The sequence below is a fragment of the Chiloscyllium plagiosum genome, unplaced genomic scaffold (assembly GCF_037043375.1).
Source record: "Chiloscyllium plagiosum isolate Xiang-an unplaced genomic scaffold, Cpla_swu_hap1 HiC_scaffold_37, whole genome shotgun sequence".
Lineage (NCBI taxonomy): Eukaryota > Metazoa > Chordata > Chondrichthyes > Orectolobiformes > Hemiscylliidae > Chiloscyllium > Chiloscyllium plagiosum.
The window spans coordinates 50,291,627-50,579,984 of NW_028270175.1; the positions used below are offsets into that span (position 1 = coordinate 50,291,627).

Here is a 288,358-nt window from a genome sequence, read left to right on the forward strand (position 1 = left end):
TACTCTGCAGTGTGATGTACGCCGGGCCGTGCTGGTTACTGTGCAGTGTGATGTACGCTGGGCCGTGCTGGTTACTGGGCAGTGTGATGTACGCCGGGCCGTGCTGGTTACTGGGCAGTGTGATGTACGCCGGGCCGTGCAGGTTACTGTGCAGTGTGATGTACGCCGGGCCGTGATGGTAACTGTGCAGTGTGATGAACGCCGGGCCGTGATGGTTACTGTGCAGTGTGATGTACGCCAGGCCGTGCTGGTTACTGTGCAGTGTGATATACGCTGGGCCGACATGGTTACTGTGCAGTGTGATGTACGCCAGCCGTGATGGTTACTGTGCAGTGTAATGTACGCCAGGACGTGCTATTTACTCTGCAGTGTGATGTCCGCGGCGCCGTGCTGGTTACTCTGCAGTGTGATGTACGCCAGGCCGTGCTGGTTACTGTGCAGTGGGATATACGCAGGGCCACGGTGGTTACACTGCAGTGCGATGTTCTCCGGGCCGTGCTGGTTACTCTGTAGTGGGATGTACGTCGGGCCGTGCTGGTTACAGTGCAGTGTGATGTACCCTGGGCCGTGCTGGTTACTCTGCAGTGTGATGTACACCGGGCCGTGCTGGTTACTGTGCAGTGTGATGTACGCCAGCCGTGATGGTTACTGTGCAGTGTAATGTACGCCAGGACGTGCTATTTACTCTGCAGTGTGATGTCCGCGGCGCCGTGCTGGTTACTCTGCAGTGTGATGTACGCCAGGCCGTGCTGGTTACTGTGCAGTGGGATGTACGCCGGGCCGTGATGGTTACTGTGCAGTGTGATGTATGCCAGGCCGTGATCGTTGCTGTGCAGTGTGATGTACGCCGGGCCGCGTTGGTTACTGTGCCGTGTGATGTAAGCCGGGCCTTGCTGGTTACTCTGCAGTGTGATGTACGCCTGGCCGTGCTCGTTACTGTGCAGTGTGAAGAACGCCTGGCCATGATGTTTACTGTGCAATGTGATGTACACCGGGCCGTTCTGGTTACACTGCAGTGTGATGTACGCCGGGCCGTGCTGGTTACTCTGCAGTGTGATGTACGCCGTGTCTGCTGGTTACTCTGCAGTGTGATGTACGCCAGGCCGTGATGGTTACTGTGCAGTGTGATGTATGCCGGTCCGTGCTGATTACTCTGCAGTCTGATGTACGCCAGGCCGTGCTGGTTACTGTGCAGTGTGAAGTACGCCGGGCCGTGCTGGTTACTGTGCAGTGTGATGTACGCCGGGCCGTGCTGGTTACTCTGCAGTGTGATGTATGCCAGGCCATGCTAGCTACTGTGCAGTGTGATGTACGGCGGGCCGTGCTGGTTACTGTGCAGTGTGATGTACTCCGGGCCGTGATGGTTAATGTGCAGTGTGATGTACGCCGGGCCATGCTGGTTACTGCGCAGTGTGCTGTACGCCGGGCTGTGCTGGTTACTGTGCAGTGTGATGTACGCCGGGCCGTGATGGTTACTCTGCAGTGTGATGTACGCCGGGCCGTGCTGGTTACTCTGCAGTGTGATGTACGCCGGGCTGTGCTGGTTACTGTGCAGTGTGATGTACGCCGGGCTCTGCTGGTTACTCTGCAGTGTGATGTACGCCGGGCCGTGCTGGTTACTGTGCAGTGTGATGTACGCCGGGCCGTGCTGGTTACTGGGCAGTGTGATGTACGCCGGGCCGTGCTGGTTACTGTGCAGTGTGATGTATGCCGGGCCGTGATGGTTACTGTGCAGTGTGATGAACGCCGGGCCGTGATGGTTACTGTGCAGTGTGATGTACGCCAGGCCGTGCTGGTTACTGTGCAGTGTGATATACGCTGGGCCGACATGGTTACTGTGCAGTGTGATGTACGCCAGCCGTGATGGTTACTGTGCAGTGTAATGTACGCCAGGACGTGCTATTCACTCTGCAGTGTGATGTCCGCGGCACCGTGCTGGTTACTCTGCAGTGTGATGTACGCCAGGCCGTACTGGTTACTGTGCAGTGGGATGTACGCCGGGCCATGATGGTTACTGTGCAATGTGATGTATGCCAGGCCGTGATGGTTACTGTGCAGTGTGATGTACGCCGGGCCGCGTTGGTTACTGTGCCGTGTGATGTAAGCCGGGCCTTGCTGGTTACACTGCAGTGTGATGTACGCCTGGCCGTGCTGGTTACTGTGCAGTGTGATGAACGCCTGGCCGTGCTGTTTACTGTGCAATGTGATGTACACCGGGCCGTTCTGGTTACACTGCAGTGCGATGTACGCCGGGCCGTGCTGGTTACTGTGCAGTGTGATGTATGCCGGGCCGTGATGGTTACTCTGCAGTGTGATGTACGTCAAACCGTGATGGTTACTGTGTAGTATGTTGAACGCCGGGCCATGCTGGTTACTTTGCAATGTGATGTACGCCAGGCTGTGCTGGTTACTCTGCAGTGTGATGTACGCCGGTCCGTGCTGATTACTCTGCAGTGTGATGTACGCCAGGCCGTGCTGGTTACTGTGCAGTGTGATGTACGCCGGGCCGTGCTGGTTACTCTGCAGTGTGATATACTCCGGGCCGTTATGGTTACTGTGCAGTGTGATGTACGCCGGTCCGTGCTGGGTACTGCACAGTGTGCTGTACGCCGGGCCGTGCTGGTTACTGTGCAGTGTGATCTACGCCGGGCCATGCTGGTTACTCTGCAGTGTGATGTACGCCGGGCTGTGCTGGTTACTCTGCAGTGTGATGTACGCCGGGCTGTGCTGGTTTCTCTGCAGTGTGATGTACGCCGGGCTCTGCTGGTTACTGTGCAGTGTGCTGTACGCCGGGCCGTGCTGGTTACTGTGCAGTGTGATCTACGCCGGGCCGTGCTGGTTACTCTGCAGTGTGATGTACGCCGGGCTGTGCTGGTTACTCTGCAGTGTGATGTACGCCGGGCTGTGCTGGTTTCTCTGCAGTGTGATGTACGCCGGGCCGTGCTGGTTACTGTGCAGTGTGATGTACGCCGGACCGTGCTGGTTACTGTGCAGTGTGATGTACGCTGGGTCGTGCTGGTTACTGTGCAGTGTGATGTATGCTGGGCCGTGCTGGTTACTGTGCAGTGTGATGTACGCCAGGCCGTGCTGGTTACTCTGCAGTGTGATGTACGCCTGGCCGTGCTGGTTACTGTGCAGTGTGATGAACGCCTGGCCGTGCTGTTTACTGTGCAATGTGATGTACACCGGGCCGTTCTGGTTACACTGCAGTGCGATATACGCCGGGCCGTGCTGGTTACTGTGCATTGTGATGTATGCCGGGCCGTGATGGTTACTCTGCAGTGTGATGTACGTCAAACCGTGATGGTTACTGTGTAGTATGTTGAACGCCGGGCCTTGCTGGTTACTTTGCAATGTGATGTACGCCAGGCTGTGCTGGTTACTCTGCAGTGTGATGTACGCCGGTCCGTGCTGATTACTCTGCAGTGTGATGTACGCCAGGCCGTGCTGGTTACTGTGCAGTGTGATGTACGCCGGGCCGTGCTGGTTACTCTGCAATGTGATGTACTCCGGGCCGTTATGGTTACTGTGCAGTGTGATGTACGCCGGTCCGTGCTGGGTACTGCACAGTGTGCTGTACGCCGGGCCGTGCTGGTTACTGTGCAGTGTGATCTACGCCGGGCCGTGCTGGTTACTCTGCAGTGTGATGTACGCCGGGCTGTGCTGGTTACTCTGCAGTGTGATGTACGCCGGGCTGTGCTGGTTTCTCTGCAGTGTGATGTACGCCGGGCTCTGCTGGTTACTGTGCAGTGTGCTGTACGCCGGGCCGTGCTGGTTACTGTGCAGTGTGATCTACGCCGGGCCGTGCTGGTTACTCTGCAGTGTGATGTACGCCGGGCCGTGCTGGTTACTGTGCAGTGTGATGTACGCCAGGCCGTGATGCTAACTCTGCAGTGTGATGTTTGCCGGGCAGTGATGGTTACTGTGCAGTGTGATGTACGCCGGGCCGTGCTGGCTACTGTGCAGTGTGATGTACGCCAGACCGTGCTGGTTACTGTGCAGTGTGATGAACGCTGGGTCGTGCTGGTTACTGTGCAGTGTGATGTATGCTGGGCCGTGCTGGTTACTGTGCAGTGTGATGTACGCCAGGCCGTGCTGGTTACTCTGCAGTGTGATGTACACCGGGCCATGCTGGTTACTGTGCAGTGTGATGTACGCCGGGCAGGGATGGTTACTCTGCTGTGTGATGAAAGTCGGGCCGTGCTGGTTACTGTGTAGTGTGATGTACGACAGGCCGTGATGGTTCCTGTGCCGTGTGATGTACGCCAGGCCACGCTGGTTACACTGCAGTGCGATGTTCTCCGGGCCGTGCTGGTTACTGTGCAGTGTGATGTACCCTGGGCCGTGCTGGTTACTCTGCAGTGTGATGTACGCCAGGCCGTGCTGGTTACTGTGCAGTGTGAAATACGCCGGGCCGTGCTGGTTACTGTGCAGTGTGATGTACGCCGGGCCGTGCTGGTTACTCTGCAGTGTGATGTATGCCAGGCCATGCTAGCTACTGTGCAGTGTGATGTACGGCGGGCCGTGCTGGTTACTGTGCAGTGTGATGTACTCCGGGCCGTGATGGTTAATGTGCAGTGTGATGTACGCCGGGCCATGCTGGTTACTGCGCAGTGTGCTGTACGCCGGGCTGTGCTGGTTACTGTGCAGTGTGATGTACGCCGGGCCGTGATGGTTACTCTGCAGTGTGATGTACGCCGGGCCGTGCTGGTTACTCTGCAGTGTGATGTACGCCGGGCTGTGCTGGTTACTGTGCAGTGTGATGTACGCCGGGCTCTGCTGGTTACTCTGCAGTGTGATGTACGCCGGGCCGTGCTGGTTACTGTGCAGTGTGATGTACGCCGGGCCGTGCTGGTTACTGGGCAGTGTGATGTACGCCGGGCCGTGCTGGTTACTGTGCAGTGTGATGTATGCCGGGCCGTGATGGTTACTGTGCAGTGTGATGAACGCCGGGCCGTGATGGTTACTGTGCAGTGTGATGTACGCCAGGCCGTGCTGGTTACTGTGCAGTGTGATATACGCTGGGCCGACATGGTTACTGTGCAGTGTGATGTACGCCAGCCGTGATGGTTACTGTGCAGTGTAATGTACGCCAGGACGTGCTATTCACTCTGCAGTGTGATGTCCGCGGCACCGTGCTGGTTACTCTGCAGTGTGATGTACGCCAGGCCGTACTGGTTACTGTGCAGTGGGATGTACGCCGGGCCATGATGGTTACTGTGCAATGTGATGTATGCCAGGCCGTGATGGTTACTGTGCAGTGTGATGTACGCCGGGCCGCGTTGGTTACTGTGCCGTGTGATGTAAGCCGGGCCTTGCTGGTTACACTGCAGTGTGATGTACGCCTGGCCGTGCTGGTTACTGTGCAGTGTGATGAACGCCTGGCCGTGCTGTTTACTGTGCAATGTGATGTACACCGGGCCGTTCTGGTTACACTGCAGTGCGATGTACGCCGGGCCGTGCTGGTTACTGTGCAGTGTGATGTATGCCGGGCCGTGATGGTTACTCTGCAGTGTGATGTACGTCAAACCGTGATGGTTACTGTGTAGTATGTTGAACGCCGGGCCATGCTGGTTACTTTGCAATGTGATGTACGCCAGGCTGTGCTGGTTACTCTGCAGTGTGATGTACGCCGGTCCGTGCTGATTACTCTGCAGTGTGATGTACGCCAGGCCGTGCTGGTTACTGTGCAGTGTGATGTACGCCGGGCCGTGCTGGTTACTCTGCAGTGTGATATACTCCGGGCCGTTATGGTTACTGTGCAGTGTGATGTACGCCGGTCCGTGCTGGGTACTGCACAGTGTGCTGTACGCCGGGCCGTGCTGGTTACTGTGCAGTGTGATCTACGCCGGGCCATGCTGGTTACTCTGCAGTGTGATGTACGCCGGGCTGTGCTGGTTACTCTGCAGTGTGATGTACGCCGGGCTGTGCTGGTTTCTCTGCAGTGTGATGTACGCCGGGCTCTGCTGGTTACTGTGCAGTGTGCTGTACGCCGGGCCGTGCTGGTTACTGTGCAGTGTGATCTACGCCGGGCCGTGCTGGTTACTCTGCAGTGTGATGTACGCCGGGCTGTGCTGGTTACTCTGCAGTGTGATGTACGCCGGGCTGTGCTGGTTTCTCTGCAGTGTGATGTACGCCGGGCCGTGCTGGTTACTGTGCAGTGTGATGTACGCCGGACCGTGCTGGTTACTGTGCAGTGTGATGTACGCTGGGTCGTGCTGGTTACTGTGCAGTGTGATGTATGCTGGGCCGTGCTGGTTACTGTGCAGTGTGATGTACGCCAGGCTGTGCTGGTTACTCTGCAGTGTGATGTACGCCTGGCCGTGCTGGTTACTGTGCAGTGTGATGAACGCCTGGCCGTGCTGTTTACTGTGCAATGTGATGTACACCGGGCCGTTCTGGTTACACTGCAGTGCGATATACGCCGGGCCGTGCTGGTTACTGTGCAGTGTGATGTACGCCGTGTCTGCTGGTTACTCTGCAGTGTGATGTACGCCAGGCCGTGATGGTTACTCTGCATTGTGATGTATGCCGGGCCGTGATGGTTACTCTGCAGTGTGATGTACGTCAAACCGTGATGGTTACTGTGTAGTATGTTGAACGCCGGGCCTTGCTGGTTACTTTGCAATGTGATGTACGCCAGGCTGTGCTGGTTACTCTGCAGTGTGATGTACGCCGGTCCGTGCTGATTACTCTGCAGTGTGATGTACGCCAGGCCGTGCTGGTTACTGTGCAGTGTGATGTACGCCGGGCCGTGCTGGTTACTCTGCAATGTGATGTACTCCGGGCCGTTATGGTTACTGTGCAGTGTGATGTACGCCGGTCCGTGCTGGGTACTGCACAGTGTGCTGTACGCCGGGCCGTGCTGGTTACTGTGCAGTGTGATCTACGCCGGGCCGTGCTGGTTACTCTGCAGTGTGATGTACGCCGGGCTGTGCTGGTTTCTCTGCAGTGTGATGTACGCCGGGCTCTGCTGGTTACTGTGCAGTGTGCTGTACGCCGGGCCGTGCTGGTTACTGTGCAGTGTGATCTACGCCGGGCCGTGCTGGTTACTCTGCAGTGTGATGTACGCCGGGCCGTGCTGGTTACTGTGCAGTGTGATGTACGCCAGGCCGTGATGCTAACTCTGCAGTGTGATGTTTGCCGGGCAGTGATGGTTACTGTGCAGTGTGATGTACGCCGGGCCGTGCTGGCTACTGTGCAGTGTGATGTACGCCAGACCGTGCTGGTTACTGTGCAGTGTGATGAACGCTGGGTCGTGCTGGTTACTGTGCAGTGTGATGTATGCTGGGCCGTGCTGGTTACTGTGCAGTGTGATGTACGCCAGGCCGTGCTGGTTACTCTGCAGTGTGATGTACACCGGGCCATGCTGGTTACTGTGCAGTGTGATGTACGCCGGGCAGGGATGGTTACTCTGCTGTGTGATGAAAGTCGGGCCGTGCTGGTTACTGTGTAGTGTGATGTACGACAGGCCGTGATGGTTCCTGTGCCGTGTGATGTACGCCAGGCCACGCTGGTTACACTGCAGTGCGATGTTCTCCGGGCCGTGCTGGTTACTGTGCAGTGTGATGTACCCTGGGCCGTGCTGGTTACTCTGCAGTGTGATGTACACCGGGCCGTGCTGGTTACTGTGCAGTGTGATGTACGCCAGGACGTGCTATTTACTCTGCAGTCTGATGTCCGCCAGACCGTGATGGTTACTCTGCAGTGTGATGTATGCCTGGCCGTGCTGGTTACTGTGCAGTGTGATGTACGCCGGGCCGTGCTGTTACTGTGCAGTGGGATGTACGTCGGGCCGTGATGGTTACTGTGCAGTGTGATGTATGCCAGGCCGTGATGGTTACTGTGCAGTGTGATGTACGCCGGGCTGCGTTGGTTACTGTGCCGTGTGATGTAAGCCGGGCCTTGCTGGTACTCTGCAGTGTGATGTACGCCAGGCCATGCTAGCTACTATGCAGTGTGATGTACGGCGGGCCGTGCTGGTTACTGTGCAGTGTGATGTACTCTGGGCCGTGATGGTTACTGTGCAGTGTGATGTACGCCGGGCCATGCTGGTTACTGCGCAGTGTGCTGTACGCCCGGCCGTGCTAGTTACTGTGCAGTGTGATGTACGCCGGGCCGTGATGGTTACTCTGCAGTGTGATGTACGCCGGGCTGTGCTGGTTACTCTGCAGTGTGATGTACGCCGGGCTGTGTTGGTTTATCTGCAGTGTGATGTACGCCAGGCCATGCTAGCTACTGTGCAGTGTGATGTACGGCGGGCCGTGCTGGTTACTGTGCAGTGTGATGTACTCCGGGCCATGCTGGTTACTGCGCAGTGTGCTGTACGCCGTGCCGTGCTGGTTACTGTGCAGTGTGATGTACGCCGGGCCGTGCTGGTTACTCTGCAGTGTGATGTACGCCGGGCTGTGCTGCTTACTCTGCAGTGTGATGTACGCCGGGCTCTGTTGGTTACTCTGCAGTGTGATGTACGCCGGGACGTGCTGGTTACTGTGCAGTGTGATATACGCCGGGCCATGCTGGTTACTGTGCAGTGTGATGTACACCGGGCCGTGCTGGTTACTGTGCAGTGTGATGAATGCCGGGCCGTGATGGTTACTGTGCAGTGTGATGTACGCCAGGCCGTGCTGGTTACTGTGCAGTGTGATGTACGCCGGGCCGTGATGGTTACTGTGCAGTGTAATGTACGCCAGGATGTGCTATTTACTCTGCAGTGTGATGTCCGCCGGGCCGTGCTGGTTACTGTGCAGTGTGATGTACGCCGGGCCGTGCTGTTACTGTGCAGTGTGATGTACCCTGGGCCGTGATGGTTACTCTGCAGTATGATGTATGCCAGGCCGTGCTGGTTACTATGCAGTGTGATGTATGCCGGGCCATGATGGTTACTGTGCAGTGTGATGTATGCCAGGCCGTGATGGTTCCTGTGCAGTGTGATGTACGCCGGGCCGCGTTGGAAACTAAGCCGTGTGATGTAAGCCGGGCCTTGCTGGTTACTCTGCAGTGTGATGTACGCCTGGCCGTGCTGGTTACTGTGCAATCTGATGTACGCCGGGCCGTTCTGGTTACACTGCAGTGTGATGTACGCCGGGCCGTGCTGGTTACTGTGCAGTGTGATGTACGCCGTGTCTGCTGGTTACTCTGCAGTGTGATGTACGTCAGGCCGTGATGGTTACTGTGCAGTATGTTAAACGCCGGGCCATGCTGGTTACTTTGCAATGTGATGAACGCCGGTCCGTGCTGATTACTCTGCAGTGTGATGTACGCCAGGCCGTGCTGGTTACTGTGCAGTGTGAAGTACGCCGGGCCGTGCTGGTTACTGTGCAGTGTGATGTACGCCAGGCCATGCTAGCTACTGTGCAGTGTGATGTACGGCGGGCCGTGATGGTTACTGTGCAGTGTGATGTACGCCGGGCCGTGCTGGTTACTCTGCAGTGTGATGTACGCCGGGCTGTGCTGCTTACTCTGCAGTGTGATGTACGCCGGGCTGTGCTGCTTACTCTGCAGTGTGATGTACGCTGGGACGTGCTGGTTACTGTGCAGTGTGATGTACGCTGGGCCATGCTGGTTACTGTGCAGTGTGATGTACATCGGGCCGTGCTGGTTACTGTGCAGTGTGATGTACACCAGGCCGTGATGGTTACTGTGCAGTGTGATGAACGCCGGGCCGTGATGGTTACTGTGCAGTGTGATGTAAGCCAGGCCGTGCTGGTTACTATGCAGTGTGATGTACGCCGGGCCGTGATGGTTACTGTGCAGTGTAATGTACGCCAGGATGTGCTATTTACTCTGCAGTGTGATGTCCGCCGGGCCGTGCTGGTTACTGTGCAGTGTGATGTACGCCGGGCCGTGCTGTTACTGTGCAGTGTGATGTATGCCGGGCTGTGATGGTTACTCTGCAGTGTGATGTACGCCGGGCCGTGATGGTTACTAAGCAGTGTGATGTACGCCGGGCGGTGCTGGTTTCTCTGCAGTGTGATGTATGCCAGACGGTGCTGGTTACTGTGCAGTGTGATGTACGATAGGCCGTTATGGTTACTTTGCAGTGTGATGTTCGCTGGGCCGTGATGGTTACTGTGCAGTGTGATGTACGCCGGGCCGTGATGGATACTGTGCAGTGTGATGTATGCCGGGCCGTGATGGTTACTGTGCAGTGTGATGTACGCCGGGCTGTGATGGTTACTGTGCAGTGTGATGTACGCCGGGCCCAGCTGGTTCCTGTGCAGTGTGATGTACGCCAGGCCGTGCTTGTTACTGTGCAGTGTGATGTACGCCGGGCCCTGCTGGTTACTGTGCAGTGTGATGTACGCCGGGCCGTGCTGGTTACTGTGCAGTGTGATGTACACCGGGCCGTGCTGGTTACTCTGCAGTGTGATGAGCGCCAGGCCGTTATGGTTACTCTGCAGTGTGATGAGCGCCAGGCCGTGATGGTTACTCTGCAGTGTGATGTATACCCGGCCGTGATGGTTACTCTGCAGTGTGATGTACACCGGGCCGTGCTGGTTACTCTGCAGTGTGATGAGCGCCAGGCCGTTATGGTTACTCTGCAGTGTGATGAGCGCCAGGCCGTGATGGTTACTCTGCAGTGTGATGCACACCCGGCCGTGATGCTTACTCAGCAGTGTGATGTACGCCGGGCTGTGATGGTTACTGTGCAGTGTGATGTATGCCGGTCCGTGCTGTTTACTGTGCAGTGTGATGTACGCCGTGCCATGCTGGTTACTGTGCAGTGTGATGTACGCCGGTCCGTGATGGTTACTGTGCAGTGTGATGTATGCTGGGTTGTGATGGTTACTGTGCAGTGTGATGTACACCGGGCCGTGCTGTTTACTGTGCAGTGTGGTGTACGCCGGGCCGAGCTGGTTACTGTGCAGTGTGATGTACGCCGGGCCGTGATGGTTACTGTGCAGTGTGATATACGCCGGGCCGTGCTGGTTACTGTGCAGTGTGATGTACGCCCGGCCGTGCTGGTTACTGTGCAGTGTGGTGTACGCCGGGCCGTGAAGGTTAAAATGCAGTGTGATGTACGCCGGTCCGTGATGGTTACTGTGCAGTGTGATGTACGCCGGGCCGTGCTGGTTACTGTGCAGTATGATGTACGCTGGGCTGTGATGGTTACTCTGCATTGTGATGTACGCCGGGCCGTGCTGGTTACTCTGCAGTGTGATGTACGCCGGGCCGTGCTGGTTACTCTGCAGTGTTATGTACGCCGGGCCGTGTTGGTTACTGTGCAGTGTGATGTACGCCGGGCCGTGATGTTTACTTTGCAGTGTGATGTGCGTCGGTCCGTGATGGTTACTGTGCTGTGTGATGTACGCCGGTCCGTGATGGTTACTGTGCAGTGTGATGTACGCCGGGCCGTGATGGTTACTCTGCAGTGTGATGTACGCCAGGCCGTGATGGTTACTCTGCAGTGTGATGTACGCCGGGCCGTGCTGGTTACTCTGCAGTGTGATGTACGCCGGGCCATGATGGTTACTGTGCAGTGTGATGTACGCCGGGCCGTGATGGTTACTCTGCAGTGTGATGTACGCTGGGCCGTGCTGGTTACTCTGCAGTGTGATATACGCTGGGCCGTGCTGGTTACTCTGCAGTGTGATGAGCGCCAGGCCTTGATGGTTACTCTGCAGTGTGATGTACGCCCGGCCGTGATGTTTACTCAGCAGTGTGATGTACGCTGGGCTGTGATGGTTACTGTGCAGTGTGATGTACGCCGGGCCGTGCTGTTTACTGTGCAGTGTGATGTACGCCGGGCCGTGCTGGTTACTCTGCAGTGTGATGTACGCCGGTCCGTGATGGTTACTTTGCAGTGTGATGTACGCCGGGCTGCGATGGTTACTGTGCAGTGTGATGTACGCCGGGCATTGCTGGTTACTCTGCAGTGTGATGTACGCCGGGCCGTGATGGTTACTCTGCAGTGTGATACATGCTGGGCCGTGCTGGTTACTCTGCAGTGTGATGAGCGCCAGGCCTTGATGGTTACTCTGCAGTGTGATGTACGCCCGGCCGTGATGTTTACTCAGCAGTGTGATGTACGCCGGGCTGTGATGGTTACTGTGCAGTGTGATGTACGCCGGGCCCTGCTGGCGTACATCACACTGCAGAGTAACCAGCACGGCCCGGCGTACATCACTCTGCAGGGTAACCATCATGGCCTGGCGTACATCACACTACAGAGTAACCAGCACGGCCCGGCGTACATCACACTGCAGAGTAACCAGCACGGTCTGGCGTACATCACACTGCAGAGTAACCAGCACCGCCCGGCGTACATCTCACTGCTTAGTAACCATCACGGCTCGGCGTACATCACGCTGCAGAGTAACCATCACGTCCCGGCGTTCATCACACTGCAGAGTAACCATCACGGCCCGGCGTACATCACACTGCACAGTAACCAGCATGGCCCGGTGTACATCACACTGCACAGTAACCAGCACGGCCTGGCATACATCACACTGCACAGTAACCAGCACGGCCTGGCGTACATCACACTGCACAGTAACCAGCACGGCCCAGCGTACATCACACTGCACAGTAAACATCACAGCCCGGCGTATATCGCACTGCAGAGTAACCATCATGGCCCGGCGTACTCACACTGCAGAGTAACCCGCACGGAATACATCACACTGCACTGGACAGGCCGTGCTGTTTACTGTGCAGTGTGATGTACGCCGGGCCGTGCTGGTTACTCTGCAGTGTGATGTATGCCGGTCTGTGATGGTTACTGTGCAGTGTGATGTACACCGGGCCGTGCTGTTTACTGTGCAGTGTGATGTACGCCCATCCGGGATGGTTACTGTGCAGTGTGATGTACGCCGGGCCGTGATGGTTACTCTGCAGTGTGATGTACGCCGGGCCGTGCTGGTTACTGTGCAGTGTGATGTACGCCGGGCCGTGCTGGTTACTGTGCAGTGTGATGTACCCGGGCTGTGATGGTTACTCTGCAGTGTGATGTACGCCGGGCCGTGATGGTTAGTGTGCAGTGTGATGTACGCCGGTCCGTGATGTTTACTCTGCAGTGTGATGAGTTCCAGGCCGTGATGGTTACTCTGCAGTGTGATGTACGCCGGGCCGTGATGGTTACTCTGCAGTGTGATACATGCTGGGCCGTGCTGGTTACTCTGCAGTGTGATGTACGCCGGGCCGTGATGGTTACTCTGCAGTGTGATACATGCTGGGCCGTGCTGGTTACTCTGCAGTGTGATGAGCGCCCGGCCGTGATGTTTACTCTGCAGTGTGATGAGTTCCAGGCCGTGATGGTTACTCTGCAGTGTGATGTACGCCGGGCTGTGATGGTTACTGTGCAGTGTGATGTTCGCCGGGCTGTGATGGTTACTGTGCAGTGTGATGTACGCCGGGCCGTGTTGGTTACTGTGCAGTGTGATGTACGCCGGGTCGTGCTGGTTACTGTGCAATGTGATGTACTCCGGGCCGTGCTTGTTACTGTGCCGTGTGATGTACGCCGGGCCGTGCTGTTTACTCTGCAGTGTGATGTACGCCAGGCCATGCTGGTTACTGTGCAGTGTGATGTACGCTGGGCCATGCTGCTTAATCTGCAGTGTGATGTATGCCGGGCCGTGATGGTTACTGTGCAGTGTGATGTACGCCAGGCCGTGATGGTTACTGTGCAGTGTGATGTACGCCAGGCCGTGATGGTTACTCTGCAGTGTGATGTACGCCAGGCCGTGATGGTTATTCTGCAGTGTGATGTACGCCGGGCCGTGCTGGTTACTCTGCAGTGTGATGTACGCCGGGCCGTGCTGGTTACTCTGCAGTGTGATGTACGCCGGGCCGTGCTGGTTACTCTGCAGTGTGATGTACGCCGGGCCGTGATGTTTACTTTGCAGTGTGATGTGCGTCGGTCCGTGATGGTTACTGTGCTGTGTGATGTACGCCGGTCCGTGCTGGTTACTGTGCAGTGTGATGAACGCCGGGCCGTGATGGTTACTCTGCAGTGTGATGTACGCCAGGCCGTGATGGTTATTCTGCAGTGTGATGTACGCCGGGCCGTGCTGGTTACTCTGCAGTGTGATGTACGCCGGGCCGTGCTGGTTACTCTGCAGTGTGATGTACTCCGGGCCGTGATGGTTACTGTGCAGTGTGATGTACGCTGGGCCGTGCTGGTTACTCTGCATTGTGACGTACTCCGGGCCGTGATGTTTACTCTGCAGTGTGATGTACGCCGGGCCGTGCTCGTTACTCTGCAGTGTGATGTATTCTGGGCCGTGATGGTTACTGTGCAGTGTGCTGTACGCCGGGCCGTGATGGTTACTCTGCAGTGTGATGTACGCCAGGCCGTGCTGGTTACTCTGCAGTGAGATATACGCTGGGCTGTGCTGGTTACTGTGCAGTGTGATGTACGCCTGGCCGTGATGGTTACTCTGCAGTGTGATGTACGCCGGGCCGTGCTGGTTACTCTGCAGAGTGATATACGCCGGGCCGTGCTGGTTACTGTGCAGTGTGATGTACGCCGGGCCGTGCTGGTTACTGTGCAGTGTGATGTACGCCGGGCCGTGCTGGTTACTCTGCAGTGTGATGTACGCCGGGCCGTGCTGGTTACTCTGCAGTGTTATGTACGCCGGGCCGTGCTGGTCACTCTGCAGTGTGATGTACGCCGGGCTCTGCTGGTTATTGTGCAGTGTTATGTACGCCGGGCCGTGTTGGTTACTCTGCAGTGTGATGTACGACACGCCGTGATGGTTACTGTGCAGAGTGATGTACTCCGGGCCGTGCTGGTTACTCTGCAGTGTGATGTACTCCGGGCCGTTATGGTTACTGTGCAGTGTGATGTACGCCGGGCCGTGATGGTTACTCTGCAGTGTGATGTATGCCGGGCCATGCTGGTTACTCTGCAGTGTTATGTACGCCGGTCCGTGCTGGTTACTCTGCAGTGTGATGTACGCCGGGCCATGCTGGTTACTCTGCAGTGTTATGTACGCCGGGCCGTGCTGGTTACTCTGCAGTGCGATGTACGACAGGCCGTGATGGTTACTCTGCAGTGTGATGTACTCCGGGCCGTGATGGTTACTGTGCAGTGTGATGTACGCCGGGCCGTGCTGGTTACTCTGCAGTGTGATGTACGCCGGGCCGTGCTGGTTACTCTGCAGTGTGATGTACCCGAGCTGTGATGGTTACTGTGCAGTGTGATGTACGCCGGGCCGTGCTGTTTACTGTGGAGTGTGATGTACGCCGGTCCGTGCTGGTTACTCTGCAGTGTGATGTACGCCGGGCCGTGTTGGTTACTCTGTAGTGTGATGGCCGCCAGGCCATGATGGTTACTCTGCAGTGTGATGTACGCCGGGCCGTGCTGGTTACTCTGTAGTGTGATGGCCGCCAGGCCGTGATGGTTACTCTGCAGTGTGATGTACGCCGGGCCGTGCTGGTTACTCTGCAGTGTGATGTACGCCGGGCCGTGATGGTTACTGTGCAGTGTGATGTACGCCAGGCCGTGCTGGTTACTCTGCAGTGTGATGTACTCCGGGCCGTGATGGTTACTCTGCAGTGTGATGTACGCCGGGCCGTGCTGGTTACTCAGCAGTGTGATGTATTCTGGGCCGTGATGGTTACTGTGCTGTGTGCTGTACGCCGGGCCGTGATGGTTACTCTGCAGTGTGATGTACGCCGGGCCGTGCTGGTTACTCTGCAGTGTGATATACGCTGGGCTGTGCTGGTTACTGTGCAGTGTGATGTACGCCGGGCCGTGATGGTTACTCTGCAGTGTGATGTACGCTGGGCCGTGCTGGTTACTCTGCAGAATGATATACGCTGGGCTGTGCTGGTTACTGTGCAGTGTGATGTACGCCGGGCCGTGCTGTTTACTGTGCAGTGTGATGTACGCCGGGCCGTGATGGTTACTCTGCAGTGTGATGTACGCCGGGCCGTGCTGGTTACTCTGCAGTGTTATGTACGCCGGGCCGTGCTGGTTACTCTGCAGTGTGATGTACGCCGGGCCGTGCTGGTTACTCTGCAGTGTTATGTACGCCGGGCCGTGCTGGTTACTCTGCAGTGTGATGTATGACAGGCCGTGATGGTTACTCTGCAGTGTGATGTACTCCGGGCCGTGATGGTTACTGTGCAGTGTGATGTACGCCGGGCCGTGCTGGTTACTCTGCAGTGTGATGTACGCCGGGCCGTGCTGGTAACTCTGCAGTGTGATGTACTCCGGGCCGTGATGGTTACTCTGCAGTGTGATGTACGCCGGGCCGTGCTGGTTACTCTGCAGTGTGATGTATGCCGGGCCGTGCTGGTTACTCTGCAGTGTGATGTACGACAGGCCGTGATGGTTATTCTGCAGTGTGATGTACTCCGGGCCGTGATGGTTACTGTGCAGTGTGATGTACGCCGGGCCGTGCTGGTTACTCTGCAGTGTGATGTACGCCGGGCCGTGCTGGTTACTCTGCAGTGTGATGTACGACAGGCCGTGATGGTAACTCTGCAGTGTGATGTACTCCGGGCCGTGATGGTTACTGTGCAGTGTGATATACGCCGGGCCGTGCTGGTTACTCTGCAGTGTGATGTACGCCGGGCCGTGCTGGTTACTGTGTAGTGGGAGGTATGTCGGGCCATGGCGTCTACTGTGCAGTGGGTCGCATGTCAGGCCGTGATGCTTATTGTTCAGTGGGAGGTACGTCAGGACGTGACGGCTACTGCACAGTGGGAGATATGGCGCGCCCTATTGGATACTGTACAGTGGGCGGTTTGTTGTGCCGCGATGATTACGATACAATGGGAGGTATGTCAGGCCGTTATGTTTACTGTACAGTGGGAGGTATGTCGGCCCGTAATGGTTACTGTGCAGTGGGAGGTATGTCGGCCCGTAATGGTTACTGTACAGTGGGAGGTATGTCGGGCCGTGATGTTTTCAGTATTGTGGGAGGTACGTCGGGCCGTGACGGTTACTGTACAGTGCGAGGTATTTCTGGCCGTGATGGTTCCTGTACAGTGGGAGGTATGTCGGGCCGTGATGTTTTCAGTATTGTGGGAGGTACGTCAGGCCGTGACGGTTACTGTACAGTGGGAGGTATGTATGGCCACAATGTTTATTGTACAGTGGGAGTTATATTGGGCCATGATGGTTACTGTCCATGGGGGAGTATGTCAGACCGTGATGGTTACTGTCGAGTGTGAGGTATGTCAGTCCCTGATGGTTACGGTACAGTGGAAGATACGGCGGGCCGTGATGTTTATAATACAGTGGGAGTTCCGTCAGGCAGTGATGGTTATTATACAGTGGGAGGTAAGTCGGGCCGTTACGATTACTAACAGTGGGAGATATGTTGGGCCATGATCCTTGCTGTACAGTAAGAGGTATATCCTACCATGATTGTTACTGTACATTGGGAGGTTTGCCGGGCCGGGATGGTTACAGTAGTGGGAGAAATTTCGGCCCATGACGGTTACTGTACAGTGGGATGTATGTCGGACCGTGACGGTTACTGTACAGTGGGATGTATGTAGGGCCATGATGTTTACTGTACAGTGAAAGGTATGTCGGGCCGTGATGGTTACTGTACGGTGGGAGGTATGTCGGGCCGTGATGGTTACTATACAGTGGGAAGTATGTCAGGCCATGATGTTTACTGTACAGTGAAAGGTATGTCGGGCCGTAATGGTTCCTGTACAGTGGGAGGTACGTCCCAAACTGGGAAACTGAATTGTGAGGGCGACATCAGACTATTCCTGGATTCCCTGACTGCTTCTATTCAATTGACCTGTCCTCCATTCCCTTCCTTCTTCCAGGCTGTCATGTCTGCAGGATGATCTGCTCTGTGTGTGTGCTATCTCCCTAACTCTCAGCATCATAGATGTCCCATAGAATCTCTTGTCACTCTCTGAGCTCCAAGACCCAGTGTTCATCTGGAACACCAGCAGAGGTTATGGCTTCCCAATGTAACAGAACACATTTTCCATCTGTCAAACATGTGTTGCCATGTCCTAAACTGCAACTGGCCTCATCTTACTTAACTTTTTGCTGAGTATAACGTTAACATCAGGGAAATAGCATGAGGGTTAAGTCTATTATCGAACTGTGGCTTACTGAGATTACCTTATCATATTGGTTCAGATTTTCACTTATTGCTCTTATTTCTGAGGTCAATCCTTCTTTCAAAAGTTGAAAAAATAAATTTGCTGACTTACAGCAATTTACAGACAGTCGCGAATAACGGTGTGATATCAGCCAATGAATTTACAGCTTTTTCTGTGATGGCTCTTGCACTTCTTTCAAACTCAATGCAGACAGATCCCAGCAGCAGAAAGTTATCTCTGTGACACCCAGGTAGGTTTAAACCTCCAGCTCCCACTACACTCTGTTCCCTCACAGGTTCACCGTCTATATGACTCCCAGGTACATGGAAAATTCCAGCTCACAGTCCACTCCCCCACAGGGTCACCGTCTCTGTGACTCCCCGCTATGAGTCAGCCTCAATCTTCATTGCTGATTTATATCCTCCCACTTTGCTGCCTCTGTAGCATCGGCTCCAAGTTTCTCCCTCACATGGTCACTCCCTCTATGACTCGGTGCTGATTTTGAGCTTTCTGTTCTGCTGTTATCCCAACTCCAAGTCCCAGTTGGCCTCGATCCTCGCTGCTGATTTATGTTCTCTCGCTCTGTGCTGCTTGGTCTCCGGTTCTCTCCCTTTGTGACTCCAAGGTGATGGTAGGCCACAATCCTCTGCTGAGATTTATAACATCCCATTCCACACTGTTCCCTCATGGGATCACCGCTGTGCCTGGACGACAGTGGAAAAGAGGAGGACTAGAGGGAGCAGAGGGTGTTACAGTGATTGAACGATCTGTAGGGAATGGAACAGATTATCTGGAGAGGTCGGCAGATCTTCCGTGCCTAAAGCAGGTTATTGGAAGACACAGCGAGAGTTATAGGTACTTAATAAAGCAAAGGAAATAGAGAGATGGTGGTTTGTTGTTGATGGAGCTTTGTGAGCTGCTGACAGAGATAGAAAGACTTCAAGAAATGCAGATTATCAGCCTGGAAGTGTTCTAGGTTACTGGAGACTGTTGAATGCTACAGAGTTAGAAGAATTGCAATAACTCTGGGGGGGGGGGAGGGGGGGGGGTTGGAATATAGATCTTTGGAGTACGGAAGGTGTTCAAGGATCTGCAGGACATGAGGAGGTATACAGAATGGGAGCATTCCAAAATGGTTGGTTTGTAGGTGCTAGACAAGGTGAGACTGATAAGCAGGGTGAAAAGTGTGAATTTAACACATAAATCTCTATGAATAATAGTGGCTGTAAGGAAGGGAATCTGTGTGGTCATTGGTTACAGTGATAAGGAAGGATACAGACTCTGAGATGTTACAAATTGAAAAAAAGGAAGAGTTTAAGGGTGATCAGAAGTTTAAATATGAATGAAAACAATTTGAATGATCAACGGCACAGACAGGAATGGAGGAGGTGAAATATTGTGAGCAATTGTAATAGTTGTAGGTAGAGGAGTATGTCACGTATAAATGCAAAGCTGCATTGTCTGTGTGTAGTTACAGACATGAGGAATGTTATAGCGCCTGCTGGAGGGTACACAGATAACAACGGTTGCTAGGGCTAGTGCAATCTCTCAAGAAGGCAGCTCACTACCATCTTCTCAGGGACAACGCAAAATCAACAATAAATGCTGGCTTAGCCAACAATGCTCATGTCCATGAATGAATGAATGTATGAAGAAGTTGTTAAGAAAATCAACAAGCAGCACTGAGGTCACTTCGGAAGGCTCTTTCAAAAGCACTTCGAAAACCTGGAACCACTATATCCTGGAAGGACAGGAGTTCCAGGTACGCGGGAACACCAGCATTTCCAAGGCGCCCTCCAAGCCACACGCTATCCTCCCAACACTTAGTCTGTCCCTACACCCAAAGGATTACAGTGGGTCAGGAAGGCAGCTCATCACCACCTTCCCCAGGTAGTACCAGATGGGAAAGAAATGATGGCCGAGTGACTGATGGCCATATCCCATCATTGAATTAAAAAGGGAAATTCACTGACTGTTCACGTCCCCTTTGCTTCCTCCATACAAGCAACTTTGCCTGTTAATTTTGTGTCACCAACAAATGTGGAAGATTAGATTTTTTCCGTCCATCAAATGCATCAAATCCATTTGAGATTAGTTGGAGGTCTAGCACTAATCCATTTATTCCCATTTAGTTTTCTGTCTGTTAAAGAATTCCCAATCCATGCCTATACATTCCCACTGAAGAGGTGGATAAGCAATATTGCACATGTGTGATTGGAGGGAAAGTGTTGAAAGGTTTCTGAAGCTCATAATAAACCATTCCTCCCTTTTATCTAATCTTCTCTTTACAGCCAGACAGAAAAAGAAATCCAGCAGCGTTTGTGAAATGACATTTCGCTTTCGTAACAACATGCTTGGCACCGTCAGAAGACAGATGGTGGGTATAAAGGAGTCAGCTAGTGAGCAGTGGAGCTCCACAGGGGACAGTGTTCGGACCACACTGTACATGCTATACATTAACAGTCTGGATAAAAGATGTGAGGGGGTATGGGAAACAGTTTTCCCAGAAAGATCCCACGGATGAAATGCTTATCATGTGAGGAGCAGTTGAAGATTCTGGGTCTGCACTCGAAGAAATTTAGGGGACGGTGGCAGAATCTGATTCAAACTTACAGAATACTGAGGGACCTGGATAGAGTGGACGTGGGGAAGATGGTTCCATGATTAGGAGGGACTCAGGACCAAAGATACAGCATCAGAGTGAAGGAATGAACTTTTAGAATGGAGATGTGGAACAATTTATTCACCCAGAGGGTGACGAATCTGTGGAACTCACTGCCTACAGGGGACTGTGGAGGCTAAGTAATTCAGTGTATTTAAATCAGAGATAGATAGGTTCTTCTCAGGACTGTGATGCTAGAAAAGCACAGCAGGTCAGGCAGCATCCGTGGAGAAGGAGAATCCACGTGTTGGACAAAAGCCCTCCATCAGGAATGGGCTGATGAAGAGCTTTTGCCAGAAACGTCGTTTTCCTGCTCCTCAGATGCTGTCTGACCTGCAGTGTTTTTCCAGCACCACACTCTTGACACTAATCTCCAGCATCTGCGGTCCTTACTTTCGCCTGATAGATAAGTTTTGATGAGCAAGGGCATCAAGGCTTACAAGGGCTAGGTGAGAGAACGGGATTGAGAAACAATTCAGCCATAATTGAATAGTGGAGTAGGCTCGAAGGTCCAAGTGGCCTACTCCTATATCCGATCATAGAATCACAGAAACCCAATAGTGTGGACAATTTCCCATGGCTACCTTAACGAACCTGCACATCCTTCGACTGTAGGAGAAAACAGGAACACCTAGATGAAACCCACACGGACCCAGTGACAATGTAAGATCACCACACTTTCAATCGCCCAAGGCTGGAATCGAAGCCGGTTCCCTGGTGCTGTGAGACAGCAGTGCTAACCACTGAGCCACCATGCGGCCTCCGTGCCATCGGGATGGTCTTACGGGCTGTGCTTATTCAACTGGTTTCGAATTGTGCAGTTATCATTTCTGACACATCGTTTACCATATATTCCCACACTTTCCTGATTATTACCATCATCTCTTGGTTTCAGATTGGGACTGGAGATTCCACAGAAATGGATGGTATTTGGAACTGTAGGAGATCCAGAGGTAGGTATGATTGTAGGGGTAGGCATTACACTGATCGGGATGTTCGTTGGAGCTGCAGAAGTGTACTGAGGTAGGGAGGTTCGAAGGGGCTATATCAGTTCAGAGCCTTGGGGAATTGTAGGGATTGGAGGAGCCAGAGATACTGAGGGTTATAGGGCAGCAGAAGTTCAGAGAGTTAGTAAGGGCTGTGAAGCCAGGTTTGCAGTATTCCCATCAGTTACACAGAGATGTGGAGAGCGGTTCAGGAAGAAGTTACAGAAATCGAGAGGGTTGTAGATGTTGGAAGATATTACAAAGGCAGTGAGTTGTAGTATTTGAGGAGGTTACAGGAACAGGTTGCTTTGAGGGATTGGAGGCTGCTACAGGTATTAAACATGCTGCAGGGGATCAAGAACCTTAAATCGATCAGGGGGATTGGAAGGTCTGCAGAATAAATGAGAATTACAGGGACGGAAGAATATCAGAGATGGGGAGTAACATATGAGCTAAAGACTCATATCATAAGATGAGCTGTAGGCAATGGAGTCAACGAAGATACAGGGAGATCTGAAGAGACTACAGGTGATCAAAAAGGCAGTGAGGCTTTTCAGTTTTCGATCGGTGTATTTTACACAGACAGGGAGTATTTTATGTAATGGTGCTATTTACAGAGACTAAGAGAGTTGTATAGAATTGGGGAACGAACAGAGGCATGGAAGGCGGTAGTGAGTGAAGAAATTTGGTGATACCGGATGCTGAGGTCCTGGAGGTTATATTGATAGGAAGGCTGGAGAGTCTGTCAAAGCTTACACGCACAAGCACTACAATAAGGTCTGGAGACAGATAGGGAGCATTGTACACACTGGAGGAGATTCCTGCGGCGGGGAGGGCTGTAGGGGAGTGTGATGTTTACACAGAGAGAGGGGTAAGAACTGGACAGGGTGATGGAGATAGGTCGATGGATGGAGAGACTGCAGGAGCTTACATTGACAGGGTTGGTGATAAGGACAGGAGGGTGTTAAATAGATAGTGGGTCTTGTAGGAACTGAATCATGAGAGTCACCAGGGTAGTGGGTTCTACAGATCAGGAGGGTTGGAGAGACGTCAGAGGATGATAGAGATAGAGCGGATTATAGGGTCTCCACATTTTGAGGGAGTTTCAGGACTGGAGGAGGTGACACAGATAAGGAGTGATGTTGGTTTTGCAGGAGTGTACAGAAACAGTAATACAGAAAGTGGAGAAAGCAGAAAAAGAAACAAAGAACAAAGAAATTACAGCATAGGAACAGGTCGTTCAGCCCTCCAAGACTGCACTGAACCAGATCCTATATCTAAGCCTGCCGCCTATTTTCTAACGATCTATAGCCCTTTGCCCTCTGCCCATTAATGTATCTGTCCAGAGACAACTTCAATGATGCAACTGTTCCCACATCGACCATCTCTGCTGGCAATGCATTCCAGGCCCCCACCATCCTCTGCTTAAAGAACTTTCCAAGTATATGTGCTGTAAACGTTTCCCCTCCCACTTTGAACTCGTGACCCCTAGTAATTAAGTCCTCGACTCGGAAAATGTTTCTTGCTATCCACCCTGTCTATACCACTCATGATTGTGTAGACCTCAATCAGGTCCCCCCTCAACATCCTCCTTTCCAATGAAAATAAGACTAATCTACTCAACCTCTCTTCACAGCTAGCACGCTCCATAACAGGCAACATCCAGGTGAACCTCCTCTGCACCTTTTCCAAAGCGTCTACATCATTTTGGTAATGTGGTGACCGGAAGTGTAGGCAGCATTCCAAATGTGGCTGAAGCAAAGTCTATTGCAACTGCGACTTGACCTGCCAACCCTTGTACTCAATACCCTTTCTTGAACACTCTCGTGACCAGCATTGCCACTTTGAGGAAGCAATGGACCTGCACTCCTAGCTCTGTCTGTACTTTATGTTTCTCCAGGACTTTTCCATTTACTGTAATGTCCCCTCTGTAATTGCATCTTCCAAATTACATTACCTCACATTTATCCGACTGAACTAGATCTATCATTTCTCTGCCCGACTCTCCAATCTATCTATATTCTGCTGCTTCCTCCGACAGTCGCCCTCACTACCTGTTAACTCACCCACCTTTGTAGCATCGACAAACTTGCTGATGAGAAAACCTACACATTCCTCCAAATCACTAACATATCTCAGAAAGTTACAGAAACAGGGAGATATTTAGGCACAGTAATACGGTATACAGAAGGAGAGTTGCAGAATCAGACAAAGAGACAGCTTTTGAGGTGCTGGAGGGAGAGGAAGAGAAAATAGAGATGTGGAGTGTTGCTGTGGCTGGAGAAGTACACCGAATATAGGGAGAAATTCATGACCTGGAACAAGTTATTGACACAATGGCCTCCATAATCTGTGAGGACTGGAGTAGGCCTGATGGATGGGCAGTGTTACAAATGCTGGAGCAGTCACAGACTCGTCCTGGCAGATAGGGAGTGCTATAACAGCTGGAGCAGTTACAGAGTAGGCCTGAGAGATAGTGAGTGATATCGTGGCTGGAATAGACACAGAGTATGCCTGACAGATGGGCACTGATATACCGATTGGAGCAGTTACAGAGTATGCCTGATAGATGTGGAGTGATATCACTGCAGGAGCAGTTATAGATTAGGCTTGACAAATTGGGAGTGATATAGTAGCTGGAGCAGGTAAAGACTATGTCTGACAGATGGCGATTAATGTAGCGGCTAGAGCAGTTACAGAGGAGGCCTGACAGATGGGGAGTGATATAACTATTCGAGCAGATACAGTGTAGGCCTGACAGATGGGGAGTGATTTCGCTGCTGGAGCATTTACCGAGTAGGCCTGACAGTTGGGGATTGATATTACGTCTGGAGCAGTTACAGAGTAAGCCTGACAGATAGGGAGTGATATAAAAGTTGGGGCAGTGAGAGTGAATGCCTGACAGATGTGAAGTGATATACCTTCTGCAGCAGTTACAGACCAGGCCCGACAGATGAGGAGTCATATAGCTGCTGGAGCAGTTACAGACAAGGCCTGAGAGGTAGGGAGTGATACAGCTGATGGAGCCGTTAAAAAGTAGGCCTAAGAGATGGGGAGTGATACAACGGCTGGGGCAGGTACAGAGAAAGCCTGACAGATGAGGAATGATATCGCTGCTGAAGTATTTACAGAGTAGGCCCAACAGGATGGGGAGTGATTTAGCTTTTGGAGCAGTAACAGAGTAGGCCCGACAGATGGGGAGTGATACAGGGTCTGGAGCAGTTACAGACTAGGCCTGACAGATGGGGAGTGATGTAGCTGTTGGAGCAGTTACAGAGTAGTCCTGACAGATGGCGAGTGATGTAGTGTCTGGAGCAGTTACCGAGTAGGCTTGACAGATGGGGAGTGATATAGCGGCAGGAACAGTTACAGACAAGGCGAGACAGATAGGGAGTGATACAGCTGCTGGAGCCGTTAAAGAGTAGGCCTGCCAGATGTGGTGTAATATAATGGCTGGGGAAAATACAGAGAAAGTCTGACAGATGGGGAATGATATCGCTGCTGAAGTATTTACAATGTAAGCTTAACAAATGGGGAGTGCTTAGCTTTTGGAGCAGTTACAGAGTAGGCCTGACAGATGTGGAGTGACATAGCCGTTGGAGCAGTTATAGAGTAGGCCTCACAGATGGGAGTGATACAGTGTCTGGAGCAGTTATAGAGTAGGCATGATAGATGGGGAGTGATATAGCAATTCGAGCAGATTCAGTGTAGGCCTGACAGATGTGGAGTCTTATAGCGGCTGGAGCAGTTACAGAGTATGTCTGACAGATGGGAAATGACATAGCTGCTGGATCAATTACATAGTAGGCCTGACAAATGTGGTGTGATATCACTGATGGGGTATTTACAGAACAGCCCTCATAGATGGGGAGTCATATGGGTTTTGGAGCAGTTACAGATTAGGCCTGACAGATGGGGAGTGATACAGCTATTGGAGAAGATACAGAGTAGGCCTGACAGATGGGGATTAATATAACTCCTGGTGCAGATACAGAGTAGACCTGACAGATGGGGAGTGATTTCGCTGCTGGAGCAGTTACAGAGTAGGCCTGACATTTGGGGATTGCTGGACTGGCTGGAGCAGTAACAGAATATGCCTGACAGATGGGGAGTGGAAAACATATTGGAGCAGTTACAGACTCGGCCTTACAGATTGGAGCAGTTACAGCTACGCCTGACAGATGTGGAGTCATATCACTGCTGGAGCAGTTCGATAGTTGGCCTGACAAATGGGGAGTGATACAGCTGCTGGAACAGTTACAGAGTATGCCTGACAGATGGTGTGAAAAAGGTATTGGAGAAGTTACAGTGTCGGCTTTTCAGATGGGGTGTGATATAGCTCTTGGAGCAGTTACAGAGTAGGCCTGACAGATGGTGAGTGATATAGTGGCTGTAGCAGATACAGAGTAGGCCTGACAGATGGTGAGTGAGATAGTGGCTGTAGCAGATACAGAGTAGGCCTGACAGATGGGGAGTGATATAGCTGTTGCAGCAGTTGCTGAGTAGGCCTGACATATGGTGAGTGATATAGCAGCTGTAGCAGTTACACAGTAGGACTGCAAGATGGGGAGTCATACAGCTGCTGTAGCAGTTACACAGTAGGACTGAAAGATGGGGAGTCATACAGCTGATGGAGCAGTTGCAGTGTAGTCATGGCAGATGGTGTGTGATATCGCTGCTGGAGCAGTTACAGAGTAGGCCAGACAGATCGGGAGTCATATCGCTGTTGGAGCAATTACAGAGTAGGTCTTTCAGATTGGTAGTGATATAGTGGCTGGAACAGGTACAGTGTCGGCCTTTCAGATGGTGAGTGATATAGCTATTGGAGCAATTAGAGAGTAGGCCTGACAGATGGGAATAATGCAACTGCTAGAGAAGTTAAAGAGTTATCATAACTGATGGGGAGTGATATAGCTGCTGGGGTAGTTACAGAGTAGGCCTGAAAGATGGGTGGTGATATTGCGGCTACAGCAGTTATAGATTATGCCTGACAGATGCGGAGTGATATCGTTGCTCGAGTGTTTACAGAGAAGGCCTGACAGATGGGGAGTGATATCGTTGCTGGAGTGTTTACAGAGAAGGAGAAAGTGAGGTCTGCAGATGCTGGAGATCAGAGCTGAAAATGTGTTGCTGAACTCGGATTTCACCAGTTTCCTCATTTCCCCTCCCCCCACCTTGTCTCAGTCAAATCCATCGAATTCAGCACCGCCTTCCTAACCTGCAATCTTCTTCCTGACCTCTCCACCCCCACCCCAGTTTGACCTATCACCCTCACCTTGACCTCTTTCCACCTATCACATTTCCGACGCCCCTCCCCCAAGTCCCTCCTCCCTACCTTTTATCTTAGCCTGCTGGACAAACTTTCCTCATTCCTGAAGAAGGGCTTATGCCCGAAACGTCGATTCTCCTGTTCCCTGGATGCTGCCAGACCTGCTGCGCTTTTCCAGCAACACATTTTCAGCTGTTTACAGAGAAGACCTGACAGATGGGGAGTGATATCGCTGCTGGAGCGATTATGCCTGACAGATGTGGAGTGATACAACTGTTGGAGCAGTTACAGAGTAGGCCTGACAGATGGGGAGTGTTATAGCAGCTGGAGAAGTTACAGAGTAGGCCTGACAGATGGCGAGTGATATAGTTGCTGGAGCAGTTACAGATTAGGCCTGACAGCTGGGGAGTTACATAGCGGCTGCAGCAGTTACAGAGTAGTCCTGACAGATAGGGAGCGTTATTGCGGCTGGAGCAGTTACCGAGTAGGCCTGACAGATGGGGAGTGATATAGCAGCAGGAACAGTTACAGACAAGGCGAGACAGATAGGTAGTGATACAACTGCTGGAGCCGTTAAAGAGTAGGCCTGCCAGATGTGGTGTAATACAATGGCTGGGGAAAATACAGAGAAAGTCTGACAGATGGGGAATGATATCGCTGCTGAAGTATTTACAGTGTAAGCTTAACAAATGGGGAGTGCTTAGCTTTTGGAGCAGTTACAGAGTAGGCCTGACAGATGTGGAGTGACATAGGTGCAGGAGCAGTGACACAGTAGGCCTGACAGATAATGATTGATATAGTGGCTGGAGCAGTTACAGAGTAGGCCTGACAGCTGAGGAGTGACAAAGCGGCTGCATCAGTTACTGAGTAGTCCTAACAGATGCAGAGTGATATCGCTGCTGGAGGATCTCCAGAGTAGGCCTGGCAGATAGTGAGCGTTATTGCGGCTGCAGCAGTTACAGAGTAGGCCTGACAGATGGGGAGTCATATCGCTGCTGAAGTATTTACACAGTACGCCTTAGAAATGGGGAGTGGTATCGCTGCTGAAGTATTTGCACAGTAGGCATGACAAATGGAGATTGATATAGCGGCTAGAGCAAAAACAGAGACGGCCTGAGTGATGGGGAATATTATATCTATTGGACCAGATACAGAGTAGGCTTGACAGATTGGGAGGGATACAGCTGCTTGAGAAGTTAAAGAGTTGGCCTAACAGATGTGGATTGATATAGATACTGGAGCTACTACAGAGTATGCCTTATAGATAGGAAGTGAAAAAGGAATTGGAGCAGTTACAGGGTAAGCCTTTCAGATGTGGAGTGATATGGCTCATGGAGCAGTTACAGAATAGGCCTAACAGATGGGGAGTGACACAGATGCTAGGGCAGTTACAGAGTAGACCTGACAGATGGGCAGTGATATTGTGGCTGGAGAAGTTACAGATTATGCCTGACCGACAGGGAGTGATATGGTTGCTGGAGTATTTAAAGAGTAGGCCTGACAGATCGTGAGTGATACATTGTCTGTAGCAGTTATAGAATAGGCTGACAGGTGGGGAGTGATATAGCTGTTGGAGAGATTTGACAGTTGGCCTGACAGATGGGGAGTGATGTAGCGGCTGGAGCAGTTTCAGAGTAGGCCTGACAGAGGGCGAGTGATGTAGCTATTGAAGCAGATACAGAGGAGGCCTGACAGATGAGGAGTGATGTAATGGCTGGAGCAGGTAAAGAGTATGCTGGACAGATGTGGCATGGTATCGCTGTTGAAGCATTTGCAGAGTAGACCAGACAGATTGGAAATCATATCGCTCTTGGAGCAGTTACAGTGTAGGCCTGACAGATGGAGAGTGATACAGCTGCTGTAGTAGTTACTGATTAGGACTGATAGATGGGAAGTAATATGGCCGCTGGAGAAGTTAAAGAGTTGGCTTTACAGATGGGGCGTGATATGACTCATGGAGCAGTTACAGAATAGGCCTGACAGGTGGGGAGTGATACAGCTGTTAGGGCAGTTACAGAGTAGACCTGACAGATTGGGAGTGATATTGCGGCTGGAGCAGTTATAGTTATGCCTGACCGCTGGGGAGTGAAATCGTTTCTGGAGTATTTACAGAGTAGGCCTGACTGATGGAAAGTGGTGCAGTGTCTGGAGCAGTTACAGCGTAGGCCTGGCAGAGGGTGAGTAATATAGCTATTGAAGCGATACAGAGTAGGCCTGACAGATGGAGTGTGACATAGCGGCTGGAGGAGTTACAGAGTAGGCCTGACAGATGAGGAGTGACATAATGGCTGGAGCAGGTAAAGAGAATGCCAGACAGATGTGGCGCAATATTGCTGTTGAAGCATTTACAGAGCAGGCCAGACAAATTGGGAATGATATCACTCTTAGAGCAGTTACAGAGTAGGCCTGAAAGATTGGGAATGATATAGCAGCTGGAACAGTTACAGTGTAGGCCTGACAGATGGCACATGATATAGCTGTTTTAGCAGTTGCAGAGTAGGCCTGACAGGGAGTCATATAGCCCTTGGTGCCGTTACATAGTAGGTCTGACCTTTGTGAAGTAATATAGATTCTGGAGCAGATCCAGTGTAGTTTGACAGATGGAGAGTGACATAGCTGCTGTAGCAGTTACTGATTAGGACTGATAGATGGGAAGTGATATAAAGTCTGGAGCAGTTACAGAGCAAGACTGACAGATAGGGAGAGATACAGCTGCTGATTGTATTTTCAGAGTAGGCCTGACAGATGGGGAGTGCGTTACCTGTTGGAGCAGTTAGAGAATAGGCCTGACAGTTGTGGAATAATATAGCGACTGGAGCAGTTACAGAGTAGGCCTGGCAAATGGGGAGTGATATAGCTGCTGGAGCAGTTACAGAGTACACTTGACAAATGTGGATGGTATCGCTGCTGATGTTTTTACAGAGTAGGCCTGACAGATGGGGAGTGATACAGCTGTTGGAGAAGTTAAAGAGTTGGTCTGACAGATGGGGAGTGATATAGATGCTGGAGCAGATACAGTGTGGGCCTGACAGATGGGGAGTGATATAGCTGCTGGTGCAGTTACAGAATAGGCCTGATGGATGGGTTGTGATATAGCTTTTGTAGCAGTTACTGAGTAAGACTGATAGATGGGAAGTAATATAATGTCTGGAGCAGTTACAGAATAAGCCTGACAGATAGGGAGATATACAGCTGCTGATGTATTTACAGACTAGGCCTGACAGATGGGGATTGTGTTAGCTGTTGGAGCAGTTACAGAGTAGGCCTGACAGATGGGGAGTGATACAACTGCTGGAGAAGTTAAAGGGTTGGCCTTACAGATGGGGAGTGATTTAGCTGCTTTAGCAGTTACAGAGTAAGCCTGACAGATAGTGAGTCATATAGATCTTGGTGCAGTTACAGAGTAGGCCTGACATTTCTGGAGTGAAACAGATGCTGGAGCAGATACAGTGGAGGCCTGACAGATGGAGAGTGATATGGCTTCTGGTGCAGTTACAGAGTAAGCCTGATGGATGGGGTGTGATATAGCTGCTGGAGCAGTTACAGAGTAGGCCTGATAGATGGGAAGTGATATAACGTCTGGAGCATTTACAGAGTAAGCCAGACAGATGTGGAGTGATGTGGCTGCTGGAGCAGTTGCAGATTAAGTTTGACAGATGGGGAGATATACAGCTGCTGATGTATTTACAGAGTAGGCCTGAAAGATGGGGTGTGCGTTAGCTATTGGAGCAGTTACAGAGTAGGCCTGACAGATGGGAAGTGATATAGTTGCTGGAGCAGTTACAGAGTAGGCCTGACAGTTTTGGAGTAATATAGCGACTGGAGCAGTTACAGAGTAGGCCTGACAGATGGGGAGTGATATAGCTGCTGGAGCAGTTACAGAGTATGCTTGACAAATGTGGATGGTATCACTGCTGATGTATTTACAGAGTAGGCCTGACCGATGGGGAGTGATACAGCTGCTGGAGAAGTTAAAGAGTTGGCCTGACAGATGGGGTGTGATATAGTTGCTGGGGTAGTTACAGAGTAGGCTGACAGATGGGGAGTGATATAATGGCTGGAGAAGTTACAGAGTAAGCCTGACAGATGGCAAGTGATATTGTTGTTTTAGCAGTTACAGAGTAGGCCTGACAGATGAGGAGTGACATAATGGCTGGAGCAGTTACAGAGTACGCTTGACAGATGGGGAGTGTTCGAGCTGCTAGAGTATTTTCAGAGTAGGTCTGATGAATTGGGAGTGATATAGCTGTTGGAGCATTTAAAGAGTGGGCCTGACAGATGTGGAGTGATGTGGCTGCTGGAGCAGTTGCAGATTAAGTTTGACAGATGGGGAGATATACAGCTGCTGATGTATTTACAGAGTAGGCCTGAAAGATGGGGTGTGCGTTAGCTATTCGAGCAGTTACAGAGTAGACCTTTCAGATGGGGAGAGATACAGATACTGGCGCAGTTACAGAGTCAGCCTGGCAGATGGGGAGTGAAAAAGCTAATGTAGCAGTTACAGAGTAGACCTGACAGATGTTGAATGATATAAATGATGGTGCAGTTGTAGTGTAGTGCTGACAGATGGGGAGGGACACAGCTGCTGGAGAAGTTAAAGAGTTTGGCCTGACAGATGAGGAGTGATATAGTGCAGGAGCTGTTACAGAGTAGACCTGACAGATGGGGAGAGATTTTGCACTTTGTGTAGTTACAGGGTAAGCCTTTCAGACGGGGAGTGATATAGCTCTTGGAGCAGTTACAGAGTAGGCCTGACAGATGGGAGTGATACAGCTGCTGGGGCAGTTACACAGTAGGCCTGAAAGATGGGGAGTGATAAAGCTGCTGGTGCAGTGACAGAGTAGACCTGACAGATGGGAGTTATGTAGCAGTTGGAGCAGTTGGGGAGTCGGCCTGACAGATGGGGAATGATATAGCTGCTGGAGCCTGAGTAGGCCTGAGGGATGTGGGTTGTTATCGCTGCTGGAGCAGTTGAAGAATAGGCCTGACAGATGTGAAGTGGTATCGCTGCTGAAGTATTTACACAGTAGGCCTGACAGATGGGGAGTGATATCGCTGCTGGATCAGTTACAGAGTATTCCAGACAGATGGGGAGTGATATATCTATTGGAGCAGATACAGAGTAGGCCTGACAGATGGGGACGGACACAGCTGCTGGAGAATTAAAGAGTTGGCCTTACAGATGAGGAGTGATATAGCTGTTGGAGCTGTTGCAGATTTTGCCTGTTAGATGGGGAGTGATAAAGTGATTGGAGCATTTACAAAGTAGGCCTGACAGATGGGGAATGTTTCAGCTGTTGGAGAAGTTACAGAGTAGGACTCACAGATGGGGAGTGATAAAGCTGCTGGTGCGGTGACAGAGTAGGCCTTTCAGATGGGGTGTGAAATCGTGGCTGGTGCAGTTACAGAGTAGGTTTGACATATGTGGTGTGATATAGCTGTTGGAGCAGTTACTGCGTCGGCTTGCTAAATGGGGAGTGATTGAGCTGCTCGAGTATTTACAGAGTAGGCCTGACGGATTGGGAGTGATATAGCGGCTTGAGCAGTAACTCAGTATGCCTGACGGATGTGGGATGATATCGCTGCTGGAGTGTTTACTGCATCGGCCTGACAGATGGGGATTGATATTGAAACAGTCACAGAGTAGGCATGAGAGATGGGGAGTGATATAGCTGCTGGAGAGTTACGGATTAGGCCTGACAGATGGGGGGTGATATAGCAATTGGAGTAGTTACAGAATAGGCCTGACAGTTGGGGAGTGATATCGCTCTTGGAGCATTTACAGAGTAGGTCTGACAGATTGGGAATGATATAGCTGCTGACGAAGTTACACACTAGACCTGAGAGATGGGGAGTGACATAGCGACTGCAGCATTTACAGAGTATGCCTGACAAATCTGGAGTGATATAGCTGCTGTGCTGGAGCAGTTACAGAGTAGTTCTGACAGATGGGGAGTGATATCGTGGCTGTAGCAGTAACACAATATGCCTGACAGATGTGGGGTGGTATCGCTGCTGGAGTGTTTACTGCATAGGCCTGACAGATGGGGAGCGATATAGCTCTTAGCGCAGTTACAGAGTAGGCGTGACAGATCGGGAATGATATCGCTGCTGGATCAGATACAGAGTATTCCAGACAGATAGGGAGTGATATATTTATTGGAGCAGATACAGAGTAGGCCTGACGGATGGGGAGGGACACAGCTGCTGGAGAAGTTGAAGGGTTGGCCTTACAGATGAGGATTGATAGGGCTGCTGGAGATGTTGCAGTTTATGCCTGATAGATGGGGAGTGAAAAAGCGATTGGAGCAGTTACAAAGTAGGCCTGGCAGATGGGGAATGTTTCAGCTGTTGGAGAAGTTAAAGAGTAGGACTGACAGATGGGGAGAGATTTAGCACTTTGTGCAGTTACAGGGTAGGCCTTTCAGATGGAGAGTGACATAGCTCTTGGAGCAGTTACAGAGTAGGCCTGACAGATGTGAGTGATATAGCTGCTGGAAGTTAAAGAGTTGGCCTAAAAGATGGGGAGTGATATAGCTACTGGGGGAGTTCCAGAGTAGGCCTGAAAGATGGAGAGTGATAAAACTGCTGGTGCAGTGACAGTGTAGGCCTGACAGATGGGGAGTTATGTAGCAGTTGGAGCAGTTGGACAGTAGGCCTGACAGATGGGGAGTGATATAGCTGCTGGAGACTGAGTATGCCTGAGAGATGGGGATTGTTATCGCTGCTGGAGCAGTTGAAGAGTAGGTCTGACAGATGTGAAGTGATATCGCTGCTGCAGTATTTACACAGTAGTCCTGAGAGATGGGGAGTGATATCTTTGCAGGAGCAGTTACAGGGTAGGCCTGACAGGCTTGGAGTGATATCGCTGCTGAAATATTTACACAGTAGGCCTGACAGATGGGGAGTGATATCGCTGCTGGATCAGTTACAGAGTATTCCAGACAGATGGGGAGTGATATATCTATTGGAGCAGATACAGAGTAGGCCTGACAGATGAGGAGGGACAGAGCTGCTGGAGAAGTTAAAGAGTTGGCCTTACAGATGAGGAGTAATATAGCTGTTGGAGCTTTTGCAGATTTTGCCTGATAGATGGGGAGTGAAAAAGCGATTGGAGCAGTTACAAAGTAGGACTGACAGATGGGAAGTAATAAACTGCTGGTACAGTTATAGAGTAGGCCTTTCAGGTGGGGAGTGATATAATTACTGGAGCAGTTACGGAGTCTGCCTGGAAGATGGGGAGTGAAAAGGCTATTGCAGCAGTCCAGAGTAGACCTGACAGATGGGGAGTGACAGAGCTGCTGAGGCAGATACAGAGTAGGCCTGAAAGATGGGAAGTGATAAAGCTGCTGTTGCAGTGACAGAGTAGGCGTGACAGATGGGAGTTACATAGCAGTGGGAGTAGTTGAAGAGTAGGCCTGACAGATGGGGAATGATATAGCTGCTGGAGCCTGAGTATGCCTGAGAGATGGGGATTGTTATCTCTGCTGGAGCAGTTGAAGAGTAGGCCTGACAGATGTGAAGTGATATCGCTGCTGCAGTATTTACACAGTAGGCCTGAGAGATGGGGAGTGATATCTTTGCAGGAGCAGTTACAGGGTAGGCCTGACAGGCGTGGAGTGATATCGCTGCTGAAGTATTTACACAGTAGGCCTGACAGATGGGGAGTGATATCGCTGCTGGATCAGTTACAGAGTATTCCAGACAGATGGGGAGTGATATATCTATTGGAGCAGATACAGAGTAGGCCTGACAGATGGGGAGGGACACAGCTGCTGGAGAATTAAACAGTTGGCCTTACAGATGAGGATTGATAGGGCTGCTGGAGCTGTTGCAGATTTTGCCTGATAGATGGGGAGTGAAAAAGCGATTGGAGCAGTTACAAAATAGGCCTGACAGATGGGGAATGTTTCCGCTGTTGGAGAAGTTACAGAGTAGGATAGACAGATGGGGAGTGATAAAGCTGCTGGTACAGTTATAGAGTAGGCATTTCAGGTGGGGAGTGATATAATTACTGGAGCAGTTACGGAGTCTGCCTGGCAGATGGGGAGTGAAAAGGCTATTGCAGCAGTTACAGAGTAGACCTGACAGATGTCGAGTGATATAGATGCTGGTGCAGTTGCAGTGTAGTGCTGACAGATGGGGAGGGACACAGCTGCTGAAGAAGTTAAAGATTTGGCCTGACAGATGAGGAGTGATATAGCTGCTGGAGCTGTTACAGAGTAGGGCAGACAGATGGGGAGAGATTTTGCACTTTGTGCAGTTACAGGGTAAGCGTTTCAGACGGGGAGTGACATAGCTCTTGGAGCAGTTACAGAGTAGGCCTGACAGATGGGAGTGATACAGCTGCTGGGGCAGTTACAGAGTAGGCCTGACAGATGTGGAGCGATCTCATTGCTGGAGTGTTTACAGAGTAGGCTTGAAAGATGGGGAATGATATTATGGCTGGAGTAGTTACAGAGGAGGCCTGACAGATGCGGAGTGATATCATGGCTTCAGCATTTACAGAGTAGGCGTGACAGATGCGGAGTGACAGAGCTGCTGGGGTAGATACAGAGTAGGCCTGAAAGATGGGAAGTGATAAAGCTGCTGGTGCAGTGACAGAGTAGGCGTGACAGATGGGACTTACATAGCAGTGGGAGCAGTTGAAGAATAGGCCTGACAGATGGGGAATGATATAACTGCTGGAGCCTGAGTAGGCCTGAGGGGTGGGGATTATTATCGCTGCTGGAGCAGTTGAAGAGTAGGCCTGACAGATGTGAAGTGATATCGCTGCTGAAGTATTTACACAGTAGGCCTGACCGATGGGGAGTGATATCGCTGCTGGATCAGTTACAGAGTATTCCAGACAGATGGGGAGTGATATATCTATTGGAGCAGATACAGAGTAGGCCTGACAGATGGGGAGGGACACAGCTGCTGGAGAAGTTAAAGAGTTGGCCTTACAGATGAGGAGTGATATAGCTGCTGGAGCTGTTGCAGATTATGCCTGATAGATGGGGAGTGAAAAAGCGATTGGAGCAGTTACAAAGTAGGCCTGATAGATGGGGAATGTTTCAGCTGCTGGAAAAGTTACAGAGTAGGACTGACAGATGGGGAGAGATTTAGCATTTTGTGCAGTTACAGGGTAGGCGTTTCAGATGGAGAGTGACATAGCTCTTGGAGCAGTTACAGAGTAGGCCTGACAGATGTGAGTGATAAAGCTGATGGAGAAGTTAACAAGTTGGCCTGAATGTTGGGGAGTGATATAGCTACTGGGACAGTTACAGACTAGGCGTGAAAAATTGGGAGTGATATTGCGGCAGAAGCAGTTACAGATTGTGCCTTACAGATGGGGAGCGATATCGTTGCTGGAACATTTGCAGATTAGGCCTGACAGATGGGGAGTGATACAGTTGCTGGGGCAGTTCCAGAGTTGGCCTGAAAGATGGGGAATGATAAAGCTGCTGGTGCAGTGACAGAGTAGGCATGACAGATGGGGATTGAAATAGTTGCTGGAGCCTGAGTAGGCCTTAGAGATGGGGATTGTTATCTCTGCTGGAGCAGTTGAAGAGTAGGCCTGACAGATGTGAAGTGATATCCTTGCTGCAGTATTTACACAGTAGGCCTGAGAGATGGGAAGTTATATCTTTGCAGGAGCAGTTACAGGGTAGGCCTGACAGGCGTGGAGTGATATCGCTGCTGAAGTATTTACACAGTTGGCCTGACAGATGGGGAGTGATATCGCTGCTGGATCAGTTACAGAGTATTCCAGACAGATGGGGAGTGATATATCTATTGGAGCAGATACAGAGTAGGCCTGACAGATGGGAAGGGACACAGCTGCTGGAGAATTAAACAGTTGGCCTTCCAGATGAGGAATAATATAGCTGCTGGAGCTTTTGCAGATTATGCCTGATAGATGGGGAGTGAAAAAGTGATTGGAGCAGTTACAAAGTAGGCCTGACAGATGGGGAATGTTTCAGCTGTTGGAGAAGTTACAGAGTAGGCCTGAAAGATGGGGAGTGATAAAGCTGCTGGTGCAGTGACAGAGTAGGCCTGACAGATGGGGAGTTATGTAGCAGTGACATTTAGACAGATGCATGAACAGGCAGAGTATAGAGGGATATGGACCATGTGAAGGCAGATGAGATTAGTTCAGAACAGCAACATGGTCAGCACAGCCATGATGGGCCGAAGGGCCTATTACTCTGCTGTACTGTTCTAGTTTCTAACTTCACGGCATCTACCCTGTGAAAATGCCTCAGAATCCTAGATGTTTCAATGAAGTTCTCTCCCATTCTTCAAAACCCCAATGGATTCAAGGGCAATCTACTCCACCTCTTATTGGAAAATCCCGCCATCTCCAGGATCAGCCGAGTGAACCTTCCCTGGCCTGCCTCCAACACAAGAATTTCTTTCCTTCGGGCCCACATACTGTTCATTATAATCTAGGTTGGCCTGACTTGTACCTTGCATCGTTTTAGCAAGACCTCCCTCTGTTTAGACTCCATTCCCTTTGTAATAAATGGCAGCATTTGATTTGCCTTCTCTATTATCTGCTAACCCTTTACGCTACCTTTTTCAGATTGATCCACAAGGATTCCCAAAACCCTTTGTGCAGTCAGTCTGAAACCAAACGGTGTTAGCCTGACAGTGAGTCGGGAACATGCTGGAGAGTATTGTAAAGGATACAGCAATAAACAATAAATGGACTCTCAGAAACATTGGGCAACACGTGATTTTACAAAAGGGGAATATTTTTAACGCTGTTGGATTGGTGTGACCATGAATGGCAGAATAGATAAGGGTGGGGGAGGCAAGTAGCGGTAGGGGGATATTTTAACTTTCAGAAGCATTTTGACAAGATTCAACAAGGTCTAAATTATAACGACGGAGAGAATAGGGCCCCTGAAAGGTCAATGAGGCTGTCTGTGTGGAATCACTGTTGATGGGGAAGATCCGAAACAAATATTTTGCTTTAGGATTTATGATGGAGAAAGACATGGAAGCTCGGGAATTTGAGAAAATACATAGTGATGTCTTGAACAGAGTTCACTTTGGAGAATAGGAGGCGCTGGATGTCTTAAAATGCAAAACAAAGTTCATAAAACCATGGGATATGATCAGATGTATCCCAGCACCTTGTGAGAAGCGAGGGAGGAAATTACAAGGCTCCTCGCAGAGATATTCGTATCATCGACAGCCACTACAGACCAGTGAGACTGATGGCGGAGGTGGGTAAGTTGATGCAGGAAATTCTGAGAGAAAGGACAATGGAGGTAGACAAGTGACAGATCAAAGCAGAGCAGTACACGATGTCCACATGAACTTTAGCAAGGCATTTGACAAGGTTCTGCATGGCAGACTGGTTAGTAAGTTTAGATCACACATAACCAGGGAGCGCTCACCAACTGGATACAAAACAGGATTGACGGTAGGAGACGGAGCGTGATCATAGACGGCTACTGATCAAACTGCAGGCCTGTGACCAACGGGGTGCCATGGGTCACTGTTGTGCATCATTTATATAAATGGTTTGGATGAGAATAGAGGAATCATGGTTAGCAAGTTTGCGATTGACACTGAAATTGATGGAATAGTGGGCAGTGAATAGGGTTATCTAAGAGTACAATGGGATCAACAGTACTGCTGGGCCAATGATGTTAGGAATAGCAGGTGGAGAAATGCACGATGTTGCATTCTGGTAAAGCAGACCAGGGCTGGACTTGTACAGTTAATGTTCTGGCCCTGAGCAGTGTTGTCAATCAGTGACCCAGGGATGCAGGTAGACAGTTCTTTGAAAGTAGCGTCACAGTTAGACAGGCTGTTGATGCAGGCGTTTGAGGAGGTTACCTTCATTAGGTCACAGCATTGAGAGCAGGAGTTGGGATGTCATGTTGTATTCGTACAGGACATTAGTGATACCACCGTATAAACATTGTTGATTATCTGGAAAAGCGCAACGAGTTCACATGTATCCTTTAGGGAGGGGCATCTGACATGCATACCTGGTCTGGCTCACATGTGACTCCAGACTCACAGCAACATGGCTGACTCTGAGCTGCCTCTGGGCAGTTAGCAGTGGGGCAACATACGCTGGTCCAACCGGTGACATCCTCAGGTCATGAATGAATCAATGAAAATTCATGACCCTCCCTATCTCAGCAAACAGCTGTAGCAATTCGTACTGGTTTTGTAACACTGTTCAGGCCCTGGGCACTCTCTGCAACACTCTCACCATCTCCAGCACCTTTAATTCTCCCTGTTACTATCACCTGATTAAACGCTGACAATGTGTCCTCTTCCTACTGTACTCCTGCTCAGAGACTCCTTAGCGATCTCTTTAACAAATGCGTCCACATTTCTAAACATTGGGTACTTCAGAATTGATCTTTTTTCCATCTCTTCATCAAATCTGGTAACTCCTGGGAATTACTTGGTCAAGATCTTCTAAAGTAGGGGAGGAGCATTGGGTAGATGTCGAGTACCTTGAAACTTGCTGTGGTGAAAATGGGAACGCAGGAGTAAACAGCATAAGGAGCGTGCTGTCACACCAACACCCCACCCACCCCCTTCCCACGGCCACCTTCTGCCAAAGTGTAACAGAGTCTGTGGAAGGTCACATCGCTCTGTACAGCCACCTACAGACTCCCCATGAGAGTGGGAGAGAGTCAGCCTCAGCTGTGACCCATCACCAATGAGATAGTGAGATAGGAAGATTGAATTCCCTCACAATTATCCCAGTGCTTTTATTACAAATTCCAATTATTCACTGTTAATGCATTGTCTAACAATGTAATGCTGTAAAAGGGCCTTAACACTGTCATTCCAGTTTTGAGTTCTGACCCTTATTACTCAGAGTTTGGTTTCCTAGTGCTTGATAATCTGAGGCCACATATTTTCCTGGTAATCCCAATTTTTATCCCTAACTGTGAGAGTCCCCCATCCTGCTTCCCATTCTGTCTGGTTTCCACAATGTTGTGTAGCTGTGAATATTGATGACCCATCTTTGTGTTCAACCTGTGACCATGTCTCCGTGATGGCGAGTAGATAGAAATCACAAATTAAGAAACAGTAATTTTTACCACAATTTCCTGTCACAAACCTAATTTCAGTTAAACTCAGTCCCTTCCTGTTTCTTCCTGTTTGTCTTTAGCTACATCTCCATGGTTTTCCAATATTTCAAACTTTCTCTTTGGATTTGGGAATTTCCTTTAACCTAAGCCCAGTCCCTCCTCATCTGTGTCATTTTAAAGCAATTGGATTGACCAGGACACTGGCCCCACCACAGTTCCAGTGGAGCCCATCCCAATATAATGGCTGACTCCTCCCTGAGGATCCTGATACCTTCCTGCACTCTGGTGGTATCACCCAGTATCTCTCCATGTAATATCCGTTGATGTGTAGGTCAATTTTCTGCCTCTGTCAGTGTTTCTCCCTCTTACAGCTGGTCTGAGATCCTGAATCAACAGAATTCTCCAAACCAGAGAGCCGCAGCAGCACAGGCCAGGGATGGAGACTGGGATTTTCCAGATCTCTGCTGAACTCTGTGCCACTCTGCACGAGTTATCCTCATTGCATCAATCTAATTTCCCATTCTGTCTATTTCTCTGTCTCATGCAGTTAATCAGGATATTCCTAACTCCTGTCTCATCCATCACCTCATTGAAGACGCTTGGTCAGTCAGAGAGAGATGGAGAGAGAGATCTGGAGCCTTCAGTAAATCCTGCAGCCGGTAAGATCACTCACAGTAAACAGCACAGGGAGGAGTTAGTGGCCTTCTGTATTCAGACCCGGAAGACAGGACATAGATACAGAGCTGGGCAAGGAACGGCCAATATTCTAGGCTTCATTCCCACCATCTTGTGAGGATCCTGCCTTCACCTCTGCTGTACTGGTCCTCCCTGAGACAGTACAAGGGATCGCAGACATCAATCCTGGCCCATGCTGTATTAGTTATCTCTGTAATATCCTCCAGTCCCAATAATCCTTCCTCTGTTTGGAATCTCCTCTCGTCCACACAATGCTCTCTGTCACTATCAGGTTCTCCAATCCCTAACACCCTAATCCCTAAACTTCTCCAGTAGATACTAAATTCCTTCTTCCCTGTAAACCCTGACAGTCCTGTCTATCCCTGTAAGCTCCTCCCACCAATACCACCCTCCATGTCAATGTCTTTAATCTCTCCATCGGTCCCTAACTATGTAATCTTCTCCAGCTCCTACAACCCTTCCTTAGCTGTGGAAAAAAATGTAATCTCTTTATCGTTTTCCAATTCTTCGATGTTAATCTTTTAAAATTTCACACTTGTTCCCAACTACAAACCCCTCCCGACCACAGGACCCTCTTTCAGTTTGTGCAACCCTCCCTATCTGTGTAACTGTCTCCAACCCAGTAACCTGGCATTCTCCATTGCTTTCTTATCTCTGTAGCCTCCAGAATATTGAAGCCTTCTTATATCTGTAAACGTCTTCAGTCACGACAACCTTCCATATCTCTGTTAGTATACACAATACTCTTCTCCCTGAAACACCCCATGTCAGTGCCTCTCAATCTGCCTGCCTCTCCCTACATCCATCCCTACCCCATCTCCAGAATCTAACCCAGCTCCCTCTATCATTGTAAATTCCTCCAATTCCCAAACATCTTTGGCCCACTGACATTCTTGTCCAGATATAAATCTGTTTAATTCTAACATCCTTGAGCCCCTGTAAGCTTCCCTATCTCTGTAACCTCTCCCCATCCGTTCAAACACCCCACTACTGAGGAATGACTCGCTGCATTCGCCATAAGGCAGATGGAATGATAGTGAACAGATATGATGGAACTGTTCATTCCGGAGATGTAGCTGCTGAATGACCATCGTTGGGAAGGGAATATTGAAGGGTTGTTGCGTTAGAGTCATAGAGTCAATGAGATGTACAGCATGTATACAGACCCTTTGGTCCAAACCCAACCATGCTGACCAGATATCCCAACCCAATCTAGTCCCAAGAGGCAGACGGGGCAAAAAGCCAACATGTTGTGAAGAAAGGATGAGGTTAATGCATTAATGAGACAATCATATGGATCTGAAGATCAAAATTTGGAGTCTATTTGGGTGGAGCTGAGAATCAGCAAGCAGCAGCAACCATTGGCAGGACTTATTTTATAGGCACCAGACAGTGATTGTAATGTCAATATGGTTACAGACAGGGCACTGAAAGTACTGGCAGCAAGGGCAGTACAGTAACTGTGATGACGTCAAAGTCCAGAAGAAAGTTAGGATACTGAGGGACATTGATATACAGAAGGATCTTGGTGCAAGTCAGTAACTTCCTGAAAATGGCAATAGGAAGCACCCAGAGACAACCCTCACAGACACGGGGAGAATGTATAAACTCCACACAGTCAGTCGCCTGAGGCGGGCATTGAACTTGGGTCTGGCATTATGAGGCAACAGTGCTAACCACTGTGCCATTGTTCGTGAGTGACACGGCCTTCATCGGTCACAACGTTGTGTATAATGGTTTGCAACTGATGCTGTGATTCTATAAAACTTCTGCTTGGCCACATTTGCAGTACTGTGTGCAGTTCTCATCTCCACACAGTAGGGATGATGCGGAGGCTTTGGAGAGCGTGCAAAATGGGTTTATCAGCACGTTGCCTGTGTTAGGGTTTTTAAGGGTGTGTTAGGTGTAAGAGGAAACTAAACGAAGTTGGATTGTTTTGCGAGAGTATCAGAGGCTGACAGGCGACCAGGTACAGGGATATAACTTTCGAACAGGGACAGATAATGTGGATAGTCGGAATCTCTTTTCCAATGTGTAAGCTTCAAGTACTAGAGCGCATAGGTTTAAGTTGAGAAAGAGAAAGCTTAAACGAGATGTGTGAGGCAAGGTGTTTTTTTTACATAGAGAGTGGAGGTTACCGAGGGATGTTGTTGAAGCAGAAATGTGAGTAAAGTTTTGAAGTGGCATTTAGACAGAAACGTGTCAGGTAGAGAATAGAGGGATATGGACCATGTACAGGCAGATGGTATGAGTTGAGAATAACGTTAGCCTGACAGTAAATCAGAAGTATACTGAAATTGTTAGAAAGTGTGTGTCAATATACAATAACTGGGCACATGGAAATACATTTTATAAAAGAGAATTTGTTTTTGAGCCTATTGGATTTAATTTGTTGGTGTGAACATAAATGGCAGAATTGTAAGGGTGCAGGAGGGGTGTAGTGGTACAGGGATATGGTGTATTTGAATTATCAGAAGCCTATTATGCAGGTTTCAATAAGCTAAACAGTATCTTTGTAGAGAATAGGTCCTCTTAAATATTAATAAGGTCGCCTATGTGTGGAACCAGAGGAGGTGGGTGAGATATTAGACAAATAGTCTTGTCAGTATTTACTGTGGCGAAAGACATGGAAGCTTGGGAACTTGGGGAAATAAATAGTGATGTCTTGGAAAGAATCCTCAACAGAGAAGAGAAAGTGCTGGAATCATAAAACAAATAAAGGTAGATCAATCCTCGGTAGCTTATTAGGTCAATCCTAGAATATTGTGGGAAGCTAGGGAAGAGATTGCAGTATCCCTTACAGAGGTATGTATATTATCAACAGACACAGTGAGGCACTGGAAGACTGGAGGGTGGCTAATGCTATTCCATCACTTAAGGGTTGCAGGAAAAGCCAGGAAATTACATCCACGTGAGCCCAGTGATGGGGAAGTTGTTGGAGGAGATTCTGAAAGAAAGGAGCTACGTGTATTTGGAAAGACAAGGGCTGATTCAAGACGGTCAGCATGGCTTTGTGAGTGGAAAACCGTGTTTCACAAACCGGATTGACTCTTCGAGGAGGTGGCCAAGAGAGAGATGAAGGCAGAGCAGTGAACATTGTCCACGTGAACTTTAGCGAAGCATTTAACAAGGTTCAAAGGGACGTAAAACATCTAGCCAGGAGGAAGAAGGAAGCTAACTAAAGGTTGAGGATGCAAGAATCAGACAGGTTTCTAGAGGCACTCTTTGAGTGCGAGCAGCAGCTAAGGTAAGACAGTTTGTTTTAAAATTACTTACCGGTAGCGGGCAACGGTGTTTTTTTTTCTCTTCACAGAAAGAGCGGGAGCAGCAGGGGGAAGTGACGAAGACCAGAGGGGCAGCCGGGTAGGTTTTTTTCCCTTTAAAAGCGCGCAGGGGTAAGTAACGGGGCTCAGGCCTCTGGCACGGAGCTTGTCGCCGTTACTCAGAAGGGAAGGGTGGAGAAGAGCAGAGCAATAGTAATTGGGGACTCGATAGTTCGGGGCACAGATAGGCGGTTTTGTGGGAACGAGAGACACTCACGTTTGGTATGTTGCCTCCCAGGTGCAAGGGTACGTGATGTCTCTGATTGTGTTTTCCGGGTCCTTAAGGGGGAGGGGGAGCAGCCCGAAGTCGTGGTCCACATTGGCACCAATGGCATAGGTAGGAGGAGCGCTGAGGATGTTAGGCCGGCTTTCAGGGAGCTAGGTTGGAAGCTCAAAGTTAAAACGAACAGAGCTGTTGTCTCTGGTTTGTTACTCGTGCCATGTGATAGAGAGTCGAGGAATAGGGAGAGAGAACAGTTAAATGCGTGGCTACAGGGATGGTGCAGGAGGGAGGGATTCCGGTATTTGGATAACTGGGGTTCTTTCTGGGAAGGTGGTACCTCTATAAACAGGATGGTCTGCACCTGAACCTGAGGGGCACCAGCATCCTTGGTGGGAGGTTTGCTAGTGCTCTTGGGGGTGGTTTAAACTAACTCTGCAGGGGCATGGGAACCCAGACTGTAGCTTTAGGGTGCAGGGCCTGGAGTGTAGGGAGGTTAGGAACATGGCATCAATTTCAAAGGAGGGTGCCTGTAAACAGGAAAGTGGCTTGAAGTGTGTATACCTCAATGCAAGAAGTATACGAAATAAGGTAGGTGAACTTGCAGCGTGGGTTGGTACCTGGGACTTCGATGTTGTGGCTATTACGGAGACATGGGTAGAACAGGGACAGGATTGGCTGTTGCAGGTTCCAGGGTTTAAATGTTTTAGTTGGGTCAGAGGTGGGGGTAAAAGAGGGGGAGGTGTGGCATTGCTTGTCAAAGATAGTATTACAGTGGTGGAAAGGACGATGGATGAAGACTCGCCATCTGAGTTAGTTTGGGCTGAGGTTAGGAATAGGAAAGGTGAGCTCACCCTGTGAGGAGATTTTTACAGGCCTCCTAATAGTCCTAGAAACGTAGAAGAAAGGATTGCGAGGATGATTCAAGAGAAGAGTGAAAGTAATAGGGTGGTTGTTATGGGGGACTTTAACTTTCCTGATATTGATTGGGAAAGCTATAGCTCAAGTTCGTTAGATGGGTCAGTGTTTGTCCAATGTGTGCAGGATGGTTTCCTGACACAATATGTAGATAGGCCAACAAGAGGTGAGGCCATACTGGATTTGGTTGTGGGTAATGAACCAGGCCAGGTGTTAGAATTAGAGGTAGGTGAGCACTTTGGGGACAGTGACCACAATTCGGTGACTTTTACTCTAGTGATGGAGAGGGATAAGTGTGCACTACAGGGCAACAGTTATAGCTGGGGGCAGGGAAATTATGATGCGGTGAGGCATGACTTAGGATGTGTGGCTTGGAAAAGTAAGCTTCAAGGCAAGGGCGTAATTGATATGTGGAGCTTGTTCAAGGAGCAACTATTGAGTGTCCTTGATAAGTATGTACCCTTCAGGCAGGGAGGAAAGGGTCGTGTGAGGGAGCCGTGGTTTAATAAGGAATTGGAATCCCTTGTTAAAGGGAAGAGGGCGGCCTATGTAAAGATGAGGTGTGAAGGTTCAATTGGGGCGATTGAGAGTTATAAGGTAGCCAGGAAGGACCTGAAGAGAGAGCTAAGAGCAGCAAGGAGGGGACATGAGAGGTCCTTAGTTGGTAGGATTAGGGTAAACCCTAAGGCTTTCTATAGGTATGTCAGGAATAAAAGAATGACTAGGGTAGGAATAGGTCCAGTCAAGGATAGTAGTGGGAAGTTGCGTGTGGAGGCTGAAGAGATTGGGGAGGCACTGAATGAATACTTTTCGTCAGTATTCAATCAGGAACAGGACATTGTTGTCAATGTGAGTACTGAGTCACAATTAAGTAGAATGGATGGCTTTGAGGTATGTAGAGAAGAGGTGTTGGAAATTCTGGAAAGGGTGAAAATAGATAAGTCCCCTGGGCCTGATGGCATTTATCCTAGGATTCTCTGGGAAGCAAGGGAGGAGATTGCAGAGCCATTGGCCTTGATTTTTATGTCCTCGTTGTCTACAGGAGTAGTGCCAGAAGATTGGAGGCTAGGAAATGTGGTTCCCTTGTTCAAGAAGGGGAGTAGGGATAACCCTAGTAACTATAGGCCGGTGAGTCTCACTTCTGTTGTGGGCAAAATCTTAGAGAGAATTGTATGGGATAGGATTTATGAACATCTGGATAGGAATAATGTGATCAAGGATAGTCAGCATGGTTTTGTGAAGGGCAGGTGATGCCTCACAAACCTTATTGAATTCTTTGAGAAGGTGACTAAGGAGGTGGACGAGGGGAAAGCGGTAGATGGATTTTAGTAAGGCGTTTGATAATGTTCCCCATGGTAGACTACTGCAAAAAATACGGAGGTATGGCATTGAGGGTGAGTTGGAGGTTTGGATTAGGAGTTGGCTGGCTGGAAGAAGACAGAGGGTAGTAGTTGATGGCAAAGGTTCATCTTGGAGTGCTGTCACTAGCGGTGTTCCGCAAGGATCTGTTTTGGGACCATTGCAGGTTATAAATGACCTGGAGGAGGGGTTAGAAGGTTGGGTGAGCAAGTTTGTGGATGATACGAAAGTCGAAGGAGTTGTAGACAGTGAGGAAGGATATGGCAGGTTACAGCGGGATATAGATAAGCTGCAGAACTGGGCAGAAAGGTGGCAAATGGAGTTCAATGTAGCTAAGTGTGAGGTGATTCACTTTGGTAAGAGTAATAAAAAGATGGGGTACTGGGCTAATGGTCGGATACTTGGTAGTGTGGATGAGCAGAGGGATCTTGGTGTCCATGTACACAGATCTTTGAAAGTTGCCACCCAGGTAAATAGTGCGGTGAAGAAGGCATATGGCGTACTGGCTTTTATTGGTAGAGGAATTGAGTTCCGGAGTACTGAGGTCATGTTGCAGTTGTATAAGACTCTGGTGCGGCCGCATCTGGAGTATTGTGTGCAGTTTTGGTCGCCATATTATAGGAAGGATGTGGAGGCACTGGAACGGGTGCAGAGGAGGTTTACCAGGATGTTGCCTGGTATGGTAGAAAGATCGTATGAGGAAAGGCTGAGGCACTTGGGGTTGTTTTCATTGGAGAAAAGAAGGTTTGGGGTGACTTGATAGAGGTGTACAAGATGATTAGGGGTTTAGATAGGGTCGACAGTGAGAATCTTTTTCCACGTATGGAGTCAGCTATTACAAGGGGGCATAGCTTTAGATTAAGCGGGGGTAGGTATAGGACAGATGTTAGGGGTAGGTTCTTTACTCAGCGAGTCGTGAGTTCATGGAATGCACTGCCAGTAGCAGTGGTGGACTCTCCCTCATTATGGGCATTTAAGCAGGCATTGGATAGGCATATGGAGGATAGTGGGCTAGTGTAGGTTGGGTGGGCTTGGATCGGCGCAACATCGAGGGCCGAAGGGCCTGTACTGCGCTGTATTCTTCTATGTTCTATGTTCCATGTTCTAAATGGCTTTTTATGGCACAGGAAAGAAATGGCGATGTCTAAGTGAGAGAAAGGGATTATTGCGATCATCCCTGAGAGTGTTTTTGGGGCAGTATTTGGGGTACTGTGGATAGACTCTCTCTGAAGTTTCACTCAACTAATCCCTGAGATGATGGCACCATGAGCAGTGAGTGAAGCTCAGTGAGAGAATAAGAGGTGATTGCATTGAACTTTAAGTGGGATGGACAATCACTCATGATGTTCTAAACAGGCACTGATACAGAGATGAATTCCATGTCATTTTTGTCACTCGGGTTACATGATTCTCGATAGTTTAAGAGCGTCTACGAACGTTCCACCCAACTGCACGCACTCCCTATTTTGATTGAGACAGAGAGAGAGAGAAAGAGAGAGGTTCAGGGTTTTGAATAAACTCTCCAAATATTAATACAGTTCAACTGGTGTGTGATCCTGCAATGAACGTCATGTTATCCATAATCCCGACAGGAGCCACAAGACCTTCATTATGAAAGAGTTAACTCTTTTGTGGGCGGCACGGTGGCACAGTGGTTAGCACTGCTGCCTCACAGCGCCAGAGACCTGGGTTCAATTCCCGCCTCAGGCGATTGACTGTGTGGAGTTTGCACGTTTCCTCCGGGTGCTCCGGTTTCCTCCCACAGTCACAAAGATTGCAGGGCCAGGTGAATTGGCCATACTAAATTGCCCGTAGTGTTAAGTAAGGGGTAAATGTAGGGGTATGGGTGGGTTTCGCTTCGGCGGGTCGGTGTGGACTTGTTGGCCCGAAGGACCTGTTTCCACACTAATGTAATCTAATCTTCCTTGCAACATCTGACCTCAATGGAGAACATGGGTGTGTCTTCTCGGAGATGGAAGATGCCTCCTTGAGACTTGACACAAACATTTGGCTTCCCTCCTCACTGCCAGCAAATAGTGGAGCCAAGATAAATACCATAGAGCCCTCTATCAGTGCAGTCTCAGTTTCATTGGTTTGTCATGTTGGACTATCAATGACAACCACCTGTTCCTGTATAAGTGTCTCGTGGGACTGTTTAGCTTCCTCCTGGTCTCATGGAACAGGTTTAAGGGTCTGATTGGGCTCTGCCTGCTCCTGTTTAACAGCTCGATGAACTGACAGACCCCTTCTCTTCCTGTGGAACAGGCAGGAGGATTGAATGGGCTGTCCCTTTTCTTGTTCAGTAGTTTGCTGAATGGCTTCCACATATCCGTGTGTAACCAACTTGCGATGGTGAGTGAGCTCCTCTTTGAACTGTAGAAATGCGCAGTGTCTGGCCGTACTGTTACATGAATGTTGCTGGCGCTTTAACAGCTCAAAACGGAATGTTGCCTGCGTCTTGCTGCACATGGACACAGAATGGTTGATGAGGGACAAAATGCTCTGAGCATTGTGTGATCTTCAGTCATCATCCCCACTTCAGATCTTATGATGGGGAAAAACATGGATGGAGCAGCTGAAGATGTTTGTGCTGAGGAGGTTAACCTGAGGATCTCCTGCAGAGATGTCCCGTAACTGAGAGGACTGTTGGCCACTGACCACAAGCATCTTTCTTAGTGCTCTGAAAGGTTCAGACAAGTGGGAGGTTACACCTGATTCCCATTCAGCTCAAGTAAGTAGGCGGTCCCGATGCCATCCTCAGTCAAATACAGCCTTGATATCAAAGCCATTCACTCTTTTCTGAGCCCCTGTGTTCACCTCTTGTTCATATCAATAGACGACGGTGTATGTGTGGGGAGTGTTTTCCTCTCACAGAAGGTAATCACTGTCAGACATTATCTGGGCTAGAGAGTTATTGGAGCTACATCACTGTAAGTATTTAAGGAGGATGTAGATGGATTTTTGACCTGTCAGAGAGCTAAGGGGTGTGACGAATTGGCATTAAAGAGGAGTTAAAGTCAACTGTAGATCAGCCAAGATTGTATACAATGATTTGATCATCCGAATTACCGATCCTGATCCTTCTGTCTTCATATTCTGTCATTACAAAGTTAATGGTTGTAATTTTCCTGAACGTTCTGTTATTGAATGTTGCAATTAGAGAGAGTAAAGTATTTTGAGAGTCATCTCTGGGTGAGGTATGGGGGCTGTATTCACTGGGAATCTGGGTCTATAATATGACCAACAACTGAAGCATTAGTTGCAGAGAGGAGACACTCTGTAAAGAGACCAGAGGCATCTTTCGAACCCAGCCTCTATTTCCCAATAACATTTTCCAACCCACACTAAACCGTGCGTGATTATCTGGAGGGAATGAATGATATCCTGTGTTACTGTAGACCAGGTATTTGGATGAAGTGGCCTCGATCTGCTCCTTGCAGGAACGTGAGGGGTTGAATGGAACATCGGAACGTACGGCTGAGCAGCAGGAGTGGGCCATTTTGTCACCGTTCTAACACGCACAAAGATTGTGGTCTCAGCAGCACTTTTCTGTCTGTATACCATTTTCCTAAATTCACTTGTCTGTCAAATGTCACCAATTACAACTTTGAATAAATGTAAACATCCAGGCACCACAAACGTCTGGGGAAAGGAATTATACTTGAACAGCCCTTTGAGAATTTCTCATTTGTGTTCCATGCAAAGTTGGAGGGTCACTGTTTCCTTTTCTAGTCCCAATCCTCCACTGGTTACACCAATCTTAAATGCAACCAGTTTAGTGATGTGGCCAATGATATAGGTCTCAGAGTAGGTCATTTTCGAGAGAAATGAGAGACAGAGAAATTTGAACTCATAACAAATGTTAAAATGATGGAGTGCCCCAAATGTTATTCTGCCTTTGAAGTTATTCTGCTCACACAATGTACTTGTCGTGGGATTTCTTTCTAGAACAGTTGGATTTCGCTGAATTCCCTTTGTTTCAGGCAGTGGAGAGATTCCAATGAATCCTCACCAGGAATCCTTCACAGGTGGTAAAGATAACTCAGGGATTTTCTGGTCTCACACTTTGCTATCGGGCGGAATAAAGTAAGAGAGAGGGATCAATTGGCTGCTGTATCTCAGCCAGGGAACATTTTTCTCCCTCTCTGTGTTGGAATATACAATAATGTCAACTGAACATCAAACTGGGCCATGTGTGTTCTCCTGGAACATCCTCTGGAAAACTTGATTATAGATTATATGCAAGTGCGTCATTCCTTTCAATCGCAAAAAAAGTCCCCACTTTTTAATTTAAAGACATTTGTCTGTGGACGTTGTAAATATCGGTAGGTGTCGTCATAGTATGTGTGTTAATTTTAATACATCTTTTTCTTAAAATGTATTCAAGAGATAATACGCATCCAGTTGATGCACTTTTCAGAAAGTCATCGAGGGTTCAATACTATTTCTTAGCTAAGATCGAAACTGATAATCCCCCATAACAAAAGGCCGGCATTCCAGGAATGAATAAAGGGAAACCTCTTTGAAAATCTTCGAAAAGAATTATCTCCTTTCATTTTATTTTATGAGATCAAAACTGCACACAATGCATCAGGTGTGGTCTCAGCAACGCCCTGTACAGATGCAGTTAAACATTTCTGCGTTTGAACCTGATACCTTTTGCCAAAAACAGCACATTCCATTTACCTCCCAAATAACTTGCTGCATCTGCAGACTGGCTTCATATGATTCATGCACCAAAAACATGGAAACCGCCTGTATCACAGAGTTCTGCAATTTCTCTCCATTTAAATTGATTACCATTGTTTCATCATTAATTCCAAAATAATCAACTTACTTTGTGTTATTTCTGCTGAAGGTTTGCTCACTAACCTTCCCTGTCTACATCGCATTGTCGACTCATTACCTCCATTTGACGACAACATTGAATGGCCATCTTGATGTACAAGCTAACTAAGCTCCAAAACATCCCCCCCCCCTTCCTCCAGATCTTTGATACAGATTATTGATCATTGATGACCCCACAGAGACCTCTGAGGCATTCCATCAATTACAGCTTTGCAACCTGAAAATAAACATTTGTGTCTATTCTCTATTTCCTGTTAGCGACACATACCCTGTTCTTGTGTAGCCATTCAGGCAGTTTGAAAGGCCTCCTCCTGGGCTGTGTAATGTACTAAATGAACCTAATTATTTCATTCTATATTCCTGTGTAATTCCTTAGAGGGGTGGAATCGTCTCCTCTTGTCTCATTGTAACGATCCTATCTGACTGAATGGGGTGGTCCCCAACCCTGTAACAGCGTCGAGGGCTGGAATGAGGGAACAACACATGGGGTAGGGACAGCAGTATATCTCTGTAACAACCTCGAAGTGTCGATTGAGGGAACAACATATGGCGTAGGGACAGAAGTTGTCCATTCGGCTGCACCATTCAGAATGTTCATGGCTGATCCGAGTGTGTCTGACCATCCATTTCCTGTCTGTTTCCTACAAACACTGAATCTTCAGTGCAGCAAAGATCAGTTGAGCTGAGCCTTGCAAATCTTCAATAACCGAGTCTTTACTGATCCCTGAGGATGAGGACACCACTGGTAGCACAACACTAAAGTGAAAGAGACGTCCTTATTTCGTTGTGGGACTGTTATTTTAATACTGTCTTAACTGAACAACAAATCACCACCTCTTTTCAGACATAAGGACAGAATAATTAGGAATAAAGATTAACAAAACCTGTCCCACATTCCCACTGACCCTTTCCAATCAAATATGTATCATACCCAGCCTCTGCTGATGGCTCAGGAAGAGATTGCCTGATAGCATAATACCGCAGGGACATGAAGGAAATAAGCAGATTGAGTCGGAAATTCCATTCAATAATTTCTTATATGTAGCTCGACCTCATTCTTCTGCCTTCTCCCTAGAATCCTTGATCCCCTTACAAATGAAACACACATTGATTTGTGTCTTAATGTGCTTCTGTGTGTCTGTATGTACGTGTGTGTGTGTCCATGTGCTTGTTATCTACTTGTTTGCGTGTCTCCATCTGTATGTCTGTGTTTCAGTCTGTGCTTCTATCTGTATTTGTGTCTATTTGTATGTGACTGTATATGTCTCTGTGTGTTTCTCCGTGTGTCTATGCCTATCTCCTTGGAAGTTTTGTGTGTGTTCGTATATTGGGGTGTTTAGCAAGACCTCTGTGTATTTCTGTGTCTGTGTCTCTGTGCAGTGAGGAATCCGTGTTTGTTTTTGGAAGTGAATAGACTGTTGTTGGAACTGCCAGTGGATTTAAAGGGAGAATTGTCTTTCACTGAACATTGCACCCTAAACGGTCGGTGGAACATGGATGTTTCAGAACCTTCTCACGACGCACCCCAGTCCTCTCCGGCTCTTTCAGAGTACTGCCCACATAGCAGGGGGAGAGGGTGAGGAAACCGATATTGGACACTCTATCACCGGGCTTGGCACTTTCTGTCCTATTCGAGGCTGTTTCTCCTGGAATGGGAGAAAGGGATGGAGGGAGAGTGGGAATGGGAATGGGTGACCCTGCTGGTTAAGCTGGTGTAGGTGGGGGGAGTTGTGAGTTGACTGGAATGAGTCAGTCAACAGTTTTATTAGTGGATGGGGTATTGCGTAAGTGACAGAGAAATTGAGGAAGAAAGTTACTGAATTCAATAGTGAGAGTTGTAGTGCCTGAGCCTTATTTGGAGATAGAGCGTGAAACGTGTTTGGGGGATAGGTGCTATAACAGATATACAGTGAACGTGAGGGAGCAGAGAGTATATGGTAACTCTTATCCTGACAGAGTGAGGAGGATACTGTTGCTTGTCCTGTATTGCGGGACATTTCTTCAGATCATCCCAGCGTCCAGGTGAGCCTCTCAGAATGTCTTGTCCAGGTCTACCACTAATAACGACACAGAACTATACCTCAGCTTCCACAGAATCAGTTTATGTAGAGCTTACAGATAGTAAGGAGAAACAAATATTGGTGTGTTATATATCAAAACTAAAACGCTAGCAGAGAATCTGAGCATCATATGCTGGAAATTAGATAGGCAAATATTGCGGATACCGTAGTCTTATTGGATGGTCTCAAGTTGCATCTAAACTGCATTAACTAAGTGACTGCTCAAGTTGTCAAAAATAAATTCTATAAGTGGATATGAGGTAGGGTTGAAGAGTATGTTGTGAAGCAAACTAGAGAGCAGGTTATTTCGGATTTGATGTTGTGTGGTCAGAAGGACGAATTATTAACCTTAGTCTGAAGCAGTTTTTAAGGAATAATGATAAGGTGCATTTTAAACGGTGTCTGCATACAATATAGAATGCCTGAACATTCTGGTCACACATCATGGAACACTGGAGGCTAGAGTGTCAAGATAGCTTCAGTGAATTTGGAAAGTACAATATAACATTCCGTGGGAGACAGGCAAGTTAGTCATAGAGGCTGATAGCACGGACACAGGCCCTTCAGCTCAAACTGGTCCATTACGACCAAAATGTCCATCCATGCCTACCCCATTTCCTTGCCATTGTCCCATATCATTCTAATCCTTTCCTATCCATGTATTTGTTAAATGCCTTTCAAATGTTGTTAATGTATTGGCCTCAACCACTTCCCCTGGCATCTCATTCCATGTGCGTTACAGCCCCTGTGTTAAAAAGTTGTTCGTCAGGTTCTCTTTTACTCTTTCCTCTCTGACCTTACACTGATGCACTCTAGTCTGTGATTGCCGAATCCTGGGAAAAAAGACTGGCTGCATTACTCTATCCATGCCTGTCATGATCTTATAGATTTCAATATGATCCTCCCTCAGTCTCATACACACAAAAGTAAGAAGTCCTAGCTTGTCCAACCTCTTTCTATGTCTCAGATCATTGAGACCTTGGCAACATCCTTGTGCATATCTTCTGCACTCTTTCCAGTTTAATAACATCCATCCTATAGCAAAGTGAACAAAACTGAACATTATGCTACCAGAATGGCCTAACCAGCATCCTGTATAACTGCAACTCCCTAATTTCGATACACAGTGATATACACTGATGAAGGCCAGTGTGGCAAAAGCTTTCTTCACTGTCCTGTCTACACCTGAATCATCTTCCAGAGAACCATGCACCTGAATTCCAATGTCCCTCTGTTCCACTACACTCCTTAGGACCCAACCATTCACCAGGAAACTCCAACCTTGATTTGACTTTCTAAAATGCAAGAACTTACATTGATCAATATTAAAATCCATTTACCATTTCTCAGCCCACTTCTCCAGCTGATCAAAATGCTGTTGTAATTTCTGAAATTTCTGAATCACTTCCCCACTCTCCATGATGCTGCCTACTCTCATCTAGATCATAGATATATGTAATATGTAGTGGTTCCAGCACCAACCCCTAAGGCATTCCACTATTCACAGGCCTCCAGTCTGAGCAGCATTTTTTCAGTCTTACCCTCTGCTTCCTACCATCAAGGCAATTTTGTACCTAATTTGCCAGCTCCCTCTCATTTCCATGCGACCTAACCTTCCAGAGCAGCGTACAATGTGGAACCTTAGTGAAGTTTTACTGGAACCCATCTCGACTACGCATAGCACCCTGACCTCCTCAACGTTGCTGGTCACTTCATCAAAGAAATCCAATAAAATTGTGAGTCATGATCTCCTTTGCACAAACTCCCGTGCTGACTTTGATGAAGGGTTTTCGCCCGAAACATCGATTTTCCTGCTCCTCAGATGCTGTATGACCTGCTCTGATTTTCCAGAATCATTCTAATCTTACTCCGAATCACACCCTGTCTTTCCAAATGCAGGTATACCCAATCTCTCTGAATCTTCTCAGGTAACCTACCCACTAGATTTTAGGTTTACTGGTCTTTAGTTCCCAGGTTTATCTCTGTAGACTTTCTTGAATATGGGCTCAGCAGGTTGGACAGTGATGATGGAAAAGAGCCAAGCAGTGCTCCCGCAATTTCTCCTCTATCCTCCTATCCTCCTGCAGAGATCCTGAATATATGTGGTCAGGACCAGGAGGTTTTAGAAATATTGCAAAGTCTGAAAAATACGTCTATTTATTTCAGGTACAAACACCAAAGAGCGAGAAAGTGACTCAATGATGGTTAACATAACAAATTAGAAAATATCATAGGAAGTGACTTCAGAAAAATTCCAGATATTGTGGATACCTGAGAATTCACAGCAATTAACGATCCAGAAAAGGAAGGTCATGAAGCTGATAAGGAAATCAAAAAGCGAACATGCATGCTAGCAAACAGGAACGCAATGACTATATATACACAATCTATATTTCAAAGGAAACAAAATAAAAGCAAGGTCAAATGTGGAAATTTGTAATCGGGAGAGGAGAGGTCATTGTGGAGAACAGGGAAATGGCCAAGAAAATAACCAATTACTTTGCATCTGTCTTCATGGAGGAAGATCCAGAAAATCCCCCAGTAATACCAAGTGATCATATCGGACTTCTGCAGCTAAATACATAAAGTCAATTCATATCAGTAACAAGGTGCTGGATTGAGCATTGCTTAGTCTGACGAAGCAGATGTACTTCCTATCAAAGTGTCAGAAATAAATCCCAATAGTAGTATTGATTGCATTGTCGATGACTTTATTTTATTTTCTTGTACATTCTGCCGAGACCGAAACCTATTGTGGATAAACGTGGTCCAAGCACGATCGATGAATAGAAGGGATCCAAACAGCTACAAAGGAAAAAAGAAAGTGTGGAGAACGACAGACCAATTAACTTGAATCTATAGGGAAACTGTTAGAATCTATTACACAGGATGACATTTTTGATATTTAAAAATTAACAGCAGCAATGGAGAGAACCAGCATGCATTTCTGATAGAGAAATCATATTTGATAAACTTCGGAATTGTTTGAAGTTGTTTCTTACAGCATAGATAATGGGGAACCAGTAGAAGTGGTATGTAATGGATTTTCGGAAGGGTTTCCATAAGAACTCAGTGAGTTCGTAAATGCAATGAATGTGAAGGGTATTCGGAGGAAAATATGTAAGTGGAAAGTTAAAGTTTGGTTCGCCTTCATTTAAGAGAGTCAGAACATTGATGGAAAGACATGTTGAAGCAGTTTCACAGTGTGTTGGTGGGACTGTACCTGGAGTATTGTGTGCGGTTTTGGTGACCGAATCTCAGAAAGAAAATACAGACCACAGAGGAAGTGCAATGAACATTCTCCAGATTAATCTCTCAGATGGTGAGATTGCCTGATGAGGAAACTCAGCCTGTGTTCTCACGAGATTCAAAAATGAGAGGTGCGTCACAGTGAAATTTAGAAAATTAACAAAACATCTGACAAGTTGGAAATTAACAGAACGCTTCCCTCGCTGTCTATTCTATGTTCAAGGTAAATAATGGCAGGATCTGGGACAGGCCAGTTAATTCTGCAAGAAGGAGGAAATTCATCTCTTGGAGGGGACTAATTAACGCAGTGGTATGGAAACCTACTGGCAGGCAAGATTAGGGAGAATCTCCAGATATTCTACAAGTGTCTCCAGCGGAACAGAATAACCAGGGAGGTCTCATTAGTGACTTGTCAAGTTGCATCCAAATCAACTTTAGTGGTAGGAGACAGAGGGTGGTGGTAGAAGGCTGTTTGTGTGACTGGAGGCTAGTGTCCAATGGTGTATTACAGGGATCAGTGCTGTGTCTCTTATTATTTCTGATTCGGAGGTGTTGGCGTTGGACTGGGGTGGACAACGTTAAAAAATGCATAACACCAGGTTGTAGTCCAAAAGGTTTATTCGGCGGCATTAGCTTTCGAACCACTTCATCAGAGTGCACAACCACCTGATGAAGAAGCAGCGCTTCGAAAGCTCGTGCCTCTGAATAAACCTGTTGGACTATAAGCTGATGTTTTGTGATTTTAAGCCTTATCATAAATGATGCAGCTGTGAATATGGACGAGGGGTTGGGGTGTCATAAGTAAGTGTGTGTTTGATACAAAGTTTAGCCGGGTGGTTGGCAGTGAGGAGGAAGGCCTTATGTTTCATGAAGATAGAGAGGAAATGGTCAGATGGGTGGATCAATGGCAGATGGAATGTAACCCTGATAAGTATGAGGTGATGAACTTTGCAAGGAGGAACCAGATAGGGGAGGATTCAATGAATGACAGCACCCTAGGAAGCTCAGAGGGTGCTTCTCCACACATCCCTGAATGTGACTGCACAGGTTATTGCACAATTTGGGAAAGCATAGGGGAGCGTAAAAACAGCCTTTATACATCGAAGCATAGATTATAAGAGCTATCCGGAACTTTGGTTTTGCCAAGATGGAATACTGTGTGTAGTTCTGGGAGCCACATTACAGGAAGGATGTGATTGTACTGGAGGGGGTGCAGAGCAGATTCACCAGGATGTTCCCTGGGATGGAGTATTACAGCAATGGAGAGAGGCTGGATAAGCTCGGGTTGTCTACTTTGGAGCAGAGAAGGCTGAGGGGGCCGTGAATCAGAAGGATAAGATTACAAGGGACATGGACAATGTGGATAGATAGCAGCTGTTCCTTTTAGTCAAAGGGCTACACTTTTAAAGTGAAGGGTTTGAGGTTTAGTGAGGATTTGAGAACTGTTTTTCACCCAGAGTTTGTTGGGGTCGGGAATGCACGTCTTGAGAGGGGGGTTGTCATGGTAACCTCAAAACCATTAGAAAATACATGGTTGTGCACTTGAAATGCCATAAGATTCACAGTTACGGGCCTTGTGTCAGAAAGTGGGCCTAATGTAGACTGTGCTGTATTTCTGATGGTACAGAGACTGTAATTCTGTTATTGAATGGATGTGAGAGGTCAATCATTGAGTAGCTTAAGATTTCTGAAGAGTATCTTATCAAAGTATATAAGAGACAACTTGAAATATCTTCTGAAAATATGTCAATGGCAAAATTACGAGAAAACTTTGCAGCTTTCTTACAGTCTGATACCAGATAATTGAGGACAGTGAAATAGCAGAACTATGGAGCAAATACTTCAGTTATGCCTTCACAGAAGAAAACAAAACAAAAAAGAACACTCCTAGAAATACCAGGGAACTTCAGTCTAGAGAGAAAAAGGGAATAGCAACTAAATTAGCAACTAAACAGTTTTAGAGAAAAATATTGGACTGAAATTAATGGGCATAGACAAAGACAACAGAGATTTATGAAATGGGAATCATATTTGAGAAAGTGGCTTTTAGCAAAATTATGGAGAAGTTATCAATGCAATACGATTGGAATCTCAGAAAGATTTTTGATAAAGCCCCAAACCTTTTGTGCAAATTCGAATCCTGTCCGGACTGGGGCTAATATATGGTCATGGTTTTAGAAGTGGAGAGCTGGCAAGAAACAGTGAATAAGATTAAAACCATGTCATTTTTTTTAATGTAAGGCTTAGAGGATAGATCAAGGATCGAGATTTGGCATTCAGCTATTCCCAATACACAACATATCTTTGTTTGAGGGGCTCAACAGCATTCTTCCAAAGTCTGCAGACAGTATTAAACAATGTTAGCTTGTGAGTGGATGAAGAGGATACAAAAAAGGCTCCAAGGTGATTGAGAGAAGTGGAGAGAGTGGACAAATACGTGGTAGATGGAGAGCAATGGGAGAGATGAGAGGTTGTGCACTTTGATGGGAACAATAGAATGGCAGCCTATCATTTGAAAAGGGAGTGGTTGAAAATTGCTCTCTAAATGAACTTAAGCTGCATTTTTGGTTTATTTTTGTGCACCCATCCGAGTCCATGTAGGGCAGTGAGTTCTGAAGCCAGAAGTCAATACTGGCAATGGCATTGGCACACTGACCAGTGTACATCGGCCCAGCAAATGGGGACCTGTAATATTGAAAATAATCTGTCCTCCCTGTACACTAGTCACTGAAAGCAATATTGCAGGAGCAGAAAGCAGGTAGGAAGATAAATGGTGTATTCACCTTCATTTCAGGGGAATTTGAATACAAATGGTCATTTGCTGCAACTGTGCAGGGCCTTAGTGGGACCCCATCTCGGACATTTGCAGTATTATGTGCAGTTTTGGTCTCCTTGCCTAGCAAAGGACAAACCTAACATTGAGGGAGAGCAGTGAAGGATGACCAGACTGATCTCTGGGACGATAGGCTTGTTTTGGGAGTAGAGTCTGGGGTAACTGGGCCTGTATTTCATGGGGATTAGGAAAATGAGTGGAGATATCATTGAAATATCTCAAACTCTGACAGTGTGAGACAGATTGGAATCAGGGATGATTGTTTGCTTTGTAGAAAACAGTCAAATCGTATTTAATACACAAGCGTTATCAAAGAACCGCGTGTATATTGAATACAGGAGCAAACTTAATGTGCTGAAAGCACTACATCATTTCTCGTTTTATATTTCACAACGTTTAAACATATTATGGGATATGAACATTGTATGGGGAAAACTGCTTTGAGGAAATGTTCGGACATGAACTAGCATGGGGAAAGCTCAATGTATTGAATGACGTCCTCCTTTCCCGATGTTTGTGTGCAGTCTGTGGGAAAGCTCTGTAAATGTTGTCACAAGCTCTCAGATGTTAGGAAGGAGGCCTCTGCAGGGTCGGCAGGACTGTGTTTCCCATTCTCTTTTCTGATAACGAGGCTCGTGCCAAGTGTTCTGTCCGGTTTTATTCTTTAAGACCTCAGAGCAGTTTGATACAATTGAGTGTCCTACTTGGCCGATTCAGAGACCATGTCTGTGCGTCTGGAGTCACTTTTAGGCCAAATCAGGAAAGCACGGGAGATTCACTTCCTGAAAGTATATTGGTGAAGGAGATCGATGTTTACAATCAACATTGGACACATGATCACAACTAAATACACCAGAGTTTAGGTCTCGATATTTTATTAATTATATTTAACTTCCACCAGCTGCCAGAGCATTATCCTGGTCTGGATTCGTAATACAATGATAGTTCCACAACAGCACCATCCCCACATGGGGAAAAATCGGATACCACACTGACCTGATTATTTCGGTGCTACTTGACAGCTCTGTCAAATAGAACTCCCACCAATTTGACTATCGTGATGGGACTGAGGGGGTGGTAATTGGTCAGATTGTAATTATTCTCCTCTTCGGGGACTGGACGAAGCTGAGTAATTTTCCACATTGCCAGGGAGATGTCAGAGTGACACGGCTTGCTGTACAGCACAAGCGTTCAGTCCTATTACAGGAATGGTGTCAGGGCCCACTGCCTTTGTCGTATCTACTGTGTTCAGGTGTTTCTTCATGTCACGTGCAGCAAATCGAATTGATGGAAGACTAGCATCTGTGAGTCTGTGGGCATCATGATGAATGTGAGTTGGATCAACCACTCAATACTTCTGGCTGAGTGTAGTACAGACACCACACCCTGGACTCAGCATGTCTGTCAGCATCGACGACAACGGTCTTTTCACAACAGAGAGCGGCGCGAGCTGGGCGGAAGTAAAGTTGGAGCGCAGAGCTGGTCGGGAAGGGAAGTGATTGATATTTGAGGGATGTGTTCTGGACCCCAGGCCCTACAAAGTAGGGCCTCCCTCCCATCCTCCTCCTCTAACTTAACTTTAAAGTCCACAGGTAAGCTACTTAGTGTTCTTGTTTTGGAGACTAAGTGTAGAGTAATGGCAGCGCAGGCAGTGGAATGCTCCTCCTGCAGGATGTTTGAGGTAGGGATGACCACCAATACTTCTGCCGACTTTATCTGCAGGAAATGCAGTCAGATCCTGCTCCTCACAGAACGTGTTAGGGCACTGGAGCTGGAGTTGGATGAACTGAGGATTATTCGAGAGGATGAGAGGGTGATAGATAGAGGCTACAGGGACATAGCTACGCCAGAGAACAGAGGTAGCTGGGTAACAGTTAGAGTTGGGAAGGGGAGGAAGCAGGCAGTGCAGGGATCCCCGTGGACGTTCCACTCAACAATAAGTATACCGCTTTGGATACTGTTGGGGGGAAGGCCTAGCAGGTGTAAGCTGCAGTGACCCGGTCTCTGGCACGAGTTCCGGCTCTGAGGCTCAGAAGGGAAAGGGAAAAGGAGAAGAGCGCTAGTTATAAGAGACTCTATAGTTAGAGGGACGGACAGGCGGTTCGGCGGAGATGGGCGAGACTCTCGGTTGGTTTGTTGCCTCCCGGATGCCAGGATCCGAGACGTCTCGGACCGTGTCTTCAGAATTCTTAAAGGGGAGGGTGTGTAGCCAGAAGTCGTGGTGCATGTTGGCACCAACGACATAGGTAGGAAGAGGGGTGGGAAGGTCATTCAGAAGCTCAGAGAGTTAGTCTGGAAGCTAAAAGCTAGGACAGACAGAGTCGTCATCTCTGGGTTGTTGCCGGTGCCATGTGACAGTGAGGCAAGGAATAGGGAGAGAGTGCAGTTGTACACGTGACTGCAAGGATGGTGTAGGAGGGAGGGCTTCAGGTATTTGGACAATTGGACAGCATTCGAGGGAAGGTGCGACCTGTACAAGCAGGACGGGTTGCACCTGAACCAGAAGGGCACCAATATCCTGGGAGGGAGGTTTGCTAGCACTCTTCGGGGAGGTTTAAACTAATTTGGCAGGGGGATGGGATCCGGACTTGTAGTCAAGCAAGTAGGTTAGCTGTTTGTCAGGATGTTCAAGAATGTAGGGAGGTTGTGGAGAAGGTAGCACTGACAGGGAATACTTGCGGACACAGAGATGGGTTCAAGTGCGTATACTTTAACGCAAGGAGTATCAGAAATAAGGTGGGTGAACTTAAGGCGTGGATCGGTACCTGGGACTAAGATGTTGTGGCCATCATGGAAACGTGGATTGAAGAGGGACAAGAATGGTTGTTAGAGGTTCCTGGTTACAGACGTTTCAGTAAGATTAGGGATGGTGGTAAAAAAGGAGAGGGGTGGCGTTGCTAATTAGAAATGGTATAACGGCTGCAGAAAGGCAGTTCGAGGGGATTTGCCTTCGGAGGTAGTATGGACTGAAGTCAGAAATAGGAAAGGAGCAGTCACCTTGTTGGATGTTTACTATAGGGCCCCCAATAGCAGCAGAGATGTGGAGAAACAGATTGGGAAACAGATTTTGGAAAGGTGCAGAAGCCACAGGGTAGTAGTCATGGGCGATTTCAACTTCCCAAATATTGATTGGAAGCACTTTAGATCAAGTAGATTGGATGGGACGGTGTTTTAGCAGTGTGTCCAGGAAGCCTTTCTAACTCAGTATGTAGATTGTCCGGCCAGAGAGGAGGCCATATTGGATTTGGTACTTGGTAACGAACCGGGACAAGTGAGGGGTTTGTTAGTGGGTGAACATTTTGGTGATGGTGACCACAATTCTGTGACTTTCACCTTGGTTATGGAGAGAGATAGGTGCGTGCAACAGGGTAGGTTTTACAATTGGGGGAAGGGTAAATACGATGCTGTAAGACAGGATCTGAGGAACATAAGTTGGGAGCATAGGCTGTCAGGGAATGATGTCGTGGAAATGTGGGACTTTTTCAAGGAACAGATACGATGTGTCCTTGATACGTATGTACCTGTCAGGCAGGAAAGAGATAGTCGTGTGAGGGAACTTTGGTTGACGAGGGAGGTTGAATCTCTTGTAAAGAGGAAGAAGGAGGCTTACATAAGGTTGAGGAAACAAGGTTCAGACAGAGCATTGGAGGGAGCTGAAGAAAGGGATCAGGAGAACTAAGAGAGGGCATGAAAAATCTTTGTCGGATAGGATCAAGGATAACCCCAAGGCGTTTTATGCGTATGTGAGAAACATGAGAATGACGAGAACGAGGGTAGGTCCGATCAAGGACAGTAGTGGGAGACTGTGTATTGAGTCAGAAGAGATAGGAGAAGTCTTGAATGAGTACTTTTCTTCAGTATTTACAAACGAGAGGGACCGTATTGTTGAAGAGGAGAGTATGAAACGGACTGGTAAGCTAGAAGAGATACTTGTTAGGAAGGAAGATGTGTTGGACATTTTGAACAACTTGAGGATAGACAAGTCCCCCGGGCCTGACGGGATATATCCTAGGATTATTTGGGAAGCAAGAGAGGAAATTGCAGAACCGTTGGCAATGATCTTTTCATCTTCACTGTCAACGGGGGTGGTACCAGGGGACTGGAGAGTGGTGAATGTTGTGCCCCTGTTCAAAAAAGGGAACAGGGATAACCCTGGGAATTACAGGCCAGTTAGTCTTACTTCGGTGGTAGGCAAAGTAATGGAAAGGGTACTGAGGGATAGGATTTATGAGTATCTGGAAAGACACTGCTTGATTAGGGACAGCCAGCACGGATTTGTGAAGGGTAGGTCTTGCCTTACAAGTCTTATTGAATTCTTTGAGGAGGTGACCAAGCATGTGGATGAGGGTAGAGCAGTGGATGTAGTATACATGGATTTTAGTAAGGCATTTGATAAGGTTCCCCATGATAGGCTTATGCGGAAAGTCAGGAGGCATGGGATAGAGGGAAATTTGGCCAGTTGGATAGAAAACTAGCTAACCGTTTGAAGTCAGAGAGTGGTGGTGGATGGTAAATATTCAGCCTGGAACCCAGTTACAAGTGGAGTTCCGCAGGGATCAGTTCTGGGTCCTCTGCTGTTTGTAATCTTTATTAATGACTTGGAAGAGGGAGTCGAAGGGTGGGTCAGTAAATTTGCAGATGATACGAAGATTTGTGGAGTTGTGGATAGTGAGGAGGACTGTTATCGGCTGCAAAGGGACTTAGATATGATGCAGAGCTGGGCTGAGGAGTGGCAGATGGAGTTCAATCCTGTCAAGCGTGAGGTGGTCCATTTTGGAAGGACAAATAAGAATGTGGAATACAGGGTGGAATGTGGAATAAAGGTAGGGTTCTTAGTAAGGTGGATGAGCAGAGGGATCTTGGGGTCTATGTTCATAGATTTTTGAAAGTTGCCACTCAGGTGGATCGAGCTTGTAAGAAGGCCTATGGTGTATTAGCGTTCATTAGCAGAGAGATTGAATTTAAGAGTCGTGAAGTGATGTTGCAGCTGTACAGGACTTTGGTTAGGCCACATTTGGAGTCTGTGTGCAGTTCTGGTCGCCTCACTTTGGGAAAGATATGGAAGCTTTGGAGAGGGTGCAGAGAAGATTTACCAGGATGTTGCCTGGAATGGAGAATAGGTCGTACGAGGATAGGTTGAGAGTGCTTGGCCTTTTCTCATTGTAACGGCGAAGGATGAGGGGTGACTTGTTAGAGGTTTATAAGATGATCAGAGGAATAGATAGAGTAGACAGTCAGAAACTTTTTCCCCGGGTACAACAGAGTGTTACAAGGGGACATAAATTTAAGGTGAAGGGTGGAAGGTATAGGGGAGATGTCAGGGATAGGTTCTTTACCCAGAGGGTGGGGGGGGGGGGCACTGCCTGTGGGTGTGGCAGAGTCCGAATCATTGGCAACCTTTAAGCGGCAATTGGATTGGTACATGGATGGATGCTTAAGTTAGGACAAATGTTTGGCACAACATCGTGGGCTGAAGGGCCTGTTCTGTGCTGTATTGTTCTATGTTCTATGTTCATCTGCAGAGACAGGGAAACAGCGTTATCATTTGAAGCCCAGTTGACACTTCTTCAGAGCTGAAAAGGATTGGAAACTTGGATCTTTAATTCCTTGTCAGAGATGAGGGATGGGTGACAGGGAAAAGAGGGTGTGGCAAAGATAAACGGGCTTTTAGCACTGGTGAACGAGTGGATTATGTAAAATGGGTTTAAATTAAGGTGTGCATGGGAAAAAGGAGTTCTCTCTATTGAGTGCAAGATAAAGAAGACACAACCACACAAGGTCATAGCGAAACCAGGAGGGAGAATGTTGACTATGTGGCATTTTATAGATCTGGCCATAGATGTGTTTTCACAGTCGAGATCATTGCCCCCTTTAGACAAAGGAATCCAGGTGTTTGACTTCTTATTGGCACGAGTAAGCATTTCATGCTGCCTTAGTATTGTAATATGGAGAAAAAAACAAATCACCATATGTAGTTTGGGCTGAGTATCGTTAAACTGTCATGTTTAATATTGTTTCAAATTTGCAGTGTTTATCTTTAAGTGCTTGTTTTTGAAGTTAGCATTATATGGAGTGTAGGAGGTTGGGCGGTGACATTGTAAAAGTTTCTAAAATCATGAGAGATATGGATAGGGTGAATAGCCAAGATGTTTCCAACGACATGGGGGAGTTCAGCCATAGTAGGCATAGTTTAAGGTGAAAGAGGGAAGATTTAAAAGGAACAGAGGGTGGTGTGGGTATGGAATGAGCTGACAGAGGAAGAGTGGTAGATGCATGTACAGCTACAACACTTAAAACTCATTTGGACAAACATATGAAGAGGAAACATTTCGAGGCATACAGGCCAAATGAAAGCAGATGGGACTAGCTTAATTTGGAGATCCTGGCCAGCAGGGACATTTTGTACTGCTTCATGCAGGGTCAGTGTGGGTTTGTGAAAGGGAATTATATTTGCCCTGTAAAATCATGCAAGGTATTTGTGGAGATGCCTGAGAATGTAACAAGTGGATTTGATAAAGGGGATCTGGTAGGTATGAGTCTTTCCAGAGATTTTCCACAAGGTATTACAAAATAAAAGTTCTTACACAAGACAGAATCGTCGGCATTGTATGAGAGGTACACTATGGAGTGGAGTGGGTAGTTAATGAGATGAGTTTGGTAAGATAGCACCAGGAAACGAGCTCGGCCTCGTGCAGACAACCCCTCTGTCACACTCAATGAAAATGTCACTGAGACAGTTCTTTGTTAGGTTCAGCCCAGTGAGGCGAAGACTCTGCTGTCCTCACTCCCAGTTACAAAGCTGCAGAACAAATGCTCATCCAAAACTCTCCATCGCCTGAACTCACAGCAATATCCCTTTCACTCATCATTCTTCATAATACTGACTCGTATTGCATGATACTATCGAAATGTCTTCATTTCAGCATTCTGAAACCTGTGAACATATCCTTCAATGACATTTTTTCTCAGTCTTCCCTACTCTGCCTCCACTCCAAAACACACTCATTTAGGCCCAGCTGGTCCATGCCAACCAAAATGTCCATCCACACCCACCCCATTTCCCTGCCCTTGCTCTGTATCCCTCTAATCCTTTCCTAACTGTGCATTTGTCCAAATTCCTTTTCAATGTTGTTATTGTACCCACCTCAATCACTTCCACTGACAGCTCAGTCCATATGCATACCACACTCTGTGTAAAATTTTTGCCCCTCAGGTTCCTTTTTATATACTTTTTTCCTTTCCAATCATTAATGGATGTCGTCTAGTCCTCGATTCCCCAACCTTAGGAAAAGATTTGAAGTATTCACCCCATGCACGCCTCTCATGATTTTATAAGATTTACACTTCTATAAGAACCCTCTCAGTTTCCTACGCTGTAAAGAAATAAGTTCTAACCTGTCCAACAACTGCCTATAACTTCGAGCCGTTAGTCCAGGAAACATCTTTGTAAATTTCTTCTACACTCTTTCTCGTTCAATAATATCCTTTCTAGAGCAAGGTGAACAAAACTGAACATAATACTCCAACTGCAGCCTTACCAACATCATGTACAACTGCAACATAATGTCTCAATGTCTATGCTCAATGCCCTGATCTAGGCCAGTATGCCAACAGCCTACTTCACTGTCCTGTGTATCTGTGACTCAAATGTCAGATAACCGTGCACCTGATCTCCAACGTCCTTTTGTTCCACTACACTCCTTAAGACCCTCTCATTCATCATTAAACTCCTACCTGGATTTGACTTTCCAAAAAGCAAGACGTCACACTTATCTATATTAAACGCGATTTGCTATTTCTCAGCCCACTTCTCCAGCTGAGCAAGGTACTGCTGAAACTTCTGATAATGTTCCTCATTGTAAATGATGTCTCCTAATTTAATGTCATCTGAAAACTTACTAACCTTGCGTTGTGCACTCTGGTCTAACTCATTGAGATAGATAACAAACAGCAATGGGCCCAGGACCTAATACTGAGGCACTCCACTAGTCACAGGCCTCCAGTCCGACAAGCATACCTCCACCACAGCCATTTGTTTCATAACGTCAAGCCAATTGTGTCGCCAATTTGTCGGTTTACAATGGAGTCCATGCGATCTACCTTCCAGAGCGGCCTACCATGTGGAACCATATCAAAGGCCTTACTGAAATCCATATAGACTATGTCCACCACCCTGCCCTTGTCAACCTTCCTGGTCCCTTCCTCAAAAACTCTAACAAAATTTGTAAGGCATGATTTGCTATACACAAAGCTATGCTGACTGCTCCAAGTCAAACTCTGTCTTTCCAAATGCATGCATATCTTATATCTCAGAACCTTCTCAAGCGGTTTACCGAAACCAGATGTGAAGTCTACTTCCCAGACATTTATTTGCAGCCCTTCTTGAATAAGGGCACATTTATTACCGCCCAGTCTTCCAGGACCTTGGCCCATGAACTGTCTTCTCTTGCCTCTTGCAGTGCTCTTGGGTATGTATGGTCAGGACCAAGAGATTTATCTGACATTATGCATTCTAATATGTCCATCAGCACCTCTGCTGTGATATTGACTGTACCAAGGTATCACAACTAACCTCCCAAAGGTCACAGGTCTTCATGTCTTTCTTCATGGCAAACACAGAAGGGGAATTGAGGACCTCACCCATCTCTTGAGGTTTTACACAGGCATGCCTATTTTGGATTGTAAGACGTCCTATTCTCTCTCTGGTTGTTCTTTTTCTTTCCTATACTGAATTTGGATTCACATTAATCTGCTCAGCCAAGGCTATCTCATACCCGCTTTTCGCCCTGCTGATTTCCTTCTTCACTAAACTCCTGTATTCCCTGTGTACATCCAGGGATTCCCTTGGTCCCTGTTGCCTGTACCTGAGCCACGCCTCCATTTTTTTCTGGTCAGAGCCTCAATATTCTTGTCATCCAGGGTTCTCTCTTCCAGCCTCACTTTCCCTTCATCCTCACAGGAACATGTAGACCTTGAACTCGAGCTATCTCACTTTTGAAGCCTTCCAAATTCCCCGGGATCATTTTACCTCGAAACAAACTACTCCCATCAACCCCTGCAATCCTCTGTCTAATTCCAACAAAATACGCCTTGCCCCAATTTAGTACTTGAAACTGTGGACTAATTTTGTCCCGACCATAACTATTTTAAAATTAATACAGCTCTAGTCACTTCCCGAGTAGTACCCTCTACATGCTGCTTGTGGAAGCTTTCCTGAACAAACTTAACAAAGTACATTCCAGCTAAGTTTGTAACCCTCTGGAAGTCTCAGTCTATGTTAGGAAAATTGAAATCACCTATTATAACAACCCTATTACTTCTGCACGCCTCGCCAGTCTTCCTGAATATTTGTTCCTCTAAATCCCATTGATTATTTGGAGGCTTATAGTGCAACCACTATAACATCACCATCCCCCTCTTACTTCTTAGCACCGTTCACAAAACTTCATTCGATATTATCTCAGTTATTTCAACTTAAAATACTAGTGGTATGCGCCTGAATCCGAACTATTGGTATTTAAATTGTTTCCATTTACATCTCTTCCTCGCAGTGATTTTCACATTCGCAGCATCCCTTGTCAAGGTACAGTGGAGATATGGAGCTGGAAATGGATGGGAACTGCACATCCTGTCACTTCCAGCATTTGTTATATGTTTCCCCACACTGGGCAGTGATCTAACACAGTGGTACCGAACAATGCAACAGTCTGGGTTTATACATGAATGAACCAGTGCGGTCTGCACAGCTCCCCACGCTGGACATTTAGCCCAGGATTATAGATCAAGCATTGGTGTGGGCTGCACAGAGTTCCATTCTGGATATTGCTGCTTGTATTCAGCTATACGCTCGCCGGATCTACACAGTGCTCCATCCTGAAAGTATAATGGATAGGGTGGTTTTGTGAGTTGGATTGAGAATGTGAGAGAACTAAAACATCTGGCAATACCTTATTTTGTGTTTTCATTCTTGTAATTGGACCCTTCAAATGCTGACTCATCCCTAGACCCGACCCTCTGGATGAGTCATGGTGAGTGTTGTTGCATCATCTGAGTCTGCAACATGACCAACAAAAGGAGCAGAGGCTGCAGAGAGGGGAGTATCCGTATAATGGAATGAGGGAATCACAATCAGATCAGCCGTGGTCTTTGTGAATGGTGGGGCAGGATTGAATGGACCACTAATGCAACTAATTCAAATATTTCTGTTTGTTCCACGCAAAGTCCCCTTCTCTCCCAGTGTCCCATATTTATGGGGAGTGAGGCACTTCCTGCTGTCCTTGCATAACAGGATGCTGGGCCTCAATAACCTCCAGATTTCCCTGTGCCCCAGTTTTGACCTCTGAGTGCCCCAGTCTCAAGCAGTTGAATGACTGCGTCCTGTTCCTGTGTCCCAATTTTGGGAAGCTGAGTGACTGCCTCCTGATCCAAGGTTTGCGAAAGTAGATGTCCTCCTCCTGCTACTGACTAACAGGCTCCAATAGCTCTGTGCTCACCTGCTGCTCCTGTGGAATGGGGTTGAGGGCCTCTTCACATTCCTGAAAGCCTCTCTTGACTAAAAACCTTTCTCCTGTTTCTGTGAAACACCATTAAAGTCTGAATGATGTATTTTTGTATTTTATTCTCAGTAATTGATTAATTCAGAAGCTGAATAGCCTCCTCCTGTTCCTGCGTTATACACTCAAGAGGCAATAGAGTCTCAGACATGTACAGCACTAAAAAATACCTTTTGGTCTGATCGCCCATACCGACGAAATATCCTAAATAAATCTCGTCCCCTCTTGCCAGCACTTGGCCCATCTCCCTCTAACTACTTCCCATGCATGTATCCATCCAAATGCCTTTTACATGGTGTAATTGTACCTGCCTCCACCACCTCTTTTGGTTGTTCAATCCATACACACAGCAGTCTCTGTGTGAAAATGTTGTCCCTCATGTCCCTTTTAAAATCTTTCCCCCTCTCACCTTAAACCTAAGTCTTCTAATTTTGGACTCGCCTATCCTGGGGAAAAGACGTTGACTGTTTACCTTATCTATGCCCCTCATCATTTTATATACCTCTTTAAGGTCATCCCTCAGCCTCAACACTTGAAAACAGTCCCAGCCTACTCAAACTCTCCCTGTAACTCTAAACCTCCAACACCTGCAAAAATCTTTTAAATCTCTTCTGCACCTTTTCAAGTTTGACAACATCTTTCCGACAGCAGGGAGACCAGAATTAAAGGCAGTATTACAAAAGTGGCCAAATCAATGTCCTGTACAGATGCAACATGTGAGAAAATGTTTAGACTCAAAGCACGGACCAAAAAGGGAAGATCACCAAGTGCCTTCTTCACTACACTATCTACCTGTGATAGCACTTTCAAGGAATGGAGAACCTGCACCACCAGGTGACACAGTAGCTCAGTGACTAGCATTGCTGCTTCAGAGCGCAGCGATCTGGGTTTAATTCCATCCCTGAATGACTGCCTGTGCGGAGTTTGTACATTCTCCCCATGTCTGTGTGAGTTTCCTCCGGATGTTATGTTTCCCTCCGACAGTATAAAGATATACAGGTAAGGGTAGATTGACCATGCTAAATTGTGTATAGTACCCAGGGATGTGTAGGCGAGGTGGATTAGTCATGGGAAATACAGGCTCAGAGGGATAGGATAGGGGTTTGTCAAGTGGGATACTGTTTAGAGGTTCGGTGTGGCCTCAATGGGCCGAATAGCCTGTTTCCTCACTGTAGGGAATCTAAAATTTCTATGGCGTTTTCCTTGATTGGCAGCTTTCGACAAGACCCTCCCTATATGTCTTGCCTTGATTTGTCTTGCCAAACTGCAACACCTCACATTTAACTAAAATAAACTCCATCTGCCACTCCTCAGCTCACCTAAGCAAAGTCCCATTATAGTCTGAGAGATCATGCTTCACTGTCGACTACACCTACCAATTTGGTATTATCTACAAAAGTACTGACCATACTTCATATACTCAAATGCAAATGATTTGTATAAGTGACAAAATGCAGTGGACTCACTATTGAACTTTGCGGCACGTCACTGGTTACAGGTCTCCAAGTTTAATGAACAAATGTCACTGTCGCGCCCTGTCTCCAATATTCAAGAAAATTTTGGATCTAAATGGCGAGCTCTCCCTGGATTCCAGGCAGTCTTACCTTGCTAACCAATCTATTATGTTTTCTTAAATAATGACACTATGTTATCAGCCCTCCAGTCTTTTGACACCTCACTATGGAAATCAATGTTACAAATATGTCAGCAAAATGCTGAGCAAGCTTTTTCCTAGCTTCCCACAAACATCTGGGTTACAACTGCTCAGGTCCCAGGGATTTGTTCACCTTTATGTGTTTTAAAATGCCCAACGCCTCCTTGTAATACAGACACTTTCAAGGTATCACTATATATTTCTTGATTCTCTCTGGTAACCTCCTCCACATTAAATACTGAGGAGAAATACTTGTTTAGTATCCCTCCAATCTCCTGTGGTTCCAAACATAGGTAGTCTTACTGATCTTTAAGGGGCCCTATTCTCTACCTAGTTAATCTTTTGCCATTAAAGGATTTGTAGAATTTCTTTAATGCCTCGTTAACCCTATTTCTAAAGCCATCTCTTGTCCACATTTTTCTGGCCGATTTCCCCGTTGACGAGATACTTGTTGTCCTTTTCACGTCTCTGGATTTACTTGATCTCAGCTCTGTCTACCTGACATATGCCTCCTTCCTTACCTTGATCAGAGCATCAATATATCTAGCCATCCAGCACTCCCTGCATAGACCAGCCTAGCCCCTCTCACTAATGGGAACACGTTGGCTCTGGACTCTCTGAAACCAAGTTTTGATGGCCTTGCATTTTCCAACCATCCCTTTACCTGTCAATAGGGTATTCAAATCAGCCTTTCACAGGGCTCGCCTAATACTTTCAAAATTGGCCATGTTCAAAGTTAGGACTTTAATGTTTACATCAGGTCTTTCCTATTCCAAAACTAATTTAAAACTAATATTTCTGCGTAACAGACTTGAAAGTTAGATAAACACTTCCTGCCCCTCTGTAACAGGCTCAAGAGGCTGAATGGGCTCCTCGTGGCTCACTGTAATAGACTGGAAAGGTGAAGGACCTCAACCTATCCTTGTGTAACAGACCCGAGACATTAAATGAGACAGCAACCCGTGGATTACGAGCAGCCGTTAAACTGTATCTGATGGAGGTCCATCCCTTCTCAGTTACAGACACACAAACAACACCAAGTACTCCAGGTGCCCTCTCAATAACACCTCATACAGCTGCAGCTACACATCTCTTCGTTTTGAATGATTCTGTTGGCAAAATGTGCCAATATTCTCGATTTCCACCTTTTCAAGTAGCAACAGGCTAATATGGGCTGAATGGTATTCTCTTATCCCTCTGTAAGAGGCCCATAGGGACAGAATTGCTTCGGCCAGTTGCTGAGCACCAATCTCAATGCTCTGTTGCAAGGTTATGAAAGGATTTGATAACAGGGAACTTAAAACCAGGAGTAGCCTCACACTGGTAAATAGGTATTATAATTTGGGTTAAGGTATCTAGAAACTTGTCCACCTGACTGTTTTTATGGTACCAATCTGATATTTTATAATTGCCTCCTTTCATAAACAGAGCGGAACATATATAGACCCCTGCAGTGTCCTGTTAATGCTCTCATGTACAAGTTAAAAAAACAAGATTTAAAAGATTTAAAGATTTATGGTCCATCCCTCAGCAACCCTCATCCATTCCATCCAAACCCAGTAAATGTTCCCTTTTATCGTGATATGAAAAGTGATGTGTGGAACTGGTTAACTGAGCATGTTTGTTTAGTCATGATTTGATGATGCCGGTGTTGGACTGGGGTATACAAAGTTAAAAGTCACACAACACCAGGTTATAGTCCAATAGGTTTTAATTGGAAGCACATTAGCTTTCGAAGCGCCGCTCCTTCATCAGGTGATAGTGGAAGACTCACTTCTAAGGTACAGAATACATAGCAAAAATTTACACTGTGATGTAACGGAAATGAGACATTGAAAAATACCTTGATTTGAGAGTCTTTCATCTCATTGAATACCATGATAGTTTCATTTCTTTCATGTGTAAATCACAAAACCTTTTTATTTTAAAGTTGCATTCTCAGGTTAGCTGTTACAATGAGTGTTAGCTGGACAATATGTTGAAGGTGTTCGCCCCCGTGCTCTCTGTCTATACCATGATGTTTAGATTGATTCTAATCTGAAACGTGAGATAACAGAGTTTTACATGAATTCATGCAGTTTTTGAGCAAAGTACAATGTAACTCTGCAAGTACAAATTCAACTCACAAAATATATGTGTGCATGTGGGTTTTTGTCTGCTTGTGTGTGGGTTTGTCTTGGTTGGGGGTTGTGAGTGTAAGAGGGAGTGTATTTGTGTGTATAGTGATGTAGAGTGTCTTAAGTCTGTGAGGGGGTGCATGTGTGAGTGTGGGAGTGTGTGCGTGACTTGGGTGGGGGGAGTTAAGTGTCAGTGAGAGAGAGTGTATATGTGTGTGCATGAATGTAGAGTGGTCTAAGTCTCTGATCGGATGCCTGTGTGAGTGTGCGTGTCTGTAAGTGTGTGTGTGAGTTTCTGTGTGCGTGTGTCCGTATGTATGTGCGTGTATAGGAGTGCCTGCGTGTGTGTGTGTACAGTGCAATGGTGGTCACCTGTAATGTGACATGAACCTAAGGCCCCGGTGGAGGCCCTCCCTATGGGTCCCGAAATTAGTTCTCAGCCTCTGCTCGGCCACTTGTCGCTGCTGCCTGTCCCAAAGTCCATCTTGAAGAATGGTCACCCGAAGGTCCGTGGTTGAATGACCGGGACCACTGAAGTGTTCCCCAACTGGGAGGGAACCCTCCTGTCTGTTGATTGTTGTGCGGAGCCCATTGATCCATTGTCGTAGCCTTTGCTCAGTTTCCCAGTGTTTGTTCAGTGACTGTGATTAATGCCAATCTCCATGGATTCTAATAATTCCAGTGGAGGGTTTCCATCTTTAAATGATAAATAGGCGCCATTCAATGTGTTATCCCAAAGTGTGAGCCGGACCATCACAGACAGCACTGACAGAGATCAGCAGATTTAGAGAGGGAGCGGAGAGATCAGAATCTGAGAACATTAGACTGGAATGTTCCAAAAATGTATCCGAATCTGGGAACATTAGACTGGCATGTTCCAACATCCATTTATGTTTGGTATGTTTCTGCATTTTATTGGTGGTCATTATCATTGCGGATCTATTACCCTCTTCTCATTATTCAATATTTTTATTATCCTTTCCTGGCTATCGTTGGTGTTCCTGGTAAGTGTCGCTGTCCAATTCTTTTTTCTATAAACCAATTATGACTGTATTACTGTTCTTTTATATAGTCTACACTTCTTGTCACTATTATTTTCCTGTTGAAACTCTCGATCCATATATTCACTCTACAGACCACTACTAACTTTATCAAGGAATGTGTTCAATTACTGTCTCACTCTCTGCTCTGGCAGTGTTACTCATGGGTCTCTATGTTTCAGCGGAGAACTACAATTTATTGTATCATTGCCTTTGTTATTTAACTGTTAGCCGCATGGAGGTCACTCTCTACTGTTCTGGTTACAAGCTCCACTTCCTTCCACTGTTTCCATCTCATCCCTGGCCAATATCTGCGGCTGAAGCAGACAAGTCACAACTATGGGGGATCCCTTTGACCATGAGCTGATTCCTGACACCATGCCCTGACCATTTCTAACTTGAACTACTCGCCACTCCAAAATATATCTCATTGGCTTAGTCCATCTGCTGTTTGAACCTTGAGCTATGAAATACAGTCTTAATGAAGCCAATAATCTGCTGCTGACACTCCCGGCTTCAAACTGCCGAAGCAAATCTGATTTGACCTCAGACCAAACTCCCATCCATCTGTCATTCATGTGCACGCCGATGTATATTGCTGTTTTTTTCTGGCAATAGCTTTATTTTGACATTCTCAAACACTTTACCGTATCTGTCCATGAAACTTCTCTCGTTCTCTCTCTGTCGATTAACAAAAAGCCTGCCAGTTGTTCTTATTTAAAATAGTTTCTTGCATGTGCGTTTCTTCTCAAACAATGAGTTTCGCATTCAACCACGCCAATCCCGCACACACACACTCTCTCTCAGTCTCTGATGAATACACACACAGCAAATCTTCTCATTGACGACATTGTAGGAATTTGATGCGAGTATAGTTAGCATTTGATAGTAAAGTTTGCAATACTCTCTATGCTCGTCAGATAGTGCAATTAACTGAGCAACACACTAGCATGGTCGGCACAGCTCTCCATGCTGGGCTGTCATCTTGTCCCAGTTTATGTTGTTTGTGGTGTTCTGTCAAGCAGATTCAGAATTTGATGTAACAAACCATTTCAGCTGATCTGACAATACCTTTATTCAATGTTCTGATACTTTTAAGTTTACTCTCGAAGATTCTCACTTCTCCAGTTAGTCCCACTGCCCTGTCTTTTTCCCCATATTTCCACAACATCTTTTCAGTTAATTAACTGTCTCTTTCTGTCTTTAATGTGAATCTCTGTCCCTCTGTTTCTTTCCCTGGCCTTTGTTTATGCCTCCCTAGTGTATCGAGTGCTGGCATTGTGAAGCTAAGAAACAGTGAAATGGTGTGTGTCAGGCTGTGTTTCACTTCCTGGTATGTCCCATGTGATGGTCCATGGACAGGGGTGTTTCAGAAGTTATGAGACACATCCTTGTAACTTCGTCTGTACCTGTATTTGTCCCTCTCAAGTAAAGGGCCAGGGATCTAAAGTGTGTGACAATGCTGTCACTTAAAAAAAAAACATTATTTTCTCCTTTCTTTAAATAAGAGATCTTAAAGGCCAAACTGCCGACTGAAAACGGCTCAAGTAAATGACTTACGACACTTTTAGGGTTTATAATAAATAGCAGTAGCAACGGCCTAGTAACTTATCCCCAGCTGCTACTGTCTCTGAAACCTGACTTGAAGATGTTTCCTCCTGAATTGGAGAACTGTATGCAAGAATATATGTCTGAATGTTCCATTTTTCCAAAGGATGTGTTTACGGGATGTTGGTATATTGGAAGAGTTCATTTGTAGAAGGTACGGTATTCATTATTCGGTTATGGTTTCCAATCGTTAAATTCTTCTAACTTCCTCTTCATTTTGTATGGATTTTCATTAGAGTCTTTAAGTATGTTGTGTTTTGCTTAATGGTGAGTGGTTTGACTCATTGCATCACATCTGGAACTCCCACTTCACATCTACCTTTAAAATAAGGAAAGGTTGGCATCCAAGCTACCTTCTTAAAATAGTTTGAGGCAGTCTGGTTGGTCTATTGCAAACTGGGGTCTCTTGTCTGGTTCTAAATCGATAATACCAAACTGGTTTAGAATTACAATCCCTACAGTGTGTAAACAAGCCATGCAACCCAACAAGTCCACACTGACCCTCCGAGAAGTAACCTACCCAGACCCATTCCGCCCGTCTATTATTACACATTTACCCCGACTAAGGCACCTAACCCACACATCCCTGAAAACTATGCACAACTAACCATGACCAATTCACCTGACATGCACATCTTTGGGTTGTGGGAGGAAACCAGAGCATCCAGAATAGGCTCATGCAGACACTGGAGAGTATGCACTGAGAGAGTATTGGGTTCAAAGGTCGCGTATGGTAGTTGTTTGGTTCTTTGGTTCCGGTTGTTGAATTCGGATGGTTTAAACAGTGTTTTGTGTATAAAGATTATTTCAGTCATTAAGAGTTCTCGGGGTGTGGAAGAAGTGAAGTTGGGGGTTTTACAAAAGGTAATGAAGGCAAAGCTGTAGGAATTGGCAGACAAACTGGAGTTGGGGTTGTGTTTGTCTGTGAGAAAATGAGAGATAATTACAGCCAGAGCTTGGCAATTACATTTGGTGGAACCGCCTTCAGAGTCTTTGGAAATGGCTAGAATTCAATTTCAAATGAGGCGCCTTGAACATGAGAAGGAATTGAAACTGTTTGAATTATGATGAAAAGTAGAAATGAAAGAAAAGGAAATGAAGAAGAAAGAAAGAAAAAGAGAGAAGAAAAGCACAGAGTTTCAACTTCAAAGGTTAGTAATTAGAGAGGAAAGTTGACATATAGGGTCGAGATGAAGGTAGGCTGGATAAGGACAATAGTGAGGATGAGCAACCCCATAGTAGCCAAAGGCCTGATGGAGATCTCTTTTAATAAACCCAGGCATTATCTAAATTTGATGAGAAGAATGGGGGAGCCTTTTTAATTCCATTTGAGAAAGTGGCTAAACAAATGCAGTGCCCAGTGACCATGTGGGTTTAGTTGATTCAAACAAAGCTGATAGGTATTTGCATCCCTATTGGAGGCGGTGTCTGAGGAGGAGGAGGTGAAGAAAGCCATCTGAAGTGCATATGAGCTTGTGCCAGAAGCCGACAGACATTGTTTCAGGAATCTAAAATAGTGTCCCTGGTTCAACGCACATTGAGTTTGAAAGAATCGAACAAAGTAATTTTGTAAAGTGGGAAGGGCATTAAAAACAGAGCAAACCAATGGCACTCTTAGAGAGATTCTTAATTTGGAGAAGTACAACAATTCACTTCCTGCAGTCCTGAGAATTCGTGTGGAAGAGCAGAGAGTTAAAACGGCAAGATTAGAAGCTGAAATGGCTGATGATAATGATTTGCTTCAGAAATCAAAGTCTGGTTTCTGTGAGGGATTGAGAAGAATGTGCGAGATCTTCTTAAAACATATCCCTGTGAGAGTAAGGTTTGCTGGCATAGGCCAGGAGTAGCAGGTAAAGAGGTTAGAGCATTAAGAGGCACAGAAGTATGTAATTCTTTTATGCTGAGACATGAGGAGCTATGTCATTCAGAGGGACTATTGGAGAGATGAGAAGTGCTCCGTTACGTAATGTGTGGTTGGAGCGTCCAGTGGAAACATCAACAGATTTATTCCACAATGGGGAAGGAGGCCTTGAGCTTGGTGTTGGTGTTACAACATTTCAGCATTTAAATTGTGAATAACATACCTGAGACAAATCTTTATTACTGATCGTGACCCCTTAAAGTTTTTGAAGAAATTTAGGGAGAAGAATGCCAGTCTCTTTCGATTGAGCATATTATTGCTGCCATTCAATTTGAAATTATACCGTTGATAGGGCGAGAAACCTAAGGTTTGACACGTTGTGGAGACTTGGATGAAGAAAGGCAAAGGCATTCTGTGGCAGGAGTGAAATGACTGAAATCGAATCTAGTTGTGAACATTTGTATGCTCAGAGTCAATGTAATATATATACATTTCAGTATACTAATAGAGGAAGGTTAGGAGGTCTAAAATGAATCCATCTTTGTATATTGATGGATCATTTTATGAAAAGTAAGTTGTGAGTTTACTATCACTGTAAAGAGGTTATGTTCTCTTAGGTTGTTTTTGAAGAGAGGTTCTAAAGGCAGAGGTGCAGAACTGCAGTCTGAACACAGTTTGAGTAAAGAACTGAGGAGGCCTTTAGGTTTCATTAAACGGTGGTAATAATCGAAGGGCAGTGGCCGGCTCTCCCAGACCAGGTTTTTCTCGTTTTGTTTTTAGCTGCAGCATTCAGAAGCTGCTGGAGATCCTCGAATGGTTGGAAGTATCAATACGTGATCCCCAGCTGCTTTTCTCTCTTAGATCTCTGTTGATGTTGATTTCTCCTGGATCAGAAAATTGCATGTAAGAATCTATATTTGAATATATCATTGTGCAAAGCAGTGTATACCAAGAAGGTACGGTATCTATTGCTTGTGTAAGTGTTCCAACATGTAAGCTATCCCAAAATATTCTTTTCTTCGACTGGATTTTAAATAAAAGATTTGAATATATTATATTTTGCTTAATGTTGAGAGTTTGACCAGTCACAACATATCTGGAACGCACACTTCACATCTATGTTTAAAATAAGAATAGGTTTGGGACTAAGCGGCTTTCTTAAAATATTTTGCGGGGATCTGGCCTGGTCCACAACACTTGTAGCTCAGGGGTTTCTGACTGACTCCTATTATTGAAAGGTTAGTGGAGGGGCTGTGGGTGGTTTGCTGGCGGTTGTGCTGTGAGCTGCCTCAGACATTCAGGGAGACCTGAGGATTTGGTGACCCAACTTTCGATGGAGCATGGGGACTGCAGTTACAGCATCTGGGTCTGTAACATGAACTCAAAATGGAGCAGAGGCTGTACAGAGGGGAAGCTCTGAAACTACGGAGTGACCCTGTGTGGGGAAAGGGATCTGCTGGACCCACCCCGGGTTTTCCAGGAACAGCTTCCCAAGCTCCATTTAACCCAGGAGCACAGTGTGAGGGGACACTGACTGAACAAGGAGCTGGTCACAGAGCGGTGTCACCTCCTTGAACACGACCTGCAGCTTCACACCAGGGGGAGGATTCGTGCTGCCAGTGGCCGTTATGGTCACAGTTTCATTCAGCTTCTATGATCCAGAACGTTCCAGGCAGGACCGGGTGACATATCCATCATTTCACAGTATCTCAACATCAATGTCACCATTCGGTGATGGAGGGTGTATGTGGTGGATGAGGTAAATACATTGTTTCTCCCACAGCAGGGAGCTGCCGGGTGTATTCAGTATAGTGGGATTCCCGATGGTGTACATGGCATCTGCAGAGTACCCATGTCAATGGGCAGAGGTAGAGGAATTGAAGGAGCTCTCTCTCTCTATTAATGTTGCAGCGTGGCCATGCACACTACATCATGTTGGTGAATATCCACTGTCCTGGCAGCAGTCACGGCCTCTTCATTCAGAAGCAGTCAGCCATTCCCATCGTCATCGGGTCTCCACGTAAAAAGAAATGAACATATTTTGGATAAAGGCCGTCCCCTTGATGCACGTTTCAAAACGTCAGGCCCACCACAAATCAACCACATCAACGTATTCCATGTGTACGGAGAGCAATGGGGTCACTTGTAGTGTCTGGGAGCAGACGATCAAGGATGGAGCAAAACCTCCCATGTCTGAACGGGTCTGAGTGAACCCCCCAGTACACAGTGTCATTAAGTCCTGTAATCCCTCTCCATTTCAGTCACATACTGCCTTCCATTATTATTGTATATGAAATGGCAAGTTATATCATGTTAAATTCCACCTGCCAAACTATTATCTATTGCCTTTAACCTCTCTGAATCTATCTGTAGACCCTCCACCCTCTCTTGATAATTTAATCTCTTGCTTACCACAGCGACATCACCCAACTCAGCATCTGTATATCTGTTCCATCCTCCTGATCATTAGTATAGATTGTAAATAGTTGAGAACCGAGCGATTGTCACTGTGTGACCCTACTGGTTATGTTCTCTCTAACTGATTGAGACTGATTTATCCTGAGTGCCTGTTTCCGGTATGATACCCAGGCCTCCCCCATTCCTGTGCAACACAGTCGAAGGGTTCAATAAGAACAAGGAGCATCTGTGAGGAATCCAAACCCTCGAACCTGCTCCGCCATTGAATACAATCATGGCTGATGTCATCGCAGCCTCTGTTCCACTTTCCTGCCATCTCTCCATCCTAAAACCCTTGTCTGTTGTTGTAGATTGCGCCACAGGGAAGAAACTCAACTCCATATCTACACTTGCAATTACTTTTAGCATTTTACAGCCCTCAATGAGATCTCCTTTTATTCTTATAAACTCGAGAGTATAGACATGAACTGCTGATTTTCTCTTCATAAGACAAACACTTCAAATATGGATTAAATCTAATGAAGCTCTTCTGAATTGCCTCCAATGGAAATACTTCATTCTGCAGGACACTCAAACTGTACTCCAGTTGCAGCCTCATTAATGCCTTGCATTAATTACACCAACACTCCCTACCTTTCTACTCTATCCTTTTACAAATAAACTCAGAAATTATGCTTGCATTTCTCATTACCTGTAATACCCGCAAGCAGGTTTTCTGTGATATGCAAGCAGACGCCCAGATCCCCCTGCACCTAAGCACTTTGAACTTTCTCTCCATTGAGATAATAATTTGTCTTTCTATTATACTGGCCAACTTGAATAGCCACATATTTATTCACTTTAACTTTCCTTTCCAAATGTTGGCCCATTCGCCCAACCTATCCATATTGTTTAAAAATCTCTTGCATTATCACTCCGATGTAATTTCCCACCAATGTTAGTGTCATCTGAAAATGTGGTGTCGTACTTTCTATCCCGTCAACTGAGTACAGTAATACTATCGATCGCAAATGAGAACTGAAATCAATGGCACCCACATATTGCATTTGCCAAAATAAAATGACACATTTATTCCATCTGACTCCATTTTGTTGGTTAACCAATCCTCAATACAAGCTAATAAATTACTCCCAAACCGATGATGTCTGATCTTACCACTTACTCTTTGGAGAAGCGACATATCCAACGCCTTCAGGAAGACCAGATACATTCCATCTCCAGGAATCCTACTATCCACCTTGCTTGTCACATCTTTAAGTAACTCAAGCAAACACTTCAAACTTGATTTGTCCTTTGTAAACCCATGTTGACTGATGGATTGTGGTTTATCTTTGCAAATGTCCTCAACAATGGATTATAATAATTGTTTTAAATTACAATAGTTTATCGTTACATTTTTCTCCCAAATGTATACAGTTATTATAATTTCTTCCCTTTCAAAAACGTTTACGTTTTCTTTGAATCCTGTTTAATCGGCAAAAAGGTTTTAAGAGATCTGCTCCAATTGCTGTTTGAGGCATGTGTGGCTGACTGGAGTCATCATTCTGCTGGTGTACAAAATCGATGGGGTGACGTCTTTCTGGTGTTCCCATGTTGTCGTCTCCAAGGCCAGAATGACCTTCTATCAATGATGATTTAGGGGGTTGGGGGATTATGCAATCCTTCTGTTGCTGTGTAACATTTTGAGGGGCTGATGGGTCTTCTCATACTTCTCCATAACAGGTGGTCTCCGCATGTATCCTGGAGATGGGACTGATGGAGTATTTGGTCTTCTCTTGTTCCCAAATTAACCCAATTGTCTGAATTACCTCTTCCTTTCTCATGAAAGAAGTGTCAGATAGTTTTTATCCTTAACCAATTCCCTTGCAATCGGCTCGGTGGGTCTGAATGGTCTCCTATTATCCCAGTTTAACAAGCTCCAATCACTCTGTGACATCTTCCAGTTCCTATGTTATAGACTTGAGGAGGCTAAATGGACTGATTCTGTTGCTGTGCGACAGGATACTGGTGCAGCATGGCCTACTCTGGATCCAGTGTTATAGGCTCGAGGGGCTGATTGGCCTCCTTCTGTAAATGTATATCAGGCTCCAGAGGCTGAATAGTCTCGTCCTGATTTGGTGTAACAGGGTCAAATGCCTGAATATCCTCCTGTTGTTCCTGTGTAACAGGCTGGAGAACGGAATGGTTCCTCCACTATCTGCGTAATTCGCTTCACTTGTTGACTCCTTCTGTCATCTATGTTGAAATAGGACAATCTTTAATTTTTGTAAACTCCAATGGCTACTGGGTCAACCTGACCATCCTTTCGTTATAAGCTAGCACTTCATTGCAGGAATCATCTCTGAGCGGCTTCCAACATTACAACATCCTTTCTTCATTGAAGAGACTAAATCAGTACACACTATTCCAGATGTGATCTCTCTAAAACCCTGTACAGCAGCAGCAACACTTTACCAGCCTGCTGTAAGGTTCCCACCCAGGTTGGAGCTGTCTCAGCTCTCTGGGGGAACACAGAGCATTGTTGGAAGATCATTGTCCTTCTCCATTCCACAGCATCACGGGAGATCTGGAAAAAATATTGTTTGAGAAGATCATAAATTATGTGGCGAGATGACCTCTACCATTAATCTCCCCAGAGCCCACATCGCTCAGATTCCACAGATTCTAGTAAGGTGGAGTGCAAAAACAGCAAGGAGGAGCAAACATTGATGGGAGTTATATGTCAAAGTGAAAGCTGTAATACAAATGTTGGGCATGTTATAAAACAGGAAATGAGATATACTCATTTGTGGGTACTGCAGTAATAATGTACTGTTTAAATTATATCTAAACTGTGTTAACCCAATTGAATGCTGATGCTGGGGAAAATGGATTTCGTGACCACGTGTGAGATGGTTTGCATTAACATTATGTCGAGCACTGAGCTCGAGATCAGGTTATTTAGGAATTCGTGTTGATCAGAAGAGCTAATTGAATTTTTGCTGGAAAGGACCTTTTGGGACCAGTGACCACAATGTATTGGTTTTCTTTTATGCTGTTTGAGTACACGACAATTTTTGTTTTATTTGAAGTAACCGTTATAAATCTGAATCATGCAAGCCCTGAAGGTGTGAGGAGAAAGTGGGGACTACAGATGCTACATATCAGAGTCTAAGAGTGTGGTGCTGGAAAAGCACAGTCAGACAGCATACTAAGAGCAGATAAATCGATGTTTTGAGCATAAGCCGTTCATCAAGAATGAAGCTTATGGGCCAAGGGAGCTGAGAGATAAATGAGAAGGGGGTGCGGCAGGGGGGAGGTAACTGGAATTGCGATAGGTAGATAAAGATGATAGGTGATGAAAGGAGACAGAACGGCTCATCTACTACATCCATTAACCCCGATGTGGTCTTCTCTACATTGGCGAGGCAGGAGGTCAACTTGTGGATCATTTCAGAGAACATACCTGGGACAGTCACATTGAACAACTCCATTGCCTTGCGGCTGAGCACTTTAACTCCCCTTCCCACTCTACCAAGGACATAAGGGTCCTGGACCTGCTCCATTGCCAAACCCGAGCCACCAGAAGCCTGGAGAAAGAAAGCCTCATCTTCTGCCTTGGGACCCTCCAACCACAGGGGATCATAGTGGATTTCCCCATTTCCCCTAATTCCACATTATCCTACTCCAACCTTCCAAGTCAGCACCGCCCTTTTGAATGTTCACCTTCCTATCAATCTGGTCCACCCTCCTCTCCGACTATCACTTTCAACCCCATCTTCATCTATCTATTAGATGAAAGGAGGCAGCTTAGAAAAATGTCAAGTTTTGCAGAAAGCAAGTGGATTCAGAGAAATGAGGACCCAGCAAAGGATGATCAAGAAACTGAGCAGAAAATCAAAAAGCGACAAAAAACGTGCAAACGAAAGAAAAACATAAAGACTGCTAAAAAGCGTCTATCAATGTATGAAATAAAAACAAGGTCAAATGTGGAACAGTTGGAGCACGTTCAGGATAATTTATTGCAGACAAAAGAGAAATCACAGGGAAATGAAACAGTTTCTTTGTGTCTATCTTCATGGAAGAATGTCCATAAATTCTTCCAGAAATACTAAGTGACCATGGGACTTGTGTAAGTAAAGTCTAAGATCATTCTTATCAGTGTTGAGGTCATCTTTGAAAAAAAGCTGGATTGAGTATTTATAAATCTGACAGACTCGATGTACTTCATACAAGAATTTCAGAGGAAGCAGCAATAGACATGCTGATTGCATCGCGGATTTTCACTTCATTTTCCGACACATTCCGGAAAGGCATTTAGCTAATCTGGATAAGGCAAAGGTTATAAATATTATCCAACAATTTAAGAAAGGTTGAAGATGGAGAGTGGTGAACTACAGACCAGTTATCTTGTCATGCACCGTCAGCTATCTGTTGGACTCGATAACAAAGCACAGGCTACTAGGTATATAGAAGGTAATAACATAACTGGGAAGTATGGTAATGTATCGATGAAAGAAAAACCAGAAGTGGCAAACATTTTTTGGAATGGGTTGAAGATGGTTCTTGTGGACATAGGCAATGAAGAACCAATGTATAACGTATAGTTGGATATTCATGAGCTTTTTTAAAAGAACTCACACTGTAAGCTCATAAGAAAAGTTAAAGCGAGAGGTATTGGAAAGAACATAAGCAAATGGGAAAGTAAAAATTCATGTGAATGTAATTGGAATATAGAGGATATCGTGCACCAGTTGCATCGAGCGTTGGTGAGACTAAACTTGGAGTATTGTGTATCGTTCGGAGTCCCAATCGAAGAAAGAATATACTGACTACAGAGGAACTGCAAAAGGCATTCTCTAAATGAACCCCTAAGTTGGCAAGGTTGTCTGACGGGGTAACTCAGCCTTTAATCTCGAGTTTCGAAACATGAGAGGTGATTGTAGTGAATCTTAGAAACATAGAAAGGACGAAATAACAGAGGGATATGAAGAAGTACAAGTAGGCGAGATAAGGGAGAATCCCATGATATTCTACACGGATAAGTAGAAGAGAATAATCAGCAAACAGTGTCTGTTAGAAACCAAAGGGGCAATCTGTGTGTCAAGCTGGAGAACGTTAATGGATTGTAACATGAGACCTTCACATCTATTTTACTTGGGAGAAGGAGGATGCAGGTACAGAATGCAAGAAGATGGGCTGGACAACTCTTGAACAGATAGATGTACAATACGAGCAGGGTTTTGAGGCTTTGTTCTGTATAAATTTGGACCAATATCAATGTCTGAATGAGTTGAATCACAGGTGGCTGTTGGGGTCAAGTGAGGAAAGACTCTGACTGAATATTTTAATTAGAATCTGACCACAGGAGAGGTGCCAGAGAACTGGAGAACTGCTAATACGATTCCACTTCACAGTAAGGGTGGGAGAGATAGACCAGGTAACTATAGACGAACGAGTATTAGATCACTGTTAAGGAAACTACTGGAGAAAATAGGGAAAGAGAAAATCGAATTCCAATCAAAGTCGCAAGGTTTGTTCAGGGATAATTATCGTGACTTTATCAGAAGGAAGTCACATCCAATGGATTTGATTGAATTAGTTGGAGGAGGTAGATTGTTTAGTTTTGTGGGACGGCATTTGACAAATTTCCAGCTGGAAAACTGAGAAATAATGTAAAATCTCACAATATGAAGGATAACTTGACAAGTTACAAGGAAAATTGTCTTATTGGCAGGAGGCAGAGGGTGGTGGGACAAGGCAGTTTGTGTGACTGGAGACCAATGTCCCCCGGTGTACCACAGGGATCAGTGTTATGTCCCTTATTGTTTGTTTTATTCATAAAAAAACAATGTGAATGTGGAGGGGGTTCGGTGGAGAGTGGGGGAGGTGTGATAAGTAAGTGTATGTTTGACATAAAGATTGGCTGGGTGGTTAGCAGTGAGGAGGAATGCCTTAAGTTACAGGAAGGTGCAGATGGAATGGTCAGATGGGCAAATCAATGGCAGATGGAATTATCCCTGATAAATATGAGGTGATGCACTTTGGGAGAAGGAACCAGGCAGGGGAGGACTCAATGAATGGCAACACACTGGGAAGCTCAGATTGTGCTTCTCTAAACGTCCCTGAATGTGACTGAACAGGTTAATGGACTAGTTAAGAATTGGACCTTAGGTGTAGTGTTTCCTAATCAGGGTGGAGATTATAAGAGCAACACAGAGCTTTGGTTCGGCCAAAATAGAGTACTGTATGTAGCTCCGGGAGCCACATTCCAGGAAGGATGTGATTGCACTGGAGAGGGTGCAGAGGTGATTCACCAGGATGTTCCATGGGATGGAGCATATCAGCTATGGAGAGAGGATGGATAAGCTCGGGTTGTTTACTTTGGAGCAGAGAAAGCTAAGGAGTCAGTGATTTAGAAGGATAAGATTATAAGCGACACAGACAGGGTGGATAGGCAGCAGCTGTTCCTTTCAGTCAGAGGGTCAAGAACAAAGGAGCACACTTTTAAAGTGAAGGGTTTGAGGTTCAGAGAGGATTTAAACATTTTTTCACCTCGAGGATGTGGGGTTCTGGGATTACTTCCTGAAAAGGGAATGATCACGGGTAACCTCACAATCGTTAAAAAGTACTTGGACGAGCACTTGGAAGTGGCATAACATTCCAGGCTATGGGCCTGGTGTAGGAAAGTGGGACTAGTATAGATCGTGCTGTATTTCTGTTGGCACAGAGTCTATGCTCCTGTGAATGTATGGTGTGGAAGGTCAATTATTGAGAAGTTTAAGGCTGTAATTGATGTGTTTCTGAAGAGTTATATTCATAAGGGTTAGAAGAGTGAACTGCAATAGCTTGTTAAATTATGTCAATGTGAGAAATATGAGAAAACAAGTGCAGTTTCTTTACAGTTTGAAACCAGAGAATGGAGAATGGGGAACAGGGAAATGGCAGAACTATGAAGCCACTACTTCCGTTCTGTCTTCACAGAAATCTCAAACAATACAAGGAAAACCAAGGCTGGTGTGGGAAAATGGTAGAGTACGTGCAACATAGAGCATAGTAAGTAAATGGTTTAGGCGAAATTATTGGCGCTGAAAGTAATAGACAACACTAACATAGATTTATGAAATGGGAATTATGTTTGAGACAAAATGAAAGAGAAGCAATGGATGCTAAACATTTTAATTAGATTACATTACAGTGTGGAAACAGACCCTTCGGCCCAACAAGTCGTCACCGACCCGCCGAAGCACAACCCACCCATACCCCTTACCTAACACTACGGACAATTTAGCATGGCCAATTCACCTGACCTGCACATCTTTTGTGCTGTGGGAGGAAACCGGAGCACCCGGAGGAAACCCACGCTGACACAGGGAGAACGTGCAAACTCCACACAGTCAGTCGCCTGAGGGGGGAATTGAACCCAGGACTCTGGCGTTGTGAGGCAGCTGTGCTAGCCACTGTGCCACCATGCCGCCCACGGTTTGACTTTTAGAAAAATTTTGGTAAAGCTCCAAGCCCAGTTTGCAAAATCAAATCTAAGTGGATTGGGGCTAATTTATGGGCATGTTTCTGGAATGGGACAGCTGGCAGGAAACAGTGAATAGAAATAAACAGACTCATCAAGCAACAGCCTGACATTGTCTGTAAAGTATGATTCTGTAAGGTATAAGTCCTTCCACATCTAGTCGAGAATCGTTGGGGACAACTAAACAATTCACTGGATGAAGAGATTCCACAAATAATCCCTTCCTCCATGATGGGAGAGCCCAGCACTTTAGTGTATAAGATAAGGCTGATTCATTCGCAACAATCTTCAGTCAGAAGTACTGAGTGAATTATCTATTTCAGACTATGTCCCAGACTCCCCATCACCTTCCCCGGATATCTCCTGTCTCATCAAATGGACGGATACAGCAGAAGTGGAGGCACATTGGGATACAGTTGAAAGGGAATTGCTCGTGGAGTCCTCAACAGTGATTCCGTATCCCATGAAGTCTAATAGCATTAGTTTACACATGGGAAAGGAAACGTCCTGCTAATTACCATGTACCAGCCTCTTTCAACTGATGAATCAGTACTCCTCCATGCTGACCAACACTTGGGGAAGCACTGAGGGTAGCACGGACGCAAGATGTACTGTGGGTGGGTGATTTCAATGTCCACCTCCAAGAGCATCTCAGCTACAGCATTACTGATCGAGCTGGCCGGGTGCTAAAGAATATAACTGCTAGACTGGCAAGTGGTGAAGGAACCAACAAGAGGAAAATACATACTGACCACAGACTTACTAATCTGCCAGTTGCAGAAGTAGCTGTCCATGACAGTATCGGTAAGAGTGGCCACCGCATAGTCATTGTGGAGACAAAGTCACACCTTCACATTGAGAATAGACTCCACCATTGTGGGTGGTACTATCACGGTGCTTAATAGGACAGACTTCGAACAGATCTAGCAGCTCAAGTCTGGGTGTCCATAAGGTGCTGTGGTTCATCTATAGGAGCAGAATTGTACACCACACAACCTCATGGCCTGGTATATCCACCTCACAACAATTACCATCAATCCAGAGGATGAACATTGGTTCAATGGAGTGTGCAGGAGGGCAGGAGCAGCACCAGGCATACATGACAATGAGGTGTCAGCCTGGTGAAGCCACCAAACAGGACAACTTGTGCACCAAACAGCATAAGCAATAAGTAATAGACAGAGCTAAGTGATCCCACAAGCAAAGGATCAGATCTAAGCTCTGCAGTCCTTCCACACCTAGTCTAGAAACGTTAGAGACAATTAAACAACTCACTGGAGGAATAGATTCCACAAATAACCCCTTCCTCCATGATGGAAGAGCCCAGCACTTCAGTGTATAAGATAAGGCTGGTCCCTTCATCCACAATGCTCCACCATCAACGCTCAGCAGCAGCAGCAGTGTTTTACTATCTACATGCTGCAATGAAATGATTCACCAAAGATCCTCAGAGACCACCTTCCCAACTCACGACCACGTCTATCTAGAAGGACAAGGGCTGCAGATGTATGGAAATACCATCATCTTCAGGTTCCCCTCCAAGCCATTCACCATCCTGACTTGGAAATATATCACCGCTCCTTCACAGTCACTGGGTCAGAATCCTGGAATTCCCTCCCTAATGGCATTGGAGGTCAACAGCAGCAGGTAGACTGCAGCGTTCAACAAGGCAGCTCACCACCACCTTCTCAAGGGCAACTAGGGACAGGCAATAAATGCTGGCCCAGCCAGTGGCACCCAGATTCACGAAATAAATAAATAGAAATTAACAGAGGAAGGTTGCTGAGGTGTCACAGGTATCAGTGCTTGGGGCCCAGCTGTCTAGAATGCCCTTTAAACATTTGGTTGCTGGAATCAGATACAATATATCCCAGCCTGCTGACAGCACTAAAGGATGTGGGATTGTGAGTGGGTGAGGAGGATGGAAAAAAGCACAAGTGGAGTGAATGCGTAAATACGTGGCAGATGGAGAACAATGTGGATAGAGGTGACGGTGTGCCCTTTGGTGGAAACGATAAATTAGCAGCCTATCATTTGAAAGAGATTGGTTGAAACATGTTGATTTACAAAGGGACGTATGTTCCTTTTTGTTGTTTCTTTCTGCATAAACATCTGAGGTCTCTGCAGCGCAGTGAGTTCTGTAACCGGAAGTCAATACTAGGAATGACATTGCCACGCTGACCAGTGTACATAGAACCAGCAAGTGGGGAGCTATAACATTGAAAAGGATCTGGATCTCCTTGTACAACAGTCACTGAAAGCAATATTGCAGGAAAGAAAGCAGTTAAGAAGATAAATGGTGTGCTGACCTTCATTTCAGGTGGATTTGAGTCCAGGAGAAAGGGTGTCTTACTATAGCTGTACAGGGACTTGGTGAGACATCATCTCAAACATTGTGCAGTATTGTGGGCAGTTTTGATCTCCGTACCTAATAAAGGACAAACCTGACATTGAGTGAGAGCAATGAAGGATGACCAGACTGATCTCTGGTATGACAGGCTTGTTGTGGGAGCAGAGTTTGGGGTGACTGGGCCAGTATTCCATGGGGTTTAGGAAAATGAATGGAGATCTCAGTGAAATATACAAAACTCTGACAGGGTGAGACAGATTGAAAGCAGGAATGATAATTCCCCTGGCTGGGACGTCGAAAACAAGGAGCCACAGTATTAGGTACAGACAGGCCATTCTTCATTGAGATGAGAAGAAATGCCTGTACTCACTGACTGGGGAATATGGGGAATTCTCTCGCACCTGGAAACCAAGACACTGATTATAAATAAGGATTGAGAGACAGTAAAGGGATGGTGGGAGAGCAGGCGTACGGTGTGGAAATGAAGGGCCAACCATCATTACATTGAGTTGGGTAGCAAACTCAATGGACCAATCATACTACTTCACCGCCTATTTTATAGCTTCCCAAGGTTACTCCCATTAACGGATATGTATATCGTGTGGGGTAAGTACATTGAGGAGATTTTTTCCATGAACTAGAATGGGGGAGGCTCAAAGTGTTTTATGACCTCCTCCTTTCCCGCTGTTGCAGAGAGGGGAAGCTCTGTGAAGAGAGATGAGAGGGCTCTTTCCTGGATTTTCCAATTACATTTCCCAAATCACTTCAAAGCGTGTGTGACAGTCTTGAGAGGCTGAATGGTCTCCTCTGTTTCTGTGACCAGATTATAGGAGTAAGTGGCCTCCAACTGTCCCTGTCTAGCATGTATGAGGGGCTGAATGGAGCACAGAAACATGGGACTGAGGAGCAGGAGTGGGTCATTAGATACTTTGACCCTTCTCCACCAGGAACTACGATTGTGGCTGATCAGGTTGTGGACTCAGCCCTACTTTCCTGTCTGTATCCCAATATCCGTGACTCACTTCCCTGTCAAATATTTAGTAATGCAGCTTTCAATCAATGTGAACATAAAGGCACGATAAACTTCCAGTGAAGAGAATTCCCACTTGAAAGGTCATTTTAGAATTTTTTGTAATCCTTCTTACAGAACCAGAGAGTCATGCAGAACGGAAACAGACCCGTTAGTCTAATCTGTTCACTCCGATCAGATATCAAATCTGATCTCGTCCCATTTGCCAGCATTTGGCCAATATCCCTCCTCTTTCAGATACTTTTTAAATGTGCGATTGTAACCGCCTACAGCACTCCCTCTGACAGCACTTTCTGTACACACACCACTCTCTGTGTGAAACATTTATTTTCAGGTCCCTTCTAAATTAATTCCCCCTCACCTTCAACCTATGCCTCTGAATCTGGTCTCCCCTACACTGAAGAGCAGAACGTGGCTGTTCAGAATATCCATTCCCCTGATGATTTTATAAACATCTGTAATGTCACCCCTCAACCTCTGGCACTCCAGGGAGAAACACCTCAACCTCTCCCTAAACATCTGTGTAAATCTTTTCTGCAGACAACCGTGTTGCATGCAGTTTTCTTAAAATGGCCTTCCCAACACGGTGTACAGATGCAACATGCCACCACAAACTCTATACTCAATGCTCTGACTGATTAAAGCAAATGTGCTAAATATGTTCAGCACCACTCTGTCTACCTGCGATTCCACTTTTAAGGAACAATGTACCTGCAGCCCTAGGTCCCTTTGTTCCATAACACTCCCCAGGACTTTGCCATTAAGTGTATAATTTCTTCCTAAAATGCAAAACCTTACATTTATCTAAATAAACTTCATCTGTCACTCCTTGCCCCTTTGTCCCATCTAATTGTGGTCTCGTTGTACTCTGAGGTAATCTACTACATCACATTTCTGATGTCATCTGTAAACTTACTAACTATGGCCCCGATATCCACATCTAAGTTCTTTACATAAATGATGAAATGCAGTGAACTGAGCACTGATTCTTGCAGCACACTGCTGGTCACAAGCCTCCAGTCTGAAAAATATCCCTCTTCCTTCAAGCCAATTGTGACTAGCTTCTTCTGTGTCCCATGTGACCGAATGTTTAATCTGCCTACCAACTGGAATGTTATGAACACCTTGCTGAGGTCCATGTGGCAATGTCTACCAAATTGCCTTCATTAATCTTCTTTTTTACCTCTTCATAAATCTCAACCAAATTAACGTGCCATGATTTCCCATGCAGAAAGCCACGTTGTCTACCCCGATCAGCTCTTGCTTTCCCAAATGTATGTAAATGCTATCCCTCAGACTCCCCTCCAAAAACTTACCCATCACTGACATCAGGCTCACCGGTCTATAGTTCCCCGACTTTTTGGGTCACTGTTTCCTTTTCTTGTCCCACTCCTCCACTGCTCACAACAAATGTTAAATGTAACCAGGATGGTGATGTGGCCGAAGATAAAGGTCTTAGACTGGGTCAGGGTCAGTTTTAGGAACAAGTCAGGCTAGTTTCTTTAATCTGCTCAAATAGCACCTTTCTGATCCAGAGCAATGTTACTCAAACTATGATGGAAAGATGAATGGCAAACTGTTTGGGTATTGCAAATACATAATCAATATTTCCCTGTTTAAAATGTTGAGACACACACACACACAATTTCTGCAATTTGAAGTTGAAAGAACTTTGTCCAAATATTAGTGTAACTTATGACAAAAGGAAAAATTGAGAGATTGTCCAAAATGTGATTCGGCTTCTGAAGATATTCTATTCACACAAGCTGCTAGCAATGGGAATTCATCCTGAAACAGTTGGATTTGGCTGCATTCCCTTTGCATTAAGCAGTGAGACGATGCCAATGAATTCTGGTCAGTAATCACCCATAGGGTAACACAGTGGCTCAGTGGTTAGCACTGCTACCTCACAGCCCGAGGAACAGGAGTTCTATTCCAGCCTCGGGCGACTATCTGCGTGGGGTTTGTACATTCTCCCTTTGACCGCGTGAGCTTCTAATAGGTGCTCCAGTTCCCTCCCACATCTCAAACTGTGTACCTTAGGTGGATTGGTCATGCTAAGTTGTCTGTTGTATTCAGGGATTTCTAGGTTAGGTGCATTAGTGAGAAGTAAATCTCAGGGAATGGGCCTGGCAAGGTTAATGTTTGGAAGATTGGTATGGATTTGTTGGGCTAAAGGGCCTGTTTCCACACTGCATGAATTCTTTAAAAATGAGAATGGTAATGATGACCGTATAGGTGTTTTTATTTTAGCTCACACACATTGCTGTGATGAGGAATAATGAGGGAGAGAGCGAGTGTAATAGGCCATTCCTTCTCAGGGAGATTACATTGTCTCCCTCTCTGAGTTGAATCACACAATAATGTCATCCTCTCCCAAACTGGATCATGTGAGGTCCCCTTGTATAATGTCCAAACCATGTCTCCATCACAGTCCCTGTTCCATGTCGATGCATCATTGTTGCCTTCTCGCACAGAGCCATACCCTTAGCAGAAAATGGTCTTGGTCAATTTGAAAATATGTTTATATGCCCCTGCGTCATTAAAAAAATAAAATATTTAATGTATTTAGAATACCTGTGTTAAAATTAATACATTTTTTAAAGAAATACAGAAATTGCTGGTAAAGCTCGGCAGGTCTGTCAGTACCCAGATGCCTTTTACCTGCTGCAGTTGTACCAGCCTCCACCACTTCCTCTGGCAGCTCATTCCATACGCACATCACCCTCTGCGTGAAAAAGGTTCCTCTTAGGCCTCTTCAAAACTTTTCCTCTCTCACTTTCATCCAATGCCCTCTAGTTTTGAACGCCCCAACCTGGGGGAAAACCCTAACTACTCACCCTATCCATGACCATTCTGATTTTACACACCTCTACTGCTGCAAGATGTGACTCCAATCAACACGAATAGTTGTGCTTTCAGTCATTCCGGGCCTAAATTCTGAAATTCAATTCTGACACTTCTTTCTCCATCAGGTCACAATTCTACAACCAGTTTAATCCGTTTGTTCAGATGTATCATGAGACACTTCTGTGGGATTAACACCGAGACCTTAGTGCTCGGAGGTAGGGACACTAGCATCATTGGGCAATACCCATAAAGCTGTAACATTATTCTCCTGTGTATTTGCTCATCAGCCTGTTCTGACATGCTGGGACATACCTCTGCAACAGGCAGGACTTGGATCCAGTCCTACTAGTCCAGAGCTAGGAACACTACCACACATGTCCAGGAATTAAAATCAAATCCAGAGTACTGGTTCAGAGCCAGGGACACTACCCACTACACTCCCATACCCAGACTTGGGTCATATTTTAAGTGCCAGCTTTCAGCTCAGTGTGCATTTATTATAATCAGGTTACCATTACGGAACTATACAAAACACTTTGTATTGTTAAACAAATGCAAGATATTTGTCTCAACTGTGAGTGCATGTGCTGTGCTATCGAAATTAACTATGAACGTCTTCAATCGCTATTATCTGTAATCTACAATATTAAGGAAAGAAATCCTGCAGTCACAGTCTGCCCAATGAAGGGTCTCAAATAGATTTTTATTACTGAACACCACAGACAACGAAAAAGCATAATTTCTGGTCCCAAAACACCGATCACTATTACCCACCTCTAACGTGCAACTGTCCTCTTCCTAAAACAATGAAACGACACTAGGCCGCTGATTACTGTCCAGCCTCTCCTCCCCATTGACAGTGTCTGCAATCTGTCCCTCCTCCCCCAAACCACACAAGGCAACCCAAGCTCAGGGTCTTTGTGAAAATCAAGGCCGGAGTGTGTAGGCTTCCTGGAGACAGAGGGGCATTTTAAAATTGAAGGGGGAGGGTGAGGTGACAGTAAAATCACTCACTGGGCTGAGGGGTAGCTGATGGAGTTTAGTTTGGATTAATGCGAGGTTTTGGGTTTGGTAAATCAAACAACAGCAGGACCTATACAATTAAAAGTAGAACCTTTGGCAGTGCTGTAGTACAGAAACCTAGGTCGTCAGGTTTAATTCTTTAAAATTTGCATCTCATACAGATAGTGTGGTTAAGAAGGTGTTTAACACACTTGTCTTCATAGGTCAGACCTTTGACTATCGGAATTGGGATGTCATGTTGTGGTTGTACAAGATATTGGTGAGACCTCTTCTGGAATACTGTGTCCAGTCTGGTCACCCTGCCCGCTCATTCCATGGGCACACCACCCTCTGGGTGAAAAAGCTGCCCCTTAGGTCACTTTTAAATGTTTCCCCTCTTACCTTAAGCCTATGCCCTCTAGTTTTGGACTCCCTGTACCCTTAGAAAATACCTTGACTATTCACTTTGATATTACTGACGTTGATATTATTAAGCCGGAGAGGATTGAGAAGAGATTAACCTGGATGTTGCTGGGAATGGAGGGAGTGAGCTACAAGGAGAGGCTGGATAGGCTGGGACGTTTTTCACTGAAGAATATGAGATTAAGCAGTAACTTTACAGAGGTTTATAAAATAATGAGGGCTACAGAGAAACTGAAGGGCTGATGTCTTTTCTCTAGAGTTGAGGATTCAAAACTGAGGGATTTTTAAGGTGCGAGGAAAAAAGATTTACGAAAGTCATGAGAGGTAATTATTTTAGACAGAATCTGGCTTGTGTGTGGAATGAACTTCCAGAGGAAGTGGTGAAAGCAGGGACAGTTACAATGTTTAAAGGACATTTAGATCAGTACATGGATAAGACATCAGTTTGGATGGTGCTGTGAGCAGCTGCCCTCTCCCTCCCCATCTCTGAATGAATCCCTATTGGTTTTCACCCTCTGCCAATGTCTGTGCAGTGGCGTGGGGAGGCCAGCAGAGGGTGGCATTGCATCACTTTAAGCACCACAGAGACTGCCAGACCTGCCCCTCACAGAGACACACAGATACACACACACACACTGGGATGGTGAGACCACGGTGTGAAGCTCATCTGGTAACTTAAATGAAACATAAAGAAATGATCAATTCGCTTCGTAAACTGTTAAAGTATGAGGCACAGATCTGCCAAATTCCACTGTTTAAATAAAACCATCAATTTATTTTTTTCACTCTGAAAGTGAACATTTTACATTAACTATTCACAACTCTGGGACCCTCTTTCTCTTAACTGCTTATTACCCGACTCCAGCTCTATACTAATACACTGTTTCTAGGTCTGCCATCCTCTCATATCACAGGTGGTAAATGATATGTGGAGCTTGTTCAAGGAGCAACTATTGAGTGTCCTTGATAATTATGTACCTGTCAGGCAGGGAGGAAAGGGTCGTGCGAGGGAGCCGTGGTTTAATAAGAAATTGGAATCCCTTGTTAAATGGAAGAGGGCGGCCTATCTCAAGATGAGACGTGAAGGTTCAATTGGGGCGATTGAGAGTTATAGGGTAGCCAGGAAGGACCTGAAGAGAGAGCTAAGAGCAGCAAGGAGGGGACATGAAAGGTCCTTAGTCGGTAGGATTAGGGAAAACCCTAAGGCTTTCTATAGGTATGTTAGGAATAAAAGAATGACTAGGGTAGGAATAGGTCCAGTCAAGGATAGTAGTGGGAAGTTGCGTGTGGAGGCGGAAGAGATTGGGGAGACACTGAATGAATACTTTTCTTCAGTATTTACTCAGGAACAGGGCATTGTCGTCGATGTGAATACTGAGTCACAAATAAGTAGAATGGATGGCTTTGAGGTATGTAGAGAAGAGGTGTTGGAAATCCTGGAAAAGGTGAAAATAGATAAGTCCCCTGGGCCTGATGGCATTTATCCTAGGATTCTCTGGGAAGCAAGGGAGGAGATTGCAGAGCCATTGGCCTTGATTTTTATGTCCTCTTTGTCTACAGGAGTAGTGCCAGAAGACTGGAGGACAGCAAATGTGGTTCCCTTGTTCAAAAAGGGGAGTAGGGATAACCCTAGTAACTATAGGCCGGTGAGTCTCACTTCTGTTGTGGGCAAAGTCTTAGAGAGAATTGTAAGGGATAGGATTTATGCACATCTGGATAGGAATAATGTGATCAAGGATAGTCAGCATGGTTTTGTGAAGGGCAGGTCGTGCCTCACAAACCTTATTGAATTCTTTGAAAAGGTGACGAAGGAGGTTGATGAGGGGAAAGCGGTAGATGTGGTATATATGGATTTTAGTAAGGCGTTTGATAAGGTTCCCCATGGTAGGCTACTGCAGAAAATACGGAGATATGGCATTGAGGGTGAGTTGGAGGTTTGGATTAGGAATTGGCTGGATGGAAGAAGACAGAGGGTAGTAGTTGATGGCAAAGTTTCTTCATGGAGTGCCGTCACTAGCGGTGTTCCGCAAGGATCTGTTTTGGGACCATTGCTGTTTGTCATTTTTATAAATGACCTGGAAGAGGGGTTAGAAGGTTGGGTGAGCAAGTTTGCGGATGATACGAAAGTCGGAGGAGTTGTTGACAGTGAGGAAGGATGTGGCAGGTTACAGCAGGATATAGAGAAGCTGCAGAGCTGGGCAGAAAGGTGGAAAATGGAATTCAATGTAGCTAAATGTGAGGTGATTCACTTTGGGAAGAATAACAAAAAGATGGGGTACTGGGCTAATGGTCGGATACTTGGTAGTGTGGATGAGCAGAGGGATCTTGGTGTCCATGTACACAGATCTCTGAAAGTTGCCACCCAGGTAAATAGTGCGGTGAGGAAGGCATATGGCGTACTGGCTTTTATTGGTAGAGGAATTGAGTTCCAGAGTCCTGAGGTCATGATGCAGTTGTATAAAACTCTGGTGCGGCCGCATCTGGAATATTGTGTGCAGTTTTGGTCGCCATACTATAGGAAGGATGTGGAGGCACTGGAACGGGTGCAGAGGAGGTTTACCAGGATGTTGCCTGGTATGGAAGGAAGATCGTATGAGGATAGACTGAGACACTTGGGGCTGTTTTCATTAGAGCAAAGAAGGTTTAGGGGTGACTTGATTGAGGTGTACAAGATGATTAGGGGGTTAGATAGGGTTGACAGTGTGAACCTTTTCCCGCGTATGGAGTCGGGTATTACAAGGGGGCATAGCTTTAAATTAAGGGGGGGTAGATATAGGACTGAAGTTAGGGGTAGGTTCTTCACTCAGCGAGTCGTAAGTTCATGGAATGCCCTGCCAGCAGCAGTGGTGGACTCTCCCTCTTTATGGGCATTTAAGCGGGCATTGGATAGGTATATGGAGGATAGTGGGTTAGTATAGGTTAGGTGGGCTTGGATCGGCGCAACATCGAGGGCCAAAGGGCCTGTACTGCGCTGTATTCTTCTATGTTCTATGTTCTAGGTGCTTGGAAGCTCTCAGTTCAGAACAGCATTCACCCTCTCTTAAAGGTACAGTACACGCTTTCAACTTCATCACATTATACCCTGATGAATATCGATAAGTGGGTCCTATCCGGATTTATGTTGCTCTGTGGTTTGTCAATATTTCATTTACTCCGTCTGGTGTGTGTCAGGATTTCTGTTGCTCCATTGACAGCATGTCATTATTCGACTCTGTCCATAGCAATATATCAGTATTTCACTTGCTCACACTCGTGTATGTGGGGCAGGATTTCAGTTGTTACATGGGGACTGTGACGCTATAACAATCTCAATGTTTGTAGATGGCACCGAACCTGGAAGAATTGTAAAGTCTATGGAGGACAGTGTGGCACTCTAACAGGACAGTGATACGTTGGTGTAGTGTTCAGGTTTATGGCAGATGGGGATCAATGCAGAGCAGTGTGAGGTGATACACTTTGTTCGGAAAGACAATGAAAGACAGTTTAAAACAGGCTGTGCCATTATAAAGGGGGTGCAGGAACAGAGAGTCCTGGGTGTATATGAGCACAGATTGTTGAAGATGTCAGGACAAGTGGGGAGAGCAGTAACTGTCACAGATTAGTTTCAGTATCTGAGCTGTTTACAGGGAGAGGTGTAGGAGGGAGTCTTGGTGCGCCCTTCCTGGGAGGTGGTGGTGACGATGTGATGTGAGCCCACCCTCCTGCCCACCGAGACCGTGGGGATCCATTTGTACCAGCTCGACACAAAAGGGAGATGGAAACAGGGCCACGGCTTCTAAGTTGTGCCGGGGGGAAACGGAGCTGCCAGTGGGTTTAAAGTGAGAATTGCCCTTCACTGAACATTGCTCCTTACTCGGTCGGTGGGACGTGGATGTTTCAGAATCTCCACACGAGGTGTCCTGATCCTCTCCGGCTCGTACCAGGGTCCTCCCCACATGGCAGGGGGAGGGGGGGGGAGGGAAAGGATATGGGCACTCCACCGCCCGGCTTGGCCATTTCAGTCCTATTCCAGGCTGTTTCTCCTGGAATGGGAGAAAGGGAGGGAGAGACGGAGGGTGGGAGTGGGTGGCCCTGCTGTTAGTGTTAGTGTAGGTGGGGACGGGGTCATGGTGAGGTGTCCGGAGGGAGTCAGTCCAGAGTGTTGTATCTATGCAGTGTTATTAATGTGTGTGGGGGGGGGGGTAAAGTGGAGGGAGGGAGGGAGAGAGACAGAGAGACAGACAGACAGAGACAGAGACAGAGACAGAGACAGAGAGAGAGAAGGTGCTGCATGCGGCAGTGAGAGTGGTGGAGCATGAGCCTTGTTCGGGGGTCGGTGCTATAACAGATATACAGTGAGTGTGAGGGAGCAGAGAGAATACAGTGATCCTTATCCTGAAAGAGCAGGGAAGGTTATTGAAGCTTGTCCTGTATTGCTGGACATTTCTTCAGACCGCAGATTCTGCACTGAGCTGGGTTGTGAGCTCAGACCATGCTCGGTGGGTCTGGTGGTATGGCCCTCTCTGGGAAGAGAATGCCCCCTCTGTACTAGATCATTCACCAGGCCCTCCATGCCCCTGTCGACAAACCGTGGTTTTAATTACCCATTATCTGCCATGCTCGGGGTAAACTGTACGTGGCAGCTCCTAACAGAGAAAGCTCAACTGTGTGCCCCTTGGCCTTTTAAAGATGGCACCAATGTCATGAATCATGGAATATCCAGGGGTATCCGGGCAATGGTGAGTACCTCCAGCCATGATGGGTGGGAGAATCGGACTGGTATTGAAGGAGAGGGGCACAATGGGGTAGGGTGGGTAGTTAATGAGGTGAGTTCGATAAGATTGCACCAGGAAACTAGCTCGGCCTCGTGTAGATGATCCCTCTATCACAGTCAATGGAAATGGTACTGAGACAAATTATTCTTAGATTTAGCCCAATGAGTCAAACACTCTGCTGACCCTCGCCCAGATACAAAGCTGCAGAACAAATTCTCATTCAAAACTCTGCATCATCTGAACTCTCACCAATATCATGCTCACCTACCATTCCTGGAAACACTTACGTTACTGGATGCTGTTAAAATGTTTTCATTTCTGCATTCTGAAACCTGGGAACACATCCTTCCATAACACTGTCTCTCAGTCTCCCCCTCTCTGTCTATTTCCTATACCCCTCCCATTTGTAATTGTTTAAACTGATTCCCCCTCCATCTCTGTATCTCTTTGGCAGTGATGTTCACACTCACAGCAACCCCTTGTCAGGGCACAATGGAGATATAGAGCTGTAAATGGATGTGAGCTGCACATCCTGTCCCTTCCAGCCCGGGCTGCAAGGTTCCCCACACTGGGCAGTGATCTAACACAGTGTTACTGAGCAATGCACTGGGGTGGGGTACACAGTCCTACATGCTGGGAGGGTAACTGCTCCTGGGTTACAGATCAATGCACTGGGGTGGGGTACACAGTCCTACATGCTGGGAGGGTAACTGCTCCAGGTTTACAGATCAATGCACTGGGGTGGGGTACACAGTCCTGCATGCTGGGAGGGTAACTGCTCCTGGTTTTCAGATTAATTCACGGGAGATCACTGCACAGGTCGCTCTGCTGGTCAGAGTATCTGGTTGAGGTTTACAGATAATGCCCTGTTGTGGTCTGCATAACTCCCGGTTATCTAGTCCGTGGTTAGAGATCAATGCTCTGCTGCAGTCTGCATAGCTCCCCGTGCTGGACAAATATCTAATCCGGGTTTATAGATCAATGCACTGCTGTGGTCTGCACTTCTCACCACGCTGGACAGATATGTGGTCTGGGTTTATCGATCAATGCCCTAATCTGATCTGTGCAGTGTTCCACTCTGGACAGATTGCTGGATTGTATTGACCAGTGCATTGGATGAATCTGGACAGATTGCTGGACTGCACTGAGCAGCACACTGACCTGGTCTGCACAGTGTTCCACGGTGAACAGATATCTCCTCTGGGTTGATGGTGTCTGGGCTGGTTCTGTGCGGTGGATTGAGAATGTGGTATATCTAACCCTTTCAGCTGATCTGGCAATGCCTTTAGTTCCCATTCCTGTGATTGGACCCCCCGTCTCTCACCCCATTAATGTTACAGTGTGCCCATGCACAGTACATCATGTTGGTGGGGTGGGTAGGGGGGAAAGGTGATGGACAGGTCAAGGAGTTCCCCGGAACGTTCTGTCCCCGACATTCTATAACTGACATTCCCCGGAACGTTCTGTCCCCGACATTCTATAACTGACATTCCCCAGAACGTTCTGTCCCCGACATTCTATAACTGACATTCCCCGGAACGTTCTGTCCCCGACATTCTATAACTGACATTCCCCGAACGTTCTGTCCCTGACATTGTTTGTGAATGGCCGGACGTCAGTGAATTGAACAAACGATAAGATCCCGAGGGAAGAGATCCCGTTCCAGGGAGAAGGAGACACTGTTCCGAAGGCCCCTCAGGCTGTTAAAGGGGTGAATACGTTTTCCTTGCGTTTACATTTCTCCACGACACAGGATCGACCACAATTTAGACCAAAATACAGGAATTCACAAACTCCGTTTGTCTTCAGGAAACTGGGAGAGAATCCTTCAGGACATCAACGTTTCCACCCTCCGTATTAGGAACTGGGAAGGAGTGACCTGTGATTGCTCTCAATTGATCGAGTGTGTGGGAATGTTCTAGAAACCATCTGTCCTTATGGATGTGTCTCTGTGTGTTTGGGGAGGGAGGGTTTCTGGTGGTTTATGTCACATTTTTGTCAGTAATTCAGACCTTCCCATTTGTTATTCCAGCTCCAATTATTTTAATAAATCCCTGAATACAGAGACACATTTGAAAATCTCACTGGGTCCCTGATCAAACGGGTCCCTTTGCCTCCAGGCTGATGGATAATGGGTTTGTTTTCCTTCCTCACAGTTAACATAGTGACCATCTACGTCCTGCTTTATAAAAGATTGTGGATTGTCTCCATGTGTCAGACGTTACCTGGGGGCCATGGCAGCGGCGGATCTCCTGGTCATTATCCTCGACCTGATCCTGAGACATTCCCATTGTTTTCCGGGAACAGTTTTTTTTCCTGATGGACTCAGTCCCCGTGTGTAATATCCACGCCGTCCTGCTTTATGCAGCTACTGACTGCTCTGTCTGGTTCACCGTCACTTTCACCTTTGATCGGTTTGTGGCCATTTGTTGCCAGAAGCTGAAAAGTAAATATTGCAGTGAGAAGACGGCGGCTGTGGTTCTGGGAGCAGTGACTGTGCTGAGCTGTTTAAAGAACATTTCCTGGCATTTTATGCTCACGGCTCGGTATTGGCTGGTGAACACCCCCTGGTTTTGTGATGTAACAGACACTGTTCAATTCTCCAGTGTCTGGGTCACAATCGAGTTCCTCCACCACATTCTAACCCCGTGTGTCCCATTTCTCCTGGTTCTGCTGCTCAATGTTCTCACCGTCAGACACATTTTAGTGACCAGCAGAGCTCGCAGGAGACTCCGCGCTCACACCAATGGGGACGCTCAGTCTGACACTGAAATGAGAAACCGAACAAAATCCATCATTTTACTGTTTGTGATCTCGGCCAATTTCATCCTGTTATGGTCAACGTTAATGCTGTATTCTATATGGTACCGGATGCTGTGGATTGTGGATACCCCTCTGTATCTCCATGACTTTGTGCAGGAATTGGGCTTCATGCTGCAGCTCCTCAGTTGCTGCACAAACACCGTGATTTATGCCATGACCCAGACTAAGTTCAGGCAGCAGCTGAAGAATGTGCTGAAATATCCCTTCACCCAAATCCATCCATCCATCAAATTCCCTCATTAATCAATCCATCCGGGATTTTCTCTTTTCAGTTCAGTGTTTCAGCGATGGAGCAGCCTGTCGCTATGGTAACAGACTGAGGGTAGCGCTGGTTTGTCCATCCTTATCCCACAGGGGGGTTACAGGGAAACATTTCAATGTTTCTCACAACTCAGGGGCCAGTGAGAAAAGGCACCATCCCACTGACTGTATCCATCACTTCCACTTATAAACAATAAAAATGTTGACTAAAGCGTGCCGAGCAGCAGAGTGACCGATGTTGTTGTGTGTATTTGTGTTGGAGAAGCTGAGCTGGAGAGAGACAGACTCAGCCCCAAGTCCTGGTCCTCAGGGAAGGGGAGGGCACCGGGCCCTGAGCTCAGGAGCTGGGATTAACTTCCTCTGTCCTTACTTTCACCTCTGGGTCTCCCACTGCAACTTGGCTCTCAGCAGAATTCACCTTGCTCCCTTTGTCACTGTCTCCCTCCGTATATCCCTCCCAATGCTATTTCTCTCTCCTTTTCCCATTTACACACTCAATTCCACTGTCGTTGCCTTCCCCAATCTCATTCACTCTCTCTCCATCTTGCGATCATAACCTCCCAATGCTACCATCTTCCTCGAATCCTTCGGTGTTGGGGGAACAGAAGAGGGTTGTCGATCCTCAGGCCGATGTTAGGGAACAGAGATTGGGACGCCATATCAGGCCATTGCCAGGGCAACATTATGGAGCTTGGGCCAAATGCCATTGCTCCGGGACAGAGTGGGTGTGAGAACACGAGCCGTTACTAGGGGGTAACAGGTGGAGTGGCACCGTAGGCTGCGGCTGAGACTGGTACAACAGGATATCACAAACAGAACACATTGTGTGGGACATACTGTCTGTTACTCAGGGAATAGAATGGGGATGGGGTCAAAGGCCATTTAGAGGGGATCAACTGGGTCGGTGTTCACAGGAAGGAGCTCAGTTTAAGGTGTGAGAGGCATGTGATGGTGGGAGACTGCGTGGGCATGTGAGTGTGATGGTGTGGGAGTGTGTGAGGGAGTGAACGTGATGGTGGGGGAATGTGTGGGGGAGTGAGTGTGATGCTGAGCGACTGTGCAGGTGAGTGAACGTGACGGTAGGGGAGTGTGTGGGAGAATGGGGGATTATGTGGGGGTGAGCGTGAAGGCGAGGGTGGTGTGGTGCAGTGTGTGGGGGTGAGCGTGATGGTGGGGATTGTGTGGGGCAGTGTGTGTGAGTATTCTGGTGTGTGTGGGGCTGAGGATGACGGTGAGGGTGGTGTGGGGCAGTGTGTGTGAGAGTGGTGGAGTGTGTGGGGTGAGCGTGATGGTGGAAGTCGTGTGGGGCATTGTGTGATGTAGTGAGTATGAGGGGGTCAGGGTGTTGGTGATAGAGCGAGTGTGAGGGGGTCAGGGTGATTTTGATGGAATGAGTGTGAGGGGGTCAGGGCGGTGGGGATGGAGTGAGTGTGGTGAGATGAGTGTGATGGTGATGGAGTGAGGGTGAGGGGGACAGGGTGAGGATGATGGAGTGAGAGTGAGGGGGTCAGGGTGAGGATGATGGAGTGAGAGTGAGGGGATGAGTGTGACGGTGAAGGAGTGAGAGTGAGGGGATCAGCGTTAGGGTGATGGAGTGAGTGTGACGGGGTCAAGGGGTGGTGATGGAGTGAGTGTGAGGGTGTCAGGGTGAGGGAGATGGAGTGAGATTGAGGGGACGAGTGTGACGGTAAAGGAGTGAGTGTGAGGGGGTCAGTGTGACAGTGATGAAGTGAATGCGAGGAGGTCAGGGTGACGGTGATGGAGTGAGTGTGAGGGGGTCAGGGTGATGGTGATGGAGTGATTGTGAGTGTGTCAGGTTGATAGTGATAGAGTGAGTGTGAGGGGGTCAGGGTGAAGGTGGTGGAGTGAGTGTGAGGGGGTCAGGGTGACTGTGATGGAGTGAGTGTGAGGGAGTCGGGGGACGGTGATGGAATGAGTGTGAGGTAGTCAGTGTGACGGTGATGGAGTGAGTGTGTGGGGGTCAGGGTGACGGTGAAGGAGTGAGTGTGTGGTGGTCAGTGTGACAGTGGTGGAATGAATGTGTGGATGTCAGTGTGACGGGGATGGAGTGAGTGTGAGGGCGTCAGGGTGATGGTTATGGAGTGAGTGTGAAGGGTCATGGTGACGGAGAAGTTGTGAGTGTGAGGGGGTCAGGGTGATGCTGATGGAGTGAGTGTGAGGTGGTCAAGATGACGGTGAGTGAGTGAGGCTGAAAGAGTGTCAGCGTGACGGTGATGGCGTGAGTGTTTGGGGGTCAGTGTGAAGTTGATGGAGTGAGTATGTGGGAGTCAGGGTGACAGTCATGGAGTGAGTGTTGGGTTGTCAGGGTGACGGTGATGGAGTAAGTGTGAGGGGGTCAGGGTGATGGTCATGGAGTGACTGTGAGGCAGTCAGGGTGATAGTGATGGTGATGGAGTGATTGTGATTGTGTCAGGTTGACAGTGATAGAGTGAGTGTGAGGGGGTCAGTTTGACGGTGATGGAGTGAGTCTGAGAGAGTCAGTGTGACCGTTATGGGAGTGAGAGTGAGGGGGTCAGTGTGACGGTGATGCAGTGAGTGTGAGGGGTTCAGTTTGACGGTGAAGGAGTGAGTGTGAGGGGGTCAGGGTGACGGTGATGGAGTGAATGTGAGGGGGTCAGTGTGACGGTGATGGAGTGAGTGTGAGGGGGTCAAAGTGACGGTGAAGGAGTGAGTGTGAGTGGGTCAGGGTGACGGTGATCGGTGAAGGTGAGGGGGTCAGTGTGACAGTGATGGAGTGAGTGCGAGGGGGTCAAAGTGACGGTGAAGGCGTGAGTGTGAGTGGGTCAGGGTTACGATGATGGAGTGAGTGTGAGGGAGTCAGGGTGACGGTGAAGTTGCGAGTGGGAGGGGCTCAGTTTGATGGTAATGGGGTGAGTGTGTGAGAGTCAGAGTGACGGTGATGCTTTTAGTGTGAGGGGGCTTGTTTGACGGTAATGGAGTGAGTGTGAGGGGGTCAGGGTGACGGTAATGGAGTGAGTGTGAGGGGGTCAGGGTGACGGTGATAGAGTGAGTGTGACGGTGTCAAAGTGATGGAGAAGGAGTGAGTGTGAGCGGGTCAGTGTGATGGTGATGGAGAGAGTGTGAGGGGGACAGTGAGACGGGGATGGAGTGAGTGTGAGGGAGTCAGGGGTGACGGTGATGGAGTGAGTGTGAGGGGGTCAGGATGACAGTGAATTGGTGAGTGTGACGGGGATAGGGTGACCGTGAAGGAGTGAGTCAAGATGTCGGAGAAGGAGTGAGTGTGAGCGGGTCAGGGCGATGGTGATGGAGTGAGTGTGAGGGGGTCAAGATGACGGTGAGTTAGTGAGTGTGACAGTGTCAGGATGATGGTGATGGTGTGAGTGTTTGGGGGTCAGGGTGACGGTGATGGAGTGAGTATGTGGGAGTCAGGGTGACAGTGATGGAGTGAGTGTGAGGAGATCAGGTTGACAGTGATGGAAAGATTGTGAGGGGGTCAGGAGGGTGGTGATGGGGTCAAAGTGATGGAGAAGGAGTGAGTGTGAGCGGGTCAGTTTGATGGTGATGGAGTGAGTGTGAGGGGGTCAGTGTGACAGTGATGGAGTGAGTGTGAGGAGGACAATGTGACGGTAATTCAGTGAGTGTGAAGGGCCAGTTTGACGGTGATGGAGTGAGTGTGAGGGTGTCAGGTTGACGGTGATGGAGTGAGTGTGAGGGGGTCAGGGTGACGGTGATGGAGTGAATGTGAGGGGGTCAGTGTGACGGTGAAGGAGTGAGTGTGAGGGGGACAGTGTGACTGTGATTCAGTGAGTGTGAGGGGGTCAGATTGACGGTGATGGCGTGAGTGTGAGGGGGTTAAAGTGACGGTGTAAGAGTAGTGTGAGCAGGTCAGGGTGATGATGATGGAGTGAGTGTGAAGGGGTCAGTGAGACGGTGATGGAGTGAATGTGAGGGGTTCAGTGGGACAGTGATGGGGTGAGTGTGAGGGGGACAATGTGACGGTGAAGGAGTGTGTGTGAGGGGATCAGGGTGACGGTGATGGAGTGAGTGTGAGGGGGTCAGGGTGATGGTGATGGAGTGAGTGTGAGGGAGTCGGGGGACGGTGATGGAATGAGTGTGAGGTAGTCAGTGTGACGGTGATGGAGTGAGTGTGAGGGGGTCAGGGTAACGGTGAGAGAGTGAGTGTGAGGGGGTCAAATTGACGGTGATGGAGTGAGTGTGGGGGGGATCAGGGTGACGGTGATGTAGTGAGTGTGAAGGGGTCATGGTGAGGGTGATGGAGTGAGTGTGAGGGGATCAGGGTGACGGTGATGTAGTGAGTGTGAAGGGGCCAGTGTGACGGTGAAGGAGTGAGTGTGAGGTGGTCAGTGTGACGGTGATGGAGTGAGTCTGAGAGGGTCAGAGTGACGGTGAAGGAGTGAGTGTGAGGGGGTCAGGGTGACGGTGAAGGAGTGAGTGTGTGGGGGTCAGTGTGACAGTGATGGAATGAGTGTGTGGATGTCAGTGTGACGGGGATGGAGTGAGTGTGAGGGCGTCAGGGTGATGGTTATGGAGTGAGTGTGAAGGGTCATGGTGACGGAGAAGTTGTGAGTGTGAAGGGGTCAGGGTGATGCTGATGGAGTGAGTGTGAGGTGGTCAAGATGACGGTGAGTGAGTGAGGGTGAAAGAGTGTCAGCGTGATGGTGATGGCGTGAGTGTTTGGGGGTCAATGTGAAGTTGATGGAGTGAGTATGTGGGAGTCAGGGTGACAGTCATGGAGTGAGTGTTGGGTTGTCAGGGTGACGGTGATGGAGTAAGTGTGAGGGGGTCAGGGTGATGGTCATGGAGTGACTGTGAGGCAGTCAGGGTGATAGTGATGGTGATGGAGTGATTGTGATTGTGTCAGGTTGACAGTGATGGAGTGAGTGTGAGGAGATCAGGTTGACAGTGATGGAAAGATTGTGAGGGGGTCAGGAGGGTGGTGATGGGGTCAAAGTGATGGAGGAGGAGTGAGTGTGAGCGGGTCAGTGTGATGGTGATGGAGTGAGAGCGAGGGGATCAGGGTGATGATGATGGAGTGAGTCTGAGAGGGTCAGGGTGACAGTGATAGAGTGAATGGGAGGGGGGTCAGAGTGGCGGTGATAGAGTGAGTGTGAGGGGGTCAGTTTGATGGTGATGGAGTGAGTGTGAGGGAGTTAAAGTGACGGTGATAGAGTGAGTGTGAGGGGGTCAGTGTGACGGTGATGGAGTGAGTGTGAGGGGGACAATGTGACGGTGATTCAGTGAGTGTGAAGGGCCAGTTTGACGGTGATGGAGTGAGTGTGAAGGGCCAGTTTGACGGTGATGGAGAGAGTGTGAGGGGGTCAGGGTGACGGTGATGGAGTGAATGTGAGGGGGTCAGTGTGACGGTGAAGGAGTGAGTGTGAGGGGGACAGTGTGACTGTGATTCAGTGAGTGTGAGGGGGTCAGGGTGACGGTGATGGAGTGAATGTGAGTGGGTCAAAGAGACGGTGAAGGAGTGAGTGTCAGGGGGTCAGAGTGATGGTGATAGAGTGAGTTTGAGGGGGTCAGATTGACGGTGATGGCGTGAGTGTGAGGGGGTTAAAGTGACGGTGTAAGAGTAGTGTGAGCAGGTCAGGGTGATGATGATGGAGTGAGTGTGAAGGGGTCAGTGAGACGGTGATGGAGTGAATGTGAGGGGTTCAGTGTGACGGTGATGGGGTGAGTGTGAGGGGGACAATGTGACGGTGAAGGAGTGTGTGTGAGGGGATCAGGGTGACGGTGATGGAGTGAGTGTGAGGGGGTCAGGGTGACGGTGATGGAGTGAATGTGAGGGGGTCAGTGTGACGGTGAAGGAGTGAGTGTGAGGGGGACAGTGTGACGGTGATTCAGTGAGTGTTGGGGGTCAGGGTGACGGTGATGGAGTGAATGTGAGTGGGTCAGGGTGACGGTGAAGGAGTGAGTATGTGGGAGTCACGGTGAATGTGATGGAGTGAGTGTGAGGAGGTCAAGGTGACAGTGATGGAAAGATTGTGAGGGAGTCAGGAGGGTGGTGATGGAGTGAATGTTGAAGTTGTCAAGGTGTCGGTGATGAAGTGAGTGTGAGGGGGTCAGTTTGACGATGATGGAGTGAGTGTGAGCGGGTCAGTGTGACGGTGATGGAGTGAGAGTGAGGGGGTCAGAGTGATGGTGATGGAGTGAGTGTGAGGGGGTTAGTTTGACGGTGATGGAGTAAATGTGAGGGGGACAGTGTGATGGTGAAGGATTGAGTGTGAGGGGATCAGTGTGACGTTGATGGAGTGAGTGTGAGGGGGTCAGGGTGACGTTGATGGAGTGAGTGTGAGGGGGTCAGGGTGACGGTGATGGAGTGAGCGTGAGGGTGTCAGGGTGACGGTCATGGAGTGAGTGTGAGGGGGTCAGGGTGATGGTGATGGTGTGAGTGTGAGGGTATCAGTGTGACGATGAAGAAGTGAGCGTGAGGGGTTCACAGTGACGGTGATGGAGCGAGTGTGAGGGTGTCAAGGTGACATTGATGGAGTGAGTGGAAGGGGATCAGTGTTAGAGTGATGGAGTGAGTGTGAGGGGATCAGTGTGATGGAGATGGTGTGAGTGTGTGGGGGTCAGGGTGGCGGTGATGCAGTGAGTGTGAGGCTGTCAAGGTGACATTGATGGAGTGAGTGTGAGGGGGTCAGGGTGACGGTGATGGAGTGAGTGTGCGACGGTCAGTTGGACGGTGATGGAGTGAGTGTGAGAGGGTCAGGGTGATGGTGATGGAGTGAGTGTGAGGGGATTACTGTGACGGTGATGGAGCGAGTGTGTGGTTGTCAGGGTGACAGTGATGGGGTGAGTGTGAGGGGATCAGTGTGAAGTTGATGGAGAGTGTGAGGGGGTCAGGATGACGGTGATGGAGTGAGTGTGAGGGGGTCATGGTGACAGTGATAGAGTGGGTGTGAGAGAGTCAGTGTGATGGTGATGGAGTGATTGTCAGGGTGTCAGTGATGGAGTGAATGAGTGGCGGTAAGTGTGAAAGTGATGGAGTGAGTGTGAAGGGGTCTTGCTGACGGTGATGGAATGATTGTGAGAGGTTAAGGGTGACGGTGATGGAGTGAGTGTGAGGGGTTCAGTGTGACAGTGAAGGGGTGAGTGTGAGGGGATTAGTGTGATGGTGATAGATGAGTGTGAGTGGGTCAGTGTGATTCTGTTGGAGTGAGTGTGAGAGGGTCACTGTGACAGTGATGGAGTGAGTGTGAGGGGGTCAGTGTGACTGTGATGGAGTGAGTGTGAGGTGTTCATGGTGACGGTGATGGAGCGAGTGTGAGGGGGTCAGGATGGCAGTGATGGAGTGAGAGTTCGGGTGTCAGTGTGACGGTGATGGAGTGAGTGTGAGGGGGTCATGGTGACCGTAATGGAGTGAGTGTGAGGCGGTCAGTGTGACGGTGATGGAGTGAGTGTGATGGGGTCAGGTTGACGGTGATGGAGTGAGTGTGAGGGAGTCAGGGTGACGGTGATGGAGTGAGTGTGAGGGGGACAGTGTGACATTGATTCAGTAAGTGTGAGGGGGTCAGGATGACGGTGATGGAGTGAATGTGAGTGGGTCAGGGTGACGGTGAAGGAGTGAGTATGTGGGAGTCACGGTGAATGTGATGGAGTGAGTGTGAGGAGGTCAAGGTGACAGTGATGGAAAGATTGTGAGGGAGTCAGGAGGGTGGTGATGGAGTGAATGTTGAAGTTGTCAAGGTGTCGGTGATGAAGTGAGTGTGAGGGGGTCAGTTTGACGATGATGGAGTGAGTGTGAGCGGGTCAGTGTGACGGTGATGGAGTGAGAGTGAGGGGGTCAGAGTGATGGTGATGGAGTGAGTGTGAGGGGGTTAGTTTGACGGTGATGGAGTAAATGTGAGGGGGACAGTGTGATGGTGAAGGATTGAGTGTGAGGGGATCAGTGTGACGTTGATGGAGTGAGTGTGAGGGGGTCAGGGTGACGTTGATGGAGTGAGTGTGAGGGGGTCAGGGTGACGGTGATGGAGTGAGCGTGAGGGTGTCAGGGTGACGGTCATGGAGTGAGTGTGAGGGGGTCAGGGTGATGGTGATGGTGTGAGTGTGAGGGTATCAGTGTGACGATGAAGAAGTGAGCGTGAGGGGTTCACAGTGACGGTGATGGAGCGAGTGTGAGGGTGTCAAGGTGACATTGATGGAGTGAGTGGAAGGGGATCAGTGTTAGAGTGATGGAGTGAGTGTGAGGGGATCAGTGTGATGGAGATGGTGTGAGTGTGTGGGGGTCAGGGTGGCGGTGATGCAGTGAGTGTGAGGCTGTCAAGGTGACATTGATGGAGTGAGTGTGAGGGGGTCAGGGTGACGGTGATGGAGTGAGTGTGCGACGGTCAGTTGGACGGTGATGGAGTGAGTGTGAGAGGGTCAGGGTGATGGTGATGGAGTGAGTGTGAGGGGATTACTGTGACGGTGATGGAGCGAGTGTGTGGTTGTCAGGGTGACAGTGATGGGGTGAGTGTGAGGGGATCAGTGTGAAGTTGATGGAGAGTGTGAGGGGGTCAGGATGACGGTGATGGAGTGAGTGTGAGGGGGTCATGGTGACAGTGATAGAGTGGGTGTGAGAGAGTCAGTGTGATGGTGATGGAGTGATTGTCAGGGTGTCAGGGTGACGGTGATGGAGTGAATGAGTGGCGGTAAGTGTGAAAGTGATGGAGTGAGTGTGAAGGGGTCTTGCTGACGGTGATGGAATGATTGTGAGAGGTTAAGGGTGACGGTGATGGAGTGAGTGTGAGGGGTTCAGTGTGACAGTGAAGGGGTGAGTGTGAGGGGATTAGTGTGATGGTGATAGATGAGTGTGAGTGGGTCAGTGTGATTCTGTTGGAGTGAGTGTGAGAGGGTCACTGTGACAGTGATGGAGTGAGTGTGAGGGGGTCAGTGTGACTGTGATGGAGTGAGTGTGAGGCGGTCAGTGTGACGGTGATGGAGTGAGTGTGATGGGGTCAGGTTGACGGTGATGGAGTGAGTGTGAGGGAGTCAGGGTGACGGTGATGGAGTGAGTGTGAGGGGGACAGTGTGACATTGATTCAGTAAGTGTGAGGGGGTCAGGATGACGGTGATGGAGTGAATGTGAGTGGGTCAGGATGACGGTGATGGAGTGAGTGTGAGGGGGTCAGATTGACGGTGTTGGAGTGAGTGTCAGGGGGTCAGGGTGACGGTGAGGTTGCGAGTGGGAGGGGGTCAGGTTGACGGTAATGAAGTGAGTGTGAGGGGGTCAAAGTGAAGGAGAAGATGTGAGTGTGAGGGGGTCAGTGTGACGGTGATGGAATGAGTGTGAGGGGGTCAGTGTGACGGTGATGGAATGAGTGTGAGGGGGTCAGTGTGACGGTGATGGAGTGAGTGTGAGGGGGTCACGGTGAATGTGATGGAGTGAGTGTGAGGAGGTCAAGGTGACAGTGATGGAAAGTTTGTGAGGGGGCCAGGAATGTGGTGATGGAGTGAGTGTGAGGGGGTCAGTTTGATGGTGATGGAGTGAGTCTGAGTGTATCAGTGTGACGGTGATGGAGCGAGTGTGAGGGGATTAGTGTGATGGTGATGCAGTGAGTGTGAGCGGGTCAGGCTGACGGTGATGGAGTGAGTGTGAAGGGGACAGTGTGACAGTGAAGGAGTGAGTGTGAGGGGATCAGTGTGACGGTGATGGAGTCAGTGTGAGGGGGTCAAATTGATGGTGAAGGAGTGAGTGTGAGCGGGTCAGGGTGACAATGATGGCTTGAGTGTGAGGGGGTCAGTGTGACGGTGATGGAGTGAGAGGGTCAGAGTAATGGTGATTGAGTGAGTGTGAGGGGGTCAGTTTGACGGTGATGGAGTGAGTGTGAGGGGGTCAAAGTAACGGTGAAGGAGCGAGTGTGAGCGGGTCAGTGTGACGGTGATGGAGTGAGTATGAGGGGTTCAGGGTGACGGTGATGGAGTGAGTGTAAGGTGGTCAGGGTGACGGTGAATTTGCGAGTGGGAGGGGATCAGGGTGACGGTGATGGAGTGAGTGTGAGGGGGTCAAAGTGACGGAGAAGAAGTGAGCGTGGGGGGTCAGGGTGACGGCGAAGGAGTGAGTGTGTGTGAGGATCAGGGTGACAGTGATGGAGTGAGTGTGATGGAGTCAGAGTGATGGTGATGGAGTGTGTGTGTGTGGGTCAGTTTGACGGTGATGGAATGAGTGTGAGGGGGTCAGGGTGACGGTGTGGAAGTAGTGTGAGGTGGTCAGGGTGACGATGATGGAGTGAGTGTGAGGAGGTGAAGGTGACAGTGATTGAAAGGTTGTGAGGGGGTCAGGAGGGTGGTGATGGAGCGAGTTTTGGGGTTGTCAATGTGACGTTGATGGAATGAGTGTGAGGGGGTCAGTGTGATGGTGATGGTGATGGAGTGATTGTGAGTGTGTCATGTTGACAGTGATAGAGTGAGTGTGAGGGGGTCAAGATGACGGTGATGGAGTGAGTGCGAGAGGATCAGGATGACGGTGATGCAGTGAGTGTGAGGGGGTCAGTGTGATGGAGATGGAGTGAGTGTGAGATGGTCAGGGTGACGGTGATGCAGTGAGTGTGAGTGGTTCAGTATGACGGTGAAGGAATGAGTTTGAGATTGTCAGTGTGATGGTGATGGAGTGAGTATGAGGGGGTTAGGGTAACGGTGATGGAGTGAGTGTGAGGGGTTCAGGGTGACGGTGATGGAGTGAGTGTAAGGTGGTCAGGGTGACGGTGAATTTGCGAGTGGGAGGGGGTCAGGGTGACAGTGATAGAGTGAGTGTGTGTGAGGATCAGGGTGACAGTGATGGAGTGAGTGTGATGGGGTCAGAGTGATGGTGATGGAGTGAGTCTGAGGGGGTCAGGGTGATGGTGATGGAATGAGTATGAGATTGTCAGTGTGATGGTGATGGAGTGATTGTCAGGGTGTCAGGGTGACGGTGATGGAGTGAGTGTGTGGCGGTAAGCGTGAAAGTGATGGAGTGAGTGTGAAGGGGTCTTGCTGACGGTGATGGAATGATTGTGAGAAGTTAAGGGTGACGGTGATGGAGTGAGTGTGAGGGGATCAGTGTGACAGTGAAGGAGTGAGTGTGAGGTTGACCGTTTGACGGTGATGGAGTGAATGTGAGGGGATCAGTGTGACGGTGATGGAGTGAGTGTGAGGGGGACAATGTGACGGTGATTCAGTGAGTGTGAAGGGCCAGTTTGACGGTGATGGAGTGAGTGTGAGGGTGTCAGGTTGACGGTGATGGAGTGAGTGTGAGGGGGTCAGGGTGATGGTATTGGAGTGTGTGAGAGGGGATCAGGGTGACGGTGATGGAGTGAGTGTGAGGGGGTCAGGGTGACGGTGATGGAGTGAATGTGAGAGGGTCACTGTGACAGTGATGGAGTGAGTGTGAGGTGTTCATCGTGGCAGTGATGGAGCGAGTGTGAGGGGGTCAGGGTGACAGTGATGGAGTGAGAGTTCGGGTGTCAGTGTGACGGTGATGGAGTGAGTATGAGGGCGTCATGGTGACCTTGATGGAGTGAGTGTGAGGCGGTCAGTGTGACGGTGATGGCGTGAGTGTGAGGGGGTCATGCTGACGGTGATGGAATGATTGTGAGAGGTTAAGGGTGACGGTGATTGAGTGAGTGTGAGGTTGACCGTTTGACGGTCGTGGAGTGAGTGTGAGGGGATTAGTGTGATTGTGATGGATAAGTGTGAGGGGGTCAGTGTGACAGTGATGGAGTGACAGTGAGGGGGTCAGAGTAATGGTAATGGAGTGAGTGTGAGGGGGTCAGTTTGACGGTGATGGAGTGAATGTGAGGGGGACAGTGTGACAGTGAAGGAGTGAGTGTGAGGGGATCAGTGTGACAGTGATGGAGTGAGTGTGAGGGGTTCAGGGTGACGGTGATGGAGTGAGTGTAAGGTGGTCAGGGTGACGGTGAATTTGCGAGTGGGAGGGGGTCAAAGTGACGGAGAAGAAGTGAGCGTGGGGGGTCAGGGTGACGGCGATGGAGTGAGTGTGTGTGAGGATCAGGGTGACAGTGATGGAGTGAGTGTGATGGGGTCAGAGTGATGGTGATGGAGTGAGTGTGAGGGGGTCAGGGTGATGGTGATGGAATGAGTATGAGATTGTCAGTGTGATGGTGATGGAGTGAGTGTGAGGGGGTCAGTGTGACGGTGATGGAGTGATTGTCAGGGTGTCAGGGTGACGGTGATGGAGTGAGTGTGTGGCGGTAAGCGTGAAAGTGATGGAGTGAGTGTGAAGGGGTCTTGCTGACGGTGATGGAATGATTGTGAGGGGGACAATGTGATGGTGATTCAGTGAGTGTGAAGGGCCAGTTTGACAGTGAAGGAGTGAGTGTGAGGTTGACCGTTTGACGGTCGTGGAGTGAGTGTGAGGGGATTAGTGTGATGGTGATGGATGAATGTGAGGGGGTCAGTGTGATTCTGTTGGAGTGAGTGTGAGAGGGTCACTGTGACAGTGATGGAGTGAGTGTGAGGTGTTCATCGTGGCAGTGATGGAGCGAGTGTGAGGGGGTCAGGGTGACAGTGATGGAGTGAGTGTGAGGCGGTCAGTGTGATGGTGATGGCGTGAGTGTGAGGGGGTCAGGGTGACGGTGAAGGAGGGAGTGTGAGCGGGTCAGGGTGACGATGATGGCTTGAGTGTGAGGGGGTCAGTGTGACGGTGATGGAGTGAATGTGAAGGGGACAGTGTGACAGTGAAGGAGTGAGTGTGAGGGGATCAGTGTGACGGTGATGGAGTGTGTGTAAGGTGGTCAGGGTGACGGTGAATTTGCGAGTGGGAGGGGGTCAGGGTGATGGTGATGGAGTGAGTGTAAGGGGGTCAAAGTGACGGAAAAGAAGTGAGCGTGAGGGGGTCAGGGTGACGGCGATGGAGTGAGTGTGTGTGAGGATCAGGGTGACAGTGATGGAGTGAGTGTGATGGGGTCAGCTTGATGGTGATGGAGTGTGTGTGAGTGGGTCAGTTTGACGGTGATGGAATGAGTGTGAGGGGGTCAGGGTGACGGTGTGGAAGTAGTGTGAGGTGGTCAGGGTGACGGTGATGGAGTGAGTGTGAGGGGGTCAAGGTGACAGTGATGGAAAGATTGTGAGGGGATCAGGAGGGTGGTGATGGAGCGAGTTTTGGGGTTGTCAATGTGACATTGATGGAATGAGTGTGAGGGGGTCAGAGTGATGGTGATGGTGATGGAGTGATTGTGAGTGTGTCAGGTTGACAGTGATAGAGTGAGTGTGAGGGGGTCAAGATGACGGTGATGGAGTGAGTGCGAGAGGGTCAGGATGACGGTGATGCAGTGAGTGTGAGGGGGTCAGTGTGATGGAGATGGAGTGAGTGTGAGATGGTCAGGGTGACGGTGATGGAGTGAGTGTGAGTGGTTCAGTATGACGGTGATGGAATGAGTATGAGATTGTCAGTGTGATGGTGATGGAGTGAGTGTGAGGGGGTCAGTGTGACGGTGATGGAGTGAGAGTGATGGGGTCAGGGTGACGGTGATGGAGCAAGTGGGAGGGGATCACGATGATGGTGATGGAGTGAGTTTGAGGGGGGCAGGGTGACAGTGATGGAGTGAGTATGCAGCCAGAGAGTGGTGGGCCTATGGAACTCATTGCCGCAGAGTGCAGTGGAGGCCGGGACGCTAAATGTCTTCAAGGCATAGATTGATAAATTCTTGATGTCACATGGAATTAAGGGCTACGGGGAGAATGCGGTTAAGTGGAGTTGAAATGCCCATCGGCCATGAGTGAATGGCGGAGTGGACTTGATGCGCCTAATGGCCTTACTTCCGCTCCGATGTCTTATGGTCAGGGTGTTGGTGATGGAGTGTAAGGGGGTCAGTGTGATGGTGATGGAGTGAGTCTGAGGGGGTCAGGGTGATGGTGATGGAATGAGTATGAGATTGTCAGTGTGATGGTGATGGAGTGAGTCTGAGGGGGTCAGGATGATGGTGATGGAGTGAGTGTGAGGGGGTCAGTGTGAAGGTGATGGAGTGAGTCTGAGGGGGTCAGGGTGATGGTGATGGAGTGTGTGAGGGGGTCAGTCTGATAGTGATGAAGTGAGTGTGAGAGAGTCAGTGTGACGGTGATGGAGTGATTGTCAGGGTGTCAGGGTTACGGTGATGGAGTGAGTGTGTGGCGGTAAGCGTGAAAGTGATGGAGTGAGTGTGAAGGGGTCTTGCTGACGGTGATGGAATGATTGTGAGAGTTTACGGATGACGGTGATGGAGGGAGTGAGAGGGGATCAGTGTGAAGTTGATGGAGAGTGTGAGGGTGTCAGGATGACGGTGATGGAGTGAGTGAGAGGGGGTCATGGTGACAGTGATAGAGTGGGTGTGAGGGGGTCAGTGTGATGGTGATGAAGTGAGTGTGAGCTAGTCAATGTGACGGTGATGGAGTGATTGTGAGGGGGTCTTGCTGACGGTGATGGAATGATTGTGAGAGGTTAAGGGTGACGGTGATGGAGTGAGTTTGAGGGGTTCAGTGTGACAGTGAAGGAGTGAGTGTGAGGTTGACCGTTTGACGGTCGTGGAGTGAGTGTGAGGGGATTAGTGTGATGGTAATGGAGTGAGTGTGAGGGGGTCAGTGTGACGGTGATGGAGTGACAGTGAGGGGGACAGTGTGACAGTGATGGAGTGAGTGTGAGGGGATCAGTGTGACAGTGATGGAGTGAGTGTGAGGGGTTCAGGGTGACGGTGATGGAGTGAGTGTGAGGGGTTCAGGGTGACGGTGATGGAGTGAGTGTAAGGTGGTCAGGGTGACGGTGAATTTGCGAGTGGGAGGGGGTCAGGGTGACGGTGATGGAGTGAGTGTGAGGGGGTCAAAGTGACGGAGAAGAAGTGAGCGTGAGGGGGTCAGGGTGACGGTGATGGAGTGAGTATGTGTGAGGATCAGGGTGACAGTGATGGGGTCAGGGTGATGGTGATGGAGTGAGTGTGAGGGGGTCAGGGTGATGTTGATGGAATGAGTATGAGATTGTCAGTGTGATGGTGATGGAGTGAGTGTGAGGGGGTCAGTGTGACGATGATGGAGTGATTGTCAGGGTGTCAGGGTGACGGTGATGGAGTGAGTGTGTGGCGGTAAGCGTGAAAGTGATGGAGTGAGTGTGAAGGGGTCTTGCTGACGTGATGGAATGATTGTGAGAAGTTAAGGGTGACGGTGATGGAGTGAGTGTGAGGGGATCAGTGTGATGGTGATGGATGAGTGTGAGGGAGTCAGTGAGATTCTGTTGGAGTGAGTGTGAGAGGGTCACTGTGACGGTGATGGAGTGAGTGTGAAGGGGTCAGTGTGACTGTGATGGAGTGAATGTGAGATGTTCATGGTGACGGTGATGGAGCGAGTGTGAGGGGGTCAGGGTGACAGTGATGGAGTGAGTGTTCGGGTGTCAGTGTGACGGTGATGGAGTGAGTATGAGGGCGTCATGGTGACCGTGATGGATTGAGTGTGAGGCGATCAGTGTGACGGTGATGCCTTGAGTGTGAGGGGCTCAGGTTGACGGTGATGGAGTGAGTCTGCGGGGATTAGCGTGATGGTGATATAGTGAATGTGAGGAGGTCTGGGTGACGGTGATGGAGTGAGTGTGAGGGGGTCAGGGTGACGGTGAAGGACTGACTGTGAGGGGGTCAGGGTGACGGTGATGGAGTGAATGCAAGGGGATCAGGTTGACGGTGATGGGGTGAGTGTGAGATGGTCAGGGTGACGGTGATGGAGTGAGTGTGAGTGGTTCTGTATGACGGTGATGGAATGAGTATGAGATTGTCAGTGTGATGGTGATGGAGTGAGTGTGAGGGGGTCAGGTTGACGGTGATGGAGTGAGTCTGTGGGGATTAGCGTGATGGTGATATAGTGAATGTGAGGAGGTCTGGGTGACGGTGATGGAGTGAGTGTGTGGCGGTAAGCATGAAGGTGATGAAGTGAGTGTGAAGGGGTCTTGGTGACAGTAATAGAGTGAGTGTGAGTGGGTCAGGGTGACGGTGATGGAGTGAGTGTGAGGGTGTCAGGGTGAAGGTGATGGAGTGAGTGTGAGGCCATCAGGGTGAAGGTGATGGAGTGAGTGTGAGGGGGTCAGGGTGACAGTGATGCAGCGACTGTTCGGGTGTCAGTGTGATGGTGATAGAGTGAGTGTGAGGGGTCAGGGTGACGGTGATGGAGTGAGTGTGAGGGGGTCAGGGTGAATGTGATGGAGTGAGTGTGAGGAGTTCAGGGTGAATGTAATGGAGTGAGTGCGAACGGGTCAGTGTGACGGTGATGGGGTGAGTATGTGGGAGTCAGGGTGACTGTGATGGAGTGAGTGTGAGGGGGTCAGGGTGAATGTGATGGAGTGAGTGTGAGGAGTTCAGGGTGAATGTAATGGAGTGAGTGCGAACGGGTCAGTGTGACGGTGATGGGGTGAGTATGTGGGAGTCAGGGTGACTGTGATGGAGTGAGTGTGAGGGGGACAGTTTGATGGTGATGGAGTGAGTGTGAGGGGGTCAGTTTGACGGTGATGGAATGAGTGTGAGGGTGTCAGGATGACGGTGATGGAGTGAGTGTGAAGGGGTCTTGGTGACGGTGATGGAATGATTGTGAGAGGTTGAGGGTGACGGTGATGGAGTGAGTGTGAGGGGGTTAGTGTGACAGTGAAGGAGTGAGTTTGAGGTTGACCGTTTGATGGTCATGTAGTGAGTTTGAGGGGATTAGTGTGATGGTGATGGATGAGTGTGAGGAGGTCAGTGTGATTCTGTTGGAGTGAGTGTGAGAGGGTCACTGTGACGGTGATGGAGTGAGTGTGAAGGGGTCAGTGTGACTGTGATGAAGTGAGTGTGAGGGGCCAGGGTGACGGTGATGAAGTGAGTGTAATGGGATCACTGTGACGGTGATGGAGTGAGTGTGAGGAAGTCAGTGTGATGGTGATGAACTGAGTGTGAGGGGGTTAGGGCAACGGTGATGGAGTGAGTCTGACATGGTCAGGGTGACGGTGGTGGAGTGAGAGTGAGGATGTCAGGGTGTCAGTGATGGAGTGAGTGTGTGGCGGTAAGCGTGAAGGTGATGAAGTGAGTGTGCAGGGGTCTTGGTGATGGTGATGGAATGATTGAGAGAATTTAAGGGTGACGGTGATGGAGTGAGTGTGAGGGGGTCAGGGTGACTGTGATGGACTGAGTGTGAGGGGATCAGTGTGACAGTGAAGGAGTGAGTGTGAGGATGACCGGTTGACGGTCGTGGTGTGAGTGTGAGGGGGTCAGGGTGACTGTGATGGAGTGACTGTGAGGGGGTCAGGGTGACGGTGATGGAGCGACTGTTCAGGTGTCAGTGTGATGGTGATGGAGTGAGTATGAGGCGGTCAGGGTGACTGCGATGGAGTGAGTGTGAAGGGGTCAGCGTGACGGTGATGGAGTGAGTGTGAGTGGGTCAGGGTAATGATGATGGAGTGAGTGTGAGGGGGCCAGCGTGACGGTGATGGAGTGAGTGTGAGTGGGTCAGGGTAATGATGATGGAGTGAGTGTGAGGGGGTCAGGGTGAATGTGTTGGAGTGAGTGTGAGACGGTCAGGGTGAATGTGATGGAGTGAGTGTGAAGGGGTCATGCTGACGGCAATGGGATGATTGTGCAAGGTTAAGGGTGACGGTGATGGAATGAGTGCGAGGGGATCAGTGTGAGAGTGATGGAGTGAGTGTGAGGGGGTCAGGGTGATGGTGTTGGAGTGATTGTGAGGGGGTCAGGCTGACGGTGGTGGAGCGAGTGTGAGGGCGTCAGGGTGACGGTGAAGGAGTGAGTGTGAGGGGGACAGTGTGACGGTGAACGATTAGTGTGAGGGGATCAGTGTGATGGTGCTGGAGTGAGTGTGAGGGGATCACGGTGATAGTAATGGAGCGAGTGTGAGGGGGTCAGGGTGACTGTTGTGGAGTGAGTGTGAGTGGGTCAGTGTGAGAGTGATGGGGTGAGTGTGAGGGGTCTGGGTGACCGTGATGGAGTGTGTGAGGGTGTAAGTGTGACGGTGATAGAGTGAGTGCGAGGGGATCACTGTGACGGTGATGGACTGAGTGTGAGGGGCCAGTGTGACTGTGATGACGTGAGTGTGAGGTTTTCAGGGTGAAGGTGATGGAGTGAGTCTGATGGGATCAGCGGGATGGTGAAGGATTGAGTGTGAGGCGGTCAGGGTGATGGTGATGGACTGGGAGTGAGGGTTTCAGCGTGACGGTGATGGAGTGAGTGTGTGGCGGTAAGCGTGAAGGTGATGGTGTGAGTGGGAAGGGGTCTTGGTGACGGTGATGGACTGAGTGTGAGGGCATCAGTGTGACAGTGAAGGAGTGAGTGTGAGGTTGACCGGTTGACGGTTGTGGAGTGAGTGTGAGGGGATTAGTCTGATGGTGATGGAGTGAGTGTGAGGGGGTCAGTGTGATGCTTCTGGAGTGAGTGTGAGAGGGTCACTGTGACGGTGATGGAGTGAGTATGAGGCAGTCAGGGTGCGGGTGATGGAGTGAGTGTGAGGGGGTCTGCGTGATGGTGATGGAGTGAGTGTGAGTCGGACAGTGTGATGGTGATGGATTGAGTGTGGGTGGGACAATGTGATGGTGATGGAGTGAGTGTGAGGGGGTCAGCGTGACGGTGATGGAGTGAGTGTGAGGGAGTCAGGGTGAAGGTGATGGAGTGAGAGTGAGGGTTTCAGTATGACGGTGATGGAATGAGTGTGAGGGGGTCAGGGTGACAGTGATGGAGTGAGTTTGAGGGGTTCAGGGTGACAGTGATGGAGTGAGTGTGAGTGGGCCAGTGTGACGGTGATGGTGGGAGTGTGAGGGGGTCAGGATGACGGTGATGGATTAGTGTGAGGGGATCAGTGTGATGGTGCTGGAGTGAGTGTGGGGAGTGTCAGGGTGACAGTGACGGAGTGAGTGTGAGGGGATCACTATGGCGGTGATAGAGTGAGTGTGAGGGGGTCAGCATGACTGTGATGGACCGAGTGTGAGCGGGTCAGGGTGAAGGTGATGGAGCGTGTGCGAGGGGGTCAGGTTGAATGTGATGGAGTGAGTGTGAAGGGGTCATGGTGACGGTGATGGGATGATTGTGAGGGATTAAGGGTGACGGTGATGGACTGAGTGTGAGTGGATCAGTGTGAGAGTGATGGAGTGAGTGTGTGTCAGAGTGACAGTGATGGAGTAATTGTGATGGATCAGGCTGATGGCGTTGGAGTGAGTGTAAGTGTGTCAGGTGACGGTGATGGAGTGAGTGTAAGGGGTGTGTGAAAGTGATGGAGTGAGTGTGAGGGGGTCAGGGTGACATTGATGGAGTGGGTGTGAGGTGTTCAGTGTGAGAATGATGGAGTGAGTGTGAGGGGTCTGGGTGTCGGTGATGGAGTGTGTGTGTGAGGGTGTAAAGGTGACGGTGATGGAGTGAGTGTGAACTGGTCAGTGTGACGGTGATGGAGTGAGTCTGAGGGGATCAGGGTGACGGTGAAGGAGTTAGTGTGAGGGGGTCAGTGTGATGGTGATGAAGTGAGTCTGAGGGGATCAGGGTGACGGTGAAGGAGTGAGTGTGAGGGGGTCAGTGTGATGGTGATGAAGTGAGTGTGAGGGGGTCAGGGTGACGGTGATGGCGTGAGTCTGAGGGGATCAGGGTGACAGTGAAAGAGTGAGTGTGAGGGGGTCAGGGTGGCAGTGACGCAGTCAGGGTGATAGTCATGCAATATGTGTGATGGGGGAGTGTGATAGTGACGTAGCAAAGTTTGGGAGAAGATTTGTGCACGTTGTTGTGGTTCTGTTCGCCGAGCTGGGAATTTGTGTTACAGGCATTTCATCCCCTGTACAGATGACATCCTCAGTGTTTGGGAGCCTCTTGTGAAGCGCTTCTGTGATCTTTCCTCCGACATTTATAGTGATTTGTATCTGCCGCTTCCGGTTGTCAGTTCCAGCTGTCCCCAGCATTGGCTGGTATATTGGGTCAGAGTGCATCCAAAAAGCGCAACAACTACTTGCAGATACCAACACTTACCAAAAGAGGGAGTTTGACCCCACGCCACAGCTCACCAATAGGATAACACACTGAGGAACCTACAAAAAAACGGACAGATAACCAGGTTTGACCTCGTCAGAATGAAACCTGAAAGCAACAGCACCCTCAGATTCTATCGACTACCTAAATTGCACAAACCAGACATCCCACTCAGACCCATCGTATCACTACCAGGGACACCATTACACAAACTGGCTAAAGAACTACAGCAGAAACTGAAACAACTGATTAGCGGATCCAGACACTCTGTACAGTCAACACAGGAATTCTTGGACATCATCAGAAATACACACATAGACAAGGAAGAAACTATGGTCTCATTCGATGTCACGGCACTGTTCACCTCTATCAACAAAACCTGAGCCAGAGAAACAATAGTCAACCTGCTGGACATACAGAACAGACAACAGGACGGTGAACCTATCAACAAAGACGGCATACTCAAACTACCGGACATGTGCCTCACAACACACTTCACATTCAACAACCAAATATATGAACAAATCAACGGGCACCCCCATGGGCTCACCCATCTCTGGACTCATAGCAGAAGCGGTAATGCAAAGATTAGAACAAACAGTCTTACCGCAAATTCAAACCAAACTCTGGGTCAGATATGTGGATGACACCTTTGTAATCATAAAAAACACAGAAATAGAGAACACACAGCGGATCATCAACGCCACACTCACAGGAATCCAATTCACGAGAGAGGAAGAAAAGGACAACCAACTCCCATTCCTAGACATGATGGTACAGAGAACACCAAACGGAGAATTCACCACAAAGGTATACAGGAAAGCCACACACACAGACAAAGTCCTGAACTACAAAAGCAACCACCCCAACACACACAAATGAATTTGCATCAAGACACTGTTCAAAAGGGCCACAACACACTGCAGTACACCAGAACTGCAAAAAGAGGAAGAAGAACACCTATACAATGTATTTGCCAAAAACGGATACCCCCGCAATTTCATTAGGGATTGTCTGTATGGATTTGCAAGACGACTGTCCTCTTATATTGATGAGGGCCGTGCAGATGATGTAGTTTATATGGAGTTCATTAAGGTCTTTGACAAGGTCCCACACGGAAGGCTGGTCCAAAAGGGAAGATCCCCTAGGATCCAAGGCAAGTTGGTAAATTTGCTCCAGAATTGGTGGAGGGTTGGTTTTGTGATTGAAAGCCATTGTCCAGCGGGGGTACCACAGGGATCTGTGCTGGAACCATTGCTTGCTGTTACGTACATTAATAACTTGGATATCAAAGCAGAAGGTAACATTAGTAGTGTTTGCAGATAACATGAAAGGTGAGGGTATTGTCCACAGTGAGGGGGATGGACTCAGGCTACAGTCTGATATCGATCAGATGATAAACTGAGCAGAGTAATGGCAGACAGAGTTTACTTCTGATCACTGTGAGGTAATGCAATGTGGGAAGTCTAATAAACAAATGATATACATCATGAATGGTAGGTCCTCCTGGAGTACTGAGGATAACAGGGACCTTGGTGGGCAAGTCCCTGGATGTCTGAAGGTGTCAGCACAGATAGATAGGGTGGGGAATACACCTGAACTGGGAGCAGGAGGGGTACCCACATCCTGGTGGGGAACATTGCTGGAGCTGCTCGAGAGGATTTAGACTCGTCTGGCAGGGTTGTGTGACACCAAAGAGTCGTAAGGCCAGAAAGAAAGTTGAGGCTGGTACAAATGTTCAAGAGAGCAATATAAGTCGACAAGGCAGGCAAGAACATAGCAGACAATGAGGGAAAACTGGTGGATTAACCTGCAGTTATTTCAATGCAAAGGGCCAGACAGATAAAGCAGATGAACCCAGAGCATGGATGGGAACATGGGACTGGGATACCATAGATATTACAGAAACACAGCTGAGGGAGCAACAGGACCAACAGCTCAATGTTCCGGAGACAGATGCTACAGGAAGGATAGAACAGGAGGCAAAACAGGAGGAGAGCTGGTGGTTTTGATTGGGGGAAACATCCCAGCAGTACGTCGAGGGAGTATTAATGCAGGATCGCCCAGTTAAGCGATATCAGTGGAACTGAGAAATAAAAATTGGCCATTCGTTTTCTACGGTCGTACTACAGCGATAGACAATGGGAGATGAAGGAGCAAATATGTCAGGAGATTTCAGATATCTCTTAGAATAATAGGGTTGTAATGATAGGGGATCTTAACCGTTCCAAACCTGGACTGGGATTGGTACTGAGTTAAGCATTTGGATGGAAGGAATTTGTTAAGTGTGTTCCGAAAACTCCCAGGCATTTTGTAAGGGGCCCAACTGGAGAATGGGGCTAAACCTGACCTCCCCTTGGGAAACAAGGTAGGGAACGGGACTGAGGTGTTAGTGGGGGAGCACTTTGGAAAGTTACCACAATTGTATTAGTTTGAAAATAGCGATGGAAAAGGAAAGGCCTGGTCCACAAGTTCAAGTTATACAATGGAGCAAGATAGTATTGGACAGAAATTTTTTAAGTAGATCTGGGGAGGCTATTTGCAGGTAAAGGGAAGTCTGGCAAGTAGGAATATTTTAAAACCGAGGTAAAAGGAGCGTTCAGCACCAGCGTGTTCCTGTTAGTGTGCAGCTCAATGCTGACTGAATTAAGAAACACTGGCTGAGTTTCGAGGCTCTGGTCAAGACAAAAAGGGTCACGTCAGATATAACTGGCTGACTCAAGGGAATCCCTTCAGGAGCATCGGGGCTGTAGAAATACACTTTGGATGGAAATCAGGAATGCAAAAAGGAGACACGAGATAGATTTTGCAGAGAAAGTTAAGGAGAATTGAAAGAGATTTTACAAGTGGATTAAGAGCAAAAGAAGAGCAAGGGACAATCCTTAATGATCAATGAAGCCAACGATGTGTGAAACTACAAGATCCGAAACAAATATTTCACTTTGGAACTTACTGTGGATAAAGACTGGGGAGCTCAGGGAACTAAACAGTGTTTGGCCTGACCACTATTGGAATACTGTGTGCAATTCTGGTCTCAATGCCATCGGAAGTATGTCGTGGAACATGAAAGGGTTCAGAAAAATGAACAAGGATGTTGCCATGGTTGGAAGGTTTGTGCTACAGGGAAATGCTGAATAAGCTGGGGCTGAATTCACTTGAATATGGGAAGCTGAGAAGTTAACTGATAAAGGTGTTTAAAATTATGATGATCATTGATAGGGTCAATAGACAAGGTCTTTTTCCCAGGCTGGGGGTTTCCCAACCGACAGGACACAGCTTTAAAGTGCGAGGGGAACTTTTTAAAGGGACCTAAAGGGCAATTGGTTCCTGCAGAGTGTATGTAATAAGCTGCCAGAGGAAATAGTGGAGGTTGATAGAAATACATTTAAAAGGCATGTAGATGGGTGTATGAACAGGAAGGATTTAGAGGGATATTGGCAAAATTCTGGCAAATGTGACTAGAAACGCCATGCAGGAGTTGGCCCGAAGGGCCTGTTTCCGTGCTGTACATGTCTATGACTCACTGTCTTGAAATGAGTCCACATTATAGAAAAGGAGGTGCTGGAGGTTTTAAAACACAAAGGTCGATAAATCCCCAGGACCTGATCAAATGGATCTCAGGACATTGTGGGAAGCTGGTGAAGAAATTGTAGGGTCACTGACAGAGATATTTGTACCATAGAGAGCTATGTGTGATAGGCTGTTAAACTGGAGGGTGGCATTGTGGACATTGAAGAAGTTTTTCTAAAATTACAAAGGGATCCTGATGAAATGTGTGAATGGCTGAAAAACTGTCGATGGAGTTCAATCTGAATAAATGCGAGGTAATGCATTTGGTAAAGCAAACACAGGCAGGGCTTATACAATTAATGGTAGGACCTTCGGTAGTGTTGTAGAACTCGGGGTTCACTACGTAATACTTTAAAGTATGCAACACGGAGAGACAGGATGGTAAAAAAAAAACTTGCTTTCCAAACTTGCTTTCATTGCTCAATCTTTTGGATATAGGAGTGGGGAAGTCGCATTGAGATTATACAGGCCATTGGTGAGTCCTCTTCTGGAATACTGTGTCCAGTTTGGCTCACCCAGTTATAGGAAGGATATTATTAAGCTGGAAAGGGTTGGGAGGAGATTTAGATTAGATTAGATTAGATTACTTACAGTGTGGAAACAGGCCCTTCGGCCCAACAAGTCCACACCGACCGGCCGAGGCACAACCCACCCATACAATTACCCCTTTAACCTAACACTACGGGCAATTTACATTGCCAATTCACCTGACCCGCATATCTTTGGACTGTGGGAGGAAACCGGAGCACCCGGAGGAAACCCACGCAGACACGGGGAGAATGTGCAAACTCCACACAGTCAGTCGCCTGAGTCGGGAATTGAACCCAGGTCTCTGGCGCTGTGAGGCAGCAGTGCTAACCACTGTGCCACCGTTACTGGGATGTGGCTGGGTATGGAGGGTTTTGGTTATAAAGAAAGGCTGGATAGGTTGGTATTTTTTCACTGAAACCTGCATGTTGACAGAACACCTTATAGAAGTTTATAAAATAATGAGGGGGATAGATAGAGTTAATGGGAGTTGTCGTTTCCCATGGACAGGGGAGTTTCAAGACAAGGCACTACATTCTTAAGTTTAGAGGAGAGACATTTAAAAAAAAGTACATGGGTGCACATTGTCACACAGAGGGTGGGATGCGTGTGAAATGAACTTCCCAACGAAGGGGTGAATCTGGGGACAATTACAATGTTTAAAAGACATTTGGATTAGTAAAGGAATAGGAAAGGTTTGAAGGGATATGATCCAGGAACAGGCAGGTGGGATGAGATCCGTTTTAGAGTATGGTTAGCATTAACCGAACAGTGCGGTCTGACTCTCTGACTATGATTATAATGTTGTCTCAATAATTAAGAAAGGCTGCAAGAGAAACCAGGGAACTACAGACTGATGAGCCAGACATCAGGGTGGGTCAGTTGTTGGAGGTCATTTTGAGAGGTAGGCCTTACATGCATTTGGAAAGATAAGGCCTGTTTACGGACAGCCAGCATGGCTTTGTGCATGGGAAGACACGTCTCATAAACTTGACTGGAGTTTGCTTAAGATGTGACCAAGAAGATAGACGAAGGCAGAGCAACAGACGTTGTTTCTGGCTTCAGCAAACCCTTGGTCAGGGTGTAGCATGATACATTGATTAGTAGGGGTAGATCACAAGGGGTCAGGGAGAGCTAGCCAGCAATGGGAGATAAAATGGGATGACAGTGGGAGACAGAGGGTGGGGGTAGAAGGTTGTTGTTTAGACTGGAGGCCTCTGACCAGCAATGTGCTGGGACCACTATTGAGCATCATTTACATTAACCTTTTGAGTGAAAATATAGGAGTCCCTGTTATAATGTTTATGGATACCGAGATTAGTGGAAGAGTGGGCAGGGAATATAGTGATCGAAGTGGATGTTAATCAACTGGGCCAGTGGGTCAAGGAATGAAAGATGGAGTTTAATTCAGGTATTGAATTTAGTTCAGACAAACCAGGAGGGACTAATGCAGTTAATGGTCAGGCCCTGGGCAGTGTTGTCGAACAGAGAGAGAGAGACCAAGGGGTGCAGTTACATTGTTCCTTGGAAGTGGCATCACAGGTTGGCAGGGTGGGGAAAGCCGCATTTGGCACATTGTCTTCATTGGTCAGAGCATTGAATGCGAGTTGGAGATATTGGTAACATTGTCGTCAATATTTCTCCTGGGCAAAGGAGGCCACGGGGTGACCTTATAAAGATTTATGAAACAATGTAGGGCCGAAGTAAGGTGAGTTGCCAAGGGTAGGTGAGTCCAAAGCTGGAGGCATAAACGTGGGGTGAGAGAGCAAGGATTTAAAGAGGGAGCTGAGGGGCAACATTTTCCACAGAGGATGGACTGCCTGAGGAAATGGTGAAAACAAGTACAATTACAACATGGAAAAGACACTCGGGCAGGTACATGGAGAGGAGAAGATTTGAAGGGATATGGGCCAAACACAGGCAAACGCGACTCATTCCATTTCGGAAGCCTCGGCCGAAAGATCATGCCGCACAGAAACAGACCCTGTGTCTCCAGTTATTGGAGGAGGAGACTATCGAGACAAGGCATGTTGTGGAGACAGAAGCAAGTTACAGCGATAAGGATGGTCATCTGGACTGGAGGTTTCCAATATCTGAAGTAATTGGTGAGAGGGGAGGAGATGACAGAGATAGGGACTGTTATAGGAGTTAGAATGATTAAAGACACTGGTCCACAAGACAAGCCATAGTTACAGTGTTGGCGAGGGAATAGGGAACAGAAAGATCCCAGGAAGCATTACCACCCTCTCGTGGGAGGCCTGCTTTCCCCTCTGTTGTCCTGATGCTCACCAAGACAGCACATGCCAGGATTGAAAACTGAAAACTCCCGATGCTGTCCCAATACAACAAAACTTAATGTAAAGGTGGTGGCTGAGCCTAGGGTGTGTCTGTACTGTGCTCCTCTCCAGCACTATAGCTATGTCATGTCTTTTTGGCTGATGTTTGGAGCCCTCTCATTGCTCTCTGCTCTGTGCACGGTGAATGATCTTACCTGGCGGCAGGATTTATTGAAGGCTCCTGACCTCTCTGACCTTTGTCTCTCTGGCTAACCAACCATCTTCCCACCCAGCAGTTGGCAAGTCTATTGAGTCAGTAACTCCCTGGGTACCTGTAGAAAACAAAGAAATAGGCAGAATGGGAAATTAGACTGATGCTGTGATAGTTATACATGTAGAATGGCACTGAGCCCCACAGAGATCTGGAAAATCCCAGTCTCCAATTCTGGCCTGTGCTGCCTCATCTCTCTGGAGTGGAGAGTTCTGTTGGCTCAGAATCTGGAGTAGCTGCAAGAGTAAGAGGCGCTAACAGAAGCAGCAATTAGATCCACACAGTGAGGGATATCACATGGAGAGGCATTGAGTGATATCACCACAGAGCAGGATTAAACAATTGTACAGGAAGAAAGGGTTTTGATTCATATTGCACTGTGATGGGCAACCTGTGAGCAGACGAAGTGATGGCCTAGAGGCATTATTGTGTGACAATTTATCCAGAAACTCAGCAAATGTTCTCTGGACACAGGTTCAAATCCCACCATTGCAAATGATTGAATGTGAATTAAATGCTTCAAAAAAGATGTAATTAAAAACCTGTAAGTGAGTATTAAACAATTGCTGATGTTAAGAAAAATCCATCGGGTGCATTCCTGTCTTTAGTGAAGTAATCTAAGATGGGACTGGGGTATCACAGGTATTACAGAAACAACAGTGAATGGGCAGCACGGTGGCACAATGGTTAGCACTGCTGCCTCACAGCGCCAGAGACCTGGGTTCAATTCCCGACTCAGGCGACTGATTGTGTGGAGTTTGCACATTCTCCCCGTGTCTGCGTGGGTTTCCTCCGGGTGCTCCGGTTTCCTCCCACAGTCCAAAGATATGCGGGTCAGGTGAATTGGCCATGCTAAATTGCCCGTAGTGTTAGGTTAAAGGGGTAATTGTAGGGGTATGTGGGTTGTGCTTCGGCCGGTCGGTGTGGACTTGTTTGGCCGAAGGGCCTGTTTCCACACTGTAAGTAATCTAATCTAATCTAATCTAAACAGTTGAGGGACAGGACAGGCAGCTCAATGTCCCAGAGGCCAGATGCTGCAGGAAGGACAGAAGGGGAGCTGAGAGAGGAGGAGAGCTGCTGGTTCTGACTGGGTGAACCATCCCAGCAGGCCTGAGAGAGGATATTCCTGCGGGAGCGCCCAGTGACGCTGTGTCCGTGGGATTAATCAGTAACAATGGGTCTTCCCTTTCCTCTGATTGTTCTACAGACCCCGAGAGCCCCGCCCTCCTGCACCTTGACCTTCTCAAGATGGCGGCCCTCCGCTCCCTCTTCCCTCAAACAAATGGCGGCCGTGACCCTGGGCGCTTCCCTGATCAGAGACCGCCACCTCTTTACCCGGGCCTGGAGGGTCTTTTCCGAGTTATATTTAACCTGTATCCAGGACTTGTGAAATCTCTCCGCTCCTTTCTCCCAGCGAGGTTCCCACGCGCCGCTCTCTGATGCCGATCGCAGCCGCTGCCGGAGAAAGCAGCTCTATGTCTCTCTCAATAATCAATGTGACACTGCGCATGCTCTACATAGAAACCAAACTGCGCGTGCGTCTGAGATTACCAGTGAGTTTATAGAGAATATTAATATCTGCACAGACTGATGGGTAAAATATTAGTCATTAACAATTGCTCTGTCGAGTTACAGTCATTGAGATGATTACTATGCAAATAGATTATTCGGTCCAATTTAACCATACTGGCCAGGTATGTAAATTACCAATCGTTCTGGGAGTTTGAAAATAAGTTTCTTACTCGAGTTGTGTAAACCGACCTGTGAATTATTCCTGAAGAAGGGCTTATGTCCGAAACGTCGATTCTCCTGTTCCTTGGATGCTGCCTGACCTGCTGCGCTTTTCCAGCAACACATTTTCAGCTCTGATCTCCAGCATCTGCAGCCCTCACTTTCTTTCTGTGAATTATTGACGCCGACCTGTGAATTATTCTCAGCTCGTCCCCTACACTATTGCAAAATCACCCATGTGTTTATCTAAGGATTGTTTAAATCTCCCTAATCTACGTTATCAGATTTACATCTCAACTATTTCTTAAAAATCTCACATTGATTCATGGGAGAGGTTTAATGCTCCACAATGTCGTGAGAATGATCAATCTTGCAAAATAGTTGGCTTTCTGACCAATCCTGAAGCGTTCACTCCCCGAGAATGCTTTGGCCCCGCTCCTCACTCACTCTGGTTAGACCACCAGCCGCTGCTCGGTCCTCCTGTTCCGCCCCTTCCTCCCAATTGCGGAGTTGATTCAGGCGCGACTCAGCAGGCTAAGGGACAAGGGAAGTTGGAGTCGATGCCTTGTGATGTGGTGAAAATATCCCGAATCTTGGATCGAGAGGCCTGAGTTTATTTCACAGCTTGTTCAGGTGTGTGTAATAACAACTTTATTAAGAAAAAAAGTTGTGGAGAGGGTGGTGTTTGACTTCCTTGTACAGCTGCAGTGTGAATGGTGAAGGCGCTTCCACAACGTGGGAGACATTACAGATTATTCATTCAGCGATAGTGAAAAGTAGAAGATATCTGTACAAATCAACATGTTTTTAATTTCACAAAAATATTGAGAACTTTTGACATAAGGCCACAGCTGGAGAATATTATGTCCAGTGACCAAAACCATTGTCATATAAGCAATTTTTCAGGAATGCCTTAAAGGAAGAAAGCAAATTTTAGAAGGTGGGAATTCCAGACCATGTTGCCTTGGAATCTATAGAAACAGTCACACAGCTGAACTGAAAATACACACATCATTGGGAGTCTAAACTAAAATGAGTTATTGAGATATGAAAGGGTGTGTGGTGCAGGAAGATAGGAATGATTACAGCCAGGAATTAAGTCAAGGGTGTGAAAGTAAACTGTTGTTGCTTATAAATGGGAGCCTTTTGATGGATCAGCAAGTTCTGGTACAAGTGAGCACTTGGGCGGCAGAGTTTTCAATATTCTGGAGATTATAGGGAGAGTGACTGTGGGATGCTGGCCAGGAGTGGGTTTAGATAATGAAATCTAGAGTTAACAAAATGAATGAATGAGAGTTTCAGTAAATGAGCTGAGACTGTGGTGAGGTCAGGTGATATCACTGAAGTCGAAATAGTGGTCATGGAGTGGGACTGGGCTATCACCCTCACCTCACCTCTGGAATTCAGCTGTTTGTCAGCTTGTGAATCGAGTCTGTAACAAGATCAGGAGCTGAGTGGCCCTGGCAGAACCCAAACTGGGTTTCATAGAAGGTTATTGCTGAGCAACTGCGTGACAGCACAGTTGATGATATCTTCCATCAGTTCACTGCTGAGCGAGTGTCGACTGATGGAGGGAAATTGGCTGGGTTGGCTCTGTCCTGCGTTTTTGTGTTGAACATCCCTGGGAAATGTTCCACAATGTCAGTAGGTGCTAGTGATGGACTTGTCTTGGTGGGCAGCAATTTCTGGAGCACAGCAATCAGTATTATTGACACAATGTTGGTAGGGCCGACAGCTTTTACACTACTTCTCCATTTCTTGATCTGATTTGAAATAAGTTTTCAACCAAGTTGATTCACGTCTGTGATGTCAGGGACCAATGTAGAAGGCTCATCCACTTGGCACTGCTGGCTGAAGATTGCTGCAAATGCTGTTGTCTTGTCTGTTGCATGGATGTGTGAGACCCCTCCATCAGTAAGGGTGGGGATATCTGTGATGCTTCCTGCAGTAAGTTGTTTAATTGCCCATCATCATTCCTGACTAGGTGTGGCAGAACTGCAGAGCTCAGATCTGATCCATTGGTTGTTGGATCACATAGTTCTATTTGTTGTTGCTTGCGCTGTTTGGCATGTAGGTTGGGTAGCTTCACCAGGTTGGCACCACATTTTTAGGTATGCCTGGTATTGCTCGTGACATGCCCTGCGGAACTCTCCATTGAACCAGGGTTGATCCCCTGGCTTGATATTAATAGTTGAATGGGGGATATACCAAGCCATGAGATTTCAGATTGGGCTGGAGTATAGTTCTGCTGCTGTTGTTGGCCCACAGTGAGACAGAAGTTGCAGGGTCAAGAGGGCTGATTGTATTGTTGTATTCTCCACTGCATTTGTAGATGTAATGTGGTCCATCCAGTTTCATTCCTTTGTTGAGACTGTGCAGTGATTAATACAATGAGTGATTTGATGGGCCACTGACAGGAATACAACTTTTCAAAAAAGGTTTTGTGATTTCCACATGAAAGAAGTGAAACTATCATGGTATTCAAGCAGATGAAAGACTCAACAGACAATCAAGGTATTTTTCAATGGGATAATTTCAGTTACATCACACTAAATGTTTGCTATAAATTCTGTGCCTTAGAATTGTGCCCTCCACAATCACCTGATGAAGGAGCGGTGCTCCGAAAGCTAGTGTGCTTTCAATTAAACCTGTTGAACTATAACCTGATGTTGTGTGATTATTAACTGAGAATATTACAGCACTACTAACAGGGCTGCATGTAAACAGGCTCAGTCCAGTTAATCAATACATTCGGAAGGATTTCCTCCATGTTTGATGACGCAATATTCGTCAAAACCATCAACTTCAACCTGCAATGTTGTTATTAACAAAAACCTCAGGCTGACACAAAGCTCCCCACCCCACTGTAATGTGGTAACTGGGCCCGGGCCAGGAATTGGAACTGGGACATTTGTGGACTGTGATCTCAAAGGAAGTGAGCAAACACAATTCTGACAGATTAGTCCTCAAAGATGAGTAGCAAGTTTGAGACAAGGCAGGTGGTATACCATCTTGCACTTAGCTTAATTGCATTTCTTATTTCCAGTCGTGTTTTGCAAAGTATAAAGAACTATGTTTTTTTTTCATGGTTGGGGAGTTTTATTCTAGTTGATCACAGTTGCTGCCTCTCACTCTCCAAGTCAAATCATAGGATCTATAACAAAACATTAAACTGCAGGTGCTGGAGATCTGAACCTTATAAACAAAGTTCTGGAGAAACTCAGCAGTTCTGAGGGCATCTGTGAAGACAAAAATAATGTTACTTTCAACTTCAGTGACTCTTCGTCTGAATGGACAAATGGTCATGAGACTTGGAGCTTACAATGCTTTATTCCCTTCAGAGATGCTGCTGGACCTGCGGTTCTCCAGCACTGTGCTTTCTATGTTGAACTTTATTTACAAAACACATCGGAAAAATACTGATCTCCAAAAGTGAAAGGTTCATTGCAAATATGAGCATAGTTTCCACACTTGAGTTACACAAGCACGTCTCAGTTTAAAAACAAGATTTAACTCAAAATAATATTCCTTCTCAAAATTAGCCAAGTTACGCCAGTAATAAAGCTCATCCATCCAATGAGGCACTTCAGTACAACATCCTGCAGTGTTGCACACAGCCACCTTTACCAAAGAATGATCACATGTCACAAAATTGAAGGCCAAGAGCATGTCTCTTTACAGGAGCTGAAGTCAAACACTCAATTTTTGGAAGGATTTTTATTAAACCTCATTGAACATTTAAATCTCAGAGAGTAATCTTTGCTTTTTTAAACAGTGTGTGGGAACCATCCCACATCTTGCTAAAGGTTCGGTTTAGTCTGATACATAGAGCCAAAGGTCAAGCAAACATCACACTTTCCATTCACTTCTACAAAGGGCTGACATCACAGTTCTTCAGGATTTAAAGTATTTTATAAATTGTTTGTAAAATCATTTGTCACATTAAAGAACTGGACAATAAATGTCATTGTATACAATAAGAGTGAAGCCTGTCACAGCAGATTTAGCTTTGGAGGGCAGTGTGTGCGCTTTCTAAATTCTGGTAACACTTTGGGAGACTGCTCCCAGATGGTGATAGTGAGCATATCTGGAATGCACTGTTTAGATTTTGGAATCCATGGGAAACAATCTGTGGTTTCACTAATACTTGGCTTGCGTTGTTAGTGTACAGTAAGCAATTCATAAGTAGATTTATGTATTGGTGTTGACTACCTGAATGTCTTCAAATCTGCCAGGTTGCCTTCAATAGTGTGAATTCATCTATTATAAATATTTGGAATATCCCAGAACTGCCCAGTGCTTGGCAAATTCAGGGGGGACAGAAAATCACATTGAGTAATTTGAAATTCAGAATCCAAGATGACATAACCACTGAAGTATTCAATTCAAATAGTTAAATGGAATGCTCACATCTCAAATACCTGTTATCCATAGGAATGGATGGACTGACAGAATTGGGATCAAATTCCTAGCTGGAGCGTGTGAAATGTGCTTTGATAAAGTCACCTGCATTTCCCAACAATAATTTGGCAAGCTCGGAAATTTAAAAAACAATACGAGCTTCATTGCTGCTCCAGTCGGGTCCCAAACTCTGAAAACAATAACAATGTTCCGGTTTATTGCATACACTCTGAAACACGTGTTTCTTCTACAGATCTTGCAAGTTTCCCCAATGAACATAGTCCATCCAAATCATGTTGCTAACTTTGGCCAACTCATTTCTTTCCGAGCCTCTATAACCTGAAAAGTGACCAGAAGCAATTACTCCCCATATGTAGGAACATTACTGACGAGGATTTTTTCCTTCAGAATTGATTTCCATTTCCAGTGCCCGGAACAGATAAAAAGCTTGTTACCTTTTATAGAGCAATGATTCAGTGGGAGTAAAACACCAACCTTTCCTTGCTTAACAATCACGCTGCCTAAATTTTAAACATGAACACTTCTGAATAGTTCACCAGATCCTAATGAAATATTTTGTGCGAAACAAATCACATGATCCATAGTTATTCAGATAATAAAACAAGTTTGTTCATTGAAGAAACCAGAGGAAAAGGTCATGAAACAATGTGAGTTTGATAAACCTCAATCATCATTGCAAGTGCATTCTCTGCGTAAATTCTCCTTTTCCTCATCGAAGTATTTAACTTCTTGAATAATTGAGAGAATGAAGTCACAGTTGTACAACACAAAATCAGACCCTTCAGTCCAACTTGCCCATGCTGACCAGATATCAAAAATTAATCTAATCCCATTTGCCAGCATTTGTTCTATATCCATCTTAAACCCTTTCTATTGATTATCAGTTTATTTTACTTTATCAGCACTTGAAATACTGACATTTTTTTCTCCCAACATTGGTTAAAGAAATCATAAGTTCATTCATCCAAGTTAATTTTGTAATCTTTCACAAAGAAACAAGTGAGAACAATGTATAGCTGAGTGCAAAACAAAATACTGTAGCTGCGTGATATCTGGAAACACTCTAAAGCTGAGGCTAAGACATTACTAAATTATTGTCAGCACGGTTTCAATTACTGACAATAATTTAGTAATGTCTTAGCCTTCACATAGTTAAGTTAAATGTGAGACATCTGAATTTCATGAATTGGTTCATATTCCACTTTGAGAAGATTAAACCAAGAATAAATTTTGTTGATCAAAGGAGAAAGTGATGACCAAAGAAGCTGGACATCAGAGTCGAAAAGTGTCACGCTGGAAAAGCACAGCAAGTCAGACAGCATCCGAGAAGCAGGCGAGTTGATGTTTCGGGCATAAGCCCTTCATCAGGAATCACAGGCTTCAGAAAAATAACTGGCATAGACTTATGCCAATACATATGTAGAAGGGTCAGAGCATGTTACTATCAGATTAGAGACTAATTTCAGATTTGGTACCATTCAGTGCAACATTTCAGTATGATATTTACATATGTACCTAAAGGAGAAGTTGTCTAAAATTACAAGCTCTAGAATGATTATACGATTAAATCTGGAAATAAAGCTGGTGAACAAGAATGGCAAAGTGAAGTCCCATCAGTATCGCCTTGGGCAGTGTCAAGTAAGAATTTGACAACAGAGTTGTCACTTTGGTGTAACCTGCAGTCTGGCCAAATTGCAGCAAAAAATCGGTTCAATTTTATCTGCAAACTATTGAATGCAAAATTCTCTTTGCACAATAATGAGGCAGCATTTTGGGATGTCATTTTTAAAATATATTATTTTCAAAGTTACTCACAATTAAGAGTGATCACTTGTTGCTGTCTGCATAACACAATATGAAAAGGAATTAACAAAAAAACATTATAACCCAAATTCAGAGTCACTAATATATTGATATTGCATGGGTCCAGCATTGATAAGTAATCGATTTTTAAAATTAATACAGATACATTTACTAACTATATTGGAGTACAGTCAAGTTTCTTACTGAACAGTGACAGGATTGGACAGAGTCCGCATGGATTTAAGAGAGGGGAATCATACTTAGCAAATCTACTGAAAGAATCTACAGAGTTGAATATTAAAGAAAGAAATTGCAGGACATTTAGAAAAGCTTATCATTAAACATGGTAGACTGGGATTTGTGAAAGAGAAACTATATTTGACAAATTTACGACAGTACATTGAGGAGATAACAAGCAGTGCTGATAAAGGGCAATCCAATGATGTTCTGTATTTGGATTTTAAAAATGTAAATGATAAGGTGTACATAAAAGTTAATTGCACAATTTAGGAGCTCATGGTATCAGGGTAATGTATTAGCATGGATTGAGGATTGGTTAACCACACTGGCTGTTGCTGAGTCCTCACTTGGAGTACTGTATACAATGTTAGCTCCCATATTTAATAAAGGATAAACCAACATTGGAGACCATTCAAAAAAGATTCACTTAGCTGCTTTGAGGACGAACGGGTTGACCTATCAAGAATAGATAAGCAGGGGTGATCTTATGGAAACAAGATTCTGAGGAACTTGACAGGGTAGATGTTGACTAGAGCCAGCACCAGTGAAGTCTCAAACCAGGGGACATTACAAAAGGGAACATTCATTTTAGAAGAAGTAACAAATTTTTTCTCTCAGTGAATGGTTAGAATGTTCTCGCCCAAACAATTGTGAAAGTTAAATGTGGGAGGGGAATGGTTGGGTTACTCTTCGGAGGGTTGTTCTGGCTTGTTGGGCTGAAGGGCCTGTTTCTACACAGGAGGGAATCTGTGATTCTATCTCAAATTATTTTAAAAGAGGGCAGATAGATTTTTGAAATACTGAGCAGTTGAGGGCTATGCGGATCAAGCATAAGAGAGCTGTCGAGGTCTGGGTTGGCCCAGCCATGATCTGATAGAATGGGGGAATAAGCTGAAGGCGATGAATGCCCTACTCCTGCTCTGATTCCTTGAGGCTCCGTTTCATATTTTTTTTTGTTTCCAAAGAAGAGCGTGATACAATGTGCTAAAGATCTCAGATGTGAAAATGGGGTGTTTATGTACTGATTCAGATGGCATTGATTCATCAATCACAGCTATACAGTCATGACTAGGAAGGCAATTCCCTCCATGAATAAAGGAAATCTACCGCAGAGCTCACACAAAGGGAATTCTTACCCTCGGTAAACTCTCCCATCACATTACCCAACATATCAGCAAAAGCAGGATGCACTGCGCATGCTCTAGCCAAAAAGGGACACCGGGTGATTGATGTCAGCACCGGACCAATGAAAGGACGGTGGGCGGAACTGGAGGACCTGGCGGGGCGGTTGGTCCTCCAACCAATCAAAGTGAATGAGGGGCGGAACTAGACTAAACCACATGATCACCCTTGCGCGCGGCGCAGAGTCGCTGTAATACATGCTCGGCAAGTTATGGAGCGAAAGGATCCGGTAAGAAATAAACGGAGGGAAACGGGAACAAAAACCGTTTTCCTATGAGAGGAGAGGTTTTATAACCAAATTGTGCACGTCGGAAAACACAAATTTGAACGTCCCAGTCCCGCGTTTGCAGTAAACGGGGAATTGCCTCAGCACGGCTCCAGGGCTGAGTGAGCGCCATCTTTATTTTGGGCAATGATTCACTGGACACGTGCGGAGCCGCCATCTTTGTAGGGGGCAAAGTGCAGCATTTCTCTGGTAAACGTCATAGGGCAGGATTTGCACAGAGCATATTCAAACCTGGAGAGATGGGTGTTTATTTCTGGATTTCTTTCGTCATTCATTTAAATGATTTGGATATCAACATATGAGTTTGCAGGTCATACAAAATTGGAGGTATTGTGGACAGGAAAGAAGGTTACCTCAGAGTGTAATGGAATATTGATCAGATGGGGTTTAATTTAGATAAATGTGAGGTGCTGCATTTTGGAAAAGCAGATCAGGGCAGGACTTATACACTGAATGGCAAGGCCCTGTAGAGTCTTGCGGAGCAAAGAGACCTTGGACTGCAGGTTCATAGTATTAAAAACAAAATCAATAAAGTTTAGACGAGACCACCAAAACTGGAAATGAAAAATTTATTCTACGATCTTGCAAGAATCGGACTCCAATTGTACAGAGCAATTGAAGTGAGGAAAAAATCAAATTACTACACCAGTTATACGTTTGAGTTGCGTGAGGTCATCTCTCCCGACTATGACTGACTCCTATACTACCCAATCTTTTGTATTGATTTCTATTAATGCCCAGCTATGCTCCACCCTTATTGCCCCCTTCTCTCCAAGTTGGCAATTTTCCCCTCTGTAAGTGCTGATACAAGGCTAAACCTATATCTTGATGTTCCTTTTCACTTGTCTCAAACGTATAACTGGTATAGTAATTTGAATTTTCCTCACTTCAACTGTTCTGTACAATTGGAATCTGATTCTTGCAAGATCGTAGAATAAATTGTCTCGTTTCCAGTTTTGGTGGTCTCGTCTAAACTTTATTGATTTTGTTTTTAATACTGTGAACCTGCAGTCCAAGGTCTCTTTGTTCGGCAGGACTCTACAGGGCCTTGCCATTCAGTGTATAAGTCCTGCCCTGATCTGTTTTTTCCAAAATGCAGCACCTCACATTTATCTAAATTATCCATAGGTATATTATGATCTGGTTCAACATTTTGTATTAACTCTGCTGGTACATTCCATCCCTGCATATTTCATTTAGCTCAAGCATTTGGTTATCTCAGCTTTTTGCTAAAAACACAATTTTTAAACAAAACTTATTTGAACTTTATTTTAAACATTGAACTTATTTGAAACTTATAATAATTACACACTAAAATTAGTATTTAATGAACCATAATTATAGATTCTCTTCCCTAAATACTTATAGAGTTAATAGTTCTCTTGCTGTACCCATTTTTCCGTATGCTTTTTCTATATCTGCAAAAACAACACTCTTCCCCATTTCTAACAATAGTTCCTTGCCAGTCAAGTTGCAAGTAGATCGGATAGTGAAGGAGGTGTTCAGTATATTTTCCTTTATTGGTTACAGCATCGCATATAGGATGTGGGAGGTCATGTTGCTGTACAGGACATTGATTAGGCCAGTTTTGGAATATTGTGTGCAATTCTGGCCTGCCTCCTATCAGAAGGGTGGTGTTAAAGTTGAAAGGTTTCAAAAAAGATTTACAAGGATGTTGCAAGGATTGGAGGATTTGAGCTACAGGGTGAGGCATAAAAGGCTGGGGCTGTTTTTCCTGGACTACCATAGGCTGAGCAGTGATATCATGGAGGTTTATACAATAATGAGGGGCATGGATAGGGTAAATGAACAAGGTGTTTTTCCTGGAGTGGTTGTGTCCAGAAGTAGAGGGCATTGCTTTAGGATGAATGGGGAAAAATTTCAAAGGGGCCGAAAGGCCAACTCTTTAATGCAGTGGTGGAATGAACTGCCAGAGGAAGTGGTGGAGGCTGGTACAATTAAAACATGTTAAAGGCATCTAAATAGATACATGATATGACTAGGAAGCGTTTACAGGGATATGGGCCAAGTAGTTGCAAATGGGAATAGATTAGGTTCGGATATCTGGTTGGTAAGGATGAGTTAGACCGAAGGGTCTGTGTTGGTGCTATACATCTCTATGACTGTGGGATCATAACAGCTAATATTGCTCTGATTCACCTCTGGGCTCCCTCATGGCCACTTTGTCAATATCTAGCTTCCTCAGTCTCGAACAATGGGTGTATTTTTGGTCTGTTTAGTATTTTACTATTACTTTAACAGAGATTCTTGTAAGTTAATTTTTCACTGCTGTCCAGCCCCTGACCATGTGCTGCTTGTTATTTTTTTCTGGAAAATCTTTGACAGTCAAAAATTCTTTTCTCCAATAAGCAAGTGTATTTTCCTTCCATTTCTGACTATCTCATTCTGCACCATTTTCATTCCCTGTAATCCGTTTTGCACTCCTTGAAACATCAACTGTGTTTCTCCTTCCACAGATACCAGTGATTAATGCCAAAGCCCTGTTGCCTGGGGAGAGGGTGATGTTTGACTTTCTTGTACAGCTGCAGTTTGTGCGGTGAAGGTGCTGCCACAATGTGGTTGGTTAAGAGACATTGCAGAGTACTCATTCAGCAACAGTAAAGATCTGAAGATAATGTCCAAATCAGTAACTGTTTGTATTTTTATTATCATGCTTATACTTTTACACAACTATTATTAAGAACTTTAGACATGAGGCCAGAGATGGTGATATTAGGTCAGGTGACCAAAAGCATTGCCAAATAAGCAGGTTTTGAGGAATGTCTTAATGGAGGAAAACAGACCTGAGAGGTTTTGGCTGAGAATTTCAGACCTTGCTGCTTTGGCAACTGTAAAAGCAGCCACACAGGTGATGTAATGAATTAACAAATCATTGGGAGTCTCGAACAGAATGGGTTGTCGAGGTTTCAAAGGGTGTGTGATGCAGCGAGCTTGGGATGATCACAACCAGGAATTAAATCAAGGGTGCGAATTTTAACTTGAGGGATGTTGGCTGGATGCTGGCGGGAGAGACTAGATTGGGTTGGGATGTCTGGTCGGCATGGACGGATTGGATTGAAGGGTCTGTTTCCATGCTGTACATCTCTGTGGCTCTATTTTGTTGATTATGAATAGGAGCCTTTTGATGGATCAACAAGTTTTGGTGTGAAGGAGTACTTGGGCAGCAGAGATTTAGTTTTTCTTGAGATTACAGGGAGGTTGAATGTGGGAATCTGGCCAGGAGTGTGTTTGGATAATGAAGTCTGGAGATAACACAAGGTGGATGAGAGTATATGAGCTGAGACAAGGGTAGAATCAGCTAGAAATAGTGGTCTTGGAGTGGGACTGGGCTGTCACCCTCGCCTTACCTCTAGGTTTCAGCTGGTTGTCAGGTTGTGAATCAGAGCGGTAACACAATCGGGAGCTGAGTTGCCCTGGTGGAGCCTAAAATGAGTGTCACTGAGCTGGCTGTTGCTGAGCAGCTGCTGCTTGGTAGCCATGTTCATGACATCTTCCATCGAGTGTGGACTGACAGAGGGAAATTGCCTGGGTTGGATTGCCCTGTGTTTTTGTGTTGAACATCCCCGGGCAATGTTCCACATTGTCGGTCGATGCCAGTGCTGGAGCGGTACTCGGCTTGGTGGGTGGCAAGTTCTGGAACACAAGCCATCAGTGTTATTGCCAGAATATTGGCAGTGCCTGCAGCCTTTGCACTACTTAACCATTTCTTGATGTTATTCAAACAGAATCAAACTGGCTTAAAACTCACATCTGTGATGTTGGAAACCATTGGAGAAGGATGAGATGGATCATCCCACTTTGCACTTCTAGCTGCAGATTGCTGCAAATGCCGTTGTCTTAGTTGGTGCATGGATATGTGAGGCCCGACCATCAGTGGGGATATCTGTGATGTTTCCACCCGTGAGTTGTTTAATTGTCCATCACCATTCACAATTGGGTGTGGCAGAACTGCAGAGCTCCGATCTGTAGTATTGGTTGTGAGATCGTTTAGCTCTGTTGCTTGCTGCCGATGCTGTTTGATATGCAGGTAGTTCTGTTTGGTAGCTTCACCAGGTTGGCACTTCATTTTTAGGTCTGCCTGGTGCTGCTTTTGGCATGCCCTCCTTTACTGTCCATTGTGATGGATGGGAGCCGGACTTACAAACCCATGAGATTACAGAATGTGCTGGAGTACAGTTCTGCTGCTGTTGATGTCCCACAGTGCCTCAGAGATATCCAGTTTGAGATCCTACATCTCTTCAAAGTCTGTCCCATTTAGAACGGTGATAGTGCCACTCAACACAATGGAGGTTTTTCTCAACTTTAAGGCAAGACTTTGTCTCCAAAAGGAATGTGTGATGGTCACTCTTTCTGATGTACTGTCATGGACAGATGTATCTGGTGCTGGTTAATTCATAACAATGAGATCAAGTATGTTTTACACTCTTGTTGGTTCCCTCACCACCCGCTGCAGACTCAGTTGAGCAGCTATGTCCTTTAGGACCTGACCAGCTCAGTCAGTAATTCTGTTGCAGAGCTAGTCTCGATTGTGGACATTGAAATCCTGTATCCTGTATGTTTGACACCATTTTATTGCCTCAGTGCTTCCTCCAAATGTTGTTCAACATGAAGGAGAACTGATCCATCAGCCAAGGGAGGACGGGACGTGGTAATCAGCAGGAGCCATGAGACTTCCTGGTCTCCGGAGCCAATGCTGTGTACTCCCAGGGCAAATCCTCCCTGTCTGTACACCACTGTGCCACCACCTCTGCCTGGTCTGTCCTGCCGGTGGACAGGACATATCCAGAGATTTCAGGAGCAAGTGAAGACTGCAGATGCTGGAGATCAGAGTCAAGAGTCTGGTGCTGGAAAAGCACAGCAGGTCAGGCTGATGAAGGGCTTAGGCTCGAAACGCCGATTCTCCTGCTCCTCGATGCTGCCTGACTGTTGTGCTTTTCCAGCACCACACTCTCGATCTAGGGATGGTGATGGTGGTGTCTGGTCATTTGTTTGTAAGGGATGATTCCATGAGTATGACTATGTCAGGCTGTTCCTTGACTAGTCTGTGAGACAGCTCTCCACATTTTGGCACCAAAAACCATATGTTAGTGAGGAGGACGATGGAACGTTGAGAGGGCTGATTCTGTGGTTGTAATTTCTGGTGCCTTGTTAGTTGCCAACTGGTCCATCCAGTTTCATTCCTGTGTTGAGACTTTGCAGTGATTAATACAGTGAGTAGCTGGCTGTGCCGCTGTCAGGTTGGCAGGATTTTTTTCGCCATTGACAATGGTTTCATGGAGATCAGAAGATTCCTAATACATTGTTTTTTTTTTCTTGAATTCAGATTCCACCATCTGCCAAGATGGGATTCGAACCAGGACTTCATTCGTTTGTTTTAATATTCTGGATAAAATTTAAATACATCAGGTTTGTTCACTCATTTTAAATATCACTAACCCTGGTTTTGTTTCTTTGTAAAATACTGTCCATCATCCTGACTCCTCCATCCTCCCCTCCAACAACAAGTGAAGAGCACATGGAGTTTCTCTGTCACTAAGACTGAGGTAATCCGATCTGCTGCTTCCCTCCCTCCCACTAGCCCACTGAGCCAAACTGCCTCACGTGGTGTTCCTGGTTTTTATCCTAAACCTACATCTTTCTCCAGTCTCTTGTCAAGCCTTATCAGAGCTCACCTTGACTCTTTACCCTAATCTCGGTAAACTCACTTTCCAACTCTCTTTCCTCCGCTGCCGCCTCATCACCCCCCTCGACAATTCATAGATATTGTTCCTTGTTCTGTCTGTTGGTCTTTTCTGGTTATGTCCTTCTCTCCCATTCTGTGAAAAACTAATATTTGACCTCACCGTTGTTGGAAAATCCTGCTCCATCTCCACTCTCCCTTTCCTTTCTGAATTCCTTGCATTTGGTGTCCCTCAACGATCTATCCTTGGCCTCTCCTGTATCTCATGTACATAGTGCCAGGAGGTGATATCGTCCAAAAACACTGTGTTAGGTTTGACATGTACACTGACGATACCCAGCTCTCCCTCCCCATCATCCCTCTCCATTACTCCACTGTTACTCAGTTACCAAACTGCTTACCACATTCCCACTACTCGATTAGCTGCAGTTTCCTCCAATGAAACATTGTCACGGTTAAACCCGCTGCCTTACCTTTACCTTTCTGCCGAGCCCCTCCCTCTCACTGGGAACTCTCTGAGGCAGAATGACGCTCTTTACAATATTGCTGTTATATCTGACCCCAAGGTGACCTTCTGATCAGACATCCACACAATCACAACACCAGGAATTCCAATCTCTTAAACATTGCTTTTCTCCACCTCACCCCAGCTCTATTGCCACTGACACCCCTTACCCGCGTCTGTGTCGCCTTAAACTTGAATCCAAAACAGAACTCTTGATTCCATGACTCAGAATCTGATTTCAGACTCCCCTCTCAGTATTTACCCTCAGACACATCCTCTCAGTATTTATCCTGTCAAACCCCTTAAGAATCCCATCTGTCTCAATGAGATCACCTCTCTTTCTCCAAAATCCAGTGAGTAGAGTCCCAACCTTTCCAGCCTTTATTTAAAAGATAATCCCTCCAAACTAGGGATCATCTAATTGAATCTTCCTTGAAATGCCTCCAATAAAATGACACATTTCCTTATCTAAAGGGACAAAAACTGCTCTCATTACTGCAGATATGGTGGTGTCACCAGCACTTCCACATGTTACTCTCGGGTATATACTCCAAACTCTCATACTGAAAACCTTTGAAACAAAACGTTCCATTCCCCTTCCTGATTCCCTGTTGTAACTGTGTGGTAGCTTTCTGTGTTTCCTGAACAATCACCCCTGGTCCCTTTGTGGTGCAGCTTTCTACAGTTTCTACCATTTAAATAGTACTTTGTTCTTTTATTATCTCTTCCAAAATGAGCAACTTCCCATTTTCCCAAGTTACACCCCATCTGGCAACTTGTTGCCCCCTTCTCCTGTGCATCTCTCTTTTCATAATCATCTTAGACCTTTACAGTTATGCCTTTTCTAGGAGATATTCCCCCCTTCCCATTCGTCCAAACGTTTACTGGGAGCACTGGGCAGTGGGAAGCAGGCAGAGTTGCTATCTTTTTAGGGATACGCTTTGGAGTGATTAGGAGGATCTTCCTACCCATTGGTCAGGATGGAGACAACTTGCACATCGTTAGGCATTAGCCTTTCACACCCATGTCATATTGATGAGGCAGAGCGGCAGCACGGAATGAAAGAAAAGAAAGTCATTCTTGTTCCCCATATCTCACTGACGCTTGGGTCATTTTCTTCAATGTGTCAAAGAACTGTTGCGTTCAGTCACATAAGATCTCAAGTTGGAATCTCCTAGAAACCCACAGATTTCCCCTGAGTTGACTGCTGATGTCCTCAAGGGTCATATGTACAGTAATCCTGGGCCACGAGGAGGGGATGGTGTGAGTTTCTAACTTGAACTGAGAGTGACAGATTTTGTAAACTTGTTATACAGGATATTATAGGTGGACATTCAGATGGTAATCACAGTAAATGTTAATAGACAATAGACAATAGATAAATGTATGGTTATCCACTTTGGTGGCAAGAACAGGAAGGCAGATTACTACCTCAATGGAATCAATTTAGGCAAAGTGGCAGTACAGAGAGACCTGGGTGTTCTTGTACACCTGTCAATGAAGGCAAGCATGCAGGTATAGCAGGTAGTGAAGAAGGCTAATCGCATGCTGGCCTTCATAATAAGAGGAATTGAGTATAGAAGCAATGAGGTGCTTCTGCAGCTGTACAGGGCCCTGGTGAGACCACACCTGGAGTACTGTGTGCAGTTCTGGTCTCCAAATTTGAGGAAAGATATTCTGGCTATTGAGGGAGTGCAGCGTAGGTTCACAAGGTCAATTCCTGGAATGGCGGGATTACCTTACACTGAAAGACTGAAGCGACTGGGCTTGGATACCCTTGAATTTAGAAGACTGAGAGGGGATCTGATTGAGACATATAAGATTATGAAAGGATTGGACACTCTGGCAGCAGGAAACATGTTTCCGCTGATGGGTGAGTGCCGAACCAGAGGACACAGCTTAAAAATATGGGGTAGACCATTTAGGACAGAGATGAGGAGAAACTTCTTCACCCAGAGAGTGGTGGCTGTGTGGAATGCTCTGCCCTAGAGAGCAGTGGAGGCCCAGTCTCTGGATTCATTTAAGAAAGAGTTGGATAGAGCTCTCAAGGATAGTGTGATCAAGGGTTATGGAGATAAGGCAGGAACAGGATACTGATTAGGAATGATCAGCCATGATCATATTGAATGGCAGTGCAGGCTTGAAGGGCTGAATGGCCTACTCCTGCACCTATTGTCTATTGTCTATTCAATGTGTCATGTAATCCTTTTATGATGACCTGTTGAGTGTAAGGTTTATTATTCGAATGTGTAATTTTTGTATAAGGATGCCTCAGAGAGGGAGCAGAATATTCTTAAAGGGGAGAATAACCATTTTAAGGGGGGGGCTGTTGTTTATTGGTATCAATGACATTGGAATAGAAGAGTTCACATTGTTGGATCATTTGAATCTCTTGCAGGGTAGAATTGACCTCCATCAGAAGGATGGATTGTCCCGGCACTGGAAAGGAAGAGTTGCTAGTGCTATTCAGGAGGCATTAAAACAGTGAAGGAAAGTGGGTAAACCAAAAGAGAAAGTGAGGAAAGAGCTAAGTCTGAGGCTGGTACAGTTCAGATGTCAAACAGTCAAGGCAGGCAAAGGCATGGCAGCGAACGAGGTAGGACTGAGCAGTTACACTGCATTTATTTCAATGTAGGAGGCCGGATAGGTCGGGCAGATGAGCTCAGGGCATAGTTTTGAACATGGCACTGGGATATTATAGCAATTACAGAGGCATGACTCAGGGATGGATAGGACTAGCAGCTTAATGTTCCGGTGTATAGATGCTATAGCAAAGATAGAAAGGGGGCAACAGAGCAGGGGGATGAGGTATTTTTGATTAGGGATAACATTACAGCTGGGCTTCAAGAGGTATCCCTGGGAGTACATCGAGGCAAGTTATACAGGTGGAACTGAGAAATAAGGGATGATCTTCTTACTGGGATTGTACTATTGACCCCTCCTCACCCCTTCCCCAGTAGTCAGCGGGGAATTGAGAAGCAAATTTACAAAGACATCACTTATCTGTAAGAATAGTATGGTTGTATTCAAGACTTGACCTTTTTTATTCATTCACAGGATGTGGGTGTCACTGGCTGGGCCCAAAGGACAGTCACATTGCTGTGGGTCTGGAGTCACACGTAGGCCAGACCTGGTAAGGATGGCAGATTACTTCCCTGAAGAATATTAGTGAATCTGATGGGTTTTTTTTCGCAACAATCGACAATGGATTCATAGTCTTTCATCGATTCCTAATTCCAAATTTTTATCGAATTCACATTCCACCATCTGCCGTGGCAGGCTTCACACCCAGAGCTCCAGAACTTTATCTGGGTGTCTGGATTATCCGTTTAGCCAAAATATCACTAGGCCATTTGGCAGGGTGAGTGACTGAGGTATCCGTAGGACAGCACATCAGCACCAAAATTTCCATGGTCTCTGCGGAACATAGAAAGGGCTGGGGAGGGAAATATATTCCTGGTGGTGGGGTCTGACTGTAGGTAGCGGAAAAGTCGCTTTATCTGGTGATAAGTGGGGTGGCCAGTGAGGACCGGTGGATTATATTCTTCTTGTGGTTGGAGGGGTGGTGTAAAGGTGAAGGTGCAGGAAGTGGAGGATATGCATTGAAGGGCATTGTTGATCATGTGGAAGGGAGATGTGCTGCTTGAAGTAGCAAAACCTTTCTGTGATGTCCTGGAGTGGAATTGCTTCTCCTGGGAGCACATATGGCAGAAGCAGAGGAATTGAGAAAACAGGATCATGTTTTTACTGAATATACTCGAGGGTAATCAGGAGAACAAAAAGGAGACATGACATATCTCTAGGAAATAGTTTAAGGAGATTCCAAAGAGATTCTTCAAATACATTAAGGATAAAATAATAACCAGGCAGAGAATAGGACACCTTAAAGATCAAGAAGGCCATCTATGGAACAACGGGAAGTGGGAGAGATACTATGCTATTCTATTCGAGAGAGTTTGGAGAAATAATAGTGATAGCTTGAAAAGTGTCCATATTATAGAGGAGGTGGTACTGGATATCTTAAATCGTAGCAAGGTGTATCCCAGAAACTTGTGGAAAGCTAGGAAAGTGATAGCAGTGCCCCTCCCTGAGATATTTATATCATCGTTTATGACAGGTGAGGTGTTGGAAGATGTGTGCCATTATTTAAAAAAGTAGTAAGGAAAGGCCAGGGAGCAAGAGGACAGTCATCCTGACGTCTGTGGCAGGCAAGTTGTTGGAAGGGATTCTGAGGGATAGGATTTACATATATTTGGAAAGACGAGGAATGATTAGTGATAGTCAACGTGGCTTTGTGTGTGGGAAATTCTCTCTCTCTAACTTGATTGAGTTTTTTTGAAGGCAGACTGTGGACGTTGTCTATATGGACACTGAGCAGACTGGTTAGCAAGGTTAGATAACATTGAATGTTGGGAGAACCAGACATTTGGATACAAAACTGGCTTGAAGGTAGGTGGCAGAGGGTGGTGATGGAGGGTTGCTTTGTGGACTGGAGGCATGTGAGCAGCAGTGTGCTGCAGGAATGGATATGGGGTCCTTAAATAAATGACTTGGATGTGAATATGAGGTGTGGTCAGCAGGTTTACAGAAGACACCAAAATTGGAGGTGTAGTGCACAGTGAAGAAGGTTAGTTCAGAATACAACAGGATCTTGATGAGATGGGCCATTGGAGCAAGGAATGGCAGATGGAGTTCAATTTAGATAAATATGAGCTGTTGTATTTTGGAAAGGCAAATCAGGGCAGGACGTATGCACTTAATGGTAAAATCCTGGGGAGTGTTGCTGAACAAAGAAACCATGGTGTGTAGGTTCATTGTTCCTTGAAAGTGGTGTTGCAGGTAGGGAGGCTAGTGAAGGTGGCGTTTGGTACACTTAAATTTTTTTGGTCAATGCATTGAATACAGAAGCTGGGGCGTCATATTGTGGCTGGACAGGACATTGATTAAGCCATTCAGGAATTCTGTTTTAAGTTCAAAATTCCCTGTTTTGGGAAGGGTGTTGTGAATCTTGAAAGAGTTCAGACAAGATTTACAACAATTTTGCCAGGGTTGGAGGATTTGAGCTAAAGGGAGAGGCTGAATAGGGTGGGGTTAATTTCCCTGGAGAGTCAAAGACCGAGAGGTGATTTTACGGAGATTTATAAAATCACGAGGGGCATGGATATAGTGAACAGCCGGAGTCTTTTCCCCCCAGGTTAGATGGATCCAAAACAAGAGCACATGGGCTTAAGTTGAGAGGGCAAAAATTTAAAAGGAATCTAAGGGGCCACGTGTTCAAGCTGAGCGTGGTGTATGTGTGGAATGAGCTGCCAGATGAAGTAGTGGAGGCTGATAGAATTACAACATTTAAAAGGCATCCGATTGGGTACATGAATAGGAAGGGTTTTGAGTGATACGGACCAATAGCTGGCAAACGGGACTCCATTAGTTTAGGATTCCTAGTTGGCATGGACCAATTGGACCAAAGGTCTGTTTCTGTGCTGTACATCTGACACTAATAAATGAAAATAAGATGTGTTCCTCTTTTGTGGAGAGCTAGCAGAAGCACAGATAATTATCCTTGGAGCTGAGAATGTTAAGCAATGATTTCGACCAGATGCAGATTTGTTTCCAAGGTATTTAATTTGCAGAGAGAGAGAGGAATTGTTAACAACGTCATAATTTTAGTAACTATTTTCAAGTAATTAGCAACTAATTCAGGGTGAATATGTGAACATTATTTTATTCAGTAAATTCTGAGCATCTGGAACAGTCTGAATGGCAGCTGGACACAGATTCAGCAGTTATTCATAAACAGATTTGGAATTTTACTTTTTAAGCAAAGGTTTGGGGGGCTAAGGGCAAATGGGAGGGGAGTTGGGACAGATTTGCAGCATCTCCAGAGGGAGAGAGTATAGCCCCAATGGGCTGAATAGCCCCCAGCCCCAAGCTCTGTGATACTGCCCCATTCACTGTGAATGATGAAGCTCATCCCAGGGCAGAGAGGGAGGATACCACCACTCACCTCACAATGGGCCTCAGGTGATTGATGTCAGCGCAGGCCAATAAGAGGCAGAGGGTGGGACTGGAACACGAGGCAGTACCAGTTTATCTTCCAACCAATCAGAGTGAACGAGGGTATCCTTAAGGCTGGAATGAAAGAAAGGCACATGTAGCAGAGATTTGAAAAACTGGAGGAGATTAGAGATAGGGAGCACTCTGTGACTGGAGAGGAATTATATAAATAAGGAAGAGTTGTGAGGCTGGATGAGGTGACAGTGATCGGGAGAGTTGTGAGGATGGAGGAATTTGGAGATAGTGCGAATTAGAGTCCTAATGTTACACAGCAAGGAAACAGGCCCTGTGGTCCAACCAGTCCATGCCGACCATAATTCCAAACTGAACTAATTGTACCTGCCTCCGTTTAGTCCACATCCATCCAAATATTTCCTATTTACGTACTTATCTGAATGTATTTTAAATATTATAATTGTATTCACAACTATCACTTCCGCTGGAAGTTCATTCCACACGTGTATTTTTTTTTTGAAAATCCTAATGTCTTTTCTCAAATCTTTCTCATCTCTTCTCAAAATGAATGCACCCGAATTTTGAATACCCCTCTCTCCCGGCCATTCACCTTTATCTACACTCTTCACGATTGCATAAACCTTTTAATAAGGTCACCCCTCAACCTCCTAAACTCCAGTGAAAAAAGTCCCAGCCTCTCCTGATAACACAATCCCTCCATTCCCATTAACATTCCAGTAAATCTCTTCTGAACCTGCTCCGATTTAATGATATCCTTCCTATAACAGCACAACCAGAGCTGGGTTTAGAATTCCAGAAGAGGCCTCCCTAACATTCGCAACAACCTCAACAGAACGTCCCAATTCCTATACTCAAAGGTGTGAACAATGAAGGTATGTGTGCTTAGCACCTTCTTAACCACCCTGTCTACATCTAACACAAACTTCAAAGACATGAAGCCCTCAGTCTCTTTGTTCCATATCACTACTCAACGCCTTACTTGTAATGAGTGTAAGTCCTGCCTTCGTTTGTTTTATCAAGATGTAATATTTTGCATTTATTCCAATCCAAAACTCCTTTGAGTATAAAGGCAGTAGGAGTATAATTAAGAGGGAAATCAGGAGGCAAAAAAGGGGATGCGAGATAGCCTTGGATTTTGGGTTAAGGATAATCCAAATGGCTTTTATAAATACATGAAGAACAAAAGGCTAACTAGGGAGAAAATAGAGACCCTCAAAGATCAGCAAGGCAGCCATTGTGTGGAGCTGCAGGCGAGATAGGGAAACAAGTATTTTGCATCAGTGTTTACTGTGAAGAAGTACATGGGAGATATAGAATGTGGGAAATAAATGGTGACATCTTGAAAAAAAGTCCATATTACAGAGGAGGAGGAGGTGCTGGATGAGTGTAAGGAGCGGGTGCAGGGGAAAAGGATTCACATTTTTGGATCATTGTGATCAACTCTGGGGTTGACCTGCGTAAGAAGGATGGATTAGATTAGATTAGATTACATTACACTGTGGAAACAGGCCCTTCGGCCCAACAAGTCCACACCGACCCGCCGAAGCGCAATCCACCCACTCTGCATTTGGAAGGTGTCTAATATCGAGGCAGGGAGATTTGTTAATGCTACTCGGGAGGCAGTAAACCAGCGAGGAGTAGGTGTGATAGCAAATAGATAGTGAGAAAAGAGGTATCTCTGAGGCTGGTACAGTTCAGAAGGCAAATAGTCATTGCAGGCAAGGGCAAGGCACAGAACAAGGTGGGATTTAGCAGTTACACTGCATTTATTTCAATGCAAGAGGCCTGACAGGGAAGGCAAATGAGCTCAGGGTATGGTTTTGAACATGGCACTGGGATATCATGGGTATTATAGAAAGGACTAGCAGCTTAATGTTTCCGGGTATAGATGCTATAGGAAGAATAGAAAGGAGGACAAGAGGAGGGGGAGTGGCATTTTTGATTAGGGACAGCATTATGGTTGTGCTTAGGGAGGACATTCCTGGGAGTACGTCCAGTGAAGTTATTTGGGTGGAACTGGGAAATAAGGAATGGATGATCTCCTTATTGGGGTTGTCTGCGTGGGTTTCATCTGGGTGCTCTGGTTTCCTCCCACAGTGCAAAGATATGCTGGGTAGGTTCGATTATCCTGGCTGAATTGCCACAGTGTTCAGGGATGTGCAGGTTGGGTGGATTATCCAGGCTGAATTGCCCACAGAGTTCAGGGATGTGCAGGTTGGGTGGATTATCCAGGCTGAACTGCCCACATGTTCAGGGATGTGTAGGTTGGGTGGATTATCCAGGCTGAATTGCCCACAGAGTTCAGGGATGTGTAGGTTGGGTGGATTATCCAGGCTGAATTGCCCACAGAGTTCAGGGATGTGCAGGGTGGCCCTGGGAAATGCAACATTGCAGGGGAAGGTTAGGCGGCTCTGAGGGTCAGTGTCGATGTGATGAGATGAATGGTCTTATTCCACACTGTCGGGATTCTCTGATAATTCTACTAGTTTTAAAATAGTTACAGAAAATAATAGACCAGATCTAAAAGTTAAGGTTCTAAATTAGACAAAGGCCAATTTTGACAGCACAAGGCAAGCACTTTCAAAATTTGTTTGCGGAAGGTTATTACCAGGGAAAGAGACAGCTGGAAAGTGGGAACATGAGAACATAAGGAATAAGAGCAGGAGTAAGCCATCTGGCCCCTCAAGCCTGCTCTGCCATCCACAAGATCAGGGCTGATCTTTTCATGGCCTCAGCTCCACATTCCTGCTCTCTCACCATAGCCCTTTATTCCTTTCCTGCTCACAAATCTACATTTTGCCTTCAAGGCGTTCAAGTTGATAACGTCAAATGCTGCACTCGGCAGGGAATTCCACAGATTCACAACCCTTTACCTGAAGAAGCTCCGCCTGAACTCAGTCCTAAATTGCTTTACTTATTTTGAGGTTATGCTCTAGTTTGACCCGCCCCCAGTGGAAATAACCTCCCTGTTTCTGCCTTATCTACTTCCTTCAAAGTTTTATTTTTTCCTCTCCAACTTCCCATTCTTCTAAATTACAATGACTATAGAACCAGTTTTCTCAATCTCTCCACATACGCCAACCCACTCAACTCCCAACTCAAGCTAGTGAACCTCCTGTGCCAGTACATCCTTGCTAATGTAAGGGGACCAAACCTGTACACAGTACTCCAGGTGTGGCCTTCCCAGCACCCTGTACAGCTGCAGCATAACCATCCCTCTAGCAATGAAGGACAATATTCCCTTCACTGTCTTAATTACCTACTGCACCTGCAAACCAACTTTCTGTGATTCATGCACAAGGACACCCAGCTCCCTCTGTACAGCAGCCTGCTGCACGTTTTCACCATTTTGTCATCAGTTTGCTGTTAGTCCAACTAAAATGGATAACCTCACATTTCCCAACATTGTCCTCCATCCACCAGATTCTTACCCACTCACTTAACCTATCTGTATCCCTGTGCAGACTGACAGTGGCCTCTGCAGACATTGCTCTCCCTTATCTTCGTATCAAATGTGAACTCTGACACCGTACACTTGGTCCTCAACGCCAAAACACTTGTGTAAATTATAAACAGTTGTAGTACCAACAGTAATCTAAACACCTGTTTATCCCCATTCTTTATTTTTTGTTGGTTAACCGATCCTGTATCAATTATAATTACCCACAATGCCATGCATCTTTACCTTATACAGCAGCCTTTTGTGTTGCAACTTATCGAATACCTTCTGGAAATCCAGATACACCACATCCACCGAGTCCGCCTTGTCCAACGCGCTCGTCGTATCTTCAAATAATTTCAGTAAATGTGTTATACATGACCTGCCTTTCATGAATCCATGCTGTGTCTGCTCAATGAGACAATTTCTACCCAGATATCTCACCACTACTTCCTTGAGAGATTCAAACATTTTCTCCACTAAAGAAGTTACGCTAACGGGTCCTTTTTGAAAAATAGTGGCACCACATTGGCAGCTTCCATTCTGTCAAAACCATCCCAGAATCCAACAAATTTTAGTGAATTTTCACGAGTTGTATTAGCTATTCCACCTGCCCCCCCTCCCCCCAGCCATTTCTTTTTTTTCCCTGGGATGCATTCCATCAAGGCCAGGAGACCCATGTACCTTTAGGCTGTTATCTTTCCCAACATAAACTTTTTACTGAGAATGATTGCTTCTCTGTCCTCATCTGCCATTGCCTCTATAGGCCTGCGACGATGAGAGTACATAGACAGTATGTTCCTGTTAAAGCCAAGGCTAGTAGGTGTAGAGAATGCTGCCTGTCGAGAGAAGTTGAAGGCCTGGTCAAGAAAATGAAGGAGGGATATGGCAGGTACAGACAGCTGGGTTTGTGTGACTCCCTAGAGGAGTGTAGGGGCAGTTGGAGTATTCTCGAGGTAAACCATGAGGGCAAAAATGGGACATGAGATAGCTTTAGGAAATAGGTTTAAGGAGAATCCAAAGTGATTGTACAAATACACTAAGGACAAACGAGTAACCAGGCAGAGAATAGGTACCCGCAAAAATCATCAAGGCTGTCTGTGGAACTGCAGGAGGTGGGAGAGATTCTATATGAGATTCTTGAGGATGTGGCAGCTAGAGTGTTTGGAGAAATAAATAGTGATAACGTGATAAATGTCCGTATTACAGAGGAGGGGGTACTGGATGTCTTAAATGGTAGCCGCAAGGTGGAATAATCCCTGGGACCTGCTCAGGTGTGACCCAGAACTTTGTGGGAATCTAGGGAAGTATTTGCTGGACCCCTCGCTGAAATATTTGTGTCATTGATAGTCACAGGTGAGGTGCTGGAAGATGGGCGCAATTATTTGAGAAAGGTGGGAAGGAAAGGCCAGGGAACAATAGACCAGTGAGCCTGAAATCAGTGGCAGAGAAGTTGTTGGATGTGATTCTCGGAGACATGATTTACATGTAATTGGAAAGGCAAGACGTGATGAGGGAGAGGCTTTGTATATGGAAGTCACTAACTTGGACTCCAGGAAGACACAAGGTTCTACATAACAGACAGGTTAGCAAGCTTGAGACTGTAGAATACAGGGAGGACTAGCTATTTAGATACAGAATTGTCTAGAAGGTCATAGAGATGTATAACATGGAAACAGACCCACAGTCCGTACCGTCCATGCCAACAACTTAGTCAACCCAACAACTGTGTGAGAAATATGCTGTCAGGATGGGTGCTGGGTCCACTGCTTTTTGTCATTTTATATCGATGATTTCTATGTGAATATATGAGGTATGGTTAGTATGTTTACACTAGACACCAAAATTGGAGATGTAATGGACAGTGAAGAAGGTTACCTCAGTACAATGGGACTTCAATCAAATGGGCTAAGGGGTGGCAGATGGGTTTAATTTTGATAAATATGAGGTTCTGCATTTTGGAAAAGCAAATTAGAGCAGGGCTTGTACACTTAATGAGGAGGTCGTGGGAAGTGTTGCTGAACAAAGAGACCTTGGAATGCAGTTCACACTTCCTTGAAAGTGGGAATCTTAGGCTAGTGAAGAAGGTGTTTTGTATTGAGTATAGGAGTTGTGACATTATTTTGGGGCTGTACAGAGCATTGATTCAGCTACTTCTCGAATTCTGCTTTCAGTCCTGGTCTCCCCGCTATAGGAATGATGTTGTGGAACAGGAAAGGATTCAGAAAAGATGCACATAGATGTTGCCAGGGTTGAGAGTTTGAGATATAGGAAGAGGCTGTTTTCCCTGGGGCATCGGATGTGAGAGGTGAACTCAGTGGTTGATACACTCGTGAGGGACATGGTTAGGGTGAACAGCCAGAGTCTTTTTCCCACATTAGGTGGGTCCAAAACCAGAGAGCACAGGCTTAAGGTGTGAGGGAAAAGATTTAAAAGGGATGTGAAGGGCAATGTTTTCAAACTGAACATGGTATGTGTATGTGGAATTAGCAGCCAGAGAAAGTGTGGAGGCTGGTACAATTGCAACATTTAAAAGGCATCTGATTGGATATGTGATTAGGCAAGTTTGAGAAGAATATGAGGCAAGTCCTGGCAAATGGGATGAGATTAATTCAGGATATCTGGTGGGCATGGACAAGTTGGACCAAGGGGTCTGTTTCTGTGCTATACATTTCTATGGCACTAATAAATTAAAATTAAGATCGGTTTCTCTTTTCTGGAGAGTTAGCAAAAGATCAGAAAATTCTCCTTGGAGCTGAAAAGGTTAAGCAGTGATTTCGACCAGGAGCAGAATTGTTTCTAGGAAAATTAATTTACAGAGAGACAGCATGAGAAATTATTAACATTGTCACAATTTTTATGAACGACTTTCAGGTAACTGGCAAATAATGCAGGGTAAAAACGTGAAGATTATTTTACTCAGTAAGTTCTGAGCATCTGGAACAGTTTGATCGACAGCTGGATGCAGATTCAGTCGTTATTGTCAAAACAAATTTGCAATTTTCCTTTTTAAAGGAAGGATTTGGAGGGCTATGTCCAAATGAAAGGTGAGTTGGGACTGACTGGCACCATTTCCAGAGGGAGTGTGTACAGCCCCATTAGGCTGAATACCCCCCAGCCCCTGTGATCTGAGATACTGTCCCATTCATCACAGGACAGAGCCATAGACATGTACAGCATGAAAACACACTCTTTGGTTAAACTGGTCTATGCCGACCAGATATCCCAACCTAATCTCGTCCCATTTGCCAACACTTGGCACATATCCCTCTGCTCTCTTACTATTCATATACCCATCCAGATGCCAAATGGTATAATTGTACCAACCTCCTCAACTTCCCGAGAGAAGATTCCATCCACGCACCAACTCCAGTGTGAAAGAAATTGCCCCTCAGATCCATTTTAAGTCTTTCCCTTCTCATCTTAAACCTATGCCCTCTCGCTCTGGACTCCTCCATCCCAGGGATGATACCTTGTCTATTTATCCTACCCATGCCCCTCATGATTTAATAAACCTTTGAGGTCATCCCTCAGCCTCTGATGCACCTGGGAGGATCCCACCACTTATGTCACAATGGAGCTTGGCTGATTGACACAGCTTCAGACCAATAGGACAGTTGGCGTGATCCTCCAGCCAATGGGAGTGAATGAGGGGTGGGTCCAGCGGGCCATCACCTGACCATGAGCTTTGCAGGCACAGTGTCACTGTGAGGGGGGGAGGGGTCTCAATGAGTGTGAGGGACTGGGAGAGAGATGGAGTTAGTGTGGATTGGGAGGGTTGATAAACACTGTTTCAGTCTGCTAGACCTGAAAGAAATACTTGGGGTAAATTAAAACCAAAAGAACTGCGGATGCTGTAAATCACACACAACAACCTCAAGGTACTGGAAAAGCTCCGCAGATCTGACAGCATCTGTGAAGAGAAATCAATTCGCACTTTGGATCCGGTGTCGCTTCCTCAGGTACTGATATTACTGAGAAAAAACTATTGGTTTATATGCAGAAGGTAGAGGTTAAGGAGTAAATGATAGGTGGGGATAAAGTCCAAAGAGAGAGAGATCGGAGCAGTTGGACAAAGGAGTGGATATCAACCTGGCTGGGGGAGAGTAAATAGCTGTTTATGGGGACTGTTAGTGGTTATCCATAGGTAGTGTGTAATAGCAGGCTATGTAATAACAAGGCCTGGTATGTGAGGTAGGGGCAAAGAAACTAGAACGTGGGAGAGTTCAGGACCTAAAATTATTGAATTCAATGTTGAAGCCAGAGGATTTCAGGGTCCCCGAGTGGGAGATGAGGTGTTGTTCTTCCAGCTTGCTTTAAAGTGTGGCGCTGGAAAAGCACAGCAATTCAGGCAGCATCCAAAGAACAGGAGAATCGACATATTGGGCATGTCAGCACTTCATCAGAAATGTGGGAGTGGGGGAAGCTGGCTGAGAGATAAATAGGGAGGTGTGTGTGGGGTTGGGGGGAAGGGAGCTAGGAAGAGACTAGGTAGATGTAGATGGGGTAGTAAAAACAATGACTGCAGATGCTGGAAACCGGATTCTGGATTAGTGGTGCTGGAAGAGCACAGCAGTTCAGGCAGCATCCGAGGAGCTTTGAAATCGGCGTTTCAGGCAAAAGCCCTTCCTGATGAAGGTTTTTTTGCCCAAAACGTCGATTTCAAAGCTCCTTGGATGCTGCCTGAACTGCTGTGCTCTTCCAGCATCACTAATCCAGTAGATGTGGTAGTGGTGAGAGAGTGGAATGGATAATTGGGAAGGATGATGGACAGGTGAGACAGTTCAAGAGGCCAGTGCCGAGTTGGAGGGTTGAATCTGTGATGAGGTGGGGGAGAGGAGATGAGGAAACCTTGATGCCATGTGGTTGAAAGGTCCCAAGGTGGAAGATGAGGTGTTCTTCCTCCAGGCGTCGGGTGGCTCAGATTTGGGGGTGGATGACATCCAGGAATTGCCTGTCCTTGGCAGCGTGGCGGCAGAGGGGGGTAGCTGAAGTGGTTGGCCACAGGGCGGTGGGGTTGGTTGGTGCATGTTCCCTGAAATGTTCCACAAGTTGGCATCCTGACTCCCCACTGTGGAGGAGACCGCATCGAGAGCAAAGGACACAAAAGGTGAGGTGTTTGGATGTGCAGGAAAATCTCTGTTGGATGTGGGAGGGGTGGGGAGGGAAATATATCTCTGGTAGTGAGGTCTGATTGTAGTTGGTGGAAATGGCAGACGATGATGCATTGTATCTGGGTGGAAGGTGAGAACTAGGGGGATTCCATACTTTTTGCAGTTGGAGATGTGGGTGCCAAGGGCAGTGGTGTGGGAAGTGGAGGAGATACACGGGAGGGGAAATTGCAGTCCTTGAAATCGGAGGCCATTTGGTATGTTCTGGAGTGTTCTGCCAGCTTGCATCAAGCTTCACTGGAACACTGCAGTAAGCATGAGACAGAGATGTTGGCCATGGAACAGTCTTGTGTGTTAAAGTGGCGGGCAACTGGATGATCCGGGTTTTTTTTTTGCAACACAACGTAGATCATCAGCCGCCATTTCCACCACCGCTACTGAGATGCTACCAGGTTCCTGTCTCCTCCATTAACAGCTTTCCGCCCTCCCAGCCGGATCGTTATCCACTCTTTTGTCTTTCCAAATGTTCCAATCTTTCTTTGGGATCTGTCCCCACTTATTATTTACTCTTTAACCCCTATCTCCTATAGTCCAAAGATATGCAGGTTAGGAGAATTGGCCCAGCTAAATTTCCCGTAGTGTTCAGGGATGTGCATTAGTCCGGGGAAATGGTGAGTAATAGGGTAGGGGAATGGGTCTGGGTGGGTGTGGAATTGTTGGGCCGAAGAGCCTGTTTCCTGTGGGGATTCTAATTTTCCCAGCTGCCATCGGTTCTGAGGAAGGGTCACTGGACTCGTGATGACCCTTGGTGTGTGCAGGAGGAGGAAACGGGAAAGGGGAGAGTGGCAACAGAAACTGGATGAAATGTATCAGTGTAGACTGGAAGGGTTGAGTGACACTCTGTGCAGGTCGTTAGTCTGAATTAGAAACTCCTGGTCCCACATTTGCAGCAAAGTGGAAGATGGCTTGGGCCTCAGGCAGTGAGAGGTGCTGGGTTATGGCTGCCATCTTTATCTGGGGCCAAGGTACAGCAAGGAGCATGCACGTGTCCTCTTCCTGGGTGGGGACGGTGCGATTTGAAGAGGAGCATCCAACACCTACCAAAAGAAGTGTTTGCCTTCACTATTCATCTTGCACTGACTATGAGCTTTGTTTTGTGAATTCATTTTATAGGATCTTAATTGAGAATAATTGAGACTGTGATCTCAAAAGCAAGTTTCTACAGTCCACAGAGTCATCACGATCTGAATATCATTGGCATTTAACTGTGAAAGGAGAAAGGTTTGTCTGTTCTGTCTGTGGGAAAAATATTTTCATTATTTTTGTCAAGCAAAAAGCAGAACGATGTTTAAGTTTATGGTTGGATCACCCTTGGGGTATGTGTTTAATTCTTGGCCCTGTAGCTGTGGAAGGAGGTATTGGCCTGAGAGAGAGCACAGATTTATCCAAATTACACCTCGTCTCTTTGCAGGAACTGTCAGATTTAGTCCCAATCATCCACTTTATGATGTTAACCTGTAAACTCCCTACTTCCAATTCCCTACAAACTTCTCATTGAAATTCCTTGTGGACTCAAATTCCAGCACCATTTCAGGTGGAACGTTCCAGATTCTGACAACTGTCTTTTCATTCCGAAACTGCTGAAGTCCATGTTGACTCTGGGGATACAAAGGGCTGAATTGAAAAATGAGATGCTTTCCTGAGCTCCCATTGAGATGCATTGGAACAGTACAGGAGGCTGAGGGCAGTGTAGGTGTGAGCAGACATTGAAAATGACAGGGCTGCACTGCGAGGGCTGCTTGGATCAATGAGAGTGTTTTGGAGTTGGATGTAAACAGAGTGAGGTGAGACAGGGAGAAGGTGAAGCTGAAACTCCGTTTTACTTCAGGCCATTCAGAAATTCACAGTCCCAATGGGAATAGCCAATTGGTCAGTATTTAATTGCGGAGTATTTAAGTTTTTAAAAGTACAACAGATCAGCTTAAGTAAAGATTTTTTTTAGTATAATGGGCATGTTTGAAGTGAAGGAAGGTTGCTCACTCATTTAAATTCTCTTAATGGGAGTAACTAGATGAATGTAGAGAGATGTTGTTACAGGAGACCTCAGACCCATGGTGTGCTCCTCTTGCACAATGTGGGACATAAGGGATGCTTCCAGTGTCCGTGACGGCTATGTGTGCAGGCAGTGTGTCCATCTGCAGCTACTGAGAAACTGTTTTTCAGACCTATAGCTGAGAGTGGACTCACTGTGGAGCAATACTGAGAATGTTATGGACAGCACGGTTAGTGAGTTAGTCACACTGCAGGGGAGAGTTACACAGGCAGAAAGGGAATGGGTGACCATCAGATCAAGTAAAAGGCTCAGGAAGGAAGTGCAGGACTCCCCAGTGATCATTCCCCTTCTCAAACAGATATTGTGCACCGCTTGGGAATCTATAAGGTTGGGAACAGGTGGGGTGGACTCTCAGGGGAAATCAGCAACAGCCAGGTTCATGACACCACAGATAACTCCGCTGCACATACGGGAGGAGGGAGAATGGCAGAGCTATAGTGACAGGGGATCCACTAGTCAGGGTCAGAGACAGGCACGTCTTTGACCACAGACATGAATCAAGGACAGTGGAATTGAACCCAGGTCCATTTATTGATAAATGCACAGACCAATAAAGGTCAGCGTCCCAAATGCAACCTTCAGCACTTGGTCACCCTGAAGCTCTACTTTCCAGGGACTATGCACTTGTTCTGAGCTCTTCAGAGGGATTGAAGGGGACAGAGAGAAAACAGGAACAGGGTTGTGTTGCAGATCTATAAAATAACTGTATCCCTCGCCTGTCGGTTTCTCCCCCCGCCTCGGTCTCCCACACCCCATCGTGCCTCCACCCCAACCGCAGGGAAAAGACCTTGTGTATTTACCCTATCCATGCCCCTTCTGATCTTATAAACCTCTATAAGGTCACCCATCAGCATCTGACACTCCAGGGAAAACGGTGTATTCCCTGTAGATCAAATACTCCAACCCTGGCAACATGCTTGTAATACTATTCTGGCCACTTTCAAGTTTCACAATATTGTTTTGATAGGAAGGAGACCAGAATTGCATACAATATTCCAAGAGTGACCTAACCAATGTCCTGTAGAGCCGCAACATGACCTCCCAACTCCTGTACTTGGTACTCTGACCAATAAAGGAAAGCATACTAAACACCTTCACTATCCTATCTACCTGCGATTGCTTTCAAGGAGCTGTGAACCTGCATTCCAAGGTCTCTTTGTTCAGGAACACTTCCGAGAACTATATCATTAAGTGTATACACCCTGCTAATATTTGCTTTTCCAAAATGAAGCACCTCACATTTATCTAAATTAAACTCTAACTGCCAGTCCTCAGCACATTCGACCCTCTGATCAAGATCCTGTTGTAATCTGAGGTAATCCTCTTCACTGTCCACTACACCTCCAATTTTGGTGTCATCTTACTAATACTTTTTATATTCACATCCAAATCATTTATATAAATGATGAAAATTAGTGGATCCAGCACCAATACTTTGTGGCACTCCACTGGTCACAGGTCTCCAACCCGAAAAGCAACCTTCCACCACCACCCTCTGTCTTCTACCTTTGAGCCAGTTTTGTATCCAAATGGCTAGTTTTCTCTATCTTCTGTGAGATCTAACCTTGCTAACCAGTCTCCCATGGGACACCTTGTTGAGCACCGTACTGAAGTCCATGTAGATCGTTTCCACCGCTTTGCCCTCATCAATCCTCTTTATTACTTCTTCAAAAAAGTTGACTCATGTTCATGAGAGGTGATTTCTCACACACAAAGCCGTTATTAATACCCAGGACTTAACTCTGTACATTGGGGTCTGCGTCACCCAATTATAGCTGTTAATATTCTGGATAAAGTTCATGTACACCAGCTTTGTGTTAGTGACTGTGTCTTGAATCTTGTTAATATCACCAATGCCGGTTAGTTCGTTTTAAAAGGCAGTCCCTTCCGTCTGCTCTGTCTCCTCCATCCCCACCGTAGACAGTAAGTGGGAGGAGCTCATGGAGTTTCCATGTGAGTGAGACTGAGAAAATCTTCCCTTCATTCCACTATCTCACCAGGAAACGGTGGTAGTGTCCTTACCTCTGAGCCATGAGGTTTGGGTTCAAAGTTGAGTCACAGCATCTTTGAAGAGGCTGATTGGAAAACATGCCCAAACTCCCAACTGTCCCTGCCTGAGCCTCCAAACTGAATCTTCCTGTAGTTTCTCCCATTGCTCAGTTTGCCCAGGATCCCCTCCTGCTGCTGCACTGCTCCTGTCCCTCACTGACCTGTCCATCCCCCAGTGTCCTCCACATTCATTCATTGTTTACAATCCCATTGACCCAGTCCTCCAGCCCCGCCCCCTCCATCCTATTGGGCAGCAGATGCTGTCAATCACCCAGGCTCCTGTGTGATCTGGAGCATGCTCTGTAGGAGGGGCTGGATTCTGGATTAGTGGTGCTGGAAGAGCACAGCAATTCAGGCAGCATCTGAGGACAGGCAAAATCCGAGGACTGTCCTCGGATGCTGCCTGAATTGTTGTGCTCTTCCAGCACCACTGATCCAGAATCTGGTTTCTAGCATCTGCAGTCATTGTTTTTACCTCTGTAGGAGGGGCAACCAGTGCACGGGCGCAGTGCTGGCCAATTGTTGGCGTATGTGCAGTATGGGTCAGTGCCAGGGAGGGAGGCTGTGGATGTGTGGGATTAATCTGTCATTAGCTGCTCCCTCCCTTCCTCCCTCTGAGAACAGGACCCAGAGGAATGGTCCCAGCCCTGGTATCGTGACAAGTGGTCGGCGTATCAGTGGGGGGAGCATTTTGCAGAAAGTTATCAGAACTCGTGTGAAGATTCAGGAATGTTATGGAAAGGAACAAGGATGGGCCTGCAATTAAAGTTCTAATTTGGTTCATTTTAGTTCAACCAGATATGATTTGGCCAGTGTGTGCAGGCTGGTTCTTATCAGAGGGTCCGTGTTGGGGGAAATAAATAAGTTTGGGTCTGACCAGGAAGGAAACCCTGGGAAATGGGAGGAGGATTCACCAACACCCAGGAGGCTCCGAGTCAGAGTCATAGACTTGATTAGATTAGATTTCCTACAGTGTGGAAACAGGCCCTTCGGCCCAACCAGTCCACACCGACCGCCGGAAGAGTAACCCACCCAGACCCATTTCCCATGGCCGATTCACCTGACCTGCGCATCTTTGGATTGTGGGAGAAAACCGGAGGAAACCCACGCAGACACGGGGAGAACGTGCAAACTCCACACACACAGTCACCCAAGGCTGGAATCGAACCTGGGACCCTAGTGCTGTGGGGCAACAGTGCCAACGTGCCACCCCCTTTTTTTTGGCTCTTAGCCTGCAGGCAGGAGCGAGGAAGCTGAAATCAAAGAGAGGAGAGAGAGTGTGAGAACTGTGTGTGGAGGAAAGGAGTGAGGAGATTGGTTTGGTCTTCAGTTAACAAGAGAGAGAAATTGTGAGACTGAGATTTAAAGCATTGGGGCAACAAGGAAACTACAATTTAATACTATCATTGTCTTATAAAGATCCATCCGGTATTAACGGTGGTTTCTTGTTTTCTCTGTACGGTACTGAAATGGCGGATTTGCGGAAGTGAAATTCAAATTGAATTTCATGTTCAGTTTTGATAGTTACTTGATCCGTGCCGATCTAAATATCATTGGCCTTTTCATGTGGAACGAAAGGTGTGTATTCTGTCCGTGGGTGAATATTTCAAATATCACTGTGACTGGAAAAAAATACTGAGACACAGTCAAGTCCATGTTAGTGTGATGACTGTGCAGAGAGATTTCGTTTGTTTTTAAAAGTCTGAAAAACATGGCACATTTTCCAGGAACAATTAAGCTACAGATTTGTTTTGTATGAAGACAAGGTTTTAATTAACCAAGCAACCAGAAAGAGACCAGGATAGCTGCACCATGGAACAAACGATGAAAACGGGATTGTTGTAAAGGAGTTAATTATCGATCATGGATTGTAATCCATTGGCGTTGTCACGTCGGTTCCAGCGCCGTGGGGAAATACTGGAAATGTGATGGATATAATGTAGGTTTCAGTTATTAAACTGTAAAAAGTGCAGAAGAAATTTACAAGGATTTTTGCCCACGCTCAGGGGTCTGAGTTATAGGAAGAGGTTGGACAAGCGAGGATTTATTTTGTTTGTTTAGAGCAGAGGAAACAGAAGGGGGGATCTTTTCTCGAACTCTATATGACCATGAGAGGCATGGGTAAAGTGAATGCACTCAGTCTTTTGCCCAGTGAATCAAGGACTGGAAAGCATCAGTTAAAGAAAGAATGAAAGGGAACCTGAGGGGCAACTGTTTTACACAGAGGGTGGTATGTATATGGACTGAGCTGCCAGTGGAAGTGGTTGAGGTGGGTACATTAACAAAATGTAAAAAAACCATTTGGACAAACACATGGATAGGAAAGGGTCAGAAGCATATTGGCCAAGTGCATGGAATTCGGGTTTGCATAGATGGATATTTTGGCCGGAATGGGCCAGTTTGGGCCAAAGAGCCAGCCTCTGCTGTAGGATGCTCTGACTCCAAGTATATTGACTCTTTCTCCTGCTATCTCTGGTAGCACCCTGGGATGTATTTCGTCTGAGCAAGGAGACGTGTCCACCTTTAGCTCCATTAGCTTGCCCAGCTCTAACGCTTTTGTGATGATGGTTGTTTCTTGGTCCTCACCTTCCTTAATCTCCTTATCAATTACTGGCATGTTCTTCGTATCCTCCACTGTGAAGACTGACTGCTGTGTACTCATATTCCTGAACCCTGCTGGATAGGAATAACTAGGCACAGAACTCTGAGACGTCTTCTTTGAGTCTTTATTGATGAGACATGGCAGTTACCTGGATAGTGTACATGCAAAACACCTCCAGGTAGCATCAGGTAACTCCCCGCCTGTCCGATGTAAAGCTCCCATTCTTATACCTTTGTGGTTTTTGGTTTTGAGTGGAGGCTGTCTCTCAGTATTATCTCCATGGCAACGGCAGTTAAAAAGTCGAGTTCAGCTCAACACTTTGTGGTTAAACGAAATACCCCTCCCCCACACCCCTGTGGCTCAGTCAGGTATCTGACAGGCACTTCAGTTTCAGTGGGGCTGTCTGTCAGGATTCTGATGTGGAAGAACTGGTGTTGGAGCGTGGTGGACAAAGTTAAAAACCACACATCACCAAGTTGTACTTCCAAATAAACCTGTTGGACTATAAGCTTTTGCAGTGTGTTGTGAGTTTTAACTTGATCAGAAGGTAACAGTTAAGTGCTTCAACAATTACAGAGGCCATATGTTCCCCACATAATAGGTTCCCCTCTAGCGGTGTAAACTGCTATTCTGGCCCTGGGGATAGCTACTAATCACTTTTCTCCCCCAATCCTATCTAGCTTTCTGTTGATCTTTAAAGTTTTTCTAATCTCCTAGTTTCTCCTTGGTCTTTGCCAATTTGTATGTTTTCTATTTCAATTTGATAGACTCCTTTATTTCCTTAGCCACCCATGGCAGATTACTCCTTTTCCTACAGTCCTCCCTTTTCACTGATATATACTTTTGCTGAGCAGTTTGAAAAATTCTTTGATATTCCTCCACTGTCTGTCAACTGTCCCACCCTAAAGTCTTTGCTTCCAGTCTACATTAGCCAACTCCTGCCTCATCCTATTGTAGGTCTCCTTTGTTTAAGCACAGGATCTTGGGATTGGATTTAATCTTCCCGCTTTCCTTCTGTATTCTAAATTCAACCAGACTTAACACAAGTCTTTTATCAGATTACGAGGTGAGGCGATGTTACCTGGGTGTTTGGGTTTTTATTGTCAGAGACCTTGGCTTTGTGATAAATTATAGGATAGATATTCACAACAGAGTATTCTGTACGGTGTGAATGTACTACAAAGTCTAAAACCATAAATCACTGTCTCCCCTCAGTTTACATGATTTGGAGATGCCGATGTTGGACTGGGGTGTACAAAATTTTAAAAATCACACATCGCCAGGTATAGTCCTACAGGTTTAATTGGAAGCACACTAGCTTTCGGAGTGTGGCTCCTTCATCATGATCCAATTAAACTTGTTGGACTATAACCTGTTGCTGTGTGATTTTTAACTCACCTCAGTTTAAAATTGCAAAATCATTATCTCCCACATACTTCCTCACTATCTAAGTTTGGAACGCTAATCCACCTGACTATCCTGCTTTTTCCAAAAATCTCCTTTGGCGAAGGTGGTGAGTTTTGGATTCAGCTTTCCAGTTATTACCGTAAGAAGATAAGCACTGGGCACAGGAGAGGCAATGTAGCCCTTCGAACCAGCTCCACCATTTAATACCATGATGACTGAGCTCACCTCAGTCTCAGCTGGATTTTCCCGCCTGCTCTCTCTCACCCTTCGACTCATTGCAAATTAAACATCTGTATCTCTGCATTAAATTTGCTCATTGTCCTGGCATCCACTGCATTTTGAATAGGGAATTCCACAGATTCACAGCACATTGAGATAAGTACATTCTTCTTCATGAGAATAGAATAGAGTCCCTACAGTGCAGAAACAGAGTACTCGTCCATGGAGTCCACACCAACCCGATAATGAGCATCCCATTCAGACTCACCAATTCCCTGTATTTCCCATGGTTAATGGATTAACCTGCACAGGCATGGACACTGTGGGAATTTAGCATAGCCAATCCACTTAACCTGCACATCTTTGGACTGAGAAATGAAACTGGAGCACCCAGAGGAAACTCGCACAGACACGGGGAGAACGTGTAAACTCCACACAGTCACCTAAGGTTGGAATCAAATCCAGGTCCCTGACGCTGTGGGTCAGCAATGCTAACCATTGAGCCACCTCTGCTTAAAATCATCTCCTCCTATTAACCACCCCATGCCCCAGTTGGCTGAATATATATTCCTTACGTTAGAAAATCAGGTTGTGGAAGCAGATGTCTCAGTAAAACCCAGTGACAGTCCATATGTTCTGTGTGTCTGAATGGGGATCCTATACACAACACCCTCCAGTCCACACTTTTCATTTTCTTTCCAGAGACAGGGCTCCAGTGGCTTCATGGGGACTACAACTCCCACAATCCCTGAAGCAGGGCCCACACGTGTGTGGGGAAACCCGTCACTATACATGTATAGAATGTGGGCGGGTTTTGGAGCATGTGTTTTGGGTAAGTATGCTTTGCGGAAAGTATTTCACACTGTGTGATTGGCTGGAGGAAGAATGCATCTGCTTATAGTATTGATCAGTTGGGGGGGGTCAAAGTGTCACTACACCCATATAGGACCACTCTCCATCCCCAATTCATTGTAATAGTGGGAATCAACCAATGGGAAACAAAGAAGGATCTGACCCATTCTCCCAGACTGAAGGTTCCTCTTCTGTCCAGGATCTGCCACCTCCCTTTCTGTTTCCTTTTGTTTCATTCTGCTGTTACATTATTGACTTGCAGCAACTGAAGGGAAAGGAAGTGAACCCAGAAAGGGTGCAGAGTCTAACCAGGGGCGGGAAGTGGTGGTTTATCAGCAACTCCCGTGAGAATGGGGAGGGTGTACATTAGGGGTAGCAGAGTCAGAATGGTGGGAGGGAGTAAGTGGGCTGGAGGGTTACAGCTTTGGGGGAAGAAAGAGGAAAAATATTCCAGAGAAACGAGAATTGTCTGCTCTGAATTTCTAATCTGTACATATTCCTTTATACAGGGTGCTAGATGGTGAAGATTTGCAGACTGAAATCTCAACATCATGTGCCGATCGTCATAAAGTTAACCAGAATTTGAAGAACCAAAGATAGAGAATCACTCGGCCAAAATCCTGCAACACTCCCTCCCAGCATTGTCGGTCTATCTGCACCAAATGGACTGTGAATGGTACAAGACAGCAGCCTACTACCATCTTCTCAAGGGTAAGGAGAAATGGGGAATAAATGCTGGCTGAGTCAGTGATGCCCATATCCTGGAAACGGTTTCTATCTCTAGTTGCTGAAACCCAATTGATGTTACTGCAGGATGAAGAGGGAGGTTGAGTGCATCCTCCAGGAAGAGCACCATCACATTACTCCCGCCTACACCCACACAGTAACACAGCAACGTCACTGGAACAAAAGGCAGTGAAGCCAAAGGAGGGCTTAGATATAGTTCTTCGAGATAAAACCATCAAAGGGGATTGGAACACAGCAGGAACAGGAGACTGAGCTGGATGGTCAGCTGCTTCCCATTGAATGGTGGAGCAGGATTGAAAGGCCTCCTCCTGCTGCTATCTCCCAGGTATGTACATAACCATGGGGCCCGGGTAGGAAGAAGTAGGCAAGGCAGGGATTCTCCAGGCGATTGCACTTCCACAACAGTTTTCAGTGAGGGATGGTTTGATGGATTTTATTTAACATTTAGGTCTTTCACACAAGGTTTGTGACTTTGGTTTGCTTTAAATGTAAACGTTTATTCCACAATAAATAAATCTAAAAGAAAAGACACGGAATATCTAAATATAAAAGTTTTAATATTTCAAATGCCCTTTAGAACAAAATCATGTCTACTTCTGTACACCATCACTACTCAGTTACTCACTCCAGGGAAACATTCCCTCCCTGTCTGAACCTTTGGTTTGCTTTAACTGCTTTTCAGTTCGCGTTTATGTGTGCTGTGAAGCGTTCTTTTTTCTTCTACACAGAAGTGTTATCACATACAGCGGAGCAACCTTCCCACCATCAACATCATCATTACACCGTTTTGGTTTTTGTTAATATATAATCACCGGCAGTAAACCATTTGTAAACCAATTGAATATTTCCAAACAAAGCCCATTACGGGCCAAGCAAACCATTACAAGTGACAGAATGGGAAGGGACTGTATCAAAGTAAAGTTGTGGGGATGGGGTAGCGGTGGAGATAAAGCACTATCTAAAGGCATCGAGAGCATTGACAAACACCACATGCTCCTTCTCCAAGGACACCCTGCTGTGTAGCCTTTATCCTCAATCATAGAATAGAATCCAGACAGTGTGGAAGGAAAGAATTGGCCCGTCAAACCCCACCGATCATTTGAAGAACATCACGCCCAGAGCACTCCATCCCTGTAACACTGAATTTCCCATTGCTGATTCACCTTGTCTGCACATTCCTGGATCCTGTGGACAATTTAGCACAACCGATCCACCTGAACATCACATCTTTGGACGGTGGGACGAAACCAGATCACCTGGAGGGGACCCACACTGTCATGGGGAGAATGTGGGAACTCCACACAGGCCGTTGGCCAAGGCTGGACTCCAAGCTTGTACCTGATGCTGTGAAGCAGCAGTGCTACAGTCACAATTTAAATCAAAACAGATGATACCTGCTCATTGTCACATTGCTGTTTGTGGAGACTTATGCCCAGAGAGACATCCCGAGGTTCAGAAAGTGGCAATATGAATTCAGTCAACTCCAGCCCAGTTAATGTTATTAACAGCCACACATCAATACTCCAACAGTGTCATCATGTACAAGGTCCAGTCCTGACTCTGATGAACAGTAACTGCAGAATCAGAGTCCTGCAGTGATGTGTGAACTCTACCCCACACGGAGCAGGGGGATGACCACTTCCCTGTGTGCACTTACTGGTCTCTCAGTCCTGTTGAAGATGCAGCAAATCCCTTGTCACACAGAGAGGTAAACAGCTTCTACCGAGTGTGGTCTCAGCAGGCCGGATGAATCACTGAATCCCTTCTTGCACATTGAGCGTTTGAATGGCCTCTCCCCTGTGTGGCCTCGCTGGGGTCTCAGGGGGAAGGATGAATCACGGAATCCCTTCTCACACACTGAGCATCTGAATGGCCTCTCCTCTGTGTGGTCTTACTGAGGTCTCAGGAGGCAGGATGCATCACTGAATCCCTCTCACACACTGAGCATCTGAATGGCCTCTCCCCTGTGTGGGGTCAGCGGTTTCTCGGAGGAGAGATGAATCACTCAATCCCTTCTCACACACTGAGCATCTGAATGGCCTCTCCCCCTGTGTGGGCTCACTGGGGTCTCAGCAGCTGCGGCATTTGAGTGTGTCTAATCCCACACTGGGAGCAAGTGAATGACCTTTTCCCCTGAGTGAGTTCTCCGGTGTTTCAGCTGGTCAGAGGACTGAGTAAACCCTTTTCCACACACTGAGCAGGTGAATGGCCTATCCCCAGTGGGAATGCACTGATGTACTTGCAGATGAGAGATTTGAATGAATCCTTTATCATACATGGAGCAGGTGAAGGGTCTCAATCCTCTGTGCCCTCTTTGGTGCCTCAGCAGATTGCAAGTTCGAGTAAACCCTTTCCCATACATGAGGCAGGTGAGCGGCCTCTCTGCAGTGTGACTGTGTTGGTGAGTGTCCCACTGGGAGGGGTAGGTGAATTCCTTCCCTCCTTCCCCACATTTACACAGCCTCACGCTGGTCCTGTGATGATGGTGTCTTCCCAGATCACATGACCAGTTAAATCCTCAACCATGCGCACAACATGGGAATGGTTTCTCTGGGCTGGGAATGCTGCTTTCCCTTCCATATTACCCAAAATGATCAGGACCTGTGGAATTGGGTGGCTCTCATATCGCTTTCAAGTGTGAATTTCCCATCCGTGAATCCTTTGGCTGTAAAACAAGTTTATCTCTGTCCTTATTGCAATAATATTGCAGGAGGAATTGAGAACAGTTCGTAATTTATTGTTCGTTTCTGATCAGGATCTGATTTCTCTGCTCTCAAGGTTGACATCAGTCTGTCTCACACATTGTTTCTATCCCTTTAAATTAGAACAGCAGTGAAGGGCAGTGTTCCTTTAAACAGCCAGCCTCTGCACATGCTCCAATGGCTCAAATGAGCAACTTAAAGCTGGAGCTATGCTTTCGTGTCTCCAAGGGAATGGGGAGAAGCTGGAAAAGAGGCTGGATCACTGAGAGGAAGTGAATTTCCCAGGCTTTGGAGAAGCAAAGACAAAACTGCAGGACAGAGTCTGAGTGGGACTAAGTTTTTTTTTTATCAATCGCAACTTTTTTTTGTCCCTTTGACTCCTAGCGCATCCCACAACGCCCAGCTCCAGCTTTCCCTTTAGTTCTCTGAACGTGGAAAACTTGAACAATGCAATGATCTCAGTTATGTGTCCTACTGTCATCATGATGCTGAAAGTAAGTCAGCAACATTTTAAACAACTTTGTGCACTTAACCAGCAGAACTGACACCTCCTCCATTACCTACACTTCTTGATCCATGATACCAGTTTCTATGACAGTTACAATTCTTTGACCACTTGGTTAAAGCCAGGTAAGTCAGTTCCAACAACTATTAATAGATCGTATCGAAAGAGGGTGCCCCTCAACTGACATTCATTTCCCAAATGTGTTGTTTTTTTCTTTGAAAGCACTTGACATGGCTGGCAATACAGCATACAGTAAATTGACAGTCTCATTAGCCACTTCCAATCCATGAAGCAGCCAGTAACATACACCAGTGAATTGATTTCTAACAACAGCATTGCCCTCTCAGGAGAGATTGAGGAGAATAAAGCTCTCTTCTTGAGCGTATCTAAACATGAAACACTTGAAATGAATACAATTTTTAAAGAGCTCAATAGGATCGATACAGGAAGGATGTGCTCCCTGGCTGGTGTGTCTGGAAAGAAATAAATACTAACTGTGGTATCTTTAACCAGCGTCCCCTTCAGCTGCATCAATGCTGTGTTTTTCTGAGCTCATCCAGTTTCACTCTCTTGAGCATTCCCATTATTAACTGCTGTAATGTTGGGGGCCATGCAAATTCATGAGATTTGAAATTCTATTCCCAAACCTCAACCATCTGTCATTCACTTTTACTCACTGAGAGACTCCTTCAATTTGCCCTCTTTACCAAACTTTCCTTCACCTGCTCTGATTTTCCCTTATTTGGCTCAGAATTAATTGACCACAGAACTTTTATACTGTAAAAGGAGGCGATTTGGCTCATCAGCTCCCCAAAGAATCCTCTTCCCTCATGCTTTTCTTCTATCTTTCCCCCGTTCTTCCTCTTCCGATGTTGAAGGGAGGCATGGTGGCAGAGTGGTTAGCACCTTGAGCAACTGTCTGTGTGGAGTTTGCACATTCTCCCCATGTCTGCGTAGGTTTCCTCCCACTGTCCAAAAATGTGCAGGTTAGGCGAATTGGCCATGCTAAGTTGCCCGTAGTGTTAGGTGTAGGGGAATGGGTCTGGGCAGGTTGCTGTTCGGAGGGTTGGTGTGGACTTGTTGGGCAGAAGGGCCTGTTTCCACATCTAATGTCCACTTCATTGTACCTGGCTCCATTAGCAGTGGATTCCTAATCTCAACCTTTTGCAGAATGAAAATGGTTTGTCTAAATGTCGCATTTGCATCATTGCCAATTACCTTGCATCGGTGCCTCACCATTCTTGATTCTTTCACAAATGTGAACAGTTGGATTATGATTCCTTTTTAACAGCTTCGCTTCCATCCGGGCTGCAGATTATGTTTGCAGTCAGGAGGAGTCCATGGACAGTGTACATATTCACTGTGACAGGTTCTAGCCTCTGTGCAGTTCCCTGAATGGTCAGCTTCCCAACATTCAGTGACGTATCAGTTCCATGTTCCTGATCCTGAGCTGTGCACGGTGGAAGCCACAGGGATGTTGAAGGGTCTTCACTTGGTTAAAACTAATCTGTAGAACCAGAATGCACAGCGTGAGAGAGGCGGGTTACTGTCTGAACAATAGTTAGAGGAGAATATGAGAGTCCACTTGGCCCATCAAGTCCACTCTGCCATTCATTAAAGTCATAGCTCACCCAATTGTGGCCTTCCCTTCATTTTCCTGGCAGGACTTGCTTCTTCTCTGTCCGTTTGTCTGTGCCTGGTTATCCAGCGAGATGAAGTGTGCGGGGACAAGCAGTGGACTTGATACCTTCCAGAACTATTGGACCCTTAGAACACAGGGTGTCTAACAGACACGGAGAAATACATTCTGATTAAATTAGACAGCTTCCCATGTCCCATTCTGTTGTTTTGGACTTTGTTGCTGATTTTGGTTTATTTTAAATTTTGGTTTATTTTAAATTGATTGGATTAAAAATTAAGTGTAGAAAACAGCGAAGAAGAAGCCCCTTCAGGTCGGTATGCAGAGGCTGTAAGCTCTCCCACTGACTGTATAAAAAGCCAATGGACTGTTCTCAGCCCCTGCCCAGTGCTCTCTCCTTTCACATTGGTGAGGATGCTGACTGGGTGACAGCTTCCCATCCCTGATGAACATGAGTGAATCCTTTGGTAATTAAACAACAATCTGATAGGTTTTATGGTCACTATTCCTTACTGACAAACCCAAAAATTACTACATTAATTCCCCCTGATTTCACAAGCTGCCTTTCAGTTTATTCTTTACCTCAAACATTGAAAAAAATTATGTCAATTCTAAAGTGTTTTATAAAATGGGTACATGCAGTTAAGAGACAGATCAAACATCACCCCAAGATCAAAGAGAAGAGAGATACTTCATTTAATATAAAATGAATAGTGCTAGCTTTTAGAACATTTAAAGTGAGGAGAAACTGTACTTATTCTGTGTGGTCTGGGCTTCACGTTAACATGTGCCTTTTTGAAACTAAACCAATGTCATATGGACATGAAACTGTGGATATGGCGGGGTGACTGTGGGAAGGCTTTCAATTACCCATCCAAACTATAAACACATTGGTACAGTCAGATCAGGGAGAAACGTTCACCTGGTCGAAGTGAGGGAAAGCATTCATAAAGTCCACTCACCTCCTGGCTCAGCAGTGTCTTCACTCCGTTCTGCTGCTCTGTGTGTGACAAGGAATTCATTCAGACCTCCAACCTGCTGACACACCAGTGAGCCCACACTGGGGAGAGACTGTTCCCCTGCTCTGTGTGTGACAAGGAATTCATTCAGACATCCCACCTGCTGACACACCAATGAGAGCACACTGAGGAGAGACTGTTCCCCTGCTCTGAATGGGACGAGAAGTTCTTTCCAAAACCCCACCTACTGACACGCCAGTGAGTTAACACTGGGGAGAGACTGTTCCCCTGCTCTGTGTGTGACAAGGAATTCATTCAGACCTCCCACCTGCTGACACACTAGTAGGTCCACATTGATAAGAGACTGTTCCCCTGCTCTGAATGTGGGAAGAAATGCACTGTCATTCAGGTGAATTAATTGCCAGCGTGTTCCCACGGAATGACAATGATTGGAGTTTTGATTTTGTTTGTTCACAGGATCATCGCATCCCTTTCTGGGGCAGCATTTAACAACCATTCAAACTATCCAGAGGATATTGAATAATCAACCACATTGTCATGTCTCAGTATTCACATGTCGGCCCGACCAGGTGAAGATGGCAGCTTCCCTTCATGAAAGGGTATGAGTGAACCAAATGGCAATTCAAACCAATTGACAGGATATCATGAGGCGAACCTTTTTTAAACTTCAGAGTTATATTACATGCGAATTTCACTATTTGCAAACTACTGTCAGTTGGAGTTCCTTAACCACACAATTTTACCGGGACAGCAAAGTTTTATTTCATGCAAAGTTGCATTAATGTTTAAGCAACTTATACTGTTAATAAGGTATAACAGTATACCTGCTTCATTATGTTTAAATATTGTGTGTGTGTTTTTACACTGATTATGGAGCACATGATTACCTGGAGCAGTTGATCAAATGGCACACTCCTGGTCTCGATAGGTGCAGGTTAATAGAAGTTTTGTTGTTATGTATGGTGAGCATGCAGTTTTGTTGATCAGCTCTTACATCAGTAGTTAACTATCCAGATTCTACGTCAGATAGCCATGAGACAAGAGGGTTAAAATAATTAATTGACACAGTAACAAACCGGCCTGAGAAGCAGAGTATTTCAGGGTTCAGTCCTGGATATGGTATATATATTTTAATAGCATATAGAAATAGATTGGAGAGCAGGAGGCTGACCTACAACCATAACAAGACTGCCCCATTATTCGCCAACAGCCAGTTTGTCTTCTGTATCAGTGAACCATTTCCAACTGTCACAATGGGATACTTTCTTCATATATCATTCATTTCTTAATTAGTTAAATAATTCATTCTTAAACTCGATAAATTCTTTGGAAATTGCGATAAATTGCCAACTGCATATCGGCAGTAATTTTAATCATGAACCACCTAAAATCAAAAAACTCTATATCCTGAAAAATAGTCTGAGGTTGTGGTTCAACCACACATTAGGAAGGATGGCAGGGTATCAGAGAGTCGCAGATCACCCACACAATGGGAAGGATGGCAAGGTCACTGCGAGGGGGACAGATCACCCACACATTGGGAAGGATTGCAAGGTCTCTGAGAAGGGGCCAATCACCTACACAATGTGAAGGATGGTAGAGTCACTGAGGGGGGCTGATTAACCATACATTGCAGAGGATGGCAGGGTCCATGAGAGGGGGCATATCACCCACACATTGGGGAGGAGAGCAGTGTCCATGAGAGGGGGCAGATCACCCACATATTCGGAAGGATGGCAGTGTCTCTGAGAGAGGGCAGATCAGCCACACATTGGGAAGGTTGGCAGGGTCACTGAGAGGGGGACAGATCACCCACACATTGGGAAGTATGGCAGTATCCCTGAGAGAGGACAGATCACCCACACATTGGGAAGGTTGGCACGTTCCCTGAGAGGGTACAAATCACCCATGCATTATGAAGGATGGCAGGGTCACTGAGAGGGGGCAAATCACCCACACATTGTGAAGGATGGCAGTGTCCCTGAGAGGAGAAAGATCACCCACACATTGGGAGGGATGGCAGGGTCCATGGAAGGGGTCCAATCACCCACACAATGGGAAGGATGACAGGGTCACTGAGAGGGGGCAGATCACCCATACATTGGGAAGGATGTCAGTGTCCCTGAGAGGAGGCAGATCACCCACACATTGGGAAGTATGGCAGAGTCCCTGAGAGGGTGCAGCTTACCCACACATTGGGAACGATGGCAGCGTCCATGAGAGGGACAGATCACCCACACATTGGGAAGGATGGCAGTATCTCTGAGAGGGGCAGATCAGCCACACATTGGTAAAGTTGGCAGGTTCCCTGAGAGGGGGCAGATCACCCACATATTGAGAATGATGGCAGTGCCCCTGAGCGGGAGAGACCACCCACACATTGGGAAAGATGGCAGGGTCCCTGAGAGGAGGCAATTCACTAATTCATTGGGAAGGATGGCAGGATCCCTGAGAGAGGGCAGATCACCCACACAAATAGAAGGATGCCTGTGTTCCTGAGAGGGGGCAGGTCACCCAAAGATTTGGAAGGATGGCAGTTTACCTGAGAGGGGGCAGATCACCCACACAATGGGAAGGATGGCAGGGTCCCTGAGAAGGGGACAGATATCCAGATATTGGGAAGGATGGCAGGGTCCTGGTGGGGTGGGGGGGGGGGGAGATCACACACTAAGTGGGATGGATGGCAGTGTCCCAAAGAGGAACAGATCAACCACACACTGGGAAGGATGGCAGTGTCCCTGAGAAGGGCAGATCACATACACTTTGTGAAGGATGGCAGGGTCCCTGAAAGGGGGAAGATCAACCACACAATGGGAAGAATGGCAGGGTCACTGAGAGGGGGACAGATCACCCATCCATTTGGAAGGATGGCAAGTCCCGAGAGAGGGCTGATCACCCACACAATGGGTAGGATGGCAGGGTAACTGAGAGTGGGCAGATCACCCACACAATTGGCAGGATGGCAGGGTCACTGAGAGGGGAGAGATCATCCATGCATTGGAAAGAATGGCAGGGTCCCTGGGAGTGGGCAGATGACCCACACAATGGGAAGAATGACAGGGTCCCTGAGATGTGGCAGATCACCCACACATTGGGAAGGATTGCAGGGTCTCTGAGAGGAGGCAATCACCCACACATTGGGAAGGATGGCAGGGTCTCTGAGAGGGGGCAGATCACCCACACATTGGGAAGGATGGCAGGGTCCCTGAGAGAGGGCAGATCACCAACACATTGGGAATGATGGCAGGGTCCCTGAGAGAGGGCAGATCACCCACATATTGGGAAGGATGGCAGGGTCACTGAGAGAGGAACAGATCACCCATATATTGGGAAGGATGGCAAGGTGCCTGAGGTGGGCAGATCAACCACACATTGGGAAGGGTGGCAGGGCTCCTGTGAGAGACAGATCGCCCACACATTTGGAAAGATGGCAGTGTCCCTGAGAGTGGGCAGATCACCCACACATTGAGAAGGATGGCAGGGCCCCTGAGAGCGACATATCACCCACACATTGAGAAGGATGGCAGGGTCCCTGAGAGGGGGCAGATCATCAACATATTGGGAATGCTGGCAGGGTCCCTGAGAGGGGACAGATCACCCACACTTTGGGAAGAATGGCAGGGCCTCTGAGAGGGACCGATCACCCACACATTGGGAAGAATGGCAGGGCACCTGAGAGGGGGCTGATCTCTCGCAAATTGGGAAGGATGGCAGTATCCTTGAGAGGAACAGATCAACCATACTGGCGAATTGGAGAGTTGAAGGGAGTTTTGACAGAACTTATGGGCTTATGATCGGTGTAGATAATGTAGATGAAAACAGATTATTCCTATCAACTGAAGGAAATGGACGATGAGATACAAACGTTAAGATTTTGGACTGATTGACAGGGTGGATTTGATGAAGTGGTTATGCGGAAGGGATTCTATACCGATTGTATCTTAATGATCGATAGTTGAGCTGAGCATCGTGAAGCGCTGTATTTAATCTCCAGTTTCCGTCAAACCATGGGTTTGAATTTTCCCAGTACCAGAACTACAAGTGACGTACTTCACATAGTCACATCGATGGGCCTTGGTAATTTCCAGTTTGTGATTGTTCCTTTTCCTCTGTGTGTTTGCAGACCCCTCAAACTCCTGACACTCTCGGTGATGAAAGCAGAAAATTGGTAACAGACTCTGAAGACAGTGAGAGCTCCAGCTGTTCACCGCCGTTCAGATCCCCGCTAACCTTCCTGCTTCAGAGAAATCGGCATGCCTGGTTGGAGGCAGGCTGTGTGGCTCAAATGGGCAGCAGTGGGCTGCAAGATAAAGGTTGGTAGTTTGAGACCATCCAGGTATGGAGCTTTGGTTGTTCCAGATCAGACTATGGGAATACCACCCTACCTCCATTTAAACCAGAAAATCCATGGCAAGGCTGAATTGCAAACCAAACGATTGATGATTCTGTGTTCCCTGACACCACACGGAGTACGATAAGGACAAACACTGCTCTCTCCAGTCCCCCCACTGTCAACAAAAGGTGGCCACTGCAGCTCTCTGCACAGCCCTGGGTCACAGCTTACAGAAACTCCCCCCTCATGAACGGCGCTTCCCGTGTGAAAATTTTACATTTAATACGGTTACGGCTGCAATCCAACCCCTGTCCCCAAGACAGCTTCTAAACTGCAGGATTTTGTGATGAGAACAGTGTTATGACGTTGAAGGTGTGCCCTCCACCTTTAACTGAGAGTGAATGCTGTTCAGAACTGACAGCTGACAAATACCTGTAATGGAGAAAGTGAGGTCTGCAGATTCTGGAGATCAGAGCTGGAAATGTGTTGCTGGAAAAGCGCAGCAGGTCAGGCAGCATCCAGGGAACAGGAGAATCGATGTGTTGCTTATGCCCGAAACGTCGATTCTCCTGTTCCCTGGATGCTGCCTGACCTGCTGCGCTTTTCCAGCAACACATTTCCAGCAAATACCTGTAATGACCAGCTAGCAGTCTCAGCGTGCACTGGAAAATTGGAAAGATGTAACATTTGGCTGTGAAACAAGTCTGAGTTGGTTTCTAATTAGGAAACAATTCCTATTTTACCAATCAGTTCAAATTATGTCTCAGAATACTAAAATCCAATCGCGCTTCAATTTAGTGTTTAGCAACACTGCAGAACCGAGGACTTCCAAAATGTTGCCTCCACTGATCATTCTCCATGAAACATGCACAGGTCCTCAACTGAGGAATTTTGCGGGGAACCTTAGCTCCTTGGCTTTGAACCGGGCCGTCTGCCCAAGGAAAGTAAATGTGGTACTGCTTTTAGTGGAAGGATCAGAGCACGGGAACTCAACTCTGAAATAGAATGGTCATCAGTGTTGCACACATCTGTGCATATTCAGAACCAGGTTGGAGAAAACCGTAACAATGTTTCACCCAGTAATGAAACAGGATTGCATTATTTTTCACCACTCGAGCATGTATGAGCGAGAAAATTCAGTCACGTTTGCTGATATGAACAGCACGTTAGAAAGCTCTGCTCATGTCAGTCTAAAAGGCTGCCATCGGGAATAAGGCTATTCGTGCCGGATTTTGACGCGGGGCGTTTATGTGTGTGAGGTGACTCCAACAACCACTACACGACAGAAAGCATCCCCGCAAGTATCTGGTCTTCAGAGTCGTCCAGTGCTAAAATTAACAGCCGTTCAACGCTTCATCTTTATGTTTCCAGGAGCTGGTTGTTCCCCAGAGTAACTGGCATCATTGAAAAATTAAGAAAATCACGTGAAATTGCTCACAAAGTATAATTGTCAGGGGTGCACTGTTTGGAATGTAGGGCGAGCCTGAAAATGTTGGGACAACTTTCCTTTCATCGTCAGGCATGACCTTAAGGAAGGTTTGTCAACGGAATACTTAGGTTTTTGCTTTCGGCAATATACGGTGAGTTGAAAACTGGAGAGCATAGGTTTAAGGTGAAATAGTTAAAATATAAAAAGGATTTGAGGCACCTTTCCCAAACAGAAGGCGTGCGTGTATGGAATCAGCTACTAGATGAAGTGGAGGAGGCTAGTACACTCAGAAGATTTCAAAGGCAATTGAATGAATTTCTGGATAGGAAGGGTTTAGTGGGATAGGGGCTAAATGCTGAGAAATTGTTTAAAATGCACTTTCAGAGATTTCGAAGCATTAATGCTGTTCTGGGGACAGTCCGAGGGCAATCAGCCATAAACGACTCCCAGATCCTTCAGCAGAGCAATTCCATATTATGCTCCCAACATATATTGGAATCTTTGTGCACCGTCACCTCCCAAAAAACTCTGAAATGAGGGAAAACAAAGAACCGAATATGAATGGGCCATGAAAAGTGAATATTCCCAAACACAGTCTCGTTTAGATTAGTTAGCCCATCCGATCAACAATGCGGCAGTGCCTGCTGCCCACATCTCCAGGACAGAATTGAAGGAAATGAAAGAAATGTAAGACCATATGACATCACAACTAACCGGAATTATTTTCCCATTCGCCAGAACACCAAATAACGACAAGTAAAGTCACTGCAGGATTTTGTTTCACACCAGCGATGTAATATCAAACTCCGTTCGGTTTCAGCAAAAACAGTGAACAACACACCTTGGCCGGAATATGCAGCAGTAGTGGAACCGCATGAGGCCTGGGCTTTCCGTGTGGGAGGCGAATGTGATCACGACAGCGTGGACACTGGCAGGTTGGAAAGGGTGCACTCTCCCACATCAGAGATGCATTTCCAATAAGCAAAGTAAGCTAGTCGTGTTGGAATTTAGACACTGAACATCAACACGCTGCAGTAAAACCGGCAAAGCACACAAATGGTGGGATTCAAACACACGCCTCATTACAGATTCGAGCCACAATGCTGCGCCTCCGACCAATTGGCCACAAGACCAGCCGCGGCAGTCGCCCATTATCTTACACTTTCAATGATGCGCCTGCAAAACAACAGAAGCAAAGTCACAGGGAAAGAGTTCCCCCATCCCTGCCCTGCTCGCACAGTAATTAAATGGAATTGCATTACCTTTCACTACGAGAGCAGATTTGTTCAAACAAATTCGAAGGCAGCTTTGCAGATGGGAAAGCAAGCAAGAAAGCTCCGTTCTTGTCCATGTAAAAGGTGGCAGTTGAAGAACAAAGCAACTTCTGCCCAGCTTCGAACTGGGGACTTTTCGTGCGGAAGGTGAACATGATGACCACTACACTACAGAAACAAGCCTCAGCCGTTCCTGCTGTGGCTTAGTGGCATCCAGCACTGAGGGTTGAAGCCATTCTACCTTTCACCTTTGTGTTTCCAATAGCTCGTTGTTTAGAACATAGAACATAGAACATAGAAGAATACAGCGCAGTACAGGCCCTTTGGCCCTCGATGTTGCGCCGATCCAAGCCCACCTAACCTATACTAACCCACTATCCTCCATATACCTATCCAATGCCCGCTTAAATGCCCATAAAGAGGGCGAGTCCACCACTGCTGCTGGCAGGGCATTCCATGAACTTACGACTCGCTGAGTGAAGAACCTACCCCTAACTTCAGTCCTATATCTACCCCCCCTTAATTTAAAGCTATGCCCCCTTGTAATACCCGACTCCATACGCGGGAAAAGGTTCACACTGTCAACCCTATCTAACCCCCTAATCATCTTGTACACCTCAATCAAGTCACCCCTAAACCTTCTTTTCTCTAATGAAAACAGCCCCAAGTGTCTCAGTCTATCCTCATACGATCTTCCTTCCATACCAGGCAACATCCTGGTAAACCTCCTCTGCACCCGTTCCAGTGCCTCCACATCCTTCCTATAGTATGGCGACCAAAACTGCACACAATATTCCAGATGCGGCCGCACCAGAGTTTTATACAACTGCATCATGACCTCAGGACTCCGGAACTCAATTCCTCTACCAATAAAAGCCAGTACGCCATATGCCTTCCTCACCGCACTATTTACCTGGGTGGCAACTTTCAGAGATCTGTGTACATGGACACCAAGATCCCTCTGCTCATCCACACTACCAAGTATCCGACCATTAGCCCAGTACCCCATCTTTTTGTTATTCTTCCCAAAGTGAATCACCTCACATTTAGCTACATTGAATTCCATTTGCCACCTTTCTGCCCAGCTCTGCAGCTTCTCTATATCCTGCTGTAACCTGCCACATCCTTCCTCACTGTCAACAACTCCTCCGACTTTCGTATCATCCGCAAACTTGCTCACCCAACCTTCTAACCCCTCTTCCAGGTCATTTATAAAAATGACAAACAGCAATGGTCCCAAAACAGATCCTTGCGGAACACCGCTAGTGACGGCACTCCATGAAGAAACTTTGCCATCAACTACTACCCTCTGACTTCTTCCATCCAGCCAATTCCTAATCCAAACCTCCAACTCACCCTCAATGCCATATCTCCGTATTTTCTGCAGTAGCCTACCATGGGGAACCTTATCAAACGCCTTACTAAAATCCATATATACCACATCTACCGCTTTCCCCTCATCAACCTCCTTCGTCACATTTTCAAAGAATTCAATAAGGTTTGTGAGGCACGACCTGCCCTTCACAAAACCATGCTGACTATCCTTGATCACATTATTCCTATCCAGATGTGCATAAATCCTATCCCTTACAATTCTCTCTAAGACTTTGCCCACAACAGAAGTGAGACTCACCGGCCTATAGTTACTAGGGTTATCCCTACTCCCCTTTTTGAACAAGGGAACCACATTTGCTATCCTCCAGTCTTCTGGCACTACTCCTGTAGACAAAGAGGACATAAACATCAAGGCCAATGGCTCTGCAATCTCCTCCCTTGCTTCCCAGAGAATCCTAGGATAAATGTCATCAGGCCCAGGGGATTTATCTATTTTCACCTTTTCCAGGATTTCCAACACCTCTTCTCTACATACCTCAAAGCCATCCATTCTACTTATTTGTGACTCAGTATTCACATCGACGACAATGCCCTGTTCCTGAGTAAATACTGAAGAAAAGTATTCATTCAGTGTCTCCCCAATCTCTTCCGCCTCCACACACAACTTCCCACTACTATCCTTGACTGGACCTATTCCTACCCTAGTCATTCTTTTATTCCTAACATACCTATAGAAAGCCTTAGGGTTTTCCCTAATCCTACCGACTAAGGACCTTTCATGTCCCCTCCTTGCTGCTCTTAGCTCTCTCTTCAGGTCCTTCCTGGCTACCCTATAACTCTCAATCGCCCCAATTGAACCTTCACGTCTCATCTTGAGATAGGCCGCCCTCTTCCATTTTACAAGGGATTCCAATTCCTTATTAAACCACGGCTCCCTCGCACGACCCTTTCCTCCCTGCCTGACAGGTACATAATTATCAAGGACACTCAATAGTTGCTCCTTGAACAAGCTCCACATATCATTTACACTCTTGCCTTGGAGTCTACTTTTCCAAGCCACACATCCTAAGTCATGCCTCACCGCATCATAATTTCCCTGACCCCAGCTATAACTCTTGCCTTGTAGTACACACTTATCCCTCTCCATCACGAGAGTAAAAATCACCGAATTATGGTCACTATCCCCAAAGTGCTCACCTACCTCTAATTCTAACACCTGGCCTGGTTCGTTACCCAGAACCAAATCCAGTATGGCCTCACCTCTTGTTGGCCTGTCTACATATTGTGTCAGGAAACTCTCCTGCACACATTGAACAAACACTGACCCATCTAACGAACTTGAGCTATAGCTTTCCCAATCAATATCAGGAAAGTTAAAGTCCCCCATAACCACCACCCTATTACTATCACTCATCTCCTGAATCACCTTCCCTATCCTTTCTTCTACGTTTCTAGGACTGTTGGGAGGCCTGTAAAAGACTCCTAACAGGGTGACCTCACCTTTCCTATTCCGAACCTCAGCCCAAACTACCTCAGATGGCAAGTCCTCATCCATCGTCCTTTCCACCACTGTAATACTATCTTTGACAAGCAATGCCACACCTCCCCCTCTTTTACCCCCACCTCTGACCCTACTAAAACATTTAAATCCTGGAACCTGCAACAGCCAATCCTGTCCCTGTTCTAGCCATGTCTCCGTAATAGCCACAACATCGAAGTCCCAGGTACCAACCCACGCTGCAAGTTCACCTACCTTATTTCGTATACTTCTTGCATTGAAGTATACACACTTCAAGCCACTTTCCTGTTTACAGACACCCTCCTTGGAAATTGATGCCATGTTTTAGATTAGATTAGATTAGATTACTTACAGTGTGGAAACAGGCCCTTCGGCCCAACAAGTCCACACCGACCCGCCGAAGCGCAACCCACCCATACCCCTACCTTTACCCCTTTAACCTAACACTACGGGCAATTTAGCATGGCCAATTCACCTAACCCGCACATCTTTGGACTGTGGGAGGAAACCGGAGCACCCGGAGGAAACCCACGCAGACACGGGGAGAATGTGCAAACTCCACACAGTCAGTCGCCTGAGTCGGGAATTGAACCCGGGTCTACAGGCGCTGTGAGGCAGCAGTGCTAACCACTGGGCCACCGTGCCGCCCACCAACCTCCCTACACTCCAGGCCCTGCACCCTGAAGCTACAATCTGGGTTCCCATGCCCCTGCAGAGTTAGTTTAAACCCCCCCCAAGAGCACTAGCAAACCTCCCCCCAAGGATACTGGTGCCCCTCAGGTTCAGGTGTAGACCATCCTGTTTATAGAGGTCCCACCGTCCCCAGAAAGAACCCCAGTTATCCAAAAACCGGAATCCCTCCCTCCTGCACCATCCCTGTAGCCACGCATTTAAGTGTTCTCTTTCCCTATTCCTCGAATCTCTATCACGTGGCACGGGTAACAAACCAGAGACAACAACTCTGTTCGTTCTAACTCTGAGCTTCCAACCTAGCTCCCTGAAAGCCTGTCTAACATCCTCGGCACTCCTCCTACCTATGTCGTTGGTGCCAATATGGACCACGACTTCGGGCTGCTCCCCCTCCCCCTCCAGGACCCGGAAAACACGATCAGAGACATCACGTACCCTTGCACCTGGGAGGCAACATACCAATCGTGAGTCTCTCTCGTTCCCACAAAACCGCCTATCTGTGCCCCTAACTATCGAGTCCCCAATTACTACTGCTCTGCTCTTCTTCACCCTTCCCTTCTGAGTAACGGGGACAGGCTCGGTGCCAGAGACCTGAGCCCCGTTACTTACCCCTGGTAAGTCATCCCCCCCACAAGTATCCAAAACGGTATACTTGTTCTTGAGGGGAATGGCCGCAGGGGGTCCCTGCACTGGCTGCTTCCTCCCAGTCCCCCTCACTGTCACCCATCTATCTGCCATCTTTGGAGTTACTACTTCCCTATAACTCTGATCTATGACCCCCTCTGCCTCCCGAATGATCTGAAGTTCATCCAACTCCAGCTCCAGTTCCCTAACACGGTCTTGGAGGAGCTGGAGATGGGTGCACTTCCTGCAAGTGTAATCGGCAGGGACGTCGATGGCATCCCTCACCTCATACATGTTGCAGGAGGAACATTGCACTGCCTTCACTGCCATCCCTCTAAAGCTAACTTTTATTTTAAAAAAAACTGGGTCTAAAGAATACAACAAGCAAAATTCAGCACTTACCTACTTACCACAACAGATGTTATTATTAGGGACTTGTTTAATTTTGGCTATGTGGTGAGCATGGACGAGATACACCGAAGTACCAAGTTACCTCAGAAACCAAGTTAATTCGTAATGTATTGAGCGAATCGCAAAACAGAAAGCATTAAACACGGAACAAATACAAAACTGTCAAATCAAATGCATTTTCAGACACAGCGAGCATGAATGCTAAATGTGAGACAGTCCGAGGGCATGAGCCATAAAGTAATCACACAACTAGCAACAGGGCAATTCCAAACTACTCTTTCAAACATGCTGGAGCCTTAGTGCACCACCACTTCCCAGACAATGCTGAAAAGAGAGAAAGAAAGAACATAATAAGAATGGGCCATAAAAAGTAAATTTCACCAATCACTGTCTCGATTAGATTACCTTTCCCTTCCGATGTCTCCAGGACGGAAATGAAGGAAATGGGAGAAATTGAACAACATATGACATCGAAATTCATTGAAACGTTTTTCTGATTGGCCAGAAAACCAAATAACGACGAGTCGAGTCACCGTCGGACATTGTTTCTCAACTGCGATGAAATAACAGTCTCCATTCGGTTCCTGTAAAAACTCACCTTGCCTGGAACATAAAGCAACAGTAGAGCTGCTTGCGATTTTCCACGCGGGAGGCGAACACGATCATGACAGCACAGACGCTTTGGAAAATTCCGCACTTTCCCACACCACAGTTAATTCCCCGCGAAGCAAACGCATTTTTCTTCTGTTTTAAACATCAATACAGCGGGGATCGAAACAGCATTTTAACAAGCTGCGTCGTTAGAGTTGATCAACAGAAATGGCAGCAGTGGGATTCGAACTCACGCCCTTGTTGAGACTGGAGCCTTAAGCCAGCGCCTTAGACCGCTCGGCAGTTTCTGTACATAGTAACCGAAGTCAAAAGGTAATTACCTCACCCCACCCCCACTCCGGAAGAGGTGCTAACTGCCCTTGAGTGCTTTTTGTTCTCGATGTGAAGAGCTCTCACGCCTGAGTCACCTTCACGACTCTTGTGGCTGAGTGAATCACAAAGAAGGAGTTTCACCAGAGCTGCAACTGCCTCACTTCCCCACTCAACCTCCCCGTTTACATTTTCCTGCTCGTCAGTGATTTAACGAAAACCAAATGGATGCGATGTCATTCTGGAGCCTCTCTGTCGATTCCTCAGTTCCAAAGTGGCCTTGATCTCGGGGCGCAACTTAATACTAGCGACGCTCTGAGAGTGTAATTTCATTTCATTGCTGTTACTGATTGAATGAGCCACTAACGTGCGAACTGCTCCAAAACATGATTCAGGACCTTTGGTGCCAACTCTCGCACGTTGAATAATGACAGACAGCTTCCAAATGAGGTCTTTCAGAGACGACTTTGGGGTACATTTGACAAACAGACAAGTTCAGGAATTCGTGGTGCGCTGTGACACCAGCGCATCAGCTTCTTCCCTGTCTTTGAACCGGGCCGCCTGCGCAAGGAATGCAAATGCAGTACTGCTTTTCGTGGAAGGATCAGAAGGCGGTAACTACACTCTCAAACAGAATGGCATATGATCAGAACCAGGTTGGAGAAAAACTTTACAATGCTTTGCACAGTCATTAAATGGGAAATTGCATTACATTTCACTACGAGAGCAGATTTGTTCAAGCAAATTCGAAAGCTGGTTTGCAGATGGGAAAGCAAGCAAGCAAGGAAGCTCCGTTCTTGTCCATGTAAAAGGCTGCAGTTGAAGGAAAAGGCAGTTTCTACCCAGCTTCGAACTGGGGATCTTTCGCGTGTTACGTGAACGTGAACAACACGACAAAAACAAACCTCAGCCTTCCGTGCTACGTCTCAGCGGCATCCAGCCTTGAAAGTTGAAACCATTCTACGTTTCACCTTTCTGTTTCCATTAGCTCGTTGTTGTTCAGCGTAATTGGCATCTTGAAACCGTAAAAAAAAGACGCGTTTCCAACTCAGTTCCAACACACAATTCCAACTCAGTTGGTATCCATGTGGCTCATGCCCAGGTGTGAACATCTCTGCAGCAAATTGCACAGTTAACGTAAAATGCAGAAACACATACACACCAACCTGCACCAATACCTGTCTTCTGTTATTAAACAGGTACAGACAGAAACACAAGCACACAACCTTCCACCATTATCCTGTCTCCTGCCATTAAGCAGATATATGCAGAAATACACACAATCCTCTATCATCACGCTGTCTCCTTCCATTAAATAGATATACGCAAAAACACACACACACAACTCTTCACCAAAATCCTGTTTCTTGCCAGTAATCCGATATACACTAAAACACACAATACAAGCCTCCACCACCACGTTGTCTCACGCTATTAAGCAGATATACGCAGAAGCACACACACACAACCTTGCTCCATCACCTTGCCTCCAGTCAATAAACAGATATACACAGAAACACACACAAATCTCTAAAGCACCTCCCTGTCTCCTGCCATTAAACAAATATAACAGAAACACACACACACACACACACACACACACAACCCTTCACCACCACATTGTTTTCTGCCATTAAACAAATATACACAGAAACACACACAATCATCCGCGACAACACTGTCTGCTGTCATGACACAGATCTACACAGAAACACACACACACACATTCACACACACAATGGTGCACCATCACACACTCTCCGGCAATTAAACAGGTATAAAAAGAAACACACACATATCTCGACACCATCTCCCTGTCTCCTGCCATTAAATAGACTTACACAGAAACACACACACACACAACCCTTCACCACCACATGGTTTTCTGCCATTAAACAGATATACACAGAAACACACAAACACACTCGCACACACGCACACAAACACACACACACACACAACCCTTGACACCCAATTTGTTTCCTGTCATTAAGCAGATATACACAGAAACACACACACAACCCTCCACCACCACCCTGCCTCCCGCCATTAAGCAGGGATATGCAGAAACACATGCACACCAACCTGCACCAATACCTGTTTCCTGTTATTAAACAGGTACAGACAGAAACACAAGCACACAACCTTCCACCACCACCCTGTCTCCTCCCATAAACAAATCTATGCAGAAACACACATACACAACCCTCCACCATCCCGCTGTCTCCTTCCATTAAACAGATATACACAGAAACACACACACAAGCCTCCACCACACCCTGTCTCCTGCCATTCATCAGATATACATTGAAACATACAACACAACCCTCCACCACCACGCTGTCTCCCGCAATTAAGCAGATATACACAGAAACACACACACACAACCCTCCACTAACACCCTGTATCCTGTCAATAAAGAGAAATACACAGAAACACACACCTCCCTCCACCACCACATTGTTTTCTGCCATTAAACAGATATACACAGGAACACACACGCACACACAATCTTTGACACCCAATTTGTCTCCTGTCATTAAGCAGATATACACAGAAACACACACGCAACCCTCCACCTGTCTCCTGTAATTAAACAGATATATACAGAATTGCACACACAAAACTCCAGCACCACCCTGTCTCTGGCTATTTAACAGTTATACACAGAAAAACACACTCACCACCCTCCACCACCACGCTGTCTGCTGCTATTAAACAGAAATTTACAGAAACATACAGCAACCCTCCACGACCACCCTGTCTCCTTTCATTAAACAGATATACACAGGAACACAAACACACACAACCCTCCATCACCACCCTGTCTCCTACGATTATACAGATATACGCAGAAACACGCACACACCACCTTCCACCACCACCCTGTCCCCTATCATTAAACAGATATGCACTGAAACACACACATACCCAACCATCCATCACCAACCTGTCTCCTGCAATTAAACTGATATACACAGAAACTCGCACATACTCCCTCCACCACCACCCTGTCTCCTGCCATTAAACGGATATACACAGAAACACAGACCCATACATCGCCCTACCACCACCTTGTTTCCTGTCATTAAACAGATATGCACTGAAACATACACATCTCTCCACCACCACCCTGTCCACAGCAATTAAATAGATCTACACAGAAATACACACACGCACAACCCTCCACGACCACGCTGTCTCCTGCCATTAAACAGATATACACAGAAACAAACACATGCAACTCTTGGCCACCATCCTATCTCCTGCCATTAAACAGGTATACACAGAAACAAACACTCAGAACTCTCGGCCACCACCCTGTCTCCTGTCATTAAACAGATATACAAAGAAAGACTCATACATACACAACCCTCCACCACCATCCTGTCTCCTGCAAGTAAGCACATAGACACAGAAACACAGATATTCTACCCTCCATTACCACACTGTGTCTTGCCATTAAATAGATTTACGCAGAAACACACACACACACCAGCCTTCTCCACCACTGTGTCCTGCAATTAAACTGATGCATACAGAAACATACACACATATTTCCAGCACCACCCTGTCTCCTGTCATTAAGCAGTTAAACACAGAAACACACACATATCCCTCCTCCACCACTGTCTCCTGTTATTAAACAGTTATACACGGAATCACGCATGCACACTACCCTCCACCACCACCCTGTCTCCAGCCCTTAAATAGATGTTTCCAGAAACACACGCACACAGCACTCCACGAACACCCTGTGTCCTGCTATTAAACAGGTGCACACAGAAATACACACAATCCTTCATCACCACCCTATCTCTTGCCATTAAACAGAAATGCACTGAAACGCACACACATCCCTCGACCACCACTCTGTTTGCTGCCATTAATCAGATATGCACAGAAACACACACACACAACCCTCCACGATAACCCTGTCTCCTGCCATTATACAGATATATACAGAAACATGCACACAATCCTCCATCATCACCCTGTCTCCTGCCCTTAAATAAATATACACAGAAACACACACACACACAATCCTCCACCACCACCCTGTATCCTGAAATTAAACATATATACACAAAAACACACACATACCGTCCTCCTCCAATACCCTGTCTCCTGCAAATAAACAGATATACACAGAAATATACACGCATATCTTCAGCATCACCCTATCTCCTGCCATTAAACAGATATACGCAGAAACATACACGCATATCTTCAGCACCACCCTTTGTCCTGCCATTAAATAGATATATACAGAAACACACATACACACAACCCTCCACGATCACCAGTTTGTCTCCTGTCATTAAGCAGATATGTACAGAAAAACGCACACAACCCTGCACCACCACCTTATCAACTACCATTAAACAGACTGGCACATAAAAAAAAACGCACAGACAACTCGACACCAACACTGTCTCCTGGCATTAAACAGATAAACACACACACACACACACACACACACAACCCTCCACCACCACACTGTTCTCGTGCCATTGAGCAGATATACATAGAAATATACACACACAACCCTCGACCATCACCCTGTCTCCTGCCCTAAAACAGATCTACACAGAAGCACACACACATACTGAACCCTCCACCACCACCCTGTTTGCTGCCATTAATCAGATATGCACATAAACATACACATACACACACACAATCCTCCCCAACCCCACACTCTCCGGTGATTAAACAGATATAAACAGAAACACACACACACATCTCGACACCAACACCCTGTCTCCTGCCATTGAACAGACATACACAGAAACACACAGAAACACACGCACACACACACGCACACACAACCTTTGAACAGCAATTTGTTTCCTGTCATTAAGCAATTAAACAGATATTTACAGAAACATACAAACAACCCTCCACCACCACCACCCAGTCTCCCATCATTATAAATATATGCACAGAAACACGCACATTCATTCCTCCAACACCACACTGTCTCCTGCAATTAAACATATTGACACACAAACACACACACACACCACCCTCCTCCACCACTCTGTCTCCGGCAATTAAACAGATATATACAGAAACATAAAGACATATCTTCAGTACCACCCTGTCTCCTGCCATTAAACAGACATAGACAGAAACACACACACACAACCCTCCACTATCACATTGTTTTCTGCCATTAAACAGATGTACACAGAAACACACACGCACACGCACACACAAGCATTGAGGACCAATTTGTTTCCTGTCATTAAGCAGATATACACAGAAACACACACACAAACCTCCACGACCACCCTGTTTACATTCATTAAACAGTTATATACAGAAACACACACTCACTAACCTCCAAAACCACCCTGTCTCCTGCAATTAAACAGATATTTACAGAAACATCCAGACAAGCCTCCACCACCACCCTGTCTCCTGTCATTAAACAGATATACACAAGCATACACACACCACCACGACCACCACGACCACCCCTCGCCCATAATTAAACAGAGAAACACAGCAACACACACACACCACCATCCACCATAACCCTGTCTCCTGCCATTAAACAGGTATACATAGAAATACACAAACACACAACCGTGCACCACCACATTTTTTTCTGCCATGAAGCAGATATACACAGATACACACGCACAACCATCAACCGCCGCCATGTCTCCTGCCATGAAACAGATATAATCAGAAACAAACATATACCATCCTCCACCACTAACCTGTCTCCTGCAATTAAACAGGTATACACAGAAACACACACATAAACCTCCACCATCATCCTGTCTCCTGCAATTAAACAGGTATACACAGAAACACACACACAGAGAACCCTCCCCACCACCCTGTTTGCTGCCATAAATCAATTATACACAGAAACACACACACACACACACACAAACCTCCACTACCATCCTGTCTCCTGCCATTAAACAGAGATACACAGAACTACACACACACCACTACGCAAGCAAGTTGTTTTCTGCCAATGATCAGATGTACACAGAAGCACACACACAACCCTCTACGACCAACCTGTCTCCTGCAATTCAATAGATATATATAGAAACACTCAACCCTCCACTACCAACCTGTTTCCTGCAATTCAATAGATATATACAGAAATGCACCTACACAACCCTCCACTACCACCCTGTCTCCTGCAATTTAACAGATATATACAGAAGCACTCACACACAAAACCCCCCACTACCTCCCTGTCAGCAGCCATTAAACAGAGAAATGCAGAAACACACACACAACCCTTCACCACTACCTTATTCCCTGCCATTAAGTAGATATACACACAAACACACACTCTACACTTCACCACCACCATTTCTCCTGCCACTAAACAGATATACACAGAAAAACACACACACAATCCTCGACCACCACCCTGTCTGCTGATATACACACAAATATACATATATACACACAAACACACACACGTCCACCACCACCCTGTTCTGCTGCCATTTAGCAGATATACACAGAAGTACACACACACAACCCTCGACCACCGTCATGTCTCCTGCCCTGAAACAGATATACACAGAAACACACACATATACAGAACCCTCCACCACCACCCTGTTTGCTGCCATTAATCAGATATACACATAAACACACACACACACACAACCCTCCACCATCACACTCTCTCCGGCGATTAAACAGATATAAACAGAAACACAAACTCATCTCGACACCATCACCCTGTCTCCTGCCATTAAACAGACATGCACAGAAACACACACATAACCCTCCACCACAACCCTATCCCCTGCGATTAAACAGATATACGTAGAAATGCACAAACACAACCGTTAACCACCACATTGTTTTCAGCCATTAAAGAGATATGCACAGAAACGCACACACACACAAACACACACAAAACCCCCGACCAACATCTTGTTGCCTGCAATTAAGCAGATATACACAGAAACACACGCACAACCCTCAAGCACCACCACGTCTCCTGCCATAAAACAGATATACTCAGAAACTAACAAATACCACCCTTCACCATCAGCCTGTCTCCTGCAATTAAACATATACACCCAGAAACACACACACACCAACCTCGACCACCACCCTGTCACCTGCTACTAAGCACACAGACACAGAAACACAGACACTCTACCCTCCAACACCACCGTGTCTCCTGCCATTGAATAGAGATACGCAGAAACACACCCAACCCTCAATGACCATCCTTCCTCCTGCCATTGAACAGGTATACAGAGAAACACATACACACCATCATGTCTCCTGCCATTAAGCACATATACGCAGAAACACACAGAACCCTCCACCACCAACAAGCGACCTGCCATTAAACAGTTATACACAGAAACACGCACAGAGCACCCTCCACCACCACCCTGTCTCTAGCCCTTTAATAGATATACACATTAACACACACGCACACAGCACAATATGACTACCCTGCCTCCTGACATTAAACAGGTAGACACCGAAACCAACGCACAACCCTCCACCACCACCCTGTCTCCTGCCTTTAAGCAGACATACACACAAACACACACATCCCTCAACCACTACCCTGTTTCCTGCCGTTAATCAGATATACACAGAAGCACACACACACCCCTCCACGACCACCCTGTCTGCTGCCATTAAACAGATATCCACAGAAACACACACACATCCCTCGACCACCACTCTGTTTCCTGCCGTTAATCAGATATGCACAGAAACACGCACACACACAAACCTCCACGACCACCCTGCCTCCTGCCATTAAATAGATATACACGAAAACACACACACAACCCTCCACCACCGCAATGTTTCCTGAAATTAATAGATTTTACACAGAAACACACACACGACCCTCCACCACCACCAGTCTGTCTCCTGTATTTAAGGAGATATTGACAGAAAAACACACACAACCCTGCACCATCACCTACCACATACCATTAAATATACATACACAGAAAATAAAACACACACAAACATCCCCCCACCAACACTCTGTCTCCTGACATTAAACAGATATACACAGAAACACACTCACACACACCCATCCACCACCACCCTATCTCCTACCCTACCTCCTAAGCACATAGACACAGAAACACAGACAACCTACTCTCTACCACCACCCTGTCTCCTGCCATGAAAAAGATATATGCAGAAACTCACATGCACACACACACACAAAAGCACACACAAAACTCCATGAACACCCTGCTTCCTGCCATTAGACAGATATACACAAAAACATACACACACCAAACTGTCTCGTGCCAGTAAGCACATATATACGGACACACCCACACACTCAGTCACTCAAATCTCCTTGACCACCCTGTCTCCTGTCATCAAACAGTTATACAGGGAAATACACACACATATAAACTTCCACGAAATTTACATCTGAGGGAATGGCAGTTACTATGCGATCAGGCAAGATTTAGGAAGTATAGGATGGGGAAGGAACCTGCAGGGAATGGGCACATTAGAAATGTGGAGCTTATTCAAGGAAAAGCTCCTGAGTATCCTAGATAAATATGTACCTGTCAGGCAGGTAGAGCTCGGGAGCCGTGGTTTACAAAGGAAGTGGAATCTCTGGTCAAGAGGAAGAGGGAGGCTTATGTTAGGATGAGATGTGAAGGCTCAGTTAGGGCACTTGAGGGTTAAAAGGTAGCCAGGAAAGACCGAAAGAGAGAGCTCAGAAGAGCCAGGAGGAGACATGAGAAGTTGTTGGTCGATAGAATCAGGGTAAACCCTAAGGCTTTCTATAGGTATTTAAGGAATAAAAGAATGACAAGAATAAGATTAGGGCCAATCAATGATATTAATGGGAAGTTGTGTGAGGACTCGGAGGAGATAGAGGAAGCACTAAATGAATATTTGTCGACAGTATTCACTCTAGAAAACGACAATGTTGTCGAGGAGAATACTGAGATACAGGCTGCTAGACTAGGTGGGATTGAGATTCACAAGGAAGAGGTATTAGAAGTCCTGCAGAGTGTGAAAATAGATAAGTCCACTGGGCCGGATGGGATTTAGCCTGGGATCCTCTGGAAAGCCAGGGAGAAGGTTGCCGATCCTTTAGCATTGATCTTTAAATCGTCATTGTCTACAGGAATAGTGCCAGAAGACTGGAGGATAGCAAATGTGGTTCCCCTATTCAAGCAGGGGCGTAGAGACAACCCTGGTAATTATAGACCAGTGAGCCTTACTTCAGTTGTTGGTAAAGTGTTGGAAAAGGTTATAAGAGATAGGATTTACAATCATCTAGAAATTAATAATTTGATAATGGATCGTCAGCCCGGTTTTGTGAAGGTTATGTCGTGCCTTCTTTGAGAAGGTGACCAAACAGGTAGATGAGAGCAAACCTGTTGATGTGGTGTATATGGATATCAGCAACGCATTTTATAAGGTTCCCCACAGTAGGCTATTGTTCAAAATGCGGAGGAATGGGATTGTGGGAGATATAGCAGTTTGGATCAGTATTTGGCTTGCTGAAAGAAGACAGAGGGTGGTGGTTGATGGGAAATGTTCATCCTGGAGTACAGTTACTAGTGATGTGCCGGAAGGGTCGGTGTTAAGTCCACTGCTGTTCATCATTTTTATAAACGACCTGGATGAGGGTGTAGAAGGGTGTTTTAGTAAGTTTGCAGACAACACCAAGATCGGTGGAGTTGTGGATAGTGACGAAAGATGTTTTGTAGGTTACAGAGAAACATAGATAAGCCGCAGAGCTGGGCTGAGAGGTGGAAAATGTAGTTTAATGTGGACAAGTGTGAGGTGATGCACTTTGGTCGGAGGAACAGGAATTCAAAGTATTGGGCTTATGATAAGATTCTTGGTAGTGTAGATGAGCAGAGAGATCTCGGGGTCCAGGTACACAGATACTTGAAAGTTGCCACCCAAGTTGACTGTGTTGTTAAGAAGGCATTAGTAGAGGGATCGAGTTCTTGAACCATGGGGTTATGCTACATCTGTACAAAACTCTGGTTCGGCCGCACTTGGAGTATTGTATACAGTTCTGGTCACCACATTACAAGAAGTATGTGAAAGCTTTGGAAAGGGTGCAGAAGAGATTTACTAGGATCTTGCCTGGTATGGAGAGAAGGTCATCCGAGGAAAGTCTGAGGGACTTGAGGCTGTTTTCGTTGGAAAGAAGAAGTTTGAGACGTGACTCAATAGAGACATACAAGATAATCAGAGGGTTAGATAGGGTGGACAGGGAGAGCCTTTTTCCAAGTATGGTAATGGCGAGCACGAGGGGGCATATCTTAAAATTAAGAGGTGACAGATATAGGACAGACGTCAGAGGTAGTTTCTTTAATCAGAGAGTAGTAAGGGTATGGAATGCTTTGCCTGCAATGGTAGTAGATTCGCCAACTTTAAGTAAATTTAAGTCGTCATTAGACAAGCATATGGACGTACATGGAATAGTGTAGGTTAGATAGGTTTCAGATTGGAATGACAGGTCGACACAACATTGAGGGCCGAAGGGCCTGTACTGCGCTGTATTGATCTATGTTCTATGTTCTATGAACACCCTGCCTACTGACCTTAAACGGATATACACAAAAACGCACATGCATACACAACCCTCCATATCACCCCATCTCCTGCCAGTAAGCACATAGATACAGGAATACAGACACTATACTCTCCACCACCACCTGTCTCCTGCCTTTTAGCGGGTATATACACAAACACACAAACACACACACATACGCATCCCTCCACCACCACCTCGTTTCCTGCCGTTTATCAGATATACACAGAAACACACACACACACAACGCTCCACCACCACACTCTTTCCAGCCCTTAAAACAGATATACACAGAAACACGCACACATCCCTCTACCATCACCCTGTCTCCTGCCCTTAAACAGATATACAGAGAAACACACATATATACAGAACGCTCCACCGCCACACTGTTTCCTGCAATTAATCAGATATACACAGAAACAGACACACACAGCCCTCCACCACCACCAATCTGTCTCCTATCATTAGGCAGATACTTACAGAAAAACACACACATCCCTGCACCACTACCCTAACACCAGCATTAAATAGACAGACGGAGAGGAAAAAAAACACACACACAGACAACCCTCCACCAGCACTCTGTCTCCTGGCATTAAACAGATATGCACATAAACACACACACAAACCTCCACCACCAACGTGTCTCCGACCAATAAGCACTTAGACACAGAAACACAGACATATATCCTCCACCACCACCCTGTCTCCTGCCATTAAAAGGATATACGCAGAAACACCCACATGCACAACACTCCATGAACACCTTGCCTCCTGCCATTGGACAGATATACACAATAACATACACACACCAAACTGTCTCGTGCCATTAAGCAGGTATGCACAGAAACACACACGCACACTCACTCAAACTTCCTTGACCACCCTGTTTCCTGTCACCTGTCATCAAACAGTTATACACGGAAATATACACGCACAAACTTCCACGAACACCCTGCCTACTGTCGTTAAACAGATATACACAAAAACGCACATGCATACACAATCCTCCACCACCACCCTATCTCCTGCAATTAAATAGTTATACGCAGAAACACACACACAAGCACAACATTCCATGAACAACATGCCTCCTGTTATTGAGCAGATATATGCAGGAACACACACACAATCCTCCATGACCACCTTGTCTCCTGCCACTGAACAGATAGACACAGAAATACACACACCACCACCCTGTCTCCAGCCCTTAAATAGACATACGTAGAATCACACGCACACCTCTCCAAGACAACCCTATCTCCTGCCATTAAACAGATATACACAGAAACACACACATACAACCCTCCACCACACCCCTTTTATCCTTCCATTGAGCAGATATACACAGTAATACACACACACAACCATTGACCACCACCAGTCTGTCTCCTGTCATTAAGTAGATAAATACAGAAAAACACACACAACCCTGCACCACCCCCTATCACCGACCATTAATCAGGCATAAACAGACAACCCTCCATCAACACTCTGTTTCCAGGCATTAAACAGATATACAGAGAATTGTCTGGCTGACAGAAGGCAGAGAGTGGCTGTAGATGAAAAGTATTCTGCCTAGACGACAGTGTTGAGTGGGGTCTCCCAGGGTTCTGTACTTGGGCCTCTGCTCTTTGTAGTTTTTATAAATGACTTGGAGAAGAAGGTTGAGGGGAGGGTTAGTAAATTTGCAGATGACACAAAGTTTGGAGGTGTCAGCAATAGTATAAAGGGCTACTGCAGGCTGCAGCGCGACATAGACAGAATGCAGAGCTGGGCTGAGCAATGGCCAATTGAGCTCAACCTGGATAAATGCGAAGTGATGCATGTTAGAAGGTGGAACTCGAATGCTGAATATAGGATTAAAGACAGGATTCTTGGCAGTGTGGAGGAACAGAGGGATCTGGATGTGCAAGTACATAGATCCCTCAAAGTTGGCATACAAGTGATTAAGGTTGTTAAGAATGCATTTGGTGTTTTGGCTTTCATTAACAGGGGGATAGAGTTTAAGAGCCGTGAGGTTTTGCTGCAGCTCTACAAGTCCCTGGTGAGGCAATACTTGAAATATTGTGTCCAGTTCTGGTCGCCCTACTATAAGAAAGATACAGAGGCTTGGGAGAGGGTGCAAGGAAGGATGCTGCTTGGACTGGAGGGCTTGCCTTATGAAAAAAAGGTTGAATAGGCTCGGACATCTCTCTGGAGAGAAGGAGGAAGAGAGGAGACCTGATAGATGTCTACAAAATAATGGGAGGAATAGATAGAGTCAATATCTAGAGAATTTTCCCCAGGGCAAGATTGACTGATATGAGAACTTATAGTTTGAAGATATTAGGAGGAAGGTATAAAGCAGATGTCAGAAGTTGTTTTTGTGTTACACAGAGAGCTGTGAATGCATGGAATGCGTTACCAGTGGTAGTGGTGGAAGCAGAGTTATTGGGGACATTTAAGCGACTTCTAGACTTGCACATGGATAGCAGTGAATTGAGGGGTGTGTAGGTTGTTACTATATTTTACATTAGGATTAAACATCGTGGGTGAAAGGGCGTGTTCTGTGCTGTACGTTCTTTGTTCTATGTTCTCTGACAAGTGTGAGTCGACCTCTGACCACCTAATGCCAACTGCAAAAGATGTTTAAAGACTTCATTGAGTTGCAAAAGTGTCAGCACTATGTTTTGGTCATTGTTGTTTTTTATTTCCTTGATGGGTTGAAGCTTACTGCACTTCCAACGCTACTCCTAAAACTGTTGTAAATATTTTACTCAAGCAGATTATTACCTGCTTTGGTATTTGATTTTGTCTACCTTCTGACAATACCCCCCACCCCCATTTTATTGGAGATATTAATGATATTATGCTCTCATTTTGGGATCCACCACCAACTTCATTGTGCTTATTGCCCACAGGCTGCAGGGCTCGTGGAGCATGGTGACCAGAGTCTGAAAACGAAACTTACTAAATGGACTTCTGACACAATTCTTTCCTGGGTTAGGGTGGTGCCGCTGGTATTGTTCCACCTACAATAAACTCGGTTGGGGAAGACTCGCTTGGCCTTTGTGATCGCTCTCATTCTGTATGATCTGAATGATAAAGTGCACTGTATCTGGTCCGCAGGATACACTGCAGAAATTATCCCATCCCAGCGGTCTGAGCTGCCTCCATTGATAGAGCTGTCTCCATTGGTAGAGTATCATACAGTAACAGCGAATATCTTTTGATGTAATCCTCGAAGGTACTTGCTACAAAAAAGTTGAACACTGCGGAAAACTGCTGTGATCAACGCTAACACATAGGCCCAGTGGGAGCCTAGTGGGTCCATAAACCAGAAATCGATGGATAAAAACATTCTTATTTTTAGAAGAATCCGATTCAGACCATCATCTTAGCACTTTCTGTGGAGAAAATGGATGTGGGAGAGCGGACAGTCTCAACTGGTTCCAGCATTTACAACCTTGGTCCGTGTGACAACAAAAGCAGAAACCTGAAACTGTTTATCTTACTTCTGAAAAACAGGTGAGTAAAGTTTGAAGAGCATAGATATTTCTCCCGGGTGTTCATGAAATGATCTAGAGCAGAGTACAGTTCCCTGAGTATGGCCTGACTTGTGGGTTATGGACTGTGATATTCCACTCACATGATCTGAACACATACAAAGTAGTGACTCAGTGACAAGATCTGCTGAATCGGATTCTGTGAAGCACAGAAGCCGGTGTAATGAAAAGAGACATAAGAGTGGGAATGTAGCAAATTATTTTCCAGACTCGAGGAGAGTGCACAGTGCTGTTTCCAGGAGTCAATATCTGTACAAGTAGACTGAAACAGCGTTGGATGTTATTGTACTGCATCTTTTTGTATAACGGTGCAAAAGCACGGAACGTTTGTATAGAGGGGATAACTTCAAAATCCTCAATGAGGCAAAATACACAAATGAGGTAAACAACAAAGTAACCACACAATTTGGTATAACGTCATGGGGTAAACGTCCCTGCTCAAATTTTGCTCAAAATCGCTCTCTGTCTAATTCCTAAGACTGAGATTCGAACAATGAATGGTCTACGTCAATAAAAACTGCTCTGGTCTCACAACTTCAGCATTTCATAGACCCCCTTATATATGTCTGGCAATAGTAATTGATCCCTCACTGCGTAACTTCAGCACACGTAGAGACGAAATAACTATAAGAACAACAGTCAAGTTTGTGACTGCGACTTGAACCGATTCTGTTGCAGCCAATCGATTCAGCTGTAATTGGAATTGCTTCCACCTTTCCTGTGTCGGTAATAAGATTGCATAGCTTAATGGTGAGTTTTCATGCATTGAATTAAACCCAGCATCCGTTCTCAGGGATATAATGACATGAATAATGACACGGGCATCGTTTACTGGAATACAGAGACGTTAGGAATGACACGGCCATGATACCATGTCGTTCGAAACGAAGGAAATGAGGTTTAATGGGAGATAAAGCCACTAGAAACGAAAAGAGGCGGTTTAATGGGCTGACAGCATAGATAAAGAATAATGCAGGAGAAATTAGGAAAGACTTAGTTGTGTCCGAATAGAGGTTATCCAGCTGATGTGAAGATCTTAAGAGTAAGTATGAGGGTAATTTCCTCGTTTCGTTGAGTGGAAACTAGACGTTAGAACTTCAAACCAACAGGGCACGATAAATGATTTTGGTCAGGCATTTTATATTCTGAGAGTTATTGAATTCGGAGATGAATTTTCAGAAATAAAAACATCTTAGGTGCTGATTCCAGAATATTCGAAAAGCGCGAGCAGGCACACAAGGACTGAATTAAACAGCGACAGTGATTCTGGGCTGCCTGGATGGGGGTGCAAAAGGGAAACACTCTGGAAGTGGTAAACCCTCATAGGAAAGAAAATGCATAACACTTACAACTGAAAATGTTAAGTGTAAGAAGAGCTAATGGAGTTGGAAGGTGCAGCAGCTCATTCTACATGAAATATTATATAATACAAATGCACTGATCTGTTTGGGTTAGCTCTGCATTGAATGGAAGTCGGTTAGCTCAGTTCGCTGACTAACCGGTTTGTGAGAAAAGTGAGATGAACAGCGTGGGATTAATTCTCTCACTGTCTACCCGCCGTTTGATATGATCATGGCTGACCAAACATGTCAATGTCTTTGCCCAGCTCAACCACAACAACCGTCGTACAACGGGATAAAGACAGTTAAGCATTCGAAAATTTCTGTTCATACAGGTAACATGAAACATATTGCATTCATCATTAATCTGCACCATTCCTACATCCAAGAACGTGCTGCACAGTGGGTTTCTGCATGAAATTTGCAGGTTTTGCGGATGAGCATCTGATTCTGGTCAGATCATGTTTCAAATGATATGATTCCGTAGAAACGCACAACCATGAAGGTAAGGAATTTCCTCTGATCAGTAACAGGGACGGGAACTCCAGACGACAGGAATTGGCGATGAATCAGCACAACACTCAATGATTCAGCTGAAAACTGAACTAAACTCCAATCCAAGTGCGGTTCAAACCCACAAACATTGAATAGCAAAGTTACCAAATTTGTAGAAATCTAACACGCTTTTCATTGTGCCACAGAGCTGCACTCGCCACAATTTTACTGAACCCAAAGTTGCAGTTGTCGTAGAGAAAATGTCGACTATCACCAGGAGATGCGGAGAGTTTTTCAAGGAGTCGATCTTTTATTTGCAAACAAAAACAGTGACATTCAGAAAATAAAGTTTTGACTCGCCCGAACCTCAGGGTCCATGGCTTAGAGTCATGGAGTCATTGAGATGTGCAGCATCGAAACAGACGCTGCTGTCCAACTTGTCCATGCCGACCAGATATCTCAACCCAATCTAGTCCCACCTGCAATCACCCCCCCCATATCACTCCAAATCCTTCCCATACACATGCCTCTCAAATGTTGCAATTGTACCAGCCTCCACCACATCCTCTGGCAGTTCATTCCATTCACGTACCACCCTCTGTGTGAAAATGTTGCCCTTTAGGTCTCTTTCATATCTTTCCCCTCTCACACTAAACCTAAGCCCTCTAGTTCTGGACTCCCCGACCCCAGGGAAAATATTTTGTATATTTATCCTTTCCATGTCCCTCGTAATTTTGTAAATCTCTATAAGGTCACCCCTCAGCTTCCGATGCTCCAGGGAAAACAGCCCCAGCCTGTTCAGCTTCTCATTATGGCTCAAATCCTCCAATGCTGGAAACATCCCTGTAAATCTTTCTGAACCCTTACAAGTTTCACAACATCTTTCCGGTCGGAAGTACACCAGAGTTGCACGCAATATTGCAACAGTGGCCGAACCAATGTCCTGTACAGCCGCAACATGACCTCCCAACTCCTTTACTCAACACTCTGACCAAAAAAGGAAAGCATACCAGATGCCTTCTTCACAATCCTATCTACCTGCGACTCCACTTTCAAGGAGCTATGAACCTCCACTCCAAGGTCTCTTTTTCCGCAACACTCCATAGGGCCTTTCCATTCAGTGTATAAGTCCTGCTTTCCCAAAATTCAGCACCTCACATGTATCTGAATTAAACTCCGTCAATTTGTACCTTTTCTTTAATCATGTCTTGTTAGCTTATCAGAATGCCAACTGTGTTAGTCAGAATTACCTCACTCCAGCTATACAATAAACCAATGGTGTTAATTCCCATTATCGTTCTGCTTCTGCCACTATGATTTTTCCTAATTTATTCTACTGTAACTATTAAGTATTCTACTGCCACCTGTGTTCAATGAACCTCCGTCCCAGACTAACCTGTCATGATTAGATATTTAACTCCCCCATCTATCACAATGTTTTCCTGTCCCAAGCTGACTCTACTAACTACTAATTAGATATTTAATGTCATATACTGCTACAAGTGCCTCAAGAAGGCTGACTCTAATATCAATTAATTATTTAAAGTCATGTCCTAAGTATGTACTGTAACGACGTTTCCCAAACTGCCATGATGATATTTAGAAGGCGAGGCTGACTTTACAAATTGGTATTATCTCAGCCTGCCATAGTAACCTTTCAACCCAGTCTGACTCTGCTAATTGGTGTAGCAGCATTCCACTATTCTTATCCCATCCTGCCACACTGGCCCCATTCTGCCCTAGTGACCTTTTGACGAGTGTCGCATTCCGCAGACCACTTGTAACAAAACGCCAGTAGTTTCCATGCCTTCACCCTTCCCATACTTTCATGCTCTGTATTTTCTGTACAGTGTTCGGTTCTTTCATCAGATATCTGTTTAATTTCACCCCAGTTTCCAATACCTGGTCCTTATCCATGTATGCTCTAGCTTCTCAATTATTCGGTTAAATACTCCTGAAATGTTTTACTGACTCATACATTTACCACACGGTCACACAGTGATTTCCAAATAAACAATACTCTAAGAGTGAAAACGTTCTTCCTAAATCTCGTCTGAACATCCTCTCCCTTGTGTTTGACGGAGATCCCTGGTTGTTAACTCTTCCCATAAGAAGTTTGTTCCTATCACACATACCGATCCCCTTAATGTGAACCTTAATCACTTCCTCACTCAGCCTTCTCCGCTCTCAGATAAAAAGCCTGAGCAGAGCTCGTCTATCTTCGCCACGGCGATAGTGTCGTGCTGGAAAAGTACAGCAGGTCAGGCAGCATCCGGGATGCTGGAGAATCGACGTTTCTGGCATAAGTCTTTCATCAGGAATGAGTCTTGTTGGTTGGGGCTGGGAGATAAATGGGTGGAGGTTGGAGTTGGGTGGAAAGCGAATGGTGGAGCGAGGCAGGGGTGGAGGTGATATGTCAGATGGGGAGAGATGTATGGGTCTGGAGTGTGGTGCTGAGTTTGATGCTTCAGACTGTAATAATGTGGGGCGAAGGGAAATGAGGAAGCCGTTGAAGTCCACATTTTTTCCGTGTGGTTGCAGGGTCCCAAGCCAGAATATGAGGCGTTCATCTTCCAGGCGTCAGGTGGTAACGGTTTTGTGGTGGCTTATGTCCGATATGTCGATTATCCTGCTCTGCACTTCACATGACAGGAGAGATGTGAATAACAAAGACTAAAAAAAGGACAAAGACTTATAGATACAGTGTTAATGGAATTAGACACAGTGCATACAGAAGCCACTTGGCCAGTTGAGTCTGCACTGTTCCGTGGAAGAGATTCACACTGCCCCACTCTATCTTTCTAAACCCGCATTTGTGATCCACCTTCGAAAATAGAAATTGCTCCAAAAGCTCAGTCAGTTAGGAAGCATCAGTGGAGAGAAATCAGGGTTAACATTGCAAATTAAAAACAGTTCCGAGGAAGGGTCTGTTGACCTGAAACAGTCATTCCGTTTTCCCCGAGCTGCAATTCTGACTTTACAACACTTACAGTCCATTTAGATTTTGTTTGCCATTGACCCGAATTGCACACCTTTGCACTGTGGGAAGGTATCGGAACAGCCAGAGGAAACTCACAAGGAAGAGAGAGAGCATGAGAGTGCAAATTCCACACAGTCAGTCAAACAAGTCTGGAATCGAATGCCGGTTTCTGGCGTGGAAAGGTGCAGTTATATCCACTGAGCTATCCCAATATGCAAGCATTCATCCTGGAAGTGAATTGAACCTGATCTCACACAGTGACAGGCGGTGATACTATCCAGGAAATTTATGCAAAAAGAAGCCTATTTGGTATTGCTTGAAATTAACATTTGCTTAATTATCTGAACACTTCTCAAAATCACTTGACCTATAGCCTCGTCTGACTTGGCATCACAAAATTCACATCTGAATACTTCTGAAAGTTATGAGGATTTCTGCCTCTCCAACCTTTGCATGCACTGACTTCCAGTTTTCAACCGACCGCTGTTTCAAAACATTTGTCTGCGCATTCTCTCACATGTTTCCTATGCCAACCTACCCCTCCCCCCGTGATCGATCTCACCATCAAAGAGAAACGTTTATTTCAGTCTACACCATCCATATTCCTGATTATTTTCTACATCTCAATCATGTCTGCTCTCAATTTCTTCTGCTATAAGGAAAACTCCTCCAGAATATCCAATTTCTCTTTATAATTGAAGCTCTTCTACCCAGACAATACCCTGATAAATCTCTCCTGCATCATTTCCAGTGCTATCATATCCATGCTATCATGCGAATTGCAGAACTGCACACAATAGACTAAATAGAGCCAAATGAGCAAGTGAAATAAATGATGTAGAAGTCCACAGAAAGAGGTACTTTCAAACAAATTTTCTTTTCCTCGCTGCTACCCTATGTCCTTTTCCTGAACCTGATGTTCCAATAATCTATGGTCCATGTTGAAAAAGCTGTGCCATGAGAAATGATCTCACAACCACGGTATCGAAATGGAATGATTGGTTTGAAAGTGAGGACGTGGTTCTTATATGATGGTACAGAGGCGCATGAAATGCCAAAGCTGGGAGTGTTCCTGGTCAAACGCGGGGAGGAAGGGCATATTTGTCTCCGTTTATTAGATTATTAAGATGCAACAGCAGCACTGCAGACTGGCTCAGCGGAAGCTTGCTGGAGTCTTAAGCGAGAGGTCGATTAATTGAAAGCATTCTCTGAAAATTTCCTTAGCAATGCGCTGTTTTGTTACTTTAACAGTAAGAGCTGTTTTTGATCACGTCGTCTCCAAATCAGCCTTTTGCTCCCAGTAAACACTCCAATCCAGCGTATATCTTTTATTCCAGCACAGCCGCATGTCATATTCGAATTCCCTCTGTGATAATTGGAATTGTCAATGTCATTCTCTGAGATGTAGCAATGTAGCATGACGTTGGTCGTGTAGGGAACACAGAAGAACAGAGAAAACAGAAAATTTACAGCCCAAGAACAGACCCTTTGGACGTCGAAGCCTGAGCTGATCCACTGTCATTCCTATTACCCAATTCCAAACCATCTGTATCCTTCTGCACCCCATCTACTCATGCATCTGTCCAGAGGCATCTGAAATGAATCTACCGTGCTTGCCTCTACTACCTCTGCTGGCAACACTATCCAAATACTTACCACCCTCTGTGTAAAATATTTCAAACGTCGAACTCACTTAAACTTTTCACCTCTCACCTTGAATGTGTGACATCTCATTATTGAATCCCTCACCTTGGGAAGAAGCTTATCTCTATCCACCCTGACAATACCCTTCATGATTTTGTAGATGTCAATCAGGTCCCCCTCAATCTTGTTTTATTTAATGAAAACAAACATTACCTACTCAACCTCTCTTCAGAACTAGCAGGCAACTTACATACCTTACATACCAGGCAACACCCTCATAAACCTTCTCTGCACTTTTTCATAAACGTGCACATCGTTTTGGTAATTTGGCGACCAGAACAGTACACAACATTCTAAATGCCGTTGAATCAAAATCTTGTACAATTTTAGCATGCAGGCTCTTACGCTCAATGCACCGTCCAGTGAAGGCCAGCACGTCATATGCCTTCTTGTCCACTCAATCCACCTGTGCAGCTACATTCAGGGTACAAAGGATCTGAACTCCCAGATCGTTCTGCTCATCAACTTTTCCCAAGGCTCTTCCGTTTACAGTAGACTTCGCTCGTGAATTAGACTTCCCAAAATGCATTACCTCACATTTGCCTGGATTCAACTCCATCTGCCAATTCTCTGCTCAACTCTGCTGTCTCTGTATGTTCTCCTTCATTCTTTGACAGTCCCCTATGCTTTCTGCTACTCCACCAATCTTCGTGTCATCTGCAAATGCAATAGTTATATTTGGGCCAGCAACCCTTGGAGAATGGAGCATCGCAGCTGGTAGTAATTAGATTTGATGAATAAAATCTGGCATATAAACCCGCTCAGAGAAAGAGTGACAAAAAGTTTTAATTTGCTGAAAACCCATTCTTTCATTTCCCTTCAAACAGGAAATCTGCCTTCCTTAACAAGACCAGCAAATATATGTCTCCAGTCGCACAATAGTACGGTTCACCCATAAATTCCCTCTGACTCAGATCAGGGAGAGTTAAGGATGCACAACAAGTGCTATTCAGACTATGATGGCCACACTCCGTGGGAGAATAAGGAAGGATCAAAAATATACATGGATGACGGGGATAATTGGGAGTTGTCTCAGCGTGGACTCAAATTCAACTGCTGATCCAAACTAAACAGACACAAGGATACCCACGCCGCAATGAAGTCAGGTCCATGGGGGCGGGGTCTGCAGGAAGGGATTCAATTACCCGCTGAAGTGTAAACTCACTTGCTCAGTCACAACTTGGACAGGTCATTCACTACTCTCACATGTGAAAGGAATCAGTCAGGAGACCAACCTGCAGAGTCACCATCAGGTTTACAAATGACAGCAAGGGTCTGATTCTGCTGTTATTTAGGTGTTCATCCCATCCAAAATGAACCATGTTTGGATGCCTGTTTCCAGTGGAGTACCACTGTTTCCTGATGTAGATCGATAATTCAAATTTAGTTGTCGGAGTCATGGTTTAGAAGTTTACAGAAGATACAACAATTGGTTGTACAGTTGACTATGATGAATAATTTCAGGGACCACAGGGATGTAACAATCAGGTAGAAAGGAAAAATGGCGAATATAATTGAATCCAGACCAATAAGTGGTAATGAATTTGGGGAGTTGAAACAATAACAGTGGGGATTCTGAGTGGTGTACAGGAACAAAGAGATCTTGGACTGGGCATTCACAGATCTCTGAAGATTGTTGGACAGGGAGATCAATTGTTTGAGAGGGTTTTTGGATTTTCTATTGTTGACTACAGGCTGAGGATGATATTCGATCTTTAGCAAGCGCCAGTTTAGGAAATAACCAAAGGAATGTGCGCAATTCTGGTCAATGCAATAGTCAATTCTTTAAAAATTGTATGATAAAAGGTGGAGGGCTGAAGTATAACGCTTTGACCATCAAGACCGCTTCATCACTCAATGAATTTACCACTGTTTCCTCTCCAAGTCATGCTGGTATGTGATTTGGAGGGTAATGTGCAAACGGTGACATGTCAGTGCATCTTCAACCTTGTATTATAGTCGGTAAAGTTTTTGAATATTGAAGGTTCTGTCAACAAAACCTGGATGACTTACTCCAGTGAATCTTTTAGGTGGTGCACTCTGCTGCAATTGTGCCTTAGCAGGACGATTACACGGAGGAATTCAGTTACAATGAAGCCATGGAATGTCAATCGAATATGATTAGATTCTCATTTGTCAGAGTTATCATTGCTACATTTGGTCCTTCTGTAAATCAATCCAATTCCAATCGCTTTCTGATTTCAAGTTCCATTTCCTATCTGCGCTTGAAATTTCAACCCGTTTCTTCGCCGAAATTTCTCCACCTGTCTTATAACTTCGTAAGGACGCTGTAAGGACCAGCAGAGATTTACAAACATGTTGCTAACTCTGTATAAAATGGAGCTTCGTGGAATGATTGCTTAGGTTGGGATTATTCTCGTTGAAACAAAGGAGGTGGAGGGGAGCTCTATAATCACATAATAACATTTATAAACGTTCAATATCCCTGGGATCTTGACAGGGTAGATAAGGGCAGGTGGCTTGCACGATGCTGTGAGGAGAGCACCAATCGGTATGAACACAGAATTAGATATTGCCTATTTAATTCAGAAATGATGAGTAATTTCTTTGCTCAGGGGTCAGAGGGTCTCTGGCATTTTTGTGGCACCCACTGTTGAGACTGCGTTGTTGGGTATTTTCAAACTGTGCCAGATAGTTAATCAGAAAGGTAATGGAACTTTGTCGAGGTAAGTGGGAAGAATCGAGTTGAAGATTATCAGATCAACCATGAGTTCGTTGAATGGTGGGGCAGACTCGATGGGCTGAGTGGCATACTTCCACTTTGTTTAACATTTGGTCTAACGCCTTATTTTATTCATAAATTCAGAATTATGAGGGGATAGGCTGAAGGGATAGGAAACTTTTAAAAAACCGATCAGACAGATCAGGAACAAGCCTCATAAACTCAGGAAGAAGAAATGTTCTGTGGCTTGGGTGCAACAAATGACACTGGGCACAGTACAGTTGGCTGTGTACTGAAGCTGTGATTGCTGAAGAAAGTTGGTGGATCTTATACAGTTGGCAAGTCAGTGATCTCGCTGGATGATGGGTCGTTGTATGGTTCACACATATCAGAAATTTGTGGAAGAATTCGTTTCATTGGAGAAGTTTTCTGCGGTTCCAATTGCGGGTGACTGTTTGAAATATTGATCAGATAATTGTGTGAAGTGTTTGGTTAAAATACTCATGAACAACCCCATTGGATAAACCTGTGCTCCCGATCTCTTGTTATCTGTTTCTCTTTCTTTCGATGTAAGTTCATAGAAAGACAAGATGGAAAGTGGGGCGGAAAGAAAAAATGCGTTCTTTCTCATTACACCAATTTAATGTATAATTGAATAGAATGACTGCTCTCGCTCTTCATTTCTACTTTAATGTGGTGTGTATTGCTCGTCAATCTCCCGTGCAGTAAAGGGCAAGAACGAGATTCACGATCCAGTGTATAAACAGAGTGTGAGGTGCAAAGAAAAACTGCTGGAGCGGTTTGTGAAGTTAACAACTAGAGTGTGACTCGGATCCGTGAATGTGGAGAACAACAGTATAATAATCCACCACCATAATCGCTCAGTCTCCTCAGCACATTTTGTAGAGCGGTGGCATGTGACCTCATCAGGTTACATGCAGTGAAAGCCATGGATGAGAAGTTTCCAGAGGGGAATCGAATCCACACCAATGTGTTTCAGTTTTCACCAGAATTTTAATGACAGCAAATTCCAATAAACAGCCATGCTCGTCAGAATGAATAGCTGTCAGTGATACATTCTGAGTCAGAACTGTGTCAGAATCAAACAGACAACAAGACTTTTACGTCATATAATCTCACCTTCATTTGACTCATAATTTCTTCAGTGACTTTCTCTCTCACGTGGAGAAGCAGCCATGGAGAGGGAAATAAAGGCGATGTTGTGGCTCAACGGCCTTTCTCATATTGCTCAACCTGAATTAGATTAAACCGCAAGAAACGCTGTTTGTTCGTTTCATTTTAATTTTGCTGCAACCTGACAATGTTCATTGTAATATCGCAAGTGAATTAGATTTATCCCATTGGAACGATTAATGTTGTATTCAAATTTGCTCCGACTTTATTTCAGCTTAAGGAGAATACTTCTTAGAAAAGCAGAGGGTTAAAGTGCAGTTTTGTTGCTCGTTACTTTGGCAGATTTCACCAAGTATTAAATGGACCAAACATCATGGTGATTGTCCTCACATCTTTAACGCATGTGATTAAAGCACGAAGTCGATCTCCAAGCAACTGGTCACTTCCTATTCATTATGTAATATCTTCCCATCGCAATAGAAAAAATCCGCTCAGTTCCATTTACAATGCTTGAAGTGGAATATTATGCCAAATCTTTCAAAATTTAGAGTTTTAGAATCGAATCTTATTCAGCTGCATATCTTCACGAAAAGTCTTTACATTTAAAGTCAACCAAATTAGACATTGTTTCCCCGCAACTTCCGACCGACTACACCCCACCCCTACTCCTTTACCTATCCACACGCTGTGGCTCCCCTTGTGAAATTTATTCCTTGTATGTCACCAAATGTGCCTTTCCAAATATTTTGAAAAACAGATTCTCGGAGTGACAGCGATTCTGTTCTCATCATTTCTTTGTCCTTCAAAGGTTTTATTCAAAGGTATTGAATGCCTGACATTAAGATGTTTACTTACTTGAAAGAGGAAATTTTCCACCCATTTCCTCTGTCCAAACATTTCATAACCGGAAAGCCCCCGCAAAGTCTTCCTTGGTTCAGGATAACTGTCCTCAATATTCCAAGAAGACAAGTGAATAAAATCTCATCCTCAGCACACCTCGCCAGCATCGTCTCTAATCGCTTTACACCCCAGTAAACACCATCATTATCCTCTCCGATAGAATCACAGAATCCTACAGTGTAGAAAGAGCATTGCAGTCAATCGAGCCGGTGTTGACTCTCTGAAGGTCATCTCACCCAGAGCAAGCTCCCCTCCCTATTCCCGTATATTTCACCTGAGGAAGAGTGAGCCCTCCCCCTTATGATTTCAAATAAACCTGTTGGACTATAACCTGTCGTCCTGTGACTTCTGACCTTGTCCCCGCATTACCCATGGCTAATTCACCTAACTTAGTTAATTCACTCCCTGGACACGAGAGGGCAATTTAACTTTGCAGTCAACCTAATCCTCCGAGCGAACAGCAATGCGAATTACTGACACAATGTTCCATCAGAGTGAGCAATTGCTGTATCATTTTTAATGGCTTTATACCCTGGTTACTCAGCCTCATCAAAGCAAATCAACCCAAATTCAATGTATCGAAACGCTACTCTGTCCATTACAATTTCATTCGTGCTGAGGGAAATGTTTCTGCAATCATATTTGAATGTTTTTACACTGTTTCTTCCTCACCGTCCAGCTTCCAGTAAACACTTCAATCCAGTACAAGTCTGTCAAATGCTTTTCATTCCAACACAGATACAATGTACAGTTTGCTGAAGTCACGTGTTTTTACTTTCACTGACGTTCTGCCTCCCTGAGAGCTGCAGCCCTTCCCCACACTGATTTAGGCAGCACTGTCCTTCCTGTGGCATGCACCATCGAGAATGGAAGGACAGGTATCAATGCCCGAACTTGGGAATGGAGTGACAGTTTTAAAACATTTACACTGTTCCCAGCGGAGAATTGAGCCCTGTGACAGGCGCGGACAGTAACCATTCTACTACCGAGGACAGGAGTGTCAAAGGAGGCCCTTCAGCCAATTGTGGCCACACTTGTCAAAAACAACTGCCGAATGAACTGAATCGCATTTCTCAATGCTTATCCCATAGCCTTATATGTCTTGGCATCACAAGATCACATCTGAATATTTATTCAGGTTATAAGGGTTTTTGCCGCTCTGAACAATGCAGGCGGAGTATTCTAAATTCCAACCACCCACTGGCTGATAAAGTTTTTTGCAAATCTTCTCAAACCTTTCTGCCTTTCTCTTTAAATCTCTGGCCCCTGCTGATCGATCCCTCCATCAATGGGAAACTCGTTCCGTCAAATCTGTCCATACCCTAACTCATTCATGACTTATCTACATCTCCTTTACAATGCGACAAACAGTCCACTCTGTCCTGCCTTTCTTCAAAACTGAAACTCTTCGTCCCAAACAACACCCTGGTAAATATATCCTGCAATGTTCTCAGTGTGATGACATCCCTGCACACAACACTCTTGCTTGAGCCTAATGAGCATTTGTTTTAAAATTTCTGGATTCGTATGAGGGCGATTCTGGCTAAGCAGAATTTATTACCCATTCCGAATTGCCCAGAGGGCAGTTGAGACTCAAACATATTGCTATGAGTCTGAAGTCACATGCAGGCCAGACCAAGTAAGGATAGCAGATTCCATCCTGAAATGACATCAGTAAACCAGATGTTTATTTTTCAACAATTGTCAATGGATCTATAGTAGTCATTAGATTCTTCATTGCAGATATTTGCTGAATCCATATTTTACAATCTGACATGGTGGGACTCAGGCCCGAGTACCCAGACTATTACCTCGGTTTCAGGATTATCAGTCCTATGAAATTACAGCGAGAGCAACGCAGAAAGTCACAAAAGCTGATCGTTTCAAATAAAATCTCTTTTTCCCAAAACTGCCCTGGGTCTTTTCCATGAACCTGACGCTCCAATTGTCTCTGGCCTATGTCAGTAAAAGCTGCTACATAGAACATAGAACATAGAAGAATACAGCGCAGTACAGGCCCTTCGGCCCTCGATGTTGCGCCGATCCAAGCCCACCTAACCTACACTAACCCACTATCCTCCAAATGCCTATCCAATGCCCGCTTAAATGCCCATAATGAGGGAGAGTCCACCACTGCTACTGGCAGGGCATTCCAAGAACTCACGACTCTCTGAGTAAAGAACCTACCCCTAACATCTGTCCTATACCTACCACCCCTTAATTTAAAGCTATGCCCCCTTGCAATAGCTGACTCCATACGTGGAAAAAGATTCTCACTATCGACCCTATCTAAACCCCTAATCATCTTGTACACCTCTATCAAGTCACCCCTAAACCTTCTTTTCTCCAATGAAAACAACCCCAGGTGCCTCAGCCTTTCCTCATACGATCTTTCTACCATACCAGGCAACATCCTGGTAAACCTCCTCTGCACCCGTTCCAGTGCCTCCACATCCTTCCTATAGTATGGCGACTAAAACTGCACACAATACTCCAGATGCGGCCGCACCAGAGTCTTATACAACTGCAACATGACCTCAGTACTCCGGAAATCAATTCCTCTACAAATAAAAGCCAGTACGCCATATGCCTTCTTCACCGCACTATTTACCTGGGTGGCAACTTTCAAAGATCTGTGTACATGGACACCAAGATCCCTCTGCTCATCCACACTAACAAGTATCCGACCATTAGCCCAGTACCCCATCTTTTTATTACTCTTACCAAAGTGAATCACCTCACACTTAGCTACATTGAACTCCATTTGCCACCTTTCTGCCCAGTTCTGCAGCTTATCTATATCCCACTGTAACCTGCCACATCCTTCCTCACTGTCTACAACTCCTCCGACTTTCGTATCGTCCGCAAACTTGCTCACCCAACCTTCTAACCCCTCCTCCAGGTCATTTATAAAAATGACAAACAGCAATGGTCCCAAAACAGATCCTTGTGGAACACCGCTAGTGACGGCACTCCAAGATGAATCTTTGCCATCAACTACTACCCTCTGTCTTCTTCCAGCCAGCCAACTCCTAATCCAAACCTCCAACTCACCCTCAATGCCATACCTCCGTATTTTTTGCAGTAGTCTACCATGGGGAACCTTATCAAACGCCTTACTAAAATCCATATACACCACATCTACCGCTTTCCCCTCGTCCACCTCCTTAGTCACCTTCTCAAAGAATTCAATAAGGTTTGTGAGGCACGACCTGCCCTTCACAAAACCATGCTGACTATCCTTGATCACATTATTCCTATCCAGATGTTCATAAATCCTATCCCATACAATTCTCTCTAAGATTTTGCCCACAACAGAAGTGAGAATCACTGGCCTATAGTTACTAGGATTCCTGAAGAAGGGCATGTGCCCGAAACGTCGAATCTTCTGTTCCCTAGATGCTGCCTGACCTGCTGTGCTGTTCCAGCAATAAAGTTTCAGCTTATCCCTACTCCCCTTCTTGAACAAGGGAACCACATTTGCTAGCCTCCAATCTTCTGGCACTACTCCTGTAGACAACGAGGACATAAAATCAAGGCCAATGGCTCTGAAATCTCCTCCCTTGCTTCCCAGAGAATCCTAGGATAAATGCCATCAGGCCCAGGGGACTTATCTATTTTCACCCTTTCCAGAATTTCCAACACCTCTTCTCTACATACCTCAAAGCCATCCATTCTACTTAATTGTGACTCAGTACTCACATTGACAACAATGTCCTGTTCCTGATTGAATACTGACGAAAAGTATTCATTCAGTGTCTCCCCAATCTCTTCAGCCTCCACACGCAACTTCCCACTACTATCCTTGACTGGACCTATTCCTACCCTAGTCATTCTTTTATTCCTGACATACCTATAGAAAGCTTTAGGGTTTTCCCTAATCCTACCAACTAAGGACCTTTCATGTCCCCTCCTTACTGCTCTTAGCTCTCTCTTCAGGTCCTTCCTGGCTACCTTATAACTCTCAATCGCCCCAATTGAACCTTCACGCCTAATCTTTACATAGGCCGCCCTCTTCCCTTTAACAAGGGATTCCAATTCCTTATTAAACCACGGCTCCCTCACACGACCCTTTCCTCCCTGCCTGACGGGTACATACTTATCAAGGACACTCAATAGTTGCTCCTTGAACAAGCTCCACATATCAATTACGCCCTTGCCTTGAACCTTACTTTTCCAAGCCACACATCCTAAGTCATGCCTCACCGCATCATAATTTCCCTGCCCCCAGCTATAACTCTTGCCCTGTAGTGCACACTTATCCCTCTCCATCACTAGAGTAAAAGTCACCGAATTGTGGTCACTGTCCCCAAAGTGCTCACCTACCTCTAATTCTAACACCTGGCCTGGTTCATTACCCACAACCAAATCCAGTATGGCCTCACCTCTTGTTGGCCTACCTACATATTGTGTCAGGAAACCCTCCTGCACACATTGGACAAACACTGACCCATCTAACGAACTTGAGCTATAGCTTTCCCAATCAATATCAGGAAAGTTAAAGTCCCCCATAACAACCACCCTATTACTTTCACTCTTCTCTTGAATCATCCTCGCAATCCTTTCTTCTACGTTTCTAGGACTATTTGGAGGCCTGTAAAAAACTCCTAACTGGGTGAGCTCTCCTTTCCTATTCCTAACCTCAGCCCAAACTACCTCAGTTAGCGAGTCTTCATCCATCGTCCTTTCCACAGCTGTAATACTATCTTTGACAAGCAATGCCACACCTCCCCCTCTTTTACCCCCACCTCTGACCCAACTAAAACATTTAAACCCTGGAACCTGCAACAGCCAATCCTGTCCCTGTTCTACCCATGTCTCCGTAATAGCCACAACATCGTAGTCCCAGGTACCAACCCACGCTGCACGTTCACCTACCTTATTTCGTATACTTCTTGCATTGAGGTATACACACTTCAAGCCACTTTCCTGTTTACAGGCACCCTCCTTTGAAATTGATGCCATGTTCCTAACCTCCCTACACTCCAGGTCCTGCCCCCTAAAGCTACAGTCTGGGTTCCCAAAACAGTGAGTGAGTGAGTAGAATATGATTGTGATTACAAAGTATGGCTCTGAAGTGACCAAGACCGGGAACTGGCCTTCCAAAAAGTGTTCAATTTTTAAGATGGTCAGGCGAAAAGGCAAAGGAGGTGGGGTGTTACTTGTAAAAGATGACTTCAGTGCAAAAGTGAGGTAGGATACTGTCACAGAAAACGTTTATGCAGGATTAAGAAGCTAGGGAAGCATGTAGCCAAGAAGCAACCAGGAGTAGAAAACATGAATGGGAGATGTCTACAGGCCTTCAAATGGTAGCGCTAAGATAAGCAGGAAATTAGAGATGTATGTAGCACGGTTCTTATAATGATTATTTATGATATTGATCTAACATATACAATTGGCAAAACACAATTTTTATTTTTAAGACCCGTACAGACTAGCTTAGATTTGGTGCAATGAGTAGGAGTTAAATTAACAATCTTGCTTGAGAGGTTCTTTAGGGGGAAACTAATCTATAACATAATAAAACATTACAGCAAATGGCAGAACCTTTAAGAGTTTGATATGTAGGGGATCTGAGTGTGCAGGTCCACAAATCACCGAAGGTGGCAGCGCAGGTAGATAAGGAGTTGAAAAGGCCTATCGCATGCTTACCTTCATGGAAGAGGCAGTGAGTATAAGACTGGTCAAGTTTTGCTGCAGTTTTGGACATACAAACATGGAAAAAAGGCGTAGGAGTAGACCATTTGAGCCTGCACCATCATTCAATATGACCATGGCTGATCATGCAATCTCAGTATTCCATTCCCACTTTCTCTTCATACATTCACTCCTTCTTGAATATATATAAAAAACTGGCCCCAACAGCTTCCACAGTTTCACAACTCAGTGAAGAAATTCTTCCTCCTCTCAGTCCTGAATGGCTTACCCGCTACTGTGACCACTAGTTCTGTACATCCCCAACATCGGGAACATTCTTCCTGCATCTAGCCTGTCCAGTTATACAGTCACAGATGTACAGCATGTAAACAGGCCCCTTGATCAAACACATCCATGCCAATCAGATATCCTAAACTAATCTAGTCCCACTTGCCAGCCCCTCTAAACATTTCCTATTCATATACCCATCCAGATGCCTTTTAAATGTTGCAATTGTACTAGCCTCCACTACTTCCTCTGGCAACTCATTCCATACATGCAATGCCCTCTGCCTGAAAAAGGTTGCCTTAATTCAAGTTTAACTGACTTAAAGATATTTAATTAACTGAATTAAAGATACTCGATATAACAAAATCATTACCGAGTATTTCATATGAATGAATAATGCACCACTATATTTATGATTCAGGAACAGAGTAGTGGCCAGATGAACAAATTGTGCAGTTTATCTGTATGATGTAGTGATCTTTAGTAAGTGATTGAAAGTTCACATATTACAATTGATAGAGCATGTTGAACGATTAAAAGAAGCAAACTTGGCAATAAACTTAAATAAAACAGAATTCACAAAGGCAGAGGGGACGTTCTTGAGACATTACATTGGATATGGAAGCTTGACCCCATGAAACACAAAGACGAAGGGCTTTGAGGAATTTCCACGACCATTCTCGAAAAAAGAGGTGCTGAGATTTTTGGGACTGAGTGGATTCTATTGGAAGTTTGTTGCAAACTTCAGCACAGTATTGGCACCACTGATGGATTTATTAAAGAAGGAAACAGGATTGTGTTGGACAGAACAATGCCAGGAGGCATTTGAGAATTTTAAAGCAGGATTAATCACTGCACCAGTTTTATCAGCACCAAATATTTTGAAACCCTTTGAAAATTGTGTTTGATGCTCGGGGTATAGGTGTTGGCGATGTATTGATACAGTAAGATGATGTTGGAATTGAAAGGCCAATTGGCTACTTGTCGAAATAACTCAATATTCACCAGAAAAAAAAAATACAAAAGCTCCATTATTGAAAAAGAATGATTCGTACTGGCCTGACAATATTTTAATGTTTATATGACAAACAAATTGTCGGAGATGGTTGTGGACGACAACAATCCTCTCGCATTTTTTGGAATATTTAAAGACCAGAATATGAGACTATTTCATTGGAGTCTTATCTTACCGACTTTACACTTACAAAATGTATATGCTGTGGATCCTAAATATGTGATAGCAGATGTGTTATCGAGGATTTAAAGGACTAAGCGTAGATAAGATTTGACTTATTCCAGTGTTATATATCTGTGCAGAATTAGTATGAATGGCATAACAGAGGTTAATACTTTTGTATTTCATAATAATGGGATTAAGAATTAGAGGAACATAAATGAAGTTATCTTTTCATTCTGATGGTTCATTTTTTTCTAAAGGGGGGAGGTGTTATGAAGCTGAAAACATGTCCGGTCACTTTAAGACAGAACGGGTTTTGCTGAATAGAAAGTACAGCCATCGATGCCAGCTAAAGGTCAGGCTGTTCCACATGTAACAATTAGGTAAGAAATGGCTGTTTTGACACCAATTCAAATATACTACCAGAAGCCAACGGAATTTGAATATTATTATTTGGACACCTGGAAAGCAATCAAATTATGAGAATTATTGTATCATGGGAAGTATATAATCCCAGCATTTTGAACACTACAGGGAGACCCACTGCCACCCAACAGCAGTGTAACTGCTGTAGAGTAGGAGTGCTAACTGTCCATCTCAAACACTCTCTATCAAAGACACATGTTCATGTAAACCTACTTGCAGTTAAAAAAAAATGACCCAGAGAGATCATCAGCTGAAAGAGTGAACACAGCGGGGAAGATAGAGACTGTGTGGTCTTGAGATTGTCATACTTAATATGTGGGTTGTTGGAACAGCATATTTTTACAGAGTTGGATTCAGATAGTAAGTCGCTAAGAAAAGAGGGGCTTGTGTTTGCGAATTGTTGTTGCTTAGTGTTAACCATTAAAGTTAAGAAACTAACTTGTTCTTTTTTTAAAATAGTGGAATTTAGGACATCTGTGTCACTCATATTTTAACATATTACAAGGTGAGGCAAGCTTTTCTGGGTGTTTGGGTTTAATTAACAAAGGGGTTCGACTCCACCTTGTAAATGTCCATCCATGCCAACCCTATTTCCATGTAGTTGGTCCATATCCTTCCAGTCCTTTCCTATCCACATATTTATCAAAATGCTTTTGAAATGTTGCTAATGCACCCCCCCCCCCCTCCCTCAACCACATCTTCTGGCAGCTCATCCACGTACCAACCCTCTGTGTAAAGAAGTGGCCCCTCAATTCCCTTTTATTCCTTCCCCTCTAACCTTGAACTGATCCCCTCTCGTCCTCGATTCTCGAAACTTTGTAAAAAGGCTGAGATCATTCACCCTATCCATAGACCCTCACGATCGTATACAGCTCTATAAGCCCCCCCCCCCCCCTCCCTCCCACAACTCCTACCCTCTAAAGAAAAGGTCCTAGCTTGTCCAACCTCTCCCTATAACTCAGACCATTGGGTCCTGGCAACGTCTTCGTAAAATTCGTTTGCACTCTTTCTCATTTCATAACATCCTCCTTAAAACAACGTTACAAAAACTGAACACAATACACCAAGTGCGGCCTTACCAAAGTCCTGTGTAACTGCAACATAAATTCCCAACATCTATACTCAATGTCCTGTCTGATGAAGGCCAGTGTGTCAAAAGCCTTCTTCACTGCCCTGTCTACATGTGACTCCACTCTCAGAGAACCATGCACCTGAACGTCTCTCTGTCCACTACACCCCTTAAGGCTCTCCCATTCACTATGAAACTCCTACCTTAGTTTGAGTTTCCGAAATGCAAGACCTCACACATCTACATTAACTTCCATTTGCCATTTTACAGCCCACTTCCCCACTTGATTAAGGTTATGCTGCAATTTCTGATAAACTTCCTCACTGATCACGCTCCGACTTATTTCAGTGTCACCTGCAAACTTACTAATCATGCCTTGTACATTCTCAACCCAATCATGGATAACAAACAGCTATGGACCCAGCCTCCAGTCTGACAAGCATCCTTCCACTCAACCCTCTGCTTCCCACCATCAAGCCAACTGTGTATCCAATTGGCCAGTTCCCCCAGCATTCCACGTGATGGATCCTTCCAGAGCAGCCTGCCGTGTGGAACCTTATCAAAGGCCTTACTGAAATCCATTGAGACGAGGTCGACCACTCTGCCCTCATCAACTTTCTTGGTCTCTACATCAAAGAACTCTAACAAATTTGGGAAGCATTTTATCTCACTCACAAGTCTATGCTGAACGGTCCAAATCAAACCTTGTGTAAGTAATGGATGCAGTCAATGGTATGTTGTCCTTCATTGTAAGATGATTCGAGTACATAAGTAAAGCCATCTTCCTGATGTTGTAGACTTGATGAGAGAGTATTTGGAGCACTCTCTACTGATTTGATCTCCCTTGTAAGGAATGATCTCCTAATGTTATAGACTTGCTGAGAGAGTATTTGGGGCACTCTCTACCGATTTGATCACCCTTGTAAGGAAAGATCTCCTTACCCCAGACATAGGTGATGGTAACATGAGGATAGAGTGAAGACGTTGTGGTTTAGTCTGTGGAGCTGTGTGAGATGAAGAAATGGCAATGCGAAAACATGAGGAGTGGCAGCGATCACTTATTTCCAAAAGAGACATTGATAGGGTGAGAAATTCGATACTTTACTCAGGATTAATTGATCTGATTTATAGTGACGTGTACCTCAGTACAGGGAAACACTTTATTTATGAGCAGTTAAGGCAGATCAATATCAGCATGGCCAGACAGATCATAGGGTGGAAATAGACTTGGACAGAGTAAGGCACACAGGTTATACCGCACAGGGCATGAACTAGACATGATCAACATGAACAAGATCAGCATGATTTGAACTTAGAGAGTCCATTCATCAGTCTAACGTGGCTTTGCTAATTGTTTATGTGCCTTAATTATCTTTCCCGTACTGAACGCCATGTTCAGGAGCCACAATAACTTCCTTCTGAAACACGTAGCCATTCCCACCAGCTTCTGCTCTCCATAGAGAACACCAGGCTGGCTTCTCGGAGATGAAATATGCCTTATTGAGACTTCACACAAGACATATGGTTTCAATCCTCACGGCGAGAAAACCACGTTAAAGTCCCACATGTGTATCATAAGCAATGGAGCCAGGAGGAACAACGCGGAACAGTCTGTCTGTGCAGCCTCTGCTCCACTTATTCATCATATTAGAGCATCAATTAGGAGAGAGTGAGGACTGCCCATGCTGGAGATCAGAGTAGAGAGTGGATTGCTGGAAAAACACAGCAGGTCAGGCAGCATCCGAGGAGCAGGAGATTCGACGTTACGGGCATGAGCCATTCATCAGGAATTAGCATCAATTACCTCATTCTGTCCCTGTGTAAGTGCATTGAGGCGGGAATGGCCTCTTCCTGTTCCTATATAAGTGGCTCAAGGGGATGAATGGTCTCCCCTTGTTGCTGTGTAAGTGACTCAAGTGGCTGAATGGCCTCATCTGATTGCTGTTTAAGTGATTCAAGGGACTGACTGGCTTCTTCCTCGTCCGATTGGACAGGGCCAAGGGCCTGTTTTGGTTACCCCTGGTTCCTGTTGACAATTCGATGTGCTGAAAGTGCGATGATGCTGTAGATTCAAGCGGTTATTTTGTCCTGGTTTCTTTTCAGAGAGAGATTGAATGATCGTTACCAAGCTGGCTAGTTCAGACCACTTGAGTAAACAGCGAGGGAGTCCTTAGGTTAATTTTAATGCAGCCTGAATGGATGTGGCAAGCTCCCACAGATTAGGATCTCTGGGTTTTGGTTTCTCAGTAACTTCAGAAACTATTGGGGTCTCCACAGAGTTGGAAGCTTAAGTGAATGTCTCCTCGATGCTACTCTTTCTGAATTTTCTCTTCTTGCTGTTTTTAATTCCTGGATTGGAGAAATGTTTGTGCCAATCTGTGTCTTAATATTCTTTTTTGCCAGGGGCTGAGTTTATAGGATTTTCCTATATTTAAACAATTCATTCGTAATAGTTCGAAGATCCATTAATCTGTTAACTTGTCCAATAGATTTAAGTTATTCTAGATTCCTCTTTCTTTGGTTTCATTTTCTCTTCCGTGTTTAAGTAGATAGTGTTTTGCTTCACACCAAGCAGTTTGACCAGTCACATTGTATCTGGGACAGACACTTTACATTTCCATTAAAATGTGAAAGCTTAGAGTCTCGGCTACCGCCTTCAAATATTTTCGTGGGGCTCCGATGTGGTCCATCACACTAGACTCCTTCTCTTGCTGAGTAATAGGCTGGAGGCACTGAATGGGCTATCCCTGTTCATCTCCAATAATGTCAATGGGCTGAATGACTTCCTCATATTCCTGTGAAACTAGCGTGAGGTGCTGAATGACCTCTTATTTTACTGTGTCAATGTGCAGTGTCAGGCGGTGCTGTTACATGAATGTTACAGACACTTTAACAACACAAGCCTCAATGGAGTCTGGGTCTTGCTGCACATGGACACAGACCAGTTCAGGAGCTGACGGGGTCAAAACATTCTGAACATTGTGGAAGATTCAGTGACCATCCCCATTTCTGATCTTATTGTGGGGAAGGTGGGGGCGGGGAGAAATTGATAAAGCAGCTGAAGATGTTTGTGAAGAGGAAGCTACCCTGAGGATCTCCCACAGAGGTGACCCAGGACGGAGGTGATTAACATCTTCCGTTGTGTCATGTTTGACTCCAAACACTGGAGAGGGGGACAAGGTGAAAGTGATGGAGTGAGTTTGAGGGGGTCAGGGTGACAGTGATGGAGTGAATGTGAGGGGGTCAGGGTGACGCTGACGGAGTAAGTGTGAGGGGGTCAGTGTGACAGTGAGGGAGTAAGTGTGAGGGGGTCAGCGTGAGAGTGAGGGAGAGAATGTGAGGGGGTCAGGGTGACGGTGAAGGAGTGAGTGTGAGGGGGTCAGGTGACGGTGATTGAGTGAGTGTGAGGGGGTCAGGGTGACGGTGAAGGAGTGAGTGTGAGGGAGTCAGCGTGACTGTGATTGAGTGAGTGTAATGGAGGTCAGGATGACGGTGATAGGGTGAGTGTGTGGGAGTCAGGGTGACTGTGATGGAGTAAGTGTGAGGTGGTTAGGGCGACGGTGATGGAATGAGTGTGAGGGTGTCAGTGTGACGGTGATGGAGTGAGTGTGAGAGTGTCAGGGTGACGGTGATGTAGTGAGTGTGAGGGGTCACGGTTGACAGTGATGGAGTGAGTGCGAGGAGGTCAGGGTGACAGTGATGGAGAGAGTGTCAGGGGGTCAGTGTGATTGTGATGGAGAGAGTGTGATGGGATCAGAATGATGGTGATGGAGTTAGTGCGAGGGGATCAAGGTGCCAGTGGTGGAGTGAGTGTGATGGAGTCACTGAGGCGGTGATGAAGTGAGTGTGAGGGGGTCAGGGTGACGGTGAGGGCGTGAGTATGAGGGGGTCAGACTGATGACGATACAGTGAGTGTAAGGGAGTCAGGGTGACGGTGATACAATGAGTGTGAGGAGGTCATTTTGACGGTGATAGACTGAGTGTGAGGGTGTCAGGGTGACGGTGAAGGAGTGAGTGTGAGTGGGTCATCGTGATGGAGATGGAGTGAGTGTGAGGGTGTCAGGGTTACGGTGATGGAGTGAGTGTGAGGGTGTCAGGGTGACGGTGATGTAGTGAGTGTGAGGGAATCAGTGTGACGGTGATGGAGTGAGTGTGAGGGGGTCAGGGTGACGGTGATGGAGTGAGTGTGAGGGGGTCAGGGTGACAGTGATGGAGTGAGTGTGAGGGGGTCCGGGTGATGGTGATACACTGTATTGGAGGGGGTGATGGTGATGGTGATGGAGACGTCTGATTGTTTCAAGGTGACTGTGATGAAGTGATTGGGAGGGCAACAGAATGACGGTGATGGAGTGAGTGTGAGTGGGTCATCGTGACGGTGATGGAGTGAGTGTGAGGGTGTCAGGGTTACGCTGATGGAGTGAGTGTGAGGGTGTCAGGGTGACGGTGATGTAGTGAGTGTGAGGGGATCAGTGTGACGGTGATGGAGTGAGTGTGAGGGGGTCAGGGTGACGGTGATGGAGTGAGTGTCAGGGGGTCAGGGTGACGGTGATGTAGTGAGTGTGAGGGGATCAGTATGACGGTGATGGAGTGAGTGTGAGAGGGTCAGGTTGACAGTGATAGACTGAGTGTGAGGGGTTCAGTGTGATGATGATGGAGCGGGTGTGAGGATGACTGAGTGACGGTGATGGAGTGAGCATGAGTGTGTCAGTATGACAGTGATGGAGTGAGTGTGAGGGGAATCAGTGTGACGGTGGTGGAGTGAGTGTGAGGGGGTCAGGGTGACAGTGACGGAGTGAGTGTGAGGGGGTTAGCGTGACAGTGATGGAGTGAGTATGAGGGGGTCAGGCTGATGATGATGGAGTGAATGTGAGGGCGTCAGTGCGATGGTGATGGAGTGAGTGTGAGGGGGTCACGGTGACGGTGATTGGGTGAGTGTGAGGGGGTCAGGCTGATGGCGATGGAGTGAGTGTAAGGGGGTCAAAGTGACGGAGTAGGAGTGAGTGTGTCGGGGTCAGTGTGATGGTGATGGAATGAGTATGAGCGGTTCACGGTGATGGTGATGAAGTGAGTGTGAGGGGGTCAGTGTGACGCAGATGGCATGAGTGTGAGGGGGTCAGTGTGACGTAGATGGCGTGAGTGTGAGGGGGTCAGACTGACGATGATGGAGTGAGTGTGAGGGGGTCAGGGTGATGGTGATGGAGTGAGTGTGTGTCGGTAAGCGTGAAGGTGAAGGAGTGAGTGTGAAGGGGTCATGGTGATGGTGACGGGATGTTTGTGAGAGGTTAATGGTGACGGTGATGGAGTGAGTGTGAGGGGGTCAGAATGATGGTGATGGAGTTAGTGTGATGGGGTCAGGATGACAGTGATAGAGTCGGTGTGAGGGCGTCAGTGGGATGGTGATGGAGTGAGTGTGATGGTGATGGAGTAAGTGTGAAGGGGTCAGTTTTTTTCTGTGACCCCGTGAGTATGAAGGCGTCAGGGTGACGGTAATGGAGTGAGTGTGAGGGGGTCAGGGTGACTGTGATGGAGCGAGTGTGAATGAGTCAGGGTGACAGTGATGGAGTGAGTGTGAGGGGATCAGGGTGACAGTGATGGAGTGAGTGTGAGGGGGTCAGTGTGAAGTTGATGGAGTGAGTGCGAGAGGGTCAGGATGACGGTGATGCAGTGAGTTTGAGGGGACATGGTGATGGTGATGGAGTGAGTGTGAGGGGGTCAGTGTGATAGAGATCATTGGGTGAGTGAGAGGGGGTCATGGTGAAGTTGGTGGAGTGAGTGCGAGAGGGTCAGGATGACGGTGATGCAGTGAGTTTCAATACATATGAAACAAGCGACAGGCAAAAGTAGATATTGGGCCACTTCAAACTGATGCTGGAAGCCTCGTGATGGGAGATAAGGAAATAGCAGGAGAACCTAACAAGAGCTTTGCGTCAGTTTTCTCAGTGGAAGACATGAGTAATGTCCCAACAATTAAAGGGAGTCTGGGGGCTGGGTTGAGTATGGTTGCCATTACAAAAGAGAAAGTGCTCGAAAAGCTAAAAGGTCTTAAAATTGATAAATCTCCTGGCCCCGATGGGATACATCCTAGAGTTCTGAGGGAGGTGGCTGAGGAAATAGCGGAGGCGTTGGTTGAGATCTTTCAAAAGTCACTGGAGTCAGGGAAAGTCCCGGATGATTGGAAGATCGCTGTTGTAACCCCCTTGTTCAAGAAAGGATCAAGGCAAAAGATGGAAAATGATAGGCCAATTAGCCTAACCTCAGTTGTTGGTAAACTTCTAAAATCCATCATTAAGGATGAGGTTTCTAAATTCTTGGAAGAGCAGAGTCGGATTAGAACAAGTCAACATGGATTTTGTAAGGGGAGGTCGTGCCTGAAAAACCTGTTGGAATTCTTTGAAGAGGTGACAAGTAGGTTAGACCGGGGATACCCAGTGGATGTGGTCTATCTAGACTTCTAAAAGGCGCCACACAGGAGGCTGCTGAGCAAGGTGAGGGCCCATGGTGTTCGAAGTGAGCTACTGGTATGGATTGAGGATTGGCTGTCTGACAGAAGGCCGAGAGTTGGGATAAAAGGTTCTTTTTCGGAACTGAAGCAGGGTTCAGTGTTGGGTCTGTAGCTGTTCACGGTATATATTAATGATCTGGATGAAGGGACCGGGGGCATTCTAGCGAAGTTTTCCGATGATACAATGTTAGTTGGACAGGCAGGTAGTACTGAGGAAGTGGGGAGGCTGCAGAAGGATCTAGACAGTTTGGGAGAGTGGTCCAGGAAATGGCTGATGTAATTCAATGTGAGTAAATGCGAGGTCTTGCACTTTGGAAAAAAGAATACAAGCATGGACTACTTTCTAAACGTTGAGAAAATTCATAAAGCCAAAGTACAAAGGGATCTGGGAGTGATGGAGTGAAGTGTGAAGGATCAGTGTGACATTCATGGAGTGAGTATGGGGGGATCAGTGTGCCGGTGATGGACTGAGTGTGAGGGGATCAGTGTGGCAGTGAAGGAGTGAGTGTGAGGTTGACCGTTTGACGGTCGTGGAGTGAGTGTGAGGGGATTACTGTGCTGGTGATGGATGAGTGTGAGAGGGTCACTGTGACGGTGATAGAATGAGTGTGAAGGGGTCAGTGTGACTGTGATGGAGTGAGTGTGAGGGGTCAGGGTGACGGAGATGGAGCGAGTGTGAGGGGATCAGGGTGACGGTGATGGAGTGAGTGTGAAGGGGTCATGGTGACGGTGATGGAGTGAGTGTTTAATTTATTCAGAATACCTGTGTTAAACTGAATGCATTTTAAAAAGAAATACAGAAATTGCTGGAAAAGCTCGCCAGGTCTCTCAGTACCCAAATGCTGTAGTTGTGCCAGCCTCCACCACTTCCTCTGGCAGCTCAATCCATACACACACCACCCTCTCTGTGAAAAGGTGCCATTTAGGCCTCATCAAAACCTTTCCCGTCTCACTTTCAACCAATGCCCTCTAGTTTTGGACGACCCTAACCAGGGGAAAAACCCTGACTACTCACCTTATCCATGGCCATTCTGATTTTATAAACCTTTACTGCTGCGAAATGTGAACCCAATCAACACGAATGGCTGTGCTTTCAGTCATCCTGGGCCTAAATTCTGAAATGCAATACTGACACCTCTCCCTTCTCCATCAGGTCACAATTCTAAATCCATATTAATCAGTTTGTTCAGATGTATCCTGAGACACTTCTGTGGGATTTACACCGAGACCTTAGTGCTCAGAGGTGGGACACTAGCATCACTCGGCAATACCCATAAAGCTGTAACATTATTCTCCTGCGTGTTTGTTCATCAGCCTGTCCTGACATGATGTGACATACCTCTGCAATAGGCAGGACTTGAATCCAGCCTTCTAGCCCAGAGCTATGAACACTACCACACAAGTTCAGGAATTCGAATCAAATCCAGAGCACTGACTGAGAGGCAGGGACACTACCCACTACACTACCATACCCAGATTTTGGGACATATTTTAGTGCCCGCTTTCAGCTCGGTGTGGATTTATTATAATCAGAGCTGAAAAATATGTTGCTGGAAAAGCGCAGCATGTCAGGCAGCATCCAAGGTTCAGGAGAATCGACTTTTCGGGCAGATGAAATATTTCATCTCCTCTGTCTCGTATATGATAGCACGTCATTATTCGACTCTGTCCGTGGGAATATATCAGTATTTCACTTGCTCATACTCGTGAGTGTGGCAGGATTTCAGTTGGAAGAACTCTGGAAGAACTCTGAAGTCTATGGAGGAGAGTGTGGAACTCTAACAGGACAGTGACACATTGGTGTAGTGTTCAGGTGTAAGGCAGATGGGGATCAGTGCAGAGCAGTGTGAGGTGATGGACTGTGGTAGGAAAGACATTGAAAGGCAGTTTAATACAGGTCGTACGGTTATAAAGGGAGCGCACGAGCAGAGAGCGCTGGGTGTGTATGAGCACAGATTGTTGAAGATGTCAGAATAAGTGGGGAGAGCAGTAACTATCACAGATTAGTTTCAGTATCTGAGCTGTTTACAGGGGGAGGTGTAGGAGGGAGTCTCGGTGCTCCCTTCCTGGGAGGTGGTGGTGACGATGTGTTGTGAGCCCACCCTCCTGCCCACCGAGACCGTGGGGATTCCATTTGTACCAGCTCGACACAAAAGGGAGATGGCATCAGGTCCACGGCTTCGAAGTTGTGCCGGGGGGAAACGGAGCTGCCAGTGGGTTTAAAGTGAGAATTGTCCTTCACTGAACATTGCTCCTTACTCGGTCGGTGGGACGTGGATGTTTCAGAATCTCCACACGAGGAGTCCCGGTCCTCTCCGGCTCGTACCAGGGTCCTCCCCACATGGCGGGGGGAAGGGCGGGGGGGGGGGTGAGGGAACGGCTTGGCCATTTCTGTCCTATTCCAGGCTGTTTCTCCTGGAATGGGAGAAAGGGAGGGAGGGAGTGGGTGGGAGTGGGTAGCCCTGCTGTTAGTGTTAGTGTAGGTGGGGAGGGGGTCATGGTGAGGTGTCCGGAGGCAGTCAGTCCACAGTTTGTATCCATGCAGTGTTATTAATGTATGGGGGGGGGGGGTAAAGTGGAGGGAGGGAGGGAGAGAGACAGAGAGACAGACAGACAGACAGACAGAGACAGAGAGAGAGAAGGTGCTGCATGCAGCAGTGAGAGTGGTGGAGCATGAGCCTTTTTTGGGGGTCGGTGCTATAACAGATATACAGTGAGTTGGAGCGAGCAGAGAGAATACAGTGAGCCTTATCCTGAAAGAGCAGGGAAGGTTATTGAAGCTTGTCTTGTATTGTTGGACATTTCTTCAGACCGCAGATACTGCACTGAGCTGGGTTGTGAGCTCAGACCATGCTCGGGGGTTCTGGGGGTATAGCCCCCTCTGGAAAGAGAATGGTCCCCCTCTGTACTAGCCCATCCACCAGGACCTCCGTGCCCCTGTCGACAAACCGTGGTGTAATTGCCCCTTATCAGCCATGCTCGGGGTACACTGTGCAGGGCAGCTCCTAACAGAGAAAGCTCAACCGTGTGCTCAGTGGCCTTTTAAATACTCATCCAGTGTAATGGATCATGGAATATCCAGGGGCACCCGGGCGATGGTGAGTACCTCCAGCCATATTGGGTGGGAGAATCGGGCTGGTATTGAATGAGAGGGACACCATGGGGTAGAGTGGGTAGTTAATGAGGTGAGTTCGATAAAATAGCACCAGGAAACTAGCTCGGCCTCGTGTAGATGATCCCTCTGTCACAGTCAATGGAAATGGCACTGAGACAAATTATTGTTAAATTTAGCTTAATGAGTCAAAGACTCTGCTGACCCAGCACCCAGATACAAATCTGCAGAACAAATACTCATCCAAAACTCTGCATCATCTGAACTCCCACCAATATCATGTTCACCTACCATTCCTGGAAACACTTATGTTACAGGATGCTGTTAAAATGTTTTCATTTCTGCATTCTGAAACCTGGGAACATATCCTTCCATAGCACTGTCTCTCAGTCTCCCCCTCGCTGTCTATTTCCCATACCCCTCCCATTTGTTATTGTTTAAACTGATTCCCCCTCCATCTCTGTATCTCTGTGGCAGTGATGTTCACACTCACAGCAACCCCTTGCCAGGGCACAATGGAGAGTTGGAGCTGGAAATGGATGTGAGCTGCATGGGCTGCAACTTTCCCCACACTGGGCAGGGATCTAACACCGTGTTACAGATCAATGCACTTGGGTGGGGTACACAGTTCTACATGTTGGGAGGGTAACTGATCCTGGTTTACAGATCAATGCACTGGGGTGGGGTACACAGTCCTACATGTTGGGAGGGTAACTGATCGTGGATTACAGATCAATGCACTGGGGTAGGGTACACAGTCCTACATGCTCGGGGAGGGGGTAACTGCTCCTGGTTTACAGATTAATTCACAGGTGACCACTGGACAGGTCGCTGTGCTGGTCAGACTATCTGGTTGAGGTTTATAGATAATGCCCTTTTGTGGTCTGCACAGCTCCCCGTGCTGGGCAGATATCGAATCCGGGTTTATAGATCAATGCACTGCTGTGGTCTGCACTTCTCCCATTGTTGGACAGATATCTCGTCCGGTTTTAGAGATCAATGCACTGCTGTGGTCTGCACTTCTCACCACGCTGGACAGATATGATCCCAAGATGGAGAGAGAGTGAATGAGATTAGGGAAGGCAAGGACAGTGGAATTGAGTGTGTAAATGGGAAAAGGAGAGAGAAATAGCAGTGCAGTGTGAGAGTGGGAGGGATATATGGAGGGAGAGGAACAAAGGGAGCAAGGTGAATTCTGCTGAGAGCCAAGTTGGAGTGGGAGACCCCGAAGGGAAAGTAAGGACAGAGAGAGTTAAACCCAGCTCCTGAGCTCAGGGCGCGGTGCCCTCCCCTTCCCTGAGGACCATGACTTGGGGCTGAGTATGTCTCTCTCCTGCTCAGCTTCTTCAACACAAAGATACACAACTACATCTGTCACTCTGCTGCTCGGCACGCTTTAATGAACATTTTTATTGTTTACAAATGGAAGTGATGGATACAGTCAGTGGGATGGTGCTTTTTCTCACTGGCCCCTGAGTAGTGAGAAACAGTGAAATGTTTCCCTGTAACCCCCCTGTGGGATAAGGATGGACAAACCAGCGCTACCCTCAGCCTGTTACCATAGCGACAGGCTGCTCCATCGCTGAAAAACTGAACTGAAATGAGAAAATCCCGGATGGATTGATTAATGAGGGAATTTGATGGATGGATGGATTTGGGTGAAGGGATATTTCAGCATATTCTTCAGCTGCTGCCTGAACTTAGTCTGGGTCACGGCATAAATCGCGGTGTTTGTGCAGCAACTGAGGAGCTGCAACATGAAGCCCAATTCCTGCACAAAGAGATGGAGATACACAGGACTATTCACAATCCTCCTCGTCCGTCTCCATATAGAGTATAGCATGAACGTTGACCATAACAGGATGAAATTGGCCGAGATCACAAACAGTAAAATGATGGATTTTTTTCGGTTTCTCATTTCAGTGTCAGACTGAGCGTCCCCATTGGTGTGAGCGTGGAGTCTCCTGCGAGCTCTGCTGGTCACTAAAATGTGTCTGACGGTGAGAACATTGAGCAGCAGAATCAGGAGAAATGGCACACACCGAGTTAGAATGTGGTGGAGGAACTCGATTGTGACCCAGACAATGGAGGATACAACAGCGACTGTTACATCACAAAACCAGGGGCGGTTCACCAGCCGATAACGAGCCTTGAACGTAAAGTACCAGGAAATGTTCTTTAAACAGCTCAGCACAGTCACTGCTCTCAGAACCACAGCCGCCGTTTTCTCAATGCAATATTTCCTTTTCAGCTTCTGGCAACAAATGGCCACAAACCGATCAAAGGTGAAAGTGACGGTGAACCAGACAGAGCAGTCAGTGGCTGCATAAAGCAGGACGTCGTGGATATTGCACACGGGGGCGGAGTACACCAGGAAATAAAACTGTTCATCATAAACAATGGGAATGTGTCACAGGATCAGGTCGAGGATAATGACCAGGAGATCCGCCGATGCCATGGCCCCCAGGTAACGTCTCACACCTTTATAAAGCAGGACGTAGATGGTCACTACGTTAATTGTGAGGAAGGAAAACAAACCCATTATCCATCAGCCTGGAGGCAAAGGGACCCATTTGATCGGGGACCCCGTGAGATTTTCAAATGTGTCCCTGTATTCAGGGATTTATTAAAATAATTGGAGCTGGAATAACAAACGGGAAGGTCTAAATTACTGACAAAAATGTGACATAAACCACCAGAAACCCTCCCTCCCCAAACACACAGAGACACATCCATAAGGACAGATGGTTTCTAGAACATTCCCAAACACTCGATCACTCGAGAGCAGACACAGGTCACTCTTTCCCAGTTCCTAATATGGAGGGTGGAAACGTTGCTGTCCTGAAGGATTCTCTCCCAGTTTCCTGAAGACAAACGGAGTTTGGGAATTCCTGTATTTTGGTCTAAATTGTGGTCGATCCTGCGTCGTGAAGAAATGTAAACGCAGGGAAAACGTATTAACCCCTTTAACTGCCTGAGGGGCCTTCGGAACAGTGTCTCCTTCTCCCTGGAACGGGATCACTTCCCTCGGGATCTTATCGTTTGTTCAATTCACTGACGTCCGGCCGTTCACAACAATGTCAAGGACACAACGTTACGGGGAATGTCCGTTATAGAATGCCGGGGACAGAACGTTCTGGGGAATGTCAGTTATAGAATGTCGTGGTCAGAACGTTCCGGGGAATGTCAGTTATAGAATGTCGGGGACAGAACGTTCCGGGGAATGTCAGTTATAGAATGTCAGGGACACAACGTTCCGGGGAATGTCAGTTATAGAATGTCGGGGACAGAACATTCTGGGGGGATGTCAATTATAGAATGTTGGGGACGGAATATTCCGGGGAATGTCAGTTATAGAATGTCGGGGACAGAACGTTCCGGGGAATGTCAGTAGTAGAATGTCAGGGACACTACGTTCCGGGGAATGTCAGTTATAGAATGTCGGGGACAGAACGTTCCGGGGAATGGCAGTTATAGAATGTCGGGGACAGAACGTTTCGGGGAATGTCGGTTATAGAATGTCAGGGACACAACGTTCTGGGGAATGTCAGTTGTAGAATGTCAGGGACAGAACGTTCCGGGGAACCCCTTGACCTGTCCATCACCTTTCCCCCCTACCCACCCCACCAACATGATGTACTGTGCCTGGACGCACTTTAACGTGAATGAGGCGAGAGACGTAGGGTCCAATCACAGGAATGGGAACTAAAGGCATTGCCAGATCCGCTGAAATGATTAGTTAAACCACATTCTCAATGCAGCTCACAGAACCAGCCCCGACACCATAAACCCAGTGGAGATATCTGTTCACTGTGGACCACTGTGCAGACCATAGCAGTGCATTGACCTATAAACCCGGACGAGATATCTGTTCAGCACGGGGAGCTGTGCAGACCACAGCAGTGCACTGAAATATACACCCGGGCTAGATATCTGTTCAGCACGGGGAGCTCTGCAGACCACAGCAGTGCATTGATCTATACACCCGGACAAGTTATCTGTTCAGCACGGGGAGCTGTGCAGACTACAGCAGTGCATTGATCTATAACCCCGGACTAGATATCTGTCCAGCACGGGGAGCTGTGCAGACCACAGCAGTGCATTGATCTATAACTCGGACAAGATATCTGTTCAGCACAGGGAGCTGTGCAGACCAAAGCAGTGCATTAATCTATAACCCCGGACTAGATATCTGTCCAGCACGGGGAGCTGTGCAGACCACAGCAGTGCATTGATCTATAACCCCGGACAAGATATCTGTCCGGCACGGGGAGCTGTGCAGACCACAGCAGTGCATTGATCTTTAAACCCGGACTAGATATCTGTCCAGAACGGGGAGCTGTGCAGACCACACCCGTGCATTGATCTATAACCCCGGATTAGATATCTGTCCATCACGGGGAGCTGAGCAGACCACAGCAGGGCACTAATATGTAAATTGAAACAAATATCTATCCAGCATAAGGAGATACACAGACCACATCATTGCGGGTGGTACTCACCATCGCCTGGATGCCCCTGGATATTCCGTGATCCCTGGCACTGGTGCTACTTTTAAAAGGCCAATGGGCACACGGTTGAGCTTGGTGGAGAGAATGAGGTCTGCAGATGCTGGGGATTCATTCCTGAAGAAGGGCTTATGCCCGAAACCTCGGTTCTCCTGTCCCCTGGCCTGCTGCGCTGTTCCAGCAACACATTTTCAACACGGTTGAGCTTTCTCAGTTCGGAGCTGCCCTGCACAGTTTACCCCAAGCATGGCAGATCATGGACAATTAGACCGCGGTTTGTCGACAGGGGCACGGAGGTGCTGGTGGATGAGCTAGTATAGAATGAGACCATTCTCTTTCCAGAGGAGGCCACACCACCAGACCCACCGAGCATGGTCTGAGCTCACTACCCAGCTCTGTGCAGTATCTGCGGTCTGAAGAAATGTCCAGCAATACAGGACAAGCATCAATAACCTTCCCCGCTCTGTCAGGATAAGGGTCACCATATTCTCTCTGCTCCCTCACACTCACTGTATATCTGTTATAGCACCGACCCCGAACAAGGCTCATGGTCCACCACTCTCACTGCCGCATGCTGCAGCTTCTCTTTCTGTCTCTGTCTCTCTGTCTCTCTCTCTCTCCCTCTCTCTCACCCCCCCCCCTTCCTCCAATTCACCCCCACACTAATAACACTGCATGGATACAACACTGTGAACTGACTCCCTTCGGACACCTCACGATGACCCCCTCCCCACCTACACCAGCACTAACAGCAGGGCCACCCACTCCCACCCTCACTCCCTCCCTCCCTTTCTCCCATTCCAGGAGAAACAGCCTGGAATAGGACAGAAATGGCCAAGCCGGGTGCTGGAGTGCCCGATATCTGTTCCCTCACCCTCCCTCCCCCCGCCATGTGGGAGGACCCTGGTACGAGCCGGAGAGGACAGGGACGCCTCGTGTGGAGATTCTGAAACATCCACGTCCCACCGAACAAGTAAGGTGCAATGTTCAGTGAAGGGCAATTCTCACTTTAAACCCACTGGCAGCTCCGTTTCCCCCCGGCACAACTTAGAAGCCGTGGCCCTGATGCCATCTCCCTTTTGTGTCGAGCTGGTACAAATGGAATTCCTATGGTCTCGGTGGGCAGGAGGGTGGGCTCACAACACATCGTCACCCCCACCTCCCAGAAAGGGAGCACCGAGACTCCCCCCTACACCTCACCCTGTAAGCAGCTCAGATACTGAAACTCATCTGTCTAAAATAATTACTTCTCATGACTTTTGTAAATCTTTTTCCTCGCACCTTAAAATATCCCTCAGTTTTGAATCCCCAACTCTAGGGAAAAGACGTCAGCCCTTCAGCTTATCTGCACCTTTCATTATTTTGTAAACTTCTGTGAAGTTACCCCTTAATCTCATCATCTCCAGTGAAAAAAGTCCCAGCCTAACCAGCCTCTCCTTATCGATCACTCTCTCCATTCCCAGCAACATCCAGATTAATCTCTTCTGAACCCTCTCCTGCTTCATAATATCAAGGTCAATAACATTAAAGTGAAGAGTCAATGTATTTAAAAGTGTAGGGGAGACCAAAACTAGAGGGCATAGTTTTAAGGTGAGAGGGAAAACATTTAAAAGTGACCTAAGGGGCAGCATTTCCACACAGAGGGTGGTGTCCCTATGGAATGAGCGGGCAGGGAGACCAGACTGGACACAGTACTCCAGAAGAAGTCTCGCCAATATCCTGTACAACCACAACATGACGTCCCAATTCCGATACTCAAAGGTCTGACCAATGAAGACAACTGTGTGAAACACCTTCTTAACCGTACTATCTATATGAGATGCAAATTTTAAAGAATTATACCTGACTGCCTAGGTCTCTGTTCTACAACACTGCCAAAGGCCCTGCTTTTAATTGTATAGGTCCTGCTCTTGTTTGATTTACCAAATCCAATACCCCGCATTAATCCAAACTAAATTCCACTTGCCACTCTTCAATCCAGTGAGTGATATTACCACCTACTCACCTTCCCCGTTTAATTTTAAAATTTCTTCCCCTCTGCTGGATGCCTTGATTCCGGCCTTTATTTTCACAAAGACCCTGAGCTTGGGTTCCCTTGTACTGTTAGGGGAATGAGGGACTGATTGTAGACACAGTCAGTGGGGAGGAGAGGCTGGACAGTAATCAGCTGCCTTGTATCATTTCATGGTTTGAGGAAGAGGGCAGTCACACATGAGAGGTGGGTAATACTGATCCGTATATTGGGGCCAGAGATTATGGTTTTTCTCTGTCTCTGTCTATTCAAGACCCTTCATTGTGCAGAGTGTGTCTGCAGGATTTCTTTCCCTAATATTGCAGACTACAGATAATAGCGATTAAAGATAGTGATAGTTAATTTCGATGGCACAGCACGTGCACTCAAAATCCTACAGTTAAGACAAATACCTTGCATTTGTTTAACAACGCAAAGTGTTTTGTGTAGTTCAATAATGGTAACCCGATTATAATAATACCACACCGAGCTGAACGCTGTTACATAAAATATGACTGAAAATTTGGGTTTGGTAGTGTAGTGGGTAGTGTCCCTGCCTCTGAGCCAGAGCTCTGCATTTTATTCCAGTACCTGAACGTGTATGGTAGTGATCCTCGCTCTGAACTAGAAGGCCTGGATTCAAGTCCTGCCTGTTGCAGAGATTTCTCACAGCATGTCAGAACGGGCTGATGAACAAACACACAGGAGAATAATGTTACAGCTTTATGGGTATTGCCCAGTGATGCTAGTGTCCCTACCTTCGGGCACAAAGGTCTGGGTGCAAATTCCACAGAAGTGTCTCAGGATATATCTGAACAAACTGAATAAAATGGATTTAGAATTGTGACCTGATGGAGAAGGAAGAGCTGTCAGTATTGCATTTCAGAATTTAGGCCCAGGATGACTGAAAGTACAGCCATTCGTGTTGATTGGGGTCACATTTCGCAGCGGTAGCGGTTTATAAAATCAGAACGGTCCTGGATAGGGTGTGTAGTCAGGGATTTTCCCCAGGTTAGGGGTGTCCAAAGCTAGAGGGCATTGGTTAAAAGTGAGAGGGGCAAGGTTTTGAAGAAGCCTAAGGAGCACCTTTTCACGCAGAGGGTGGTGTACGTCTGGAATGACCTGCCAAAGTAAGTGATGGAGGCTGTACAACTACAGCATGTAAAAGGCATCTGGATGCTGACAGACCTGCCGAGTTCTTCCATCAATTTCTGTATTTGTTACAAAATGCGTTCATTTTCACACAGGTATTCTGAATACATGAAACATTTTAGTTTTTAATGACGCAGCAACATATAAACATATCTTCAAAGGGACTGAGACCATTTTCTGCTTAGGGTATGGCTCCTTGTTTGACAGCAGCAATGAATGTGATGGAGACATAGTTTGGACAATATACAAGGAGACCTCACATGGTCCCGTTTGGGAAAGGATGACATTACTGTGTGATTCAACTCAGAGAGGCAGAAAATGTAATCTTCCTTAGAAGGAATGGCCTATTGCAGTCTCTCTCCTTCATTGTTCCTCATCACAGCAATGTGTGTGAGCTAAAAAAGCAGCTCTACAGGCATCGTTACCATTCTTATTTTTATAGAATCCCTGCAGTGTGGAAACATGCCCTTCGGCCTAATAACTCAATACCAACTTTCCAAAGAGTAACCTTCCCAGCCCGTTCCCCTATATTTATCCCGGACGAATGCACCTAACCTAGAAATCCTTGAACACTATGGACCATTTAGAATGGCCAATCCACCTAACCTGCACAGCCTTGGACTTTGGGAGGAAACTGGATCACCCATTACAAGCTCACACAGACAAGGGGAGAATGTACAAACTCCACACAGACAGTCGCCCAAGTTTAGAATCAAACCCGGGTCCCTGATGCTATGAGGCAGCGGTGCTAACAATTGAGCCACCGTGTTACACTTTGGGCGATCACTGACCAGAATCCATTGGAATCTCCTGCCTGCCTAATGCTCAGGGAATTCTGCCAAATCCAACTATTCCAGGATGAAATCCCATTGCTAGCAGCTGTGTGAGTAGAATATCTTCAGAAGCAGAATAACATTTTGGGCAACCTCTCAGTTTTTACTTTTGTCGTGAGTTACACTAAGATATAGACAAAGTTCTTTCAAGTTAAAATTGCAGAGATTTTGTTTATCATTGTATGTGTGTGTGTGTGTGTGTGTGTGTATGTGTGTGTGTGTGTGTGTGTGCGTGTCAGTGTTTTAAACAAAGAAATATTGATTATATAATTGCAATACCCAAACACTTTGCCATTCATCTTTCCATCATAGTTTGAGTAACATTGCTCTGGATCATAAACGTCTTGTTTTAGCAGATTAAAGAAACTAGCCTGACTTGTTCCTAAAACTGACCCTGACCCAGTCTGAGACCGATATGATCGGCCATATCGCCAACCTGGTTATATTTAACATTTGTTGCGACCAGAAAAGGAAACAGTGACCCAAAAAGCCGGGGAACTATAGACCGGTGAGCCTGATGTCAGTGGTGGGTAAGTTGTTGGAAGGGATTCTGAGGGGTAGGATTTACATACATTTGGGAAGGCAAGGGCTGATCGGGGTAGGCAACGTGTCTTTCTGCATGGGAAATTGTGTCTCCTTAAATTGGTTGAGTTTTATGAAGAGGTGACAAAGAAGATTGATGAAGGCAGTTTGGTAGATATGGTCCACATGGACCTCAGCAAGGTGTTCATAACATTCCGATTGGTAGGCAGATGAGTAAGGTTCGGTCACATGGGATACAGAGGAAGCTCGTCATAATTGGCTTGAAGGTAGAGGCGTATTTTTCAGACTGGAGGCTTGTGAGCAGCACTGTGCTGTAAGAATCAGTACTTAGTTCACTGCATTTCATAATTTATGTCAGGGATCTGGATGTGAATATCAGGGCCATAGTTCGTAAGGTTACAGATGACATCAGAAAGGTGGTGTAGTAGATTATTTCAGAGTACAACGAGACCACAGTTAGATGGGACAATGGTGCAAGGAGTGACAGATGACGTTTAATTTAGATAAACACGAGGTTTTGCATTTTGGGAACACAAATCAGAGCAGAAATTATACACTTAATAGTAAGGTCCTGGGGAGTGTTGTCGAACAAAGGGACTGAGGGCTGCAGGTACATTATTCCTTGAAAGTGGAGTTGCAGGTAGACAGTATGGCGCAGAACACATTTGGCACTTTTGCCTCCATCAGTCAGAGCATTGAATATCGGAGATGCATCTGTACAGGATGTTGGTACGGCCAGTTTAAGAATACTGCATACAACTTGTTGGTCTGCAGAAAAGATTGACACGTGTGTTCCAGGACTGGAGGGTTTGAGCTTTAGAGAGAAGTTGATTAGGATGAGGTGTTTCTCCCTGGAGTGTCAGAGGCAGAAGGGTGACATTATAGTGGTATATAAAACCATCAGCGGCATGTACATTCCGAACAGGCACTTTCGGTTTCCCAGGGTAGGAGAGCACAGAAGAGGGCATCGGTTGAAGGCGAGAGGGCGAATGATTTAGAGCGGAGTTAGAGTAAATGTTTCACACAGAAAGTGGTGTGTGTACAGAAAGTGCTGTCAGAGGAAGTGGTGAAGTTGGTTACAATCGTACATTTAAAACGTATCTGAGAGGAGGAATATTGGCCAAATGCTGGCAAATGGGACTTGATCAGATTTGATATCTGATTGGAGTGAACCGATTGGACTAACGGGTCTGTTTCCGTTCTGCATGACTCCCTGATTCTGTAAGAGGGATGACAAATAATTCTGAAAGAACCTATCAAGTCAGAATTCTCTTCACTGAAAGTTTATCGTGCCTCTATGTTCACATTGATTGAAAGCTGCGTTACTTAAATATTTGACAGGGAAGTGAGTCACGGATAATGGGATACAGACCAGAAAGTGGGGCTGAGTCCACAACCTGATCAGCCACAATCTTCATGCCTGGTGGAGAAGGCTCAAAGTATCTAATGACCCACTCCTGCTCCTCAGTCCCATGTTCCTGTGTTCCATTCTGCACACCAAACCTGTTAGACAGGAACAGTAGGAGGCTACTTACTGCTATAAACTGGTGCACAGAAACAGAGGAGACCTTTCGGCCCTTCAAGAGTATCATACACGCTTTGAGGTGATTTGGGAAATGTAATTGGAAAGCCCAGGCTGGGTATGAAAGAGGCCCCTCATCTCTCTTTACAGAGCTTCTCCTGTCTGCAACTTGTGCTTCATTTATTGGTCATGTTGTAGAAACAAATGCACTGTAAATACAGCTCACATACTTCACCCAGAGATGGCTCACAAAATTGTCTGGTCTCCCTGACTGCAACATTCAATAACAGAACATTCATGAAAATAACACCCACTAACTTTCCAATAACAGAAGGTGTGAATATTAGAAGCAGGGGCAGGTTATTCACTCCCCAAGTCTGCCTTGCCGTTCACTAAGATCATGACTGATCTGTTCTTGGTCTCAAATCCTCTTTAATACCCAATTCTTCAAAGCCCTCAACTCTGTGACAGGTCAATATCCATCGACCTCCTCTTCAAATACTTTCAGTCATCTAGCTCCCCTAACACTCTGGAGAAGAGAAATCCTGACATTCAATACCACCTGTTTGAAGAAAGCACTCGCTGCTCCTATATCATGGCTAATTGATATGAACAAAAGATGTTGACACAAGGGTTCAGGTAAAAATGACTGGGCCTGATATCAAGGCAGTGGTTAACGTCTGCTGGCATCAAGGAGCTTAACAAAACTGTCACTGGAGAGTTTTCTCTGATTCCCAATGTTACTGTCTTCCTCGAATCCTTCGGTGCTGGGGGAACAGAAGAGGATTGTCGACCTTCAGGCCGATGTTAGGGAACAGAGATTGGGACGCCATATCAGGCCATTGCCAGGGCAACACTATGGAGCTTGGGCCAAACGCCATTGCTCGGGGTCATAGTGGGTGTGGGAACACGAGCCGTTACTAGTGGGTAATAGGTGGAGTGGCACCGTAGGCTGTGGCAGAGACTGGTACAACAGGATATCATAAACAGAACACATTGTGTGGGACATACCGTCTGTTACTCAGGGAATAGAATGGGGATGGGGTTAAAGGCCATTTAGAGGGGATCAACTGGGTCGGTGTTCACAGTGAGGAGCTCAGTTTAAGGTGAGTGAGGAGTGCGATGGTGGGAGACTGGACGTGTGAGTGTGATTTTGGGGGAGTGTGTGAGGGAGAGAGCGTGATGGTGGGGGAATGTGTGGGGGAGTGAGTGTGATGCTGGGCGACTGTGCAGGAGAGTGAACGTGACGGTAGGGGAGTGTGTGGGAGAATGGGGGATTATGTAGGGGTGAGCGTGAAGGTGAGTATGGTGTGGTGCAGTGTGTGGGGGTGAGTGTGATGGTGCGGATTGTGTGGGGCAGTGTGGGTGAGGGTGGTTGAGTGTGTGGGGGTGAGCGTGACGGTGAGGGTGGTGTGGGGCAGTGTGTGTGATGGTGGTGGAGTGTGTGGGGGCGAGCGTGACGGTGGGCTGATGTGCGGCAGTGTGTGTGATGATGGTGGAGTGTGTGGGGGTGAGCTTGATGGTGAGGGTGCTGTGGAGCAGTGTCTGTGAGTGTGGTGCAGTGTGTGAGTGAGAGCGTGACGGTGGGGTTGGTGTGGGACAGTGTGTGTGATGGTGGTGGAGTGTGTGGGTGTGAGCATAATGGTGGTGGTCGTGTGGTGCAGTGTGTGTGAGGGTGGTGGAGTGTGTGGGGGTGAGTGTGATGGTGAGGGTGGTGTGGGACAGTGTGTGTGATGGAGGTGGATTGTGATGGGGTGAGCGTGACGGTGGCTGTGGTGTGAGGCAGTGTGTGATGGTGGTGGAGAGTGTGGGGGTGAGCGTGGCGGTGAGGGTCGTGGCGGAAGTGTGTGTGATGGTGGTGGAGTGTGTGGGGGTGACCGTGACGGTGGGGGTGGTATATGGCAGTGTGTGTGAGGGAGGTGGAGAGTGTGTGGATGAGCGTGACGGTGGGGGTGGTGTGGGGCAATGTGTGTGAGGATGGCGGAGTGTGTGGGGGTGAGGGTGATGGTGGGGGAGGTGTGGGGCAGTATGTGTGAGTTTGGTGGAGTGTGTGGTGGTTAGCGTGACGGTGAGGGTGGTGTGGGGCAGTGTGTGTGATGGTGGTGGAGAGTGTTGGGGTGAGTGTGATGGTGGGGATGGTGTGGGGTAATGTGTGTGAGGGTGGCAGAGTGTGTGGGGGTGAGCGTGATGGCGGGTGTGTTGTGAGGCAGTATGTGTGAGTTTGGCGGAGTGTGTGGTGTTGAGTGTGACGGTGAAGGTGGTGTGGGGCAGTATGTCTGAGTTTGGTGGAGTGTGTGGTGGTTAGCGTGACGGTGAGGATGGTGTGGGGCTGTGTGTCTAATGGTGGTGGAGTGTGTGGGTGTAAGCGAGACGGTGAGGCTGGTGTGGGGCAATGTGTGTCTGATGGTAGTGGAGTGTGTGGGGTGAGCGTGACGGTGGAAGTAGTGCGGTGCATTGTGTGATGTAGTGAGAGTGAGTTGATCAGGGTGTTGGTGATGGAGTGAGTGTGAGGGGGTCAGGGTGTTGGTGATGGAGTGAGTGTGAGGGGGTCATGGTGACAGTGATGAAGTGAGTGTGAGAGGGTCAGGGTGACAGTGATGGAGTGAGTGTAAGCGGATCAGGGTGTCTGTGATGGAATGAGTGTGAGGGGGTCTGGGCGGTGGGGATGGAGTGAGTGTGGGGAGATGAGTGTGATGGTGATGGAGGGAGTGTGAGGAGATCAGGGAGACGGTGATGGAGTGAATGTGAGGGGGTCAGTTTGACGGTGCTGGAGTGAGTGTGAGGGGGTCAGGGTGAAGGTGATGGAGTGAGTGTGGGGGTCTGGGTGACGGTGATCGAGTGAGTATGAGGCAGTCTGGGTGACGGTGAGGTAGTGTGTGTGAGGGGGTCAGAGTGATGGTGAAGGAGTGAGAGTGAGGGCATCAAGGTGACGGTGATGTAGTGAGTGTGAGGGGATCAGTGTGACCGTGATGGAGTGAGTGTGAGGGGATAGCTGTGACGGTGATGGAGTAAGTCTGAAGGGGTCAGTATGACTGTGATCACGTGAGTGTGCGGTGGTCAGGTTGACGGTGACGGTGTGAGTGTGAGGGGTTCATGGTGATGGTGATGGAGCGAGTGTGAGGGGGTCAGGGTGACTGTGATTAAGTGGGTGTGATGGTATCAGTGTGACAATGAAGGAGTGAGTGGGAGGGGTTCACAGTGACAATGATGGAGCGTGTGTGAGGAGGTCAAGGTGACGGTGATGGAGTGATTGTGAGGCGATCAGTGTGATGGTAATAGAGTGAGTGTGAGGGGGTCAAAATGACAGTGAAGTGAGTGTGAGCGGGTCAGGGTGACGATGGTGGAGTGAGTGTGAGGGAGTAAGTGTGATGGGGATGGAGTGAGTGTGAGGGGGTCAGGGGGACGGTGATGGAGTGAATGTGAGGAGGTCAGGGTGACGGTGAAGTTGCGAATGGGAGGGGGTCAGTGTGACGTTGATGGATTGAGTGTGAGGGGGTAAAAGTGACGGAGAAGGAGTGAGTGTGAGCGGGTCAGGGTGATGGTGATGGAGTGAGTGTGGGGGATCAGTGTGACTGTGATGGAGTGAGTGTGAGGGGGTCAGTGTGACGGTGATGGAGTGAGTGTGTGGGAGTCAGTGTGACGGTGATGGAGTGAGTGTGAGGGGGTCCGTGTGACGGTGATGGAGTAAGTGTGAGGGGGTCAATGTGTCAGTAATGTAGTGCATCTGAGGGAGTCAGAGTGAGGGTAATGGAGTGAGTGTGAGGGGGTCAGTTGGACTATGATGGAGTGAGTGTGAGTGTGTCTGTGTGACGCTGATGGAGTGAGTTTCATGGAGTCAGTGTGACGGCGATTGAGTGAGTGGGAGGGGGTCAGAGTGACGGTTAAGGAGTGAGTGTATGGGGATCAGGGTGACGGTGATGGAGTGAGTGTGCGGGGGTCAGTGTGACGGTGATGGAGTGAGCATGAGGGGGTCTGGATGACTGTGATGGTGTGAGTGTGGGGGGTCAGGGTGACGGTGATGGTGTGAGTGTGAGGGGGCCAGGGTGACGGTGAGGTTTTGAGTGTGTGGGGGTCAGGGTGGTGGTGATGGAGTGAGTGTGAGAGGGTCAGGTTGACAGTGATGGAGTGAGTGTGAGAGCGTCATGGTGACGGTGATGGAGTGAGTATGTGTGAGTAAGGGTGACTGTGATGGAGTGAGTGTGAGGAGTTCAAGGTGACAGTGATGGAAAGATTGTGGGGGGTCAGAAGGGAGGTGATGGAGTGAGAGTGGGAGTTGTCAGGGGTGAGGGGGTCAGGGTAATGGTAATGGCGTGATTGTGAGTGTGTCAGGTTGACAGTGAGCGTGAGGGGGTCAAGATGACATTGATAGAGTGAGTGTGAGAGGGTCATGGTGATAATGATGGAGCGAGTGTGAGGGGGTCAGGGAGACGGTGATGGAGTGAGTGTGTGGGGGTCAGAGTGACGGTGAAGGAGTGAGTGTGAGGGGTTTAGGGTGGCGGCGACCGAGTGAGTGTGACCCTCTCACACTCACTCCATCACCACCACTCTGACCCCCTCACACTCAAAACCTCACCGTCACCCTGACCCCCTCACACTCGCTCCATGACCGTCACCCTGACTCCCTCACACTCACTCCTTCACCATCACCCTGACATACTCACACTCACTCCATCACCATCACACAGACACCCACTCAATCGCTGTCACCCGGACCCCCTCACTCTCAATCCATCACCATTACACTGCTCCTCTCAGACTCACTCCATCACTGTCATCCTGACCCGCTCACACTCACACCATCACTGTCACCCTGACCCCCTCACTCTCAATCCATCACCGTTACACTGCTCCTCTCACACTCACTCCATCACTGTCACCCTGACCCCCTTCAAACTCACTCCATTACCGTCACTCTTATCCCCTCACATTCACTCCATCACTGTCACCCTGACCCCCCCCCGCACTAACTCTATCACTGTCACACTGATCCCCTCCGTTTCACTCCATCAACGTCACGCTGACTCCCTCATACTCACACCATCACCGTCACTGGACGCCCTCACATTCACTCCAACACCGTCACCATGACCCCCTCAAACTCAGTCCATCACCCTGAACCTGAGGCCCTCACACTCAATCCATCACCGTCAATCTGACCCGCTCACATTCACTCCATCACCGTCTCCCTGACCCCCTCCCACTCACTCCATCACCGTCTCCCTGACCCCCTCACACCCGCTCCATCACCGTCACCATGACCCTCTCACACCCGCTCCATCACCGTCACCATGACCCTCTCACACTCACTCCATCAATGTCATCTTGTCCCCCTCTCGCTCACTCTATCACTGTCAACCTGACACACTCACAATCATGCCATTACCATTACCCTGACCCCCTCACACCTACTCCATCACCGTCACACTGACAACCCCCACTCTCACTCCATCACCACCCTTCTGACCCCGCACAATCTTTCCATCACTGTCACTTTGACTTCCTCACACTCACTCCATCACAGTCACCCTGACTTCCACATACTCACTCCATCACCATCAATCTGACCCTCTCACACTCACTCCATCACCGTCTCCCTGACCCAATCAAACTCACTCCATCACCGTCACCTTGACCCCCTCACACTCACTCCATCCCCGTCACACTGACTCCCTCACACTCTTTTCATCACCGTCTCCCTGACCCCCTCACACTCACATGATTACAGTCACACTGAACCACTCACACTCACTCGGTCGCAGTCTCACTTAACCCCTCACTCACTCCATCACCGTCTCCCTGACCCCCTCACACTCACGTGATTACAGTCACATTGAACCCCTCACACTCACTCGGTCGCCGCCACCCTGTTACCCTCACATTCACTTCTTCATCATCACCCTGACCCCCTCACACTCGCTCCATCAACGTCACCATGATCCTCTCACACTTACTCCATCACGATCATCTTGACCCCCTCACGCTCACTCTATCACTGTCAACCTGACACACTCACAAACACGCCATTACCATTCCCCTGACCCCCTCACGCCTACTCCATCACCGTCACACTGACAACCCCCACTCTCACTCTATCACCACCCTTCTGACCCCCACACAATCTTTCCATCACTGTCACCTTGACTCCCACATACTCATTCCATCACCGTAACTCTGACCCTCTCACACTCACTCCATCACCATCACCATGACCCTCTCACACTCACACAATCACCGTCATCTTGACCCCCTCACACTCACTCTATCACTGTCAACCTAACCCTCTCACACTCACTCCATCACCACCACACTAACCCCCTCACACTCAAAACCTCACCATCAACCTGACCCCCTAACACTCACTCCATCATCGTCACACTGACCCCCTCACACTCACTCCATCACTGTCCAACAGACCCCCTTACACTCACTCCATTACCCTCACCCTGACCCCCTCAGATGCACTACGTTACTGTCACATTGACCCCCTCACACTTACTCCATCACCGTCTCACTGACCCCCTCACACTCACTCCATCACCGTCACACTGACTCCCACACACTCACTCCATCACCGTCACACTGACCCCCTTACACTCACTCCATCACAGTCACACTGATCCCCCATACTCACTCCATCACCATCACCCTGACCCGCTCACACTCGCAACTTCACTGTCACCCTGACTTCCTCACACTCACTCCTTCACTGTCACTTTGACCCCCTCACACTCACTCCATTACCATCACACTGATCGCCTCACAAACACTCCTTCATCGTCACACTGACCCCCTCACACTCACTCCATCACGGTCACACTGACCCCATTAAACTCACTCTGTCAGCGTCACACTGATACTCTGACACTCATTCCATTACCGTCAAACTGACCCCCTCACACTCACTCCATCACCATCACACTGACCCCCTCACACTCACTCCATCTCCATCACACTGACCCCCTCACACTCACTGCATCACCGTCACCATGACCCCCTCACACTCACTCCATCACCGTCACCATGACCCCCTCACACTCACTCCATCACCGTCATCCTGCCCCTCTCACACTCACTCCATTAACTTCACACTAATCCCCTCACACTCAATCCATAACAGTCCCACTGACCCCCTCACACTCGTTCCATCACCGTCACCTTGACCTCCTCAAACTCGCTCCATCATTGTCACTGTGAACCCCTCACACTCACTCCTTCATTGTCACACTGATACCATCACACCCACTTAATCACAGTCACCCCGACCCCATCACACTAGCTCCATCACCATCACCATGAACCCCTCACACTCACACCATCACCGTCAACCTGACCACCGCACACTCACGTGATCACAGTCACACTGACCCCTTCACACTTACTCCATCACCGTCACAGCTATTCCCTCACACTCACTCCATCACGGTCACACTGATCCCCTCACACTCACTCCATCACCGTCACCCTGTCGCACTCACACAACACTCCTTCACCGTCACCCTGACCCCCTCACACTCACTCCTTCACCGTCACCCTGACCTCCTCACACTCACTCCATCACCGTCACCCTGACCCCCTCACACTCACTCCTTCACCGTCGCCCTGATCCCCTCATAGTCACTCCATTATCGCTACACTTATCCTCTCACGCTCACATCATCACCATCACACTGACCCCCTCACACTCACTCCATCACTGTCATCCTGACCCCCTCACACTCACTTCTTCACCGTCACCCTGACCCCCTCACACTCACTCCATCAACATCATACTGACCCCCTCACACTCACTCCATCAACATCACACTGACCCCCTCACACTCACTCCATCTCCTTCATACTGACCCCCTCACACTCACTCCATCACCGTCTCCCTGACCCCCTCACACTCGCTCCATCACCGTCACCATGACCCTCTCACACTCACTCCATCACGATCATCTTGACACCCTCACGCTCACTCTATCACTGTCAACCTGACACACTCACAAACACGCCATTACCATTCCCCTGACCCCTTCACACTGACAACCCCCACTCTCACTCCATCACCACTCTTCTGACCCCCACACAATCTTTCCATCACTGTCACCTTGACTCCCACATACTCATTCCATCACCATAACTCTGACCCTCTCACACTCACTCCATCACCATCACCATGACCCTCTCACACTCACACAATCACCGTTATCTTGACCCTCTCACACTCACTCTATCACTGTCAACCTGACCCTCTCACACTCACTCCATCACCACCACCCTAACCCCCTCACACTCAAAACCTCACCATCAACCTGACCCCCTCACACTCACTCCATCATCGTCACACTGACCCCCTCACACTCACTCCATCACTGTCCAACTGACCCCCTTACACTCACTCCATTACCCTCACCCTGACCCTCTCAGCTGCACTACATTACTGTCACATTGACCCCCTCACACTTACTCCATCACCGTCTCACTGACCCCCTCACACTCACTCCATCACCGTCACACTGACTCCCACACACTCACTCCATCACCGTCACACTGACCCCCTTACACTCACTCCATCACAGTCACACTGACCCCCTCACACTCACTCCATCACCATCATACTGACCCCCTCACACTCACTCCATCACCATCACACTGACCCCCTCACACTCACTCCATCTCCTTCATACTGACCCCCTCACACTCACTCCTTCACCGTCACCATGACCCCCCACACTCACTCCATCACCGTCATCCTGCCCCTCTCACACTCACTCCATCAACTTCACACTAATCCCCTCACACTCAATCCATAACAGTCCCAATGACCCACTCACACTCGCTCCTTCACCGTCACCTTGACCTCCTCAAACTCGCTCCATCACCATCACCATGAACCCTTCACACTCACACCATCACCGTCAACCTGACCACCGCACACTCACGTGATCACAGTCACACTGACCCCTTCACACTTACTCCATTACCGTCACAGCTATTCCCTCACACTCACTTCATCACGGTCACACTGATCCCCTCACACTCACTCCATCACCGTCACCTTGATGCCCTCACTCTCACTCCTTCACTGTCACTCTGACCCCCTCACACCCACTCCCTCACCGTCACCGAGACCGCCTCATACTCACTCGATCACCGTCACCCAGACCCCCCACACTCATTCCATCACCTTCTCCCTGACCCCCTCACACTCACACCATCACCGTCACCCTGACCCCATCACACTCACTCCATCATCCTCACCCTGACCCCCTCACACTCACTCCATCATCATCATCCTGTTCCCCTCACACTCACTCCAATACCGTCACACTGACCACCCCACATTCACTCCATCACCGTCGCCCTGATCTCCTCACACTCCCTCCATCACCATCACACTCATCTCCCCACACTCACTCCATCCCCACCGCCCTGACACCCTCACACTCGTTCCATCATGGACACCCTGTCCCCCTCACACTCACTCCATCACCGTCACCCTAATCCACTTACACTGTCTCCATCACTGTCACCCTGACCCTCTCACACTCACTTCATCACTGTCACCTGACCCCCTCACACTCACTCCATCACCAATACCCTGACCCCCTCACACTCACTTCATCACCAACACCCTGACCAACTCACACTCACTACGTCACACAATGCACTGCACTACTTCCACCGTCATGCTCACCCCACAAACTCCACTACCATCAGACACACATTGCCCCACACCAGCCTCACCGTCACGCTAACCACCACACACTCCACCAAACTCACACATACTGCCCCACACCACCCCCACCATTACGTTCACCCCCACACACTTCTCCACCCTCACACACATTGCCCCACACCACCCCCACCGTCACGCTCACCCCCACACTCTCCTCCACCCTCACGTACACTGCCCCACACCACCCCCACCGTCACGCTCACCCACACACACTCCACCAAACTCAGACATACTGCCCCACACCACACCCACCATCACGCTCACCCCCACACTCTCCACCATTCTCACTCCCACTGCCCCACACCACCCCCACCGTCATGCTCACCCCTACACACTCCACCAAACTGAGACATACTGCCCCACACCACCTTCACCATCACACTCAACACCACACACTCCACCAAACTCACACATACTGCCCCACACCACACCCACCATCACGCTCACACCCACACACACCGCCACCCTCCCACACATTGCCCCACACCACACTCACCGTCACGCTCACCCCCACACTCTCCACTACCATCACACACACTGACCCACACCACGCTCACCCCCACACTCTCCACCACCATCTCATACTGCCCGACACCATCCCCACCCTCACGCTCACCCCCACACACTCCACAACATCACACACACTGCCCCCTGCACCCTCACCGTCACGCTCACCATCACACTCTCCACCACCATTTTCACACTGCCCCACACCACAGCCACCATTACGCTCACCCCCACACACTCCACTACCCTCACACATACTGCCCCACACGACCACCAGCATTACGCTCAGACTCACACACTCCACCACACTCACACACACAGCTCCACAGCACCTTCACCGTCACGTTCACCCCCACACACTCCACCACCATCACACACAATGCCGCATATCAGCCCACTGTCACGCTCGCCCCCACACACTCCACCACCATCACACACACTGCCCCACACCACCCTCACCATCACGCTCACCCCCACACACTCAACCACCCTCACCCACACTGCCCCACACAATCCGCACCATCACACTCACCCCCACACACTGCACCACACCATACTCACCTTCACGCTCACCCCTACATAATCCCCCATTCTCCCACACACTCCGCTACTGTCACGTTCACTCTCCTGCACAGTCGCCCAGCATCACACTCACTCCCCCACACATTCCCCCACCATCACGCTCTCTCCCTCACACACTCCCCCAAAATCACGCTCACACGTCCACGCAGTCTCCCACCATCTCACTTCTCACACACCTTAAACTGAGCTCCTCACTGTGAACACCGACCCAGTTGATCCCCTCTAAATGGCCTTTAACCCTATCCCCATTCTATTCCCTGAGTAACAGACGGTATGTCCCTCACAATGTGTTCTGTTTATGATATCCTGTTGTACCAGTCTCTGCCACAGCCTACGGTGCCACTCCACCTATTACCCCCTAGTAACGGCTCGTGTTCCCACACCCACTATGTTCCCGAGCAATGGCGTTTGGCCCAAGCTCCATACTGTTGCCCTGGCAACGGCCTGATATGCCGTCCCAATCTCTGTTCCCTAACATCGGCCTGAAGATCGACAACCCTATTCTGTTCCCTCAGCACTGAAGGATTCGAGGAAGACAGTAACATTGGGAGGTTATGTTCCCAAGATGGAGAGAGAGTGAATGAGATTGCGGAAGGCAAGGACAGTGGAATTGAGTGTGTAAATGGGAAAATGAGAGAGAAATAGCAGTGCAGTGTGACAGTGGGAAGGATATATGGAGGGAGAGGAACAAAGGGAGCAAGGTGAATTCTGCTGAGAGCCAAGTTGGAGTGGGAGACCCCGAAGGGAAAGTAAGGACAGAGGGAGTTAAACCCAGCTCCTGAGCTCAGGGCGCGGTGCCCTCCCGTTCCCTGAGGACCAGGACATGGGGCTGAGTCTGTCTGTCTCCAGCTCAGCTTCTCCAACACAAACACATGCAACAACATCGGTCACTCTGCTGCTCGGCATGCTTTAATGAACATTTTTATTGTTTACAAATGGAAGTGATGGATACAGTCAGTGGGATGGTGCCTTTTCTCACTGGCCCCTGAGTAGTGAGAAACATTGAAATGTTTCCCTGTAACCCCCCTGTGGGATAAGGATGGACAAACCTGCCCTACCCTCAGTCTGTTACCATAGCGACAGGCTGCTCCATCACTGAAACACTGAACTGAAATGAGAAAATCCCGAATGGATTGATTAATGAGGAAATTTGATGGATGGATGGATTTGGGTGAAGGGATATTTCAGCACATTCTTCAGCTGCTGCCTGAACTTAGTCTGGGTCATGGCATAAATCGCGGTGTTTGTGCAGCAACTGAGGAGCTGCAGCATGAAGCCCAATTGCAGCACAAAGGGATGGAGATACACAGGGGAATACACAATATACAACATCCGGTAGCATATAGAAAACAGCATTAACGTTGACCATAACAGGATGAAATTGGCCGAGATCACAAACAGTAAAATGATGGATTTTTTTCGGTTTCTCATTTCAGTGTCAGACTGAGCGTCCCCATTGGTGTGAGCGCGGAGTCTCCTGCAGGCTCTGCTGGTCACTAAAATGTGTCTGACGGTGAGAACATTGAGCAGCAGAATCGGGAGAAATGGGACACACGGGGTTAGAATCTGGTGGAGGAACTCGATTGTGACCCAGACAATGGAGAATAGAACAGCTTCTGTTACATCACAAAACCAGGGGGCGTTCCCCAGCCAATACCGAGCCGTGAGAATAAAATACCAGGAAATGTTCTTTAAACAGTTCAGCACAGTCACTGCTCCCAGAACCACAGCCGCCGTTTTCTCACTGCAATATTTACTTTTCAGCTTCTGGCAACAAATGGCCACAAGCCGATCAAAGGTGAAAGTGACGGTGAACCAGACAGAGCAGTCAGTGGCTGCATAAATCAGGACGGCGTGGATATTACACACGAGGACGGAATCCCTCAGGAAATAAAACTGTTCCCGATAAACAATGGGAATGTGTCTCAGGATCAGGTCGAGGATAATGACCAGGAGATCTGCCGCTGCCATGGTCCCCAGGTAACGTCTGACACATGGAGACAATCCACAATCTTTATAAAGCAGGACGTAGATGGTCACTACGTTAACTGTGAGGAAGGAAAACAAACCCATTATCCATCAGCCTGGAGGCAAAGGGACCCGTTTGATCGGAGACCCAGTGAGATTTTCGAATGTGTCCCTGTATTCAGGGATTTATTAAAATAATTGGAGCTGGAATAACAAATGGGAAGGTCAGAATTACTGACAAAAATGTGACATAAACCACAAGAATCCCTCCCTCCTCAAACACACAGAGACACATCCATAAGGACAGATGGTTTCTAGAACATTCCCACATACTCGATCACTCGAGAGCAGACACAGGTCACTCCTTCCCAGTTCCTAATACGGAGGGTGGAAACGTTGCTGTCCTGAAGGATTCTCTCCCAGTTTCCTGAAGACAAACGGAGTTTGGGAATTTCTGTATTTTGGTTTAAATTGTGGTCGATCCTGTGTCGTGGAGAAATGTAAACGCAGGGAAAACATATTAACCCCTTTAACTGCCTGAGGGGCCTTCGGAACAGTGTCTCCTTCTCCCTGCAACAGGATCTTATCGTTTGTTCAATTCACTGACGTCCGGCCGTTCACAAACAATGTCAGGGACAGAACGTTCCGGGGAATGTAAGTTATAGAATGTTGGGGACAGAACGTCCCGGGGAATGTCAGTTATAGAATGTCGGGGACAGAACGTTCCGGGGAATGTCAGTTATAGAATGTTGGGGACAGTACGTTCCGGGGAATGTTAGTTATAGAATGTTGGGGACAGAACGTTCCGGGTAATGGCAGTTATAGAATGTCAGGGACTGAAGCTTCCGGGGAGTGTCAGTTATGGAATGTCGGGGACAGAAGGTTCCGGGGAATGGCAGTTATAGAATGTCGGGGACAGAACGTTCCGGGGAATATCAGTCATAAAATGTTGGGGACAGAACTTCCCGGAGAACGTCAGTTATAGAATGTCGGGGACAGAACGTTCCTGGGAATGTAAGTTATAGAATGTCAGGGACAGAACGTTCCGGGGAATGTCAGTTATAGAATGTCAGGGACAGAACGTTACAATGAATAGCAGTTATAGAATGTTGGGGACAGAACGACCCGGGGAATGTCAGTTATAGAATGTTTCTAACGGAGTGTTCCGGTCAACCCCTTGACCTGTCCATCACCTTTCCCCCCTACCGACCCCATCAACATGATGTACTGTGCATGTACACACTTTAACGTGAATGGGGTGAGAGACGGAGGGTCCAATCACAGGAATGGGAACTAAAGGCATCGCCAGATCAGCTGAAAGGGCTGGATATTCCAGATTCTCAATCCACCGCATAGAACCAGCCCAGACCCCAAAAAGCCAGAGGAGATATCTGTTCACCGTGGAACATGATGTAGACCCGGCCAATGTACTTCTCGGTACAAACCAGCAATCTGTGTAGATTCATCCACTGCACTGGTCAATACAATCCAGCAATCTGGTCAGAGTGGAACACTGCACAGATCAGATCAGGGCATTGATCTATAATCCCAGACGATATATCTGTCCAGCGCCGTGAGAAGTGCAGACCACAGCATTGCATTGATCTATAAACCCGGATGAGATATCTGTCCAACACCGGGAGAAGTGCAGACCACAGCAGTGCATTGGTCTATAAACCTGGATTCGATATCTGTCCAGCACCGGGAGAAGTGCAGACCACAGCAGTGCATTGATCTATAAACCCGGATTAGATATCTATCCAGCACGGGGAACTGTGCATACCACAACAGGGCATTATCTATAAACCTCAACCAGATAGTCTGACCAGCACAGTGACCTGTGCAGTGGTCACCCGTGAATTAATCTGTAAACCAGGAGCAGTTACTCTCCCAACATGTAGGATATTGTACCCCACCCGAGTGCATTGAGCTGTAACCCAGGAGCAGTTACCCTCCCAGCATGTAGGACTGACTACAACGCCCCAGTGCATTGATCTGTAACCCAGGAGCAGTTACTCTCTCAGCATGTAGCACTGTGTACCTCACCCCAGTGCATTGATCTGTAACCAGGAGCAGTTACCCTCCCAGCATGTAGGACTGTGAACACCACCCCAGTGCATTGATCTGTAACCCAGGAGCAGTTACCCTCCCAGCATGTAGGACTGTGTACACCACCCCAGTGCATTGATCTGTAACACTGTGTTAAATCCCTGCCCAGTGTGGGGAAACTTGCAGCCCATGCTGGAAGCGACAGGATGTGCAGCTCACATCCATTTCCAGCTCCATCTCTCCATTGTCCCCTGACAAGGGGCTGCTGTGAGTGTGAACATCACTGCCACAGAGATGCAGAAACGGAGGGGGAATCAGTTTAAACAATAACAAATGGGACTTCTATGGGAAATAGACAGAGAGGGGGAGACTGAGAGAAAGTGTTATGCAAGGATGTGTTCCCAGGTTTCAGAATGCAGAAATGAAAACATTTTAACAGCATCCTGTAACATAAGTGTTTCCAGGAATGGTAGGTGAACATGATATTGGTGGGAGTTCAGATGATGCAGAGCTTTGGATGAGTATTTGTTCTGCAGCTTTGTATCTGAGTGTAGGGTCAGCAGAGTCTTTGACTCATTGGACTAAATCTAACAATAATTTGTCTCAGTGCCATTTCCATTGACTGTGACAGAGGGATCATCTACACTGGGCCGAGCTAGTTTCCTGGTGCTATCTTATCGAACTCACCTCATTAACTACCCACCCTATCCCATGGTGTCCCTCTCATTCAATACAAGCCCAATTTTCCCACCCAATATGGCTGGAGGTACTCGCCATCGCCCGGGTGCCCCTGGATATTCCATGATCCATGACACTGGCGCCATCTTCAAAAGGCCACTGATCACACGGTTGAGCTTTCTCAGTTTGGAGCTGCCCTGCACAGTTTACCCCGAGCATGGCAGATAAGGGGCAATTACACCACGGTTTATCGACAGGGGCACGGAGGTCCTGGTGAATGAGCTAGTACAGAGGGGGACCATTCTCTTCCCAGAGTCGGCCACACCACCAGATCCGGTCTGAAGAAATGTCCAGCAATACAGGACAAGCATCAATAATCTTCCCTGCTCTGTCAAGATAAGGGTCACTGTATTCTCTCTGCTCCCTCACACTCACTGTATATCTGTTACAGCACCGACCCTCGAACAAGGCTCATGGTCCACCACTCTCACTGTCGCATGCAGCACCTTCTCTCTCTCTCTCTCTCTTTCTCTCTCTCTCTTTCCCTCCACTTTACCACCCCCCCCCCCCCCACCACATTAATAACACTGCATAGATACAACACTGGGGACTGACTCCCTCCGGACACCTCACCATGACCCCGTCCCCCACCTACACTAACACTAACAGCAGGGTCACCCACTCCCACCCTCCCTCTCTCCCTCCCTCTCTCCCATTCCAGGAGAAACAGCCTGGAATAGGACAGGACGGGCCGGTCCGGGTGGTGGCGTGCCGGATATCCGTTCCCTCACCCCTCTCTACCCGCCACGTGGGGGGGGGGGGGGGGGGGGGGGCGGGGGGGAGGGGGGGTGGTGGGTACCTGGTCGAAGTCGGAGAGGACCGGGACACCTCGTGTGGAGATTCTGAAACATCCACGTCCCACCGACCGAGTAAGGAGCAATGTTCAGTGAAGGGAAATTCTCACTTTAGCAGCTCCGTTTCCCCCCCGGCACAACTTAGAAGCCCTGATGCCATCTCCCTTTTGTGTCGAGCTGGTACAAATGGAATCCCCACGGTCTCGGTGGGCAGGAGGGTGGGGTCACAACACATCGTCACCACCACCTCCCAGGAAGGGAGCAAGGAGGCTCCCTCCTACACCTCCCCCCGTAAACAGCTCAGATACTGAAACTAATCTGTGATAGTTACTGCTCTCCCCACTTGTCATGACATCTTCTACAATCTGTGCTCATATTCACCCAGGACTCTCTGCTCCTGCAACCCCTTTATAATGGCACAGCCTGTTTTAAACTGCCATTCATTGACGTTACTACCAAAGTGTATCACCTCAAACTGCTCTGCATTGATCCCCATATGCCATGAACCTGAACACTACACCAACGTGTGATTGTCCTGTTAGAGTTCCACACTGTCCTCCATAGACTTCAGAGTTCTTCCAGGTTTGGTGCCATCTACAAATATTGAGATTGTCATAGCATCACAGTCCCCATGAAACAACTGCAATCCTGCCCCACACACACGAGTGTGAGCATGTGAAATACTGATATATTCCCACGGACAGAGTCGACATGCTGTCAATGAGCAACAAAAATCCTGACATATGCGAGACAGAGTAGATGAAATATTGACAAACCACAGAGCAAAAGAAATCCAGATAGGTCCCATTTATCTATATTCATCAGGGTATAATGTGATGAAGTTGAAAGCGTGTACTGTACCTTCAAGAGAGAGGGAATGCTGTTCTGAACTAAGAGTTTACAAGCACCTGTGGTATGAGAGGATGGCAGACCCAGACACAGTATATTGTTAAAGAGCTGGAGTCGGGTAATAAGCAGTTAAGAGAAAGAGGGTCCCAGAGTTGTGAATAGTTGATGTAAAATGTTCACTTTCAGAGTGAAAAAAAAACTAAATTGATGTTTTTATTTAAACAGTGGAATTTGGGTGTTCTCTGTCCCTCTATTTTAACAGTTTACGAGGCGAATTGAGCATTTCTTTATGTTTCATTTAAGTTGCCAGATGAGGTTCACACCGTGCCCTAACCATTCCCGTGTGTGTATCTGTGTGTCTCTGTGTGGGGCAGGTCTGGCAGTCTCTGTGGTGCTTAAAGTGATGCAATGCCACTCTCCGCTGGCCTCCACACGCCACTGCACAGGCATTGGCAGAGGGTGAAAACCAACAGGGATTCATTCAGAAAATGACAACAGGGAGAGGGCAGCGGCTCACAGCACCATCCAAACTGATGTCTCATCCATGAACTGATCTAAATGTCCTTTAAACGTTGTAACTGTCCCTGCTTTCAGCACTTCCTCTGGAAGTTCATTCCGCACACTAGCCAGCTTCTGTCTAAAATTTCATGACTTTCGTAAATCTTTTTTCCTCGCACCTTATAAATCCCTCAGTTTTGAATCCCCAAGTCTAGAGAAAAGACACCAGCCCTTCAGCTTCTCTGTAACCCTCATTACTTTATAAACCTCTGTAAAGTTACTGCTTAATCTCATATTCTTCAGTGAAAAATGTCCCAGCTGATCCAGCCTCTCCTTATAGCTCACTCCCTCCATTCCCAGCAACATCCAGGTTAATCTCTTCTCAATCCTCTCCAGCTTAATAATATCAAGATCAGTAATATCAAAGTGAATAGTCAAGGTATTTTCTAAAGGTACGGGGAGTCCAAAACTAGAGGACATCGGCTTAAGGTGAGAGGGGAAACATTTAAAAGTGACATAGGGGGCAGCTTTTTCACCCAGAGGGTGGTGTGCCTATGGAATGAGCGGGCAGGATGACCAGACTGGACACAGTATTCCAGAAGCGGTCTCACCAATGTCCTGTACAACCACAACATGACGTCCCAATTCAGATACTCAAAGGTCTGTCCTGTGAAGACATGTGTGTTAAACACCTTCTTAACCACACTACCTATATGAGATGCAAATTTTAAAGAATTAAACCTGACGGCCTAGGTTTCTGTACTACAGCACTGCCAAAGGCTCTACTTTTAATTGTATAGATCATGCTGTTGTTTGATTTACCAAACCCAATACCTCGCATTAATCCAAACCAAACTCCATCAACCACCCCTCAGCCCAGTGAGCGATATTACTGTCACCTCCCCCTCCCCCTTCAATTTTAAAACGCCCATCCGTCTCCAGGATGCCTACACACTCCAGCCTTGATTTTCACAAAGTCCCTGAGCTTGGTTTGCCTTGTATAGTTAGGGGGAGGAGGGACAGATTGCAGACACAGTCAGTGGGGAGGAGAGGCTGGACTGTAATCAGCGGCCTGGTGTCATATCATGGTTTTAGGAAAAGGGGAGTTGCACGTGAGAGTTGGGTAAGAGTGATCGGTGTTTTGGGATCAGAAATTAAGCTCTTCCTTCGTCTCTGGTGTTCAGTAATAAATATCTATTAGAGACCCTTCATTGGGCAGAGTGTGTCTGCAGGATTTCTTTCCTTAATATTGCAGACTGTAGACAATAGCAATTAAAGATGTTTATATTTAATTTCGATTGGCACAATATCCTACAGTTGAGACAAATATCTTGCATTTGTTTAATAATACAAAGTGTTGTTTGCAATTCAGTAATGGTAACATGATTATAATAAATCCACACCAAGCTGAAAGTGGGCACTAAAAGATGACCCAAAATCTGGGTATGGTAGTGTGGTGGGTAGTGCCCCTGTCTCTGAGCCAGAACTCTGGATTTGATTCCAATTCCTGAACTTGTGCTATAGTGTACCTAGCTCTGGACTAGAAGGTCTGGCTTCAAGTCCTGCCTGTTGCAGAGGTATGTCACACCATGTCAGGACAGTCTGATGAATAAACACAAAGGAGAACACTGTTACAGCTTTCTGGGTATTGCTGAGTGATGCTAATATCCCTACCTCCGGGCACAAAGGTCCAGGCGTAAAGCCCACAGAGGTGTCTCAGGATACATCTGAACAAACTGATTAAAATGGATTTAGAATTGTGACTTGATGGAGAAGGAAGAGGTGTCAGTATTGCATTTCAGAATTTAGTCCCAGGATGACTGAAAGTACAGCCATTCGTGTTGATTGGGGTCACATTTTGCAGCAGAAAAGGTTTATAAAATCAAAACGGCCATGGATAGGGTGAGTAGTCAGGGTTTTTTCCCCTGGTTAGAGGCGTCCAAAACCAGAGGGAATTGGTGGAAAGTGAGAGGTGAAAGGTTTTGATAAGGTCTAAAGGGCACCATTTCACACAGAGGGTGGTGTGTGTATTGAATGAGCTGCCAGAGGAAGTGGTGGAGGCTGGTACAACTACAGCATCTGTGAACTGAGAGACCTGGCGAGAGTTTCCAGCAATTTCTGTATTTCTTTTAAAAATGCATTCAGTTTAACACAGGTATTCTGAATAAATTGAACATTTTTAATTTTTAATGAAGCAGGGACATATAAACATATCTTCAAATTGACCGAGACCATTTTCTGCAAAGGATATGGCTCTGTGCGTGACAGCAGCAATGATGCACCTACATGGAACAGGGAATGTGATGGAGACATCGTTTGGACAATGTACAAGGAGATCTCACATGGTCCAATTTCGGAGAGGATGACTTTACTGTGTGATTCAACTCAGAGAGGGAGAAAATGTAATCTGCCTGAGAAGGAATGGCCTATTGCACTCTCTCTCTCTCCTTCATTGTTCCTCGTCACAGCAATGTGTGCGAGCTAAAAAAACAAACTCTACAGTCATCGTTACCTTTCTTATTTTTATGGAATCCCTGCAGTGTTAAAAAAGGCCCTTCGGACCAACAAGTCCATACCAACCTTCCCAACCCATTTCCCTATATTTACCCCTGACTGTTGCACATAACCTAGAAATCCTTGAATACTACAGACAATTTAGCATGACCAATCCACCGAACCTACACAGTTTGTGGTAGGAAACTGGATCACCCATTAGAAGCTCACACAGACAAGGGGAGAATGTGCAAACTCCACACAGTCACCCAAGGCTGGAATCGACCCGAAGTCCCCGGTGCTGTGAGACAGCAGTGCTAACCACCGTGCTACCCTTTGGGTCATCCCTAACTAGAATTCACTGGAATCTGCTCACTGTCTAAACCAAAGGGAATTCGGCCAAATCCGAACTCTCCCAGGATGAAATCCCATTGCTAGCAGCTGTGTGAGTACAATATCTTCAGAAGCAGAATAACGTTTTAGACAATCTCGCAATTTTTCCTTTGTCATGAATTCCAATAATATTAGGACCAAGTTCTTTCACGTTAAAATTGCAGAGATTGTGTGTGTGTGTGTCAGCATTTTTAGAAAGGGAAATATTGATTATATAATTGCAATACCCAAACACTTTGCCATTCATCTTTCCATCATAGTTTGTGTAACATTGCTCTGGATCATAAACGTGTTGTTTTAGCAGATTAAAGAAACTAGCCTGACTTGTTCCTAAAACTGACCCTGACCCAGTCTGAGAACGATATGATCGGCCATATCACCAACCTGGTCACATTTAACATCTGTTGTGAACAGTGGAGGAGTGGGACTAGAAAAGCAAACAGTGACCCAAAAAGCCGGGGAACTATAGACCGCTGAGCCTGATGTCGGTGGTGGGTAAGTTGTTGGAGGAGATTCTGAGAGATAGCATTTACATATATTTGGGATCGCAAGGTCTGATCGGGGTAGACAACGTGTCTTTCTGCATGGGAAATCACGTCTCATTAATTTGGTTGAGTTTTTTGAAGAGTTGACAAAGAAGATTGATGAAGGCAATTTGGTAGACTTTGTTTATATGGACTTCAGCAAGGTGTTCTTTTAAAGAACAAAGAGCAAAGAAAATTTACAGCCCAGGAACAGGCCCTTCACCCTCCAAGCCTGAACCGATCCAAATGTACTGTCTAAATCTGTCGGTCAATTCCTAAGCATCTGTCTGCCTCTGCTCCCCACTTACTCATGCATCTGTCCAGACGCAGCTTAAATGAATCGACCGTGCCTGCCTCTACCACCTCTGCAAGCAACGCGTTCCAAATGCCCACCACCCTCTGTGAAGTACTTACCGCGTGTATCCCCCTGAACCTTTCCACCTCTCATTTTGAAAGCACGACCTCTCGTTATTGAGTCCTTCAACTTGGGAAAAAGCTTGTCTCTATCCACCCTGGCTCTACCCTTCATGATTTTGCAAACCTAATTCAGGTCCCCCCTCAATCTCCTTTTATCTAGTGAAAATAAACCTAACCTACTCAGCCTGTCTTCATAGCTAATATTTCATTCTGATTGGTAGACAGATTAGTAAGTTTCAGTCACATAAGATACAGAAGAAGCTATTCACAAATGGCTTGAAGGAAGAGGGATATTTTTCAGCCTGGAGGCTTGTGAGCAGCAGTGTGCTGTAAGAATCAGTACTGAGTTCACTGCATTTCATCATTTATGTAAATGATTTAGATGTGAATATCGGGGCCATAGTTATTAAGTATAGAGATGACATCAGAAAGGTGGTGTCGTAGATTATCTCAGAGTACAACAAGACCACAATTAGATGGGACAAAGAGGCAAGGAGTGACAGATGAAGTTTAATTAAGATAAATATGAAGCTTTGCATTTTGGGAAGGCAAATCAGGGCAGACATTATATACTTCATGGTCAGGTCCTGGGGCGTGTTGTGAAACAAAGGGACATAGGGCTGCAGGTGCATTGTTCCTTGAAAGTGGAGTCGCAGGTAGACAGTGTGGTGCAGAACACAACTGGCACATTTGCCTTAATCAGTCAGAGCATTGAGTATAGGAGTTGTGGTGGTATGTTGCATCTGTACAGGATGTTGGTGAGGCCACTTGAAGAATACTGTGTACAACTCGGTTTTCTGCAGAAATGACTTACACGGATGTTCCAGGACTGGAAGTTTGAGCTTTAGGGAGAGGTTGATTAGGTTGAGGTATTTCCCCCGGGAGTGTCAGAGGCCTAAGGGTGACATTATAGAGGTTTATAAAACCATCAGGGCCATGGATATTCTGAACAGCCACGTTCTGCTCTCCAGGATAGGGGAGTCCAGAACAAGAGAGCATAGGTTGGAGGCGAGGGGGATTTATTCAGAAGGGACCTGAAGATAAATGTTTCACACAGAGAGTGGTGTGTGTACAGAAAGTACTGTCAGAGGAAGTGGTGAAGGCGGTTACAATCGCACATTTAAAAAGTATCTGAAAGAGGAGAGATATTGGCCAAATGCTGGCAAATGGGACTGGATCAGATTTGATATCTGATCGGAGTGAACAGATTGGACTAACGGGTCTGCTTTCGTTCTGCATGACCCTCTGGTTCTATGAGAGGGATGATGAAAAATTCTGTAAGGTCCGTTCAAGTAGTACTTCTCTTCTCTGGAAGTTTATCGTGCCTCTACGTTTACATTGATTGAAAGCTGCATTAGTTAAATATTTGACAAAGAAGTGAGTCAAGGATAATGGGATACAGACAGGAAAGTGGGGCTGAGACCGCAACCTGATCAGCCACAATCTTACTGCCTGGTGGAGAAGGCTCAAAGTACCTAATGACCCACTCCTACTCCTCAGTCCCGTGTTCCTGTGTTCCATTCAGCCCCTCATACCTGCTAGACAGGAACAGTTGGAGGCCACTTACTCCTATAACCTGGTGCACAGAAACAGAGGAGACCATTCAGTCCCTCAAGACTGTCACACATGCTTTGAGGTGAATTGGGAAATGTAATTGGAAAATCCAGGCTGGGTATGAAAGAGGCCCCTCATCTCTCTTTAGAAAGCTTCCCCTATCTGCAGCTTGTGCTCCATTTGTTGGTCATGTTGTAGACCCAAATTCACTGTGAATACAGCCCACATACCTCACCCAGAGATGGCTCACAAAATCATCTGGTCTCCCTGACTGCAATATGCAATACCAGAACATTCATAAAAATAACACCCACTAAAATTCCAATAACAAAATGTGAGAATATCAGAAACAGGGGCATGTCGTTCACTCCCCAAACCTGCCTTGCCCTTCACTAAGATCATGGCTGATCTCCTCCTGGCCTCAAATCCTCTTTCATACCCAATTCTTCATAGCCCTCAACTCTCTGACAGGTCAATTTCCATCTACCTCCTCTTCAAATACTTACAGTCATCTAGCTCCCTGAACATACTTGAGAAGAGAAATCCTGACATTCAATACTACCTGTTTGAAGAAAACACGTGCTGCTCCTGTATCATGGCTTATTGATGCGAACAAAAGAGGTTGAGACAAGGGTTCAGGTAAAAATGATTGGCCCCGATATCAAGGCGATGGTTGACTTCTGTTGACATCAAGGAGCTTAAGAAAACTGGACTTAATGGGAATCAGAGTCAACTCTCCAGTGTTAGGAGTCAAACATGGCACAAAGGAAGATGTTCATCATCTCTGTCCTGGGTCACCTCTGTGGGAGATCCTCAGGATAGCTTCCCCTTCACAAACATCTTCAGCTGCTTCATCAATGTCTCCCCGCCTCCACCCTCCCCACCATAAGATCACAAGCGGGGATGATCACTGAAGATTCCACAATGTTCAGAGCGTTTTGTCCCCCCTCAGCTCCTGAACTGGTCTGTGTCCATGTGCAGCAAGACCCAGGCTCCATTCAGGCTTGTGATGTTAAAGTATCAGTAACATTCAAGTAACAGCACTGCCTGACACTACACATCGCCACAGTGAAATAGAGTTCATTCAGCACCTCACGCTGATTTTACAGAAGTATGAGGAAGACATTCAGCCCATTGACACTATTGGAGATGAAGAGGGACAGCCCATTCAGTGCCTCCAGCCTATTACTCAGGAAGGGAAGGAGTCTCGTGTGATGGACCACACCAGAGCCCCTCGAAAATAGCCTAGACTTTTATGTTTTCTTATTTTAAAGGAAATGTAAGGTGTCTGTTCCAGATGCAATGTGACTGGTCAAACTACTCGATGGTAAGCAAAATACCATCTATTTCAACACGAAAGATGAAATAACACCAAAGAAAGAGGAATTTAGAATAACATGATTCTATTGGACAGCTTAACAGAATAATAGATCTAGGAACTATTACTAATGAACTGTTCCAGTATTGGAAAATCCCATAAACACAGCCCTTGGCAAAAAGGAATATTTAGACACAGAATGTCACAAATATTTCTCCAATCCAGGAATTAAAAACAGCATCAAGAGAAAATTCAGAGAGAGTAGCAGCCATGAAACATTCACTGAAGCTTCCAACTCTGTAGAGACCATAATAGTTTCTGATGTTACTGAGAAACCAAAGCCCAGTGATCTTAACCTGTAAGAGCTGGCCACACCCATTCAGGCTGCATTAAAATTAACATAAGGCCTCGCTAGATGTTACTCAAGTGTTTTAACCAGCCAGCTTGGTAACAATCGTTCAATTTCTCTCATAAAAGAAACCCGGACAAAATAACATCTGAAAGCTGCAGCACCATCACACTTGTCAATATATCGAGCTGTCAAACAGGAACCAGGGGTAACCCAGTCAGGCCCTTGGACCTGTCCAATTGGACGAGGAAGAAGCCAGTCAGTCCCTTGAGTCACTTATACAGGAATAGTAGGAGGTCATTCCCACCTCAATGCTCTTACACGGGGGCAGAATGAGGTAATTGATGCTGATTCTTGATGAATGTCTTATGCCCAATACGTCGATTCTCCTGCTTCAAGGATTCTGCCTGAACTGCTGTGCTTTTCCAGCAATCGACTCTCTACTCTGATCTCCAGCATCGGCAGTCTTAAAGTGTCTCCTAATAGATGCTCTAACATGATGAACAAGTGGAGCAGAAGCTCCGTCTGTCATGATACACACGGGGGACTTGAACATGGTTTTCTAGTGGTGAGCAGGGAAGCCATATGTCTGTGTGAAGTCTCATGAAGGCATCTTTCATCTCTGACAAGCCAGCCTGGTGTTCTCTATGTAGGGCGGAAGCTGATGGGAATGGATATCTGTTTCAGATGGAAGGTATTGTGGCTGCTGTTGGGGATTGTGAGCAACATATATGTTCAGTACAGGATTCACTCGCCAACTGCACAATAACGTGGGGAGAGTTAATTAAGACATATAAACTATTAGGAAAGTCACGTTAGACTGATGAATGGACTGTCTAAGTTCAAATAATGCTGATCTTGTTCATGTTGATCTTGTCGAGTGCATGTCCTGTGCAGTGTAACCTGTATGCCTTACTCTGTCCAAGTCTATTTCCATTCTATGATCTGTCCTGCGATGCTTACTATGATTTGCCTCCATTGCTCATAAATAAAGTGTTTCCCTGTACTGAGATACCCATGAAAATAAATCAAACAAATCAATCCTGGGTAAAGTATGGAATTTCTCTCCTTGTCAATGTCTCTTTTGGAAATAAGTGATCGCTGCCACTCCTCGTGTTTCATCATCACCATTTCTTCGTCTCTCACAGCTCTACAGATTAAACACTCAGCTTATTCACTCTATTCTCATGTTACCATCACCCGTGTCTGTGGTAAGGAGATCATTCCTGACAAAGGGGATCAAATCTGTAGAGAGTGCCCCAAATGCTCTCTCAGCAAGGCTCTACAACAGCCGGAAGATGGCTTGACTTATGTACTCGAATCATCTTACAATGAAGGACAGCAAACCATCGACTGCACCCATTACTTACACCGGGTTTGATTAAGACGGGTCAGCATAAAATTGTGATTGGGAGATCATGCTTCCCAAATTTCTTAGAGTCCTTTTGTGAAGTGACCAAGAATGTTGATGAGGGCAGAGTGGTAAAGCTAGTCTCTATGGATTTCAGTAAGGTCTTTGATAAGGTACCACATGGCAGGCTGCTCTGGAAGGTTCCATCACGTGGAATGCTGGGGCAGCTGGCCAATTGGATACACAGTTGGCTTGTTGATAGGAAGCAGAGGGTTTAGTGGAAGGATGCTTGTTAGACTGGAGGTTGGATCCATAGCTTTTTGTTATCTATGATTTGGTTGAGAATGTACAGGGCATGATTACTAAGTTTGCAGATGACACTAAAATAAGTGGGAGCATGATCAGTGAGGAAGTTTATCAGAAATTACAGCAGGACCTTAATCAGGTGGGCAAGTGGACTGAGAAATGGCAAATAGAATTTAATATAGATGTGTGAGGTCTTGCAGTTTAGAATCTCAAATCACGGTAGGAATTTCACGGTGAATGGGCGGTCCTTAAGGGGGATAGTGGGCAGAGAGACCTTGGAATTCAGGTGCATGGTTCTTTGAGAGTGGAGTCAGAGGTAGGCAGGGCAGTGAAGAAGGCTTTTGGCACACTGGCCTTCGTCAGGCAGGACATTGAGTATAGAAGTTGGGAATTTATGCTGCAGTTACACAGGACTTTGGGAAGGCCGCACTTGGAGTATTGTGTTCAGTTTTTTCAACTTATTATAGGGAGGATATAATGAAATTAGAAAGAGTGCAGAAGAAATTTACAAGGACATTGCCAGGACCCAATGGTCTGAGTTATAGGGAGAGGTTGGACAAGCTCGGACCTTTTCTTTAGAGTGTAGGAGACTGAGGGGGGACCTTATAGAACTGTATAAGATCATGACGGGTATGGATAGGGTGAATGCTCTCAATCCTTTCCAAAGTTTAGAGAATCGAGGACGAGAGGGGATCAGTTTAAGGTTAAAGGGTAAGGAATAAAAGTGAACTCGAGGGACCACTTATTTATATAAATGGCTAGTACGTGGATGAGCTGCCAGAAGATGTGGCTGAGGGGGTTATATTAACAATATTTCAAAAGCATTTGGATAAATTTGTGGATAGGGAAGGACCAGAAGGATATGGGGCATCGGCAGGGAAATGGGGTTAGTGTGAATGGACATTTACAAGGTGGAGTCGAACCCCTTTGTTAATTAAAGCCAAACATCCAGAAAAGCTCGCCTCACATCGTAATATGTTAACATATGAGTGACACAGATCTCCTACATTCCATATTGAAACAAAAAATAGCAAGTTAGTTTCTTAACTTTAAAAGTAAACACTAAACAAAAACTATTCGCAAATACAAGCCACTCTTTTCTTAGCTACTTACTATCTGACTCCAACTCTGTAAAAAATATGCTGTTCCAACAACCCACATATTAAACGTTACAATATCAAGACCACACAGTCTCTATCTTCCCCCCTGTGTTCACTCATTCAGCTGCTGATCTCCCTGGGTCATGTTCTTTTTTAATGCAAGTATGTTTTACATGAACATGTGTCTTTGATAGAGAGTGTTTGAGATGGCCAGTTAGCACTCCTGCTCTATAGCAGTTAATCTGCTGTTGGATGGCAGTGGCTCTCCCTCTAGTGTTCAAAATGCTGGTTTTATGTACTTCCCATGATACAATAATTCTCATAATTTGATTGATTTCCAGGCGTACGAATAATAATATTCAAATTCCATTGGCTTCTGATATTCTGAGCATTATTTAAAGTAGCTGTTTGCATTTGAACTGCTGTCAAAACAGCAACCAAAACTCAAGCTTCCATTTCCCAGCTAATTGTTACATTTGGAACAGTCTGACCTTTAGCTGGCATGTGTGGTTGTACTTTCGATTCAGCAAAACCCGTCCTATCTAAGAGTGAACAGACATTGATCAGATTCCAGGGAGTAACACACCCCAGGCTATCTGTTATTCTGTATCATAATCTCATTGAACCCCTCGATTAGATTCCAGGCCGTAACTCACTCTGGGCTATCTGTTATTCTGTATATAACCCATCATGAACACCTCGACTCGATTCCAGGCTGTGACTCACTTCGGGATATCCGTTATTCTGTATATAAATAACCCTGAATCCCTCGATTACATTCCAGGCTGTAACTCAATCCGGGGTATCTGTTATTCTGCATATAAACCACCCTGACCCCCTCAATTAGATTCCAGGCTCTAACTCGCTCCGGGGTGTCTGCTGTTCTGTATATAAACCACTCTGAACCCCAAGATTAGATTCCAGGCTTTAACTCACTTCGGGCTATCTGTTATTCTGTATATAAACCTCCTTGAACCCCTTGATTCGATTCCAGGCTGTAACTCACTCCGGGCTATCTGTTATTCTGTATATAACCCACCCTGAACACCTCGATTCGATTCCAGGCTGTAACTCACTGCGGGCTATCTGTTATTCTGTATATAAACCACCCTGAACCCCGCGATTAGATTCCAGGCAGTAACTTCCTGTCAGGGTTGAAAGGGAAGGGTGGTAGATATAGGGAATGCTGGCTGATGAAAGAAATTGAGGTTTCGTTCAGAAAAAGAAGGAAGCATCTGTCAGGTATAGGCAGGATAGATCGGGTGAATCCTGAGAAGAGTACAAAGGAAGTTGAAGTACACTTAAGAGGGAAATCAGGAAGATAAAACGCGAACATGAGATAGCTTTGGCAAATAGAATTAACGAGAATCCAATGTGCTTTTACAAATATATTAAGGACAAAGGGTAAATAGGGAGAGAATAGGGCCCCTCAAAAAACAGCAAGGCGGCCTTTGTGTGGAGCCACAGAAAATGGGGGAGATATTAAATGAATATTTTGCATCAGTATTTACTGTGGAAAAGGATATGGAAGTTATAGACTGCAGGGAAATCGATGGTGACATCTTGCAAAATGTTGCAGATATACAGAGGAGGAAGTGCTGGATGTCTTAAAATGGTTAAAGGTGGATAAATCCGCAGGACCTGATCAGGTGTACCTGAGAATTCTGTGGGAAGCTAGAGAAGTGATTGCTGGGCCTCTTGCTGAGATATTTGTATCATCGATAGTCACAGGTGAGCTGCTGGAAGACTGGAATTTGGCAAACGTGGTGCCACTGTTTAAGAAGGGTGGTAAAGACAAGCCAGGGAACTATAGACCGGTGAGCCTGACCTCGGCGGTGGGCAAGTTGTTGGAGGGAATCCTGAGGGACAGGATGTACATGAAGTTGGAAAGGCAAGGACTGATTCGGGATAGTCAACATGGCTTTGTGCGTGGGAAATCATGTCTCTCAAACTTGATTGACTTTTTTTGAAGAAGTAACAAAGAAGATTGATGATGGCAGAGCAGTAGATGTGATCCATATGGACTTCAGTAAGGCGTTCGACAAGGTTCTCCATGGGACACTGATTAGCAAAGTTAGATCTCATGGAATACAGGGAGAAGTAGCCATTTAGATACAGAACTGGCTCAAAGGTAGAAGACAGAGGGTGGTGGTGGAGGGTTGTTTTTCAGACTGGAGGCCTGTGACCAGTGGAGAGCCACAAGGATCAGTGTTGTGCCCTCTACTTTTTGTCATTTATATAAATGATTTGGATGCGAGCATAAGAGGTACAGGTATTAAGTTTGCAGATGACACCAAAATTGCAGATGTAGTGGACAGCGAAGAGGGTTTCCTCAGATTACAAAAGGATCTGGACCAGCTGGGCCAATGGGCTGAGAAATAGCAGATAGAGTTTATTTCAGATAAATGCGAGGTGCTGCATTTTTGGAAAGCAAATCGTAGCAGGACTTCTACATTTAATGGTAAGTTCCTAGGGTGTGTTGCTGAACAAAGAGACCTTGGAGTGCAGATTCATAGCTCCTTGAAAGTGGAGTCACAGGTAGATAGGATAGTGAAGAAGGCGTTTTGTATGCTTTCCTTTATTGGTCAGAGTACCGAGTACAGGAGTTGGGAGGTCATGTTGCGGCTGTACAGGGCATTGGTTAGGTCACTCTTGGAATATTGTGTGCAATTCTGGTCACCTTCCTATCGGAAAGATTTTGTGAAACTTGAAAGGGTTCAGAAAAGATTTACAAGGATGATGACAGGGTTGGAGGATTTGAGCTACAGGGAGAGGCTGAACAGTCTGGGGCTGTTTTCCCTGGAGTGTTGGAGGCTGAGGGGTGAACTTATCGAGGTTTGCCCTGGGGTAAGGGAGTCCAGAACTAGAGGGCATAGGTTTAGTTTGAGAGGAGAAAGATATGAAAAAGAGTCCTAAGGGACAAAGTTTTCACGCAGAAGGTGGTACGTGTATGGAGTGAGCTGCCAGAGGAAGTGGTGGAGGCTGGTAAAATTGCAACATTTAAAAGCTATTTTGATGAGTATATGAATAGGAAGGGTTTGGAGGGACATGGGCCAGGTGCTGGCAGGTGGAACTAGATTGGGTTGGGATATCTGGTCGGCATTCACAGGTTGGACCGAAGGGTCTGTTTCCATGCTGTACATCCCTATGATTCAATGACTCTATAATTCACTCCGGGCTACCTGATATTCTGCACATAAACCACCCTTAAACCCTCGATTAGATGCCAGTCTGTAACTCACTCTGCGGTATGTGTTATTGTACACATAATCGTCCCGAATCCCCTTGATAAAATTCCAATCTGTAACTGAATTCCAATTTTTAGGGACTCTGTACATTAGCCATCTCATTCCTTTGATTAGATTCCAGTCTGTATCAAACTCCTGGGTATGTGTTAGTCTGTATGTTAACAATCCAATCCAAACACAGTTAAAATTGTCCACGATGTTCAGGGATGTGTCGGTGAGGTGCATTCGCCAGGGGTAAATGTGGGGAAATGGGTCTGGATGGGTTATTCTTCTGAGGGTCAGTGTGGTCTTGTTGGGCTGAAGGGCTTGTTTGCCCACTGTCGGGATGATATGAATCACCCAGAACCCTCTCAACTAGATTCCAACGTGTAACTCACTTCCATGTATGTGTGACTGGCATGTTTCAAAAACACCCCAAAACCTTCAATTCTATCCCACTTCATTAAACACGAGGTGCTGCATTTTGGGAAAGCAAATTTGAGCAGGAATTATACCTTAATGGTCAGGTCCGAGAGAGAGTTGCTGAACAAAGAGACTTTGAAGTGCAGGTTCATAGCTCCTTGAAAGTAGAGTGGCAGGTGGATAAGATAATGAGGCAGCGTTTGGTATGCTTTCCTTTATTGGTCAGAGTTTTGAGTATAGGCATTGAGAGATCATGTTGTGGCTGTACAGGACATGGGTTAGGCCACTGTTGGAATATGGCATGCAATTCTGGTCTCCTACCGATCGGAAGGATGTTGTGAAACTTGGAAGGGTTCAGAAAAGATTTACAAGGTGGATACCAGGATTTGAGGATTTGAGCTACAGGGAGCGGCTGAATAGGCTGGGGTTGTTTTCCCTGGAGCATCAGAGGCTGAGGGGTGACCTTATCGAGGTTTATGAAATCATGACGGGCATGGATAGGATAAATAGACAAAGTATTTTCCTTGTTGGGGGGGGGGGGGGGGGGAGGGGGGGGGGAGTCCAGAACTAGAGGGCATAGGTTTAGTGTGAGAGGAGAAAGACATGAAAGAAACCTAAGGGGCAACTTGTTCACTCAGAGGGTGGTACATGAATGGAATGAACTGTCAGAGGAAGTGGTGGAGGCTGGTACAATTGCAACATTTAAAATGTAGCTCAATGGGTATATGAATGGGAAGTTTTGGAGGGAGATGGGTCAAGTGCTTGAAAAAGAGACTAGAGTAGGTTCGGATATATAGACTGGTTGGACCAAAGTGTCTGTTTCCATGCTGTACATCTCTATGACTGTATGACTCCGCGATTTTGTGACTCACTACTTGTTATCTGGTATTCTGTAAGTAAACCACCTCAAACCTCTCGATTAGATTCCACTCTGTCCCTCACTCCTGGGTATCTCTTATGCTGTATGTAAACCCTAAAGTCCTCAATTAGATTCCAGTCTGGAACTCACTCCTGGGGATGTGTTATTGGATCTGTGAAGTGATCCTTGTTGGATGTTAGAATGAAGACAAGATAAACTAAATGGTCAAATGTTACATTGGGAGCAAGAACATAGAAAGCTGCTGGTTAATTTCTGTTCTGTTACATATCTCCAAGTTTCAGATTGGGGCTGAATTTCTGTCACAATGGGCAACGTCTCAAAAGCTGTTTACTGTCCTGCATGAATGCATCATCATAACATGAATTCCCTTGCAAGATAGGAAATGGAGACAGCTCCTGGAAGGTATCTGTAATCTCTGTGTGTGATTCCGTGTGTCTGTGCATGTCTGTTTGTGTGTGATTCTGTGTGCGTGATCAATGTTTCATATATTTTCGAATTGTATTGATGTTGCCAGTCTCTCTTGCTTTTCCTTATTTATTAACTCAATGTCATCGTTTTGTTGATATAAAATGGTGGCTTTGGACAAATCTAAAATGTCTGCCTGACAGATTTGTGTCAGGAATACTTTCAGAAAGGGAGAGGGGGCAATGTGTCAAAAGCCATTTCCATTCATTGATGCTACCAGTGATACGAAATGGAGACAGCTCTTTGAAGGTGATTAAAATGCAAATCCCAGAACCTGCTTACAGTGAATGCGGAGAGACAATGTGACCTTCCAGTAAGGACTGCCTTACTTTCCAAGCACCTAATATATGAGAGAAACATAATATCCAAAACCTGATAGAGCTCAGCCACTGAATTGTAGATTTGCAGCGTTGGATCAGAATCCTGCCTGGCTAGGCCTCAGCCCAAATTGAAGCGTTTCTCAAATCCCACACTGACTTCTGTGGGTTCAAATTGTGTGTTGTCTACAAATAAAAGAAAATAATGCACCTGCAATTAAACAAAACTCTTTCTGGAACTTTGTGCATCTGTTGGTTTAAGTATCTTTCAACAGGATTGAAGATAAATGAGACAGTCAGAGATAGGTAGCACTGTAACCAGAATGGCAGTGCAGTATAAAAAGTATATTAATACTTTCAGTGAAAGGGGAAAACAAAGGAGGATAGTTCTCAATCTAGGAAATTTGGGAGTCAGTAAAGTTGTGTAATTTGTGACTGCATTATGGTTATGTGAGTCAAGATTTGAAACCATTTGGCCAATAGTACACTTTGTGCCTCACTCCCAGTTACAAGTTATTTCACATAAAAATGTTAACATATCCCTCGATTAGATTCCAGGCTGTAACTAACTCCAGTGTATCTGTTATTCTGTACATAAACCATCCTAAATCCCTCGGTTAGTTTCCAATCTGTAACGCACTCCAGGCTATCTGTTATTTTCTAAATAAACCACCCTGAACCCCTCGATTAGATTCCAGGCTGTAACTCACTCTGGATTATCGATTATTCTGTATATAAACAGAACCTCTCGATTGGATTCCAGGCTGTACCTCACTCTGGGCTATCTGTTATTCTGTATATAAACAACCCTGAACCTCTCGATTGGATTCCAGGCTGTACCTCACTCTGGGCTATCTGTTATTCTGTATATAAACAACCCTGAACCCGTCGATTAGATTCCAGGCTGTAACTCACTGCGGGCTACCTGTTATTCTGTATATAAACCACCCTGAAACCCTCGCTTAGATTCTAGGCTGTAACTCACTCCGGGGTATCTGTTATTCGTATATAAACCACCCTGAACCCCTTGATTAGATTACAGTCTGTAACTCACCCGGGGCTATCTGTTATTCTGTGTATAAACCATTCTGAACCCCTCAATTAGATTCCAGTCTGTAACTCACTCCGGGCTATCTGTTATTTTGTATATTAACCACCCTGAACCCATTGATTTGATTTCACTTCCTGACATGTTAAGCTCATGTTCCCAACACAATATAATCTCAATAATGATCAATGTATCACTGGTCCTCCTTTCTGCTGGCACTACCATCATGTTAACTTTCTGATGTTTACGTACATGATTACCTGGAGCAGTGAGTCGCAGGTAGATAGAGTGGTGCAGAACACATTTGGCACATTTGCCTTAATCAGTCAGAGCATTGAGTATAGGAGTTGTGGTGGTATGTTGCATCTGTACAGGATGTTGGTGAGGCCACTTTAAGAATACTGCGTACAACTCGGTTTTCTGCAGAAATGACTTACACGTATGTTCCAGGACTTGAGGCTTGAGCTATAGGGAGAGGCTGATTACGTTGAGGTGTTTCCCCCTGGAGTGTCAGAGTTTGAGAGGGAACATTATAGTGGTTTATAAAATCATCAGGGGCATGGATATTCTGAACAGCCATGTTCTGCTCCCAAGGATAGGGGAGTCTAGAACAAGACAGCATAGGTTGAAGGGGAGAGGGCGAATGATTGACAAGGGACCTGATGGTAAATATTTCACACAGAGAGTGGTGTGTGTACAGAAAGTGCTGTCAGAGGAAGTGGTCAATACAATTACAGGAGGATTATTGGCCAAATGCTGGCAAATGGGACTGGATCAGATTTGATATCTGATCGGAGTGAACAGATTGGACTAACGGGTCGGTTTCCATTCTGCATGACTCTCTGATTCTATAAGAGGGATGATGAATAATTCTGAAAGGGCCTTTCAAGTCAGAATTCTCTTCAGTGGAAGGTTACCGTGTCTCTATGTTCACATTAATTGAAAGCTGCGTTAGTTAAATATTTGACAAAGAAGTGAGTCATGCACAATGGGACGCAGACAGGAAAGTGGGACTGAGACCACAACCTGATCAGCTACAATTTTAGTGCCTGGTGGAGAAGGCTCAAAGTATCTAATGACCCACTCCTGCTCCTCAGTCCCATGTTCCTGTGTTCCATTCAGCCCCTCAAACCTGCTAGACAGGAGCAGTTGGAGGCTACTTACTCCTGTAACCTGTTGCACAGAAACACAGGAGACCATTCAGCCGCTCAGTACTGTCCCACACGGTTTGAAGTGAATTGGGAAATGTAATTGGAAAACCCAGGCTGGTTACGAAAGAGTCCCGTCATCTCTCTTCACAGAGCTTCCCCTCTCTGCAACTTGTGCTTCATTTGTTGGTCATGTTGTACACCCAGATTCAGTGTGAATACAGCCCCCATACCTCACTCAGGGATGGCTCACAAAATCCTCTGGTCTCCCTGTCTGCAACATTCAATAACAGAACATTCATGAAAATAACACCCACTAACTTTCCAATAACAGAATGGGAGAACATCAGAAACAGGGGCATGTTGTTCACCCCCAAGCCTGCCTTGCCCTTCTTTAAGATCATGACTGATCTGCTCTTCGTCTCAAATCCTCTTTCAAAATGTTCAGAACGTTTTGTCCCCCGTCAGCTCCTGAACTGGTCTTTGTCCGTGTGCAGCAAGACCCAGACTCCATTGAGGCATGTGCTGTTAAAGGGGTCATAACATTCATGTAACTGCACTGCCGGACACTGCACATCGCCACAGTAAAACAAGAGTTCATTCAGCACCTTACGGTAGTTTCACAGGAATATGAGGAAGTCGTTCAGCCCATTGACACTATTGGAGATGAACAGTGACAGCCCATTCAGTGCCTCCATCATATTACTCAGGAAAAGAGGGAGTTTAGAGTGATGGACCACATCAGAGCCCCTCAAAATATTTGAAGGCGGTAGCCGAGACTCTAATGTTTTCTTATTTTAAAGGAAATGTAAAGTGTCTGTCCCAGATGCAATGTGACTGGTCAAACTACTCGCTGTGAAGCAAAACACCATCTACTTAAACACGAAAGATAAAATGAAACGAAAGAAAGAGGAATTTAGAACAACGTAATTCTATTGGCCAAGTTAACAGAATAATGCATCTAGGAACTATTACTAATGAACTGCTCCAATATATAAACACAGCCCTTGGCAAAAAGGAATATTCAGACACAGAATGTCACAAACATTTCTCCAATCCAGGAATTAAAAACAGCATCAGGAGAAATTTCAGAGAGAGTAGCAGCCAGGAGATAGTCACTGAAGCTTCCAACTCTGTGGAGACCCCAATAGTTTCTGATGTTGCCGAGAAACCAAAACCCAGAGATCCTAATCTGTGAGAGCTGACCAAACCCATTCAGGCTGCATTAAAATAAACACAAGGCCTCCCTAGCTGTTGAAACTTTATTGCTGGAACAGCACAGCAGGTCAGGCAGCATCCAGGGAACAGGAGATTCGACGTTTCGGGCACAGGCCCTTCTTCAGGCCTGTGCCCGAAACGTCGAATCTCCTGTTCCCTGGATGCTGCCTGACCTGCTGTGCTGTTCCAGCAATAAAGTTTCAACTTTGATCTCCAGCATCTGCAGACCTCACTTTCTCCTCCCTAGCTGTTGCTCAAGTGTTCTTAACTAGCCAGCTTGGTAACGATCGTTCAATCTCTCTCAGAAAAGGAACCATGAAAAAGTAACCTCTTAAAGTTGCAGCATCATCACACTTGTCAGCACATCGAGCTATCAAACATGAACCAGGGGAAAACCAGTCAGGCCCTTGGCCCTGTCCAATCGGACGAGGAAGACGACATTCAGTCCCTTGAGTCTCTTACACAGGGACAGGATGTGGCCATTCAGCCCCTTGAGTCTCTTACACAGGGACAGGATGTGGCCATTCATCCCCGTGAGTCTCTTACACAGGGACAGGATGAGGCCATTCAGCCCCTTGAGTCTCTTACACAGGGACAGGATGAGGCCATTCAGCCCATTGAGTCTCTTACACAGGGACAGGATGAGGCCATTCAGCCCCTTGAGTCACTTCCACAGCAACAGGGTGAGGCCATTCAGCCCCTTCAGTCTCTTACACAGGAGCAGGATGAGGTCATTCAGCCCTTGAGTCTCTTACACAGGAACAGGATGAGGCCATTCAGCCCCTTAAGTCACTTATACAGGAACATGAGGAGGACATTCTCCCCTCAACGTACTTACAAAGGGACAGAATGAGGTAATTGATGCTGATTCCTGATGAATGGCTTATGCCCAAAACGTCGATTCTCCTGCTTCTCGGATGCAGCCTGACCTGCTGTGTTATTCAAGCAATCCACTCTCTACTCCAATCTCCAGCATGGGCAGTCCTCACTGTCTCCTAACTGATGCTCGAACATGATGAGCAAGTGGAGCAGAGGCTGCACAGACAGACTGCTCCACGTTGTTCCTCCTGGCTCTGTTGCTCATGATACACACGTGGAACTTTAACGTGGTTTTCTAGTGGTGAAGAGGGAAGCCATATGTCTTGTGTGAAGTATCAAGAAGGCATCTTTCATCTCCGAGAAGACATCCTGATGTTCTCTATGTAAGGCGGAAGCTGGTGGGAATGGCTACCTGCTTCAGATCGGAAGTTATTGTGGCTGCTGTTGTAAGCAACCTGACGTTCAGAACGGGTTCACTCGCCGACTGCCCAATAACATGGGGAGAGTTAATTAAGGCATATAAACTATTAGAAAAGTCACATTAGACTGATGAATGGACTCTCTAAGTTCAAATAATGCTGATCTTTCTCATGTTGATCTTGTGCAGTGCACGTCCTGTTCAGTGTATCCTGTATGCCTTACTCTGTCCAAGTCTATTTCCACCCGATGATCTGTCTGGCCATGCTTACTGTGATCTGCCTCCACTGCTCATAAATAAAGTGTTTCCCTGTACTGAGGTACACGTGACAACAAATCAAACCAATCAATCCTGGGTAATGTATGGAATTCCTCTCCCTTTCAATGCTTCTTTTGGAAATAAGTGATCGCTGCCACTCCTCGTGTTTCAGCATCACCATTTCTTCGTCTCTCACAGCTCTACCGATTAAACACTCAGCTTCTTCACTCTATTCTCATGTTACCATCACCCGTGTCTGTGGTAAGGAGATCATTCCTTACAAAGGAGAACAAATCTGTAGAGAGTGCCCCAAATGCTCTCTCAGCAAGGCTCTACAACAGCAGGAAGATGGCTTGACTTACGTACTCGAATCATCGTACAATGAAGGACAGCATACCTTTGACTGCACCCATTATTTACACAGGGTTTGATTCAGACTGGTCAGCATAAAATTGTGATTGGGAGATCATGCTTCCCAAATTTCTTAGAGTCCTCTGATGAAGTGACCAAGAAGGTTAATGAGGGTAGAGCGGTAAACGTAGTCTCTGTGGACTTCAGTAAGGTCTTTGATAAGGTACCACATGGCAGGCTGCTCTGGAAGGTTCCATCACGTGGAATGCTGGAGCAGCTGGCCAATTGGATACACAGTTGGCTTGTTGATAGGAATCAGAGGGTTTAGTGGAAGGATGATGGTCAGACCGGAGGCTGAGTCCATTGCTCTATGTTATCTATGATTTGGTTGAGAATGTACAAGGCATGATTAGTAAGTTTGCAGATGACATTAAAATAAGTGGGAGCATGATCAGTGAGGATGTTTATCAGAAATTGCAGCAGGACCTTAATCAGGTGGGGAAGTGGGCCGAGAAATGGCAAATGGAATTTAATATAGATGTGTGAGGTCTTGCATTTTGGAATCTCAAATCAAGGTAGGGGTTTCACGGTGAATGGGAGGGTCTTAAGGTATGCAGTGGGCAGAGAAACCTTGGAATTCAGGTGCACGGTTCCCTGAGAGTGGAGTCACAGGTAGGCAGGACAGTGAAGAAGGTTTTTGGCACATTGGCCTTTATCAGGCAGGACATTGAGTAAAAAAGTTGGGAATTTATGTTGCAGTTACACAGGACTTTGGTAAGGCCGCACTTGGAGTATTGTGTTCATTTTTGTCACCTTGTTATGGGGAGGATGTTATTAAATTAGAAAGAGTGCAGAAGAAATTTACAAGGACATTGCCAGGACCCAATGGTCCGAGTTATAGGGAGACGTTGGACAAGCTAGGACCTTTCCTTTTGAGTGTAAGAGAATGAAGGGAGGACCTGATAGAGCTGTGTAAGATCATGAGGGATGTGGATAGGGTGAATGCTCTCAGTCTTTTCCAAAGTTTAGAGAATCGAGGACGAGAGGGGATCAGTTTAAGGTTAAAGGGGAAGGAATAAAAGGGAACCTGAGCGGCCACGTCTTTGAACAGAGGGCTGGTACGTGGATGAGCTGCCTGCAGATGTGGCTAAGGGGGGTTTATTAACAACATTTCAAAAGCATTTGGATAAATATGTGGATAGGAAAGGACTAGAAGGATATGGGTCAAATGCAGTGAAATGGGGTTTAGCATGGATGGACATTTACAAGGTGGAGTCGAACCCCTTTGTTAATTAAAACCAAACATCCAGAAAAGCTGGCCTCACATCGTAATCTGTTAACATAATAGTGACACAGATCTCCTACATTTCACTATTTAAACAAAAAATAGCAAGTTAGTTTCTTAACTTTAATAGTGAACACTAAACGAAAACTATTCACAAATACAAGCCCCTCTTTTCTTAGCTACTTACTATCTGACTCCAACTCTGTAAAAATATGCTGTTCCAACAACACACATATTAAACATTACAATCTCAAGACCACACAGTCTCTATCTTCCCCGCTGTGTTCACTCTTTCAACTGCTGATCTCCCTGGGTCATGTTCTTTTTTAATGCAAGTATGTTTTACATGAACATGTGTCTTTGATAGAGAGTGTTTGAGATGGCCAGTTAGCACTCCTGCTCTCCAGCAGTTACTCTGCTGTTGGATGGCAGCGGCTCTCCCTCTAGTGTTCAAAATTCTGGGATTATATACTTCCTATGATACAATAATTCTCATAATTTGATTGCTTTCCAGGTGTACAAACAATAATTTTCAAATTCCATTGGCTTCTGGTATCCTGAGCATTATTTAAAGTCTTTGATTGTATTTGAATTGCTATCAAAACAGCAAACAAACCTCAGGCTTCCATTTCCCAGCGAATTGTTACATTTGGAACAGTCTGACCTTTAGCTGGCATCTGTGCTGTACTTTCGATTCAGCAAAACCCGTCCTATCTTAAAGTGAACAGACATTGATTAGATTCCAGGTAGTAACACACCCCGGCTATACTAACCTCCTTCAACCCCTCTATTTGATTCCAGGCCTTAACTCACTCTGGGCTATCTGTTATTCTGTATATAACCCACCCTGAACACCTTGATTCAATTCCAGGCTGTCACTCGCTCCGGGGTATCCGTTATTCTGTATATAAACAACCCTGAACCCCTCGATTACATTCCAGGCTATAACTCAGTCCGGGGTATCTGTTATTCTGCATATAAACCACACTTAACCCCTCAATTAGATTCCAGGCTGTAAAACACCCGAGAATATCTGTTATTCTGTATATAAACCACCCTGAACATCTCGATTAGATAGCAGGCAGTAACTCACTCCGGGGTGTCTGCTGTTCTGTATATAAACCACCCTGAACTCCGTGATTAGATTCCAGGCTGCAACTCACTTCGGGCTATCTCTTATTCTGTATATAACCCACCCTGAACACCTCGATTAGATTCCAGGCTGTAACTCACTCTGGGCTATCTGTTGTTCTGTATATAAATCACCCTGAACTCCGCGATTCGATTCCAGCCTTTCACTCACTCCGAGCTATCTGTTATTTTGTGTATAACCCACCCGGAACACCTCGTTTTGATTCCAGGCTGTAACTCACTCCGGCTATCTGTTCTTCTGTATATAAACCACCCTGAACCCCGCGATTAGATTCCAGGCAGTAACTTCCTGTCAGGGTTGAAAGGGAAGGCTGGTAGTTATAGGGACTGCTGGGTGACTAAAGAAATTGAGGGTTTCGTTCAGAAAAAGAAGGAAGCATAAGTCAGGTATAGACAGGATAGGTTGAGTGAATCCTTAGAAGAGTATAAAGGAAGTTGGAGTACACTTAAGAGGGAAATCAGGAGGGCAAAACGCGGACATGAGATAGCTTTGGCAAATAGAATTAAGGAGAATCCAATGTGCTTTTACAAATATATTAAGGACAAAGGCTAACTAAGGAGAGAATAGGGCTCCTCTAAGATCAGCAAAGCGGCCTTTGTGTGGAGCCACAGAAAATGGGGGAGATATTAAATGAATATTTTGCATCAGTATTTACTGTGGAAAAGGATATGGAAGATATAGACTGCAATTAAATCGATGGTGACATCTTGCAAAATGTTGCAGATACACAGAGGAGGAAGTGCTGGATGTCTTCAAACGGTTAAAGGTGGATAAATCCCCAGAACCTGATCAGGTGTACCCTAGAATTCTGTGGGAAGCTAGAGAAGTGATTGCTGGGCCTCTTGCTGAGATATTTGTATCATCGATAGTCACAGGTGAGTTGCTGGAAGACTGGAGATTGGCAAACGTGGTGCAATGTTTAAGAATGGCGGTAAAAACAAGCCAGGGATCTATAGAGCAGTGAGCCTGACCTCGGCGGTGGGCAAGTTGTTGGAAGGAATCCTGAGGGACAGGATGCACATGAGGTTGGAAAGGCAAGGACTGATTCAGGATAGTCAACATGGCTTTGTACGTGGGAAATCATGTTTCACAAACTTGATTGAGTTTTTTGAAGAAGCAACACAGAAGATTGACAAGGGCAAAGCAGTAGATGTAATCCAAATGAACTTCAGTAAGGCATTCGACAAGGTTCCCCATGGGAGACTGATTAGCAGGTTAGATCTCATGGAATACAGGGAGAAGTAGCCATTTAGATACAAAACTGGCTCAAAGGTAGAAGACAGAGGGTTGTGGTGGAGGGTTGATTTTCAGACTGGAGGCCTATGACCAGTGGAGTGCCACAAGGATCAGTGTTGTGCCCTCTTTTTTTTGTCATTTACATAAATAATTTGGATGCGAGCATAAGAGGTACAGTTAGTAAGTTTGCAGACGACACCAAAATTGCAGGTGTAGTGGACAGCGAAGGGGGTTTCCTCAGATGACAACAGGATCTGGACCAAATGGGCCAATGGGCTGAGAAGTGGCAGAGGGAGTTTAATTCAGATAAATGCGAGGTGCTGCATTTTGGGAAAGCAAATCTTAGCAGGACTTCTACATTTAATGGTAAGTTCCTAGGGTGTGTTGCTGAACAAAGAGACCTTGGAGTGAAGTTTCATAGTTCCTTTAAACTGGAGTCGCAGATAGATAGGATAGTGAAGAAAGCGTTTTGTATGCTTTCCTTTATTGGTCAGAGTACCGAGTACAGGAGTTGGGAGGTCATGTTGCAGCTGGACAGGACATTGGTTAGGTCACTCTTGGAATATTGCGTGCAATTCTGGTCTCCTTCCTAACGGTAAGATGTTGTGAAACTTGAAAGGGTTCAGAAAAGATTTACAAGGATGTTGCGAGGGTTGGAGGATTTGAAATACAGGGAGAGGCTGAATAGGCTGGGGCTCCTTTCCCTGGATTGTCGGAGGCTGAGGGGTGACCATATCGAGGTTTAACCTGGCGTCAGGAATTCCAGAACTAGAAGGCATAATTTTAGTTTGAGAGGGGAAAGACATGAAAGAGACCTAAGGGGCAACTTTTTCACGCAGAAGGTGGTACGTATATGGAGTGAGCTGCAAGAGGAAGTGGTGGAGTTTGGTACAATTGCAACATTTAAGAGTATATGAATAGGAAGTGTTTGGAGGAACATGGGTCAGGTGCTGGCAGGTGGAACTAGATTGGGTTGCGATATCTGGTCGGCATGGACAGATTGGACTGAAGGGTCTGTTTCCATGCTGTACATCTCTATGATTCTATGTCTCTATATCTCACTCCGGGCTACCTGTTATTGTGCATATAAACCACCCTGAAACCCTCGATTAGATTCCAGTCTAAAACTCACTCTGGGGTATCCGTTATTGTACACATAATCGTCACAAATCCCCTTCATGAAATTCCAATCTGTAACTGACTTCCATTTTTAAGGGACTCTGTACAATAGCCACCTCAATCCTTTGGTTAGATTCCAGTCTGTATCACACTCCTGGGTATCTGTTAGTCTGTATATTAACCATCCAATCCAAACCCTGTTAAAATTGCCCACAGTGTTGAGGCATGTGTAGGTGAGGTGCATTAGTCAGGGGTAAATGTGTGGAAATGGCTCTGGATGGGTCAATCTTCGAAGGGTCAGTGTGGTCTTGATGGACTGAAGGGCTTGTCTCCCCACTGTCGGGATTATATGAATCACCGAGAACCCTCTCGATTAGATTCCAACGTGTAACTCACTTCCATGTATGTGTGACTGGCATGTTTCTAAAACACCTCAAAACCTTCAATTCTATTCCACTTCGATAAACACGAGGTGCTGCATTTTGGGAAAGCAAATTTGAGCAGGATTTATACACTTAATGTTCAGGTCCGCGGGAGAGTTGTTGAACAAAGAGACTTTGAAGTACAGGTTCGTAGCTCCTTGAAAGTAGAGTGGCAGGTGGACAAGATAATGAAGGCAGCGTTTGGTATGCTTTCCTTTATTGTTCATTGTTTAGAGTATAGGTATTGAGAGGTCATGTTGCAGCTGGACTGGACATGGGTTAGGCCACTGTTGGAAGATGGCGTGCAATTCTGATCTCCTTCCTATCGGAAGGATGTTGTGAAACTTGGAAGGGTTCAGAAAAGATTTGCAAGGAGGTTGCCAGGGTTAGAGGACTTGAGCTACTGGGTGAGGCAGAATAGGCTGGGGTTGTTTTCACTGGAGCATCAGAGGCTGAGTGGTGACCTTATCAAAGTTTATGAAATCATGACGGGCATGGATAGGAAAAATAAACAAAGTCTTTCCCTTGGGGTGGGGAGTTCAGAACTAGAGGTCATAGTTTTAGTGTGAAAGGGGAAAGATATGAAAGAGACCGAAGGGGCAACTTGTTCACTCAGTGGGTGGTACATGAATGGAATGAACTGTCAGAGGAAGTGGTGGAGGCTGGTACAATTGCAACATTTAAAATGTAGCTCGATGGGTATATGAATGGGAAGGTTTGGTGGGAGATGGGCCAAGTTCTTGAAAAAGAGACTAGAGTAGGTTCGGATACCTGGTTGGCATAGGCGGGTTGGACCAAAGTGTCTGTTTCCATGCAAGACATCTCTTTGATTGTATGACTCCGTGATTTTGTGACTCACTACTTGTTATCTGTTATTCTGTACGCAAACCACCTCAAACCTCTCGATTGGATTCCACTCTGTCCCTCACTCCTGGGTATCTCTTATGCTGTATGTAAACCCTAAACCCCTCAATTAGATTCCAGTCTGGAACTCACTCCTGGGGATTTGTTATTGGATCAGTGAAGTGATCCTTGTTGGATGTTAGACTGAAGACAAGACAAACTAAATGGACAAATGTTACTTTGGGAGCAGGAACACAGAAAGCTGCTGGTTCATTTCTGTTCTGTTACGTATCTCCAAGTTTCAGATTGGGGCTGAATTTCTGTCACAATGGGGTAAGTCTCAAAAGCTGTTTACTGTCCTGCATGAATGCATCATCATAACATGAATTCACTTGCAAGATAGGAAATGGAGACAGCTCCTGGAAGGTGTCTGTGTCTCTGTGTGTGTGATTCTGTGTGTCTGTGTTTGTCTGTTTATGTGTGATGCTGTCTGCGTGTTCAATGTTTCATATATTTTCAAACTGTATTGATGTTGCCAGTCTCTCTTGCTTTCCCTTATTTATAAACTCAATATCATAATTTTGCTGATATAAAATGGCTATGGACAAATCTAAAATGTCTGCCTGACTGATTTGTGTCAGGAATACTTTCAGCAATGGAGAGGGGGCAATGTGTCAAAAGCTATTTCCATTCATTGATGCTAGCAATGACAGGAAATGGAGACAGCTGTTTGAAGGTGATTAAAATGCAAATCCCAGAACCTGTTTACAGTGAATGTGGAGAAACAATTTTGAAATTCCAGTAAGGTCTGCCTTACTTTCCACGCTCCTAATATATGAGAGAAACATAACATACAAAGCCTGATAGAGCTCAGCCACTGAATTGTAGATATGCAGCTTTGGATCAGAATCCTACCTGGCTAGGCCTCAGCCCAAATTGAAGGGTTTCTCAAATCCCACACT

At 46.6% G+C, this 288,358-nt stretch overlaps 1 protein-coding gene and 2 long non-coding RNA genes across 16 annotated transcripts; 2 read left to right on the forward strand and 1 right to left on the reverse strand.

Annotated features, from left to right (window-relative positions):
• The first annotated feature begins 20,319 nt into the window (after nt 1-20,319).
• On the forward strand, nt 20,320-102,926 carry LOC148139813 (uncharacterized). Of its 9 annotated transcripts, none has more exons than XR_015753373.1 (5): nt 20,320-20,407; nt 21,588-21,645; nt 40,553-40,664; nt 44,015-44,064; nt 49,962-50,171. It is a non-coding gene; the product is annotated as an uncharacterized LOC148139813 (long non-coding RNA). The 9 variants fall into 9 exon arrangements; XR_015753377.1 differs by lacking the exon at nt 49,962-50,171 and adding an exon at nt 102,835-102,926 and having other exon boundaries at nt 20,326-20,407; XR_015753376.1 differs by lacking the exon at nt 49,962-50,171 and adding an exon at nt 98,924-99,396 and having other exon boundaries at nt 20,326-20,407.
• Nucleotides 81,832-131,763, reverse strand: LOC122546672 (uncharacterized). 2 transcript variants are annotated; one of them, XR_015753382.1, is made up of 5 exons: nt 131,698-131,763; nt 130,271-130,387; nt 123,682-123,740; nt 102,904-103,117; nt 81,832-83,328 (listed from the first exon to the last, which is right to left on the reverse strand). It is a non-coding gene; the product is annotated as an uncharacterized LOC122546672 (long non-coding RNA). The 2 variants fall into 2 exon arrangements; XR_015753381.1 differs by lacking the exons at nt 81,832-83,328; nt 102,904-103,117 and adding an exon at nt 93,896-94,183.
• An 8,119-nt stretch (nt 131,764-139,882) lies between these two features.
• On the forward strand, nt 139,883-181,375 carry LOC122552119 (uncharacterized). 5 transcript variants are annotated; one of them, XM_087980160.1, is made up of 7 exons: nt 139,883-139,933; nt 145,335-145,417; nt 149,254-149,329; nt 169,869-169,998; nt 170,528-170,729; nt 177,048-177,190; nt 180,715-181,375. In XM_087980160.1, the coding sequence occupies exons 5-7, from the start codon at nt 170,681-170,683 to the stop codon at nt 180,910-180,912; spliced, it is 390 nt and encodes a 129-aa protein (XP_087836286.1). In that variant the 5' UTR covers nt 139,883-139,933; nt 145,335-145,417; nt 149,254-149,329; nt 169,869-169,998; nt 170,528-170,680; the 3' UTR covers nt 180,913-181,375. The 5 variants fall into 5 exon arrangements, 4 of the variants coding, with proteins under 4 accessions (XP_087836286.1, XP_087836288.1, XP_087836287.1 ...); XR_015753383.1 differs by having other exon boundaries at nt 139,889-139,933; nt 170,528-171,090; XM_087980162.1 differs by lacking the exon at nt 169,869-169,998.
• Nucleotides 181,376-288,358: the final 106,983 nt, after the last annotated feature.

Excerpts from the sequence above, each read along its gene's own strand:
- LOC122552119 (XM_087980160.1), top strand. The coding sequence starts at position 170,681 with ATGGACTGTGAATGGTACAAGACAGCAGCCTACTACCATCTTCTCAAG. Across the intron at positions 170,730-177,047 it reads CTACTACCATCTTCTCAAGG|GATCATCGCATCCCTTTCTG; the intron begins GTAAGGAGAAAT and ends GTTTGTTCACAG. Across the intron at positions 177,191-180,714 it reads CAGCTTCCCTTCATGAAAGG|ACCCCTCAAACTCCTGACAC; the intron begins GTATGAGTGAAC and ends GTGTGTTTGCAG.